Source organism: Saccostrea echinata, unplaced genomic scaffold, assembly GCF_033153115.1.
Source record: "Saccostrea echinata isolate AGI-Se365-2 ecotype Australia unplaced genomic scaffold, CSIRO_AGI_Sech_v1 ptg000054l, whole genome shotgun sequence".
Lineage (NCBI taxonomy): Eukaryota > Metazoa > Mollusca > Bivalvia > Ostreida > Ostreidae > Saccostrea > Saccostrea echinata.
The window spans coordinates 63,058,284-63,315,000 of NW_026889803.1; the positions used below are offsets into that span (position 1 = coordinate 63,058,284).

The 256,717-nt window shown below is 34.5% G+C and overlaps 14 protein-coding genes, 1 long non-coding RNA gene and 1 other non-coding gene across 18 annotated transcripts in view; 8 read left to right on the plus strand and 8 right to left on the minus strand.

Annotated features, from left to right (window-relative positions):
• The first annotated feature begins 8,038 nt into the window (after positions 1 to 8,038).
• Positions 8,039 to 12,606, plus strand: LOC133172175 (zinc finger protein 236-like). The gene has a single exon (XM_061307014.1). The coding sequence runs from the start codon at positions 8,079 to 8,081 to the stop codon at positions 11,982 to 11,984; it is 3,906 nt and encodes a 1,301-aa protein (XP_061162998.1). The 5' UTR covers positions 8,039 to 8,078; the 3' UTR covers positions 11,985 to 12,606.
• Positions 12,607 to 28,818: 16,212 nt separating this feature from the next.
• On the minus strand, positions 28,819 to 62,987 carry LOC133205204 (filamin A-interacting protein 1-like). The gene is made up of 15 exons (XM_061340963.1): positions 62,640 to 62,987; positions 60,075 to 60,250; positions 37,546 to 37,633; positions 35,016 to 35,199; positions 33,613 to 33,676; positions 33,448 to 33,523; positions 32,748 to 32,843; positions 32,382 to 32,525; positions 31,482 to 31,625; positions 30,824 to 30,939; positions 30,661 to 30,724; positions 29,925 to 30,507; positions 29,718 to 29,819; positions 29,458 to 29,564; positions 28,819 to 29,251 (listed from the first exon to the last, which is right to left on the minus strand). The coding sequence occupies exons 1-15, from the start codon at positions 62,649 to 62,651 to the stop codon at positions 29,162 to 29,164; spliced, it is 2,046 nt and encodes a 681-aa protein (XP_061196947.1). The 5' UTR covers positions 62,652 to 62,987; the 3' UTR covers positions 28,819 to 29,161.
• A 4,357-nt stretch (positions 62,988 to 67,344) lies between these two features.
• On the plus strand, positions 67,345 to 77,892 carry LOC133205520 (regulator of G-protein signaling protein-like). The gene is made up of 20 exons (XM_061341350.1): positions 67,345 to 67,418; positions 67,622 to 67,710; positions 67,814 to 67,891; positions 69,224 to 69,365; positions 69,730 to 69,984; positions 70,094 to 70,579; positions 70,764 to 71,329; positions 71,588 to 71,650; positions 71,747 to 72,023; positions 72,119 to 72,229; positions 72,326 to 72,506; positions 73,444 to 73,637; positions 73,759 to 73,876; positions 74,110 to 74,278; positions 75,177 to 75,303; positions 75,438 to 75,567; positions 75,942 to 76,071; positions 76,523 to 76,647; positions 76,748 to 76,917; positions 77,114 to 77,892. Exons 1-20 carry the CDS (start codon positions 67,394 to 67,396, stop codon positions 77,683 to 77,685), a joined length of 4,008 nt encoding a protein of 1,335 aa, XP_061197334.1. The 5' UTR covers positions 67,345 to 67,393; the 3' UTR covers positions 77,686 to 77,892.
• LOC133205521 (COX assembly mitochondrial protein 2 homolog) lies at positions 77,820 to 86,452 on the minus strand. Of its 2 annotated transcripts, none has more exons than XM_061341351.1 (4): positions 86,403 to 86,452; positions 83,147 to 83,227; positions 78,739 to 78,810; positions 77,820 to 78,371 (listed from the first exon to the last, which is right to left on the minus strand). In XM_061341351.1, exons 2-4 carry the CDS (start codon positions 83,225 to 83,227, stop codon positions 78,285 to 78,287), a joined length of 240 nt encoding a protein of 79 aa, XP_061197335.1. In that variant the 5' UTR covers positions 86,403 to 86,452; the 3' UTR covers positions 77,820 to 78,284. The 2 variants fall into 2 exon arrangements, with proteins under 2 accessions (XP_061197335.1, XP_061197336.1); XM_061341352.1 differs by having other exon boundaries at positions 83,147 to 83,242; positions 86,422 to 86,449.
• Positions 86,453 to 86,667: 215 nt separating this feature from the next.
• Positions 86,668 to 98,838, plus strand: LOC133205534 (centromere protein N-like). Its single transcript, XM_061341367.1, has 9 exons — positions 86,668 to 86,868; positions 90,863 to 90,917; positions 91,553 to 91,615; positions 91,873 to 91,955; positions 92,089 to 92,265; positions 93,260 to 93,361; positions 94,205 to 94,274; positions 94,455 to 94,582; positions 98,223 to 98,838. The coding sequence occupies exons 1-9, from the start codon at positions 86,701 to 86,703 to the stop codon at positions 98,439 to 98,441; spliced, it is 1,065 nt and encodes a 354-aa protein (XP_061197351.1). The 5' UTR covers positions 86,668 to 86,700; the 3' UTR covers positions 98,442 to 98,838.
• A 2,303-nt stretch (positions 98,839 to 101,141) lies between these two features.
• Positions 101,142 to 102,923, minus strand: LOC133205082 (uncharacterized). Its single transcript, XM_061340822.1, has one exon. It carries the CDS (start codon positions 102,921 to 102,923, stop codon positions 101,142 to 101,144), a length of 1,782 nt encoding a protein of 593 aa, XP_061196806.1.
• A 3,129-nt stretch (positions 102,924 to 106,052) lies between these two features.
• On the minus strand, positions 106,053 to 107,949 carry LOC133205083 (uncharacterized). Its single transcript, XM_061340824.1, has 3 exons — positions 107,859 to 107,949; positions 106,987 to 107,097; positions 106,053 to 106,673 (listed from the first exon to the last, which is right to left on the minus strand). The coding sequence occupies exons 1-3, from the start codon at positions 107,880 to 107,882 to the stop codon at positions 106,053 to 106,055; spliced, it is 756 nt and encodes a 251-aa protein (XP_061196808.1). The 5' UTR covers positions 107,883 to 107,949.
• A 976-nt stretch (positions 107,950 to 108,925) lies between these two features.
• On the plus strand, positions 108,926 to 112,892 carry LOC133205645 (V-type proton ATPase subunit d-like). The gene is made up of 8 exons (XM_061341491.1): positions 108,926 to 109,130; positions 109,968 to 110,139; positions 110,228 to 110,406; positions 110,620 to 110,699; positions 110,806 to 110,883; positions 111,308 to 111,484; positions 111,804 to 111,881; positions 112,062 to 112,892. Exons 1-8 carry the CDS (start codon positions 108,995 to 108,997, stop codon positions 112,221 to 112,223), a joined length of 1,062 nt encoding a protein of 353 aa, XP_061197475.1. The 5' UTR covers positions 108,926 to 108,994; the 3' UTR covers positions 112,224 to 112,892.
• Positions 112,893 to 113,027: 135 nt separating this feature from the next.
• On the minus strand, positions 113,028 to 116,001 carry LOC133205325 (uncharacterized). The gene is made up of 7 exons (XM_061341111.1): positions 115,851 to 116,001; positions 115,462 to 115,530; positions 115,164 to 115,232; positions 114,765 to 114,859; positions 114,495 to 114,594; positions 114,256 to 114,393; positions 113,028 to 114,089 (listed from the first exon to the last, which is right to left on the minus strand). Exons 1-7 carry the CDS (start codon positions 115,908 to 115,910, stop codon positions 113,853 to 113,855), a joined length of 768 nt encoding a protein of 255 aa, XP_061197095.1. The 5' UTR covers positions 115,911 to 116,001; the 3' UTR covers positions 113,028 to 113,852.
• A 63-nt stretch (positions 116,002 to 116,064) lies between these two features.
• LOC133206256 (uncharacterized) lies at positions 116,065 to 132,697 on the plus strand. 2 transcript variants are annotated; one of them, XM_061342205.1, is made up of 9 exons: positions 116,065 to 116,103; positions 117,412 to 117,483; positions 118,130 to 118,369; positions 120,581 to 120,736; positions 120,842 to 121,012; positions 123,288 to 123,396; positions 123,666 to 123,787; positions 124,004 to 124,051; positions 129,824 to 132,697. In XM_061342205.1, the coding sequence occupies exons 2-9, from the start codon at positions 117,426 to 117,428 to the stop codon at positions 130,150 to 130,152; spliced, it is 1,233 nt and encodes a 410-aa protein (XP_061198189.1). In that variant the 5' UTR covers positions 116,065 to 116,103; positions 117,412 to 117,425; the 3' UTR covers positions 130,153 to 132,697. The 2 variants fall into 2 exon arrangements, with proteins under 2 accessions (XP_061198189.1, XP_061198190.1); XM_061342206.1 differs by lacking the exon at positions 116,065 to 116,103 and having other exon boundaries at positions 117,400 to 117,483.
• A 1,357-nt stretch (positions 132,698 to 134,054) lies between these two features.
• On the minus strand, positions 134,055 to 165,216 carry LOC133204519 (sodium/hydrogen exchanger 3-like). Its single transcript, XM_061340267.1, has 12 exons — positions 164,812 to 165,216; positions 153,837 to 154,303; positions 153,373 to 153,629; positions 152,460 to 152,677; positions 151,105 to 151,307; positions 144,566 to 144,655; positions 144,066 to 144,136; positions 140,160 to 140,330; positions 137,774 to 137,873; positions 137,243 to 137,390; positions 137,053 to 137,112; positions 134,055 to 136,033 (listed from the first exon to the last, which is right to left on the minus strand). Exons 1-12 carry the CDS (start codon positions 165,008 to 165,010, stop codon positions 134,973 to 134,975), a joined length of 3,045 nt encoding a protein of 1,014 aa, XP_061196251.1. The 5' UTR covers positions 165,011 to 165,216; the 3' UTR covers positions 134,055 to 134,972.
• LOC133204524 (uncharacterized) lies at positions 155,603 to 169,837 on the plus strand. The gene is made up of 4 exons (XR_009723587.1): positions 155,603 to 155,656; positions 156,313 to 156,440; positions 164,375 to 164,491; positions 169,768 to 169,837. It is a non-coding gene; the product is annotated as an uncharacterized LOC133204524 (long non-coding RNA).
• On the minus strand, positions 169,056 to 194,086 carry LOC133204523 (GDNF-inducible zinc finger protein 1-like). The gene is made up of 15 exons (XM_061340270.1): positions 192,798 to 194,086; positions 192,446 to 192,658; positions 191,017 to 191,153; positions 190,253 to 190,326; positions 188,524 to 188,607; positions 185,814 to 185,911; positions 184,801 to 184,936; positions 181,930 to 181,956; positions 178,301 to 178,405; positions 176,517 to 176,710; positions 173,918 to 174,019; positions 173,486 to 173,590; positions 172,147 to 172,260; positions 171,086 to 171,265; positions 169,056 to 170,007 (listed from the first exon to the last, which is right to left on the minus strand). The coding sequence occupies exons 1-15, from the start codon at positions 194,073 to 194,075 to the stop codon at positions 169,924 to 169,926; spliced, it is 2,931 nt and encodes a 976-aa protein (XP_061196254.1). The 5' UTR covers positions 194,076 to 194,086; the 3' UTR covers positions 169,056 to 169,923.
• Positions 194,087 to 215,833: 21,747 nt separating this feature from the next.
• Trnal-cag (transfer RNA leucine (anticodon CAG)) lies at positions 215,834 to 215,917 on the plus strand. Its single transcript has one exon. It is a non-coding gene; the product is annotated as a tRNA-Leu (tRNA).
• Positions 215,918 to 224,842: 8,925 nt separating this feature from the next.
• Positions 224,843 to 239,914, plus strand: LOC133205084 (serine-rich adhesin for platelets-like). The gene is given in 4 exon segments (XM_061340825.1): positions 224,843 to 224,903; positions 229,201 to 239,123; positions 239,428 to 239,515; positions 239,715 to 239,914. Coding segments are annotated over 4 exon segments (10,251 nt in total). The 3' UTR covers positions 239,894 to 239,914.
• Positions 239,915 to 241,367: 1,453 nt separating this feature from the next.
• The window catches only part of LOC133204520 (uncharacterized), a 29,013-nt gene continuing 13,663 nt past the window's right edge, over positions 241,368 to 256,717 (minus strand). Inside the window, exons 14-19 of the mRNA XM_061340268.1 lie at positions 244,663 to 244,753; positions 243,314 to 243,406; positions 243,131 to 243,177; positions 242,781 to 242,947; positions 242,505 to 242,602; positions 241,368 to 241,857 (exon numbers count right to left, since the gene is read on the minus strand). Coding sequence (XP_061196252.1) covers positions 241,702 to 241,857; positions 242,505 to 242,602; positions 242,781 to 242,947; positions 243,131 to 243,177; positions 243,314 to 243,406; positions 244,663 to 244,753 — 652 coding nt within the window. The 3' untranslated portion in view covers positions 241,368 to 241,701. The remainder of the gene's footprint in view (positions 241,858 to 242,504; positions 242,603 to 242,780; positions 242,948 to 243,130; positions 243,178 to 243,313; positions 243,407 to 244,662; positions 244,754 to 256,717) is intronic.

Sequence of the window (256,717 nt, forward strand, 5' to 3'; positions counted from 1 at the left end):
AAAGAAATGAATTGAATGGAAATGTTCCAACGATGGCACAGTAAGCGAACTGCACAACACCTGTTAGGAGAATGTAAACGAGGTATGCATCCACGATTTTCAACTTCCTGGATGTTGATGTCATATACTCATCGTAAAATTTCTTGACCACTGTCACTAAAGTATCAGACGACGTTGACTTTGCAACACTTGTATCACCTCGTTTGCTCATCTTCTACCGGCTTTTCCGAACTCGAAGAGCCAAACGTGGCAAAATGATAGTAGTCTCAGGTCGAAAGTAAGAAAATAAGCAAGTCTGATATAAACGGAAAATTGTCCCATCAGATCTCGGCCCAGTCGGGTCCGTTCCAGATTTAAGACTGGTTGGCCCAATATTAAGACTGGTCTGTCCAAGAGAATTTTGTGTCTAACAAGAGGAGTTTATTTCTTATACTAGGTATACTGTATGCCTATATTAAAACTTGAATCGAAAATCAAAAAAAAAAAAGTTTGCCGGCGACATGAATCTGTGAATCGAGTCTCATTACATTACGGTTGTTATCCAGAGATTCACAAGCCTGCTCATAATTGTGTTGTTCTTTAATTGGGTTAAACTTTCGAATGTAAGTTGAAAATGCCGTAATTCCGTCAAAAAATCATTGACGTGGAACATAATGCAAATTTGATCTATAAATCATCAAGGTAGACTCACATACCCAAAATCAACTCAATATCTATATCTGTAAGCATTTAGGAAATAAGTGCGGAAAACCATGAAAAATTCAAAAAGCCGTAATTCCATTAAAAAAATCATTGAAGCAGAACGAAATCCAAACTTGATCTGTAACTAACCAAGAAACACTCACATTCCAAAAATCAGCTCAATATCTGCAAGCATTTAGAAAAAAGTGCGGAAAACCGCTAAAACTGAAACAGGCCGTATTTCCCTAAAAAATCAATGAAGCGGAACAAAACCCAAACTTGATCTTTAACTCGTCAAGATACACTCACATATCAAAAATCAGCTCAATATCTGCACGCGTTTTGAAAAAAAATGCGAAAAACTAAGTGGAACAGACTGACAGGCAGACGGAGGGTCAGACAGACAGACGACGAAGAATCTATAGTCCCCTCCGGTTTCACCGGTAGGGGACTAACAAGCATTCTGCCGGAGAGTATTGCATTAGCAATACTAGTCCCTTACCGCCAAGTGTAATCTGGTTCCCGTTAAAAATTAAAAATGCATATTTCCGTAAAAAATCATTGAAGCGGAATGAAATGCAAACTTGATCTATAACTAATCAAGGTACACTCACATCCAAAAATCAGCTTCATATCTGCAAGCGTTTAGGGAAAAAAGTGAGGAAAACCAAGTGGGACAGACTGACAGACAGACAGAGGGACAGACGGTCGGACAGACGCAGAGGAAGCTTATAACCCCCCCCCCCCCCCCCCGGTTCATCGGTAGGGGACTAATTATGCGGTTCTTTTTCAGTCACGTGATAATTCATGAATAAAATATACATGCATATATGGTAAACAAGATGGCCATTTATCTCTTGTGGCATCCAGCATCTCTGAAATCTAATTAACAAGTCTGAGTGCTAGTATAACACTTTAAATAAATTGGGTCCAAGCTAACATGAGCTAATGTCGAGCATTTGTTAACTGAAAATTGTACAATTTGACTTTTAAATCGGAATATTTGTAACAGGAAATGAGAAAATGAATGGCTAGATCGGGATTCGAACCCGGTATACTCCTGCATCACTAGTCAGGTACTCTATTAACTACAGATTGATATCCACGGCCCATAGATTTTCCATTTTCAGGAAACTTCGTTCTTTTTTGACTCGGGTAAATAAGTGCCCACAAATTACAGATAGAGGATGGCAGATATTTTAATCCAATTATACCAGGGACCTATATACTATATATAGTATATAGGTCCCTGATTATACCAAGAGATAAAAGATACTGTATGAATTGTCAAACTGTTGTTGAAGATGAACATCATTTTTTATTTGTATGTCCTCTTTACAAAGAACTACGAAGTGAATATTGTACACTTTTTAACAATACATGTATATTTTATGAAATTCTTAATACAGAATCCAGCAGATGTTAAATCAACAAGAATTAAGTATTTGTAAGGTTCACTTCTATATAAATAGGGAGCTGACCTATAGGGCCTGGCTTGGTTTTTTTCTCTACAAAAAGCTTGTCGATTTCCGTTCCGATTAATGACATTAGGCTGAATACATGTAACAATTTGTTTTTCATAAATCTTTATTTCAGTGAGTAAAGGTAGGAGGAACACTTTCATTGATATTCTGAGTTTGTTATCTCCAAATGTAATTATAATTGATATTTATCTTTACTTCTTATTGTACATAATGGTAATGTCTACTGTCTCTGGAATTAAATTTTTTTATGTCTAGCCTATTTATTTTACAACACATTTTCGTTGGATATAATAAAAACATGCCATTAATGTGTGCAAATCATATAGGCCTAAATGAAATCCAAGGGAGTACAGTTACTGGTATATGTAGCCTTACTGTTTCAAAACTTAAGATCTTAGAACACTGACTGCAAACAAAAGAACATGTATGTTATTCTAAATATATTAAGCTCAAATAATTCAAGCAATACGTAACATACTACATGTAACCCAGACAAGCACTAGCAGCACAAACAGAATAAAAGCAATGTGATTAAATTCTAAGAAATATATACAATTGAAATTCATCGCAGCTCAATGCTGCCGAAAATACCTGTATCGAGTAACACAGAGTGAGTTATTCTTGTCCTCGGAGAAAGTGTGCTTATACTGAGACTTGTTCCGCCTGACTGACAACTGTACATAGGATTGTTACGATTTGATCTCTCTCTAGTGTTTCTTATATCAAGAATGGGAATGCATAAAGGATAGATAATTGAAGGAAAATACACAAACCTAAAAAAAATGTAAAATAATCTTTCAAAAGGCGAAAATTTAAAACTATAAAAGTGTGGCACCAGGTGGATTCGAACCCCCGACTTTAAAAAGAAAGGACCCACGATATAAAAGTAAGCGCATATATCAAACAAGAAAACATTGATGTAACCATCAATTGTCGCCCGGGAAATAAATAAAGTAAACAATGGAAATGAGTCTTGATCATCAAACCGCTTCGATGGCATGCGTCTAAAGGATGGAAACGATAGTCGAGATACTTTGAAAACTTATAGTCGGATGAAAATCGAACAAAAACGATACCCTTTTAAACTTTATCAATTCCTCAAGTAAATGTTGGCTGCATAAAATATAATTTGAAACCAGACACATGCATCACCTATTTTCAAAAATGTCTTTCACTTAAAGAATATAAAACACGAACTGTGTAAAGTACTTTTTTACGTTTTTATGCGATAAGTAAAATTCGATGTTCTAAAAAAAGGGACCTGTCGTTTTTTCGATAGTAAATGATAAGCAACTTTATATATTAAATATGAAAAACATATATATTTTTACAGATTCACTTTATGGAATTAAATATCTTGTGTATCTCGTAATTTATAAAGGGAAAGAACATTCTGATTAACAATCTTTTTAATGTTTAGAAAACCTTGAATTCTGAATAACTTCTCCCACCTCAATCCCCATATGCCAACACCATTCGGCAAACCTCGGCTGATTCCGTCACCTTCATCAAACCTCGGTTGTACGAGGAAACTTGATATGCGTCTCCGCTTAACATTTGTGATAAGGCTGCCTGTTTACAGCTTAGGGAAAACGTAACGCTTTGAAAACGATAATAAACAAGCATCTGACATACGATAAAATTTTTCAAAAGCAGTAAGGTAACACTAAGAATAACACTTACAAAGAAAATAGCACTTAGTATCTTTACATAATCACATGTTTTTTAGCGGATCGAATTCAGCACACTGTGCACATGTAATTATAGGGCGCAGCCATATTGCGTATAAAGTAGCTCCGGTTCAATGGAGGTTTACATGATACAGCCGAGGTTAGATGAGGTACGAATCGGCCGAGGTGTGCCGAGTGATGCCAACACTTAAACTTATATCTATAGAGCAGCCCGGTCCTCCGGGCTGCAATGAGCTATTCTGACTACTAGATTAAATGGTATAAATTTGAAGCAGATTGTCAAAATCAGGTTTACTTATTTTTTGTAGGTTTTTTGTGAATTTCAACCCTAGGGCAGGGGTGCCCCTAAAAAAATCCTATCTTAAATTACTCCTTACATCCCAACCTATCAAAATATCACAATTTTATTTAGGGGCAGGCCTGCCCTGAAGGACTTCTAGGCCAAAATTTATGCAAAAATCAACGCTTTAACGGACAAAATGGTGTTTCGGCCAACTTTGGAGGTTTATTGTAAAGTTGTAAATAATAAATTTTAGTTGTAAAATACAAATTTGAAAAATTAAGACATATATACGGCAGAAAACAACAAATAAAGATTGATTTTTAAATGTCACTTTTTCCGGGAAATTGTTCTCTCCTATAGGTCAATTCTTTTGTAATAGTGAATACATCCTTTCATACGTGATGCATGCAATATAAGAAAATCTATGTGACTATATTTGTTTACTGTATGTATGACTTGCGCACATGTGGTTTTTGTCAAATAAATTAAATAAATAAAAATTTAATTATCTTGGGAAAAAAAAATATTCCTCAGTCTACCCACCTTGCATTTTTCCAGCAAGCGAGAGACTATAAATGAAGGGTTAAGGGGGCGACCATTTAATTCTGAGGGTGTACTCTAAGGAAAGTCTTTCTAATTGCTGGCTACAAAATAAACATATGTTAAACAAACTGTTAAAGCTAGGACTGATTATTGTAATACAATGTATATGTATGAACAATGAAACTTTTCCGTAAATATCCGAAGAAAATGACAATGTATTGCAAGAAAAAGAATGCAGAGTTATGCAGAGAAGAATATTGGATAAAGTAATATAAAATTAATAATATGCTGTTTGATCAATTATTATTATTAAAAACAAAAAATAAAACTTGGAAGATTAGAAATCCCGCGAGAATGAGAGTTCTAACCATGTGACTTGCTCTGGCGTACAACCAGATCACGTGACACATTTTATCGCCATGATGGACAGTTGAATTTTTTGCATCTAAAAAGCTTTATTTGTAAGTATTAATACATGTAGGAAAACTTTTCAACATTAGCACAGTATGATATTTCGTTTTATATTTTCATTCAATGACTTAACATTTTCGGACATAACACTGTCCTGTACATAAACATGCGCGCCAAGGTTTGTGTTGCGCGTCTCGTCAATAACAACACGCGGTATCGAAGATTGTTTAATCTGTATATAAGAACAGACTAGAAAAAACTACTGTTACCATAAGGATGTTATATTACAATTTTTATATGGTGTGTGAAAATACATCTTAAGCAATGATATGCATCAACATTACATATCATATTACAACTTCTGAATATGGAAATCCGGTGCCACGGTCACATGATGCATATTAAAAAGAACATGCACCGAAAATTTTCATCTGTTCAGTTCAGTGAAGATACTTAATGCGGTATTTTAGTATATCGACGAACTATTCACTTACACACATGATGATGTTTTCCTCAAAATATTTTAAAGATTACTGGCAGTTACATTTACATTTTTTTTAAATTTTATTAAAATGAGTTATGATATATATAATAACTAGGACTATTGCCCATTCATTTCATTCTTTAACTTAATCTTAATGGGCCTCTTGTTGGTTTTGATGAAGGCTGGCATTTTATAATATGCATTCTTCATTTTTTTTTTTTTTTTATTAAATACACATTTAATCAAAACCTTTTTTGTAATTATAAATACCTGGTACATGTACATAGTGGATATACTGCTATTTTTATTTTTTTCCAATTATATAGGAAATATCTTTACTCTTAACATTTCATAATACAGCACTTGTTTTTAACTTAGGCCATTTTTTTTAATTAGTTGTTTTACGGGGTTTTTTTTTATTGAAAATGTCCATTGGGTGGCTACAAAAAAAAAAACAAAAAAAAAACAGCAAGTGCTCAATGTTCAAAACTTTTAATATGCAGCATACGATGCAGGTGGGAAACATAAAACGGAAATGTTTATTTCTTTATTTTCTTGGCATTTCTCACTGAAGGAGGAGATTCCTCCAAGCAGGAAAGACATATAATATTGGGCATACAATGCTAAACTTTTCCGTGTATGACTGGATATGGGGGTTCTCCCCCCTGCCACGTCCAAGTCACCACAGGAAAAATGCACTTCAGCAAATTTGCACAAACTCCTGCAAAATAATAAAAGTTTAATCAAATTCAGGTAGTACCTATTCAAAAACAGTATATTAACAAGAAAAATACTTAAATCAGTACACCTTCATAGGACACAAATAAACTTACCAGAATAATAAGTCGTTTCCATAGGGTTTGCACATTCCTGTGACTCTAGTACAAAAACAGTGGCAAAGTATTTGGACCCAAATGGAAAAAGGGTTGATCCACACACATAATCCAAGGTGCCCTGGACTTTTTCAATTTCCCTAGTTTGGTAGATTCATACCTGTACAATGACAACAAATTTCTTTATTTCTACTCAATTGACCAAGCCATGCGTTAGCATAGCGAACGCATAGCTCATGGCTTGGTCAATCGAGTGATTTTTATTGACTTTATTGATAAAATTGCGAACTCCTGTGCTTTAATTATTGACAACGTAAGTTTTGCAGAGTTTTGAAATACAGTTGAACATGTGCTTTTAACTAACCTTTAGATCTAATGGTTACTGTTAAAAACTTTGTGCCAAAACCTCTAAGAATAGACACAGGGGTGTCGGATGGAGTGCAAGTGCCAGCATCAGGTTCGTTGGTTTTGGCTGTAATTTCCTCCACCAGCACATTCCATTCGCCGATAACACCGTATATAGTATTGCCAATGGTCTGACCATCTTTACTTCTCATAAAAACCGTCCTACATTTACTACTGTCCTTAAAACATATGAAATTCTGTTTTGAAATAAATGTTTCACTTTCACAGGCCATGCTTATTCATCTCAAACTATAAAACGCTTGAATGAGTTCCTTAAAAAGGTCGATAGTTTAAGCGTTTACATTATTTTGATCACGAGTATGTAAAATTCAAACCACGTACGATCATTTCCGGATTTTTTTGTTATGATTGAAGTAGAATTCGGTCGGCAGTAATAAAAAAAGGATTGAACTGAATTTTTATTTTTTTCCCCAAACTACAAAAAAATGGGGTCGGCGGATCCGTAAAACAACTAATAAAAAATTTTGGCCTTAAGAGAATCAGATGAATTTAATTTTTGAGAATTCATGAGGACATGAACTACGACGCTTCACGCTGGCATATTTTATGAAGTTGGTTAGTGCTTCATGATAAATATGCAGGCATGAAGCATTGTAGTTCATGTACCTCATGAATTCTCAAAAATTAAATTCATATCTTATATTTACATTATTTACTGATGACTTGCCACATATTTTTGTCATTCAACAATCTTTTTTTTTTTTTTTTAAAAAGTTTGCACTATTTTTTTACTTTAGTCACATCACAATAGAAATATTCTTACTCATCCCACGGTAGTTCATGAGAACATGTACTTAGTCTAATTTGCAAAGAATCTTAAGGAAGAATATTTGGAAATGTAAATATTTCTTTTTAAAGTTGTATATTCTCCCATTATCATCCACCATAGATGCACATCCTAAAGCGAGAGCCTTGCTGACTAATCAGTTTTCTAGTTTTGTGGAGTGTCCATCTATTTGTCTGCCTGTCAACACTTTTGTATTAATGTGATAACTCATGTAGAAGTTCTAGGCATATATAAATGATTTTTTCAGGCCACTTTTGTTACGTGGTACATGTATATTGTGTTCTAAACAGTTGTCACTTTCTTATGACAGCCCTAAGTGGGGTCCTCTCTGACTGTATCAGTTTTCTAGTTGTATATGAACCCATACATTGCATTTATTTGAGGAAAATTCCTAAAATTACTTTTAATGTTTCAGAAAAAATGGAATCTCACCAAGTTGAATCTCGTATGGCATCATGACAGAAGTGGTTAAGAAATCAGGAGTAGTCCAGAAGCCTTGCAGCAGCCCTAATAGTAAAAGAATCCCCCAGAATGTCACCATCAAGAGGTCTGATGAAATTATTGCCATGGCAGCCCTGTCTTCCATTGGAAATGTTGCCACAGCTTCCATCGACAGGAGCCACACACAGGAATCAGCAGACACTGCCTCGAATACCTCAAAAACCAATCAGTCAAATGATTTAAAAACTGAAGAACCTGTCCCCAATGTCATTTATGTGTATGATGGTTCAAAACTCCCACAGATACATGGAAGGATTGAGAAAGCAAGTATTTCAGGAGTGTATCCCACTCCTCATAATATAACAGTACTCAAAGATGGAGATGGGATTGGCATCAGTAGTGATCCTCAGGTTATCACACCCATAGCCAATCAGATGGTGGTTAGCAAAGAAGTCTTCAAATGTGGAGAGTGCAAGTATTCTACCCACAATCGTAGCTACCTGAAGCAGCATGTAGATCTGATCCACAATGCTGTTAGGCTGTACAAGTGTCCGTTCTGTGACTATGCTGGAAAGAGGAGTCATTCACTAAGAGAGCACCTGATTGTTCACTCCAACGAAAGGCCATTCACGTGTCCTCATTGTAATGCCACTTTCCGCAAGAAAGGCCATTTGACAAATCATGAAAAACTGCATAAGAAATCAGTGAAATGTCCCATTTGCACAGAATGGTTTCAGAGTTCTGAAATTGAGAAACACATGTTGGAAAAGCATAATGCAAGAAAATTTTTACTGTGTGACATCTGCAAATTCATGGCACTGGATGTACCCACCTTTAATAAGCACATGGAATCTCACCACACAACAGACGTCCAGAAGAAGCAGATAGTTTGCAGCAGCTGTAAGACTATGTGTCCTGACTATGATTCTTTTTTAGAACATGCCAAACTTCATGAAAATGAACTTGAAGAAGAACCAAAACAAGATATGTCTAATACACCAAAAAATGTCATGATCAAGTGCTCCGAGTGTGGGATAGTGACCTCAGATCAGGAATCTATGAGGGCACACATGTGGGTGCATATCAATCCATCTCTTAAAAAGGAAATAATGGTTCCTGAGGTACCTGAGAAAACTATCAAGCATACTGCCTATAAGTGCCTGGATTGTGACTTTACGTGTGAAGAAGCCAAAGTATTTGTTGCTCACATGGTGCAACACAAACCAGATCTACAGAACATTATGTCCGAGCCAAAGAAATCTCACACAGTTTTAACCAATGAATCTCAAATATCTGCAGAAAAATCACCCACAAAAGTAATTTCTGAGAGTAGTGAAGAGGATATTGTTATACTGTCTGGTTCAAGTCCAGCAACAAAACAACAGATTGAAAAATACCTTGCAGAAAAGTTTTCAAGACCTACTGTTGAAAAAGAGGCAGTTATTAATATACACCCAGTGATTCAGCAAGTGGTTTCAAAGCAAGTTCCCCAAGGCAGCCAAAGTAATGTAGAACATTTACCATTTGTGCATGACCAGTCAAATGCCAAATTTCGGTGCACAATTTGTGGATATACCTGTGACCACCAGAGAACAATTAAAGCACACATCTGGAAACATTCTGGAAATAAAGACATTGAGTATCCAATGTTCAGGAATGGTCCTCTAAGTGTTTATGAAGATATGAGTGTTTCAGCAGTCATGAAAGAGTATGTTTTGCCAGCAGAAAAGTTACCTGCAAGTGGATCTGAACCTGACCTGACAAACACAGTCAGGGAGAAACAAGTGAAAATGGCAGTTAGTCCGGTTGCCCCAGCATTGGCCAGTATGCTTGCTCAGAGAGCAAAACAGAAACCGGAAGAAATTAGCAAGAATTTACCTCAGCCAGAAAAGCAGAGAAACAAAGTGAAAAATGTGGACTTGAATGTCCGAAATATACCAGGAACAGACTACTATGAGATTAACATTTGTACAAAAAATCCAGAAAAAATGGAGGTAAGCATTGAACAGAAACAGGACATTGTTCAAAAAACATACAATTTTGAAGATGTTGAAATGCATGAAACTACCAAACAAGGTGTTGTTGATTCTAGGCCAGTAGTGGTGGAAAGTGTGGACACATTATCATCTTTATCAACATACACAGGAATGAGAAGTGGTGAGAACAGTCCAAAGTCCACAGTCCCTGAAGATGCCATGAGTGAAGACCAAGATTCAGGTGTTGTCTTGGACTCTTCTTCACAGGTGGAAGCAGATGCTATGAACTCCAACCTGACAGAAAATAGAAAGATCAGCAAGACAATGGAGATATTCCACCACTGTTCAGATGAGCTGCAGACGGTGGAGTGTGTGGTTTCAAGTGGAGATAACCTTAGAAGTGGAAATGGGGATGATGAAGGTGTAACAGAAGATGAAAGATTGGAGGATATAGAGGAAAATGCAGCAAGAGAATCATCCTCCAAGAGAACAAGAACCACTTCTGTAACAACAGAATCAGCTGTGACACTCCTCTCATTGCTTCAAAAAGGCCCCAATAACAACCCAGCTTGTCCAGTGAAAGAGGATAGCCAAAGTGATGGACAACCAAAGGTCAAAGTGAAAGCAGCTGAAAGTGAAGGCTCCAAAAAAGGTGGCATATCCTCATCATTATTGGCTGTTATTGAACAGCTCAGAGAAAGATCCAAAGAACGAGAATCACTGGAGGATGATTCAATGCTTCCACAAAAGCGAGGCACAAAACGGAAAATCAAAAGGGAATCTGAAGAAGATATTAGTGTATTGGAAAGTATGGATAATGTTGAAAAGACAGAAGACTCAAAATATAGATGCAAACTCTGCCACTATTCTCATTTGGACTCTTTCATGATAAGACAACACATGAGGCTTCACAAGGAAAAGAAACCATTTGAGTGTTCTCTGTGTGAGTTCATTGCAGTTTCAAGTGAAGATCTACAAGACCACATGATAAAACATTGCAAAGTTAGAACCTACCAATGCAAATTATGCAGCTCAGCATTTAACTACAAGAGTCAACTGCGTGCTCATATGCGTGCCCATAATGATAAAGACATATTTGTTTGTGACGATTGTGATTATGAAAGCAACAATCCAGTGGCCTATCGGAATCATGTGCGAGGGCATGCAGAAAAGAAATTGTACAAATGTGAAGTCTGTGAAAATCGTTTTGTTTCAAAGCATGATCTACGAACTCATAAAAAGCTATTATGTGGCAAGAACAGATCATTTAGTTGTGATGAGTGTGATTTTGTTGCAATAGGTCCACAAGAACAACGCACTCATGCTAAGGTACACAACAAAGAATTCAAGTGTGCAAAGTGCGAGTATGTTACAACTAGCATTACCCGGTTTCAGAGCCATACAAAAACTCATGACGAGGAACCAAAATCTCTGAAGTGTGAGCTTTGTGACTTCCCTGCAGTTTCCAGTAGAAGTTTGAAGTCTCACATGAAACGTCACATCAATGACCAACGCTTTGTTCAGCAACCTCTGGAGCAGTACAAATGTAACTTGTGTGGCTATGTTTGCCACCACCTGCCTTCCCTGAAGTCACATATGTGGCGTCACGCCAGTGATACAAACTATAGCTACGAGTTCACCAATGAAGTGATCAATGCAGCAATTGACTATGATTGTCAAATAGGCAACCGAGATTGCCAAGAAATTGACATAGCAGCATTCTTTAACACCATAAGACAGAAACTGAAAGAGAGGCTAAGAAAGGAGAAGACGGAGACCGATAATGAGCGTGCAAACCAAGCTGTTTGCTGGGTGACATTTCGATGTTGTCAGTGCGGCTTTGAAACAATCAATAAAGCAGAACTGAACTTGCACATGAAAAGTCATTCTGATGTCATTCAGTGGACTCTTCAAGTGCCGAAAGAAGATGTCAAGAAATTATGACTGTTCCAAACTGAAACAGACACATGTATTGATAGTTGAAATATCTTTTATCAAAACTTGATAGATACGGGTAATTGTGGTGTTTTCGTGAATCAGGGAACCATGGTATTGTAGTAAGAAAGAGTTTTGAAAATGTGTACAGTGTAAAATGTAGATTTAAAGTTTGTTGATTAGTAATAATATCTAGGGGGCTGGGATCTTGATTGGAGATTTTTGACAGCAGCAACATATGAGGAAGTTGACATAAATTTATATTTCTAATAAACATCCTTGTTCTAATAAGCATCCTTGTTAAGGTTTCTGTGTATTAGTATCTGTCATTGTTACATGGTTTCCGTTTTGGAATTATCTTCATGCATATCTTAAATAGGAAATATATACTAATCGTGGAAACTAGATGTGTTCCTACTTCTTAGTATCACAAATCTTCCGGTAATCATTATCAAATCCTTTATGATTAAATGTTAACTGTAGGGATGAATGGAATAGATCTCTTGCTCTGTTTGTTTTATCATATTTGTTTGTTTTTTTTGTTTGTTTTTTTTAAGATTACTATGTTCTGTTTGAGGTTGTGAATCTGTGATGTGGTGTATGTTTATAACACTTAATGAAAAGTGGGGGACTGGGAAGGGGGGGGGGGTGTAATTCAGTGTATTATGTAAATGATGAAACAATGCCTTTCACATGACATTGATCAGCTGTTATGCTTTCCCCACATCACTTACATTTTATCAGTTTCAAGAATTCCTGTTGCACATGAAATTTTTTTCAAGAAAAACTAGCACTGGGGCATGTGCAGTCACTACAAGTAGTTATGGAGATATTGATAAAAATCGGCCTTGATTGAATCTCATTTGTTTTTGCTATATATGTTAACTTTTACTATTTTTATATTTCAAGTATTTTTGATTGTGCAGCTATTGAAGGTAATTAAATACAATGTAGATTGGGGCCTACATTTTACATGTATATTAACTTGATTCTCTGTTTCCTGTTTTGTCCATTATGTGTAGTTTTCAAAAGTAATCCTTATTTTATGTAATTGAACTTGAATAGATTATTGGAAAGGTGTGAAATATTTTAGGACTTTGTTTAATACAGAATGCATTTGTTAGTGCTTATATTTATAGCATGTTCCTTAATCTGTAGAGGACTTTGCTTTTAGATTTGATGAAATAAATTGATTGTAAGATTTCTTTTATTTATGTAATTGATATTATAGGAAATTTAAAAAACAAACAATGAAAAAACAAAACAAAATTGATTATTGTTTAAAATCTTTTCAGAGTATTTTCAGGTCACCTGAGTCACTCAGGTGACTTTTTGCTGTCTGTTTTTGTTGTGTGTTAACATTTGAACTTTTTTAGTTTCTTCTCTGGAACCACTAAACCAATTTCAACCATTTTTGGTAAATAGCATCTATGGATAAAAGGAAACAAAAATTCTGAATTTAATGGCCCAGGGTTGAGGGGTTCCAGTGTTTGAATGGGGCTCTATAGTATCAATTATTTGGTGAAAGTTGCATTTATTATTTGAAAATCTTCTTCTCTGCTCCTGGGTATTTACCAGATAAACTTGGTGTATAGTCACGATGATCAAGGGCGCCTCATCCAAAATTGCAATTTCGTGCCCCCTGGGTCAGAGGTTCTAGTGTTAGGGGGGGTTTTATCGATTATATAGTGAAAATTGCATTAATTCTTTGACAATCTTCTCTGCTTCTGGGTATTAAATTTAGTGCATAGTTATGATGATCAAGGGTGTTTTTCAAAAATTGTTAATTGCATGGACCCAGGTTCTGGTGTTAGGGTGGAGCTCAATTGTTTATATAGAGAAAATTGCTTTAATTCTTTGAAAATCTCTGCTCAAGGGTATTTAGCAGATAAACTTGGTACATTATTATGATGAGCAAGAATGCTTCTTCCAAAATTGTGATATCTGTGGCCCCAGGGTCAAGGGTTCTGGTGTTAGGAAAAGGGGGAGTTTTATAGATCATATAGTGAAAATCATTAATTGTTTGAAATTTTTTTTCTGCTCCTAGACATTTAGCAAACAATTAAACTGAACAGCTATGATGAGCAAAAGTGCCTCTTCTAGATTGTGAATTCATGGCCTCTGGTTAGGGTGGGGCTCTATTGATTTTAAAGTGAAAATGCATTAATTTTTCCAAAATCTTTTTCTTTGCTCCTGGGTATTTATTAGATAAAATAAGTGCATAATTGTAATGGGCAAGGGTACTTCTTCCAAAATTGTGAATTTCATGACCTCTGGGTCAGGGGTTCTGGTGTTGCACTATTGATTATATAGTGAAAATGCATTATTTCTTTGAAAATCTTCTCTGCTCCTGGGCATCTAGGAGGCAAACAAGGTACAAAGTTGTAATAAGCAAGGGTAGTTTAACCAGATTTTTGAAATTCTTGACCACTTGTGTTCCGGACATGGGCAAGTTCTATTAATATGTACATGTAACAGATCAACCTATGAGAAGAAGAGAAAAGACATTTGTTGCATTACTTGTACTTGAGTGTGTGTGTAAATGAGGGAGTGAGGTGGGAGGGAGTGCTCTAGCTGTCTACAGGCACCTGTGATAATGCATCCAAAAATGGGACTGATGTTGTGCCTTAGCTAAGTACAACAGGAAACTGTATGACTGGACTAGGAATCGAACCCGGAAACCCTGTATCACTAGGCAGGTGCTCTAACCACTGAGCTACCCAGGATGATATCCACTGACTAAATCAGTACACTCCTCAAAACCCAAGTTCTTTTTACCCCTGGTAGGACTTTCACCTGCAAGTCTAGGGATGGTCAACGGCAACAAATTGTTTAAGGGAAAGGAGAAAATGCATAGCTGAACAGGGAATCAAACCCAGGACCCCTGTAGGTGCTCTAAACACTGAGCTACCTATTCTGATATCAACGGCCCAAACCATTACATAAGGAATGAAACCCAAGATTGAGGTTAAAATTTTCCACGTACGCTAATAAAAAAAAAAAAACAACAAATAAATAAAAACTAGGTTCCTCGTTAATATATGTTAATGAACAAATTGATTATCTCTCAGACTTTTTGGTTTCGGATTGCTGTTCCTGACTTAACTTTTTGAAATCAGGAAAAAGGAATGAATCGAAACTTTAATTGTTCTTATGTGCTGTGACATGTTTATAAATATACGCTTAAATTCTATTCATTTAAATAATTTCTCTTCTTTTTTGGGGTAGGGTGGGGGTGAATTTGGGTCAATGTTGTGAAAAACATAGGCGTATCATCCGTCAACCTCTCAGATATTTTCCCTCCTGTACCCGACAGAGTGGCAGTTAGTTCAGTAAAACTGTATTAATGACCTTATTGTTTCACTAAGACGAGATCATGTTAACTGACAGCCTTTTGACAAATGATCATTTTGACTCCTTTGTAATAACTTGGACCGTTATAAATATTATGGTTACTACGATTTCCCCCTGCACTAAATAAGTTTGCACTTACATAACACTATAAATTTATCTTTCACATATTAAATGCAGTATCAACAATATTAAATGCAGCTTAATGCATGTCCGGTGGTCGTTATTGTGGTAAAGGTGTCTCATAAAAGACAATGGAAGATAAGTGTTTTATGTAAAGGAGAAAGGCCTCAAACTGTCCATTCTGTGAGAGAAAGAACTAATCGAGGGCCGTAGGCCCGAGATTAGTTCTTTCTCTCACAGAATGGACAGTTTGAGGCCTTTCTCCTACTTAAAACATGATTTCCTTTGTTTTGAAAATTAAATATAAAATGTACAAAATGACAGGTAGCACACATATACACAATGGCAAGTTCATTGTTTACGGAATGGACAGTCACAGGTAAGCTAGGGATGCAGAGCAATTTGTTGAATAAGCCATTGTGTTTCCAGATGCAAAAACAAAAGGTTTTTGTCTTAAGAATGGACAGTTACAGGTGGATTTTGCGGTATACTAGTATTTATACAAGTATGCGATGCTTCAAAATCAGTTTACAGTTTGCGTTGTAAAGGTATACATGTTTTCCTGTGATGGAGAGAGTATATGACAGAATCAATATCTTATAAACCAAAATATGCACAAAATTAGAGATATTTGGATCTGGAAACAGAAAAGGAAGATTAAAAGAAATATTAGCCAAATTTTGACCCAAAATGAACTTCGACAACAGAAACAGATGATCAAATTCAAATCAATCCTGGAAATGTTTTATTTGAATTCTATTTCTGAGGATATATTAACTGCAGCAGTGTAATGGTGAGATGCAAATTGTGTTCTGAGTGTTGGATTAGCCATGAGCCAATCTTCGACCTGAAATGTTTTTCAAATCAAATCGGGAAATGTTTCATTTTTATTTATTTTCTATCGTAATTAATATTGACTGCAGCAGTGCAGTGTTCATAGTGCAAACTGTTTTCTGGGTGGAGGATTTAATATTAGACGCACTTCTATCTGAAAATAAATTCTACTCGAGGGAATGATTTTTCCGAAATTTAAATCAAATGTGAAATTGTGTCATTTAAATTCAAGTTTTGTGAAAATTAAGTTTTGGGTATTGAAATAGTGTGCATCATTCATGGATTTAAAAGAGTAAAATCGAATGGATGCTGTGTAGACATTGTGTTCTGGATTAACTTTGGTCTCCGCGTTCTTTTTGTTATTTACATGTAAATTAAAAAGTATTTAATATATTTGTTTTTGTTTCCCTCTTGAACACATTCCAAAGTTTACCTGTAACTCTCCATTCTGTTTGTTTTAACTGTCCATTCTTTTTGAAAAAACTGTCCATTCTTAAAAGAATGGACAGTTTTCCGAAAAGAATGGACACTTACAGGTAACTTAATGGATTGTTTGAGGAGTTAGCTCAACATTAAGCTATAGAATCGACAACACAAACAAAAGGTTTACGTCACAATCATGTTTTAATTAAAAAGAAATGGTAGGTATAATTTATTAATATCAAACTGGTATCAGACAAAATGTTCCCTCCAGCTTTGTTACTTCTCTTTGTAACTTTTGCTTATACTGGTAAGTACTTATACTGGTTATACTTATACTGGTAAGTACTTATACTGGTTATACTTATACTGGTAAGTACTTATACTGGTTATACTTATGCTGGTAAGTACTTATACTGGTTATACTTATGCTGGTAAGTACTTATACTGGTTATACTTATACTGGTAAGTACTTATACTGGTTATACTTATACTGGTTATACTTATACTGGTAAGTACTTATACTGGTTATACTTATACTGGTAAGTACTTATACTGGTTATACTTATACTGGTTATACTTATACTGGTTATACTTATACTGGTAAGTACTTATACTGGTTATACTTATACTGGTAAGTACTTATACTGGTTATACTTATACTGGTTATACTTATACTGGTAAGTACTTATACTGGTTATACTTATACTGGTTATACTTATACTGGTAAGTACTTATACTGGTTATACTTATACTGGTTATACTTATACTGGTTATACTTATACTGGTAAGTACTTATACTGGTAAGTACTTATACTGGTTATACTTATACTGGTAAGTACTTATACTGGTTATACTTATACTGGTAAGTACTTATACTGGTTATACTTATACTGGTAAGTACTTATACTGGTTATACTTATACTGTTAAGTACTTATACTGGTTATACTTATACTGGTTATACTTATACTGGTAAGTACTTATACTGGTAAGTACTTATACTGGTTATACTTATACTGGTAAGTACTTATACTGGTTATACTTATACTGGTAAGTACTTATACTGGTTATACTTATACTGGTAAGTACTTATACTGGTTATACTTATACTGGTTATACTTATACTGGTAAGTACTTATACTGGTAAGTACTAGTTTCGCTGCGAAACAAATATACATTTTTCTCGAGTTGATTTTTTTTTTATGAAAACTGAAATTAAGACTACTCTTTGGAATACAACAATGGATTTACTTCAAAATATTCTTGCTTCCGTATAGCTTCTTATTCATTTTTTCAAATCACTTTTAAGCTAACTGTAATATGTGAATAATTTATTCTCAGAATCAAAACTTGCAAATAAAATTATGAATAAAAGCAAACGACTTTTTAAATTGTAATTCCGAATTTTATTTTATTTATTTTTTCTCAAAAGAAATAATATAACAACAATTTTATCTATGGGTAGTCATCGAACTATAAACATGGCGTACTTAATACATTTTCAACAGTGAAATACTGTAGTTTACTTACTGAATAAAAAAGTGATATGTTGTCACATTGTGAAAGAATATCACAGCGCGGATCCAGGATTTTTTTTTCCAAGGGAGGTCTACCCCAGTCAAAAAATTTCCAACCCAGAAATTTCTTAACAAGCAAAAAAATAAATAAATAAATAAAAATAAAATAAAAATATGAAATAAAATTAAATAAACAAATAAAACGCAAAACCAATTTCTCAAACGTGAAAAAACCTATTTCGTGGTGATGGTGGTGGTGGGGTGCACGTTTTCCAAGGGGGGATTCCAATTAGGTGCCCCCCCCCCCCCACTTTTTGTTGCTGTAAGGTCGAGCACTGGCTACACGAGACCCGGACAGGTAACACTAAGGTTTTTTTTTTGTTTTTGTTTGTTTGTTTGTTTTTTTTTTTGCTTGTCAGATTATTTGTGAAGGTTGCCCCCCCCCCCCCTACACACACTTTTGAAACCGTTGCTACGGGCCTGAGAATAACAGAGCTGCGGCAAAACTTTTGATTTTCTTTCCCTTCACGAAGAATGTTGTAAGAAAAAACAATCCCTTGTCAATTATAATCCACCCTGAAAGAGACTAAAACTTCCAAAGTTTCTCCGAATACGTTGTTGAAATGTTTTCAACCTCACAATAGCTAAACTATGACGTCTCAACCTCTCAACTATAAAGTCACAAAATGAAGTAAAAATCAAAGAAAATATAATAAACGAAAATTCAATGTTTTGTAGTTGATTAAGATATTTATTTTGCTCACTAGACTGGATTTTTTGATGTTATCACGAGTGCGAAACACAGATGAAAATATCAAAAAATTTTGTCGCACTCGTGAAATAAATTCCAGATCCAACTGCAAAACATCGAATATCCTCTTTGTATTTATCAGTGCCCAGAAATGATATGACACCTATTTTATTTATGGTCATCAAACTTTATGTATTTTATTTTAACCTCACGTCCGTCTCTGATGAAAGACTTCTGTTGATAAAAAAATATAAGATGCTTCTTTGGTCAATCAAGAATTGTTTAACTTGTTCTGTGAATGTGCTGTTTGGAGGAAATAACCCCCTTGCAACGGAGAAAAACACAAGCAAGATTCGATGTTATCAATATTTTTTAACTTGTTAAGGAGAATCTTGTAAACAATGAATTTGTAAAATAGCAGGGACGTATTTTTTTTTTTTGGTCAATCAAGAATTGTTTAACTTGTTCTGTGAATGTGCTGTTTGGAGGAAATGACCCCCTTGCAACGGAGAAAAACACAAGCAAGATTCGATGTTATCAATATTTTTTAACTTGTTAAGGAGAATCTTGTAAACAATGAATTTGTAAAATAGCAGGACGTATATACTATACTTTGTATATAGGTCCCTGGAAAAAGTAATGTTATTCGCCCCGACTCTAAAATTAGAAACCTCTCCCGAACACGTCCTTTATGAATAAATGTTGTGCAGGTCCATAATAAATGTACACCGTGTATCCACCTCGCCAGAAGAAGGGAGGCACTGCTGAGTGAATTGAAGTCAAAGAAAATATAGTAGAGAAAACAAATGATATATGTTCTGGGAAAGGGAGAGGGGGACATAACCCGAAATCCATTTAAATATATAAAGCAGGGTATCCATTATATATATATATATATATATATATATATATATATATATATATATATATATATATATATATATATATATATATATATATATATATATATACATTTCTCGAATTGAATAACAAGAAGGCTAAGCTAATTTTAGGACAACTTAAACGCATTAGAGAAATCAAATTCAAAACATAAAAGTTAAATCTAATGGGTTTTTTTTTAATATCACAGATTCTATGGTAAGTGTATAAGTGTATAGAGAAATAACAAGAGGCCCAAGGGCCTTAACGGTCACCTGAGTATAATACAATACAGTAAAGAGTCCATAGAAGTAAAAAAAAAAATAAAATTAACTGATAGATGATGCTAAGTTGCCGAAGAATTTCAAAAATCTGGTAAAAATATCATTGCTTATAACCTTCGAGACCCTAGTGATCTCCTTGGGATCGTACTTGGTTTTCCCCAAGTCTTACAGGGATGATAATGAATGCAAAATATACAAATACAATGGACACTTGCCTAGTGTGTAAGGTATTTAATATATACAGATATGTTTTTGTCTCTTGCCTAGTGCTACAATTAAGGACACAAAGAGAAATCTCTAATGCCTGTATATTTACTAGAGGTGATGACTCCTGACTACACAAACAACTTAGCTGCTTGCCACTTGGTAGCACTTGGTACCAACATTTGCCTTTTGGCTATATAGATTGAAACAAAAAAAGTTGGTGATACTTGTTACCAGCACTCGCCACTTGGCTATACAACGTGACTATTTGCCACTTGTCAGTGTTCCCTAGTCACCCTAGGCCTGTCTCTCTGATCACTTCTTCACTTTGATAAAGTATAAAACAACTTTATGCAATCTCATGCCAATTAATCTCTGATCTTCATGAATTTACTTGACAATAACTCATCAGTAGTCACACAGGACACTACGTCTACTCATTCTACATACAATTGGCCCTTTTGCTACATAAAAAAATCTTTTTATGTCAATCTTTTATATCGCTTTCCAGGCAAGAATCCGACTTTGAGCATGCTTTGCTTGTTTAAACCAAACATTCATTTTTTAAATACAATTTAGCAAAGGAGAGTAACTCTCATTTGCTTCACTTATTACAATTTTGTACTCTGCTTGCCTCCTAGATACCCAGGAACAGAGAAAAGACACAGTTATTTATTTAAATTTACATGTAAACATTTACATTTACATTATTGCATTTAGTCTGTTTGCTTAATGCTCTGGGGCAGAGAGGAAGATTTTTAAAGAAATAATGCATTTTCACTATATATTCATTAGATTCCCACCCTAGCACCAGAATCACTGACCCTGGGGCCATGAATTTCAAAATTTTGGTAGAGGGCTCAATGCTTATTACAATTATGCCAACAGTTTGACTGCTTGATGTCCGGGAGTAAAGAGGAATATTTTAAAGATTGTACATTAATTTGATGGTTTTAGCCTCAGACCTCAGAGGGGCAGGGGCCATGAATTTCACAATTTTGTTCCCCTCCACCCATAGAAGCTATATGCCAAAATTGGTTGAAATTGCTTCAGTGACTCCACAGAAGAAGTTGAAAATGTTTAATTGTTAACGCACGATGCATGTCGCACGACGACGGTCGAAAACAGATAGCAATAGGTCACCTAAGTAAACTCAGATGAAAAATAAAGTCTTAGAAATACTTTTGGCTTCCAGACCTCATTATTAACTAAAATCTAAAAATTCAAAAACAGATGACGTGTACAGATTTCATCATATCTACGATGAGTTTGAATTCCACAGTACAAGGCTGTCTTGGATTGATGCTAATACTTACCGCCAAATAAGACTAGGCAATCTGGTCACAGTGGAGAACGCAAGCACTCAAGATTTGTTATGGACGGTCTTCTTGAATCGACCGGAAGTGATCTACGAGGATTACTGGATTGGGTTACACAAGACGGACTCTGAGACCTGGAGGTGGACAAACGGTAGAAAACTCAAACTTTCAATGTGCTATATTATGTGTTTGTATATTAGTGCTTACTTTTAAGATAAAAGTGCCAGATACACTTATTGATTTATAAATGTTCTGTCATCTTCTCAACCTCACGACTTATAATAAGTGAACATATCGAGAGAAATTTTTGGAAGAATTTTTTACTTTTAAAAATCTCAGCAAAAAGAATTTGGAGAGATTAATTTTAACCCGTATATTTTTATTTACTCATAAAATGATCAAATTCAAAGGCCAGGGTCATCATTCGAATCATAATTTAATCTAGTGAAAAAATTCTTTTCTTGATTTTTTCATAGATCACCTGTTTATCTATAGCAACTGGTATTACATGTATCAGCCAAGACAAGTTTCCGGCAGCCAACTTTGTGCAAAAATGATGGCTATAGAAGGACTGCGGTGGACGCACAGCGATTGTCTTGAAACGAACGGATTTATATGTCAATACCGTAAGTGTAAACTCTTAGCGTAACCATTATACGATGCCTTTTGAAGAAGATTTGGGAATATACTTATTTCCGTCGTCTGTCCGCCTGTCATTTACAATTATTTCGCACTTGAACCCCACAAGTTTTATCGAATACATGACTGCATATGCCCAAACAAGTTCGAAGGGCTTCCCACAGACCTAAATGGGTGTAATCCCTAGTGTACATGTAACTTGTCATTGCATCTCCTCTTACACTTCTACTCCCCATGTTGAAGTTTTTGAATAAATTCTGCTTCATAAGAAGACAGGTGCTCAATTAGTGTCCATAGAAATTCAAAGGAATGTTGGAAGACCTAGGCTCCAAACGCTGCATAGAAATTGTCAAAAAGGAACTCGAGCATCTTTTTATAACAACTTCAGAGTACATGGAATCAATATGATTTTCACCAAAGTTATTTTGTAGATGACCGATCACAAGATATGAAAATTTACGAGTTCCTTATTGATATGTATAATGTCAAAAAACCTGGTGTTTAATCTATTGTGAGGAATGCTTGTATAAATTAAGTATTAAAGCATCATAAGTTTTGATACTGCTAATTTTAGAGGGGAAATGGTATTCAAAATTTTCTATAGGTAAAAGGTCAAGATAACGAACAGTGAGCAATCTCCAGTGAAGAATGCGAATCGCGAACAGGGCATAAAACACGACCCCTGGAAACATCTAGTAGGATCAAGTGCCTAGAAGGAGTAAGCAATCCCTGTTGACTGATCATACAAGTCGTGGGCTTTCTGTGTAGCTGAGGTAAAAGGAGTAATTATCAAAATGGTATAAAAGCAGTGGCCTAAATTGATGGAAAACACGCTAGTCAAAACACGGCCCAGCGAGAGGTTGTATTTGCAAACAAGATCATTTACAACGACCATAGAATTTGCGAAATGCTGACTTTAAACGAGAGTTGAAAACCATTAGCATCAACTTATTTGTCAGTAGCCTACCTCTTTTTAAAAATTGATCGTACTCAGAACATGCTCTTGAATATCGAATTAGTTGGGAGACATCACACGATATGTTGGTGACTGTGGAATACTGCTACATAAATAGGGAAAGTTGAGGATGGAAAAGTTGAAGTCGTACCGTTAGTCATGTTGTTTAGTTGTTAGTTGGACATTGACGTCGATATCGATATGTGGCAGACTCTATTCTGTCTTTTAATTCAAATTCAAATGTGTTCTTGCTGGAATTAGTATGTGAAAGTCTGAGTTATCATTTATAATTCCTACAATCATTAATGTTGTATTTACAAGGACACATACTACTGCCCTGTTTAACTAAGGATACATACATTCAGTCCCTGTTTATTATCAATGATGTTTTAGATAGTGCATGTGATTGCTCGATCATTAACATAATACATGTAAATGTTTTATCTTTAAAAATTGTTTCCTATATAAAATATGAATCTATACCTTTAAAAAGTCTAATATTTCAAGTGTTTTTTTTTTTCTGAGCGGCCGAAAAAAAAATCTATGTTGGATCGCTGAGTAAGATACTGGACATGCCGATGAAATATTGGACCGCTATGACGTTTTTAACGTCACAATGTACCGATACGTGGGATCAGCTATACTCAACAAAGAAGGTTAAGTTTAATAGATTTTTTAAGGGGGGGGGGGGGTAAAGAGGAATAAATCTGAAACATATTAACAACATTTTAGTTATAAATGACAGCATTTCTATTCTTTTCATGAATGCATCGATTATACAAAACCAAGAGAATTAATTCCATTAGAATTTGAATGATTCCTAGTGTACAGTCTCATAAATCCAATATGGAAGTGCAAATTATAGAGATTTCAAATGTCATGAGATTTGATCAAATTCTACGTGAAAATGCTTCAATATTTTGTGGGACCACCACGCGCTAACGCAACAGCATGACAACGCCTCGGAAAACTCTGGATAAGAGTTTTGATCGTACGCGATGGGATCCTGCTCCATTCTTCAGTGGAGATCATTTTCCAGCTCCTGTACATTTGATAGAGGCGCATCATGGCGCTGCTGTACACGTCGCTGAAGGAAATCCCAAATGTGTTCTACTGGATTTATGTCGGGCGAACAAGAATGCCATTACATTCGTTCAATTGTTTCATCAGCAAGATATTATTCAACAACTCTAACCCTGTGTGGTATTGCCTTATTCATGAGAAAATCTTGACCAATAGCACCTGCAAAAGGACGAAACGAACAATGTTTTGAGGAATCCCATTTTTGCATCTTAGACCAGTTAAAGGACCATTCCGAATGAAATACAGATCCGTAAGGCCGTCGAAACACATTTCACCCCAAACCATGACAGAACCGCTACCAAAGCGGTTATGCTCAGCAACACAACGGTCCTGATACAGTTCTTTTTTTTTTGGTGCCACACACGCGGACGACCATCCTGAAAGTCCACACAAAACGTGAATTCATCTGTGAACAGAATCGGTCTCAAATGGCGTAACTGCCAATGTTCATGGTTTCTGCTAAAATCAAGACGAGTATTGCTATGTCTTGCAGTCAAACGTGGACGGATTATTGGCTTGTGAGCATGAAATTTGCCGCACGAAGCATATGTTTATCGACCCTTCGAACCAAACTGTTTGCCTTTGGCCTAACAGCTTCAGGCAAAGAGTTTAGTTCTTGGGTTCGACAAAACGCATGTTGCCCTCGAACGCAGTCAATAAATGTATAATATATTATAACTAGTACATGTATATTTAAAGCTTATTTAAAGCTAAAAATCTATTTCTAAGAAATTATCTTTGACAGAACCCAAAGCTACAGGACTGCAGGACAATGTTACAGTGTTGGATCCCATAGGATCAACAGCAAGATACAAGGAAGAGTCATTCCTAGTACAATGGATGGTCTACACTGGAATAGCTGCCCTGGCAATAATTATATCATTGTTACTAATAACATGTTGCTTTTGCTGCAAATGCAGTGAAAAGAAACACAAAAGAACTGTACCAATGGGAGGACCATTGCACAGATTAAATTTCTAATCAAATACACTGTAGCTGGAAAAACTATATAGCCTTTGATTTTCTTCATTTTCCCTTAAGAAATAAAATGGAGTTGTAAAACATGGTTTTAGTAGTGTATAAGCAAATCAAAGTAGAAGTAGGCGTGAAGTTGTCACATCTTGTTTGACAAGCCCTAAACAGGAGGATACATTTGACAACATAACAGCTGAAAGGGTGTATGTGAAGGGTGGTGGTGGTGGTGGGGGGTGCCTTTATATTTTTTTTTATTTATTTATATATTTTTTTGCCTTTATATACGAGGGTCATTCAAATAGACTTTTGTTACAATTTTTTTAAATCCTACGTCATATATTATGACCAAATTTTGCAGGAATATTTCAACAATGGATCCAAATAATTTGTCGGGATTTAGTAATGAAATTGCAATACACTGTAAAAATTTCTATAGTCATATCTCTTTCAGATGGCGATAAAACACAATGAAAATTAAACTGTCAAACTGAGAATAGTTACATCATTTTACATGCCAAATATTAACGTAATACATGTATATTACTTCTCTGAGCTGAAATCAATTACAGAAAATGAATATAGTCTTCATTGAAAAGTTAACGTCGCAGGATGTGACGGAGCAGAGAGTACCGATGCGACTTTGTATTGCATTTGAAAAATTTCTCAATAAATAAATAAATAAATTTAAAAAAAAAAAGCTGAAGAAAGCAGAAAATTAATCAAAAGTTAGTCGTGCATGTGTTTATAAATGTCACAGAAAGTACAAGATAGGCTAAGGACCCTTTTTGGTCCCTGATTTGTGGTCTCCAGGAGCGATGCGATAGTTCATAATTACAAACCTGTTGTCATCCCTCTTACAAAACGAGTATTGATTCAAGTTATGGGGTCCATAAAGGTCACAGGAAGGTCACAAAATATGTTAATTTCCGAATTTTCTCATTTTTATGCAAATTTTCATCAATTTTATTGCACATTTTGTTTCAGAAAACACAGAGCACAAGCTTGCCTATCTACCAAAATATATTTCATGCACTGGTATCAGATGCTTTTTGTGTATAAAAATCTCACATAGGCAAGCTTGTGGTCTATATTTTCCGAAGTGAAAAGTATCTCAAATTTGACGAAATTCTGTCAGAATTGGGAAAATTCGGTAAAATGTCCAACTTTGGCACTCTCTTGTGGCCTCCCTGTACTCTTTGAATCAAATTTATTGCTGGTTTTAAAATAAGCAACATTTCAAGCTCTTAACTGCAAACTATAACAATTTTAAGTGTGTTTGACTTTTACATCAAATAATGGCCAAATTTGGCCGTTACCATACCTTGTCCTTACGAAAGCCTATTAGGATCAAACTACGGTAAAAAAAATTTAAAAGGCGTTATAACGCCTTTTCAAAAGGCGTTATAACGCGAAAAAAGGCGTAATAACGCAAATAAAGGCGTAATTACGCCTTTCCAAAAGGCGTTATAACGCGAAAAAGGCGTTATTACGCCTTTCCAAAAGGCGTTATTACGCCTTTCTAAAAGGCGTTATTACGCCTTTTTAAAAGGCGTTAATACGCCTTTCAAAAAGGCGTTATTATGCCTTTTGAAGGGCCATTATTATATCTTTGACAGGCCCGTGCTTTTAAAGTGGGGGGGGGGGGGTTTCCCATAAAATTGACAAGCAAACAAAAAAACAAGACCCCCCCCCCCTCCCCCGAAAAAAAATAAACTGCCTAAACTTGAGGGGAAACTTTTTCTAATTTTTCGATAATTTTTTTTTTAAATGCAATGACTTGCCCGAGTTTAACCATACTGCAGCAAAATGTTAAGGGACCAAGCAATCAATTAATGATTTTTTATATTTAAACTATAGCAAGACCATTCTCCCAAAAAGTGGGTCCCCCCCCCCCCCTCACATTCGTACTACCGGCCTGTTTGAAAAGGAGTTGTATCCGAAAATGGAAAGGCGTTATTTTAAAATAGTAAATATATGAAAGATTGAACCAAAGCCATCTATATTTAGATTATAGTTTTAATATTATAAATTATATTATGAATTATAGTATTTTCTATATTCCTGCACATCTCGCAGACAGTTGTTTGCATTTTGCATGCATATTAAGAGAAGTCAACACTCTACTTTTGAAAATCCAGGATATAGGCAGAACCAGCTTTGGGCTTTGCTAGCCACGTATTAAAAATTCATGTCAAATTTGAAATATTTTTCTCTCCTCTTGGTAAAAAACAGGCATAGTATTTGCATAAGTATAATGAGCAATTAGCCTTCAACAAAATTTCTGAAATCCATACACCTTGGTAGAAGCGTCTGGCATCAGAGAGGGACTAATTTGGTTTAACACTGAAAATATTTTACACATTTAAAAATCTTTTTTCCTAGAAATCTAATTATAATCAGTTCCCAGGGTGGGCTAAGTAAGTCATGTATTGAAAAAAAGAGGCGTAATAACGCCTTTTTAAAAGGCGTAATAACGCCATTTTAAAAGGCGTAATAACGCCTTTTGGAAAGGCGTAATAAAACCTTTTGGAAAGGCGTAATAACACCTTTTGGAAAGGCGTAATAACGCCTTTTACAAAGGCGTAATAACGCCTTTTTTCGCGTTATAACGCCTTTTGGAAAGGCGTAATTACGCCTTTATTTGCGTTATTACGCCTTTTTCCGCGTTATAACGCCTTTTCAAAAGGCGTTATTACGCCTTTTTTCGCGTTGTAACGCCTTTTGAAAAGGCGTTATAACGCCTTTTAAATTTTTTTTTTACCGTAGTTTGATCCTAATAGGCTTTCGTACGAAGGAAGTGAATAATCAGTTTTAAAAAAAATGGGCAAAATCGCAAGTAACGTCATGGAAAGGGATGTGCGCTTCTAGTGAAAGCAGACTTAGAAAATGAAAACGAATTATCTTGATAATCGAATAATTGATAGCAAACAAAGTATAAAATGGTATATAGACTTTTAAATTACATAATGGGTAAGGCACCAAAGACTGTGTGTAAAATGAAGAGGTGGTATTATTTTTGAGAAATTGTTACGACATTATGTTTTTGACGTAACGTGATAAGCTTGCTCTGTGGTGACAAAACATGTTGATTTTTAAATAATGTTTTCATGAGTTCCATTTGTTAGAGTAGAAACTGCACACGTCAACAAAATAAATGGTTTTACACATGATAATGTATTGATCTTCAAATTCTTAATTTACTTTGAGTGACGAAGAGCGACATCTTCTACGTATTCTTTGATTGACCCTTGTACTATACAATAGAAAATAGTTATTTACGGTTGTGTTAAGGAACAAGAAATTTCTGTTTGGTCCCCCCCCCCCCCAAAAAAAAAAGAGAAGAAAGGTCTGCAATATATTTACACCGCACTAAACAAATGAAAAAAAAAATCCTCAGAAGATACAACCAAAACAAAAATTTAAAGCTTCATGATAGCATTTCTCAAAGATAGATCACCCAGGTCGAAACAAATTCTAACTTGAAAGGAAAAAAAAAAGCAAAGACAAGCACTGTATATCAATTTTTAATAAATATTGATGTCTAATAAATATTCATACAGCATTGTATAAAAAAAATACAATAAACTGTTATATCACAGGAAGCTTTCAGTTTTCTTTAATATTATGAACAATAATAAGTTATACAAGTCCTAAGTCAGGCACTCTGCTCTATACGAAGCAGAAGTAATTTAAGACCTCCGGTCCTGGCCTGTGCACTGATCATATCATCATAAGAAAATGCATTGTACAGTGTATATTGAGAAAATTCAATTTCTGTGAAGCATTCACTTTTGTCACAGTGTTTCTGAGTGAAGATAAAAGCTGGAATCTACTACAGCATGTGTATAAAGTTAACTCTCCACAGAAACATGTTTATCCACCTTCCCTTTTCTATCAAGGTGATGTGCTAATATTGAGGTAATTACTCTGTACTTCCCTTTCTGCCAACAAAAAAAATTAATTATCTTAAATGTTTATAAAATGCAACCATTTACAATTCTACAATTTAATAATACATGCATGTTTCTCAAACTTTTATTGTTCATCTGAGTAGGTATAAAATTAAAAACTAAAGAAAACTGAGAAAAACCACTGACAGAACCTCTACACTGCCCATTATAACGAATTCTGAAGAATTTCAAGTTACCTTTGGGTCTAGGACTGAAGTCAGATCAATGAGTTTAAAGAACTTTCCCAGGTCAGATGGGGTGTACATGTAGCGCTTTCCTTTATGTGTCCCATCTGTATCCCCATCTTCAGTGAAAAAAGATTTCATTGAATTCACTTTGATCAGTATGTTTTCAATACAGATAACTATTTTTCAAATGGCTGAAAGAAGATCTTTTATCTTAAAATTTTTTTCAATAAAGTAAATCCAATCTTCAAATTTATTTTTGAAAGCTATACCTGGTTCATCGAGTCGTACCCCTACATAGATCCTGGAATTATACTTTTGTTCTAAAGGACCCCTGTACTTTACTATTCCTGTGTATATTTTGGGTTTGGGCACTAGAAAAATAAAAACAAAAGGTTTTTATACATATATTAAAAAATTACACTTAAACTTTTCATCAATAAAATTTTACAAAACTTAAAAAAAAAGTGATAACTTACCAATTTTTTTGCCATATCTTGGAGGTTTCTGAGGCACTGCAATAACAATACGGTCCCCCACATCAATATACTGTACAAGGATTGCCTCCCTTTCCTTAGCTGGTAACTTAGACAAAACTTCCACAGTTTTTGAGTTCTCTTCCGAGTCTGAGCTGTCTGATGAATTTTCAGACTGTAGACTCATGGAGTTCTCTGACCTACTTTTGCTTGAATTCCATGATGGAGACCTTGGAGAAGCACTCGGTCGAGATCCTGACCTGAGTGTTGTTTTGTCTTGTACACCAATAATACAGTCCACTGATGGCTGGTATTTTGAATTTGTCTTTTTCTCACTTGAGTATCTGAGATCATTGGACCGTGACTCGGGTCGTCCATTAACAATGAGAGAGAGTCCTTTGATAGGTACGGCATCTTTCAATGATTGGCTACGCTTGACTGGCCTCACTATGGCTGTCTTTGGTCGTGAGGAGTCCTCCCTTAGCATGTTATCCAGAAACCCTCCCCCAGACAAAGGTCGTCGGCGATTTTTTACATTATTGTGATCAGATGAGTATGGATTTCTATTAACATCTATATCCTTTGCCTATAAAACAGAGAAACAAACAAAATATGTATATAATTAATTTCTACTTGGATCATTAATATTTGAAGAAAGAAATGTATATAGGGATTCTCTTAAAGTGACAGAACCATGCAGGTCCATAAATCACTACAGATCATGCAACACAATCTTGACCTTGTTCTTAGGGTGTATGAAATGGTGCTTGTTTCTATTGTCTGTTTCTCCACTGGAAGACTCACTAAAAATGAAAATTAATTGACTTTTAAAAAAACAGTCTGTTTTTATCCACTATGAATGCTACACCAAAAATAAGCTACCTAAAACAGATTTTATTTACCATATACTTCCGTTGATGGACTCCCTGTTTGAGGTGGTCCCTATCCTTTCCAGTAAAAGAACTATCTTGTCAATTTGTTCTGGCTCTGTCGACAAATTCATTGTCTCTATCACATCCTGAAAAGGGACAATGGTTGAGTAAATTTATTCAGTGCATTTTGAGTGACTTTTTTAGAAGATTGCAACATCAAGAGCTTTGGGCTTCTGACCTTGAGTAATATTTACACTTTGACCTCTATCCATGAGCCCTGTGATTATTTTTAGTACACACCTTGGCAACATTGATGGCTTTGGGCTTCTGATCATGTAATACCGGAGGCCTGTTCAACAGAGAGGGCACATGCAAGCATTCATGAACATTTCTGAAACTTCTACTTTTGGCAAGCACACATGAGCCCTCACATTGTTGAACATGCCACAGGTATCTTTACTTTAACCCCTATGACCCCTGAGGAGATTATTTTAAGTACACACCTTGGCATCAAGAGCTTTAGGCTTTTGATTACATGTATGTAAATACCAGGTATCTACACTTTGTCCTCTATGCATGACCCTGGTGGCCTTGGCAACATCAACAGCTTTGGGCTTCTGATCATGTTATACCAGGTATCTACACTTTGACCTCTATCTTTGACCCTGTGATTTTTTTTAGTACACACCTTGGCCACGTCGAGAGCCTTGGATTTCTGTATCACCAGATGGTCCTTCCCCTGTAACAATCTCTTCAGAGTTTGGACCTCACACTGGGCCATGTCCAGCTCTGACTCCAGTTTCTCTGTCTTGGCCACTTTATACTCCATTGCCTGCAAGAACACACACAGATATAATTTCTTACTCCTCCATGTAATTTGACCAAACTCACATTACAGTATACAGGTTTTTTTTTCGCCCTTTCAAACCTGCAATTAATTTTGCCCCATTTTAAATTAGCCCAGACACAGTTCTGTTTAAGAGATAATGCCGTTTTCTTTGAATTCACCCCATTTTAAAATCACCAATTGCGACGAGGGCGAAAATTTCCCTGTATACAACATTTTATAAAATACCAACAAGCAGTGAAAATCATGCTGATATGATGTTGTGCAGACATTTTAACTTTAGTACACTTCAATTTACATTTGTGTTGTGCAATACATCTTAAATACATTATAAGAAAAGATAACCATGAAAAGAGAGACAAGCTAGGTCATAAGGAGACAATGAACTGGCTCCTCTGTGAGGAGTTATAGGAGCCTTTCTTACTTCCTAAAATGGCAGATTTGTTCAGTATTATTTGATATTATCTATGAATCTGACCATGTGAAACTGTTTAGAAATATAGTCATAGTTGACTTCTGATTCAACTTTGGTGGAATCGTTTAAAACTGTGACTTGTTTCAGGATTAAAAATACTGAAGTTTATTTAAAATTCATGATAAATTTCAGTGGCGATTCACCATGACTTACTCCTGGTATTTGACACATCAGTGTCTGAGATACAATAAGTAAACTTTACTATGACTGATGGATCTTTTAAGATTGTCAAAGTAATAATTCCTCTATTTAGAACATGTACTGACCCTGATTTGGTCTTTGTATTCCCTTGCGGATTTACGAGCCACGGCCAGCAGGGCCGTTTTGTCCTGGACTTCTGTCCTCAAGGATTCCACTTCTTTTGTTCTCTCCTCTATTTGCTCTTTTAGTTTTGGAATCATTTCCAAATTCTGAAAGTGTTAAAATAATATTTTTTATCTTAATTTACTTTGACTTTGTTTTTAATAGCTTTTTTTTCTCCCCTCCTTTTTTTTTTTTTGCTTACACAGTGAAAATAAATATCAGGATAAATATAGAAAGCAACTAAACTTTACTGTTTTAACCAACTGCACTCCATTCCCCCTATGTTTTGTAACTTTATACCTCAAGTAATATGGACTAGATTTAGTTACCTTTTCTATTCCTTCATTTCTTGTTAATTCATGTCGGACTTGGTGATTGAGATCGATTATTTTGGCTTCTTGTTCACTGATTTTCTGATTGGCTAACTACACAGGATAAGAAAATACATATTTATAAAAATTATACCAAATTGATTTAATTTTTGATTTAAAATTTCATCTTCATTGATTCTCTTTAATTCTGATTTATCTGTCTTTATGCATAATGTTCTTTAAAAATATACCTTATGTTAGTTAAATTTATAAGCATACCAAATACACAAAGGAAATTAAATCTCATCAACAAAAGCAAATCATCAAAAGTAATGTCTAATGACCATGAGTTTTTGATGACATTTTAACAACATACTGCAAATTTTTTTTTTTTTACATTTAACAACATACCGTGAGCTGGTTTTTTTTTTTTACATTTAACAACATACCGCGAGTTTTTTGTTGACATTTTAACAACATACCATGAGTTTTTTGTTGACATTTTAACAACATACAATGATTTTTTTGTTGACATTTTATCAACATACCATGAAGTTTTTTTTATGTTTAACAACATACCGTGAGTTTTTTGTTTTTTTACATTTAATAACATACCGTGAGTTTTTTGTTGACATTTCATCAACATACCATGAAGTTTTTTTTATGTTTAACATACCGTGAGTTTTTTTTTTTTTTTTTTTTACATTTAACAACATACCGTGAGTTTTTTGTTGAGTTCTTCCTCTGCAGCCTCCATTTTTCGGATCTGATTTTCTCGGCTGCGAAGCTGAGTACTGAAACATTGATAAGCACTTATACATCACATTATTTGTACTTCATATGATTTTTCAGTATGCTTTATTAACTGAAATCCGTTACTTACGTAGTGGATTCTAAATTTGATCGAGTTGTTTCTAGAATTAATTCAGCCTTTTCAACTTCAGAAGCTACAATGGAATAAAGAAATAAATAAGATAAATTCTCAAATGATGAAAGGCATTATAAATCTCGTTCATATTTCATTTGAACATAAAGCAATTATGGAATAATCAATATCAACAGTGAATTTTGTCAGATTTGTATAGATCATTATTGGAGATTCAATTAAAACCTACTCATATTATCTATTTAAACAGGTATAAAGCAAGCACTTTCATTTCCCATTCATTTCTCTAATTATTTTTTTTCTTCTCTTCTTCAAAGAGCACAAAAGACTATATTTACTCTCCATTGTCTCTTACTACAGACCCTTCCAATGGATTGAGTCATGGATTTTAAAGTGCTTGACATTTTAAAAAAACATACGGGGTATGACTGTGAGATTAGATCAACTTCAACATCAGAAATTTATCAGTATATAGCAATAATGTAAAGATTTATCTATAATACAGCGGTAATCAACAAATCAAAAGATTTATAGAGTTCGTCATACACAGTTTCACTTGCTATTTATTCTTGTTTTTAATTTATGCCCAAGGCATTTCAATTTCCTTCAATTCAAAGAGGGAAAATGTGCATCTTTAATGGTCTTGAAACAATTTGCAAGCTTTTGGCAAACTTTGGATATCACCCAATAATTCTGCACTTTCAGTAGTAATTTCAGTTGTAATTTTGTGTAAAATTTTATACCATTAAAATAACTTCGTACTCTAGCTTCCTTAAGTGTCATTGCTCAACGCTGCTTTTATATACATGTATCTAAAAGTACACAGGTACAAAACATGACTTACTGATAAATAATATTCTGAGATTTTACGTGTGAAGGATTTATTTCACTGAAAATCCAACCTTAACTCAAAAGAAATATGCTGTAATTATCACTTCTATCCCCAGTGAAAAATATTCATTTTGAGAAAATAAAGGTGTGTCATTAATTAAACAACTTTCTTTTTTGACTTCCATAAGCAGTCCAATCCCCCTCCCCAATTTTTATTTAAACCATTAAATTTTCCCTCGTGACTAGGGCTGCTGTCTAAGGCTATGTTACAAAATAGAAGGAACACTAACCAGGCCTCAAGACCATAAACTGAGAACAGACTTAGCATGCAAATTTCAAAACATGTATGTAAAATAAAACTCAAGAGATTGAGAATCGAAATTTTGACTTAACTCTATTCTCAGTTTATGGTCTTGGGGCCTGGTTGGTTCATCTTAACACCTGGTACATGTATTGAGGCCTGGAAAACTTTACATGAAAGATTGACTTATGTATAGGTACATGTATTTGGATTAGAAACAGTAGAATCCAGTCTGCAACATTTGATCAAATGAAGTTTTTATCCTCACCTCTTATTTCCAGATTTCTGAGCCGATCCTCCAAGAATCGTCCATCTCTCTGGTGCTTTTCAATTTGCTCCGTTTTCTTTTTACCATCGAGCCGTAGTCGTTCATTGAGTTCACCAGCTTTACTCAGCTTTTGGTTGACATCGCTCAGGCTAATTGTTAAGCTGTCCACTTGTCGCTGCAGCTTCTGTTTCATAAGAATTTATCATCATTTTTATTTCTTTGTAACAAGTCCCAAAATATCCTTTTACTAACAATTCAAATTTTTTTAAGGAATATATCAACAAAATTATACGTGTCAATCTTATCTGCATATAATGAAATTAGATTTTAATTTAAAGGCTTTTTTTTAATCATACTACATGTACCTTTATATTTCATTATTGAGTTCCTTTTTAATTTTTTTAAAATTATCATCAGTAAGGAAATTTTCTCCCAAAAGCAAAAAAGAAATAAAAGCTTTATGAATCAGATGAATTTTTACAAAAAAAAATATTCTTGTGAAACATTGATGCCCTTGTTTGGCAGTGCAAGGTCAAGGTTAAAGTTTTTTAAATGTAGCTAAAACTCCAAGGTCAAGAGTTTAAAATTGTTCATATCCAAGCAAAGGTCTAGTCCCAAGGAATGCACATGCCAAATATAAAAGCCCTTTTACATGTACTAACTATTCAGGAAGTATGGCTAAGGTTGAGGTTTTTCAAAAGTAGGTCAAACTCCAAGGTCATGAGGTCAAAATATTGCTTCCATAGAAAAGGTCTTGTCACAAGAAATATCTAAAATGAAATTTGACTTCAAAAGTTTCAGGCAAGGTGAAAGTTTTTTCAAATGTAGGTTAAACTAAAAGGTCAAGATTGTGAGGTCAAAAGTATTGGTACCCAAAGAAAGGTATTGTCACAAAAAATACACAGTGATAAATGAAAGCCCTTGCACCCACTGTTCAAAAGATATGGCTAAGGTTAAAGTTTTCAAAAGTAGGTCAAACTCAAAAGTAAAGGACAAAATGTCAAAAATGTTGGTACTCAAAGAAATGTCTTGTCACAAGAAATAAACATGTGAAATATATAGCACCCACATAAGGCATGGCCAAGGTTTAAGTTTTTCAAAAGTAGGTCAAACTCAAAGGTCAAGGTCAATAGGTAAATAAATGTTGGTGTTCAAAGAAAGGTCTTGTCACAAAAATATACCTGCAATAAACGAAAGCTTTAGCACTCACTGTTCAAAAGTTATGACCAAGGTTAAAGTTTTTCAAAAGTGGTCAAACTCAAAAGTCAAGGTCAGAAATTTTGGTACCCAAAGAAAGTTAAAGTCACATGAAATAAACATTTTAAATGTAAAAGCCCCAGAACCAACTGTTCAAAAGTTATACACAAGTGAAATATGAAAGCCCTAGACCAACCACTTGAAAATTATGGGCAAGGTTAAAGACAAACAGACAGACAGATGAACAGACCAAAAACTATATGCCCAAAATCTTTCATTATGGGGGCATAAAAAAATCATACACTGACAGACTCTGGTGTCAGTAACATTTCATTCGTATATACATTCTATTTTATTTTTACTTCTTTAAATAAGGTCAATAATATTTGTTTTGGGTCCTACTTCAAATTGTTAAATTGCTAAAGCTTTAAATCACCAATTGAAAATGTTCCAGGTACATTAAAAAAAGTCCTTTTGACACAGTTTTAAGGATCAGGGCAGGTATTCATTAGGTAAAATTAAATAAAAGGTAACTGCAGCAATCAACAAATAAGATCATGTAATTTTATCAAATGGTTTTTTTTTGAGAACTTTCAGGATATACATTCTGGTATCTACATATAAAGTTTCTCTGGAAAAATAATCTGGTTATCAAACTATACCAATTTGTAAAGGAGTAAACTATAAATAAAAAAAAATTATATGTGTAAACCATGGAAACAAAATTTTGTCTGTGTGTGAAGAGTCATACAGATAGCAGGAAATTCTTTTTTATTTGAGAGCACCTGAACCAATGTCACCCCAATGTTCTGACATACATAGTGAAATTTATGGGCACATAAAGAATACAGAAGATTTACTTATTTATCTGAGATGTAACTATAAAGAAATTCTGGATAAGCAAAGTAAAATTTCCCTGGACACAGAAATATGAAGATTTTCAAATGACAAGCTTAAACTTCTTCTTCCATACAATGACACAAAGTACCTAAAATTTTACTATGAACAAGTGTAATTTATCTCTTACATTGTAATATGTAATGTTCATTCTGACCTCATTCCTACACCTTTCACCAAAAATTAATCAAAGTCTTAATAAAAAAAGAAATTAAGTGCCTAAATGTCTGCATACTGCTAATGTAATGAATTTTACAGTTTAAAACTACCAACCATATGTCAAGAATGAATGTGATTGAGAATGAACATGTCAGTAAGTTTTCACTTATTTTATTTGTACAGTATTTAGTACATTATCTTTTTGTCAGAAATTTGCATTGCTAGGGAATTTTCCACTTATTTATTGACACCAAATGAACAGACCAGATATACAAACCTCTTTGTGTTGTTTTTCCTCTTCATACTTTCTTTTAAAGGCTTCTAACTCTTCAATCTTGCTTTTGAGTTCATTCCTCTCTTTTTCCCTGTTCAGAGAAAAGCATAATATTAACAGTTTGTACATATGTAATGGATTACTCCAAGGGAAAATCATATAAGGGAAATAACTCCAATATTTAAAATTTAACCAGTGAAAATATCTGCACAGTTTAATATAAACACATCTTTTCTGACCCTGCCACATCCAAATATATATAATTTATTCTATAAAGACCATTATTTGACTTCTACCTCAACTTTGAATCTATTCCAAATGGGTTATTATAACTGAATTTACGTCTGGTTTGGTTAGATTGTAGGAAAGAACTCTCTGACATAGACCTGGACATGTTTGATTTTGCCGCATCCCTGACTCTTATCCTATTTGAAGTGTTTTTATCCTCTGAGATCCTATCATCTTCAACTGATTTAGACAGATAGTAAGACTCTGGTGGTGGAACTGAATCAATTGATTCAGAAATACTTTCCATCTTGGGAAAAATAAATCCTAGTAGTGATTGTGAATTTTATCCTTTTCCACCAATTTTTTATAAACCCAGAATAGTTTTCAGTTCACTACAATAACTTTTTTCTTTCCAAGAAAATTTCTATATGAAATATCCACACACTAATCAATAACTATGGAAATATCCTTCAAACACTTCCTTGTCAATTCCGTGACACATTTACATGTAATAGCGGAAATCTATCAAAACAAAGCTATCGCTGTATAATACTATAGGCTTCCGATTAATCACTGTTAAAATTCCTTTATAAATCAATTTTCCCTTGAACTTCATAGACCTTATCTTTTCTAATCATTTTCCATTAAAATTCCAGACAAACTCATTCACACCCAATCCTCACACCAATCTCCTAGATTATTGCTGCCGTTTTATGACAGTAAGATTTCAGGCTTCTCCTTGTACAGTATAGAGTCAAGAACATATCAATTTAGAACTTATCTATGCTCCTCGGGATGAGACAATTTACAGCCACGATATATGTGAATATATAAATGTGTAAAAATACATTTAACTTTTAAATTTGTTTTGCAATATGTGATGACAACGGCAAACAACATTAAATATAAGGAAGATACATACAGTGTAGTTACGTGTAAGAAATCAAACACATTTAAGAAATAAAAATGAGCAAATTTCATTACAGAGATCTGTACGTAAATCATGGAACTCTAAATTATGACAAAGTTCATTCTGACATAAGCTTTGACCTTGACATTTTGACCTTTACTTGAGTTAAAACTTTAAACTCAATCAAATATTGAGACTCAACTAAGTCTATTGAATTAATTCAAAGTCTAAATTAATCTATTATGTGTATTTAACTTTTCTGGTAGGTTTCATATTCCAAATCCTTCCCTCAAAACAAAACATATTTCAGGTTGAAATCAATTTATTTTACCTTTAGCAATTCAACTTTTAGCACTTAAATATGGGCAGTATATTAAAATTGTAAGTGACAGTATGCTATCAAGATGTAAGTAAATTAAATGGTTATGAAAACATTTTGATAAACTTTTTAATCCATTTCAAAAACATTCTATTCAGTTAGTTCTTTGCTGACAGCTATCATCTTGTACATCTGGACTCAAGATCTTTTTCAGTGAATTAATATTTTAATGTCTGAATTCAATTTTCTGTAGAAAGATTGAGATTGGCAGATATGCATTTAATAAATCATAACAACACTAAAATGGTATTTTCTAGATCCACTTGAACTTTGAAGAGTCACCTTAAAATTCAACATTGAATTAAATTTGTATTAGCGGGTCTTCTCAAGTTCAAAAATTAAATGCTGTAATTGGTGGTGCAGTATTTAATCAGATTAAGTTGGAAAGTAAAACTCGGTCATAAAATTTAACTCTTAAATCATTTTTTTCTCTACATGCCCTGCAGCAGTACTTAGTACTCGTGCAGAACAGAAATTGATCCCACTGTTGCTTTATCTCCCTATTAGGGGTTACTCTGTAATTATTGTTCTAGTCTAGCAGATGAAAGGATAATCAATATACCTGGTAACACATATATAAAAATCTGATGTTTTAATTCTTTAATGAAGTGGTACGGTTTTACTTTGATATTTTTTACTTCCTACATGTAATAGTTTTGCCGAGAAAAAAAAATAGAAATGTGACAAGTCAGAGGTGGTTACTCTTTCTATCTCTTTTCTTAATATTTCATGTTATGGTCAAATTGGATGTAGCATTGCTTGATGCCTCCATTGTCTCTAAGCAAATGACTGAATTTCATTGTTAGATTTTATTACTCAGAGTTCCTGATCTACCCACCTGAATTTGGAGGTCTGATGATACAAAGGTACCAGTGACCAACACTGAAGTGAGTTGACTTTAATATTGTGAAAAACAACAGAAAATATGTGACCACTGTGACAACAATGTGATAACAAAACAACAACCATTGTGATGTTGATTTACTGTGGTCAATACTGATCACATAACCAGAGAAGATGACCCTAGTGATGTTAGATGTGACTGACCAGAGAAGATGACCCTAGTGATGTTAGATTTCTCCTCAATGACAGACCTGTCTGATCAGTACGACTGTTATAGCTAGAACACAACACCTTACCATTCTTCTTCCTTTTTGCTCATGCACAACCTTAGTTCACTTTTCTCATTAGAAATTTTCCTTTTCCTACAATAAGCATTTAATAATAATCATACTACCCTGGTAGTTAATAATAAACACACTACATGGTAGCTAATGATAATCATACTACCCAGGTAGTGGATAATAATTTAATGGTGAATTTTTTATGAAAGGATTGAGAGATTGCTCTTCCTTTTAACTCTAGTAGCACACGTAGTATAACCATGTCGAGAACATGCATGAATACTAGATATGCACCAATATGATGAAAATTCACAATAAATTTCTTCAAGAGGGAAGGGGGGGGGGATAAGAAGAAACAGAAAAACTAATGATAGTTCACAAACAACATCCATCTTTATCCTTCTGAGGAAGTTAATCTTTCTATTAAAATATGAATACATTAATTTTGTGCATTTATAGATGAAAAATATATTTCAAACATCTGGATGCTTCAACACTCCAAAATAGCTCTCCAAGAGTTTCTTTGGATTGCAAATCATTAATACATCATAGGAAGAAAATTTTTTAAGCAACAACAAATTGCACCAGCAGGCTCACAATACACCCATGCTCCATACTTTATGATAATTCATGTTGACAAAAACTTAGTTTTATTCCACCTACACACTATACCTGGTCAACGGCCTAAATCTGCATGTGAATACAAAAAACAAAATGGCTGTCATTAAAGTATAAACTTAATCTTTGATTAATTTGACTGTACTAGATTTCAGTAAGAAGCCTATCTGTATTACCTTGTACTCCCCCTTCTCTGTTCCTGAACAACTTGTTGGGCTATGGAGGCAAAACTAAATTTTGCTCCCCCCTTTGGAGATTTTGGAGACTCCTGCGGGGCATAATCTTTGAGGCCTGTGGCCGAATTTTGTCTTTTTAAAGCAGACATTATAGATATCAGACTTTTTGTAGAAAATCAAATTATATCCTTGACACAATTTAAGCAAATTTCATCAAGTTTAGTCCAACTTCACCGACACAGAAACTGCATCCATTCACAGATTTCTTAATAAGAACAAATGGCACATGGACAAGTTGTAAATATGGTTGGTGTTCCTTTGAACTCTTTTATTAAATCTATCTCAGATTCAAAGCTTGCAACTCCTTCCCTGAATTATGAATTATGTCTTCATGGACTCTTGAAATGGCACTGATGAATGAATTATGGTTCTCAGAGAAAACACATCTTGTGACCTGTCATGGCCACTTCAGCCAAGAATAGACTTATCTTCTCCACTTTGAAATCCCTTTTGACTTGCATTCATTTTGCTGTTTGTAAATTCTGTGTAAGTCTCTATAAATGTCAAATCGATCCCAGCACCACCCCTACGATCAAAGTTCCTCCAAATCAATAGACACTTGAATGACCATCATTTTGTTTTAAATGCATGTAATATCCAATTTTCCAGTGTGAAAAATCCATCACAATTTTGTACACTGGATCCAACTGAACAGTTAATAAAATAAGAGATCACACTATTCCTCTAGCATACTGTCATTATTAACTTCTTTTTTAACTTTCCACTTTTAAATCCAAAAACATTTTCAGTTGTAACAAATGTTACTACCAACAGGAAGAATTCCTTCAAAGTCTATGAATTATAGGGCAATTACATGTAGATACAATCTCCCCATTAACTGGATTTTAAAAAATATAAAAATTTAACTTGACTTAAATGCTTCACTTTACATAAATAGTCCAAAGGATATGCTACATGAAAAAATAATTTACTTAAGTTGAAATATCCTCATTCAATCTTATGTACCCCACATTTTCTAGAGGAAAAATTAATGAAAATATTTTCAGTCTTATTTTCTTGGGTACTTAGAGCTAGATTTATGATAAAACACAAACGTATGAAATCTGCCACAAGATTTAATTTGATTTTAACAATCTGAAGATTGCAGTTTAAATTCTTCGGGCAAAATTGGTAAGAGGTACTCCATTTATGTCTTTTAAATACCAATAATTTATTTACATAGACGAGAAAATATTTCAATAAAATTTTACAATAGTATTAACAAATCCTTCATAATTATTTTGCTTTCACAATGATGTCTCAAATCTTTTCTTATTTATTATAAGAAGCCCGCACCAATACCTATTTAAAATTTATTATTATCCAGAGTTGTGCCACTTGACAAGAAAGTGCTAATTCAATTTTTTTAAACTCAAAAGTCACTTTTTGGACAAAAATGATTTATAATGTACTAAACATAATCCTCTCTCATAATCCAGGTGAAATGACTTTACCTGTCTTTCAAAATATCTGGAGCATAGCTACATCTGAAATATTATTTGATTAGTATGAACTTTTATAAAAATCGTCATGTCATACATCACAATAAGTAACCCCATCCTCAAGTTTAGCCAGAAATTCACAGTTGACACTAGGCTAGTTAAGATTGTAAGCCATTTTCTGTAAAATCCTCCTCAAGAAATAAATTGTGAATAATCCACCAATTTTCTTCCCTCAATTGAAGAGACATGCAATATAAACTGATTAGCAAAGAATTAAAATCCATGCAATCATTGTAATACCTAATTCAATTATGCATGTATTAACCATTCTGACCCTTCCTAATGCTGGACCAGAAGCACCACAATCTTATTATCACTAATAATGAAATCCAAATCACTCAGAAAGCAATCAAACTGCCAACTACCCAGATTTAACTGCCAGTTTGCCATACAATAAAGAAAGTCGATAGCAAGAAAATGTCCCTTGTAAAGCCAAATTCCATAAATTTCTCAATATTGTCATGAAAATTTGATTAATTATTGGTCACGGTTGTACAAAAGAAATGGCCTATAAATGGTGTATTGTTCGTTGATTGTAATAATAATCCTGAAGACTGCTCCGTTTGTGGGAGGGTGATAAAGCTGACCTTACTTATATTGTCTAGATATCAGTTGTAATCTCTCACAATATCCAGATTTTACTGATATTGTCTAGATATCAGTCGTAATCTCTCATTATATCCAGATTTTACTAGCATTAATCTGGATTTGATGAAACATAAAACTTATCAAAATAGGTAGACTTCATCAAACTACTGTCTTAAAGAAGTGGAAAATACTTGACAGGTGCTCTCTCTATATTTTTAGAACAAATAATGAAATGAATGGCACAAACTATACTTTTTTATCCATTAACTTTCTTGTGTAGTAAACTGGGCAAGCAGATAAAACATTTAATTTACATAAGATTGAATTAGTTCTTTTATTTATTCATGAAACATTCCATTTAAATTTGATTGACTACATTCTGTTAATTCACATTTCACTGATTTTACAGGATCTGACTTAAAGAGTTGCCTCCCTTAACGAAGCAATTTTTTATTTGCAAGTCTATGAAACTTTTAAGAAATACTGCAAGTGCACAAGAATGATAACTTAATTGAAGCATGAAAAGTTTAGTTTTAAATCATCTGATGCAATGGAAAAATAAATAACTCTTGAATAATAAAAAATTCAGTCCTACCTTGCCATTTTGGAAACAGGATGTAAAATATATCAGCAAATAAATCCACTCAATTTTATAAAAAATATGAGGAGCTTAAAGTAAATCAGGAGATCTCAACAGAGAGTGATAAGAAATTTATATGAAAAAATGGCACAAATATTAAAAATCCTGTTGTGCAGATTGGCTTGGACTTGGCTGTTATAGACATTGAATAATTGAACAGCTGTACATTGCTATTTTGCCAGTATTTTTATTCAGATTGTAATGTTGCATGAATTCTTAAGTACATGATCAATGATTAATTAATTACAGAGGGCTACTGGAGATTGGCATTGTAATGGTTTCAAGCATTTACACAGGATTACCCTACAAATGGAACCTTACAACCAAGCCTTACACAACAAAACAAACAAGTTAGTGACAAGAATTAAAAAAGGATCAATTCCTGATTAGAAGTCTGGGAGAATGGGAACCATTGGGACCAGATCATTCAGCATGGTCTGAGTATGTGGACAGTTTGTCTGATAGAGATTTTCTTTAACCATTGTCCAATTATTTGAACTTTACGAGGGTCATTCAATAAATAATGCAAAAGGTCATCTAAAAATAAGAAAAGCAGGTAAAGTACAATCTTAATATTTTCAATCCCTTAAAGTATTCCCTGCTAATCTTTACACATGTTTTAAGTCTTTGTAATGACCAGAAAACCTCAGCATACTCATCTTTAGGGATGTCCCAAAGACACTGATGAATAGTACTATCCCATATGATAAATCTAAAATTGTAAAGTCTTTCTTTGATAGTTTTCATGCGTTTTTGGAATAATAACTGAGATCAAGATGGGGGATGGCTAAATTCTGTAAACTTTCCTTTCCTTAAAAATTTCATTTATTTCTCTATGCTTATTTGCAGCAGCATTGTCGGTCACAGGAAAATTATCCTGGGGACCGGTATTTGGACTTCCTTTGCAGTAAATCTGCTTAACTTTCCTTGGTGCAGTTGTAACATAAATGTTACCATTGATGATCCTATTTCTGGGTGTATGTACATGCTTAACTGGACCTCTTGAATAAAAGAAAACTAATAAAACATGTTTGGAGCCCTTAATGCTTCTCTTTGCAATAATAGGACGACAGCTTTCTCTCTGATTCTACATTTTATCATTATCTTCCTTTTCAGCCATAAAAAGTGCTCCCATATTTCATCATCCATCATCCAACTTTATCAAATCTTCTTTTTTTGTAAAAATGTTTATTTTTAAATAGAACATTGACACATTTAACGGGTGTTTTCCCTCAGGTATTTGTATGGAAATAAGGCACCCATCTGATAGAATTATTTTTAGGTACATTCCTTTGGCAGAACTCTATAAACTGTTGTGATGTTTATATGTTTAGTACGTGTCTTAGTATTATGTAAATCTGGCATTTTCAGAAATCAGGTTGCTCACAGCATCAATTTTTTTTTCATGTCCCTACAGATTTTGATCAGTTTGACTGTGATCTTTTAACTCTCCTTTTTTTACTTTGAACGTCTGAATCCATCTGAAAACTATACAGCATTAAAGACTAGTCTCCTCCACATATCAAAATCATACCTTTAATATGGGTTCTTCAGTATTAATGTAATGAAACACAGTTTTCACATACGCCCTCATTTCATCTTCTTGGCAAAGATCATTTTAAACAGTAGTGACCATACTTACTTTAAAACTGAAGGACTATAAATGATAAGAGTCAATTTTGCCCCCCCCCCCCCCCAAATCAACATTTTAGAATGTGATTCAGATATGTATAATTGTTTTTTATTTTGTAAAAGAGATTATATTAGAGATAGTTCCAATACATTTTTCATCTTTATATGCACTCAGAGGCTTTAAACGATGTCAGAAATGACACTATTTTTGCAATCCAATCAAAATAAGACAAAAATGTGCCTTTTTCTTGATGTGTTTCTTATGGGAAGCATAGAGCACAGCTTTAAACATGCAAAATTTTTCTGTCAGTAATTAGTCTTGGATAGATACATCTTTGGTTTATATAAAGTTTGTTCAAGTCTTTGCTCAATATTTTCTGGAAGAAAAACTGCATAAAAATAAGCAGTTTTATACAAAATATGCTAAAATGGTGGGAAAAGGTGAACTTTATGATGTCATATTTCTAAATTAATGGCTTTTTGATCAAATTGAAAATTACGAATAAAGGTCACGTGTATAGCTGAGCAAAGTAAAGCTACATATATAAAGTAAAATTTAGATATTCATTTGAGACACTTATCATATACATGTATTGTTCTTTCTTTGCAAGCCAAAGGAAAAAGTGTGGGAGTTTTCTGTGATTTAAGGAATTCTTTAATAGAACTTTTCAACTGTTAAAAAATGAGATTAAATACTTCTACTATTATTATGATAAACTGTATGTTACCTCACTTATTGATGCATGGAAGCACTGTCCATGCAAACATGTAAATAAATGACTGATTCCAGAGGAAAGATACTGATCGATAATTCATCAATCTTAAAATGAATACATGCAAAACACCCAAATGTTTAAAAAAAATTTTTTTTTTGCTTTTTGAATTTTTTTTTTTGCCAACAGCATCATTACATTCACATATAGTACTATTAAACTGTAAAATTAATTAAATCTTTAAAGATAACCAGTGTATGAAATTCATAATTTTTGCACCTTTACCTTTACTTACAACATCTTGGTATATATTGAAGATATGATGCAACACTCACTTTGAGTTTCCACACAAGTTTAACCATTTGTCTTTGATGTGTGAGGGTTTGGGACTGTTGGGTTGGCTACTGACTGGAGAGTCTCCATGCCTTACCCACAATCCTCCTGGACTACTGGGTCTGCCATATTGGTATCCAGAGGAATAGCTGGATAGACTTGAATCGTGGTAAACAACTGGACTACTGGGCCTGCTTCTGCTTCGAATTGCAAGTCTTGGACTAATGCTTCTATTTTCCTCTAAATGAGACATTCTATTCCAGGGAAAATTTCTTTTCCATTTCAATTTGTCTGAGAAATTTTGAGTTTTTGAATCCTCTTTACATTGACGGTGAGTTTGGTAAACTGTACTTTGACTGTTTCTAGCAGTTTGTCCATTCTTAGCCAGTGGTCTGAGCTGAGTGCCGGGTTTTGCCTTTCTCTGGATATTAATTTTGACTTTTGTATGACACTGACCATTGGGTAGATCACACATAATGCCATTTCAATCACTGAAAGTCATTCAATTAAATATCCATTGTATAAGTTCTACTTTTGTGATTATTCCATCTCAATTCATCTCCTTGATCACAATCGGAAAAATAAAAGACAGCGGTGGTGGTAGCGGACAATGTATTTCAGGAAACACAGAACTTAACATTACGAGTTCAAGTAAATACTAGGAATGACTTTAAATAGTTGGTTTATATAAAGTATTCTGATGTTGTCTAATGTGAAATAATGTCTGATGAATTCGAATTTGAGAGACAATTCAAACTATGCAGCATTTCAGTTTACAATGTGTTTGACCACTTTCCATTGAGACAGGCAATAACAAACACTATAAGGACATCAACCCAATTGAATCAATTCTTCTGTCTATAATTTCTGGACACAACTTGAAGACATCAATTGTGCTCATACATAACAAAATAACAAAGGTTTTATCACAAAAGAAGAAGATGAAGCAATGAGATTGTCCACGGCTGATCCCTATCAATGGTTTAGCCAATACATCATGCTTAAGTCTAAATGTCCAGACTATGACAGGTAATGGAGAGATAATTGGAGAATATCTAAACTTTCTCACAATATAAGTGCCACAGAAAAAAAATGAGGAGATGCTTTTAATAAGACTCCTGCAGCAAAGTACATCAACATGTATAAGTATATTCAGGGAGAAGAAAAAACTTAATTATGCCCCTGATGATTTTCCAAACTCTCTCATTAAAAATTCTGTTCAATTTAAATTTTCTCCATATGTGTCTATAGATTTCTTTTTCTACCATTTATAAAGAATGTAATGCTTTAATTTTGTATCTACAAAACTCCCATGTTTTCTTTCAAAGTTTCCAAGAGCTCAAATTAAAGTGACCCAGCATGGATTTTCTCTCAAAAAAGAAGCCAAGAGGGATAACTCTATCATTCATATTTTTTCTTTATAATTACCAGAGAGAGAGAGAGAGAGAGAGAGAGAGAGAGAGAGAGATTATGCTATTATAAAAAAGGTTGCTTGGCATAATGGATATGAGATGTACAGTAAACAATGAAACACATTCCTATACAGAAAGAATCTACAGTGTATATTTAAATATCACATGGGTTGCCAATAATGATAGAGTGTTCAGTATTCAGAAAAGTTCTTTTTAATGATTAAAGTACAAAAGCTTAATTTCCTTAAAAGTTCAACTGTTATCCGGACTTTATTCCCTCACAGTTCCATTGTAATGTAATTCACAGTACATATGACAGTAGATAAGTTTATTTTATCACATGTTCCTAGGTTAAAGTCATTAACTATATAAAGGAAATAAAAGGCATTTTTGTTTAATATTTTTTTTCTATCATTTTCTAGCCTATATGACCCAGAAAATCTATAAAGGTACTATTTGTCATATTCTTGATTAATTCTTTTATGAATTACATTATTGACAGTAGTGAATCATTAAAGGGGAATAACTCTCTCAAAGTAGCATAAAAAAATTTTTACATCCTGCTTTAGCACCAGAACCCCTGACCCAGTGGTCTTGAATTTCAAAAATCTGGTAGAAACACCCTTGCTCATTACAACATCATACTTGACTGTCTAGCTGCTAGATGACTAGCAGTACAGAGGAAAATATTTTTAAGAATTCGGGTTAATGCATTTTTTAATACATGATCACTAGAGCCCTGTATTTACACCAGACACCCAGACCCAGGAGACATGAAATTTACAATTTAGGTAGAGACACCATGCATTGCTCAACATAACTTTATGCACTTAATTTGTATGCTAAATACCCAGGAGTAGAGAAGATGTTTAAAGACTGTAGTGCATTTTCACTATTTAATCAATAGAGCCCCACCTTAACACCAGAACCCCTGACCTTGGGGCAATGAATTTCACAATTTTGGTAGAGGGCTCCTTGCTTATCATAATCATTCCAACAGTTTGACTGCTTATTGCCAGGAGTATTAAAAGATGATTTTTGAAGATTGCAGAAGTTTTCACCTCACTCCTCAGGCCCCATGAGGAAAGAGACAAATTTTTGTTTCCCTTTGCCCATAGATGCTATATATACCAAAACTGGTTGAAGTTGGTTCAGCCCTTCCAGAGTACAATCTGAAAATGTTTAAATGTTTAAACGCAGGATGGACGATGCACAACGATGGATGAAAACAGATAGCAGTAAGTCACCTGAGTGACTCTAGTGACCTAGCTAATATAATTAATTAAATGAATTAATCTTAGTACAAAGAACATGACTTTTTAATACTGGTGGGTTTTTTTTTTGAGATGTCAATGAACATTTACAAAACAGGGAAGAGGGTTTCTGATGAGAAGGTAGCATTAATAAATACAGAGTGATAAAAGATTGATCATTTTGTTCTGATAAAACAACAATTTCTGAGAGACATGTTAAAATAAACTTCAAACAATCAATATTTGGTTCTAGACTGTATGTGCAGATCCAATCTAATTAAAATCAGCCACCTTGTTTCAACACAAGGATTACACCCCAAATAAAAACCCTGAACAATATTGACTCTTTTCTCTCTAACATTCATACAAAAATTGCCCCCTTAACTATTTTTCAAGATGTTGGGTGACCAAGGCGTCCAATCCAAACATCAGTTTGGTGGCACTTTGACAGGTTCATTCCATTTTCTAGTGTCCCTACCTGCTGTGATATGTTTGTCAAACAGCTTAGGATTTAATGTTCAATATTTCTCCTGTTACGGTCTACAATATTTCTCCTGTTACCGTCTAATATTGATCTTACACAACAACTAAGAATTTTACAGCAGGGAAAGACGTGGGGCGACAAAATGAAAAAATTTTCTTTTAATTTAATTAAACAAGGGTGTGGTCCAAAAAAAAAAAATTACTTTATTTTGCCCGAGTGCCGTGTATGACTTAAAACTTTTACAGTTTAAATGTAGGAAGAAATAATTTAAATGGAGATCACCTGAAGTTCAAAATACAAAGTAACTGAATAAAGAAATCCAAGGATCAGTCAATCATAGAAGAATATTATTTCATTGTTTCTTTATGGTAATAACTAGATGATTATAATTGAATGCAATGGTTGTTTAATATACATTTATGCCCCGGTTGTTCACATGGAGAGTTTAATCAAATTAAATGTAAGTTACTGCATTAGTTTAGTTAAATTTGAACCACATTAACATGGAGAATTTAATGCGTTTAATTCAAATTAATTTAGTACGCATCAAATTACTTCACATTAGCTCCATGTGAATGCTAAGTGAGGCTAATTCAATTAAATTCTGACGCATGCGTATCAGCAAAATTAAGCCACCTGCCACATGTCAGTGGTCAGATATCATTACTTGTGTTATTTCTGAGTGAAAAAAAAAGAAAAATTAAGTTTATTACTAAACATTTGTACAGACACTATAATATTATGTCAAATATAATCTGCTGTGCATAAGGTGACATGATTTGCAAATGATGTCATAATAACCTTACTATATAGAAATGAAATTTTAATTCGCATTAGTTTACTTCTCATTGACTGTCATGTGAAGGAAATTTAAATTCGCATTATTTTACTTTGAATTAATTTACTGCAAATTAAATATTTAATGCACATTCGTGTGAACAAAGCATTAGATCAAAAGAAAGCATTGTCTAGAATTACACCCACACATAAATAAATACTATTATTTGCTATATGATTACAGAGCATTTATATTATTTACGTTTCAGTAAATACTGCTCATTTATTTCACTTCAAGCCAACTTCTATCTTTTTCTTCAAGATTTACATGCACAACAATATTTAAGAATAAGTACTAAATGGCTTTCAACATACTTTAAAGGGTTGTTCAGGGGAAATCTTACATAATATATATTTGAAGTTTGCCAAAATCAAACATCTTATTAATACGCATTCTCGCACAAATCTCAATGTGTCAGAAATAGGAGTTTACAACTTGAGAGATAAATCAAATGAAAACCAATTTCTTCAAACATAATAGAAGTGCAGTCCTCCAATAAATCATTTTGTCTGATAGTTAATGCAACATAATGAAAAAGTGCACAGACACTTCACAATCTCCTATGAGTACAGCACGCACTACAGATGTAATTCTGTACTTATATCGATATATTTAACACATTCCTTGCTCACTGCACAATAAGAAGATAAAAATTATACTTTATATTGTAAAATCAAAGCTATGACATTGTTTTATGTCAATTGTACAATTGATGATGTATAATAGACCACCATATCACATAAGAATTATTCTTGTTAGTTCTGTGATAAAATAAATTAACACAAGCAGCTAATAATTCCTTAAGAATCTGTTGTGTGAAAATCAGGTCTATCATAATTTGTTAAATAGGATAATTGATATATGTTTGCTTTTCTAGCTGGGAGGAGATGATTTATAAAAATTGAAGAATCCTTTCAGATTTGGAGGAACACTGTATGTAAGTTTGCTCTCTAGCCACTATGAGTAGACATTATTAAAAAGTACATGTAGTAGAATCGAGTCAGATTTGGAAGACTTGACAAATTTTTCAGTAGTTTACGTGTCTAGAATCAAGATTTTGTTAAGTTCATAACTTTGGTCTGGATTGGCCATTAGCTATTTATACATTTTGATAACTTTTTTTTATGTTATAATATTTCATAATATATCCAACAACTCTTAAAACTGCAATCTATTGAAGTCTTTACATTATCATTCATATCAAGATCTTTCTTAGGATGTTAATATTGCACTACTGCTCAAAGTAATGCATTTACAAAATTTCCACGACTCAAAAAATGCTCCACTGCATTTTTTAATTCTGAAAAAAAAATGACAATTTGATGGAGCTTGCAACTTAATGAGCTTATACTGTACATATACATAAAATGACATACTCAAAATTTAGCTCAATCACTGGGTATTTGGTGGTTGACATAAAGATTTATCATGAATTACCCGGTAGTACTACACAAGTCTGCAAGTATTGTAATTGTTAACGATTTATTAAAGGTATTCATGACTTAGCTCATTTTTGTCTGCACCAAAGCCACTAAAATATGAAGTCCACTTTTTAAAGTACAAAAACAGTATACTGTAAATTAATTTATTTTTGTGAGGGTTTAATTTTCGTTGTTTACATGGTATGAAGACACCCATGAATTCATGTCCACCATGACATTCTAAAATTTCAAACTACAGTATCATTTTGTCTCCTCCCCCCCCCCCCCCCCCAAAAAAAAAAAAAAAAAAAACAACAACAAAAAACAATAACAATCCTCTCCAACCAATTTTGTTTTGCTTTGTTTGATTCCTTTTAAACAATTAGAGACAATATTTTTCTTCAGTCTCACAGAGAAACAAGACTTTTCTATACAGGCAAAACTTCAATATACCTGTATAAGTTTTCAAACATAGAAAGTAAGTTGCAAAATTTACACTGAGAGTCATGCAATTGCATCAGTTGCCTAAGGGTACATCCATGAATTCAATGTGGTAATAGATACCCCTACTTGATCATTCATTTTGTAACATCCCTGAACAACATGGTTAGAGATACCCCCACTTACCATTCATTTTCCTCACTTGAAAATGGTTCACTTTGTTCTTCTGAAAAGTCCTCCATTTTTCCTTTTCGCTGTCCCTTTCCTTATCTTTATATCACCAAGACACCTTTTCTATACTTATAATCTACTCCTGTACAAATATATGCTGTCAAAACAGTCGCTTGAAATCTATTTCTTATATCTTAACACAGACGTTCAATTCCTTTTATCAAATCAGTCAATCATATCCATTCCTTTTTACCCAATGGATTTACAATATGTCAATTTCATCATATTTGCTAACAGTTTGGTGATTAAGTTTTCTTTCAAATTATAGCATGCAAATGACACTCCATCTTTAATATCGCCTTGACAATTACACAATAATATCATTTGCCGTTCCAAGATTATTTCATCTCCAAGATCCCACACTGGAACAAGAAGCTCAGTGAACAAACACAGTTCTACCTAAAGCAAATTTACCCACATGGTTATTGCAAACACAAAGCCACACTTTTTTACACACTCTTCAGAGTTCCTCAATTGGTAAGCAAAATTACAATGAGAATTTAAACAAACTTATATATGAAGTCAGTCAATATTTCTTAACCTTAACAAATTAAATGAAGAATCGGCAACAAGTGATGACGTATACATTCCAGTACCTCAATTCGTAATTATTTTAACGGGATTAAGTCTTCAAATTTCTTGATAATCAAAGTGAAACATTAAAGGCTTAGATTTATCACTTTGGTAATAAGTGTGACTTTAAGCAAATTCAGTGTATTAAGTCAATACATTGAGTTCAATTAAAGCATTGCTGAAAATTACGTTTAAATTCCCACCATACGCATTTTATTATGAAGATTAAATGGCAGTAATTCCCTCAGGGCTACCATTCTAGCTAGTGTACATATTAAGTTCTATCATTGGGATTAGATCACTTTTCAATAAAATCATACAATATTTGATTCTCCATTTGTACTTCTATGAAAAAGTACATTTATCACCATAAATTATGATATATGTCTGTACTGTTAAAGACCCAAGGGCATTAATTTAAATCCTGATTCTCAGCAGGAGCCGATAGTTCCAGCATAGTTAAAAATCAATCATGGGAAAACTCTCATTAAAAGTCACAAATGGGTACAAATACAAGCTGCATTCACCTCGCTGGATGTTTACAATTATAATTCATAAAGCATTTACTTTAAATTCCATTTCAATGTAATCCACTACCACAAATGTCCCAAGAGCACATATGATGAGTTTACTAACATTTGATTTTTTTTTCCCCAAAGATCCAAGTGGTCTGTGCATCGGCTAGTAAAGGGGAAAGGAGGTCTAGGAGTTAAATCTCCTCATTCTGCAGACTGATTCTTTATGCCCTGCCATGAATATAGTTGGGACATATAGTGTTTGTCATGTCATGTCTTTTTCTGTCCTTTTATTTCCCCATTCTTCCATCTGTCTGTCCGTCACTCTGTGCATTAATTTAGCTCAGTTTTAAATAAACTATTCAAATTATATTTATCAAATTTCATAGACTTATACAAATCAGTGAGAAGTATTCAACTGTGTTTATAATATTATTTTCATATCTTGACCTTCCCTATGACCTTGACCTCACTATTCCTCATTTTGCATTTAGCTAAATTTCAAAGACATTATTCATTACAAAGATATTTTGATACATACTGTTTAGGGCAATCCAAATCTGACATAATTTTCTGACCTTGTTCTTCTTAATGACCTTGACCTTCCCATGACCTTGAATTTCACTTTTGAAGATTTTTCAATCAAACTTCCTACATTTATACATATCAGTGAGAGAAATGCCATTATGTCATGAGAGAAATGCAGCTGTGTCATTTTTTTCAATCTTGACCTTTTCCAGGATCTTAGACCTGCTATTTCTTCATTTTGCAGTTACCTTAAGTTTTAAAAAAAACTACACACAATATTTTAATCACACTGATAAAAATTGTTGGGAGCAGTTCAACTGCATATTGTCATAATTTCTTGACCTTTCCTATGGTCTTGACCTCCTCATGACCTTGATTTAAATGTATTCAAACTTGTTGTTAACCCACAGATGATGATCATGACTCACATACCCTCTAAGCAAACAGCCTAAGGCTTATCTCCCCAAACAAACCAATATCCTGTGTGGGAGACAAATCCACCTGCAAACCTGATGATGACTTTAAGAAGTGTCATGGCCTTGACTCTAGGACACATATCATAGTTACCCTCATGCTGATCATGGAAATCATCCACAGTCCTTAGAGATTAACATTTACCTCAGAGTAATAGGACCTTGACCTTATATAAATAATCATGGCTAAGAATCATGACAGACCTCTTGGTCACAAGCAACTTTTGTGACAAGTATGACTTTTTGATGCTTCTCTGATACAAATTTTCAAGATAAGAATTTATCCTTAAAAAGTTGTCACTTTTGAACTTTGTGACTTTAATCATGTCATAATGTCACCCTGATATAACATATGATCATAATCAACCCTGAGGCCAAGTATGATTATATTATTTAGTTATCCCATTGCAAAATTATGTCATGGAAAAGACATTTAAAACTTAAAACCAATAACCTTGACCTTGTCGATATGTCTAAAGCAAGAATTTACCAATCCTAAAACCTGTGACCTTGACCTATGTCTAAATTTCAATGTTAGGGTCAGAACACACCCCTACGTCCCAAGCAACCCTTGTTTTAAGTATAAGCCCCCAATGTTTATCAATTTCACAGTTGTGGCTGAAGAATAATTCAATACTTTTATACCATGTGACCTTGTCAAAAATGACCTTTTTACTGCAAAGACTGAAATAGTATATAAAGTTTTCATAAAAACTATTAAATCTTTTCCTTGACAACATCTGTACAAAATACATTTAAGAGCAGACCAGGACAGCTAGACAGACATTGTTATTCCAGAAATACTGACCTGCTAAAAAAATGGGGGGGGGGCAGTATAACAACATATACTTAGTATTGCTGTCAACTTCCCAAAAATTTAAAACTGCAGCTGGACTTAAGTTATAGAATCATGGTCCCTTATCATTACATAAAGAAAAACATAATGTAGAAATACATGTACATATTTATACCCATATAATAATTAATATTGATTTTGATCACACATTCAAAAGGGAAATTTAAACATCATCACCACCAGTTAGAATCACCAACCACATTGCTAATGAACTCGGTGAATCAAATGAGCAAAAAATTTAAAGTTACTTCTTTTCAAACAAGATTTACTGTTTCTAGTGCTTGGTACTTTTTTTTTCTTTTAGCACAAATTGAATTGCATTTATAGGCATCTTAATTTCTCTTTTATCTTATACTCTTTGTTAAATGAAGGCCAGATCTTATTAATACCCGGGATCATTCCTTTCAGAAATTTTAAGGCACCTTGTCATTTATCAAACTCAGTAATCAAAGACATGAGAAAGCTTTGGACATTAAGGACAACTATTACTTCAATTTACATAGAGATGGGTGGAGAGGATATATCAAGGCTATATCCTTTAATTACTATTTACTTTTTGTCAATTAAAATCACCATTTCTTGAATTCTTCAAACTTTACCAAGATTGCAACAAAGATTTACTTTAAGAGCTCTCAAAGTGCACTGCCAAGTTTAAAAGAGCATTTCCAAACAATCTTCCTGTTTAATCGGTTAAAATCAAACTTTGCATGAAATAGATTCCCACATTGATCAGCTCAATGAAGTGCCCTAGGATATACTCACTACTCCATTTAGAGCACTTGTTAATGCCAGGTTACCCGTGTCTCTGCATATAAACTGATTACAGCAGGTTTATCTTGAGTGCAATTTGTTGAAATCTTAATTCAAAGCATTTAATTGTTAGCTGAAGTCAAGCAATTATAGAATGAACTGAATAAGAGAAATCATGGTTGAAAACAAGTTATTTTGACCAAAAGAAATTGTCTGAACACATACCTTAAATTTAGAACTTCTACAATACTAATTTTTGGTATTTAAGTAAAGTGGACCATTCAAGGTTCTAATTTAGATTTGAAAATCCTTCCCTGAATTTTACAACTTAATTAAAATTGAACATTATAATTTCATTTCATCAACGTTATGAACAACTATAGAGAATTGTTTTGTTTTTCTTCACTTACCACTCGTTGATTTCATCTGGTATAACAATACCTATATCTGACACAGTCCGAGTTGTCATTTTCCTTGGGTTTCTGGGAGAGTCAGCCATTTTTGATATTGTCTTACAATAATTGTCAAAATACGTGGAATTGTCTAAAAGTTCCTTGATCCAGTTCAACAGTTCAGAAATACAGAAGACACCATCAGTGACAACTCCTCCAATATTCCCTTCTTATCACTGTTTTAACCACATAGAAGTCATTGATTTCTGTCCAAACTTTGATAAGGATTTAGAGATTTAAGGTACCCCCAAAAATCTCCATATACATTATTATATATGTCATGCAGTAAGTAATTCTTCAGATCAATAATTCCACGATTTCCTTACTTCTACCTTATTCTGATAGAGGAATTTCTCCAATCTATTATCTATTTCGTCTCTGAGAAAATACCCTTGTTAGAATTATAAATTGATCCTTTGCAGTGTCTGTTTAATTTTGATCTGTATAATTCCTAGACAAGTGTATATAGCTTTCAAACCAACATTAAATTAAATCTAGAGGACATTTAACGCACTAGTCATAGAGTAAAAGTACAAACTGACTTATCCATGATTTCTGATAAGGTACCAAATGATTAACTCTGTTAATCCATCAGTTAACGCGTGACAATTAGTCCATGATGATTTCAGGTAAACCAATGGCTGTCACTTAAATTTCAGTCCACGTTCTTTCAGCAAGATAATGTACACTTTTAAAAAAAGCTAGGATTTTAACTTCCACTCTTTGAGTTGGTGTGATTATTTGGCACTTTATTGATGAATCCTTTTACTGAGTTACAGACCCCAAAATAGAATGGTAATGTTAAGAAGTCCTTTTGACGTTTGAAGTCCCAGCATGTATACACTAACTCAACCAGAGAAAATCTTTACCAAAAATAATTTACACATGTGATTTTCTAACTGTTCAAGAATGTTTGGGAGGCTTATTTTCTAGTTTAGATGTCATATTTTTCATAAATAATGATTGAATGTTCAGTTTAATTGCCTTGTTTGAAAGATTTAAAGTTTAAATCACATGGGGATTTAAGAAATGGTTCCTAGTCCCCAGAAATGATTTAACTTAATAATGTTGACCTGCTAACCCACAAAGCACATATGTGCCACAAATATTTTCATTTGTTGGTTTATGACTTTCATTACAGATAATGACCTTATATTTTAAAAAAATATATTTTCTATTATCTACGTAATTTACTAAAATATAGCTAGGCATTGTGCTCCAAATGTAAACAGAATTAACAAATGATCTTCACAATAAAATAAAATGAGAAAACCGAGACAAAGCTTTATTAACTCCTGTTGAAAAAAAGTAATCAGTAATCAACATTATTCTCAGGCTTTGCAATCAGCGCAGATAAGTCTATACTCTTTTTTTCTGGTAATGGAATATTTTAGAGACTGCTGGGTTGATTAATATAAACTATATAAGGATGCCATTTATACAGCTTGAAGGTGGTATACGGCTACAGTGATATAAATCACTTCACTCATTCAGCTATTAATGTTTGTTACATAGAGTCAGAAGACTTTGGTCATATTTAATTTTCTTTGACTTTTGAAATCAAAAGAAACTGAGTGTTAGTGTTGTGTTTGACAATTAAATATTTTGTTTTCAGATTTACTAATTTTTGTCAGGCCTGGCATCATTTAGTTTATTTCTGATCTTTAAAAGTTAAACATGTTCATTTCTTTTAATGTTCATTTCTTTTCATAACCTAAATATTAATTTTGTTGAACAATTAGTTTGATACTTAATGTGGTATTCCAAGACACTTAAAAACAGCAAGCACTAGCTCTTTAATGTCTCTGGATTATTATTAAATTGCAAGGATGGATCCAGGTTTTTCCCACTCAGAGGGGGGGGGGGGGGGGGGATGGTCCATGCCCACTCAAAAAGAATCTGTCTAAGCAACCCCCCTCCCCCAACACATAAACACAAATGTGGAATATATATATATATATATATATATATATATATATATATATATATATATATATATATATATAATATTGCCGATAGTAATGATTTTCTGATGTTCCCAAGGATGACAAAATATCTCAACTATTGACGGTAAAATATACTGCATGCAACGGTTATTTCGTTTTTTTTACCAATGTCTAAGACCTGATGTGAAATATGTATAGCATGCCTCACTTTTTGACTTTATATGCTCCTGTATCGAAGATTTGGGGTATATAGTTTTTGCCTTGTCCGTCTGTCTGTCTGTCTGCAAGTCTGCAAAAGATTTATCATTGTCCATAACTTTTGATTGGTTGGAATTATGGCTTTCATATTTCACATGTGTATTATTTGTGACAAGACCTTCATTCGGGTACCAACATATTTGACCTCTTGACCTTGACTTTAGAGTTTGACCCCTTTTGCAAAAAATTATCCAACTTAAACCTTGGCCATAACTTTTGAACAGTTGGTTCTAGGGCTTTCATATTTCACAGGTACATGTATATTCCGTGTGACAAGACCTTCCTTTGGATATCAACAATCAGTGTCAGCATCAGTGTTTCACAAACACATCTTGTTTGTTTTTTTTAATTTGTTTTGTTGTTTTTGCTTTTTCTTTTAAAATGAAATTTTTTACCAATTTTACATAAGAAAAGACATCTGTAATAAGGTAAGAAAACGATTGTCTTGAAAAAACTAAATTCTAACTGAAACGGTGTTGGACATTTTAGTGGACTGACAGGACCTTTTAGCGAAAAAAAAAGTTTTAGCGGAAAATTTCTGGACATTTTAGTGGAAGATTTATAGCATATCAAGCAGAATTTAAAAATAAGATGTGCACATTTTAGCGGGAGAGTTTGGACAAATAATATATACCTTTTTTGCTAGCCAGACTGTGCACACAAAGTGCCCCCTGCTCTCAACGGATAGTTGGAAAAAGGATTTTAGTTCATGATTCATTATTTTATTTTTTTTTAACATGAGGACGGTCTGGGAAGAGCCATCAGTTGGAATACAAGCTTGGCAGTTTTTCACAGAGCATCTCAGATTCAGGTATTGAATTTAGTGATGCTTACCTTATTTAAAAATGATATGTGGAGAAAACGAACAGTGATTATTCTCAAAAACTGTGAGTTCAAATTGGGAGTAGAGCCAACACCACAATATCCATAAATTGAGAAATTGGACAAAAAACATACCTTGACCCCCTTTTTATCGCTTTGAAAGCATACACCCGTGCACAACATAGTATACACCCCACGTGCGCAGCTGGGATATACACGGTGCAACACGAACCTCTGAAAAACAGAGGTAAAATCAGGTGCCAAGGAGTGTCGATCGGTCACACCCACCGTGTACTCTTTGTGACGATCGGGTAAACGGAAAAATCAGTGTGAAAATAATAGCTTAACAACAACGTTCTTCTATAATCATACTTACCATTTCTCTTTTTCAGCTGTAATCAAGGAACTGTAATTTCCATCTTCTTTTCTGTGGAGACCAAAATCGGACACTGACCGCTTGACCCTGAACTTGTTGATGGTTTTGACCTTTGACACAGCTCTCACAAAAGCCTCGTTTGTGTGTGAATTTCTTCGGTCATAGTAATGTATTCCCTAAAAAATGAAATCACCTGTTGTTAAAAGGCTGGTAATTTTCTTGGAAACATTAAACGACTAACAACGGTAATAGTCAACATACAAAAGCAGTCAAACATACCACTCCCCCCCCCCCACCCCTCCTCCCTCTCCAACCCGACCCCCCCCCCCGAAAAACCAAACAAACAAACATAATATCTCTAATAAAATCAAACAAAAACAAAACAAAGAGCTTCGAAAATCACTCTTGGCGTACAACCTTAAAGTGCTGGGCCAGGCTCCAGTCTTAACTGTTAAAAGAAAGTAAAATAATGAGAGTATTGATCGATTACAGTTACTAATAAAGTGATAATTAAAAATCAGTCCATTTATTTGGATCTGAGACTTTGAGAAACCCTAAGGCTCTGATACATTCACCAGGGTCATTTTAAGAAAAATGTTTGTGAAGTATGAAGTTTAAAGAGGCATAACTCTAAAACGATTTGAATTTTTGGTCACTAATGAAAAATATCACGGATCTAAATACTATGTACTGTAATATTTATATATGTATTGCTCTCACCTGACCACAATCACATAAAGCATAATATAATAAAGAAAGAGACAACGAAATGTACAATCAAACTGTTCTAAGTAAATGTATGTAATCCCCCCTTCCTGAGAATTTTTATTCCCGCGGCCCACTCCCCTTTTTTTAGTATAGTATTTTACTATTTTTTAAATTTTCCTTTAGATGCTGGTTGCCCCCCCCCCCTCCCCCACTTTTATTGTAAGGTCGAGCAATGGCAAATTCCAGGATTTGGAACAGTAAATATTTAGGGCTTTTTTTTTTGCTTGTCAGATTTTTTTCAGGGGAGGGGGAGTTGCCCCCCTATTGAAACAGTTGCTACGGGCCTGACTAGTACTTGATTTCTTAGATTATACCTAGAATATTTTTGTTAAGATTTAGGGGTTAGTATTTTATATAGCGTTGTGGGACAATCTCTAAACTTGATTGATAATTATCGTATCTGATTAAAATTCTCAGAAGGGGTGGGGTAGGAGTACACCATCAATACGTCAGGTACCCGTGCATTATTAGGGCTACACAATTCTTTAAAATATTTTACCTTTCGAAAAATTTAAAGTTGGTACTATACGGCAAACGTCTGGAAAATACTTTTCTCTTGTAACTTTACACGGCATAACCATAGATAAAATACAATTCATTCTTCCTTTAACTAAAACAGTTTACACAAAAAAATGACAAAAACCGAGTCTCTTAAATGGTATGCAAGATTTCGAATACCTACCATTTTTTAAATGAAGTGCAGAATTTCTAAGCTCTCTTAAGTTTGAACGTACAACTTTATTAATATGTCATTTCATATATTCTTGTAATATATTCTTTCTTGATTTTACTTAAGCAAACAAACAAAATTTTTCTTGACTTTGTAAATCCAACACTTTTGACGTTGCATATTTTAATTTTAATTTCAATAAAATTTGAGTACACTGTTACTAAATGCAGAATTGGCAATTTATGTACATGTGTATGTTTAATGATGTTAGTTTTAGTTTATCTTTTAATATCTTTTTGTCTTTGACAGTTATTCTTAAAAGCAATGTGGTAAAGATAATCATACTCTTATTTAGCTGCTTTGAGAATTTCATTTGTAGCATTATTTCTAGTATTAGACCATAAATTAGCCTTATAATATTTAAACATAGCAAGGAGGGTTTCGAAACAGAAAGGAAACGTTCCTAGTTCACACCAAATTCGAAACTTGAAGCATTTCTCAGTACACCAATACATCTTTGAAAATAAGATAGGTATTTTTTTCTAAGAGTGGATGATCACAATTTAGAAGATTGATATCATAATCTGTGTATCATATTTCAGAATCAAAGTACTAGAGGATTATCTTTTATGGGTTCTATAAGTGGGGGAATATAATTTGAGGAGACTTTAACAGATAGTTTATTATGAAAGGGTATAAAAGACTGTTTCAGACTAGTTTTTCAAACACGACCAGTAAGTTGCTTAGTAGATAGATGGTCGGTTTATCTTCAAAGACCATGAGTTAAAACTGAAATATTTCAGTGTACAGAATATAAAATCATTGCACACCTCCTCCCTTCCTTTTTTATTTCCATGTACTTCTTTTGTATTGTACATTTGTTGGTTGTACATCATGTATATGTGTACATGTATTTGTATTATTATTATTTTGGTGCTGCAGAGGACAATCTAAGCTGGTAAAACTTGTTTCCAATTCTACTGATTATATTTGAATTTTCGATATAATATGTTTGAATACAAAGACATTTATTAAAATACGAATAACAATAAATAGAATGATGTACACTCAAGTTGGCGATACTTCCACAAAACAAGTTATATTCACGGTATGATTCATATACATACCTTTTGAGCCATGTTAAATTCCACACTTTAAATCCTCCTAAATGAACAAGAGGAAAGAGCTGAATCGCATCTTCACGAGCACACGTGCTTCAATGTATATCATTGTAAGCGGAAAATTCAATACATACTTTTAATTATCAAAATAACTTTTAATCGCCTTTTACACACGGAACAATTAAAACTGCCACAATTTAAATATTGAGCTACAGTTCTGTTTGTTACGAATGCGCCGACCAGTGTTCTTGCAAAAACAGAACACCATTTGTTTTATGTATCCAATAGCGAAAAAGTCACTGACTAGAAATCCAGACACAAACATCATTTTTCTGGACAGTTATTGTCCGTGATGCTTCATATTCCCCTGTTCTATAATGTATGAAATATATAAATAGTCTTTTAAATGTCACTTAGTCAAAGACGTTCCAGTGTCTCTAATATATTTTGCAGCTAATCCCAGAATATATATAAAGTTTCCGATAAACGAATACCTGTATATTTATATGGAGGCATTTGCTTGACAAGTCAAAATTGCCACAAACAAACAAATCTCCGTTTTCGGCGTTAAATACATAACTGTTATTACCTTTTCATGTTGAAGAACCTCCTTAAGAGGGTTCAGTCCAAGCCCACAGGCCGTCATTGAAGTTTTATTCAACTTTAATTTATAGAATTCAATTAGGCTGAAAAATTTTCAAAATTCCCTGACGATGACTTGTGACATTAATAAAAGACGGAAGCCAAGTCCTATAACGGGGATATTAAATGGATATTAATTTCAGTTTCAGTAATCTATCTAGCCATTTAATATTCAGATTTAAACTCTGGAGTTTCTGGTTCTGAAATTATTAGGGTTACACCTCCGCCACGTTGAAATATTTTAATTTCACTTTGCTTCCATTTTAAAGATCAATTGGTTTTATAACAATGCTAGCAAAGACTAACATTTCTTATCTTTAAAAAATGATCGTCTTCAAGACTCGTTTAATTTCCATTGATTTTGACATCGGATTTTAAATGTTAAGAATCCTACGGTGAATGTCCTCATTGACTTACACTTACGTTATTTGGCGGTTATTTGGCGGTTTAATCAAGATCAATGTATTTTGTACAGAATAAATCTGAATGTTTAATACCAAATCATAATTCATGAATGAATCATTTAATGCAATTCTGTGTGAATAAACTATCAATACTGCACTTCATACAAGTTTTCTTTGTCAGAATACATTTACATACATTAAGCTCTAGATAACAAGTTCAGTTCTTCAGAACACATTGTTCTTATAAGACAAATCATTAAAAGAAATGAAAATCAGTTTTACTGCAAAACATTAATTTTTACTTTATGGAACATGGTCTTGAAACTTGAACAGAGCGTAAAGACCTTTTGACAATTAACAAACTCTTCGCCTTTTTTTCAAGTTTTAAAACATATCAATTACACAAATCCTTGTAAGTGGTTCACTCTCTAATGTCGTTATAGCGGTTTACCAGATTTGCCGTGATAATCATGCCAATGTCCTCGAGTTCAGTCGATCGATGAACCTTAATCATACCGAACAACATCTTGTTTAAAAACAAAGTATCCGTGTTGTTTTCGTACATTGAGAATATATAATGAAGAAAATTATCGTTCTTGAATCAATAATCAGTATTCTATCGGTCTGTACGTAAGATACAAAATGTATTAAGTATCTTCAATAAATTAATGAAATGTATCGGTGTATTTCGAACTTCGTTTATCTTCCTGTCACTCCAGAACATATTTCAAAATATGACACCTCTTCGGCACAGACATCAGCTAGTATAATACATATGGAGTGAATAGAACTACTTTCCATAAATTACCAAACTTAAAGAAACAAGACAGTCAAAGATTTCTTCAAAAATGAAATGAAGTAAATATTTCTTTTTATTTATTTAATTTGGTCAATCAGCCACCACTGTAGCAAGTTACACACACATAGTTGTTTATAATCAGAAAAGTTAAAAACAGATTTTGATACTGGTTTATTAATTTTACAATCAACACTTACAGATTTATAATATAAAGGTCTTGGTCAATGCATACAGTTCACACCATACACTACTTTACAGTCAACATTCACAAACAGCTACAGATAACACGTCTAGAGTTTACTGGAATTTGCAGTCAATACTAACAATACACAATAACCTTTGCATTAAAGCTGACTGGTCTACAGGAATGTCGAATTTTCGTATCAGTTCAACTGTTGTGTAACGCATGCGCGTACTCCATGTTCATGGTCCAGATTTGCAAAGTCATCCCGTTTATGCCGTTATTCGTTTCCTTGTCATTTGTGGAAGAAACAGGCCTGGAATCTCCTGGGACAATAAGAACAATTTTTTATGGCTAAAATAATAGATTTTAAAATGAAATAACAAAATCGTCAGAATAATTAGATTTATCTTGTCAAAACAAGTACTCGATCCCTGGTGCAGCGATAATGCACGATCCGTATTTACATTTCATAGTAGTCGGCAATTTTATCGATAAAATTGCCGACTCCTACAGCTGCCATATGCTCATTCTAACCTTGAAAACAACCGTTTGGCAAAAGAAAACAAAATAAGTATAAATTATGATAGAACTGACCTGGTTGGGCGTTTTCAGCATGGTTGGAGCTGTTTTTGTTTGTTGTTCATCAGTTTCTGCAAGGTTTTTCGGGTGTGTCCATTCGGGTCGTGGACATTGGTCCTCTGCTGTGCCTCCCGTTTTGACCGCCCTTTCCCGCTATGGCCAGCATGGATGTACTTATGTTGTTCAATATTGTACACATCAGCTTTATCAAAATAATTTTCAATAAAGTATGTAGACATACCGCCTGAATTTAATACTTCACAAGAACAGATTTCTACTTCTCGTATGTAATGGTTCGTGTTTATGTCAGGCTGTTTATACCAGGTTTATATATATATGTGTAGCTGTCGGAACAGGTTAGTCATGTGACTCATATAGATAATAGGTAAATAGAAATGATGTCATCACTGTATAAATAAATCAACAGCTGTCCACGAACGCAAGGTATGAGTACTAGTAAGATGAAAAAGAGGTCGGTCGACAGCCTGGTAAACATTTAATACTTTTGATGACACACAGACGTACACTTACAATAAAATCAATATCATAATCTTAACGAGCAAGTTGTTTAAATTGACAGATTTAATACATTTTTTCATTTCCATCATACCATTACTATGAAAACCTAAGAAAAGTAAAGTCATGTTTCTGTACGAAAGCCTAGAAGGGTCAAATAAGAAAATAAAAAAAAAATTAAAAAGTCGTAATAACGAGATAAAAAGTCGTTATTACGAGATAAAAAGTCGTAATTACGACTTAAGAAAGTCGTAATAACGAGATAAAAAGTCGTAATAACGAGATAAAAAGTCGTTATTACGACTTAAGAAAGTCGTTATTACGAGATAAAAAGTCGTTATTACGACTTAAGAAAGTCGTAATAACGAGATAAAAAATCGTTATTACGACTTAAGAAAGTCGTAATAACGAGATAAAACGTCGTTATAACGAGATAAAAAGTCGTTATTACGACTTTCTTAAGTCGTAATTACGACTTCTTATCTCGTAATAATGACTTTTTATCTCGTAATAACGACTTTTATTTCGTTATTACGACTTTCTTAAGTCGTTATAACGACATTTTATTTCGTTATTACGACTTTCTTAAGTCGTAATAACGACTTTTTATCTCGTTATTACGACTTTTTAATTTTTTTTTTAAATTTTTTATTTGACCCTTCTAGGCTTTCGTATTTCTGCTTATCAAAGAGGTATAATTTACGCAAATATAGAACTCCCGACTCTTACTCATATACATGTATAATAATTATAGATAAGTAATTGTAGATGTTGTAGTAGCAAAAACAAAACAACAAAAAAAAAACTTCAATGCCGAAACTAATAAGATCAGTCACGGAATTCACATTTTCGGCGCATTACTTTTATACTCCAGGTATTTTCAATATTTTCCAAAACCATTTAGTATACGCAAAAACCTCGAAAGCATTTCTGCTCTACAAATTACATTTTCATTCGAACATTTACACTTACTGGCAGCCTAATTTATTATGCATATAAATTATACAGTATATTATCATTAGCAGGCAAAATATATTATATGTCATTGGCATTAATATTTTGATTTAATGAATGAAAAATGCTGGAGTCAGCACCACCAAATCTACGAGTTAAAAACGCAATGATTCTTCGTAGTTTAAATCCATTACGATTTAACTCAGGAAGAAGATCACGTTTGTAATGACAGATAGGCTGCATACAGTGATGGCTAGGGTTTCGATGGACTCTGTCGAAGATAACTAAAAGAAAATATTAATAATAAATACTAGTAACAATTAATTTTTAACCAAACAAAAATGCAAAAATATCTAGGTTTTCATCACATATGGTCCTATACTCCGATATCATTCACAAAAACCCTAATTTTGAATTGTGAATAGCAAATCCTGTGAAGAAAATGAAATAGGCCTATAGGCCATTGGACACTGAAAACATCAATCTCTATCCAGAGTTATCGTTCCCGCTACGCTCCACTTGCATGTTGTAGCGAAGCGTAATACGCCCTCTGGTGAGAGATTGTGAAAACATATAGGCCTAAAGACGTCACAAACACTTAAATTTATGACGTCACAATTGTAAACAACATGGCAATAATATCCGAGTAACAAAGATCAAGCAAACCTCTTCATTTGCTAGAATGTCGTTACCTTTCACTCAGCGAGGTTTGTATACCATAATCCACTTCTGTTTTGTTCTTGTGTCTTCAAATACTAGCTTTGTGACTTTATCTTAGTTTGGTGGAATATCAAATTTCACTACATTTTTTGAAGGTAGGGTCCTACAAGTTATACATATTTGGCCTACCATCAAAAAGTATTCAGAATACAATTTAGTGAATTAATGTAGATGTCGCATTTATTTCAAGGTTCGAAAAATCCAACCAACGAAGAATTTGCATTCTTGCTTGAAGATAGAGCTTTTGCAGATTATTTCAACATATTTCTCACTTTACCGGTAAGCCATATAAAGAATGCAAAATATTTTTAAAAGTGAATACATGATTTTATGTTATTCTTGGTAAGACAAGTAGACAGATGTTTACCTTTTACCATTACAGGTATTCGGTCAGCAGTTATTCTACAGTTATATTGAGAGAGGCTTTGTGTTTGAACCTCCCATAAAAAAGAAAAGGAACGTACGTAATTATACCATTTAAATTTACCAACTTATTCCAGAAGTGAGAACTATCTAGATATATGTTCATATTCTTAGCATTTATCTGTAAAATCACAGAAAAAAATTGTCTTCTTACATTCGGAAATCTCTTGGCTTTTAAACAAATAAACTTAAAAGTCTCAAACCAAGATATCCAACCCTCTATCTGTGACATTGGTATGGGATTTCCACCTCAAGACATGGAAACTATATAGATAGTGGTGCACGAGGCAATCGCGAATATTCAGTATACTTTCATTTATCCCATGTTTACCCCTTTATCCCGTGGATATGACTCATTGGATAATTTTTTTCATATTCCACAGTTAAGTGCAGTTGTGACGTCACAATGGTTTTAGCGTTAGCGTGATGAAGTAAAATAAAGTGGAGTCCTACATATAAAACAGTGCAAAACATTGGTTGTGAAGTATTAAACATGGGATAAAAAGAATCTCCCATGATTTGTAGTTGGATATGACTTTTATCCAAATCGTTGTGTGTTTTTATCCCCTCGCCAAGGCTCGAGGATAAAAAACACACAACTCGTTGGATAAAAATCATATCCAACTACAAATCATGGGAGATCCTATATGTAAATGACTTGTTAAAAAACGCTGTTACCCACTGAATGACGAAATCTTCCAGCCCTCCAGTGCGATAGAACTTAGCAACATCATCCGATACATTGCTTGACGACGGGTGATATTCTTAAAAATAAAAAAAAAGAAGCTGATCGCGCGGAATTTATTTGAATTTTGGATAAACATTCAGTACATGATAAATACTGCATTTAATTGAGGGTAACACTGAAAATTTTTATTCCTCGAAAACCATTGTCAACCGAGGTGCGGCAAAGATTCATATTTGTAGCAATGATCTATCGCTTTTATCAAAGCAATTTCTTCCACAAGATAACCCCTTTTATAACCTCTCTATGTCAAATAAAAAACAATCAAAAGATTTTTTTTAATTTCAAGGAAAACTAATGTGGAGTGTATTGTTTGTTGGTAATTTTACACTTCTCTGAGAAACAGCTAATGCTCGTTGTATTCTACGGCCAGTATCGATCAATATCCATCAATCTGAAACTTAATTTCTAGTTATAGTTTGATACACGATCTTAATTGTCAATACACACCTGTAGAAAATGTCAAATCGATTTTTATTCTCTCTTAATTTTGTTCACACAAGAATTAAACAGTTACCTATTTATATGTGCGATTCTTGTTCCCCTGAAGAATCAGCTATCCAGACACGTGTACTATACTTTAACATCATTTACTGTATATAATTAATTGATAATCTGTCGCAGCACGTGGACCGGCGATGTGTGTTCACGTTCCTGACACAGGAGAGATACCCTCTGTTTGAAAACACAAACCTTTTCCACGAGTATCTCCTCTGCTGCCGTCTTCGAGATGTTGAGGTGGATTTTCAATCAAGAACTTTTAAAGGTAGATTATTATTAAGTATTGTACATCAAGTATCATTTTCAACTTCACACACTACTGAAAAATAGTACCATCTTTAAAATGGCTACAATACACAGCATTTTGTTTGTTTGCTTTACGTTCCTTCGACAATTTTTCCTTCATATTGAGACACCATCATTTGGTGGAAGGCACTTACGGACATTGAGCAATGAGGAACCTTCTCGTGCCTGCAACTACTGCGACACGGGATCTCGGTTTATATGGGCTCATCCAAAGGACTAGTTTTCAAGTCCCGCAGTGGACTCGAGCCCGTAACGTAAGGATCAACTCCTAACTCCGCATAAAAATGCAGCAAAGATTTAACAAGTTGTAATTTTTTTATTAGAGGAATCAGAGAAAAGACCGATCTTTGCTCGTAATGTTCTTGGACACGTGCTCGGGATGCAGATGTTTCGGGAGTACATTAGAGGGACTGCTGGTGAAAATGTCTTCAGATGCTGGATAGACATCGAGAAATGGAAACGAGCAGAAGGAACCGAAATCCAAAAGACGGAGATGGCGCACAACATCAAAATCACCTACCTGTCTGAAGGATCTCAGTGTGATCTCCGGACAAGAGGAAAGAGACTCGTCTTCGAAGGTACATCATTTACTGTCTCTGATACTCCGACACAGACATCGTTTTAAAAATAAAGTTGTGGACGATTTGAGAAAGATATTTATCAATAATTAATTTTTCACATTTAAAGGCAAAATGGATTTTGAATTGATACCTGAAAAAGAGATACATGATGAAATCTTGGAGGCAGTTTGTCAGATGGATGTCCTGTACTCAGTTGAAGCTCGGGATGCATTCGAAAATCTTCAGAGAATTCTTCTGTCAGCATTAAGACGTTACTGGGTTCCACGATACTTCATTCATCTCTACCACACCGTCAATCCTCAGACTCTCGCCTTCCTAATGCGGGAAACACCCTTTGATATGGGTACATTAGCACAACAACGAAAACTTCGTTGTCGAATCATGTTTCCTCGCGTCTACAGTGCGTCACGGTCTAGTCCAGGATCGCCAACCACACCAGTGTTTTTGTCATGTGATGCAGACAAGCTTCCAGAGTCTGCATACAGTGTGACGTCATCAGATATGCGTACGCAAACCCCCGATGATGTGGAAATTGACTCTCTTTCCCCGGAGAGGAATATTGAACCCTTAGAACTCTTGTCACTTTGGAGCGGTAATGCTTTGTTCATGTTTTAATGAATCTTTGTTTACTTTACACTGTGCTTTTCTAGAAAAATCTTGTAACATACCAAAAGAAACCCAAGAATTCCTAATATATACCACTCAGAGTGGTCCAAAAATGCAAAAGTCTTAGCAATACCTGGTTGTATGAGAGTGTTGTTTTTGTATAATTCCAGGACAAGGGTATTCGAGACAAAGATACAGTGGGAAAAGTGGTAAAATGAGTGGAAGCAAAAAAATTGAGTCAGACGATGCCTATGGTTTGAAAGAACTAGAAGTTTGGGAGAAGGCAGAGTCCTCTCGTTTTCTACGGGGATCCCCAATGCTTTACGTCATCCCACTACCCGTAAATTCTTACGTCAAAGGACGCCGGCGGTTAAAATTTGATAGCAATACTCTGGATAAAAACAGTAAAACGATGGCTGCCCTTGCTTCTGATGCACTGGCTGGCTGTCCATTCAGCCAGTTCTTGAAGGATGGTCAGTTACTACTAGATTCTCGAATGTTCGAGTTCTGGAGTGACGTGCGTCATTATATGGATGCGGATGAAACGTATCTGGATCCATATGGAATTCCTGTTAGACGTAAAATAGCTAGAAGAATAACTGATAAATATCTGAGTTTTAACAATGATCTGGAGTATGATATTTTCTCTGATCAACTGAAAATGACCCTCTCTCAAAGTATGAGTTCTCGAGATGATATTTCCTTGATTTCAAACGCCCAGAGTATTATTTCACATGTAAGAATAACAGTATTTCAGTGTCTAAAAAGCCAATCTGTTTAAAATCAGATCCTTTGATCCGCTCACATAGATCGCTACACAAGGCCTTGTGTAGCGATCTATGTGAGCGGATCAAAGGATCTAATTTTAATCAGATTGTCTAAAAAGCCTAGCTTAAAGTTTCAGTCTGTTTGACTAAATAATTTGAAATTTTAGAAAAAAAAATGATAAACCGGAAATCTTTTAAACTGTTGACTGCAAGAATATCTTTTAAAGGCTTTGAGGGAATCCTGGCGACAATACTCAAGAGAAGAAAGAACATCATTTAGAATGAAAGTAGTGAGTAACGTTTGAACGCTTGGGTTTATATAATAGTTTAATATACTATGTCTTTAGATAAAAATTACTAAAGTGAAAGTTACAATTTTTCTGTAGTGTAGTTCAAAGATGTTTGACAGAAACGTTATAGAGATTCCACCCGGTTCCGCCTCCTCGCGCGGACAGTCAGACCCGCTGTTCTTCGTCAACACTAACATACAGAGTCCCACAGGGCTAGCGGTACAGGGTACGGACGAAACTCCCGTCCTAAGTACGTCACCGGTGGACACTAATACGCCGTATAGTCGTCTGACGTCAGAACTTCTGAATCTCACTATTACAGAAGAGCATTCCCTAAAGTCCATGGAATACGCCATACTGTGCGCTGAATATGGTTAGAAACTCACAGTGTAGAGTGCTTTAATACAGTTGTTTAATTCGTAATGGCGTAGGTTTTATATTATGTAATGTTATGAAACTTAATAATAGGTCGTTCTGGAATGTTCCAACAAACTCCCTCCAAGATAGATGATCTAACAGACGTGTTGTACAGTGACTATGGAAGTCTGCACATAAAGAGAGAACCAGCCAAACACCATGGTTAGTGAGAATCAGTATATGATCTTAAACTGAATCTTTGTAAAACTTCGATTGCCATTGTATATATAGTAGTTAGATTGTTATTTAACTTTTCAGAATTTCTTCATAATCTTCTTCACAAACCAAAGATCAACATTGAGACGATACAGGTGTCTCGTCGTGTCATACTGGACACACCGGAAGTGACCGCTCTTGAGAGGGTTCACTACCGGTCTCGTCTACAGCGACTCGTGCTCCGTCGGCGAGGAATTCTTATAGAGCGACCTACTAGACCAAGGTCAGCTTTCACCAAATGCAAACGGGTCAATTCTAATGAAAGTTACCTTGAATTGTTACTACCTTTTTGCCACAGATTCCTCCCACCTACCAAAATCATCAACGTTCATCGTAAGATGATGATTTAAAATTATTTCTAAATTCTAATCTTTACTTAACCCTGATTGAAAATCGGGGGCATTTTTTGTCGGTTTCTTTGTGTTTTAATTTTTTTATCCACAACATAAACCTTTTTTTGAACAGAACTTTTGAAGAAAACAAAATGGGGACTTCACACTTGGTAGTAGGTTAATTATGACTAGGGTGTATATTCTGGCCTGATTTACGTTCATTTTGACATACATGGAGCAAATGTCACAGTAAAATTCCTGTCTGATCCATAACTTTGCCAACAAAAAATAGAAGCTTGTTGGCTGTTTTGCTTCAAATCATTTCGAGAATATTTCACTTATGTTGGGACGCTACCAATTGCCAATGGAAGGCTTCAAATTTAAAATATGTACTCCGCACTTAAATGTCTTTCGAGCATTAAGTGATCTTTTTCGTGCTAGAATCTACTGCGACACGGGACCTCGGTTTACACGGTCTGGGCTTGTGAAACGTGGTTTTTAATCAGTCAGCGTCCTGGCTCTGATCAAAAGTCATTTTGGCAAGGTCACAGGAATTGAAAGTTTCAAATTGTTGTTTGTTTCATAGCTTTGCAAGGAGACATATGAGAAGACTACTCATGGCAAAAACGTCGGTAATAATCAGAAGATGTGTTATAACCCTGATCCAGGGAAATTTGATGAGGTCAAGATCAATTATTTTATCCAAATTGCAACAGGGTCATGTAGGAGGCATTCAAAATTTCGCAACCACATTATACTTTAAAAAAAAAATCATGGCCTGTTTGGAAAAATATCGTAACTTGAAAAAAATGGTTTGCATTTTCCTAGAAATCTAATGGAGATCTTGCAATCCCCGGTCCATTACGAGTTCTTTAAGAGGTTCATGATGGGCAACAAGACCGTCCACCCTCTGTTGTTCTGGAAGTACGTGGAGGATCTAAAGGAGGCCCAGTCTGCAAGACACAGGAATCACCTCATCTCCGTCATATACAGAAAATTCTTCAGCAAAAGCGCCAAGCAAGGTCCGTGTTTTCTTTGTTTTGATTGTTACAATACATAGCGTTTGTTTCCCTATCTAAAAAATGTGGTGAACCAAGATTTAAGATGTATGTGATATGCATTCCAAAGATCTCTTACGTTTAGGTTACTTGTTGGACTGTAGTGACGATATCATTCGTCAGATTCCCACCATGGAGAGAATTCCAACGAGTGTCCTCATCTGCGCTCAGGCTAGTGTCTTCCGCGCCATGGAGAGAAAGTGGTAAAAAATGGGTTTTAACTTCCAACCCTTTATTATTGTAGTATATTATAAAGAATCACATCTAGTTGTACATGCCAACAAGTTACGTGTAAAAGTTCTAGTATACTTATTTCTGTATACACGTACATAACGTATACATGTTCAGCTCCACAGTCCCATACAAATGTACATTTATTTAAATTCTGTTCAATGACCCCACGTTTAAAGCTTGCTGTGTAAGCTCTTTATGTTAGGTTCCCCAGATATATGGAGACCTACCCAGTTGATGCAGATTATCCGCCCCCAGAGCAAACGGAGACTAGTCTAGTACCGTCGCCGACATTTGCAGATCTCACTGAAGAGCTGATCATCAACAAAGAGGCGCTAGCCAATAAAAAGAAAACGCAGAAGAAACGGAAAACGGTAATAGAACGCAAACCAATCGCCGCGTTTCATCAAATACTAATACCTTAAGATTTGGGTTATTTCAGTACGCCTCAAATGTCAATCAAGGCAAGGAACCGGGGGGGGGGATATGTGACAGTTGCGCCTATTTCTTAATATGTCACTAGCCTGAAATCCAAAGTCGTTACATGAACAACGCATCATACCATACACGCAAGCTGCGTTGCGTTGCTCTAAATGCAGCTTTGTTGCATTGAAATATTATCAGACAGGCGCATAAAGCGTATTATCAAAGTTTGAAGTACTAGGAAATTTGTTTTGTTTAAAACCAAATGTCTGATGAGTCTGTAGCTTTACTGGCTTGTATACTTAAATAGGTTCGGGGGGGGGGGTGCACCTGGCTTTGTAACACTTTAAAAAAAAATATTTAAAAAATTGTGAGTATTAACTGTACCGGAACGTAATTTTTCAAAGTTTTAGTGAAAACAACCAAAAAATATGGAAAAGAGGCATTTTGAAACAAATTGCAGCTTTTTTAGCATGACAAAACAGTTCGTCAAAATCAAAAACCGATACTTAGAATTACATATACGTATACAATATGTATATTGTTGTAATCTCATTGTGCATGTTACATAAATTTTGGATGAAAACTGCAGGAGGAGTAGGGTTTTGAAACAATTTCAAGGAAATTTCTATTTTTAGAAGCCAAGAGAATACAGTTCATTGAAATCATAAACTTGATAAAGCAATAAATATAGAATTATTCAAAAGCAATAAATAGAATTACGCATCTTAAAGTAAATTTTAGTTTTATTGAAATTGGATCAAAACTGTTGGTGGAAAAGCGATCAAAAAGATTACAGACAAAAACTTAAGCTGAACTTATATATATGAAAAAGATTGTTTGTTGCAGTTACATTTATGGCATGGATTTGTACATCTGATTATGGACTTCATGGATGCTCTTAAGGACGAGTATGAATTCAAACTTCTGGAGCTCTACCTTCGCAATGAGCAGGAGAAGGACACAAAGCAAAAAAGTATTGAAGTATTTTTAATTTCATTTTATTTATTTTTGTATAAATGAATCAACTTCGACAGAAATGGAATTTATTTTGTAGATGTAATGTGATGGTGATTCTGTAGAGGATATATGTTGGTTTTATACTTTCAGAGATGGCTGAGAAGTCGATGTTGACATCTAGCACTATTGCAAGCTTTCAGACGCGGGTCGTTCTACGGAATCGGCTCGTTATTGTCAACAAACTAGTGGCGGATCTAAACTTCTGGAATGAAGTGCAAAAGTACTAGTCTAAACTCTTTATCACAAAATTGTTTTATCGAAGTCTATTTAAATAAAAGTGGAGGGAAATGTTAATGTATAGGTTACAGGCTGATTTTTCTTTAAATTAAGCCAAAGTTCGTTTACTGACAGTGTTTTGATGTTGTATGACCTTAGTAAGAAATGAAGTGCATTACTATAAAGAAGAATCTGTTTAACACCGTTACTCGTCATGAAATAAGTGTTCAAGCGCAATGTTATCTGTCTTACCAGTGTCCTTCAATACTTTAAACATCGGAAACATTGTCAACATATTTAACACATTTATCATGTCAACAGTCACTGATTTGTGTATTAAAGAAATTAATTAATAAGAATATTTTATTGTAATAAAAGGTTTAAGAAGCATATTGACGAGATAAGTACACGGGAAAACATCACCAAAGAAGACATGGAGTTTCTGCAGCTGAAGGCGAAGTCTATCATAGACTGTTATCTTATATCGGAGGTTCTACCGCGAGTGCAGGTTAGCGCCTTATACATTTGTAAAATAGCATTATTCAGCTCTGTAGAACGCGCGGGGAGGGGAGGGGGTTGCACTTGCACTTTCTTTTTTGAGTTTAGTCTTGCTGTAATTTGACCCTTCCCCTTTTCTTACTTAAGGTCGAGCACTGGAAAATTCCAGAATTTGAAAAAAGAAAAAGTACCAAGGTCTAACCCCACCAATAGGATTCTCGAGTTTGGACAGTTTATTTTTTTTTCCTAAGATTTTTTTTGGGGGGAGGCTAGCCTCCCCGCTTTTAAAACCGTTGCTACAGGCCTGTTATTTGTCAGTTGTACATGTACCTTCACATAATATTAAAAAGGGGGGATTCAGAAGAAACATTGTGTTATGTTAATGCTATTGAAAATAAACATCTACGTACTTCTTTCACAAAACACGTCTTGGCTGAAATGACTAAATATTTTTTTTCAAGGTAAACATTCCAAGTGACCTGGCGACAAGCATTGCAGTATCCCTCACGCAGTCGGGACCAACAAGAGGCCTGTTTCATGACGCCATGATTTTGATTTTTCCACTTCTCTATTACTTCTGGAGAAGGTTGTTGTTTTCTTTAATTTTTAATCAAGATCTACCGGGTTCTTTTTGGCCACCAATGACTGAGTATCCACTATAACGTCTAAAATGTCATTTTTTTCAGGTTTCGGGATGAATGGTTAAAGGGTCATGATCCAAAAGATTTTTACTTTCGCCTAAAGGAGAAACTGACAGTTCCATGGGTTTCATCCACTCCCCATAAAGATCAAAGCGGTCCAAATTACCTAAATGTCCGAGAATCACAGTGCCAAATGATGGCAGTTCATCTTCACGGTAAAGTTTTATTTCAACCCCCCCCCCCCGCCCCCACTTCATTCCCGGATAAAGCTGTGGTTTTTAATATCCTTACCATTAACAGGAAATATATGTCGTATCCCATTCATTTCTGTTAAGAGTTGTGTTCTCTAGCCTCCTTTTTCACAAAAGTCAGCAGTGTAACTAATTTGTGCATTGCTTTTGATAATGACAGAAGACGAACCTTTTCGAATAAATTTTTCCATCATGGGAGGAATTCGCTACATGTTCACAAACAGACCAGCTACAAAAGGCGTTGCGCCAACAGTTGAACATAACGCAAGGAGACACCAGCAGATGAGGCGGTCTCGCAGGGACAGTGTCAACCGTATAAATAAAACACATGCAGAGGAAACTACTCATGGCGAACGCAAGCTCTCAAAAACCGATATGAAGAAGAAAAGCAAAATTATCCTTGAAGACGAAGAAAGTGTTCGAAACTTGGACGAAGGAGACGCAGAGGTGAAATCTGAGAAAAGCCAGGAAATGCAAAAAGCTGAGGAATTAGAGTCGTCTGGGACCACACTCTCCCCGCGGCGAAGACGACAGTCCACAGTACCAACAGTACAGCGGGAAAAGGCGTTTAGACTAAGTCAGCTTGTAGAGGAACTGAACACAGAGAGTGATAGGCCTATAGCCCAACGATTACGCACACTTGATCAAGTTGTACGTGCTGCCATTACAACACAAACTCGGTCTCAGTTTACAGATGAAGTCCAAAGCTCCGTTACATCTTTACTGATTTAAATCTACATTGTAAAATAGATAAATGACACTCATTCATTTGAAATTGTGATTTTTGTCATCAGGTTTAAGAAAGGTTATACTACTTGGAACAATAATCAATTTCTGAAAATTTTGACAGTTTATAACATACAAAATTTTCTTTATAAATTTTTATTTTGATAAATTATATAATTTAACAGCTAAAGAGTGGATGTTTCAAAAATATTACCAATAAATATTTTTTAAAAAATTGTGAATTTCACAGTTCCTCCCTTTTACACATACACACAACTATAACTATAGAGCTTATTTCTTACTTCTAAGAATGTCCTCACACAACAAATAAAAGTACAGAGTAAATTTTACTCTTTCCTTCCCTTTACAAATACATCCATGAACACAATTATAATCTTATACTCTGAACTTGCTCAATACATTACAGTGTCACATGTTTTCATTCACTGCACAACCCATTCTGGAAATCTTTCCTCTGTCATTCTGAGCTTTTCAGACTTTGTAATACTGTCATGAATATAACACACTTTCATTTTACTCTCGTTACACAAGTATACCCACTCCATCGTCACATTTAATCACAGATTTTCCACACTGTCTGGTGACTACGCCTCTCCCTTAGCCAGCCTTGCTCTGTATTCTCTCATCTTCATTTTGTCATTTTCTATGTTTTCTATTCTACGATTTATTCTCTGAAACAAATAGTCTTAATAACCTATTGAAAAATGATTTTTTTTCCTTATGTCTAGCACATATTGTATGTAGCAATATTTAAAATAAAATTGTTATCAAAAAGCAAACGTAAAGATGACTGTCCATCACCGTCTAGTTAGCAAATATACTTTAATAAACTTATTTATAATAATCACATTATCCAAATTTGCTACTTTTTGATATCATGAGTTTTGCTATACTTCAAGTAAGTTAAATTCTATTTCATTCTCTCTAAGACAGTAAAAAAAAAAATATATGGAATTCAAGTACAAGTTGAATAATATACACTTGCTCTGAAGAAAAGCAAGGACATATCATTTAACTTATGATACAATAAAGTTATACCTCTTTCCTCAAACATTTCTGTACTTCTGAAAACAAGGGATCACAGTAACCAACATATTTCAGGATACCATGCTGTAGCAAAAGAAAATGCACTGGAATATAATTAAATGTACCAAAATACTAAGTATCACAAATACATGGCATTACCTAGTTATTTTGACATAGGGTTCAATTTAGCTAAATGGATTAGAATGGTAGAAAGGTAAGCATGTAAAATTTGTCAAATCTGAATATTACACAATTATTGACTGGAATGAGGGCAACATTGATTATGTTAGCCTTCAAGGGATGAAATATTGCCTGACGCGGAGCGAAGGGCTATATTTTCGTCCCGAGGAGGCTAACATAATCAATGTTGCCCAAAAACACAGTCAAAAATTGTTTTGTTATATGAAAAAACAAGGCAAATCAATCAAAGAGTATTTTGATTTCATTCATTGAAAATCAGCAATGAATTATATCCTATGCATTATCCTGCCCATTGATTGTAGTGCTAGCGAATCTTCAAGTTGCCATGATTGTGTTACTTGGATTTTTTAATTGTGACGTTGTTTTTTTTGAGTCGCGAAGGTGTCATTACATCACAATTAATCAATCTACTAATCAAAATCAATAGTATTGTGGGAAAACTCTCTTTGCCAGTCAATAGTTAAAATTAAATGACCGTCAATATTTTTCGGAGGAGCTAATATCAATTATGAAGACTTTTTCTCTATATAGAAAATATAGAGACTTTTATTTACTGAATATAACAACACTCAATAATATAGATGATTGCATGAGAACTATAGGTACTATGAGCGACCTCATAAAAAATCCCCCCTCCCACTGCTTTTTAGCTCACCTGAGCTGAAAGCTCAAGTGAGCTTTTCTGATCACATTTTGTCCGGCGTCCGTCTGTCTGTCCGTCTGTCTGTCCGTCCGTCTGTCTGTCTGTAAACTTTTCACATTTTCGACTTCTTCTAAAGAACCACTGGGCAAATTTCAACCAAACTTGCCACAAAGTATCCTTGGGTAAAGGGGATTCAAGTTTGTTCAAATAAACGGCCACGCCCTCTTTCAAGGGGAGATAATTAGGAATTACTGAAAAAATAATGGCATCATTTAAAAATCTTCTTCTCAAGAACCATAGGGCCAGGAAAGATGAAACTCATGTGGAAGCATCCTTAGGTAGTGTACATTCAAGTTTGTTCAAATCATGACCCCCGGGGGTAGGGCGGGGCTGCAATGGAGGATCAAAGTTTTACATAGAAATATATAGGAAAAATCTTTAAAAAACTTCTTCTCAAGAACAGCAAAGCCATGATGAGTCATATTTATATGGAAGCATCCTCAGGTAGTGTAGATTCAAGTTTGTTCAAATCAAGACCCCCGGGGGTAGGGTGGGGCCACAATGGAGGATCAAAGTTTTACATAGAAATATATAGGAAAAATCTTTAAAAATCTTCTTCTCAAGAACAGCAAAGCCATGATGAGTCATATTTATATGGAAGCATCCTCAGGTAGTGTAGATTCAAATTTGTTCAAATCATGACCCCCGGGGGTAGGGCGGGGCTGCAATGGAGGATCAAAGTTTTACATAGAAATATATAGGAAAAATCTTTAAAAATCTTCTTCTCAAGAACAGCAAAGCCATGATGAGTCATATTTATATGGAAGCATCCTGAGGTAGTGTAGATTCAAGTTTGTTCAAATCATGACCCCTGGGGGTAGGGCGGGGCCACAATGGAGGATCAAAGTTTTACATAGAAATATATAGGAAAAATCTTTAAAAATCTTCTTCTCAAGAACAGCAAAGCCATGATGAGTCTTATTTATATGGAAGCATCCTGAGGTAGTGTAGATTCAAGTTTGTTCAAATCATGACCCCCGGGGGTAGGGCGGGGCCACAATGGAGGATCAAAGTTTTACATAGAAATATATAGGAAAAATCTTTAAAAATCTTCTTCTTGAGAACAGCAAAACAATGATTGGTCATATTTATGTGAAAGTATCCTCAGGTGGTGTAGATTCAAGTTTGTTCAAATCATGACCCCTGGAATATATAGGAAAAATCTTTAAAAATTTTCTTAACAAGAACAGCAAAGCCATGGTTGGTCATATTTATATGGAAGCATCCTCAGATAGTGTAGATTCAAGTATGTTCAAACCATGACCCCCGGGGGTAGGGCGGGGCCACAATGGAGGATCAAAGTCTTACATAGAAATATAAAGGAAAATATCTTCTTCTGAAGAACTGCAAACCATGATTAGTCATTTTGATATGGAAGCATCCTCAGGTAGTGTAGATTCAATTTTGTTCAAATGATGACCCCCAGGGGTAGGGTGGGGCCCAATGGGGGAAGGAAAGTTTTACATAAGAACATATAGAAAAAATATTTCTTCTCAAGAACAGAAAAGCTATGTTTAGTCATATTGATATGGAAGCATCCTCAGGTAGTGTAGATTCAAGTTTGTTCAAACCATGACCCCCGGGGGTAGGGCGGAGCCACAATGGAGAATCAAAGTTTTACATAGAAATATAAAGGAAAATATCTTCTGAAGAAGAACAGAAAAGCTATGTTTAGTCATATTGATATGGAAGCATCCTCAGGTAGTGTAGATTCAATTTTGTTCAAATGATGACCCCCAGGGGTACATGTAGGATGGGACCCAATGGGGGATGGAAAGTTTTACATAAGAACATATAGAAAAAATATTTCTTCTCAAGAACAGAAAAGCTATGTTTAGTCATATTGATATGGAAGCATCCTCAGGTAGTGTAGATTCAAGTTTGTTCAAATGATGACCCCTGGGATAGGGAGGAGCCACAATGAGGGATCAAATTTTTACAAAGGAATATATGGGAATTTTTTTTAAAAAACCTTCTCAAGTACAACAAAGCCATTTGTTATATTGACATGGAAGCATCAGGTAGTTTAAAATTCAAGCCCCCCCCCCCCCCCCCCCCCCCGGTCTTTTCAATACTGAACTGATTGTGCTTTTGTCTAGCCAAAGTGCTCAGGTGAGCGATGTGGCCCATGGGCCTCTTGTTTAAAATAATTTGTAAATGTGACCTTGAACTTGCAAAAAAGACCTTCGTTAAAAAAATTACGTATCCTCTGGTCATAAGTAATCTTTCAGTGAGATATGGACATCCAATGTTTCTCCATTAGAAAACTATTGACCTGTCATTAATTTTATAACTTTTTATACCAGCGACCTTAAACTTGCTGCAGAGAGCTTGGGTTCAGGTTTATGACAAACCCTTAGGTCATGAGCTTCCAATGATTCATCATAACAGTTATAGTTTGGACAAGAATTTTAGACTTTTTCTGCCAGTGACCAGTGATTGAGATAAGAAAAAGGCTAAATGCGACAATGGCACGTTCCAACTTCCAAGTCAGTGTCAATGTGACACTTCTAAAATCAATGTGCCATATGGAATTTTTTAGGGGACATGTATTGAAAATGGCAGGTTAAAATTTGACTTGATATTAAGGAATTCATTGCAAAATTAAGAAGAAAAGTATGGCCTTTCTCCAGACAAGGATTTTTTTCAGTGGCATATCTTCAACTTCGTGCGCATTAACGTCAACTTACAGTATTAACCAATCAGAAAAAATGTAATTGTTTGATAAGATACTGAAGAAATCTAAGTCATTGTTATGCTTTGCTGGACAGCAGTTACTTTAATTTGCCAATTGTTAAAGCATTGTAGCGAAAGAGATGACAAGCCAGTGGGGAAAAGCTAAAAGTTTAAAAGTATGTGTAATGATGATATGCGCCATAAGGGCGCAGCGTTTTTAATAGCAATGTGCCATTATTTAATTTAATGTGACTATGGTGCAGGGCGCGTGCTTATCCCAATCACTGAGTGACCTTGCCAGAAAGATTGGGGCAAGGACACGACACACCCTCAAGTCATAGACAATTTTACATTTGTACATTATGTACCAAGTACAAGCTTCCAATGATTCTCCATAGCTAAGTTATAGCCTGGACAAGAATTTTATACCTTTTATGTCAGTGACCTTGAAATTGCCGGAATGACCTTTCGTCAAGATTATGACAAATTCCCAGGTCATAAAAAATTTTTGTACCAAGTTTGAGTAAATTTCCTTACAAAGTTACAGCCCGGACAAGAATTTTATACTTTTTGCCAGTGACCTTGAACTTGCCAGAATGACCTTGGGTTAAAGTCATGACACACCTTTGGGTCATAAACAATTAATCTCTGTACCAAGCATGAGCTTCCAATGATTCTCCATTACAAAATTACAGCCTGGACAAGACTGCACAGACAGCTGCACAGACAGACAAAGTGATTCCTATATATGTTCAAACTTCATTTGCAGGGGGGGGGGGGGGGGGGGATAAAAATACAAATGAATTTGTCATTTCTATAAATCTATAAATACATGCACACCTGGTCCTGACAACTTCTGAATGCCCTAATGATGAAGTTGCATTCTTCTGTGTGAAGATGAGGGGACAAATCTGGATGCATCTACAAGATAGATATCTGGTAGATTAGATACTGTAAATTGCCTTTTATTCATGAGAACTTTATTTTCACCTAATAGACAACTTTCACATTTACAAAAGTTATTTCCTTTTGCAGCGTCAATCTTGGGTCAACCGGCGTAAGACACTGTTTTCCTTATATAACATTACCAACTTTAAAGGGTAGTGTTTTATAAATGAAATCTGCTTGAATATGTTCATTATTAGCTCACCTGAGCCGAAGGCTCAAGTGAGCTTTTCTGATCACATTTTGTCTGTAGTCCGTCTGTCCGTCTGTCTGTCTGTCTGTCTGTCCATCCGTCCGTCTGTAAACTTTTCACATTTTCGACTTCTTCTCAAGAACCACTGGGCCAATTTCAACCAAACTTGCCACAAAGTATCCTTGGGTGAAGGGGATTCAAGTTTGTTCAAATGAAGGGCCATGCCCTCTTTCAAGGGGAGATAATGAAGAATTAGTGAAAAATTAGTAGCATCTTTTAAAAATCTTCTTCTCAAGAACCACAAAGCCAGGGAAGATGAAACTCATGTGGAAGCATCCTCAGGTAGTGTAGATTCAAGTTTGTTCAAATCATGACCCCCGGGGGTAGGGCGGGGCCACAGTGGAGGATCAACGTTTTACATAGAAATATATAGGAAAAACCTTTAAAAATCTTCTTCTCAAGAACAGCAAAGCCATGATGAGTCATATTTATATGGAAGCATCCTCAGGTAGTGTAGATTCAAGTTTGTTCAAATCATGACCCCCGGGGGTAGGGCGGGGCCACAATGGAGGATCAAAGTTTTACATAGAAATATATAGGAAAAATCTTTAAAAATCTTCTTCTCAATAACAGCAAAGCCATGATGAGTCATATTTATATGGAAGCATCCTCAGGTAGTGTAGATTCAAGTTTGTTCAAATCATGACCCCCGGGGTAGGGCGGGGCCACAATGGAGGATCAAAGTTTTACATAGAAATATATAGGAAAAACCTTTAAAAATCTTCTTCTCAATAACAGCAAAGCCCTAATTGGTCATATTTATACGAAAGCATCCTCAGGTAGTGTAGATTCAAGTTTGTTCAAATCATGACCCCCTGGGGGTAGGGCGGGGCCACAATGGAGGATCAAAGTTTTACATAGAAATATATAGGAAAAATCTTTAAATATCTTCTTCTCAGGAACAGCAAAGCCCTGATTGATCATATTTATATGAAAGCATCCTCAGGTAGTGTAGATTCAAGTTTGTTCAAATCATGACCCCCTGGGGGTAGGGCGGGGCCACAATGGAGGATAAAAGTCTGAAATAGAAATATATAGGAAGATATGTTCTGATGAAGAACTGGAAAGCCATGATTAGTCAATTGATATGGAAGCATCCTCAGGTAGTGTAGATTCAAGTTTGTTAAAATGATGACCCCAGGGGATAGGGATGGGCCATAATGGGGGATCGAAAATTTTACATAGGAACATATAGGAAAATATCTTCTTCTCAAGAACTGAAAAGCTATGATTAGTCATATTGATATGGAAGCATCCTCAGGTAGTGTAAATTCAATTTTGCCCAAATGATGACCCCCGAGGGTAGGGTGGGGCCCAATAAGGGGATCAAAAGTTTTACATAGGAACATATAGAAAAAAATTTCTTCTCAAGAACAGAAAAGCTATGATTAGTCATATTGATATGGAAGCATCCTCAGGTAGTGTAGATTCAAGTTTGTTCAAATGATGACCCCTGGGATAGGGAGGAGCCACAATGGGGGATCAAATTTTTACAGAGAAATATATGGGAATTTTTTTTTAAAATCTTCTCATGTACAACAAAGCCATTTGCTAAAACAAATTATATATTGACATGGAAGCATCATCAGGTAGTTTAAAATTCAAGCCCCCCCCCCCCCTCCCCCCGGAATCTTTTCAATACTGAACTGATTTGTGCTTTTGCCTTGCCAATGTGCTCAGGTGAGCGATGTGGCCCATGGGCCTCTTGTGTTTTTTATGTTGCCCCATACTATGGCAATACAGAACAAATCAAAATTGTCAGATAGTGTTTGGAGGTTGAAAATATTTACAGGAAAGTTACAAAGGACAAAGTGAGAAAAATGAGCATTACGCCGACAACGGGAGATAACTCTTAAGAATGTGAAATTTGTCTATTAAGTGAGCAGGTCCAGTACAGTCTCTTGATTTAGTTATATAGCTTGATTTAGCTATATAGCTTTAATAAGCTATTCAGAATAGCTTGATTTATCTATTTTCAGGCCCATGGGAAGCAATTTCAGTTTGGGGGCACAGTCATACATTTTCAGTTGAGGGGGCACTATCAACTACCAAAAATTTCTTGACAAGCAAAAAAAAAAAAAAAAAAAAAAAAAGTCATCAGACATTTTTATTGAGGGGGCACAGGCATATAGTATCTATGTTTTCTATAGTAATCTATATATCAGCAAAATTATTGGGGGGGGGCACAGCCCCCCGTGCCCCCCCCCCCCCCCCCCCGCTTCCTACGGCCATGATTTTATCACGCTTTTTTCTTAAATGTGTTATTTTTTCAGCAAGTACAAAAAGTCGCACCTTGATGCAGTGATCATATTCAACCTTGAACTCTTCTGAAAATAATGCATGTAAAAATCACTCATCAAATTGCATCTCCTTGAGAGATTTTGTACTCAAGTTCTAAAAGTTTGTGTTTGTGATCACACAGTTACTTCTTCAATGAAATTATATAGAAGGCCAATTACGATCAACGAGATAATTGATTGGTAACAGGTCCAGTACATTTAGCTATGTAGCTAAAATTACCTACCATAGCTTCATTTATTTACCTCAGGAAGCTTTATTTAGCTATTTCAAGGCAACTTTTCACAATTTTGCTTTTTATTTTAAAAAGACAAAAATCGCAAATAAATGACTACTATTATTTATACAAGTGATTAATAGCTAAATCAAGCTATTTTGAATAGCTCAATAAAGCTATATAGCTATTTCAAGCTATATAGCTAAATCAAAAGATTGTACTGGACCTGGCGAGATGGTCTGCTTGTGAAAATTTCATTCTCATGTTGTCACTAGCGAACTTCTTTAGTTTAGAAGAGACAAACTACACATGGGGACATTTCTTATCCGAAAAGTAATGAAAAGCAATAAATTCCTGCAAAAAAATTAATCAAACGTTCTCACCTTCGTTAGCTTTCTTCACAACCTTTTACGAAATTTGCAACTTCCGGTTCAATATTGAGTTAAATTGTACGTAATTTTTTTGAATATGAGTAGAAGAGTTTTCGATTTTGCTCCTCTCCATTTGTTTAGTTTTATATGATTTATACAAAATAATATATACGTGTTCCTTACCCAGATTGATGATGAAAATTTCTGTTGGATAAACAAAAATTATTATGAACGAGTTACTAATAATCCAAAAACGTCACACCCTTTTCATTGATACGCAAGTCGGCGCATTTTCTCTAGTATTTTAAAAATGAGATTTTTTGCAGATGTTTTGAAGTCAGCTGTGGCAAAATGTAAAGCAGCTGAATTAGAATCGTTAGTTCGACGATGGGGATACTTGAAGAATGTTGAATTAGATCAGATTGACTTTTCCAAATCGAAAAGATGTGTATATCGAGAGATGTTAAGATTGTGTGATGTAAGTTGTAAACATCATTGATGTCAGATACAGTCTTATATTGATTAAGCTATATAACTCAAGTTAACTGTAATTGTAAAAGTATTAATAATAATATTAATTGATAATTTTTTTTTACGTAAGCATGTATTTTCTTGAGTATGCAGTTTTAACAGTTTGCCTGTTTGCTGTTTTTAATGTTTTATTAGTCAGCTGTTATTAATTTATTCCTACCACTTCTTTTCTCCGGCAAACCCTGGCTGATTTCAAATGATATATATGCACAAAAAGCCAAAAAAGTACATGTCTCACAAATATGTGTATACATGATAATTTTTATTACTTGATTTACTTCATTGAGTTACATTAATGTTTTGTTAACAATTTTGAGTTTCTATTTTTTTTTTAAAAACCTTACACCAAACACCTGTGTTTGTACACATTGGGGTCTGTTATTGTTGATGTTTATTCATTATATTTTGCCTGGTTTGTTTGATTTACTGACATTGCTCACATCACTCGGTCCAGTCCATTAAGAAATATCGTAATATTACGAATTTTCCTAATATTATTGATTTTTATTTCTCAATAACGGTTATCTCCCTTTCTCCTTCATGCAGTGTTGAGAATCACCGGTAGTTGCATGGTATAAGCTGAAGTGTTGCAGGAATGACTTAATGTTTGTTTTTCTACATATACATGTTTATCAAGAATCAGTCCATAGATGAGAGATTCTGAGCAATTTTCTGAATGGTTATACAAACAATTTTTGTATTCAAACTAATGCACACCATAGCGAACATGTTATTGCAACACAGCCTGTTGAACATTGACCTACTGACCTATGTTGAAACTCTTTCTCTCTGTATGATAATGTATGGAGCAAGACTAGTCAGGTACAACTAATTTGTTAATTGTAAATTGAAAGCTTTCTGAACTAAATGTATCAACACTGTCGACAAAATACATATTTAAATAAAATTAAACTAATTCTATCATTCAATGAATAAGTTCCGTCTCTTTTCAAAATTGAATTCATGATCGTTGCTTATATGTTTGGCTATGTACATGTATTAAAAATAAATATTAAAAATAATTGACCATTATTTTATTACTCTCACCAATCAGTTTTTTATTCCACAAGTTTGTGACCGTTTATCATGCTCAAACAAAGCGAGAATGATCTTCAATCGATGAATTTTATTCTTATATAGACTTTCCAAATAAATATCATGAATATATAGGCATGTCTTATTCGCATATTATTGCTCCAATAACATAAATAATGTCGTTCGAGTTACGTCCCTCGATTTCTTATGTTGTCGGACAGGGGGTGTGCTTTTTAGAGCGACGGTCGGAAGAAAACAAGGAAGGACAGGGAGGATCTATTGGTTAGAATAGTTTAACAACATATCAAACCTCTATTAAAAGTTATACAGAATGCTAGGAAAATTTTTTTAAAAGAAGTATAATACAAAAAAACGACTTACCCTTCATCCATACTTCTTTCTTCCGGGAATGCCATGTTGCTTTGTAATATAATCTGACCAAACTGACCGAACGTTATCAGAGCGAATGGAACCAGATACATTGCTGACGTCATTGACAGCCAGCCATGGTGCATCTTTGTTTCTGAGGCATTTTTGTTTTATATTACGTAATGCAGTTTCCTTCTATCTGCTATATTACGAAAATTCCTAACTCAGTTATATTATCAAATCTCGTAATACAGTTCTTATATTATGGTTTTTCATAATATTAAGATATTTTGTATTGTACTGTCACTGACCACAAACTTACAACACTGGTGTGTTATTTTTACTTTCTTACATTTCTTCTTGATTATAGTTTTAAAATTTTTCAATCTAATTAAAATTAGATGTTCCGAATCCGCTACCGCTTCTCAAACGGTAGCGGATTCGGAACATCTAATTTTAATTAGATTGAAAATTTTTATAAATACACCTCAGATTTTCACTTTCCTTGAAAATTAGGGCCATACACAACATACATGTACTTTACAATGTGCCTTTCCCACTGATAATTTTCCAAGATATTATTAATTCAAAATCATAGTACCATATTGGATGTTCTAAGACAAAAAAATCAGTATATTTTACTAGGAGTTTTGAAGAGGTTACAAATGATGAAAATCCTTGTGTGTTTTAAAGAAAAATTGTCAAAAATAGAGTTTTAGCTGAACTTCCCTCAAAATGTGTTTCAGAGGAGGTGTACAGCATTACCAGGCATCATTAAATTGCACCAAGATCCTTCAATTATTGGAACTCTCAGATTATACAGGGAATAATAAAGTTTCAAACTATGTCCTTAAGAATAAATTTTAGTTCATGAAAGTGCAAGGATGTATGACAATCAAACATGCCCAAAATTCTTATTTTTATGCCCCGCCATGAATATGGCCGGGGCATATAGTGTTTGTCATGTCCGTCTTCAGTCCTTCTGTCCTTCCGTCACACTTTGCGTTTAGCTCTGTTCAAAGCTCAGTTTCAAAGAAACTATCCAAGATATTTTTATTAAACTTCATATGCTGATAGATTTTGATGAGAGCTATGCAACTGCATCAACATTTTTTGACCTTGACCTTTCCTTTGACCTTGACCTCACTTTTCTTAAATTAGTGTTTAGCTCAGTTTTAAAGATACCATTCAAGATAGTGTAATCAAACTTCATATGTTGATACATACTGATGTAAGGTATTCAACTGCATCAACATTTTTTTACCTTGACCTTTCTTTTGACCTTGACCTCACTTTCCTTAAATTAGTGTTTAGCTCAGTTTTAATGAAACAATTCAAGATATTTTTAACAAACATCATATGCTGATACATACTGATGAGAGCTATTCAACTGCATCAATATTTTTTACCTTGACCTTTCTTTTGACCTTGACCTCACTTTTCTTAAATATGTTTTTAGCTCAGTTTTAAAGATACCATTCAAGATAGTGTTATCAAATTTCATATGCTGATACATATATATTATTATAACAGTAACTTGATCCGAAGAGTCGTATCACGGTCGAGTTGACAGGCGCGGATCATCAGATCAAACGAGACGCGAAGCGTCGAGTTTGATCTGATGATCCGCGCCTGTCAACAAGACGTGATACGGCTCTTCGGATCAAGTTACTGTTATAATGATAAATTTATTATATACCCTCCCTTACAACTAGCAAAATATAGTTTTAAAACAACTTTTGAGATCAATTATATAAGATTTTCCCATTAAACAAAGCATTTTGTCAAGGAACTTTTTGATGCGCATGAAAAATAACGTCATGTTTCTGTGTACTACGTCATCAATTTCAGAGAGGGGTGATACGGATTCAGAAAACCACAGTGTGGTGATCCGGAAAGTCGGATCACGCCATCACGTAATTGTACGAAATCTACAGCAAAATTGAGTGATACACACTTGGGTATATAATAAATACTGATGAAAGCTATTCAACTGCATCAACATTTTTTTACCTTTCCTTTGACCTTGACCTCTATTTTCTTAAATTAGTGTCAAACTTCATATGCTGATACATACTGATGAGAGCTATTCAACTGCATCAATATTTTTTGACCTTGATGTTTCCTTTGACCTTGACCTCACTTTTCTCAATTTGTGTTAAAATGTTGCATTACTAATATACCCTTGGCGGGGCATTCATGTCCTATGGACATATTTCTAGTTTATAATATGTTAATGTAGATAAAAGGTTTTTATGATGTATCAGTCTGAAACACTCTTGCAATATGTAAGTCATGAAATTTTACTGAAAATTTGAAGATTAGTTATAAACTCCAAATCTGGGTTCATGTGCATAATTGGCATATCATGAAGCTGAAATTTATATAAATGTAATAAATTTTGGCTTGGGGATTGACACCATTTCAATATTTGTATCAAGTGTATTGTCAAAGTTCTGAAAATGCCAGATTTAATATTGTCTAAATATTTTATATTTATGTTTAATTATCCTCTTCTTGTTCTTATTCTATTCTAGGAAAAACACAAGCAGAAGGAAACTGCTGATAGAGTCAATGAATTTGACTTGATGTGTAAGTTTTTAGCAATTGATTTTTTAATTCTTACTTTATGTGTTTTGACTTTTGATGTTTTTGAAACAAGTTGAAAAACTTCAATCCATTTTATGGACAGCAGGGACATAGTCATATTAATGTGTAATCACCCCCTTGTTTTATGTAATGAAGGTTCAATTTTTTTAAATTGTGGTCTTGAGATTAGGAGAGTTTTACATGGGTATGTATAAAGAGAAAAAAATCATGAGAACAGCAGGGTCACAGTTAGTCATGTACAGACATTTTCATGTAGCAAATAAAGTTTGTAATATATTTTTTTTTCAAAGTGAAATAACATCTTGGATCCTATTCCACCCTGACCTTTTTATGTCCTATTATGTAATTCTATTTGGAAAAGACCAATACTTCTCATGATGGAATGTTATTTTTTATTGCAAATGTATTGTTTTGTACCTCTTGTCTATCAATTTGCATTATCTACTAATCAGGGGATAGGACTGGGTCACAGTAAGGGTCAGTTTTATATAGTAATATTATAATAATATTCTGTATCACTCAATTACTGAATTAGGTTAGGCATTTGTTAAGAATGTAGTGACAGTGATAGTTGTAAAATATTGCTTGTTCATTGCATTCATGTTTTTGTTTAAAAGGTGCTGTGAAATATCCATACAAGAAAAGATGGTCTATGTACAAACTTAGTGATAAAAAGTCTGGTAAGGATAAGTATTTGGACATTTGCTGAGAGAGAAAAAAATGGAAAGAAAGCCCATCACCTCGGAAATGACCAAATCTGTATACAAACCTATGAATTAAATAATTCACAGACAATAAAGTTGAACAGATTGTGGAACTTAAATTTTCACTTTATCATTATAGCTCTAAAATATATTTACTGATAATAAGTAAATCTGACATTTAGAACCTTGAGTAAATTGTTATCAGGTACTGAGAATGGGATTTCTCTCTTTAGGGACTTTGAAAGAAAATGAGCTATCAGATCCTAGAAAATTCAAGAAGAAGCTCCAGCAACAAATTGAACTGTATTTTGATTCAGTAAGTCTAAGTCACTGTACTTACATCAAGTGGTATACATTCTATAAATTATCAAAAGCAAAATTCAATTTTTAAACCAAAACAGATTTCATGTAAATTGTTCATACAGATGTTATGAAAATCTTTGTTGTAGGCAGCTTCAGTATCAGTGACTTTACATGATGGTGCTCTGTGGTGCAGGCTCTACATACAGTCGGGGGCACCTGCTCGCTTTATGAACTCGAACACTATTTACCTGGTATATTACCCTCACTGCCCATGCTTTGCCATTTCAGCCTTCAAAGTCTCTGTCCGGAATTTTCTGTTTCAGGTTTGAATTAATTTTTTGTTGTGCAGTTTTTTTATATTTCAAACACCTTGTAAATTTTTAAGAACCATGATTCTATATCTAATTTTTCAATTTTGAAAAGTTCATTGATGATGAGACGAACTTTAATATGATTATGATCTTTTAAAAAAAGGTTAAATTTCTCACTCATATATACATAAATTGGAAATTTTGGAAGGTTTGTTTTCTCAGTTAGGCCTTGGAAGTTTAGAAATATGTTCTAGCAAGTTTTAGTGATGTTTTTTGTGCCTCAGTAGAGGAGGATAAATGTGATTTTGAAGTGGATAATCATATCTTTGCTCATCATTAGTGGTACTTGAAAAGATATAAAACTTTTGAATTATTACAAAGGAATCAGTATTAATAAATAGAGGATATTCAATGTTTTGTAGATGAATATGGAATTTATTTCACGAGTGGGACAGGATTTTTTGATATTTTCACGAGTGAGAAGCACGAGTGAAAATATCAAAAAATCCTGCCTCACGAGTGAAATAAATTCCATATTCATCTACAAAACATTGAATTTTCTGTTTATTACATTTTCTTTGATTTTCCCTTTGCCTCTGTCTTTTCTTAACACAGTGTCATAGGCTTGACGTCATAGTTGAGCGGTTGAGACGTCATAGCTTAGAAGTTGTGTGTCAGACTGAAAACATTACATAGCATGGATTTTAGCAACATATTTAGGAAGAAATTTGCAGTTTTAGCTCTATCAAGATACTTAGTTACTATCTCTATCTTATGACAGGCCAGAAATTATTTTTTACTTACTTTGGTATCCTTTCACACTGTGAGAGAAAATCATTTTTGGTATTCTTTCACACTGTGAGAGAATATCACTTTTATTCAATAAATAAATCACAGTATTTCACTGTTGAAAATGTAATAATAAAAAATATTGAGACTTTATATTGCAGAAAAAATAAAAGGTTCAGTTATTTTCTAATGTCTTCACTCTTTTACCCTTTTACAGTGTCTGTCAAATGCCTTTAACCATCATTCTCTCACAAACATGATGCTTTCAGGACTACATTACAAGTCACTTTTTCAACTGGCTTTCAACAAGATAGGAGAGGTAAGTATGATATAAAGAGGTTTTATGTACATGATATACTTGTAATCATGTTACAAGGGTAAAACATCCTGTAGATTTATTTGTTAACGTTTTGAATACAAGCACCTCGTAGTGTTATGCCTCCACGCCAGATACCAGCCATAGAAATTAAATCTTTGAGGCCTATGTATCTCATTTTATCAACTTTTTACAAGATAAAAAAAATCGACTTTCATAAAGATATCATAGCTCAATTTGTGTGAGATTATCATTTACATGTATTCAAGAAATGAATCACATTTGTACATAGAGCATTGAAATTCCTTTTATTTCAGGATATCTTTAGCTCATTTTCATCATGTTCACTTAATTTATATTTGTTAGGCAAGGGTTCTAATTTACTCCTTTCAGAGAAAAGGTGCAGATCAAAACCCTCAGGCCAAGGGCTTATGAAAATTATTTTATTATGAAATGCATTTTTACATCAAGGCATGAATGCAAATAGTCTTATGATAAAATCTAAATGTCAGTATGCTTAAATGCTTTATGGCTTGGATTTAAGTCATTTAGGTGTTCTCGGTCAGGGCTCATATAGATAACGTTGTACCAGTTTCTATTCTAGTATGTGTCCTTGTGGTTGAGTTTTTGTTCCTTAAAATTTTACTTCAGAATTTGAATCAAAGAATATTATAGCACCTGACTGTGTGTTTCAAATGTACACAGAGGAAAATTGGGTGTAAACCTTGTAAACAGTCTGCAAATTTTTCAATTGTTTTAATTTCATTCTCCCAAACACTTTTTTTTTGTTACCTGCATTTTCTTATTGTAGTGGCTTCCATTTTGTTTGCTTATTTTTTTTTATAGACGTCATTTGGAAGACTAAGAGCCATTCAGAATCTTCCCTTTCTGTGCAAGAATGAGCGTAAGCGCAAAGGTAATTAATATCGTAACATGTATCACTTTATGTAACAAATACAGTTGTACATTAATGATAACAAAATAATATGTTACAAATACCATTGTGATTTTGTCATTGAAGTTGTACCACATTGGGTGTGTGTGTTGATATATTTGATTATGTTATCTCTATAAGTAAGCTACGTATTTGTTTTAGCAAAAGAAATGGAAAGAGAACCCAACATGCGATCTGAAGATGAAGTGATGAAACGACAAAGGTCCCAAAGTTTGGAGACCTCCTTTGGTGTCTATGAACAACCTGTTTTGGAATCACTGCAGTTTAAGGTGATTTTTACTGCTACTAAAACCCTCAATTAAAAACTGAAACAACAGAAAAGTTTCTGTCAGATGCACAGGAACATTAATAATCCTGTAATTCTTTTTATTTCAAAATATAAAAACACACTTCACATACTTTTAAGTCACCTAAGTCTCTCATGTGACCTATTGTATCTGTCAAGTCAGTCATTCTCCGATAAATGGACCAATTCGGAGTAAAAAACATGAAAAAAAATAATTGTTTCAAATAGCAAAATGAACACCATAATTCTCTAAAGGACCTATCAGTGAACTTGAAAACAAAGAATTGTCCACAAATCTGGTATCGTTAACTTTTTACAACAATTTCAAGATACCATTGATTCTAAGGTAGTGTTACGGAAGTTAAGCTTGATCAAGCCTTATTATTTTTTAAATAAAGCTGAATTTGACCAATTTTTCATTTCTGATGTTCAGTAAAGAACGCTAAAGTATGATTCATGAATCCAAATTTAAATTAAATTTTGGGGGAAAATATCGTTACGGAAGTTAATCGTTATGGAAGTTAATTCCCAGCAATAAAAGTTAAAATTCTCTTCAATAGTTAAAATCAAAGTTTGTTTTAGGATATTAAACAAAAGTGTGAAGCATTTCGCTCCCAAAATAATAAAAAAAATTTATACCTTTAATGCAAAAACTTTCCTGAGTTACTGTTACGGAAGTTAAATTTTTAAGAGAGACGACTGTTTTTGTCTAATTCATTTTGTTATGTCGAAAATGTAATCGTCTAAAATAGCTGACTCGCAACTAGAATCGATGATTTAAGGTTCTGTGGTCACTTTCAGATAAGTTACAGTTCTTTTTGAAATCTATTCTGTGCATGAAATTTAAAACAAAATCATTTCGGAAGTTAATCGATTTTAAGCGACATGCTTATGAATTCGCATGAAAGGAGATCTATGCATTTCTTTGCAAGACGTGGTTTGATTTCTTTTTATATAGGATAAAAGACATTTTTTAACATTCATTGCAATCTATTCAGAACGATTTTACGGCTGAAAATTTCATCTTGAAATTTGTAAATAAATGAAGCGACATTAAAATTTGCAGTGGAATATGTTTTTAGCTCACCTGAGCCGAAGGCTCAAGTGAGCTTTTCTGATCACATTTTGTCCGTCGTCCGTCCGTCGGTCTGTCCGTCTTTAAACTTTTCACATTTTCGACTTCTTCTCAAGAACCACTGGGTCAAATTCAACCAAACTTGCCACAAAGTATCCTTGGGTGAAGGGGATTCAAGTTTGTTCAAATGAAGGGCCACACCTTCTTTCAAGGGGAGATAATTAGGAATTAGTGAAAAAATAATGGCATCATTTAAAAATTTTCTTCTCAAGAACCACTGGGCCAGGAAAGATGAAACTTATATGGAAAGATCCTCAGGTAGTGTAGATTCAAGTTTGTTCAAATCATGACCCTCGGGGGTAGGGTGGGGCAACAATGGGGGATCAAAGTTTTACATAGAAATATATAGGAAAATGTCTTTAAAAATTTTTTTCTTAAGAACAGGAAAGCCTTGATTGGTCATATTTATATGGAAGCTTCCTCAGGCAGTGTAGATTCAAATTTGTTCAAATCATGACCCCTGGGGGTAGGGTGGGGCCACAATGTGGGATCAAAGTTTTACATAGAAATATATAGGAAAATGTCTTTAAAAATCTTCTGTTTAAGAACAGCAAAGCCATGATTGGTCATATTTATATGGAAGCATTTTCAGGTAGTGTAGATTCAAGTTTGTTCAAATCATGACCCCCGGGGGTAGGGTGGGGACACAATGGGGGATCAAAGTTTTACAACGAAATATATAGGAAAATATCTTTAAAAATCTTCTTCTTAAGAACAGCAAAGCCATAATTGGTCATATTTATATGGAGGCTTCCTCAGGTAGTGTAGATTCAAATTTGTTCAAATCATGACCCCTGGGGGTAGGGTGGGGACACAATGGGGGATCAAAATTTACATAGAAATATAAAGGAAAATATCTTTAAAAATCTTCTTTTTAAGCACAGCAAAGCCATGATTGGTCATATTTATATGGAAGCATCCTCAGGTAGTGTAGATTCAAATTTGTTCAAATCATGACCCTTGGGGGTAGGGTGGGGACACAATGGGGGATCAAAGTTTTACATAAAAATATAAAGGAAAATATCTTTAAAAATCTTCTTTTTAAGCACAGCAAAGCCATGATTGGTCATATTTATATGGAAGCATCCTCAGGTAGTGTAGATTCAAGTTTGTTCAAATCATGACCCCCGGGGGTAGGGTGGGGCCACAATAGGTGATCAAAGTTAACAGAGAGATATATAGGAAAAAATCTTTTTCTCAAGAACAGAAAAGCCATGATTAGTAAAATTGATATGGAGGCATCCTTGGGTAGTGTAGAATGAAATTTGTTCAAATGAGGGACCCCGGGGGTAGGGTGGGGACACAATGGGGGATCAATTTTTTACAAATGAATATATGGGAAAAAATCTTCTGCTCAAGAACAGCAATGCCATTTGTTATATTGATATGAAAGCATCATCAGGTAGTTTAAAATCCCCCCCCCCCCCATTAACTTTTCAATACTAAACTGAAATTGCTTTTTTTTCCTTGCCAATGTGCTCAGGTGAGCGATTTGGCCCATGGGCCTCTTGTTCAACATTACGTTACGTTCATATCAAAATTTTAACTGCATATATATCGGTGAATATTTACAAAACCATGTGTGTATTTTAGGTCTTAGAGTTGAAATCGACCTTTAAATTTTTCGTTAAGATATTACAACGGTAAATAATAGGACCACATTTGCAATTCAGATGTAGCTGTAGATCTGAAAGAATTGGGATGGACAACTAGAGAGCTACAGTGGCACCCATTGAAAAAAGTGTATAGTGTGCACAAAAAAGTGCACTGTTTTTCTTGATTTACTTTCCTGTATATTTAAGCTGCCATCTCAAAATATTACTAAGCATGTGTTCCTAGCATTTTGTTTTACTACTTCCACAACAAAACTTTCCCCCAGAACATTGTTAATAGCCCTCCTGTGCATGAAACTGAGAACACCCAAAATTTCACCTATTTATACTGCCAAGTACGGCACAAGGCTCTTCGTGCATGACTGTACATGCAGTTTTGTTGTGGAAGTATTAAGAGAGCATGTTAGGAACACATGGTTAGTTATATTTTGAAATATATGGAGAAATAAATCGAGAAAAAGTGCACTTTTTTGTGTGCGATAAATACACTGTATACACTTTTTTCAATGGATGGCATTGTAGCACTCTGGTCATCCTTACCAATTTTTTCAGACTAGCAAGCTACAGATCTGCAGCTAGTTCAGATGGGGCTAAAGTGGTCATAGCCTGAGAAGCTCATGATACCCGGTTGACTTTAAAGGATGTAGACATCTTGTTAAATCTTACTTGAATAAGTTTGTTTTATATCTTTTAAATATTTTTTTTTATTTTAATATTGACAAAGAGAAAGCTATCTAAAAGTTTGCAATAAATTTTATTATGTTATTTTACACCAATTTTTTAAAAATAATATTTGCACAGGGTGTTGGTTTTTCATTACAGGATTTCAAACAATGGATTTCATTTTCAGTGCTATTTATCTTTTTTCTTCACAGGTGGAGGTAAAATTCCGAGGAAGTCAGAACCTAGTAAACTTTCCAGTAGAGGATGAACCATTTAGATGTCGTGTAAAATTTGAAGGACCTTCTGTTTTAGAGGGAGTTCGTAATTTAGCAACCTGTGGGCTAGCCAATGAGCCACTACCTAAACATTTACTTCGAGTAAATTCACTGGGGACGAATTACTTTGTTCTTCGAAGCAAAGACAAAACTTGATGCAGAAAATCTTTAAAACAAATTTATAAATGTTTTTGAGGTTGTATTCTGTTTTACAGTTCAACAGTTGTCAATTTTATACATGTACTTACTGCCACAGTAATTATACAGTTCCTATAGACAGGTAGTTCATGTATACATGTAATGACTACTAGCAGTAATTATCAAGTTCCTCCAGACAGTTAGTTCATGTATACATGTACTGATTACCTAGTGCAGTAATTATACAGTTCATGACAGGTAGTTCATGTATACAGATGTGTTCATCAGTGTGATGGCTTTCTTTTATCTTTTACATTCTTATCTATCAATGTTTAACAGTTTTATTTGTTATTTCACTGTTACTAGAAAAATAGATTGTTCTGAACAAAAATATATATTAAATTATGAAACAGAATTTTTATTTAATTCAGAATGTTAAATTCATGTATGAATAGATTGCACTCACAGAATGCAAACCTCTGACACTGACTTTTTAGCTCACCTGAGCTAAAAGCTCATGATAGCTTTTCTGATCAAAATTTGTCTGATGCCTGTCGTTGTTGTCATCATTGTTAACTTTTCGTAATTTCGTTTTCGTTTTCAGAACAATTTGGCCAATTTCAACCAAACTTTAACCAAAGTATAAAAGATAAAATAAACTTTTCAGAGATAGATAAACTAGAGACTACATTTATAAATAAACAGTTAAATTGTTTAACAATAGCTTTGACACGATGTCTCCAGTTCTGCTGACCTCGCTAGAACAGTCAAGGTGTGTGCAGTCAAGGCTCACTAATCACCTAACGGGTCTGTAGGTTAACACTCTGTCAGAGCACAGGTGTTTCACTGTTTATTTAGCGTCTCCTTAAGTGTCTACCGTCGATCAGCACTGAATAAACACGGAGTGAAAATTTTTTTTGGACAGAATTTTTACATCGTAATACCGAGTCCCGGAATTTAAGGACATCGTAATAAACAGTCCTATTTTGTATAGATTTGTGAAGAAATGGTTTTGTGCTTTGAATTTACAACATAATAAGCCTTCTATCTTATAAAACCGTCACCGTAATAACGAGACCGCACTGTAGTATAAGGAAAATCTTAAAAATGGACAGCAAAGTGTTGATTAGTCATATTTATATAGAAGCATTGTCAGGTAGTGTAGATTAATGTTTTTTCAAATCATGACCCCTGAACATAGGGCCACATTAGGCAATCAATGTTTTACATAAGAATATCTTGAGAAATCTTAAGTACAGCAAAGCCATGATAATTTATTATGCCCCTCTTCAAAAAAAGGGAGGGCATATTGCTTTGCTGCTGTCTGTCGGTCCACCAACAGTTTCTGTTCATTATCATTGCACATACTGAAACGAAATTTGGTATACAGCTTTATCATAAGAATATCTAGATCAAGTTCTGTTTTGGGTACGATCGAGCAATTTTTGACAGAGTTATGCCCCCTGGACTTAGAAAAATTTCAATTATTTGCAGTTTCCATTTATTTTCTTTGCAGAGGTTGCATGTACTGAAATGAAATTTTGTATACAGATTTATCATAAGAATATCTAGGTCAAGTTATGTTTTGGGTACAATCTAGCAATTTTTGACAGAATTATGCCCCTTTAACTTAGAAAAATTCCAATTATTTGCAGTTTGTGTTCATTTTCAGAGGTTGCACATACTTAAATGAAATTTTGTATACTGATTTATCATAAAATATCTAGGTCATGTTCTGTTTTGGGTATGATGGAGCAATTTTTGACGGAGTTATGCCCCTTGGACATAGAAAAATTCCAGTTATTTTGGAAGGGGGGGGGGGGGGGGGAGGCGTAAGTGTTTCACAAACATCTCGTGCTTATTCAAATCATGACCCCAGGGGTAGGGTGGGGCCACAGTAGGAGATCAAACTTTTGCATAAGGATATACGGGGAAAAAAATATCAAGAACAGCAAAGCCTCAGTTATATGAATAGGGAAGCATCTTTAAGTCTGTCCAAATTTGACCTCTGGGAGTAGGGTGAGGTCATAACAGGGGATCAAAGTTTTACATAGGAATACATTTATATAGGATAAAATCTTTAAAAATCTGATGATTAAGAACAGCAAAGTGCCATGATTAGTCATGTTTATATTGCACCATCCTGATGTAGTCTAGATTCAGGTCTGTTCAAAGCATGGCCACTGGGAATAGGGTGGGCCCACAATAGGAAATCAAAGTTTTAAATAGGAATATATATGAAAAAAAAAATCTTTAAAACTCTACCTCTTATGAACAGAAAAGTCATATTGATATGCAAGCATCCTCAGCAAGTTTAGATTCTTGATCAGATCAACCTTATTTAATCAGCTCTCTTAGGGCTAGATTTTTGTCCAAAATATGGAGTCAAAATTAGAAGGAAATAAATCTACTGATGAAGAACAGTAGGGCAATAGTGACTCAAGTGATCGTTTTGGCGCATGGACCTCTTGTTTAACAGTGATTTGTATAATGTTTTGTGACATTCTTATATAATGTTTATAAAATTATATCATAAAAACCTTTTAACTGGATTCTCATCATACATAATTTATTTCATGTATCAGGGCACACATTTTCCTAAGATATCTTTGAAAAATCTTTCCAGCTGCCTTGAAAAAAAAAATATGAAAAGACATTGCCCCTCAAGCTTTACTGGCAGAGGCTAATGAAATGATCGTCATCTCAGATTTAGGGTATCTAATAGTTCTCAATGTAGATGAGATGGTTTTGAGAACAGAGCATAAGGTTTCCTTTATTGTCAATAGCGATTCCTTCTGGATTTATGATGCCATCTTCTCTTGTCCCAACAAATCTCAGAAACCTCCCATCTTTGTCCAGCATGTGTACACAGTCGTTATGGTAATCCGATATAAATATGTTACATTTTTTATCACAAGAAATGTCACTGAAAGTTGGCTTACTAGAAGCCTGTGTAGTTGTATTGCCGTAATATTTGAATTTAATTTTGCCATCTGATAGACAGACTAGCTCTTTTCCTTTTGCGGTAAGGTATTTTCCCGATACCCCATTTATCACATAGATGTCACCATTCGTATTCTCTTTAACAGAGAGGGGTGATTCCACTAGTTTGTGGCCTTTGTTGTCATTTTCTATGGTCTCCAGAATTTTGCCGTTCGGGGTCATTCGTATTATCTTACCTTCGTTCACGTAGGAGACGAGCACATCGTCATCTTTTGTTGTCGTCACTCCTTTGGTGTACGTAGCCTTGTCATTGAAGATAGTTATTTTACCAGAATTGTTAAAATCAACCAGCCGACATCTAAATCCACTACAGAAGAGGAGGTTTCCTGACTTTGTTACGGTGAGACTGAGAGGGTTGTAACCAGTTTTTAGAGTCATAGTAGTATTTCCGTCAACATCCACCAGGAAAAGAGAGCCGTTCCTGACAGACTTGTCACTGTGGCCAGCTCCAATCCACGCCGTCCCTTTCCCAACAGGACACACACTGAATATATTCCAAGGTGTCTGCAGGGTGTATACTATAGTCACCAGTCTATTTTTCACCACCCTCCTCTTTACTTCAGGCGATGGAACTTTCGTTTTTTCTGGTTTTGGTTTTATCACTTTTATGTGAGGTTCCAGTAAACCAAATTGCCTTGTCATCAAACTTGTGCTGAACGCCATCGTCACAAACTTTGGGGGTTTTGGTGGGTCCAGCTTCTTTGGCACAACCAGACGATCAATTTTCTTTTCTGCGTTGTCACAGAAGTTGACACATTTCCTGTCCGATTTGACGTCGATTTCTTTCTCCAAGTTTTCCAGCAACAGTTCCATCTCACTACACGATTTTTCAAGAGAATTTCTAACTCGCCTCATTGTTTCCATGTCATCTTTCTCTGTTTTCTTTATGTCTCGTAAAACTTTGTCTCTGATTTCTTCTGCTTTTCTTTTCCATATTTCATGTCGTTTATAAATCTCATGGATCAAGTTTTGAACCGACTTCGAATACTCTTCTTGATTTTTCTGCAGCATGGAAGTGCGGATTCTTATTTCTGGGAGGTCCTGTTTCCGCAGCCGATCTAATCTTTTGTGAAGGTTGGCCTTTTTTTCTCGAACTACTTCGTCCAGATCTACATAATTGTGTCTGTTGTGCTCAAGAGCTATGCACTTAGAGCAGACTGTTCTGTTGCACGATCGACAGAATTGTTGGCTTATTTCCCTCGGGTGAAAAAGACAACTGTTTTCATCAAATGCATACTTCTTTTTCATGAATATTGACACAACATTGCAGTTGACAGATGCTCTGCTTTTTAGGTGTGCGTTTTTGCACTTTTCACAAAGATTTTGATCACAGTCCATGCAGATCCAAATAGCTGGAACCTTTTCTTCGCATATTTCACAACTGCTTTGTGGGGTTGGCGAATGGTTTCCTTCGCTTACATTGAAAGTCTCTGCATGATCCACAGTAAAAAAATCATCAGCATTTGCGAAACTGACTCTCCTGTCTTCTTGAGCCATTTCCTGCTTTTTATTTCGGTAATACAAAGCACTGATTTTTCAGTCTTGCATTCTATCTTGCTTTGAGGTTAAATTAAACTTCAAAGTTATCTAACATTGTCCAGTGATCTGAATGACTGCATAAAAACGTTTGTTTGAAATTAAATACAGTCGTCTATTTTAAAGGTTTTAGTTCAAGATTATTTTTAAACAAATTAAGCTTAACTTGCTCTTGAATATTTAGCTTTTATTGGATTCACCCGTGGTGTGTAGCATGAAATCTGATACGATACGTTTTAAACTATTGCGTTAGTATGTATACAGTCTATATGTTAGTAAAGGACAAGATACGGTAACAGCCGAATTTGGACCCTTGTTTGATATAAAAATCAAAAAGTAGTAAAATGATGATTTCCTTGTTTGATATAAAAAATCAAAAGTAGTAAAATTGTGATGATTTGCATTTAAGAACTTCAAATAATGCTTGTTTGAAATCCAACATTTATTTTACTTCATGGTGTACACGGAGGCAACAAAAGAGTGACTTTGACCATTTTATCAAATTTCCATACTTCTGATATGGAATTTGGTCACATGTAATATACTTTTAACTTTGGATCCACTCAGAGCACAAAGCTTGTCTATCTGAGAATTTCATACAAACTATGTATTTGATACAAGTGCATAAAATATGTAAATTTGGTAGATAGGCAAGCTTGCGCTCTTTGTTTTCTGAAACAGTATATGCCTTTTAATTGATGATAATTGGAACAAAAATGAGAAAATTCGGAAGTTGGCAAATTTTGTGACCTCTGCGTATGCTTACACTTAAAATCAATACTCTTTATTGAATCAATGATGCCAACAGGTTTTTAGCTCACCCGAGCCGAAGGCTCAAGTGAGCGTTTCTGATCGAAATTTGTCCGTTGTCTGTCGTTGTTGTTGTCGTTGTAAACTTTTCACATTTTTCATCTTCTCAAGAACCACTGGGCCAATTTCAACCAAACTTGCCACAAAGTATCCTTGGGTAAAGGAGATTCAAGTTTGTTCAAATGAAGAATCACGCCTTCTTCCAAGAAGAGATATTTTGGAATGAACCCCAGGGGTAGGGTGGGGCCACAATGGGCGATTAAAGTTTTGTATAGGAAAACATGGGTAAAATCTTTAAAAAATCTTCTTCTCAAGAACAGCAAAGCCAGGATTGGTCATATTTATATGGAAGCATTCTCAGGTAGTGTGGAATAAAGTTTGTTCAAATCATGACCACCGGGGGTAGGGTGGGGCCATAATGGGCAATCAAATTTTTACATAGGAATGCATAGGGAAAAAATTTTAAATTTTTTCTCTAGAACAGCAAAGCCATGTTTGGTCATAATAATATAAAAGTATCTTCAGTTAATGTAGATTCAAATTTGTTCAAATCATGCATGACCCCCCCCCCCCCCTTGGAGTATAGAGGCGCCATAACAGGGGATCATAGATAAAGAAAGGAATATAAAGGATATATCAATTAAAATTTTCTTCTGAAGAACAGCAAAGCCATTATGTGTCAGTAGATTCAAGTTTGTTCAAATCACACCCCCACCCCGAACCACTTTTATATCTAAACTTTTCAATACTGAACTGATTTCTGCTTTTTCCTAGCCAAAGTGCTCAGGTGAGCGATGTGCCCCTGGGCCTCTTGTTAAGTACTATTGCATTGTTCTAAGAGACAACCCAAATAAGGGGTCATGAAGTGGTCTTAACAAATCTTATCCTTTGCGGGTCTTGACGAATGCTACCTAAAATTAAATTATTGGGATGGTTAATGATCAATGTCCTTGATAATTTTTGTTTTTTCTCTCTCTCTCTTTCAGCAACAACTGGATATGTTTATGGAGTTTTATTAATAATACTATTAGTCTAGCTGTTGACTTGATTTCACACAGATGATAAGAAATACATTAACAAAGAGTTCTAACGGTAGTTAATAAACGTCTTCGCTGTAGCGAATTAAGAAACACTCTTGTCGGATGAGGGTCTAAATCCTCCCCAGGTACCGTCTGAAAGGGGCTCATTGAGGTCCAACTCATCCTCCCAGGTACCGTCTGAAAGGGGCTTATTGAGGTCCAACTCATCCTCCCAATCACACGGCAACTGAAACATTTTTTAAAGTTTTGAACAAGCAATTAAAATCAAGATAAATATACACATATCGACTTTTGCATTACAAGTCAGTTACTGAATTTAAAATTTTGTTGTAGATGAATTTTCGTTTTCTAACCAATTCACAGTCAGTTTGTGCACAATCTTCCAGTAACTTGATCCTCTTCGCTGGAGGTTTGATCGCGCCATCCTCCCCTGTTTCCACTCGTTTTCGCTTTTTGGACAGAGCTTGATGTGGTTCCTACAGAAAAAAACAATAATCATAATGGATGCTACTAAAATGTTCTAAAAGAGACATGGTTGGTGAATACTTATCGAGGCCATTGGCGAATCTTCTCTAATACAAAAGAATTATTATAATATCATTCCTTATTATTGAGGAAATAAATTAAAACATTATACGAACCAGTTCATTTGCAGAATGTTTGATCAACAGTCTGGACTCTGTAAAACCGGTCAGCTTCTGTCTCAGGTCCTGTAACAAAAGACACAATACGTTTCATTCAGAATTCATAATGACGAATGTCCGAGAATTGTTAAAAATGCGTTTGGATAGATCATAGTTTGAAGATAGTTCTATAATTTGAAGAAAGAGCCTATTTGTATACACTCTTTATTCTGAAAAGGTGCCATTGATAAATTTTAGTATTTCAGAGACATGTACATGAAGCTTTTATTTCCAGTTCAAACCTTCTAACTTATATACTAACTTGTCTCACCACATCTGGGTTGTCACTGGACAAAGACTGGGCCTCTTGTATCCGAGAGGTGTGACTAGGTCCAGGGTTGACTACCTCTGAGCTGTGGTCGTTACCGTTGCTCCAATCTGACTGGGTCAAGGACCTGCTATGGCAGTGAAGAGAGGATCCTAAATTCTCCCAAGTCCTCACTCTGTCAGTGTTAATTTTGCGGCTATGTGAACTCGCATTTTCCCGAGGCCTCATTGCATCAATACTGTTGTAGCGGTTAAGAGGGGTACTGCTACTTTTCCAAGGCCTCATTGTTTCAGTTCTCCTTAGGCCTTGCTGCATCTGTACTATTGTAGCTATTAAGAGGGGATCTTCCATTCTGAGGTCTCGCTTCGTCAGCACTATTGTAGCGATTAAGAGGGGATCTTCCATTCTTAGGTATCTCTTCGTCAGCACTAATGTAGCTATTAAGAGGATATCTTCCATTCTTCTGAAACCTCTCTTCGTCAGCACTATTGTAGCGATTAAGAGGGGATCTTCCATTTTTCTGAACACTCGCTCCGTCAGCATTGTTGTAGCAGTTAATAGGGGATCTCCCATCTACCTCCAGAGACCTAGATGATTCAGTGCTATTGTAGCGGTGACTGGATCTGTCATTCTCCTGTGGCCTCTCTGCGTCATTGCTATAGTAGCGGTTAAGAGGGGATCTCCCATCTACATGTGCTTCTCGAGGCCTAGATGTTTCAGTGCTATTGTAGCGGTGAGGGGATCTGTCATTCTCCTGTGGCCTCGCGGCGTCATTGCTATAGTAGCGGTTAAGAGGGGATCTCCCATCTATCGCCCGAGGTCTTGCTGCGTCATTACTACTATAATAGGATCTGTCATTCTCCCAAAACTCTGTTGCGTCTCCGCTTCTCAGGTTCTCTCGATGCTGGGACTGCAAAATTATTAGCTGCGAATAATTTTTTAATTTTTCGCTAATGTGATAAATTAAGAAGGATAGATTTTCTTGATTAAAAAGAAACTCTAAAAAAGTTATTGGCCTGGAGAAAGTTTTTTTTTCTCGGCAGTTAATATCATTTTTTTTTTATCCGTATAAATGTTATTGTCGGGAAAAGTTTATTTACCTTCAATTTCTCTCTCTACGAACCCTTTAAATATCAGCATTATTATCAATATCTAAATTAAATTTGTCTTGTTTAAATTAAAATTATTTGGATAGAATGCATATAATTAAGCTCGATATTTACTTTTTTTCTCCACACTCTATTCCCTTTCCGAGCAGGTTCCCCGATCGAATCGGTACATTTCCCATCCTTCTGGAATCGAACTGGTCTCCCTGTGTGTAGATCGGTGATTATCTAAAAATAATGTTAATAGTTTCTTTTATTCTATAACACCAGTGATATATAATCCCAGGTTAGTATTTTCCAATGACACTAATTCTTTCTGCATACAAAAAGTTCCAACACCTGAAATTGTATAATGCCTACTAATGAAGAAATCTTATTTCCATGTATGATCGTATTATCGCTAATAAAAGCAATTTTCAACTGAACACTTATAAGACTGACAATGTAAATATTAAAGGTTTTATTTCGTACATCAGGCTAAAGACATGATTATTGTCAAAGAACGAAAGCAAAGAATCAAATGGGAATCCAATTTGCAAACTATATGTACATGTATGTCTTGGTCTACGCTGACAGTACCTGTGCATAGCATTAGAACTATTCCATAAATCGAGAGGGAGTCATAAATAAGTGTATTATTAAAAAAAAAGAAAGAAAGAAAAGGCCGAGCAATATGTAGCACGGTTTTCAAACGTGTTTCTGAAGTTATAACTGTGGCAATATACAGAACAAGAAATCATTAAAAAAAAATGTATGGCTGTGCCCCCCCCCCCCCAAAAAAAACAAAAAAACTGAAATTGCTTCCTACGGGCCTGATAAATAAATAATGAATAATAAAACAAATGATTATAAATAATAGTGATACGATGGTACCTTGAAAGTAATTTAAAGATTTTTTTTAATGAAAAAGAGAACTCTATATTTTTTATGATGATAATATCTGTTACTTTCCTACCACTAAAATGTTTATTCAGTATTAGATACATTACCCTCTTACGAGTGAAGACATCCATCTTTGTTGTCTTTGTGATGCTTGAAGAGATGTAACCTTAAAAAATGCAGAACAGTCTCTAACTGCGTGGGCTTATAACAGTTCCACTGTAGAACAAACGGTGGTGAAGTCACAATAACGATTATGACGTCATGCCAACCAAGCAACAAGATGCATGTCTTTGCAACCCCCCCCCCCCCCCCCCAAGCTCCAGACAGTTTAGTATTACGTTACGCTAGAATTCCATATGATATTATTCGTAGGGAAAGTCCCGGAGAATTAACTCTGCATGGAGTATAATGGAGTATGCCCCCCCCCCCCCCCCCCATAAAAAAACCCCTCTGTGCACCTATATTTTATTAAAGAAATTTTGTATCATTTTGAACAGCTATTATGTCACCCCTCTTCCAGTGTCACTAATATGAATTCAAAAAAACATTCACCGGATGTTTTTCGTTAGTCCCCCTTTTTTTCCTTACATCTTACATAGTTTAATTTATATTCAATCACTGTATGATCGATATATGATCTATAATTATATCATGTGCATATCCAGGAATTTTTTTCCAGGGAAGTGGGGTCGGGGCACACCACTTTAAAAAAAAACAGACTCAGAATTTTATTTAACAAGCTCAAAGAATTTAATAACTTGTCCAAACCCAAACTCATTTTTTTAGGGGTGGGTGGGGAATTGGTGGGGGAGGGCTTAAGACAATTTTGCCATTTTAAAAAGGGGTCTGTGTTTCCTATGGGGGTCCAAGTCATTATTTGGTTACCCTACTATATAAATTTAGAACTCTAAAAATCCCAATCTAGATCCGCGCATACAAATCCGAGAAGTCTTGTATGGCACATATTGGTTTTCGGTCAGCATCGCTGTTTGTGGAGAGCGATGCGGACTGAAAACCCTTGGATTGCAAAGATGTGTTTTGTTTTGTTTTGTTTTGTTTTGTTTTTTTTTTTTTTTTGTAAATACATGTAGCGCAAAGTAACAAGTCTTGTTAAAAACATAGTAATAGCTATTGACATCGGGCTCGGGAATCATCCTTCACTGCCAACAGAGGGCGACCTAAAAATTATCATTTCCGTAATTGATCACACGACAACAGTGGTATTCAATACAATTTTGCAAAAATGATGATGGGTTATATGCAAGAGATGACGTTTAATATAGACCACGGGTATCTGGAAGGTCTGTTAAGAGGATTTAAGAGCGGGATCCTCAAGCAGAGCGATTATTTAAACTTGGTTCAGTGTGAAACCCTGGAAGGTACAGTGATGTCGTAACTGTCACAAGACCTCTTTCGAGTTCTCTGCTTTTCGTTCTGTAATATTTATCTTCTATTTAGTCGGAATAAATATCTTCTATCTTATGGATAAAGAATGAGAACCTGTTATAGTAAATATGTAGCAGTAAGCTGATCATATTGATAATTTGTATGTGAAAAGGGGGGGGATTCTTACATCCATGTAACTGTTAACAGGGACGTGTATACTAAATAGACCCTTATTGTTAATTAGTACTGTATGGTTTTCTGATAGACCCACGCCATTCCTTATGATTTTATGGTGGTGGTGGGAGAATACAAGGGTGATAGTTCAAAGTCGGGGAAGTGGAACCTGATTCTAAACTTCCTCCCTTGCCCTTGTATTTTTTCCAAAGCCTTCTTCTCCTGCACTTTATCCCCCTCTAGCTCTTCTCCTTGTTTCCATTGCCCCAAGAACAGGTGGAGTTGCTCAGTTGTTAACAATTTGTTGGTTGTCAATGTCAGTTTTTTTACAGAAAAAAAAGTTGTTTAAATTGAGTATTTTGAATACACGAAGCTGTTTATAGTGTAAATTTTCTGTGGCATGCAAGAGTATTGCAGTTTGAATTCACAGCCAGCTTGTAGAAAGTGCCTTTTTTGATTTGAAATAGATAAGCAACAACAGGTTGTTTTAGTTAAAGACAGTTTATGTTTGGACAGGTACATTTTAAAGCCACACAGTGGGATTGAGATTACCGGCATTCTGAATGTATTTGCAATTTATTTTCCTTTCACTCTGATGACATATCAACATGCTCAATACATATTTTCAATGTTATTTCTCGTTTGATATTTTTCAGACTTGAAGTTACATCTACAGAGCACAGACTATGGAAATTTTCTTGCAAATGAACCAAGTCCACTCACTGTGTCTGTGATTGACGACAAATTAAAAGAGAAGTTAGTTGTGGAATTTCAGCACTTACGCAATCAATGTGTGGAACCAATGTCCACATTCCTAGACTATATCACGTAAGTAACTGAACTGTAAAAGCTATTCATAATTAGTCAGTTATATGAAAATACTGATTTTACTTGATATTTTCTGGATGTAAATCAGGTACAGCTACATGATTGACAACATCATCCTCTTGATCACGGGAATTCTACATCAGCGTCCTATCAATGAACTCATTCCAAAATGTCACCCACTGGGAAGCTTTGAACAAATGGAGGCCATTCATATTGCTTCGACTCCTGCAGAGTTATACAATGCCGTGCTTGTGGACACGCCTATTGGTAATGTCACTCTGAACATTTATATTTATATTCCTGTCACAATGATATTAACATTTCATAGGATATTAGGTAATAGAAATTTGCTACAAACAGTATCAATATTTCATAACTGAACTGCCTTAGAATAATGTGTATCATATTTCAGATGTCATAAACATGATGAGAAATTAGTATCCTGTATAATTTAAATACCCTGTATTTTGTATTTACCAGCTCCCTATTTCCTTGACTGTATATCTGAACAAGATCTTGATGAGATGAACATTGAAATCATCAGAAACACTTTGTACAAGGTATTTCATATTGTTGTACATTTTATATGAAACGACAGTCTTAGAATGGGACATAAATCAAATGTGCTTTATTGTAATCTGTATGTCGTATTGTTGATTATTGCAGGCTTACTTGGAAGACTTTTACAGTTTCTGTCGGGAGTTGGGTGGATCAACTGCTGATGCCATGTGTGAAGCATTGGCTGTAAGTACATTGACTAAGTTAATATGTACTGTAGTGATGACATTGGGTATAAGTACATTGACTAAGTTAATATGTACTGTAGTGATGACATTGGGTATAAGTACATTGACTAAGTTAATATGTACTGTAGTGATGACATAACTTATGCTATTTCTTAGACGGAATACATGTATTAAGAACATTTTTTTCCAGTAATCAGTGAAGGAATATATAGAAATAAACAAGAAAGAAAGGAGAAAGTAATTTAAAGTGTAGTCTATTTGAATTTAGAGCTTACTATTGGAAGTCCAATATCATGTGACAATATGGTGATAAATTTATAAATAACAGAGTATGGTGACATTATGGTGATATAAACAACAGAGTATGGGTGAAATTATGACTATATGAACAACAGAGTATCAGTCATAATTGTACATTTCAGTTTGAGGCAGACAGAAGAGCTTTCATCATCACAATCAACTCATTTGGGACTGAGCTGACAAAAGAGGACCGAGCCAAGCTGTATCCCCGCTGTGGAGACCTGTACCCTTACGGTCTCCAGCTCCTGGCTAAGGCTGATGATTATGACTCAGTGAGACAGGTGGCTGACATTTACGGGGTAAGCTTTATATTTATATAGATAGTTGTTTATAAAGTCATGTTCATGCTTTGTAAGATATTTAAATCCATTTTCATAAATTTAGTAGTTTTTTATGTGTAAAAGCATGTGTAGTGGAAAGTATAAAATGCATAGTATTAAAATTAATATTGCAACAAAATACGCAATATGACAATAGAAATTGATATTTTAGAAATGATGTTTGACACATTATTTTAAATTCGCTCTTATCTGAATCAACAGAATGTTAATTGCAAGAAAAAATGGCCAAATTTTAGTCTGGATTATTAATATATTATAATATGATTATTTTTTGAAGAACTACAAGGACTTGTTTGAGGGAAGTGGTACTGGACCAGGGGAGAAAACTCTGGAGGACAAATTCTTTGAACAAGAGGTAATAAGTTTTCAGTGTAGAGTATTACTTACTTTAATATTTTTAATGAAAAAAAAATGAATGTAGAAATTGATTCATTTATGTTGAACTTTTGTAGTGCTTGAGTTACCATGTACAATTTTGTATTTTCATGTGCATATGATGGTTTTATGACCTACTTATTAAATATGTGTATTTCAGGTGAAATTCATGAAGAACTCCTTCATGCAGCAGTTTCAGTTTGGAGTGTTTTATGCCTACGTAAAACTAAAGGAGCAAGAGAATAGAAACATTATATGGATAGCGGAGTGTGTGGCTCAGAGACACAGGGCCAAGATTGACAGCTACATTCCAATATTCTGATCAACCACAGTGTCAAACTTACTAACACTGATAACATGGCAGGATGCCAAAATGAGGGTTTAATTGTTTATTTATATAAGGCTGTGATTTTCAAATGACAAAAAATGAGTTACATATTCTCACTGCAATATATATTGGGTGAGAACTTCTCATTGAATTCTTTCTGTAACATCTTTTATTTTTCAATCTAAGACATGTCTCATCTCAGATTTCAGAGTGTGCAGTCTACACCATATAGAATTATTAATTATATATAAGAGGGTACAAGTTGTTGAAATCCACTCCAATACATTGTATTTTTTGGTTGTAACTCTAAAAGTGTTGATTTACATTTATGCGTGTAAAACTTGTAGAATATCAACTATGATCCCATTGAATTACATCCAATGGCATGTAGTTTTAGAGTATATAGCAAGTAGCTATAATATCAAGACCATTTCACTTCATGTATATTCTAGTCAGAAGTTTGATTTTAATGATATTTAGAACTGTTAGAACCGTGAACAATATGCCCACAAATGTTAATGTGTAATTGTTTTCAAGTCTTTGCAATACCTAGACAGCATCAAAAACATAACATTCCTTGTAGAAGCCATGTCTGGAACATTTGGCTTTTTGTTTTACTGGCAAATGTAACCAAGAAATGTGTATTAAAATTATTACCATATTTGTTTGGCTTTAATGTGAATTGTGTACATGTAGAAGTGGTATGTCTTGAATCTGAGAAGGTTGGATTAGGTTCACTTTCATGAGTTACAGGTACCAGTATCTGTTTTACCTAAAATCACAAACTATATAAGAGTATTGGGTTTTCTAGAAGAAACATTTATTCTTGCAAATGTGTTAGGATTTCCAGATTACATTGCAAAACAGGTGTGTTCCACACACACAAACAAAAAAAAGACATAAATGTATAAAACAAAATCAGCTTTATCTAATAAGCATAAATGATTTCTATACTAACATGAAGGTATAATACTGATAGGTGTTACATAACAAGAAGTACACATGCACCAAATCACCTGTGCTCAACTTGTGAATATAAGTCATTTAGCAACATTAAATTACAATTGTGCTTGTATAATGATTCATGTGGAAAAAAAGAAAGGGTCAACCCAAACATAACAACTTTTTCAAATTTTAACATACATTTATCTATTTCTAATCAATTTCACAAAAACAAAATCAACAAAAGTATAACAAGCAGTTTAACATTACAAAAATGTTAATCTAACCAATAAAAACAATTTGTTTAAAAAATAAATAGGTTCAATGTAAAACAAAGGGGGGAAAGCTGTCTGTCCTCTTTATAAAAAATTACTGATTACATGCCAGATTGATCTTGAGTTATACATAAAAATGCATGTGCAGTGCAAACTTGTACATATCATTGAAAATTAAAATACATAATCCTTGCAAATTTTGGAATTCAGTAACACTGACAATGTTTAATGCTATCTTAATCCTTTATCACATCATCAATGAATGAAGGCAAAAGAAAACAATGGAGTGTTATATTTTAAAATTTGTGGTTTTGTACAATGCAATAATTTTAATAATGATTGATACATAAATTCAAAAAAGAAACATAGTTCTCCTGATAGGTAATTTGAAAAATAGTTAATTATTTTATGACTCCAGTTTTAAAAAGCCAGTGGGATTTGGGGCACCACTGTGATATCCCAGAGGAGGTGCTCCTTTGGGGTAATCCCCAGGTAGAGTCTGACCCAGGTCTGAGTTCCCGGGGTAGCCCCTGTCCTCATCATAACTCCTGTCAGGGGGATAGGCATAGGATGGATGGCCAGTGTAGATTGAAGGAACAACACCAGGTTGTGCTTCTGGAGGAATTTCTATTTTACCATGCCCCTAAATACCAAAAATCACATAAGTTTTGTAATGGTACATTATTTTTGAGGTTTACAAACTTTATGCAGATGACAAAATTGTTATAATTTAATAATTTAAAACTGTAGGAAGAAAACTCAAATCTCACATTAGATTTCATAAAAAGATCACTTTTCTGAAAACTTACAGGTATTAATTTTGCTTGCTCAGGCACAGGTCCATAAAGATGAGGCACCATAGGGCGGGCTTGTGTATACAGACCTCCTAATGCTGCATAACCCTGGTGTCCTCCTGCGGCCACATGGTCTCCAACAAATGAGTTGACCTACCAAGGAATGAAGTACCGGTAATGTACATAGGAAAACAAAAAAATAAATGCTTCCCTATTTTATGAATGTAGGAAAAAGAGTTTTAGTCTGTACTCACTGTTTGCAATATTTGCATTGCCCTAAGTTTGTCATTTTCAAATGGGAAGGCACTCAAAATGTACTCCTCACCCAGTTTACTTTGGTAGTCAGAAAGTACTCTGAAGAAAACAGGATAAAACAATCATTATTGGTGTACACTCTAGCTTACTTTACTGTAGAAGTCAAAGAGCAGCTAAATAAATTTGATAAAACAATCACATTAATATCTTCACCTCTTTCTCACTTATTTTTTTAATTACAATAATTTAACAGGTTTGTTGGTTCTTACCTCTTAATGCAGTCTAAGGCAATCAGTTTATCATTGTGAATGCTGACAGCATTTATTATCTCCCTTCCATCTCGACATGTCATTTGACACAGTCGCTGGAAAAAGGTTTTTAAAAGTAAAGTAATTTGCCAAGTTAACAAATTTATTAAGTTTTACAGAAAAAAAAAAAACAGTTGAACTTGAGTATCTCAAACATTAATATCTCAAATACAATGGATGTCCCAACCACTTTTTCTTAAGGTATTTTAACTTGAATACAATGTATCTCAAATCCTTGAATATTTCAAAGTTGTTTTGGGGTTCAATTAAGTTCATAATAACAAGGTTTGACAAAATTATTTTTTTTTTATTACATTGAAAATCAGTGATAGATAAAATCTCCCTAAACATTTTACTTACTGGCTCCAGAATTCGAAGTACTCTGATTTTGTCAGCAGGATTGGCAAAGGAACTAAGGAGTCTAGAAGCCTAAAAAATATGAATAGTTTTATCGTTTGATCTTCACAATCATTATTTGCTTTTAAACATAATACGTAACATAGCCTCATATGTAAAGTGGGAAAATGACCACGCACCCCACCACCTCTCCAATCAACCACCCCTCTTTTCACCCTCATTGAAAAAAAAGCTTGAATATCCATATACATGTGCAGTACTCTATGATGACAAGACAAAATATACAAATTATTTATATTACCTGATCTGCGTTATAAAATCCTCGACAGCTGTAAAGAATCTCCACCTTTTTCTCAGAAGATGTTGTTTCCTGTCAAGTTTTAAAAAAAGTTTATACATGTATGTATAGAATGTATGTGTAGAATCTAATTCCTGTGTGAGGAACAGAAAGACTATTTCAGGATGAAACTGTGTAAGTTACTGGAGAGAAATGCAATCATTTCAGGCTAATGTACATCGATCATTCCTTTAATTTCTATTCAGTAAAAGATTTTAAAAGGATATAATTTAACAAAGATATTCTATTTGAATGTCATTGGTGTAATAAATATTTCACTTATTTTCTCAACGTTTGCATATTTTAACAGCTGATTGTTTACCATAGAAACGCATAAATTCTCGCGACCTTACCTGGTGGATTTTATCAACAAGAGCCTGGAAGGTAGATGGGTCCATTGCTCCTTTTGACATTGTTCTTAAAAAATATTAGAGACACGCTGAAGGGTATATTTTGAAGTCTGCTAGTCTACAACCCTGCTTCCTGGCAACCCAGACCGGATGTCAACATTCTCTGGTTCTGCCCTCTCCTGTGTGTGGAGGTGAGAAAACTCATCGAGGATAAACATTGCGAAATAAAAAGTAGAGGAGTTTCTTCATTATCAAGGTAGAAATACTGACTTGTATTTTAAAGGACTTTTTAGTTTAGATTTTCCGTTTTTCGGGAAAGAAAATCTGTGTTGAATATGTATATTAATGAATTAGAACTTTACCTGTTAAAATGTATGTGGTTCATACGAGGGTCATTCAAAAATGAAAAAAGAGTAGGCCTATAGATTTTTTGTCAGTTGTTTTTAATAGTGTTGTCATACCGGACGATTTTTAGTAACCGGTTATTACTAAGCACTTAGTTTTCCGATCGAGTAACCGATTACTTGTATGTAATGTCCTTACAATTTCTATATTTATCTTTGTATATCGGTATATACAAAACACAAATGCACTACATATGAATTTTATTTATAATTACAAACACAATATCTTCTAAATAAATTTGTTCTCGAACACCCCGTAATAGTTGGCTGTTTTACGTTTTATATATTACTGGTTTCACAGTTATATGTAAACTTCAGTCTGAGGTGGTTAAGAATATTAGTTGTCCCACCCGTGTATGTTAATCTTACACTGCGGACTAGCACAGGTTTATGTAAGGTAATTATAATTAAACCAAACCTTCAAAACTTGTATACCCTTGGCAATCAAAGCCATCAATTAGATAAACTTTAAATACTAATCAAAACAAATCGATTGCATTTGTAAAACTTGTTAGGTCGAGACTAACTTTAAATAACGGTAAATAAAATGGGGACATTATTAACAAAATACATTATTCCTACTGATTTACTTTATAAAATTCAATTCATCCAAGTAACTGAGTAGCAGTTTTACTAACCGATACTCGCATCATTCGATGATTAACCAGTTAACCGGGTACTTGTTGACAACACAAGTTTTTAATGAACGTCATATGAAGACTAAATTTGGAAGGCATATTTTAGCATTGAATCGGAATAATTTCATCTAAAATGTTAAAATATATCATGGTATATTTCAAAACATTGGTACTAGGTTTTAAGGTGATATGTTTGTAACCAGGGTTACTAACACTAATTCTACTTTTATCCTATATTATTTGATTTTTGAATTTAACCAGGGCACTGAAGTTACTATGGCTACAATATCATAATCATTTACATTTTTATTTTAAAAATTTTCATTTTATCATGATTGAGCATGACCCTTGTCAAAGAGTGTTGGTAAAATGGGTAGGCAAACCTGGGCCGGGAAAAATTGAAAACTCTGTTTTTTTAATTGTTTTTAAAGGACAATAGCTGACCATTTCTATTTTAAGGGGTTTGATATGGGTATCTTTATTGATCCATAATGCACCATGTTTATATTATTTTTTTTACAGATGCTGAGCTAACTATGAAGCTATCTTGCCCTTTACATTTTACAGTTTACATATCATTTTTTATGTGCAGAGGTAAGTCATAGGCAACAATCTGAAAACTCTATTTTCAAGAAGGAAAATATATAATTAAACCGCCATATTTACATAAATAAATATATATTTGCAATTTGAAAGAAATCATACATGTATAATTATACAGTTGAATTTCGGTATCTCAAACACCGATATCTCAAATACCATGGATATGTCGAAGTGATTTAGAAGTCCCAACCACTTGGGACTTCTAAATCACTACATATTTATACTTCTAAAATTCAGTATTTTACACTACATATCTCGAATCCTCGGATATCTCAAAGTTTTTCTTGACCCCATCAAGTTGAGATAACGAGGTTTGACTGTATTGTGATCAGTTTTGAATATTATCTGCACTTACCAAAGGATCTAGTAGATAAAGGCATGCCCTGTAAATCATTAACAGATACAACTGAGAGCTCAGAAAAAAGGCTCCATTACTGTACAGTTTTTTTAGATGGAAATTTGTTTTATCCAGTTTGCTAGTAACTATCAAGAAAAAGAGAGAAAATAGAATCTTGGAGATATTTAGCTATCAGCAACATTTCTTTGTATTTGATTTCATTGTAAAGAGACAACACTGTAGGCATCTGTAATTTTTTTTTTAAGTTTGGTAATCTTTGTCTACATTTTTCACCAACAGCATTAGCAGCAACCTATTACTGTAAAGATAAAGAGACAGTGAACATTGATGGAGTGACTTCAGGGACGATTCGCACACTGGCATCAGGTGCCAGTAGCTATAGCAACAATGTGGATTGCTCCTGGAAAATTAATGCAGGGGCAGGAAACAAACTACATTTTAAAATTTTATCCTCAGTTTTAGAGTATACACCTCCGTACACTTCTTGTTATACCAGGGATAGTCTCTTTATACTAGATGGTAAGTGTTCATTTAGAAATATTATCTTCATCCTCTGCAGGGAGTGTTTATTGAGATATAAACTCTTTATCCTAGACAGGGAGTGTTAATTGAGGTATAAACTCTTTATCCTAGACAGGGAGTGTTAATTGAGGTATAAACTCTTTATCCTAGACAGGGAGTGTTTATTGAAGTATAAACTCTTTATCCTCTACATGGAGTGTTTATTGAGGTATAAACTGTTTATCCTCTACAGGGAGTGTTTATTGAGGTATAAACTCCTTATCCTCTACAGGGAGTGTTTATTGAAGTATAAACTCTATATCCTCTATAGGGAGTGTTTATTGAGGTATAAACTCTATATCCTAGACAGGGAGTGTTTACTGAGGTATAAACTCTATATCCTCTACAAGGAGTGTTTATTGAGGTATAAACTTTTTATCCTAGACAGGGAGTGTTTATTGAGGTATAAATTCTTTATCCTAGACAGGGAGTGTTTATTGAAGTGTAAACTCTTTATTCTCTACATGGAGTGTTTATTGAGGTATAAACTCTTTGTCCTCTACAGGGAGTGTTTATTGAGGTATAAACTCTTTATCCTCTACAGGGAGTGTTTATTGAGGTATAAACTCTATATCCTAGACAGGGAATATTTACTGAGGTATAAACTGTATATCCTAGACAGGGACTGTTCAGGTAGAGGTAACACCTTTATCCTAGACACTGTGAGTGTGGACTGTAGTCTTAGACAGTGAGTGTTCATTGAGATTTAAACTCTTTATCTTAGATAGTGAGTGTATAGATAGTGAATTTAGAGATACATGTAATTGTCTTCTTTATCCTCAACAGCAAGTGTTCATTGAGGAATATCCTCTTTATTAGACAGGGAGGGCCATTAAGGGATACTATTTTATCCTACACAGTGAGTATTCATTGAGGAATATCCTCTTTATTAGACAGGGAGTGTCCATTAAGGGATACTATTTTATCCTACACAGTGAGTATTCATTGAGGAATATCCTCTTTATTAGACGGGGAGTTCCATTAATGGATGCTATTTATCCTACACAGTGAGTATTCATTGAGGAATATCCTCTTTATTAGACAGGGAGTGTCCATTAAGGGATACTATTTTATCCTACACAGTGAGTATTCATTGAGGAATATCCTCTTTATTAGACGGGGAGTTCCATTAATGGATGCTATTTATCCTACACAGTGAGTATTCATTGAGGAATATCCTCTTTATTAGACGGGGAGTTCCATTAATGGATGCTATTTATCCTACACAGTGAGTATTCATTGAGGAATATCCTCTTTATTAGACAGGGAGTGTCCATCAATGGATACTATTTTATCCTACACCTACAGTGAGCATTCATTGAAGGATAACAGCTTTATCCTATACAATGAGTGTTTATTAAGGGATATCCTCTATATTAGGAGGGAGTGTTCATATAGGGATTATGTTTTTTTTATTCATACACTTTGAGAGTTTAAAGGATTTCATCTCTATCCCAGGTAGTAGGTGTTCATTGGGGGATGATCTTTATTTAAAATAGGGGTGTTTCTTGGAGGGTAGTCTTAGTGTTTTAGATACTGTAGATCACCAAATTTTTGTGAGAACTTATTTTAATAATATAGGTATTGGGTATTTATAAGCGAGACAACACTTCCACAAATTCTGGTTATTGGTGTATATAATCTATATTAACAAAAATATACGCGAGAATGAAATTTTGGCAAGCAGACTGTCTCAAATAATAACGCAAAAATAAAGTTCCTGTGAATAAAAAGTGATTTACAGTGGTGAGTGTTCATTTTCCTAGAAGGTGAGTGCTCATTTAGGGATAATGTCTCTGTATTAGAACCGAGAGTTCATTCAGGGATAGACACTTTTTGTCTTAGAGAGTGGGTCAGTTTTTGAAGATCATGGTGGGTGTTCGTGGATAGATAGCCTCTTAAAGTTAGCTGATGAGTAGTTATTAGTTTTATTATTTCTATACTTGTGATGGCTTCAAATACTGTAAAATGTTGTAAATATAAATGTTTTTACATTCAGTATTTTGAAGAGAGCTTAGTTTTTGGGAATTGTAAGAAACTATTGGACAATAGTTAAACTGTCTAGTTTTTCACTCAATTATCATGATTTTTTAAAAAAAATTTCCAATGAATATTAAGAATAAAACTGTTTTGAACTCATTAAAAAATCTAAGACAATTTTGATTGTAGGAGAGACACCTAGCTCTGATATCCTGGTGTCCATATGTGGGTACTTTAATCCATTTGAGGTCACCAGCAAGGGCCAGCATGTGTATCTGAGATTTTCCACAAATGACAAAAACTTCTATAAATATTCAGGCATAATACTTCAATTTGAAGCATTTGGTAAGAAATAGTAAATTTAATTGCTTTATAATAAAGAACTTATAAAATACACTTTAGCAATGCTGAATAAATTGAAGAGTTAGAGAGTTATTATTGTTTTCCCAGGAAATACCTCATGTCCACCAGATTGGAAGGAATTAACTCCCTTAGAATGCTACAAAGTCATGACCCAGCCTGCCGATGGCCTGACATGGGCTAATGCACAGGAGTACTGTGGGTACAGTCTATCTAATCTGATTATATTGCCAACTGAAGACATTTTCACAGCATTTCAAGGTATGAACAAATTTTTCTTGGCTACCTGTACCGAATGCACAAATGAGCTTTTCTGATTATAATTTGTCCATCAGCTGTCTCTTGTAAGCTTTTTAGCTCACCTGAGCTGAAAGCTCAAGTGAGCTTTTCTGATCACATTTTGTCCGGCGTCCGTCTGTCTGTCCGTCTGTCTGTAAACTTTTCACATTTTCGACTTCTTCTCAAGAACCACTGGGCCAATTTCAACCAAACTTGCCACAAAGTATCCTTGGGTAAAGGGGATTCAAGTTTGTTCAAATCAAGGGCCACGCCCTCTTTCAAGGGGAGATAATTAGGAATTACTGAAAAAATAATGGCATCATTTAAAAATCTTCTTCTCAAGAACCATAGGGCCAGGAAAGATGAAACTCATGTGGAAGCATCCTTAGGTAGTGTACATTCAAGTTTGTTCAAATCATGTCCCCCGGGGGTAGGGCGGGGCCGCAATGGAGGATCAAAGTTTTACATAGAAATATATAGGAAAAATCTTTAAAAATCTTCTTCTCAAGAACAGCAAAGCCATGATGAGTCATATTTATATGGAAGCATCCTCAGGTAGTTAAGATTCAAATTTGTTCAAACCATGGCCCGCGGGGGTAGGGCGGGGCCGCAATGGAGGATCAAAGTTTAACATAGAAATATATAGGAAAAATCTTTAAAAATCTTCTTCTCAAGAGCAGCAAAGCCATGATGAGTCATATTTATATGGAAGCATCCTCAGGTAGTGTAGATTCAAATTTGTTCAAACCATGACCCCCGGGGGTAGGGCGGGGCCGCAATGGAGGATCAAAGTTTTACATAGAAATATATAGGAAAAATCTTTAAAAATCTTCTCCTCAAGAACAGCAAAGCCATGATGAGTCATATTTATATGGAAGCATCCTCAGGTAGTGTAGATTCAAGTTTGTTCAAATCATGACCCCCGGGGGTAGGGTGGGGCCGCAATGGAGGATCAAAGTTTTACATAGAAATATATAGGAAAAATCTTTAAAAATCTTCTTCTCAAGAACAGCAAAGCCATGATGAGTCATATTTATATGGAAGCATCCTCAGGTAGTGTAGATTCAAGTTTGTTCAAATCATGACCCCCGGGGGTAGGGCGGGGCCACAATGGATGATCAAAGTTTTACATAGAAATATAAAGGAAAATAACTTCTTCTGAAGAACTGCAAACCATGATTAGTCATTTTGATATGGAAGCATCCTCAGGTAGTGTAGATTAAATTTTGTTCAAATGATGACCCCCAGGGGTAGGGTGGGGCCCAATGGGGGATGGAAGGTTTTACATAAGAACATATAGAAAAAATATTTCTTCTCAAGAACAGCAAAGCCATAATTGGTCATATTTATATGGAAGCATCCTCAGGTAATGTAGATTCAAGTTTGTTCAAACCATGACCCCCGGGGGTAGGGCGGAGCCACAATGGAGGATCAAAGTTTTACATAGAAATATAAAGGAAAATATCTTCTTCTGACGAACAGAAAAGCTATGTTTAGTCATATTGATATGGAAGCATCCTCAGGTAGTGTAGATTCAAGTTTGTTCAAATGATGACCCCCAGGGGTAGGGTGGGGCCCAATGGGGGATGGAAAGTTTTACATAAGAACATATAGAAAAAATATTTCTTCTCAAGAACAGAAAAGCTATGTTTAGTCATATTGATATGGAAGCATCCTCAGGTAGTGTAGATTCAAGTTTGTTCAAATGATGACCCCTGGAATAGGGAGGAGCCACAATGGGGGATCAAATTTTTACAAAGGAATATATGGGAATTTTTTTTTTAAAATATTCTCAAGTACAAAGCCATTTGTTATATTGACATGGAAGCATCATCAGATAGTTTAAAATTCAAGTGCCCCCCCCCCCCCCCCCCCCCCCTCCGGTCTTTTCAATACTGAACTGATTGTGCTTTTGCCTAGCCAATGTGCTCAGGTGAGCGATGTGGCCCATGGGCCTCTTGTTACACTTGCCTTAGAACCTTTCGCCATTTTTATAAAACTTACCACATAATTTTCCCTTGTAAAGAGAATGCAAATATCTTTAAAAAATTTACATCACTTTGAAGGTGAAATTAATGAAGGCCCTTAAAATATTTTTTTCACAGGAATGTATGATAAAAATCTTTTTAAAATGTCAAAACTTTACTCATCAGACTCAATTCAAGTTTTCAAATTTTGAATTGACATAGAAGTCAGTGTAAAAACTTGTGCAAATATTTATTATGTTAATATATCTTATATTTGTAACTTCCTGTAGCCTATGCTGTCAACATGTCTGTGAGTAAAGTATGGATTGGTTTGAATGATATCGAGGTGGAAAACTCAATCAAATGGATCAGTGGTGCAACAGGGTACCCCCAAAACAGGTAAGACATGAGAATGACTTACTTTATAGCAATTGTTAAACTGTGTTTCCTTTAATTCTTAAATTAACACCCCTATTACCATTTGGCACCTTGTAGTTACAAGCCATCACTTAATTAAAAAGTTTCTTTGAAATGAGTACCAGTATTATTTAAGTACTTATAAATGTTACATATTTAGAGCTTTAAACCCTTTTATAAAATGTTTCTTCAGAGCTTGTGAAGGTGCTTTTAAAGGACAATTGGAACAAAGTTATCATTCATATTTGTAGACTAGACACATCGTCTGAGGCAGACACCAAGGATTGCGTCATCCATGATGCACAGAATCAGAGGTGGACCTTTAAATACTGCAGCAGGGACAAATTTCCTTTCGCTTGCCAAAGACACAAAGGTCAGCAGATATATGTTTTCTCTTGTCAGTCTAAATTAATACTGGAACTGCTTTGGAAAACAAAATGCTATAATGATAGAAGTCTTTTATTTGACATTTTTTTTTCTTTAATTTACACTGATAAAATCATATTAATTACTAGTAGTGTACATTAAAGAAAAAAATTTACCAAACAGTAGAGAATAATGATATACATATTATGTTTTTTTTTTAAAGTGAAAGAAACAGATTTATTTAAGGTACCAGAAGCAGTGGATAAGGCTGGTAAGCACTGAAAAATCTAGATATGTAGCTTTCATTTAAAGATCTGCTGCTGCACATAAAGCACTATCTATTCCCTGCAAATACTCCGTGTTAAGGACAGATGATACAAAAAAAAAAAAAAAAAAAAAAATAGATGTCTGGATTGGCATATATTTTTGGATCTAATTTGGTTGTAAATGATGCAAATAATAGATTTTAAAGTATTAAGAAATTTTACACTTTCTATGATGTTTAAAAATCTAACTTTCTGCAGCCATCCGTATTAATCTGTACAACTTTTTGTCTCTTCATATCCCATTATTGTGAAACTTTGAATGAAAAATTAAAAACTATGGGGTTTAACTCATATTTACTCATATAAACATGACTAATATTGTTATTTTCAAGATTTATGATAAAAATTGTTTGTATCATCTGTCCTTAATTAAGGGTGCAATTTACCTCCATTTTTACAGCATCTAAGATTTAAGATTTTGGAATAGGTCCATTATCATTTTCTCCTACTGGGTATATATGCCCTTAATTGACAGCAGCTAGCATTGATGATATATCTAGGGATACAAACTTCAGTATTCTTTGAGATGGTGTAAATGACTTTTAAGTGACTGGGTTAAAGTTTAAAGTTAAAGTTTAGATTAAGCATTGAATGATTACTAGATGTATCATTAGATAAACATGTACCTGGTATTAACCCTTTCTTTTTCCTTATTTTTTTTTTCTCAGTACAATCATTTTTATTTGTTCATACAAATTTTAGTAAATGATAATTTTTGGTAGAAATCATTATTTCTATAGCAGGCTTCTATGTTTAAAAAACTGTTTTATGGTAATTTCTGAGATGTAAAATTATGGAATATTTTTGTTTATGGGAGTCAATAGAATCCTTGAATTTGAAAATTTAATAATCTAGATGCATCCATTGAAGGATCCCAAAAATTTCTTACCCAAAATACTGTGGAATCATTTTAATTCACTGGGTTTGGGTGGGGGTGGAGGGTGTCAGTATTTTTGGGCAGCCAAAATTTTACTGGTTTGTTGGGACTTACCGGTAATTTCATGGGTAACTCATATATACAGAAGATTCAATGAACTGATACATTGACAAAGTTATTGATTATTGGGGAAGTAACTATGTCAGTGTATCAAATGAATGTAATGTATGGTGACCATGAAATCCACGTACATTGGTCCTCCCATGAACAACGATTATTACACAGTATTGCTTGTTATAGTGTAAATTTAATTTGTACACCTCCGTAATCAAAGATTCAGAATATATATTTTTTTTTAATAAATTATTTTCACACATCCAACTTAAGAAGGTCCCTTGAGTTGCTGTAATTTGTAATGAATATTAATTGCTGGTATACATACTTAGATGTTTTCATTTTGAAGTAATGTATTGTAGTAAGTTCTATGGGATAAGAATGCAATACAATGTATCCTCTTCATGTTATTGTTTATTAATTAATTTATGCAGAAAACACAGATCTAATTAAAAGTATTTATTACATATGTAATAATTAACAAAATAACAGGTACCATTATTAGGAAGACAATATCCAAGCAAATAATACAGTTGAACTTTGGTATCTCTAACTTCGATATCTCTAATATCGAAAAGTGTATTTTAACCTCAATATCTTGAACCCTCTGAAGTCTGAAGATTTTTTTCTCTGTCCCATGAAGTTGGAGATAATGAGGTTTGACTGTATATCTGTATACATGTATGTAGATTAGGATTTATTTATATAAAGTCTTTTAATTGCTGTACTTGTATCACTTCTGACTGCAATGACAACAGATGTACATAGCTTATGTACATACACTGTATATTTAGCAATATAGGAACTCTTTTGCACTGCATGTTATTGTACATATGTATACAGTAAAACATGCTTATAGCAAACACGCTTATAATGAATTGATGCTTATAGCGAAGTGATTTTCATTCCCCATGGGTTTTAAACATATTGTGAAGCTAACGGATATAACGAAATAAGTTTATAACGAAGCAAAATCGCCCATCCATGGCACTTCGTTATAAGCGTGTTTTACTGTAAATGTCTTAGTACCTGCATGTTATTCAGGCGCGGATCTAAGATTTTTTTCAGGGGGGGGGGGGGGAGGTCCACCGCTGTCAAAAGATTTCCAACCCAAAATTTCTTGACAAGCAAAAAAAAAAAAAAGAGATAAGTCCATGCATTCCCAAACGTGGAAAAAAAAACCTAACCCTATTTCATGGTGGTGGTGGTGTTCACATATTCAAAGGGAGAGGGTGATCAAAATCACATTTGATTTGCTTCAGTATATACAATTAATAACTCTGTAAATTTCAGAAGGGTCCAGACCCACCCCACCCCTCCTCTAGATCCGTGTATGTTATTTTACACTGTACATATGTAAACATGTCCGAGTACCTGCATGCAAGCACACACTGGTTGTGGAGGTCAACAGGATATTGTATTTCTTTATCTTTCAAATACATGTATCATCATGTTTTTTTTTTTATATTGGTAAAGGGTTATAAATAGTTTCATTGTATTATACATGTATGTATATATATTCTTGAGACTGCACCATTTAAATTCAAAGAGTCAGTTAATGCTACTTGTATTATAAAGTTACTGGAAATTTATCTCGTAGACTTTTTTTACTCTGGTCCAGTCCACAAGAATTTCTTTTTTTTCTTTTATTTTGATGACTATATTTAAAAGTATCCTTTATTTCCTTTCCTTTCCCCCTCCCCTCTATTAAATTCTGACCATGTCAAAACATTTTCTCTAAGAATTGTGACCATCAAAGGAATTTCCCTGGCACTTTTGCATGACCACAATGTGCATGTATAAAGATTTACTTATTCCATAAAAGAATGAGATAAATCATTATATATCTATTGTTTTATACTTTTAGATTTCAAATGACTTTTTTTTATTATGCATTATGTTCAGTGCTTTTTTAGCTCACATGAGCCGAAGGCTCAAGTGAGCTTTTCTGATCAAAATTTGTCTGTTGTCTGTCATCATTGTCATTGGCATTGTTGTTGTCATTAGCGTTGTTGTAAATTTTTCACATTTTCATCTTCTTCTCCAGAACTAATTTCAACCAAACTTGGCACAGAGTATCCTTGGGTAAAGGGGATTCAAGTTTGTTCAATTGAAGGGCCACACCCTCCTCCAAGGGGAGATAAGTACGAAATAGCGAAAAATTAATGGCATCATTGAAAAATCTTCTTCTCAAGAACCAATGGGCCAAGAAAGATGAAACTCATATGGAATCATTGTCAGGTAGTGTAGATTCAAATTTGTTCAAATCATGACCCCCAGGGGTAGGGTGGGACCACAATGGACGATCAAAGTTTTTCATACGGTAGGAATACATAGAAAAAAACTTCAACAATCTTCTTCTCAAGAACAGCAAAACCATGATTGGTCATATTTTTATGGAAGCATTTTCAGGTGGTGTAGATTCAAGTTTGTTTGAACCATGACCCCGGGGGGTAGGGTGGGGCCACAATGGACAATCAAAGTTTAACATAGGAGGATATTGGAAAAATCTTCAAAAATCTTTTTCTCAAGAACAGCAAAACCATGATTGGTCATACTTATATAGAAGCATCTGCAGGTGGTGTAGATTCAAGTATGTTCAAATCATGACCCCCTGGGGTAGGGTGGAGCCACAGTGGACGATCAATGTTTTACATAGGAATATATAGGAAAAATCTTTAAAAATCTTCTTCTTGAGAACAGCAAAACAATGATTGGTCATATTTATGTGAAAGTATCCTCAGGTGGTGTAGATTCAAGTTTGTTCAAATCATGACCCCTGGAATAAATAGGAAAAATCTTTAAAAATTTTCTTAACAAGAACAGCAAAGCCATGGTTGGTCATATTTATATGGAAGCATCCTCAGATAGTGTAGATTCAAGTATGTTCAAATCAGTAACCTCCAGGGGTAGGGTGGGGCCACAATCAAAGTTCAAACTTGTAGGGGAAAAAGTCACAGTCAAAAAAATATGTAAGCATCCTTAGTTAGTGTAGATTCAATTTTGTTCAATTCATACCCCCCCCCCCTCCCTTTTAGAGGTAGGTCGGGACCACTTATGCATTTAAGATTTTCAATACTAAACTGATTTTTGATTTTTTTCTAGCCACAGTGCTCAGGTGAGCGATGTGGCCCCTGGGCCTCTTGTTTAGTTCACCAGAGCTGAGAGCTCAAGTGAACTTTAAGATCACATTTTGTCCAATGTCTGTTTATCTAGCTTGCTGTCCTCAAGAACTACTGGGCCAATTTCAACCAAATATTCCACAAAGCATCCTTGGGTAAAGTGTTGTTTTTAAATGAAGGGTCATGCCCTCTCTCAAGGGGAGATAATTCAGACTTGGTGAAAATTTAATGGCATCTACAAAAAATCTTCTCAAGAACCGCTGGGCCAGAAAAGATGATTCCTTTTAGAAGCTTTATTTTATAGTGTAGATTCAAGTTTGTTAAAATCATGACCCCTGGGAGAAGGGTGGGGACACAATATGTGATCAAAGTTTTTACATATTAGGAATATGCAGAAAAAAATCTTTTAAAAATCTACTTTTCAAGAGCAGCAGAGCCATGATTAGTCATATTGATATGGAATCATGCTCAGGTATTATAGATTCATGTTTGATCAAATCATGACCCCAGGAGGGGAGGATAAGGGGGCACAATAGAAGGTATAGGAATAAAAAGAAAAAAAAATCTTTTAAAATCTTCCTCTTGTGAGGCCATCAATAAAGGAATTTTGTTTGGTGTACTCTGATCCACATTTATCAAGGTGTAGGTAGTGTGTGTTTTTAGATTATCGTACACATTTATAATTGTCAAAAAAATCAGATAAAATTAATTGTATTATGCACAGAACAAGTTGACAGAGCAAGTATTTATTACTATAAAAATATTTCAATCGAAATGTGTCTTAGAGGAATAATAAACCTTCAAAATGATAGTGACATTCTTAATTTTCTGCAAACAAAAAAACTTATAATTTAAAGTGCTTAAAAATGATTGGGTAGGGGCAGTTTTGATGGGTTGGTAGGAATACATCAAACAAATCATTTTTTATTGTTGGCTGATATGCAAAGCCATAATTAATCATATTGATATGCAGGCATTCTCAGGTAGTTTAGATTGAGATCACGGCACCCAGGAATAAATTGAGGCTACAATAAGGGATCAGAGTTTTACAAGGGAGCTAAAAATCTTTTCAAGAGTGGCAAGGCCATACTAAATCATATGAATAAGGCATTATAAGCAAAACCTTCAAAAGTTTTGTGGATTCAGATTTTTTTTTTTTTATTATGAACCCAGATTAGGGTTGGACAAAAATCGGAAATCTACATAATGCACATGTACAGGAAAAATTTCTTCAGAACAGGGGTCCTTGTTATAGTTTATTGATATTAAAGCATCTTAATGTTGTGTGGATTCAAATTTAATTAAATCATAGCCCTCCTAAGGCTAAGCTTTAGTCTACAACATGGAGTCAAAATTTAAAACAAAAAAATCTGCTGATGAAGAACAGCAGGGCCATTAGTGACTTGGGTGAGCATTGTGGCCCATGTGCCTCTAGTTTAGCTCATGCCCTCTGAAAATTATATAATAGTACATATGTCCCATAGCAGCCAAAAAAAAAAAATTCTGGAAATTAGTTCAGGTAAACTGTTTAGATTTAGAAAAGATCTATAGCCTAATCAATCAGATGATCTTGCAGGATTAGAAGATGATTTTTTGTCTTTCAGATTTTGAGCCTGTCTCATTACGGTGGGTGATAATTTTATCCATCGGCGGTGGTATTGTGTTCATCATCATAATAACTGTGATATATTGCCGAGTTAAACATATGAAAGCACAGAGAATTCGTGAAGGCCTAGAGAGGCGTCAGACGTACCAGCCTAGCAGCAATGACAGGAGACTCAGCAGGCCGGAGGAGCCAAGTGCCCCTCCTGAGGAACAAATGCCTTTGCCCTCTTATCAACCTCCCTCCATAGACCCTGACAGAGGGTCACTTCCCCCCTCATATGAGGAGTCACAGCGAAATAATTACATCACCAAGCCAACGTACATGTAACAAAAATAGGATTTATGTCAAGTCTGTTACTGAATGCATGTGTAGTGGACAGACCTCCACTGTAAAGATCACTATTGTAAAATGGTTTCCATTGTTTTTTCTTTTTGTACTTAGTTGTTGTTGATTTTGTTGTTGTTTTTGTTGAGCAAGAAAATCAATTACAAGAGAAATAACCAGTTTTGTTGTCTGTTGACATGAATTACATATGGACATTTTTTGGGGGTGGGTGGGGGTTGATTGGTTGGTTAGTTGGTGTGAATAACATTTTTAGTTTGATGCTATTAACAAATGAGCAAAACTTAAATCCCCTCTTGTAGACCAACTGTCTTCTGTTTTTTATGCTTGCTTTGTATTAAATATGTTATTATACATATGTGGTTATGCTTCTGTTAAGGTATTGTTTTAAAGTTGTTATATGACTGAAAAACCAGGCCTTAATACTATTGTGTTAATGAATTACGTTTTGTAATTTATATTTTTGTTATTATCATTAATTTATTCTCTTACACAGGAAATGTCACGTATAGCTTTTGTATTATTAGGTAATTATTTCCCATCGTAATTTTTTTTGCTTCTTTGCTTTATTTCTTTAGAGAGTATGCAAGATATTACCATACTCATCAACATATGATGCTCAAAGACTTTTTGTAAAAAGTTATACATATCAATAGGTGCCATAGTTTTTTCTGCTATCTGTGAAGTTCTCTGAAATAAGTTGCATTGCTTACTTTATTGAATATTATTTTGCAAAAATTGATAGTGTAATTTAACTGAGTAAGAATGTGACCCCCTGTGATTTCAGAGGTGATGGTTTCTCATTCCTTTCCATGGGCGGTCTCCCTTGGCTCTGCGGGAGCATCTCTATTTATCGTCTTGATTCTCGTCTTTTGTGTGCGTAGGCATGTTCAGAGGAAAGGAAATAATAATTATCTCACCAATCAGGAGGAGAATGACCGACTTACCATGGAAAATACAGAAAGAAACAGTTGGACTAATCAAAATACAGAAAGAAACAGAATGGCAAATTAAAATACAGAAAGAAACAGACTGGCCAATCAAAATACAGAAAGAAACAGAATGGCCAATCAAAATACTGAAAGAAACAGACTGACCAATTAAATAATTGCTATCTCCAGTGTTGTAGAAACTGGATTATCCCTCCACCTCCGTATTCATGAAGAGTCTAGCAGTAAACTCAAAACCTTCATAATACTGGGTTAAAACTTTTAAATAATTATAATAAAAAAAATCTGCATCATAAAGTAGATGATATGTTGGACATTAACAAAGAAGTGGGGAATGTCTTGTAGCATGTTGGCCTTTTGTATTTTTCTCTCAAATCTTTATAATACTCTATACAAATTTGCTCTTGGTAATTTTTGTATTCTCTGACCAAAATTAGGTATTTTCTGTGTAATTTGTTGTTGACTTTTTTCGAAAAACAGAAATATATAGTCAGCAAAGATACAGATGTGTAGCAAACTTTGTTAGGAATACTTAAATGTAGTGAAGTTCTGTTTTCTCAATGATCTGTTTTCAGCTCACCGAAGGCTCAAGTGAGCTTTTCTGATTAAAAAATATGTCTGTTGTCTGTCATCTTCATCATAAACTTTTCACATTTTCATCTTCTTCTCCAGAGAACCAAAATTGGCACAAAGTATCCTTGGGTAAATGGGATTCAAATTTGTTGAAGTGAAGGGCCACACCCTCCTCCAAGGAGAGGCAATTAAGAAATAATAAAAACTTGATTTGGTAATTAAAAAAAATCTTTTCAAGAACAGATGAAACTTAGATGCAAGTTTCATGACAGTGTTAAGGATCAAGTTAATTCAAATCAAGACCTCGGGGAGGGGGGAGGGAGGTAGGATAGGGCCATAATGGGTACTCAAAGTTTTACATAAGAATATACATGTATAGTAGAAGTCTTTAAAAATTGTATTCTCAAGGATAGCAAAGCCATGTTTACTCATATTTATGTGGCAGCATCCTCAGGTAGTGAAGATTCAAGCTTGTTCAAATCATGACTTCCTAGGGTAGGGTGGGGCCAAATATATGATATAAGATTTACATAGGAATATATGGAGAAAAAATCTGGTGAAGAACAGAAGGGCCCGACTTCAGATGAGCACTGTGGCCCATGGGCCTATTGTTTGTTTATCCACTGTTTGCAACAATTAGTGAGTTCTCACAAAGAAAACCACATTTTCTGTATTCAAAGCCAGATGTCAGATAGAACTTCTCAAGATGGTTACAAGAATGTTAAGATTGTGATGGAATGGTAGTGTGTGAAGTCAATTGTAATTTATTTGCATTTTTTTGTATCTGGAGGACTTGAATGAATCTGTACTGGGCAGTAAATCATTGTTCAGGGCATAATTTGTTTGATAGGAAATCTGTGATGTGTAATGATAGTGCCTCTTTAATGTTTTATACAACTGTCATAAACTTAATGATACATTTGTAACTTTATACCAAAGTGTGATGTATTTGCTCATTTTGTAACTTTTGTAACCTTGGTTTTGTACAATAAACACTAGTCAATTGTTGTATTCTCATTTTGTTATACTGTATTATACAGCATTATAGAAGCATGCAAAGTAAAATTTGAAGGCACCAGAGCTTGGTTTTCAAAGTACTTCAACAATACTGGATTTTTATGTAGCTTTTACCTTCGGGGCACCTGCATGATGATTTGCAAGAAAAGCATACCATTTCCTAAAGGATCCTGTGACCTTCTCTTATCTACTCTTTTAACAATTCAAATGTCAACTGATGCAGATTTTATTATGTATAATGCATTTGTAAATCCACAATACAAGAAGGTCATCATTAAGGTCAAGGCCAGTCTCTATATAAATGTATCAAAATGTAAAAGTGTATATTTTCTGTCAGCCATGATGTTCAAATTGCTCTGTTGGTTATTTTTTACCAAATTCACTTCGTTAGAAACAGTTTTTAGACATTTCATAATGAAAAAAATCACCCAACGTACAAAATACTCCTTACAATATTCTAAAGAAGGAAATTAATTACTATATGAATTCTCTCCTTAAACAAAACACTATCTGGTCTATTACTAATAGATCATGGTTAGAGGGATTAATTCGATAGAAGAACCAAAGTTCAAAAGCATATTAAGTATTAAAACACATTCTATATCATAGAGATTTTCCTAACAACTAACAGGATTTTTTTTAGCTGTTATTAAATGGAGCTTTAGCAAAGTGATGCAACCCCCCCCCCCCCCCAAATATCCTGTAGTTCTATCCAGTTAAAAAAATTTCCAGGAAATTGAATTACACAAGCCCTAGGTAGATAACCTTGCATGGATGAGGCATTTAGGGATGCACATTACTAAACTATACATTGACAGACTTGCTTCAAATGGTGGATCTGACCTACATTTATTGAAACAGGTTCATTCCAAAGTAATTATAACTATACGGCCTACTTGGATAAACCTTGTATAGATGATGCACATTACAGACCTTGGTTTAGTTGATCTAACCTACATTTTCCTGGTGAACGTTTCAGAGCTGGCCCACTGTAAAACTTTGATTGCCTGTTGTGGGCCACCCTACCCCTTGGGGTCATGATGTTAACAAACCTGAATCTGCACTAACTGTGAATACTTCCATATAAAAAATATGACTAATCATGGTTTTGCTGTTCTTGAAAAGAATTTAAATTTTCCCCCCTATATATTCCTATGTAAAACTTTGATCGCCCATTGTGGCCCCACCCTACCCCTGGACATACTCCATACAATGTCAATACTCCAGGACACTTTTCCCTTCAAATAATGGAGTGCTTCTTGAAAAGAAAAGTTTAAGTTTTCTGTGTAAAACTTTGATCACCTACGATAAATGAGTCAAAGGCCACTTCATAATGACTTCTCAGAATAATAATGCGAGACTTTTTTTATTTTTTATTTCAGATATTAAATCTCATTGTAATGTTAGGAAGAAATTGCCAGACTTCCAATCCTTTCACCTTACATGCATGCATAGTAAAAAAAAAAGTAATTCTTATAAATTTTTTGTCATGATATGTTTTAAATCCAAATGGAAATTCATTTTGTAAGCATCTTTCATGATGCTTTTTTTTTTCTCTATCATAAGAAAATTTTATTGCACATGCACTTTTCACGTTAAAAAATAAAAGTCATAAAATGTTGAAGCACACTTCATGTCTGAAGTTCAATGTGACAAATGTTATCTTTCATAGAAAGGAAATGCAGATAAAGATGTGACAAAGTAGGATCTCTTCACATCCAGGACAGGTGAAAGTTATCAATTATACATTCTTCAGTGTTAAATAATTTACACATTCAATGATTTGTACTAACGTTACATAATAACAACCTGAGATCCAACATGTATAAATTACCTATCACTCGTTTACTAATGCCAGAAGAATTGGAACTGCGGGTAAAATTTGTTCTTCAATTAAAAAATGATATGCCGTATAATTTTTTCTCTTTTTTATGTAAAACATCTCCTGAAGTGAAATCCCTGAATGTTTAGATTGGCATTGAATTTTCTGGTTACATCATGTAGTACTGTATAAATGAGGAAGATTGGATGATGAATGTCATAAACCTGATTTCATGGAATCTATGGAATGATAATATGATTGAAGCTCAAATATTCAGCACAAAAATGACTTATTGCCATAAAGAAATACAAATTTTGACACTCAAAAAAACCCCAAAACAAAACATTTCAATCACTAGGCATTCAATGACTAGCAATGCACAAATTCATATAAGCATATTTTGGAAAGACAATTGAGTATTCTGGACTAGAGTGAGGTTGTCATCATAAATCATCACGGTCAAAGTCCCAGTCGTCATCGCCTTCTCCTTCACTGCTGCAGTCTGCATCATTGTCACTGGAAAGGTCTGGAGTGGGTACGTGAATTGGTATAACTATCCCTCCCTCCTCGCTGATTGTCGCAGACAACCACTCGTTTACTCGTGATACAGCTTGGTCGTGAAAGTCTAAATCCTCCAACATAGACTCCGAATGGAGTCGTGACTTGGTCATTGGTTCAATAACCTGAAAGTGTTTTGGCAGATCAGGAGCTGAAGCAGATCCTGGTAGAGATTTCAATGGTTTGGGGGCCTCCCCTTCATCACTGTGACTCTGTGTTACAGAGTCCTCAGAGAAATGAACTGTGGGTAAGATAACATGATGTGAGGGGGGAGGAAGTGTATGATTGGATAATAGGAGATTATTTTTAACTCCACATGTTTCCATCACAGATGGCACTGGTAGATCATCTGCATCGTCACCATGGTGACTCCATGGTGGAGGAATAGTGTCCCCAGAAGCATGACTTTTGCTGTCAGTATCATCCATAGCAGCATTTAATTTAGCCACACATGCATCCAAACACTTTTCTACTGGATCATCCTTTTTGAAAAGATCAAAAATAGAGGTATGATTTTGCCTGGGTTCAGGAATTAAGGTCACTTCAGGGGAAGCATAGGGGGATCCTGATTCTTTCAGGTGGCTGTAGGAGAGATTGTTAACCCAAGTAGGAGCCTCAGCAACAACTGGAGCACTGTCATCTGAATACGCCAAGGAAGAGGAAAAAGGGATCGGATCCCTTGGGAATTTTTTCCATGGGAAAACTGATTCAGCTGCAGTTACTATTGGTTCCATTGTATTTGGCACTTCACAATTAATGCCCACCTTAATGCTTTCCTGAGCAGGTGCCTTTTTCCAGGGTAATGGTAGTTGTAATGGTGCTGCTTCAATGGGGGGTTCCCCCTCATTTGCATAGGTGACTGTGGAAGGTTCAGAAATATTTTCCCCAATGGAATAGCTTTCAGATGAGAAGTCAGAATTTTCTTTGATCTGGTCAACTCCATGAGCTAATGATAAAAAACGAAACACTCTAAATCTAAAGCTTCATCTAAATGCACTTTAATGAAACTAAATATTCTTTGTCATAGGATTATCTTAACATAAAGAATACATAATATACAATTATTTAATATTATATAATAATTTAATTGTATAAGCATTAAATCTCAATTATATAAATCAAAATATAAAATAAATCAATTTTCTTGAATAGCATATAAAATACCACATCACAACAAAAGAAAAATCACAACATATATACAGAAGTATTAGTTAAACAGGAATTAGTATACTGTTAGCATAAAGACAGGGGTTACCTTAATATATTATATACTTAGGAATTAGAATAGCACACAGTTATTTTGTGTTATAATACAAGGCACACTTTAAGTCCAGGTAGTGACTTTAAAAGACTCTTGCATGGAAGTTATCAGTGGTTCATATTTCTTTCAGAAAACACGATCTTTAATCCTCCCTCAAATGACTTATCCTTTTACTCTTTGTCATTTTTTTTAAAAAGAAGACAATATGTGAGTAGATAAATATTCAGAGACATTGTAAATGTATCATTCATGCCAATAAATGCTCAAAATAAAACATAAACAAAATATAAATGCTACCAGTTTGTAAAATTGTCAGCTAGCAAATAAATACTAGTAATGGGAAAAGTTATTAGTAAACACTATAAATAAATTTAATGTATACCAAAACATGAAGATGCTGCATATTTTAAAAGTACCCTGTTGCCTTACTAATAATAACAGTCACCAGTAAGTACAGTGTACTATCCAGATATATATCTACTAACTACTAACAAAAATAGACTTTCTGAAGTAAGACTTAGACACCAACTTATTTAATCAACAATGAAACCATTTTCACAAATGATTCTCATAAACAGCAAATTCATGCATGATATAATTACACAAATGCAACCAGAAAAAAAAACCCAACCACTCAGCTAAATAAAAGCCAAACACAGATGGCACATGCTAGATAGTCCACATCAATCACAAGAATTATTTACCATGGTCCAGTGGCTGTTTAAATCTGATAGTCACATTCTCAAATTCATCACTGGTTTCACCTAAAAATTAAATCAAGTTATCTACTTTTCAGCAAGGTAAAAACCTCAAAATAGCTAGAAATCTCACCATAATTCTCTTAGCGTTTTTTAAAAAATTTTGTTTTAAATTTTTTCAAATTATACATCTTACTTTTTTCACTTCCTTTACGGGCAGTATCGCTACCTCCCCCCACTGGAGGTGATGACCTTGGCCTCTCTATGACAACAGTTTCCTTGACAACAGGATCCTCAACACACTTGTAGACTGGAGGGTCCTCCATGTTTCCTGTCAGTGACTCCTACAAAGAAAGGGAATTATTCCACTGTACTTAACAAGTAATCATCTTGGTGTCACCTAGCTAGTTCATTCTTACAGTACGCTGGAGTCATTGTGGTATAGTCATATGGGAGTGTTATTGCCTTTCTAAATTTGCAAATTATATACAGATTCTCCGCATTCTACAGTTTGTTTCATTGTAGTTTCAAATAATATTTCACACTAAAAATTTCCTCTCATAATTATTCCATGAATTATATAATTTACATTAAATGAATACTGGATTATACTATGAAAATTTTATGTGACAAGAAGATTAATTTTCAAGATTAACTTTATACATTATAAATAAATCACACAATGTTTTTTTTTTCCTCCATTAAAAAAAAAGAAGATATTTCTTACATTTTGATTTGTAGGCTCCACTTGCTCGTTGGCCATGTTTTCTGCTCGGAAACCTGTGTTTACAAAGCCTGACGGTGTCCTTTTGTACACATTGGATGCCCTACATCAGAAGACAGAGGACAAGGTCAGACAACTGTGTCATAAATATGGCATCCCTTCTTATGTAGGCAAAAGTAACTAATTTAAATGTCATTCAGATAATTTCTCTCATCAACCGAATTTTCAAAATTTTAATTCATTGCACCTCCCTCTATAAATCACACCTGATGGCACTATTACGTGTCAGTTATTTAACATATATAGGACTGTTATATTTCCATTTCAAGTCTCCTTAAGCCAAGTCTTACTAAAAGTAAATACGTAATAAAACCTTCACATTTTTTTATCAGCCTTAATCAGAATATATAACTCTGCCCAAGGTTTTCTTCCTTAGCTTTCCTTTGGAGATTAGGTGATAACATTGATTTGCCTTTTTTTCAATCCATGAGATACATCTTATTGGCCGTATGTCTACCCCTGATTGATAAACTGAGACAGCTTCTGTACCCTCCAAGAAGAACTAATGTTACGTAGCTTATGTAATATTTTATTTATTCCTTGGGATCTGTAGTTATTGATTGCTTGTGATATAACTGATCCAATATCAGCCAGGCTTCAAAAAAATTCCTTTGAATATTGTGCACTTATTTTCCCTAGAAATTTGTTATTAATAAAACCTTCACGCATTCTTTGTTCTTATTTTTTTTTAATTATTCATGGACTTGTTTCAACATTTAAAAAAAAGGATATATGAGAATAGAAAAATGGTACTTTTAACTTTCTGATGAAAATTTCTCATGGCTAAGATTTGTTATTTTAAAAGTACATCAATTAAAGCTACTGGTTATATATGTAAGAAAGGACACATAACCCCTTGTAAAAGTTCCCTCATCAAACTATCACTCTACCAAAGTCCCACTTACAAGCAAACTTGTTATTTCCTGCATTTGATCAAGCATTAAAGTCTTAAATAAAAGAATAATCATTTCCTCAATTAGTCAATTACCTGGCTAATCAAAAGATGTCTATTTGAACTAATCAGCAGAGAACTATGGTTATACATGTAAAAAAAAACAAACACAAAATCAGGCCTAAATAGACCCCCAATCCCAGAGAGTGCACAAGTCATTCAGGTATCTAGTACAGATTAAACACATATACCTGTTTCACATGTTTGTCTTTAGTTAAATAATGAATTCCTACCCTATGATGTGTGACATTTGTCATGGTCCACTTAATGTTGGGTTTAACACTTTTGACCTGTCAAGTAAACAGTCTTACTGACACAAATAAACACATCTCTGTCCCCAACATTCATTACTTCATATTCTATGTGCACAAATATACCATATGACCTTAATATACACTCCAATCCAAAAGGGCACTTTGCACAGAAATTTGCACACAAATATGATTTTAATGTGCTGTAGTTTAGAACTAGTAAACTTCTGTAGGGGTGAATGCCCGACAGATTAAAACATATATACGTATATACAGCAGGAGGCAATGATGCAATTTCTTACCTTTATGTTATTTTAATCACTGGTAATTTTTGTTTAAAAAATGTCTTAATCCTAATGAGAATAGTAAGAAAAAAAACTTATTTATCCTCTGTTTGGTCACCAGCATATATTTATTTGTACATAAATCAATCTGTTCCTTTATGCTATAAGCTGATAATGGGATATATTGGTGTTTACTTTTTTTGTTTGGATAATCATTTATCTTGACCCCTAGTTCCCTTGCTACTCAAAAACTTTACACTTAGTGACCATTTCGAATTTTTTTTTCAAGTCAGGTAGTACCTTAATTAATGTTTATAGTATTTCATAAAATAATAATTAAAACATACATTTTTAGAATGGAGAAAAGACAGGACAAAAACCTTGAAATATCAAAAAGAATGAAATAGAGATAAAAGTGCATGGATTGCTTGAAACCAACTTTTGCCATGACTGGTGAAAAGGTCTCCCAACAACTGATTTTCAGACACTAATCTTGATAAAGTTAATGCTATTATCAGTCTGAAATTTATCTTCCTTGTTTTTCCTCCATTGGTTTAGCTAATCTAAATTTATGGCTGCCTAAAAAATGGGAGATTTTTAGGTGCAGACAAAAACACAAAGGTGAAAGCTAGAGAGGTACCTGGTTCTCTTTCAACATTTGATAAAAGACACAAGGAATGCCATCATAAACAAACAGTGTATTTATTGCTCTCCTTTCAACTAACCTTGCTAAAACAGCAGCATGGCCAAAATCAACTACACAAAGATCAAAACCCAGCTGTTTCAATTTATATGTACTAAACATTTCCTTTGTTCTAAAAATATATGATGAGAAAGCTTACCCAGAGAAAACCAGTGGCTTTTTTTGGTTGACGTCCACCTCATTTCCGACCTGGTCAAGTGCCTCAGCAACACTAATGGTGTGGTAGACCTCCAGAACTTTCTTGGCCTTTGTTTGGGGGGCCTCTTTGTTAAACAGGGGTTTCAGGTAGTTATGATTGAAATGCCGAAACCTGTAAATAAAACTCTAGATAAAGGACTCTATCAGGTGACCCTATAAAGGGGCATTAGGTCATATCGGGTAAAGAAATCTATAGGTGGATCCAAAGCTCTTTCCTTCTTCACATAAACACATATACACTAATCACAGATCCTCATGAATTACTAAACACAACATGAAAGTTGATTTAAATAAAAATTAATCAGTGTGCTTTGAGAGACTTTCACCTTTTGTTCAATGACTGCACTATGACCTTTTCTAGTACCTGCTCCTTTAAGAGTCCTAGCTGACAAAGCTATTAACATATGTGCTGGGAAACAATCTTATAGAGTTGCACAAATAATAAATAATATGTATTTAATGTATTCCCCTGTCAAAAGTTCCATATCAATCACTGGAATTTGACGTCTATTTTTTTTATTATCTAGCCCTAATGAATTACGTACAGAAATGCACATCAATATGAATAATAAACCAAATATTACATATATACTTTCTCAGTAAGTGGCCAATATATGCTGAATACAGGAGGTCCTGTCTTTAAGTTGATTTCCACCCATAATTTCACAATCACATCAAAATCCATTTCATATATAATTGAGCCAATAAAATGCACTCAAAGCCTTTTTTTTTTTTTTTTTTTTTTTACAATTCTAAGTCCAACCACCCTATTATTCCAACAGAGTCTCCTGAACAAAGATATTTACATCAATATTATTGGCAAGCAAAACTGCTGTGGGAAAGAACTAAAAAGGCAATAGACAGCACACAGAAAAAAGAAATTGATTCTAATTATCAAATACTGAAAATCTCATGATGCAATGAAACCCAGGACATTAAATACACTCTGGAGACATCAGGAACACTAACTGTGGGGAAACTCCTGTACATATTAATGATCCCCATTGTTCTCTCTTTTGCTGACACCATACTGTGTGTTTCTGAATTGTAAATATAACCTTGACATATTCATTATGTTTTCAAATAATGTTAACAGCAGTTTCTTTTGTGAATATGGGTTAGAAGAAGAAAACACTTAACACATTATTTAACCTGTTCCCACAACCTTGGTGAACTAAAACTTTGGGCCTCTTCACAACAATAGGGGGGATAATAACTAAACAGTGACTCTCAAACAATAAAGCATGACTTTGAAAAACAAATTGCATATCCTTTTTTTCTGACATCAGTTTAAGCTTGCACATCTTAAAAATTTAGATCAATAATGCTGATGGGGGGGAACTGACAAGTGAAAGGGAAGATTGATGTATCGGCAATCTTCTGCGTTTTCTTGAGCAGGAAATTGAGTAGAAGGACACTGAATCTAGCATGTCATCAGTATTTTGAGCGTCACTATTTCAAATAAAAAATGAGGTTTTCCTGAAGCTATTTGATTATTGTTTATGAGAAAATATAAATAACATAATAAATTATTACTTCTACCAAGGTTGTTTCAAATTGAGTGTACGTTAGCAGAACTGCGCACAAAATTATATAACCTAAGTAAACCTCACAACTGATAATTTGGGAGACATCTATGGAGTGGATCTGGGATTATTTGGGGTATAGGTCTTTTGGTGAATTGATTGGCTTGTTAGAAATTCATAGAAACAGATATTTCTTTTTCTAAAAATACTCTCACTTAAGGCACACTAACAATCTTTAGGGATTAAATATTTATGGTAGTGTGCTGACAGAGCCTAATCAGTTATCTATTCGCCTGAAATGTAATACTCTGAGACAGCAAGTTTAGCTAAGCTTAGGTATATATTTTGAAGGTACAAACTTAATGTCTGATCTCTGCTCCACATTGTAATTTTAATTAGGCTACATATGTAAATATGAAGTCTTAATGAACTATGGGCCTATATATTAAAAGTTTAATTTTAAGGTTGAAATTTTGGAAAACTTTCACAGAAGTATATAATAGGTCAAGGACAAAGTTCAAATTAGGCTAACACTACATGTTCATATGATAAACCTGTGATCATTATATACGGAAATCTACCCAGGATCAAAGGGATAATCCTTTTATTGTGAGTTAAGTGGATTAAATAATGAACTTTGTCCACTGCTAAATCTCCATACAGATTTCTATAGATCAATATAACCCCTGATTAAGGTCAGAATCTACACAGACTTTTGGACAGAAACCTGGTCCAATACTCAATGTGACGTCACAAACATCTACTGTAACTGTAATTTCCACATTATTACACAGAATAGTATAACAGATCGTGCATTTAATACCAAAGCAAATCGCAGTTTTGCATTACCAAAACAGATCGCAATTTTACATTAATTACTGAAAAAATTGATACATGTGTATTGCAATACCAAAAAATTTTCTTTATATCATTACTAAAATTTAATTAATTAGTTATATACCAAATTAATCTACCCATTAGCTGTACTGATGACCACATCTCATTATGATATGAAATAGGAGTTTTAATGATTTTAACTGATAATCAGCACTATTTCACTAGAATATATTTTTACTGTTGATTAAATTAATGTTTATAATCTTCAACATAAAAATTCACACATCAGCTGCTGTGAAGTACTTGTAGCCCAAAGTGGAATATAATGCTGGTGTGACCTGTCATGACAAGACACAAGATACATGACCAGTGTTTGTAAACTTTTTCTCCCTCACTTGTAGACCTCAACCGGTATCTCGTTTCAAATTTTTGGTAATGATATCTGATATTCTTTCGTACATGAAGGAAAATTTTTAGTAATGATAACTATTAACCAGTTTTTAAAAATGTTCAGTAATGCATTACAGTTTAATTAATAGATTATTACATCTTGATACTGTGAATATAAACTTTCACCGAATTTTAACAAGCAACTGAGCTAGTAGTGGTTAAATCTGAAATACAGAAGACATCCCGAATCCCCTCCCCAATAATTTCGCCGATATAATACAGAACAGTATAGAAAACATAATGAACGGGGGTTCGGGGTTTCCACCAATAATTTTGCCGATATACAGAAAAGTATAGAAAACATAGCTACTATATACTTGTGCCCCCTCAATGACAACATCTGATGACCTTTTTTTCTGTTGCTTGTCAAGGAATTTCTGATAGTTGATAGTGCTCACCCACAACTGAAAAATGTATGGTTGTGCCCCCTAAACTGAAATTGCTTCCTACAGGCCTGAATAAGGATCAGTATTGAGGGGATTCCTGGCCATTCATGTGAAGGGTGGGGGAATCTTTTCTTACATTTTGAAATTATAATTATTGAATCTCATTTATGACCACTATTTTGTAAATGGTTCAGAGAATTAAAGGAATTACAGGAAGATCCTGTATTATCTTGTGGGATTAATAAGATTAAAAATCCCCTGTTACTACATGTATAACTACATGCAGTGACAACAACAATACAGAAAAACAGATGTGGTGATAATTAAAATCCTACACAAAACAATATCATCGCTGGTTAAGGATGTCCATAACAGAAAATTAATGAAGACAGAAAACACTAGGGGGTAAATAGACTTAATGACCAAAAATCCTGTTTATATTGCAAATACTATGTGCTGTATTGACAACAACATGTGACAAATTCATGCTAGACATCACAGACACAATTACCAGTCATCAACATATAACGATCAATACCCTCAGTCTATAATTCTACAAAAACACGACATTTCACAACATTACATAGTTTAATAACACCTGGTTTCCCCACACCCCATTACAAAATGTTAAGTAGATAATCTACTCACTTGATCCGCATGAGGTTGTGACTGGAATGTTTTGTAATCCCCTCCATTCCTGCCATAAGATGGTCCATGAACTAAAAAAGGGAGAAGTTATTAATACTTCTATCCCTAGAAATCTATTTGTTCCAGAGTTACACACACTGGTGATTTAATAAAAAAAGCAGGAAAGAGATAGCTACATGTCCTTCATACTTTTATAAACACAATAACTCAGTACAGGAAGGAAAGTGTGCTGAACTAAAAAGTCGTGCAAGTGCATAATATCAATAAATTTAACTTCAGTAACAACAGGCATTAAATCTTTCACGAACCTTCTGTAATTCACAATAATATATATGTATAATCACATCCCTATTCCATCTATAACATCATTATTCAATTTGATGTCTTACACAGTGTACATTGTTCATTTGCAATAAATTAACATGATGGCAAATTAAACTCACAAAATATTATCTCTTATTCTCAATCTTTTGAGGGAAAAAAATGCATTAAGTACTCACTGATTCTTGAATTTTCTCTGTCATTCTTGGATCATTGTTTCCCTCTTTTTTCACTTTGAGAGCATTCACAACAGGTTTAATGGTGATTCCCTGTAAAAGAACACAGTAAACATTAGTCTTAGCTGTCCCCTGAGTGTCCTCATCAGTCCTCATTAGTCCTAGATGTCCTCATCCATCCTCCCACTCACAGAAATGACAAACTCGAGCCTTATACATAGGACAACATTGATTTTGACGGTACATGAAACTACAGCATGCTCACAAGGTCACTTCCTTTCGTGCTACATCAGCTGAGTTTACACTTTATACAATAACAGCCAGATATTGTGTAGTATCAGAGGAAAACAAAAATTATAGAGAATCTAACCTCAGTACTTAAGCTACCCTCGCCATTTCTTCCCCATTCTCTGGTGTCGTTACAACAAAGATATACACTCATGCAGGAAATGACGACGTAAAGGGCTTTTGAATTACTACCACAGCAAGATTTAAATACTATAATACATATATATCACCCACGTCTGACCTGCCTTACTCAGAAATTACTGGAGTGAAACGTATTTAAGAGCCTACCCCAGTGTAAGCTTTATGTTAGAGTTTTTACTTTGTACTTTATAGAATCATGACTATTGTGCTTTAATAAACTCTGTTATATCATTAAGAGATTATACCCACAATGAATACGTGGATAATGTAAGCCCCCATGTGGCTCTGATACTTGTAGCTGACTAGCTTGTAGATTATAACCTATGCATTTACCAAAGCAGGCTCCTGAATTGCCTGAACTTTTGAAGTTTTAGCAAGAAATTCAATTCTAAATACATGTATATTATAATAAGTATTGATTTACTGGTTACATGTTTCCTAACTTCATATTTTGATAAAAAAAGATACTTTAAAGCTCTATTGACAATAAATAGTAAAAATTAATTTTAAAAAATCAAAAGAATTTAAAGAAATAATTGTACAGAATTGTTAATACATGAAAATCAAACTGAAGAAAATGAGGCAAATGTATATATATTTTCTAATTTCTAGGTCATCAAAACTTGATGGCAATGACACCATTTGGTAATTGCTCTATATAATTAGCTAGGTTAATATAAGTTTACAGATAACTGGCACACATAAATCTAAATCATATAACAGCATACATCTCCTGCAAAGGTATATTTAATGCAATCTCATTGTTCTGCTTCTAACTTTATATCGCCTTTGTTGATTAAATTAATAAAAAAAAATTATTGGCAATCCTTTGTATCCTGATCAAACTCAGACTTCTGGTTACCCAAGCTTTATTAAAACAATTCAGTTAACACAAAATAATCAATGACTTGACAACAAATCCTTGGATCTCCCATTAAACTCACTGGACACTAAAAGCGAACATCTTTCCTTACCTTTAAGTTTCCAACCCCAAGCAAGTGTTTTTGTTGTTCACTAGTTTACTATAAGACAAAGCAGTAAATGCACTAGTATTAACACCTACTAACCCTCTACCAGATCTTGTACACTATCATGTATTCTGGTGCCCAGCACATATTCTAAATGTCAACAACACTAGTACTTTTAACAAAAGCCTTGTTTTCTACCCCTATACAAAAGCCATGCAATCAATAAATGAACTAGGGGTCTAGGTTGCTGACAGCATAAACTGTCTGTTCATTGACCTTTGCTTTAGAAGCAAGAGATCATCTATCTCAATAAGTCTTGAATTTTAAACTATTGAACTTTGGGATATAAGTATTCACACTCTCTAGGAATTATATACAGTCAAACCTCATTATCTCAAACTTGATTGCACCAAGAAAAAAATTTGAGATATCTGAGGTCTCGAGATATCCAGGGTAAAATACTAAGGAATAAGCGCTTGGGACTTCAAAATTACTTCAACATATCCGTGGTATTTGATATATCAGTGTTCGAGATACCGAAGTTCAACTGTAAATATTTCTTAATCACTAGTTAAAATCAAATAAAGATGTGTTACATAATGTTAATTTCAAATGAATGAATTTCTTTGTGGTTGAAAAATCTTATTAATATGGAACCTTTCCATTTCATTATTATTTCTGAATTTTAAAATGCTCTTACTTGTTTATTTTCAAACATTTAAATGTAACCCTAACAAACAAAGTTTCAAATTTCAAGCGAGTTTACAATGACTAAGCTTAGTGCACCTTGAAATTAGATGAGTACGTATTAAATAATATTTTTGAAAAGAACAACCAAAACAAACAAACAATCAACATCAACCAAAAAAATCTACATTAAATTTATTTAAAAAAAAAAAACACTGCATTTTTGAAGCCTGCTTTTGTTATTATGATTTTTCTCGGTGTTGAATCAATCATACTTCAGACAAACACTGAGAAGACCATACTGATTTCAGAAAGCACGCGAACAACCTCTAATCTACCCTCGCAAAACAAGCTCATGTAATGCAGAAGTGAAGTTAAATGAATGTAACAAGAGGCCCATGGGCCACATCGCTCACCTGAGTAACTTTGGCCATGCTGTTCTTTACCAGATTTCCCCCTTCTAATACTTATTGTGGCCCCGCCCTACCCCTGGGGGTCATGATTTTAACAATTAAAAATCTACACTATCCCAGGATGCTTCCACGTAAGTTTCAGTTTTTCTGGCCCAGTTGTTCTTGAGAAGATTTTTCTTACATATTTCAATGTAAAATTGGATTCCCTATTGTGGCCCCGCCCTACCCCCAGGGGTCATGATTTTTATAATTTAGTATCTACACTACCCCAGGATGCTTCCACATAAGTTTCAGTTTTTCTGGCCCAGTTGTGCTTGAGAAGAAGATTTTTCTTACATATTTCAATGTAAAACTTGGATTTCCTATTGTGGCCCCGCCCTACCCCCGGGGGTCATGATTTTTACAATTTAGCATCTACACTATCCAAGGTGCTTCCACATAAGTTTCAGCTTTTCTGGCCCAGTTGTTCTTGAGAAGAAGATTTTAAAAGATTTTTCCTATATATTTCAATGTAAAACTTGGATTCCCTATTGTGGCCCCGCCCTATCCCCGGGGGTCATGATTTTAACAATTTAGAATCTCCACTACCCCAGGATGCTTCCACATAAGTTTCAGCTTTTCTTGCCTAATGGTTCTTGAGAAGAAGATTTTTAAAGATTTTTCCTATATATTTCAATGTAAAATTTGGATTCCCTATTGTGGCCCCGCCCTACCCCCGGGGGTCATGATTTTAACAATTTAGAATCTCCACTACCCCAGGATGCTTCCACATAAGTTTCAGCTTTTCTTGCCAAGTAGTTCTTGAGAAGAAGATTTTTAAAGATTTTTCCTATTTATTTCAATGTAAAACTTGGATTCCCTATTGCGGCCCCGCCCTTCCCCCAGGGGTCATGATTTTAACAATTAAAAATCTACACTACACCATGATGCTTCCACATGAGTTTCAGCTTTTCTGGCCTACTGGTTCTTGAGAAGAAGATTTTTAAAGATTTTTCCTATATATTTCAATGTAAAACTTGGATTCCCTATTGTGGCCCCGCCCTACCCCCGGGGGTCATGATTTTAACAATTAAAAATCTACACTACACCATGTTGCTTCCACATAAGTTTCAGCTTTTCTGGCCTAGTGGTTCTTGAGAAGAAGATTTTTAAAGATTTTTCCTATATATTTCAATGTAAAACTTGGATTCCCTATTGTGGTCCCGCCCTACCCCCAGGGGTCATGATTTTAACAATTTAAAATCTACACTATCCCAGGATGCTTCCACATAAGTTTCAGCTTTTTTGGCCCAGTGGTTCTTGAGAAGAAGATTTTTAAAGATTTTTCCTATATATTTCAATGTAAAACTTGGATTCCCTATTGTGGCCCCGCCCTACCCCCGGGGGTCACGATTTTAACAATTTTAAATCTACACTATCCCAGGATGCTTCCACATAAGTTTCAGCTTTTTTGGCCCAGTAGTTCTTGAGAAGAAGATTTTTTAATGACCCCACCCTATTTTTGTCTTTTTTTGATTATCTCCCCTTGTAAGGGGACTTGGCCCTTTATTTTAACAATTTAAACTCCCCTTCACCCAAGGATACTTTGTATCAAATTTGGTTAAAATTGGCCCAGTGGTTCTTGAGAAGAAGTTGAAAATGTAAAAAGTTTACAGACGGACGGACGGACGGACGGACAGACAGACGGACGGACGACGGACAATGGGTGATCAGAAAAGCTCACTTGAGCCTTCAGCTCAGGTGAGCTAAAAACCTAAAAAAAACACCTTAAGTATGTCAGAAAAATATGTTATTCTCTTCTGAAATATAGGTCAAATTATGACTTCATGGATTGGAACTTACAAGAATATGTTTAATGTACACATTTTACTTTTCAGCACTCTTTCACAGCAAAAAAACTCAGTTAAAGGAATTGGTTACATATTATATATTTATATATATTATACACACAGAGAAACAAAACTCAACACCTGTTGTATCCACTAGCATACAATTCATGTATGAATTCCAGTATCAAAGAAAAACAAAAATAATACATATAACAGTTTTTTTTTTAAATCTCTTACTTTTACAACATACAAATATCCTTTTGTTATATAATAAAATAATCAGACAACAAAAAATAAAATTAATGAAATATTGATTTTAAGAAAAAGGTTATAGACATACGTAGTAAAGAGCTTGTCAGCATCCAAAGCTCACGAAACCAGTTAACGACCATACCTAGTCACATCAACAGCCTTTATATAAACTGCATCTAACAGTTTCGTCAATATAATTACGATGATTGACAGCTAACCATTCAAGGGTTAATTTCTATACAAGCCTGATAGATTTTTCTAGAATTAATGCAACATCATGCTCTATTCATGTATTGCAGTTTCCAAACACCACCATTTATTTCTTCATTTGTCCCCTTTGTTGAAACCAGAGAGCACTTAGGTTTCTTCTGTGTCCATCTAACTATCCTTGTGTCTATCAGTCAGTCTGTACCACTTGAATTTGCAGAATTTTTAGATACGGTTGAATACATTGTAATTATCACAAATATGTATCAGTATTTATGTTTAGATAAAAATATTCTTGAATCATGTCTTTGAAAATGAGCTAAATGCAAATCTAAGAAAAATGAGGTCAAGGTCAAAGACAAAGATTTTTGTTGCAGCTGAATCACACTCACCAAAATGTACCTGCATAAGAAGTTTAACAAACATATCTTGATCTGCTTCTTTGAAAATGAGTTAAATGCAAATTTAAGAAAAGTGATATCAAGATTAAAGTGGTCAAAGTCAAAAAATTTTGATGCAGTTGAATAGCACTCACTAATACAGTAGGTATCAGCATATGCTGTTTTATAAAAATATCTTGCATATTTTCTTTGAAACTGCACTGTACACAAATTTAAGACCAGAAGTCTCTGATGAGACTGTAGCTCTACAGGTTTTACTTATAACAAAGGATAAAAAAGTAGCACTTGGACTTATAACTTTGTAACAGCAATAACTAGAATAATGATCCTTGGTTTATCTCTTTTTGTGGCAAGATTTGGAAAAGCCTTTAGAAAGAATTTCACAGATATTTCTATTTTAAGTAATCATAGCAACACCATTAATTAAAATCAAATGATGTAAAAAATTATGTATCTTAAAGTAGTCCACTTGTGTGCCAAGTTATACTGAAATCAGACTAAAACTGTAGGAGGAGTAGGGTTTTGAATGTATATCTCAGAAATTTCAATATTTAGTAACCATGGCATCAAGGTTCATAGAAATCAAAAACCGATAAAAGAATTATGTATTTTAGTGTAGTCTACTTGTGTGCCAAGTTATATTGAAATCAGACCAAAAGTATAAGAGGAATAGCATTTTGTAAGTTATAATATTTATCAGAAATTTCTATTTTTAATAACCATGGCAACACCGTTCTTCAAATTCAAAAACCATTTTACAAGAATTATGTATCTAAGAGAAGTCTACTTGTGTGCCAAGTTATACTGAAATCAGACCAAAACTGTATGAGGAGTAGCATTTTGAAATATTGTTTACAGATGGACAGCTAGACGGACAGATGGACAACAGCCACCTTACTACTGCATAAGCTCTTCTGGTCTCTGACCATATAGCCAATTTTTAAATTGGAAATGAATCCAGTAACCAGACATAAATATAAGGAAAACCCCTACACCACGTTTCTAGGATTACAGTTACAATACAATGTACCAGTTTTATGATCAAAGGTATCCTTTTGAAATAATTAAACACACTTAAAACAAATTTTTGGCAAAAAGATAAAACATAAATAATCTGAGATTTCACAAGAGTTTTGAAGATCTCATTCAAACAATCCGAGGCTCTCACAAAGTTAATTAAGTCACCCAACATCTAAACCTGAGTCAATGTTTCATAAAATATTTAAAATACAGACAATTTTTTATAAATATGATAGCATACACTGATTTTTTTTTTATGTTGCAAATTAATAAAGCCAGGTACCCAGGAACACCCCAACGAATAACTTATTTCCTCAAACAAGGTCTCCCACTCACCTGAACAAACACAGTGAAGAACACGATGACAATGGTCGCCGTGACAAACAGACTCTTCTCAGGGACCAGCCTTTCCTCTAAGGATAAAGCCAAACAGAATGCAATGCCACCTCTCAGACCCCCATACGCCATAATGAATTGGTCAATACCACTTAGCTTAACCAGTCTACGGCGGTTCAGAATCCATGACAAAAACATCACACCTGAAAAAATCAAATTATCACATTACCACCATGTATTATGTTTTGTTGAGAGTTTCCCCAGATTGGGGTAAAAGGCTGAGTGGAGTGGAGTTATTTGGAGTCATGGAGTGGAGTCTGTATTGTAACAGTACAGAAAGTTTGAAAACAAATCAATTTCTCTTACATACAATCTCTCCCCTGCAAGTTTCCCCTATTGTTTACAATAGTGATGATTCAAATTTATGAACAAAGAATATTTCCTCCTTAAAACAAATACATTTTTATGTATTGATGGTGTAACTATTTGAGGGTGGGCCTATAGTTTTTGGTGTCTCTATTTATTTGATCTTATTGTCTGTGTGTATGCCTTTTGTTTGGTTCTCCATAATTTAAATCTTGACATTGTACTCTATGAAAGATTTTATCTGAAGGACACGCATCTATGTCGAGAAGAAAACAAGATTGTCACTTGGGGGCAACATATTTCACATGAATGTACGTCATCCTGTTAAATTATAAAGCAACTACAAAGGACAAATGACAGTATTAAAAAGGCAAGATGTTTTGACATCAATGATGGACATAAACATTTTAACTGTTTTCAGATTCTAAAATTTTGTAGAACATGGTACAAGACAAGTATTGCAAAGTAGACAGAATCTATGTGTGAGTAGTTTTTTGGTTGAATAGTATAAGTGAATATTATCTTGTTGTGTTGTACCGTATTTCTATTATGTGTTCCAACTCACATCTCATCTTTGGAATAAAAATAAATTTCACTCAAACTTATAATGCTATGGTATTTATCATAAATATCATATATTCTATAAAAGGGTTTCTATTTTAAGCAATACACTTGTAACATGAATCAGCCTTTTACTGGATACTTAGTTAAAAGGGATCATCAAATGATCAAGCTTCATTCAAATTATACACATATTGACTCGTCCTGAAGTTGGCTCTGAAACTTGATAGTGAATGTTTCAATTTAAAGGTGATCCATCAGTAAAAAGAAATGATTGGTTGGTTGGGGGTGGTGTGTTAATCATTTTTATACTCATTAAAACTCTACAGGTTAATCATATGTTAAACTCATAAAACCTTACTTAGAGAAACAAACATAACTTTTCCAGGGTTTTAAAATAAATATATATACAATGTATATTTTTTTACCTAAACCTCTGAATATGAGGCAGAAGAGGAGTGCAAAGAAAATAAACGACAAGTTCCAGTCCAGTGTGTCAACAATGGCAGACAGACCCAGAAACATAAATATAATAGTCTCGCTGATGTTTGCCAACATCTTCATGAAGTAGCGAATGCTGGTGCGCGTTGAGCGTGAGACATTAGCTTCCAGATAGTGACGTAGCACTATGCCACCAAAGGATAGGCTGTAAAATAAACGCACAAAAAATTATTAATTTTATACAGCATAGAAAGGTGAATGTCCATTATTATTCAATTTCTAAATCCAATACAGAAAAAAACATTTCATCATCTATCATCTTTCATTTTCCTGTACATATCTATGTTGGAGTGTACTTATATTCTTCACAGCCATACATTTTTAACATTAAGTATTTTTTAATTATCAAGGGAAAGGAAATCGTAAGAATTATGGCAATAAGTGAGTACAATGATACACTTATTCTGTCATCAATATGTTCGGTATCTAGACAACAGATGAACACATAATGGATGAGAAAAAAATTACCCCTTCAGTACAAGCTGGACAGCCATTGTAATTTTCAATCTGTTTCATTACAAACTCTCCTTTGCTCAAATTTTAGTTAATACTGTAAAACATGCTTGAAGCAAACTGCCAGTGACAAATAATTTTGATTCTATTGAATGTAATTTTTTATATTCAATAAGTTCATAATACATTTGAAAAGTAAAGAGAATGAAAATCATTTCACTGTAAGTATGAATTTATAATAAGTGTGTATGCCGTAACCATGTTTTACAGTATACACGTCTCCTTTCTACATCCTCCACCAAAAATCTACCAATATCATGTGTGTTCTCTTTGTTACCATTAAGTTTTGTTTTAAAAGTAAAATGGAAAATATCTTCAGGTACATACGCTAAAATACTGGACAGGTGACACATTTCCGCAGATAAATACATCAGGTAACCGATGACAAAGACAAAGAGTGGTTCGATGACTTTAACGTGCTCTGTGTACTTGGTGATAAATCCTCCAAAGAAACCAAAGACGATTCCGATTAGAGTTCCACCAAGAGCCACAATAAAGAACGAGCCCAGACCGGTGACAATATCAACAGGAATAAGCTTCTCCTCTCCGATTTCTATAAATCCCTCGAACATATGATATAACACCTGGAACAAAATTTTCAATATTTGTTATTGAATGCAATGCTTTATTACGTCAAAAGATGATCAAGTGGCAATTGCATAAAAGGAAAAACATGTTTACATATGAAATGTCAGTATCAAATTAAATCCATTTAAAATTATGTCATCCATGACACTTGAAGTAAAATATAAGAAATTTTACACCGATATCATCACATCTGACCAACTTACTACAGTGACTCCATCGTTCAAAAGTGATTCACCAAACACGATGATGTATAGCATCTGGTTCACATGGACTTCCTCAAACACAGAAAGAACCGCGACTGGGTCCACAGCAGAAATGAGGCTACTAAAAATAAAGCAGTCTAGGATACTGATGGTGCGGCCAAACCAGCCAAGGAGAGAGACCCCGTACAGGGATACAGCGATCAGTCCAGCACTGATACAGGTGTTTACAAAAGCCAACAGCAGGATGGTCCCAAGGTTGTCAAAGAAAGAGCGCACAGGCATGAAGTACCCCGCATCAAAGATAATGGGTGGAAGAAGATAAATGAAGAAAACATCAGCATTGAGGACATATTCATCAGTTCTGGCAATGTGTGAAAAGTGAAGAAGAGCTCCAACAATAAGGCCCATCACAATGAGGAGACAGCTCTCTGGTATCACAGTGGGAAGTTTGGAATTCAAATGGAATGCTGCAGAGAAAAGTCACAAAAATATGTCAGATCCAAAATAATTAATCTATTTTTTTTAAAGTGATAAAAATGAATAATGCATGTAGCAATGTTCAAAATTATTTTTTTTTCTGTGCTTCATATGCCAGAAGCTTGACACTCAACACTTCTTATACCAACCATATGTTGATATGAGAAGTAGATATATATTTTGCCTGCATTTTTATATACTTTATTTCTTGGCACCTATTACATATACTAAAACTCTGAAGTCTGGTAGATTGTCACTTTTTTATTTTAACATATAGTTTTTGTGTTTGCAATAAAGAGGTACACAAAATTGATGTGAAATAAAAACATGGTAACATCAAAAATATGTGTTAGACTTCAGAGTTAAAATTGTGTCTACACAAATGAAATTACTCGTAATACTAAGCTGCATAATGGGTCTTTAAGGGATCAATATTTTTTTTTTATTTGTAATTCAATATTTTTGTATCTTTTTCCCTAAATATAAATAAATGACTGGCAACATCTGTTAAGCTCTCTTTCAGAGAAAAAAAAACAAGATCTGTTTGTGAAACACTGATGGGTCTGTTTGGCAGCTCAAGGTTAAAGTTTTTCAAATGTAGGTCAAACTCCAAGGTCAAGAGTTCAAAAATGTTGATATCCAAAAAAGGTCTTGTCAAAAGGAATATACTTGTGAAATATGAAAGCCCTAGCATAATCATTCAAAAGTGATATACGAGTCCTAGCACCCACTGTTCAAAAGTGATGGCTGCAATCATTCAAAAGTTATGACCAAGGTTAATGTTTGGTAAATTTTTGCAAAAATAGGTCAAACTCCAATTTCAAGAAGTCAAATACATTGGTATCCAAAGAAAGGTCTTGTCACAAGGAATATACATGTGAAATATGAAAGCCTAGCAAAATTCAGAAGTTATGGACAAGCTTAAAGTTTCTGTGGACAAACAAACAGATTAACAGACAAACAGACTGATTGACAGATCAAAAAATACATGCCCCCTGAATCTGCAATTATGGGGGCATAAAATAAAAATTCCATGGGTTCTGCAGTATTTGTTTTAAATCAATTGTTAATTTTTCTTTTTATTTAAAGTAAGTGTGTGTGTATGTTTGGTGAAAGGTGGGTGTCATGATTATATACAGTAATACATGTACTTTCCTTGGCTGTAGCCTTGACTTGTCATGCAACAAAACATTTCTCTGTTACAGAATCAACAGCCCCCACTCAGCAAACCTCTAGCTGCGAGGTTACTCAATGTAACAGCATTTAGATTAATAGTACAATTACACCAGACAAGGGGAGTGTGAGGGCAGTATCACTGCAATATATTGGTTCTAGGGGTCAAGGTAAAGACAGCACTTCTGGGATAACTGATGCATGATAATTCTTCAATTATGTATGAAAGTGGATATATAGTCAGTCTCCATTAGAGTACTGAGTGAAATATTTTATGTATGCTATTCATCAGTTTCCGATCACATCAACACATCAAGAGAATGGAACAGAATACTGCAGAAATAGAAGAATTTGTAACTGGCTAAATTTCAGATTATATATCAGTACCATTTTGAGTTTTTGAAGTAAATGTTAATAAATGACAAGTGTTAAAAAGGGGCTAGCTTTTTCAAATTATTTCTAAGATTTGTACAAGTGACTGATTTATGCTTACAACTAATAAATTTTACTCTGAAATCCCCATATTCTCAATTGATGCCATGCAAAGGAATGTACAATATTTACAAAAAATAATCTTAAAAAATATATTTAATAATTCCCCTTGGTGAAAAATGTAGAGTTTCCTCCATATAAGATAATGTCAGACTCTAATATTAATTAAAGACACACTGCATACCTAGATGAATGTTAGAAATGTTTCAATCACATTATAAAGATGAAGCTTTATAAAATGAAAAAAATGTCCTGATGCATGTATGTATTTATATGCAGACTTTGGAGCCTTTACGTTATTTTATACAGGCTACAATTTATTATTTCTTTCCAGTACAGACTCTATTTTCAGCTGTCGATGACGTCAGTTGAAGATCCCCGATTACACCTCATCAGAGGAGGTTTGTTTAACACCTAGTGAGCAGTTCATTGGCTGTTTTATATCTAGTTTTTGGCATGCTGGTACATATTTCATTCATTTTGCCATCAGATCTATAATCTCGGACATAACTCTCAACACCTGATTTATATATTGATCTGTAGCTATAAATTGGTATTCATGATAATAACAGAGTTCACTAACTAGATCATTAGAATGAGAAACATTGAAACAAAACAAGATATTTCAAGGAATTCATTAAAAATATTATAATATATACCAATCTAATTAAGATTAGACAGCTCCAACTGGCCATGCTTTTGCGTCAGAATCTGTAAAAGCTATTTTAAATTCTTTTGATATTCATTATTGGAAGTTTTACCTGTAAACAGGTAGTTTTCTACCTGTGCATATAATCTATTATCTTAATTCTGTATTTAGGTAAAGTTGTCAACAATGTCACCACACTGCATTTCAATTTATTTTATTTTATTTACTTGTTTCTTATTTAAAGTGATCCAAGATTCTAGATTTCTTAATCAATATCAGAATTTTATGACTGGCTAAGAAGAAAAAAATGCATTTGATCCACTTCATCTTTTGGGGACAAAGCAAGAAAATTTAAAGACCCCCCCCCCCCTTCCTACTTTTACTATTTCTTGATTGGTGTTTTCCAATGAGAAAATGCATTTTTCCTACTACATGTATCTTTAATAGATCAATACAACCTAAACTAATCTCCAGAGTATATATTTCATTTTGAATTCATCTTTCTTTTTGTTCACATTAAACATCAAATGCTGTATAAAGGGTAATAACTCTTAAAGCATTCTATTAAACAATTTAGTTATATATATTTGAAGTTCTTGACAAAACAGAATTTTTTTCTTGCAGTAAACTCATGCTTCATTAAATGCTTAGAGGCAGAGTAACAGTACATTTTTTTCTACACAAAATTAAATAGAATTTAAACAATTGCTTTTTCTGATGTAGGATCAATTGGTTCGTATCTTCTTTGTGGCTCTGCAGCATGTTCACAGGGAAACTGCGTGTCTTTACCTAACACTGATTAACTGGCAATTTCCTTAATAGAACACCATAAAGTGTTGCTAGATCTGAAATTTACAGGAAAATATAAACCATGATTACAAACAGAGGCATGTGAGGATTTAGCGAAAGGTATTTCAGCTGACTTCTCTCAGTCAGCATAAATTCCTCTAATGACTGTTCTCAACAACCCATGTCATTTTTCTTTCACTCTGAGGCTAATTAGAATCATCCTATTCCAAGAGTATGATTACTATTGCAATAATAATAATACTGCAAAAATAATTATTAATAACTTGTCCAAAAATGCTCAAAGTTCATTTTTCATATAAAGTAACTCAAAATTCATCTCAAAATGTAGTTCCTGTTTTTAAATTAAAAAAAATCATTCAGGAATGAAGACATTTGCTCTCTGTATGTTTATATAATAGAGAGATACCACAAATGTATATATTTATTAATATCACTAAGCAAGGCCTTTGCTTTTCTTGAAAAAAGCTTTTTAAAAATTTCCCCCCATATTTTTCCATGTAAAACTGATCCCCTTTGGTTGCCCCATCCCCCACCCCCACCCCACGCCATGAATTTAAGTATTTGAGTCTGCATTACCTGAGGAAGGTTGCATACATTTTAACATAAACTGTAACTAATTACTGCCCTGCTCTTCTGTAGAAGAATTTAGAAATTTTTCCTACATACTGTATGTGTGACACATTTTATTTGTGAATCTCCCATTGCAAACTGGTCTGTGACAAATAATTTTTTATGATGGAGGTTTCCTGTTTCTTTTAACTACCACAAATATGAACTGGAGCTGCTTACAAATCTCAAAGACATTTCTCACACTCATCAAAAAAGCTGATGAACTGTACTTTGATCCCAATTTGAGGCACCAACCCTACCCCTGGTAGCCATGATTTGAACAAATTTGATTTACGCTTTTGTACTAAGAAATTAAGCTTCTTATACATTTTGAAGAAAACCAACATCATGCATGATTTAGAAAGATGAGATAAGTCTTCTAAGTTTTGCCTTTTATGGTACAATGGTTTTGGTGAAGATTTAAAAAATGCAGTTTTTCACTATATATATAATTACTTCTCCTTGAAAAAGGGTGTGGCCCTTAAAACTTGATCGGAATCTGCTTCACCTAATAAGAATGCTTTGAGGCATAAGTAATTGGTTGAAATTGGTCTCGTGGATCCGGAGTTTTTTTAATGCATATTTGTAAGACAAGGGTGCATGATAATCCGCTCCTTTTTTTTCTTTTCAAAAAGAGAAGAAGAGCGGATCTTCACCCATGGGTAGGGGAGATGATTTTTATAATGTAACTTCTGAGTCAAGACAGAGGTATGTGCATTCTTGTTTTTCAAATTAAAAATGACAGAAGGGCACATATTTGGGTAAACCTCATGCTTTAAATATAAGAATTTGAAGCAACTTTCCACTTTCCCTAGGGATTAAATTCACACTTTTTGTTACCAATAGTGCTGACTTGTATTAAGGCCTATATACATTTTGATCTTACATTAACACCTCTGTAAACATCAATATTGACTTCTGGCAATGTGTGGGCTTCCAATATACCATTTAGAACAGCTGTTTTTGTTTTTATAGGCATCATGTGGCTGTTCCTATCCAATGCCACTAGTTTTATTTTTTAAAATTAAACAATACCAAGCTGTTGAAAGGGGAAAAAACCTGCTCAACATTTTGAACTTGACATCTTTCTTTGGTACACATATGCCTAAGCAACAAGTGCTTATAAGTGAACAACAGAGTGCACTCTCAATTGTTCAGTGTGAATCCACTGGGAAGACAAAGACTTAGGCAGAGTGTCAAAAAATGCTTATAATTTCCAACATAAGCTTAATTAGTGATTACTAATCAAAACCTGCTGTGTGAATCAAATCTGTATAATGTTAACTATCAACACCTTGCCAGAAAACCTGCATGTATGCTCTGCTCTGTGTATCAGACCCTGGCAACATTGACACAAGTCAGACATTTACCTAAAAATGTTTGCTTTCAGTTTATTAATTGGAATTTCATCAAAGAATGGCTTTAGCAATGTAGTGCTACAAATAATACTTCTAACTGCAAGCAGGTTGACCCATGCAGGCTTGTGCTGAAAATACTAGTACTTTTTCCACTGCTTGTCATTTTTAGGAAGGGCAATCCTCAAGTCATTCAAACCCCCCAATTAGTATGGTTTACCAACAGTAAGACTTTCTTTTCTTGTTTATCACTATTAATAATCAAGTTGGCAACATGTATTCTATGCATTAATTCTCTTTGGATAAGTGGCCGGCTTTGGATGTAGGTGAAAGCCTGTGCTAAAGAGAATAGTATTCCACATGGACACAGAAAAAAACAGTAGCTGCTTTCCTGATTGTAGTCAAATTAATTTAATTTCCTATTTGTAGAGCCATACCCTATTCAGGGATTTATCAGTACCTTCTCAGGGGCCGAAATTCGGCCCCATTCCCAATTGAAAATGAGCTCAGTTTTTCCCAATTTGGTTGTATTTTTTCCCAATTGGTGAACAATGCTTTTATATTTAATTTTCTTGGAAAAACACGGAGTGAAATTGTCAGATTGTCTGTAATTTTCATCTATTTAACTCATTTAGCAAAGCTACAGTCATAATACATGTTTAACAACACTGAAAAAACATCGCCAACTTTTAATCCGAATTTCCTCCGTTTTTCTGAAAATGGTGATATTGTGTAATTGTATAGATTTACTATGTTATTTCCACCTACTCAAATGATCTACGAATGAATGGTAAGGACTGTAGGCATTATTTCAGATAGAAAAATATATTTTCAGTGTTTTAATACATATTAAAAGAGGATTTTGAGAAAATATGTACTTTAGTATAATTTTTTGCAGGAGGTTTATATTTTCCAGAAACAGATTCTATAATGACCTAAATTAAAATCTCATACACACAAGTACTACCCTAAGTTGTATCAATACTTAATACTCATTTAGTAAATTTTACTTTATTAGTCTAGTATTCATAATTGATCTTGTATGATGAAGTTGATCATATTTAATTGTCTGTTTGGTTGCCCAAATTAGAGTTCATGCTGAAATATTAAATGAATTACACTTGAATACATGATTTAAGCAACATTTTTAATTTTTCCCAATTTCATCAAATAGCCGATAATTTTTTCCCAATTCCCCAAAAATGGCGTTTCCCAAAATATGCTGATAAATCCCTGCTATTATACTTTTAAGATGACTGATTTGGATTAATGTCCCTTCCACACAATTTTGTTTATAAAAATACATGTATCATACTTTTGGCTTCATGTGACAGCAAGTCCTTATGTAGAAAAGAAACCTAGCACCACTTTACCAATCAATAGACTCATGGGTCGAAGACTGAACAGCAACACTAGGGCAGCAAATTTTAAGACCTTTAACAGTCTTCAAAATAACCTGGGAGTCCAATGCCCGGGACCTGGTAAAATTGCAGGCGGGCATGTAAAAAATAAAGATTCACATGCCCGCTGGTCATTGCAGACTGACTTTTGTGTAAAAATATTTTACACAGTGGATTGCAGTCTATACTTTGGTTTCTGATATTAAAGTGTGTACGGTATTTTACTCTATGACAACTCCTTTCCCTTTTTGTTGCAGATTATTAGCATGTCTTGATTTTTTTGTGTGTGAAAAGTTGAATAGTCACTTAGAAAATAAATAAAATCAAAAGAAATTACATTTACGTCAGAAGTTATCGTTAACCCCCCCTTTTTTTCAACATGTTTAATTGTTCAACACTCATTTACTGAATTCAGATTTCTTTAAAAAATAGCAATGATTACCAATATTTTGATAGATTTATTATTTATGGTAGATTTATTGACCTTTCTTAACAGCCCTGTTTATACATGTATTTAATATATACCAAATAAATATGCATCAGTAGTCAAGTAAATAAGTGAAATTCATTTTTTATTACCTAATGTAACAGTATCATTAAAACAGACAAGCACATGTATATATACTAAATAAGTTGACCAAAGAAGTGCATGCACAGTTTGAAATCAATTTCACAGGTGTCATATGCAATGAAGCGTTACTACATGTATAACTAATCCCATTGTCTTTCTACAGTTGTTGAAATGCATGAGATAATCATGCCACATAGTGTACACAAACTGTAATTACACTGTAGGATTTTTACATAGTATTTTAAAAACTGCATGCAGGTTTTTCCGTAATGATAACCTACTACATTTCAAAATTTTCGGTAATGCATTACAGCAATAAAAAGTATATGTTCATGACTACCCTAAAGAATATTTTTCACTCTTGGAAATTTTTATTTGTTGGTCGATTCTTGTATAAACAATGGTTCATGTTTCCTTCTAACATTGATGACATACACTGTAAAGACAGCTTTTTTTTTTTATTTCACAAAGTTAAATTTTGAGTAGGGCATGTAAAAATTGGTGCGGGCTTGGTAAAAGTAGTAGATGAGATGCCCAATGGGCATGTGTTGAAAAAAAAATTGTTGTGAAGACTGCTTTAATACAAATTATTAGGCCATTACACTCACACCGAATTGTCTATGGATTTTTCCTTTTACCCAATCAGCACATGGCAGGTTTGACCAGTTGACAGGGGATGCTTACTCCTTCATGGCACCTGATCCCACCTCTGTTTTTAGAAGTCTGCGTTACCTCTGTTCATAATTTGTATCATTTAAATGGACTTTTGAGAATGATCACTATTCTTTATCTCCATATTTCTGTAATACTGGTGTCATAGAGTAAGGAATTCCCAGGGGTTGAAATTTTCCAGGAAAACCCACTAGTCCAGGGGCTACTAATCAGTTAAAAATTACTGACCCAAACCTCAAACTAACTAACCCAACAATTTTTTAAGGAAAATGAAAGCATAACAAGTTAAATTAGTCTCAAATGCTTTGGTGACAGAAACAAATTAAACTTACTAGTTCTCAATCAAAACTTGTGAAAAGAAACCAGTCTACATAGAAAAGCGAATTCAAAGTAAACTGACAAGAATTTATTTTCATTCTGCTAGTCCAACGGACTATAGTTACATTTAAATTAGCTAGCCAGAGTCTTAAAACGACTAGCCCTGGGCATCAGGCTACCTATATTTCAACCCATTTCCCCTGGGGAGAAATGCTGCTCTTGTGCAGCCTCAGATTCCAAGGGGGAAATCAAATCCCCCCCCCCCCCTTTTATATTATCAACCAGAGAGGGATTTCACTATAATATACAACTGCAGAAGTCGCAAAGAGTTCTAAGACAAAACAAATTTTGCATGTTCATGGTTTGTTCAATATATGCAGACTTGGATGATAAATGGAAAGAGTATACATATTTATAAAATAAAGAATGAATAAAACTGTATATCACAGTAAAATATGTCTTGGTGTACGTATTACTGTATTAAATTAATGATGCAAGCTAATTTGTTTTATTGGTTGTAATGGTAATATTAACACATTTACTACAACATATAGATTCTTATGTAAACTTGACAAGCCAGTGGCTGCCACCTCAGATAACATTACTGTTTGCACAAATCTTGACACAAAGGGTGTGATATTTATCTATGTGTGTCTTAATTCAGAAAAATTATATGCAAGCAGTCGGGGACTATCACTAGACAGTTTATGTACATATTACATCAAGCACACTATTCATACATATTACATGGAGAACACTGATTGGCAGTTGTCATACACTTTACATCAATTCTACTATGAATTTTGAATTTTTAATCTTAACACTTATAGATCTACAAAAACACCTCCTTGGGAGATTTAAAATGCACCCTAGGTCAGACAAAAACATTTACATACGGCTACAAACAAATGTACAATCCCTTGTGGGTAGATTTTTTACTACAGACCCCAGGGGTAGAATTAACATTTGTTACATAGTCTGTCTAAGCTGGTAAATAATCAAATCCGATCACCCAGGAAGTGATCTGATTCATATCGTGGCCAATCCCAGCACCAAAAAGCATGTCTTATTCTCTGTTTTGTAGTCTATACATCAGAAATTTAAGCCAAGGAGTTGTTTTACATTGATAGGTGAAAATCTAAACTAAAAGTCTTCATTATCATATAATTCAAAATGATGTGTATACCATGTCTATTTAATGGTGGAAGCCTTGTTCATCATTAACAATACAATCTAGCAATACCATTTAAGTTTTGCAAATATTTAATCAATCAGTATTTACATATTAAAATAATTGGATCTAAGCTAAAATACAGGATATTTTTTGAAAGACACCTTGGATTTCTAATCCTTTTTGCACTGAAAAGAGTTCAAAACCAGTTTGAAAAATGAGTGTTATATATATATACTTTATAGGCAATCTAAAGAGAAAATGCATGAAAAATTAATGCATGAAATACTTTTATCAGAAGGGTGGGTAAGGGTTTGATACTTCCTGATAAATCAACTAGCTTAGTTAATAATATTTTTTTCATTCAATTGGCACACAGTTGTTGTATCATTATATTGTCTAAATTTCATTGAAAACTGGAATAGATGATAAAGAATGTTGAGGTTTATGGGTTTTTTTTTCCCAAACACAAATAGCAGTAAGACTTGGTGAATAATATTAATTTTTTATATATTAATATAAACTGAATACGAATCAGTGCCTGTTATAAAAATAAACATATCCATCCTGAACCATCAATCTCAACCATTTTAAAATGAATCTGAATCAATTGCAGTAGACTTTCATTACTTTTGAAACATATAATTCATGTGAAATTTTTGTCAGATCTTGTTATACAGTAACCAATACTATGGGAAATTTACAGCTTTATACATTGTCAAATATATATGACTTTTGTGATCCCTTTGTCTATATAGATTAAATGTCAAGCTCTTACTGCTATCTTTAATGTTATCATTTTGTTCGCAACCATGTTTACTCTTCAAAATTTATCAAACAGAAACTCCAGGATTACACAGAAACCAGTCCAACTTCGAGGAATTACTCACGAAAACTCAAATATTGGAGTGAAGAACGTAAACAGATGTTTGATAATAGGAGGAGGAATTTATTTTAGGTATTAACTTTAGAGTATGTATACAATATCTATTACAGAATTTTACAATCTATGCATATAGAATCAGGACACATTAATTTTCAGCCATCAGCTGAACCATTCTTTAAGGAGGAAGAGGGTCATATGTCTAGCTATTTTCTGAAAATGATGCAGATATAATGTTTCAACACCAAAATTATTTTTGCAAAATATTTCCTACTTCAGGACCCAAATCTCTTCTGTGAACGAGCACATTCTTTTTATCACAGAATGATTTTGTCAGATTGACTAACATTAGGCTTTTGTTCCCACCCATTTTGTACAAACTAAACTCTACTTACCAATTTTGGCTAACGCCACTATGAGGATCCACAGGCATATCACCAGGGGAAGCTCCACTCTATCAAAGTCAAACACCACCAGCTTATATCTCTCTGTTTCATTCTTGTGTTCCCCCGCCTCTGAAGAGGCTGAGATCCCCGCCGGCGCCAGAAGCAGCACACAGCTGATCACAAAGCAGAACAAAGCTCGTCTGTCCATGTTTCAAAGATATCCACTTCAAATGTGTGGAAATTCGTCAAATAATTGTTCAATATCACAACTCTGACAAGTTTCTAAAGACCCTGACATTTTTTAAACTCCATTTGTTACAAGCTAGCTTACACTTCACCGTTAAATTCCACATTCATGATGCCGACCCTGCTTCAGCATCGTCTACTTTCCTTTCATTGATCAATGACACGACCTGACACTGAGGATCCGGTGACGCATGCGTATTATGAACTTGCATAATTAGCCACGTGGGAGGAATATTACATGTTAGGCCTACTTGATCGACTCGAGATAATAATAATTTCCTGTGGCAATTTCTTTCATATTTATCATCATTTAAGTAGTACATAAATGTAAATTTAACAGACAACTTTACGTATGCATGAACAATGTACGTCCTATAATCATGATAATATACATATACTTATATATTATGTGCATAATATGTTTTTATGTTATACTATAGTATATAGGTCTCTTCTCTGCCTCAACAGTATGTAGGTATGTCCCTGTTCATGTGTGATTTTGATCTTGGTATGTTTGTCAGTTAAATTTTCTAATATGCCACCATATTTCATAGGGGTATATCACATAAGCATGTCTAGTTCCAGTGTTACACAGGAATTTAATTAATTTTCATGTACTAAGAATGAATAATAGACATATGTACTTTAACCATATGGCATTCCTATCTCTGTTTGATTGTTTTGTTGAGAATCTGAAGTTTGGGCAGGGTTCACTTAAAGCACCTCAGCCTAACTTTTCATTTAGATTTTTGTAAACTTTATTTATAGGGGTTAAAAAAGACAACATACAATATATCTGAATTGGATGATATCCTGTGTTATACATGGCCGTAGGAACCGGGGGGCACGGGGGGGGGCGTGCCCCCCAATAATTTTGCCGATATATAGAGGACTATAGAAAACATATATACTATATGCTTGTGCCCCCTCAATAAAAACGTCTGATGACCTTTTTTTTTTTTTTTTTTTGCTTCTCAAGAAATTTTTGGTATTTGATAGTGCCCCTTCGATTGAAAGTGTATGGCTGTGCCCCCCCCCCCCCCCAAAACTGAAATTGCTTCCTACGGGCCTGTTATACCAAAGTATGTATAATATGATCAAGTCTGGGAAAAAAACATAAATGTATTATTCAACATTGTAAAATAACATTTTTAATAAATGAGAGAACAAGATTTAACATAAAAAAATGGTCAATATTATACACATGTAACACAGATAGATATCAGAGACACTGTTGTTCAAATTATGTTGAAGATGAGTATCATTTTACCCTAGTTTGTCCTGCTTATGAAATAAAAAAAATATCAAATCTTATTCTATCTGGATTTCCTCAGCTAACAAACCATACAGAGCAATTCTTTTGAAAGACATTTAAAATAAAACAAAAACAAACGAGACCCAAAGGCATTAATGGTCACCTGAGTATAATACTACACTGCAAGAAAATCCACAGAAGCATAAAATAACTTAACAAGAGGCCATTGGGCCACATCGGTCACCTGAGCACATTGGCTAGGAAAAAAAGCAAAAATCAGTTCAGTATCAAAAAGTTTACGAGGAGGAGGGGGGGGGGGGAGACTTGAATTTTAAACTACCTTATGATGCATCCATATCAATATAACAAATGGCTTTGCTGTTCTTAAGAACTACCCTCTGGGGGCCTCATTTGAACAAATTTGATTATACACTACCTGAGGATGCCTCCTTATCAACATGACTAATCACGGCTTTTCTGTTCTTGAGAAAAAGATTTTTTCCTATATATTCCTATGCTAAACTTTGATCACCCGTTCTGGCCCCACCCTACCCCATGGGGTCATTATTTGAACAAACTTGAATCTACACTATCTGAGGATGCTTCCATTAAAATATGACCAATCATGACTTTGCTGTTCTTGAGAAGAAGAGTTTTTAAAGAATTTTCCTATGTATTCCTATGCTAAATTTTGATCACCCGTTCTTGCCCCACCCTACCCCTGGGGGTCATCATTTGAACAAACATAAATGTACACTACCTGAGGATATTTCCATATGGGTTTCATCTTTCCTGGCCCAATGGTTCTAGAGAAGAAGATTTTTAAATGATGCCATTATTTTTTTCACTAATTCCTAATTATCTCCCCTTGAAAGAGGGTGTGGCCCTTCATTTGAACAAACTTGAATTCCCTTCACCCAAGGATACTTTGTGGCAAGTTTGGTTGAAATTGGCCCAGTGGTTCTTGAGAAGAAGTCGAAAATGTGAAAAGTTTACAGACAGACGGACACCGGACAAAATGTGATCAGAAAAGCTCACTTGAGCCTTCGGCTCTGGTGAGCTAAAAACAGATAGATGAAGATATATTGCTCCAAAACAAAAGAAATACGATGGTCAGGAATCAAAAAAAAGTTAATCTAGTACTCGGTAACAAATCATTATATATGCAGATCTATTTATGTTTGTACTTACCAGTACTAATACACTAATGCATTTTCACTATATAATCAATAGAGCCCTCCCACCACAAGAACTTCTAATCCAGAGGTCATGAATTTCATACTTTTGGGAGAGGAATCCTTGCACAAAATATGCAATCAGTTTGTCTGCTGGAAACCTAGAGACAAGAGAAGACCATTTTTAAAGAATTTATGAATTTTCACTATTTGATCAATACGCCTTAACACCAGAACCTCTGACCTAGGGGCCATGAATTTTACAATTTTGGAAGAGGCACCCTTGCTTATCATAACCATGCATTTAGTTTATCTGCTAAATACCCATGAGCAGAGAAGACTTTCAAAGAATTAATGCAATTTCACTATACATGTATAATCAATAGAGCCCTGCCTTAACACCAGAACCCCTTACCCAGGGGCAATGGAATTTTCAAATAAATACAGTTTTACTATATTACCAATAGAACCCTCCCTAACACCCAAACACCTAACCCAGAGGCCATGAATTTCACAATTTTGGAAGAGGCACCCTTGTTCATCATAATCATGCACTTAGTTTGAATGCTTAATACCCAGGAGCAGAGATTCTCAAAGAAATAATGCATTTTCCTTACATAATAAATAGAACCCCCCACCCTAACAACAGAACCCCTGACCCTGTGGCCATGAAATATAAATTTTGGAAGAGACAGACTTGTTCATTATTACCATGCATTAAGTTTTTTACTTCAATACCCTGGAGCAGAGAAAAAGATTTTCAAAGAAATAATACATTTTCACTATATAATGCATAGAGCCCCCCCACCCTTGGGGCCGTGAAATTCACAATTTTGGAAGAGGCATCTTTGCTTATCATAACCATGCACTTGGTTTTTTCCCTTAACACCCAGGGGCAAAGAAGAAGATTTGAAAAGAATTAATACAATTTATCACTATATAATCATAAGAGCCCCACCCTAACACCTGAACCCTCAATCCTGGGGCCATGATTTTCACAGTTTTGGAAGAAGCACCCTTGCTTATCATTACCATGCACCTAGTTTATCTGCTAAATATACAGGAGGAAAGGAGATTTTTAAGAATTTATGCATTTTCATTATATGATCATTATCCCCCACCCTAACTTCAGAACCACTGACCCTAAAGCCATGAATTTTGTAATTTTGGTAGAGGGCTCAATGCTTATTACAACTATGGCAACATTTCAACTGCTTGATGTCAAGGAATAAAGAAGAAGATTTTTAAGGATTGCATTGATTTTGATAGTTATAGCCCCACCTCTCAGGCCCCAGGAGGGCAGAGACCAAGAAATTCATAATTTTTGTTTCCCTTCATTCATACATGTTCAATGCCAAAATTGAAATTGGTTCAGATGTTCCAGAGAAGCTGAAAATATTCAAATCTTAACTCACGACGGACGAAGCACACTGATGGACGAAAACAGATACAATAAGTGACTCAGGTGACCTAAAAAAAAAAAAACTAGAGGAACCATTGTTTTTCTATTTATTTATATATAGATATATGAAGTATAATCTAAATTAAATTGTTATTCCATCATTTGTTCTAGCAAATAAAAATAAAAACAGTAGCAATAAAATAAACAATTCAACCATTTAGTAAATAGAATTAAACATAAAAATAAAAAGTAAATTTCAGTCATGACATAAATTTGGTCATCCGAGACAGATGTGACAAAATATCACAGATTTATATAAACAGTTTTACAATATTACGTCATGGCAATTTTTAACCAATAAAAATGTCAATGTAATATAACAGTCACAACATTGGAGCATTATGAAGTGTACTTGTAACTTGTTCTATTTATCATGTTTATTCCATGATAAACATTCTACTTTCAACAGATATCATTTATTTGTTAATTTTTTCATATCCATTACTTTGTATTCAGGTGCCTCATGATGTCACGTAAGATGTTTTCATTTACAAACATGGAAGACCAAGGTAGAATTCATAAAAATTAATAAAATCATTAAGACGACAAATGCTACTTGGTCTCTATTTCATTATACACCATTTCTAGTGGCATAATATTCTTGATGTTGTTACAAAACATGGGAGATCCCATATATAAAAACAAATCATCAGAGAAAAACCTAGAGGTTTGTTATGAGTGTATTATTATAACTACTTCATAACATAGTGAAACTACTTCACAAAGAACTTAAATAGATTTGATTGAAGTTCTCTATCACTATATTTATATACACTTTAAACAATTGAAGCACCTCTGTGATACAAATGTTCTACTTCTTTTAAAAGGGACTTTTAGTGGTGACTCTACAGTTTTGATGAAATGAAAAATTCCTCCGTACACTGGCTGACTGATGAAACAATGAAGATGATACAGATGACTACCAACTACTGTCCAGAAATTCTGAAGATATTATCTAGTCTTGCGCAGTTTTACTCTCACTTTCATCTTGCTGTTGATAAATCATACTCATCATCATCATAATAATCGTCGTCTTCATCATCATCGTCATCACCATACATCGTAGACTGAAAAATTAAAATAAGAATATACTGACAGTAAAACTGTGAATGATGAATGCAGATAACCAGTAATACCAGTAAAAGTGTTTTCACTTTTTATGACATATTTTTAGGAAAATATTCCCTGAATTTACAAGTAAATGGAATAAGAATTCCTAAGCTTAAAAATGCCAGGTGATGTTTTTGTAATACTGTGGATGTACAGAAAATTAACTGTAACAAATAAACACAGAACCGTGAAACAATGTGGATATTATAGATATATAAAAGAAAACAAATTTAAATGGATTTCCCAGAAGGAAATATGTTATATGAAGGCAGTTCACGAGTAGCTTTGAACTGAACATCTATAATGTATGTGTTTGTAATATTTTTTCATACAGCATATACAATCATGTCATCTTAGTTACATCAAAATCTATTGTGTATAGGTACTTGTGAATTGTGCATAAATGTATGGTTATTCTGGCATCAAAATCTAGCAAACATCAAATATGTTTGATCTATAAATAAAGTGACAGATCTACCTAATGTATTTACCTGAAATTTGGTTACTACAAACAAAAGAGGACAGAAGATTTCTCATTGACTTATTATACCATTATTAACGAAAAGTTGATGTTTTTAACCAAACAGACAATTTAGTGGTTTGTCAATAAACATTTTAATGAAAATGAACTCAACATACAAGTCCTTCTTAATTGATAGCTGCAGGTCTGTAGCATACTGATTTATAACACTAAGATGGTCATCCATCCTTTTTTTCTGACTGTGAGCTACATAATTGATTACTGTTAAAATTGTCACAAGAAAAAACTAAAGATGACTCAGTATGACATGAAGTTGGAAAGTCCAAGGATGTGAAAATAATAATGTTGGAAGTAAAACAAAAACATGGTATCATTTTCTTGAATCAGAGTCCCTAAAACAAGGCAGTGTTACAATTTAGAGGTGTTCTTCCCTGCCTAATATGCTTAGCAAATACAGCCAAATAAAATGGGAGGGTTCCTATATATATATATATCACAACCAGTCAGAGTTGTAATAAAATAATGTCAAAATAATAACACACAAGAAGTCTTACAGTTTGACTAATGCGTACTCGTCGCTGATCAGAAGCTGTTGACTCGTACGTTGAGGTATAGGGATCTGTGCTGCCAAGTGTATCGGAGTAACCGTTCGTTGATGTCATTGAGGTCAGAGCATGACTAATGTCCTCAGAGTCCGGGGCTCCTCTGGCCATCGACAACTTCCTCTGAAATTCCTACAACAGAGACATAACATGTACCAGAATAGATGGCTATAAAAAGGGAATCCATCGTTTAGTTCAAATGATGAATAGTCATTTTTTCACTCGCAATATTCATTTGCATTCTTTAACTTTCCACATCAAAATGACTCTTATGTCTGTTACCAAACCAATTCTGAAAGGTGCTAAATTTATAATAAAGATGAATTAAATTATCATTTATGAAGAAAGAAAATTAGAGAATGTAAACATAAACATCGAATTCTTATTTTTGGATGTCATCTGTCGTATAACAGCACCTGGCCATGCTGACAAACTGAATACCATGCATTAGACATCTAAAAATAAGAATTCAATGCTTAAAAATTCCAATAAGTAAATAAACTATATGTGTGGGATAATATTTCCACGATAATAACAAAATGTCATACTGAATATAATGTGTACACAGATATTGGTATGGGGGGGACATTTATAAAAAACATTTCTGTTTTTTCAAATTTATTTTTTAAATTTCCACCTTAAGAGTATCTTTTTTTGCACATTCTGACCAATGCAGGGGCTGCCTCTCCCCCCCCCCCCCCTTTTTCAAAAAAAAAAAACTTGTAGTATAGAAAATGTTCATTGAAAGGCTGGTTGCCCCCCCCCCCCCCCCACTTTAACGACCCAATGACAGGTTATATTTTCTCACAAGGTCATTATTTATGAAATAATGACTTTAAACGAGGTTGTTGAAATCCCTGTAAAATCAACTTATCTGTCAGTAGCCTGTCTCGATCCTCATGAGCATGCTCTGAGAAGATTAAAATGATACTATATGTCTGCAATGATATTCACATGGAATTCCTTTTAACATATAAATTACAGAAGTGAAATGATTTTTTCTCCCTCATTACCTGTAAATCCCTCTCCTCGTCTACCAGGGACATACTCTCAAAGCACTTGGAATAAAACTCTATAGCTTTGGCATGGAAAACTAACTGAACTTTAAAATAATCTAACATGGCAGTCTGTAAAGAGAAAAAAAAAATGCTCAATTTACCTGCTTTCTACATGTATTACATTTGCAAAGAAATTTTCAATCTTCAATAAATTTAAAATCAGAAATAGTTACAGAGCTCATAAAATACTCCTTCTACACTGTTTCATAACATATTCAGAGTTTATATAATATGAAACAACTTGGCTAAGAATTTATTAACCACGTAAGACTTTAAAACACTGTTTTGCCAGCGAGATTGAATATTCCTAAATGAGCATGAGTCAGTATTAAAACAAAATTTTAGATTACAAACACAAACTAGCAGAAATGGATTTCACATTTTTCTGCCAATGCCTTGAACTTGCCCAAATTCCTTATGCCATAAGCATCCTTGTTCAAATTCCAAAATTTCCTTTGTTTATGTTACTAAGTTACAACTCGTACCGAAACCTTTTTGTGTGCCAGAGTCCATGAACGCATGCAAATGACTTTGGGTCAAGGTCATGACATATCTCTTGTCGGTGGCAACCATCTGACAGGTACCAAGAAGATTTTCTTTGAAACAAAATTATGGTCTGGACATGATTTGTACAGATCACAGAAATAAACAGTGGTCAAGGATACATCGATTCCTATATACACCCAAAGACAAGAATTCCAGTGGACCCTAAGAGGAGGTATCTAGGTCTAAGGAGGGTTGTAAACAGATTTAGAATCATCTGTACAACTGAAAGGCATAGAGAGATAGACATAATGGTCAGATCTTTTCACACTCCTGGCTTGAATTTCATTATGAATTCATTACCTATGTAGCTCAATCTATTATCAAGTGAATTCTACAAAATATTCAATTCTTAGCATTTCTTGACTATAATTTTTCAGATGTGGCAAATTTTGTCCTAGTATTGGCCTACAAGACACCAAAGACAAAACTCTGCAATTTAAATCAAGCAAATATGTATAGCTACTATCAGATTTTCAGAGTGGATCAAAACTAGATTTTATGCACACTGGGATTTTGATGACGTTGAAATTTATACACCAAAAAATTTTTTTTAACACAGTTGTAAAATGAAACCATAGTCCTCTTTATTTTTCCACCGAGTTGAGCCAGTGAGAAATAACATCTCACATGGTTATGAAATTTTCCTTCAGCTCAGTTGCCAATCAGAATAATATGGCATTTTGGCTACAAAGCAAATGAAAATGTAATCATCATAATAACCTCATTGAATTCTTCCCTGAACACCTACTTTAATATCATGAAGCCTCCTTTTCTCAAACGTGACCATTTGTTCCTCTAAATGTTTACTTCCTATAGAGGCATTCTCCCTGGCTCGCTCAACATCAGACTGTGCCTGCAATCCAACATATCGTAATTAATGGAAAAATGGATGTAGTATAACTTTGCCAAATGAAGATAATTTCAAAGTCAATTTCTATATATTTCAGAACTTATTACAACGTTCTGATTATGAAAGTATTAATTGACATAATTATTTTTGGGAAGTTTATCTTGTTCAGTGGTTGATTTTTCTCATCTTCTTCTCTCCATTACTTACTCTGCTCTGGCTCAGAGTTAAGGAAAATGAACTCCTTCAACAAATCAAAACAACAAATGTTATGTAAATAACTAAGTTCTCATGATAATTGATAATACATGTACATTGTGTATACAAGGATACAATCTGGTGAGTATTTGCGGGATTTTTGGAGCGTAATTTCTGAAGCTCTGTTTTCTTCTTGTCCTCTCTTTTGACAGCATCTAGCTCCCTCTTCACACCAGCCTGTAAACAGATACATAAATTAGCACAGCCTGTAAACAGATACACAAATTAGCACAGCCTGTGAACAGATACACAAATTAGCACAGCCTGTAAACAGCCTAACATTATTAACACCAGCCTGTAAAGTTAACAGCCTAACATATTAACACCAGCCTGTAAAGTTAACAGCCTAACATATTAACACCAGCCTATAAACAGCCTAACATATTAATACCAGCCTGTAAACAGCCTAACATATTAACACCAGCCTGTAAACAGCCTAACATATTAACACCAGCCTATAAAGTTAACAGCCTAACATACTAACACCAGCATATGCATACAAGATATTAACACCAGTCTGTATCATTAAACAAACACACATATGAACTAAACAGTTGATACCTCATCTTTTTTAACATGTTTAATGAGGTGTAAATTGATAAAGCATTACTAACATACTACATTATCATCTATAGTTTGGAATTTCATTCTGTGTTCACATTCTAATATACTCATGTGACTAAATAGTCAAACAGTTATCAATGCTGTATATTTCTCAGCAGATCAAAGAGTTAGTACTGGTAAGGCCATCAATTTCACTGAGTTTAGAGCTTGCAGCATTTTCTGCGATAAATAGGTCAGGCTTACATCATTTCACATTTGTCAGCAAGTTCAGACTCTATGTGAGAATGTGCATTGTTTAGTGACATTCTTATATATTGTTTTACTTTTAAAAATTAGTTCCTATATAAATCTATACTAAAACAAGAGGCCCATGGGCCGCATCGCTCACCTGAGCACATTGGCTTGGCAAAAGCACAAATCAGTTCAGTATTGAAAAGATTACCTATCCCAGGGGTCATCATTTGAACAAACTTGAAACTACACTACCTGAGGATGCTTCCATATCAATATGACTAAACATAGCTTTTCTGTTCTTGAGAAGAAATATTTTTTCTATATGTTCTTATATAAAATTTTTGACCACCCATTGTGGCCCGACCCTATCCCCGGGGGTCATCATTTTAACAAACTTCAATCTACACTACCTGAGAATGCTTCCATATTAAAATGACTAATCATTGCTTTGCAGTTCTTCAGAAGAAGATATTTTCCTATATATTTCTATTTAATCCTCATTTCTGGCCCCACCCTACCCCCGGGGGGTTCATGATTTGAACAAAACTGAATCTACCCAACATGTGGATGCTTCCATATAAATATTTATATATAATAAATCATGGCTTTGCTGTTCTTGAGAAGAAGATTTTTAAAGATTTTTCCTAAAATTTCTATGTAAAACTTTGATCCTCCAATGTGGCCCCGCCCACCCCCCGGCGGTCATGATTTGAACAAACTTGAATCTACACTACCTGAGGATGCTTCCATATAAATATGACTCTTCATGGCTTTGCTGTTCTTGAGAAGAAGATTTTTAAAGATTTTTCCTATATATTTCTATGTAAAACTTTGATCCTCCATTGTGGCCCCGCCCTACCCCCGGGGGTCATGATTTGAACAAACTTGAATCTACACTACCTGAGGATGCTTCCACATGAATTTGACTCATCATGGCTTTGCTGTTCTTGAGAAGAAGATTTTTAAAGATTTTTCCTATATATTTCTATAAAACTTTGATCCTCCATTGTGGCCCCGCCCTACCCCCGGGGGTCATGATTTGAACAAACTTGAATCTACACTACCTGAGGATGCTTCCAAGTGAGTTTCATCTTTCCTGGCCCTATGGTTCTTGAGAAGAAGATTTTTAAATGATTCCATTATTTTTTCAGTAATTCCTAATTATCTCCCCTTGAAAGAGGGCGTGGGCCTTCATTTGAACAAACTTGAATCCCCTTTACCCAAGGATACTTTGTGGCAAGTTTGGTTGAAATTGGCCCAGTGGTTCTTGAGAAGAAGTCGAAAATGTGAAAAGTTTACAGACAGACGGACAGACAGACAGACAGACGGACAGACAGACGGACGCCGGACAAAATGTGATCAGAAAAGCTCACTTGAGCTTTCAGCTCAGGTGAGCTAAAAAGTCTTATAATTCATTTAATGCATAAATTTTATAAAAAAAAATTAATTGTTTTATGACCATTTTGAAGTTCTTGTCTCACTGTCATAACAAATTACACTTCAAATTCAAACTTTTAATGACTGTGAAAACAACGTTATATAAAGTTGTCTATGTTTTTTGTAATATTTATCTAAGATGTGCTATCTCCTTAATGATTCTATCATTATTGATCAATTTTAATTCAAAACAGTGAAAAATATAACCTTTGGTGATTGAAATTCCCAACTTTTTCACAGAATTATAAGAAAATCTGCCTGTCCGATACGTATTGGAAGTTATTTTTTCGATACGATACATATTTCTTAAATATCAATACATATCGATTAATCGATATATTGATACAGCCCTATCAGGCAAACAGTTTGGTTCTTGGGTCCGACAAAATACATTTTGCCCTTGAACCCAGTCAATAAATGTGTATTATTTGTTACTTACTTTGATTTGTTTACAGATGTTGCCATAGTCACTGATGGGTCTAACAACCTTTGACTCCAGTCTCTGTACTTGAGCATGCCTGTAGTCCTGTATCACAGATAAGTTCTCAGCACAAAATCGTAGACCTGCCTTCAGGGAGTGACTAACATTCTCTTCATCTGAATAGTCTTTACATATTTTGGCTAAAATGTCGCCTAAAGATACAAAAGCAAATTAGGAATATCTTACTCAGAAAAATTTTTATGGAAAAATAGCAATTCTTATATCATACACAAATTTTCATTGTGGGATAAAGCATGAAATTGTTAAAGCTCACAACCAAAAGGTTATACTTGAAGCTAAGCTAAAAAGGGGGGACATAGCAGTTAATACAAATATATGTACACTTACATGTATAGTAGCGTTACTTTTTTACATAAAAAAGAAAGGGTTGATATACTTTGACTTCTTTATCGCACTAGTAGACCCCCCTCTGAATCTCTGCATGTGTCCAAGGCCAGAAAAAATTAAATGTTAAATTCTCATCCCCACTCATCCCCCTGAAGGTGCCCCGCTTCATTGTTTTCATTTTGGATTCTATATAATTTGATCACGATCAAAGTTTTACAGTTATTCCCTGTTTGAATTTTAAAGTTGCATGATCATTTTTTAGCACAGGAACATGTGTATCGGCCAGAAAAGTAGTGCATATGTAGAAAAAAACGGCAATACATATGTATGTCTGTAAGGGAAAGCAGAAAAAAGCAAAATAAGTTATACTTGTATTCAGTTTTTGATACATCTAGGCACCATCAGTAAGTTTTTAAACAGATTTGAGTAAAGAACAAGGTACGGTTTCAATACAAATCTGGCCCTGTATTTCTCTAAAATTTAGAAGTGATGCAAGAAATTAAACTTCATCCTTTCTGAATTATTGAAATTCCATGCAGTAAAATTATACAAATTGTTTTTCCGATATGACCTCTTAAATGCTAATTGTGATGTCATGAACTTGTGCATTTTCCCGTATATTCTTTAAAGTTGCAGAAGACATCAATTTTCGGTGAAATTTTCTTTCAGAAAACATAGAGCGCATGCATCGCCCACACGATTTTGAGATATGTGATTTTTCAAAGCATTTTACATAATATATCTAAAAATTGAAGTGGGCGAGGGCTGCGAACACTATTTTCTAAAGGAAAGTAAGCACAGAAATGAGTCATGTTGAGGCTTTTCTGCATAAATTAAGAAATGTACCAAATTAATGACGTCATATTTCCAGAATGGTCCTCCTTCATGCCATATTCTTTAATGATTTATCAAATTCATCTACTAAACTCATGTTATAGCCAATTTAATAACTTTTTAAGAACATTAAATTTTTAGGGCACAATAAAGCCCAAACTGTACCTTCTTCTTAAAAGCATGCAAAAAACTTACAGTGAAATCAAAGGCAAAAAACATTACATCTTGTAGCGATCAAGCAGTTATTATAAAAGATTGTCAGCAAATTTATAGTGCCATAGCGAAAATATCATTATTTCAATTTCATTTTTAGTTTCAATGTTAAAATGTGAATTCTGACTAATACAAGTGTACAAACAATTAAGACCAATAACTCTGGACAGTCTTTGGAGCTACAGGAATGCCTATGTGAAATTATTGTGTCAGTAATTAGAATACTGAAATTGGTATTCTGTGGACAATTATCCCACAACATCCAAGGTCTGTAAAAACACACCATGACAATTATCCATATTTAAATGTTGCAATTACTCTGTCCAGTGATAGCTGTCTGACTATACCTTTGTCTCGAATCCTGGCCGTCTTTCTTGTGATTGACCCCATTACTTCACAAAGCGACCCCAGGTACTTCTCAGCATTGGCTACTCGAGCTTGACAAAACTTGGCTTGATTTTCACTGGAATCAGAAGCAGTTAAAATGTGGAAATTGAAATCAAATAATGATATCCTCTCTTCATTTATCTATCAACATGTCTTTTAAAAAAGTGGTGTAGAGGTAAATGAAACACAAAAGTTAATGTTTGTTATACTAAGCCTTCATTTGTGATAGAAAAAAAAGACTTATATAAGGCATCACAAATACAGTTATACTTTTGCCCATCAATGTAAACACATGCACAAATACGTAATTATAAATATTATACACAAGTGCAACAGAATTGAGTAACCTTCACCAATGGAAAGGTTGCATCTTTATGTTGGAGATTGTACATATAAAGCAGTGTTTAACAGACAAAGTGCAAATCCCTTCTCATCCAAAAAGACATTGATGTGAAAAAGAGGTGTAACATATATGGGTTTTAGAACTATCAATGTCTATATTATATTTACAATCACTTTTGACAAACACAACTCTTGGGTGCACAATAGACTAAAGAATTTTAGTTTAAGATATATGCAAGGCAAGTGCAGGCAAATCTTTAGTTTAAACTTGTTACAAAATTTTCATCAAGTTTAAAAGAAAGATTTTGCGGGAACAACATAAAGCAACTTACGCCTGCTGCCCTATGGTCATGTTCATCCTACTAAAAAAAGGAGGTGGAGAATAAGTAATGGTACATCACTGAGAAAACAGTCTCAGTTCCGATTCACAATATTTTAATGGTCTTACTTGTCTTCACGTTACTTTTGATTTTCAATTCAAATTATTTTTATAAAGTGACAGATGCATATCTAAAGATATATACATAATTATCTACATTGTATATAGGTCAAAAACATTTTTATTATCATGAATACAGAGACATAAATTTATATACTCAAATAATAATGGCTGAGATAATCATTTCACAAAGGATTAGTGGTGCTTGTTTGAACTATAAATTCATGGTGTGCAAATATTTGATATTTCTACCTTATTTTCTAAATAATTGCATCTCTCTCCCATCTCAAGCAATCATATGTCAAGATACATCTTTATGACATGCTCAAACAAGATTATTTTTGTAAAATCATATTCAGTGTAATTATGGTATATATCAACAATTAACCAAATTAAACAACCAGACCAATTTTCTTTCTTTCTCTCTCTCTCTCTCTCTCTCTCTCTCTCTCTCTCTCTCTCTCTCTCTCTCTCTCTCTCTCTCTCTCTCTCTCACTAATACCCATCACCAAAGTTAGAATTACATATATTAATATACAATTATATTTATTCACCTATAATGGTTATGAAACAACTAAAGCTACTTTCATTAGTATTGTTTTTTTGATCCAGTGAATATCAATCTATGACACACAATCTTTACTGCTAGATACTTTTAACAGAAACTTATTCTTTAAGTTAATTTACATGGTAGACATTCCACACATGTATTTCGAAAAGTTTTGAGATTCACCAGACTTCAAATGATACTAGATTCTCTGATTATATGTTACAGAATGTTACATTTAGAAATGACACTACAACATTGAGATTAAACTGAACTTGACTAAGTTACCTCTCTCCCAGTGATCTAGTGGTACTAGTGAAATCATCATCCTCACTTTGGAAAACAAACAGTAACAAGTTAAAGCAATATAGTGATTATATGGCACCAACAAAATACCAAGGGTAACACACACTCAAAAGCTGCAGGGACTTTAAAGATTCCATTAGTCACAGTCTGATACACTAAAACATAACCTTGTGTTGTTAAATTTCTTTTCCCCCCAAAAAGGGGCACACTCTTAATTTTCAAAGACTGTGTTTATTTAATGGAAAGCTTAAAAATCCCTTGAGTCTTAGTGCAAAAATGCAGAGTAAAATTGTGGGTACACATTCTTGTTTTGGTGGCAATTGAATTTGATATATGATTCATATTATAACAGAAAAAATCTTACGTAGAAAGAAATATGAAAGTGACAATGCCACTCCAATATTGTGTGTAAATATATACACAAAGTTCATGAAATATTCTTACTGGCTCATCTTTCACCTAGCCTACATTAGTAAAGAAATATAATAGATATAATAGATATATAAGTATGATGCTTGCTTTAATTTTGATTTGATTTATCAAACATGGTCATGTATAATGGACAAACAAATCTCGCAATGATGGAAAACAAATTTCTTGATGAAAAAATGCAGATCAATTCCACCTTAACAATTTCTTTATGACTTTATAAATGGAGGAAGGTTTGTCAACAAGTCCATGATTATTGTACTAGAGAGAGATTGATTTACTGTGTACACAAAAAAGTACTGATTTGTGTGTGTGTGTGGGGGGGGGGGGGTAGGGAGGGGGAGGAGACAGGTCACATTTATTCAAATATTTTTATTAAATGCATAAAACATATTGTTCTAGATTTCTGAAACACATACTATACTGTCCAAAAAAAAAAAAAATAAATAAAAATAAAAATAAAAAGTTCATCGTATACGTATAATGCATTCCAAACATAACCATAGCATTGTTTTAAAATCAGTTTAATTAAAAAAAAAAGATTGTGTGTTTACTACGCTAACAAATGTCATTATTATATATTGTAAAATAAAAGGTTTTACAAAAAAAGTACAAAACAGGACATAAAACATAGGTTTCACAAACTATTACATTGACCAATCAAGCGGAAACTGAAAACACAAGTCTGTGCAGACTCGTCGTCAACTGACCCGAATTTACCGCCAAGTGTTTACGATATAATTTCTTCGAACCATGTCTCTGTACCGCATACTTACTTTCCTGAAGTTTCATTCTGACGGCTGCTCATACTTCTGTCTGGTCTGAAAATTTCACGATGGAATGCATAAATGTTGCTACAGAAGCTTCTTCTTCACTCTCGTCGGTATGTGCTCATAGACGAAACGTACCTCACATAAAGAAGAGTTCCACCAACTAGTTATAGGAGTTACCTCCCGTACGCTGTTGATAAACATCACATATGAACCTTGAACAGTGCCTTTCAAACTTTAAAAATATATTTAGCTATTTATTCAATAGTTATTTACCTCATGATTTTGTTTGGGTGGAGTGATGTTTTTCTCCTTCCTGTGTTTTTTTTAAACAGTTGTTAAAATCATTGTAAAATTCTCCTACTCAGCAGTGGCGGATTCAGGGGGGTTTGGGGGGGTTCGGGACCCCCCCCCCCCGCCCGATCAAAAAAAATTTTTTTTACAAGTGTCATTTTAACAATATATTGCATACAGCCACCATGCGAAATCCCTTTCCGCTTGAGCGCACACAATATCCATACAGGTAATCAACAGTACTGTACAGAGATCATGATAGTTCCGTGCAGCTAGTGATGACACAACGTCATACACTAACAACCAAAACTGCATAGTTATTACGGTTTTGTTCTGGTATCGCTAAAGTAATATTGTTTTCGTCTTTCTTCGATAAATTGATTGTTACTTTATTGAACTACGTGAATAAACTGTGATTATTATTTAAGGGAGCCGACTGGGGTTTTATTGTGTGAAAACTACTATAGAGAAACTCTTTAATTTTATACCCTATATACCTTACATTGACTTCCGTATACATGCCAAGTTTAGTGAAAATCTACCGTCTGGTTATTTTTCAGGGACCGTCTCAAAATACGGGTACATTTACTATAGGATTATATAGGAAAATACCATTTTTTGGCACTTCGGAGCAAATTATACAAATACTACTGTAGACTATTTGCTCAAATTTTATTATTTGATGGATAATACTATATTGTACATTTTGTGCAAGAAACACAATATTCTACCGTCTGGTTTCCAGAGGGGGCATCTCAAAATGTCAAAATTCATGATATTTTCCTGTTTTTATGGAGTAAAACAAAACATGACAGATACCATAGATTTACATAAAAGTAATAGTAACAATGATTGCTATATTCTCAATTTCCTATGTTTAAAATTCCAAGAGCATACATTTTATACTTTTTATTTTATGGCATAATTAATGACCCCGCTTAAAGAACTTCGGTTATTCATAACGTCAAAAACACACTATAACGACGTCTTTCTACCCATCATTTGAAAAATCGTTAAAAAAATCAGTTAATTAAAAACGTAATAAGATTTTTTGACCTCATATTTCCTAAATTTGTTATTTTTCATAAATTATGTAAAACTAGTTGCTTTAAAAGAGTAAATACGCTTTATTTTACTATGCTGCGCGAAGTATTGCGCAATGAAAACCCCAGTCGGCACCCTTAATAGAAAAAAAAAATTAATACGAGACATTAGGGACGCATATTAGTTGTTTACGTTGTGACCTGTAACAAAAAGCACATTGAAAGTATTCCTTTTGTAGATGGAAGTTACAATGCAATTTTGAAAAGCAAAAGATCTGCATCTTTTTTAAAATTACAGTTGAATGATGTTGAATAAAACCCAACAAACGGTTACAACTTTGTACAGGCCCGTAGGAAGCAATTTCAGTTTGGGGGGGGGGGGGCACAGCCAAACATTTTTCAGTTGACAGTTGAGCACTACCAAAAATTTTCTGACAAGCAAAAAAAAAAAAAAAAAAAAAAGGTCGTCAACTACCAAATATTCCTTGACAAGCAAAAAAAAAAAAAAAAAAAAAAAAAAAAGGTCATCAGGCGGTTTTATTGAGGGGGCACATGATGTTTATAGTATCTATGTTTACTATAGTAATCTATATATCGGCAAAATTATTGGGGGGGACACGGCCCCCCCGTGCCCCCCCCCCCGGTTCCTACGGCCATGTTGTATAATGAATTGTGGTAAAACTGATATGTATAAAGTAGAGGTCCTGTCAAAACAAAAATTGGCCACTTTTTTATTGATTGTTTTTCAAGACTTTTTTTTCAAACATTGGGTAAAAAAAAAAGTAGAATTAAAGAGTGCATTTATGTTAGAAATTATAATTAACCCCCCCCCCCCCAATGAATAAGCAATAATTCCAATTATTCTTCAATATGAAATATCATTATTTGTTTATATTGCAAATTATATGAACAGTATAGTCAAGTAGTTGAAAAGAGTAATTAGGGTTTCTACACAGAATTCGAATTTTCTTAGTGTTGGAAAATTGCACATCATGCGGTTGTGTTTTGGTAGACAAAGCTTCTCATGCGACAGTGTGTTGGACGTGCATTTTAAAATGAAGAATTGGATTGTATGGCTATTAAGATTTTATGTATGGGAGAGGACTATCTAAGTACACTTGACTTAATATTTTCAATATTCCCAATTTAAATGTTTCTAGTTTTGATCCAGAAAGTCTCCACCCTCCAAAACAGGTGATTTTTTGATTAAGCAATCATTTATTCATAGTAAGCACCAGAATGGATGATACAGTACATCTGTGTCACACTTACTGTATTCGCCTGACAAAAACTTTTTGAGAATACAACATACTGTAGATTCCCAAATATAAGCAAGGAATTAATTATTGTGTAATTTCATGAGAAGCACCACTCACGAAATAAAATTACTCGCTTTTATTTTCATGGTGCTGAAATGCATGTAAAATCTCTAGATCAGATCTGAAGGCTTATTCACATAGAAACAAACAGGTTTCCCATTACACAGACTATAGATGCAAGCCTTGGCCATTTCAACTGTGAAGATTAATGACGATAAGGAAAAGACTTCTTCATTTATTTTCATTCATATATCCATTCATATTCAAAAAATATCTCACTTAATCAGTTACATTTTCAATAAAACAGAGCAAAAACTAGTTCACACTTGTGATAAATCAGAATGATATACACATAGGTATCTGCATTTTGTCTCTAAACAAATAATCCCTGTAAGGAATAAGATATCAAAATCAATTTAAATATGTTTTTAAAATAATAATTCTTAACATGATTGGTTAAATGAAAAACCTGAACACAGGAACTCCTTTATAGTCTAATGTTATAAAAATCTTTGAAAACTAATTTTTCCTTCTGTTTTCAGTTTACACAGGTGATGTTTCATTTCTACAATCATCAAATACTGTTTCTGGAATGTAGCATAAAATAAGCTTCAAATGAATACTACATGCAACCAGTGCACTACAACTAGAAATCAATGTAATATGAATATAAAAGAGGTAGAAGGCATTCTCCTCACAATAATACAAACAGGACCATAACTCATCATAACAGTTCAGGACCTAATGTTCTTTGAGAGTTGTGTTTTCTAGATACACTGTTCTACCACTTGCTGATAGGAAAAAAATGAATATTTTACAGTCATTTTCTGTTCCAGTTTATATAAATCTACAACATGACTGCTCAGTTCAGAATGGGAATCAGGAATCCTGCTGCTCTGGAAACATTGCTGGGATTGTGCATGCGATCCTAGATTTGGCACGGTCTACAAGTATTTCATTGTAACCTTGACCTGTTTCCAAGGCAATCTTGCGCTGTTTAACCTCAGTCATGACCTCTAACCCATGTTTGTTCACTAGATGTTTGTTTAAGTTCCCTTTTAACTTACAGCTGTGATCACAAAGGTGGCACTTGTATGGTTTGAAATTCTGAAAGAAGAAAAAGTACTGTAAATATTTTCCATATTAATCAAGGTTTGATGGATAGAAAGTTTAATTTGCATTAATTCATGAATTTAACAATTAAGTGTGCAAGCAAATCTTATGTCCTTAGTTTTTACTGGAAAATGTAAAAAAAAAAAAATACATGCACTGAATACAGTTTAATTCAACTTAATGTCATTAATAATTCCCATCAGTTAAGATCAATATAAGGCCACTTGTCTGGAAAATATATCACAGAGTGTCAGTATGCAACATACACTCATGTTAAAAAGCCCTCTATACACTGCACACTAGAGAGTTCTGATACTATGGTATTTTTATGCAGATAGAGTGATCTGCCCTTTGATCAAGAATAAAATAAATTAAATTGTACAGTTTATTACTTAATTTGTGATCAAATCAAGCATTCATAACACTTTAATAGGCCAAGATGAATAGATAGAAGACTTCATTTGCAGATATTTTGCCCACTTATGTAAACAACAGTGATTTATGTTCATCAGTACTTCATAGACTTTGAACATTTTTCCTGGGGGTAAATGCAAGGCAACCTATGTTGAAAATGTGATAGATAAGCTCAATGCTTACACCTTTACACACTATAATTTTCTCAATGTCCAAAAAAATATTTTCCTCTAATTTTTAGAGGGTCTTTAAAACAAACTTCTCTTCAAAATATAGCTTTTTTGAGTATCTAATCCAATAATTGTATTATGCATCATAAAATAGATTATGAGTTTGTTCAGTTTTAGGCTTTATATAGTTATTTATGCATATTTTTTGGTGTTTATGAAGGGATGACCAACCTGTGTATTTAATGTGTTGGTGTGTTTTCCTATGAACTGAAATGCTCTATACTTACTGTGTTGGTGTGTTTTCCTGTAATATGGTTTTTCAGGATATGTTTGAACTTCGTGAAAAAATTACAGCCTTCATAAGGACAGTTCACTGTCTCTGCCTCTGCAAACAAAACAAAGTCAATTCAATATAACTAGGTATAACAAGAAAACTGACATCAAACAGGGTCTCACACCATGCTTATACTGTATAAGCAGGAATTTTAGCTAGGATTTAATTTTGGCATTATAAGCGAGGGTTCTGAGGTCGATAAAATTGAATATCACTAACATTTTATGCTGTGTCATTTGTTATAGTTATCTCTCTTGACATTATAAAATCGCTAAAATTACTTCAAAAATATATACCGACTTTTTTGGGATAAATTGCTAAATTTGCGTCCCACCAAAAATTTCCATTTATACGGTATATATAATTATGTTCCAGTCCTTTGAGCAAGTTGCCTTAAATTTACAGATGCCTGTCTTTCTTTAATTGTATAGTAAATATGAAACACAATTTAGTTTTTGTGTCATATGAATTTGTTTTCATGAAAAAAATAATTTTGACCTTTGACAGAATGACCTCAATATCGACATGTATTTTCTCCAACCATCTGTTCATTTAAGTAGTGAATAGGTATCAATAGCTTTGACTCTTTTATAGTCATGACCTTTGTTGAAGAGACAAAACCAGTGCGTTTCTATTCATGAAGAAAAAAAATCCTAACATTGTAGTTTTCTAAAGTATCTTTTAATTGACACATGATTAGGAAAAACACATATAATGAAATAGGGAAATTATACATAATTTTTTCATTGAGACTGGTCTACAACAGCAAAACTCCCCATCAAGCTATAACATGACCTGAGTGTTGAGCAAACAGATAGACAAAATAATTGCTATAGAACACCAACATATGGGACCCTGAAGAAACTAAATTCAATCATCATTCTGAGTATATATACTCATTTTTGGGTTTAATACCTATGATCAAAGAAATACACTTTTGTAACAAAAACAATTCACTGTTTTTATCTTGTCCTTGTAGGTTTACATGTTTACTTACTGTGTAGGTTTACATGTTTACTTACTGTGTAGGTGTACATGTTTACTTACTGTGTAGGTGTACATGTTTACTTACTGTGTAGGGGTACATGTTTACTTACTGTATAGGTGTACATGTTTACTTACTGTGTAGGGGTACATGTTTACTGTGTAGATGTACATGTTTACTTACTGTGTAGGGGTACATGTTTACTTACTGTGTAGGTGTACATGTTTACTTACTGTGTAGGTGTACATGTTTACTGTGTAGGTGTACACGTTTACTTACTGTGTAGGTGTACATGTTTACCGTATATAATCACCTATAAGTCGGTCCGCCTATAAGTTGGTTGTATTTTTGAAGCTTATATTTCTTTTTATAACTCGCCCATAAGTCGGACATAGAGTTTTGGACCAAAATTTAACTCCCAAAAATCCGACATATAGGCGAGTATATACGGTACTTACTTTGTAGGGGTACATGTTTACTTACTGTGTAGGTGTATGTGTTTACTTACTGTGTAGGTGTATGAATTTACTTACTGTGTAGGTGTACATGTTTACTGTGTAGGTGTACATGTTTACTTACTGTGTAGGTGTACATGTTTACTTACTGTGTAGGTGTACATGTTTACTTACTGTGTAGGTGTACATGTTTACTTACTGTGTAGGTGTACATGTTTACTTACTGTGTAGGTGTACATGTTTACTTACTGTGTAGGTGTACATGTTTACTTACTGTGTAGGTTTACATGTTTACTTACTGTGTAGGTGTATGTTTACTTACTGTGTAGGTGTACATGTTTACTTACTGTGTAGATGTGCATGTTCACTTACGGTGTAGGGGTACATGTTTACTTACGGTGTAGGTGTACTGTGTAGGTGTACATGTTTACTTACTGTGTAGGTGTACATGTTTACTTATGGTGTAGGGGTACGTTTACTTACTGTGTAGGTTTACATGTTTACTTACTGTGTAGGTTTACATGTTTACTTACTGTGTAGGTGTACATGTTTACTTACTGTGCAGGTGTACATGTTTACTGACTGTGTAGGTGTACTGTGTAGGTGTACATGTTTACTTACCGTGTAGGTGTACATGTTTTCTTACTGTGTAGGTGTACATGTTTACTTACTGTGTAGGTGTACTGTGTAGGTGTACATGTTTACTTACTGTGTAGGTTTACACGTTTACTTACTGTGTAGGTGTACATGTTTACTTACTGTGTGGGTGTACGTTGACTTACTGTGTGGGTGTACGTTTACTTACTGTGTAGGTGTACATGTTAACTTACTGTGTAGGTGTACATGTTTACTTACTGTGTAGGAATACATGTTTACTTACTGTGTAGATGTACTGTGTAGGTGTACGTTTACTTACTGTGTAGGTGTACCGGTACATGTTTTCTTACTGTGTAGGTGTACATGTTTACTTACTGTGTAGGTGTACATGTTTACTTACTGTGTAGGTGTACATGTTTACTTACTGTGTAGGTGTACGTTTACTTACTGTGTAGGTGTACATGTTTACTTACTGTGTGGTGTACGTTTACTTACTGTGTAGGTGTACATGTATATGTTTACTTACTGTGTAGGTGTACATGTTTACTTACTGTGTAGGTGGACATGTTTACTTACTGTGTAGGTGGACATGTTTACTTACTGTGAAGGAATACATGTTTACTTACTGTGTCTTTTTTCATGACTTTTCAAGTTATACATAGAAGGGAACGTTTTATCACACTCTGAACACTTGAATGCATTCTCTCCTCCTGTAAAATATTTAGGGATGTCAAAATATTTATTTTCCTTAGTCAAACATTCGATTCCATTATTTGAACGATAGTCGACTATTCGGAACATCAAAATGTTTATATTACAAACAGATATTCAGACTCACAAGATTTTGAAATGAAATAGATATACATCGGCAATTCTCCAAAATGTATGATCATGATGATTTCCCGTAAATCACATTCATAAAATGATCTGTACAGTCAGATTTTATTCTCGTAAGCTTAGAGAATTGTCAATATGGTATTTTTAAACCTTATTAAATTAACTGGGGAAGGGGGAGGAGTAAACACACACTTTCAGGTGATATTGTTAAATTAATGATTGTCCCGCCTATCAAAATGTCTTTACAGTGTAAAATTAATGTTTTAATAATTATTGAAGTTTCAAAACTTCACGGCTATGGTGTGTTCCTAGTGTTTAAACATTCTTAGAAGTAATAACATATAATTTACTTATATAATTTACTCATAATTGGTACAATGGTTTGAGATTAAGTCCAATTAATAGTTTTACAAACAAAGTTGCATAATTCATTACAAAAACTAAAAGGTCAGTCATTGAGAAATAATTATCACTGTGAACATTTGTAATTACTGTACTATCAATATGTACAGCTGTACATTGAAAGTCAACAGATTTTGTTGTGGAAAATTATTTATCAACTGCATACATGTGATAAGTCAAAGACCACAAAACTGTACAGGAGCCATAAAAAAACTGGAATTTGGGTGAAAAAACTGTACACTGCCTATCAAAAAATGGTACAAAAAATGGTATAAAATATCGCTCAAATTCTTCTGAAATTCCATCGTAATCATTGTAATAAACATCGTATATTTTATACCTACGAAGATCTGGGTCAGATTCACGTATATTAAGTCATGTATATCAACTTTAGAAGTTGGCTTAATTTTTTTCAATCAAGTTACGTATACGAAACATTAACAGTAATTAAGTACCCCTTAAAAAATAAAGCTACCTAAAGGGTATTTGATACGAATTTATAGCAAGATAATTATCCCAATTGGCAGTTCACACCTTCGCACGCGATGGTTTGTGTACACTACACAATTATCAGAAGGTCAAGTGTCAACACAGGTGACGTTTTCCAGTGTCTCGCGAGAGAGAATGAGAGGAAAATGGCGTCATTTAGCGAGAAATTCAAAATACTGTACAAATTTTCATATTCCGTGAATTTTGGTGTCCCGCCGGTACACGATGAATGGGCTCGAAAATCTGTACATTTTGCGTACAGCCGGTACATATCACATGTATGCAACTGTGATTGCGTTTGAGCTCTTAATCGTCTGAGGATGTATATCATACGGTTTGAGGAGGGACGCTTTTTCAATTTTAAGACGAGAATTCCTTCTCTTTATCGCCCCCTTTTCTTGCATTTCTTTGATATTCGAATGTCGTTTCATTATTTGATCGTCAGTCCATCTGACTGATAGTCGAATAGTCGACTATTCGTTGACATCCCTAAAAATATTCAAAATAGCACAATAAATTTTAAATTTCACACTTTTGCAAAACATTTTTTTACATTTATAATTTTCTTTTCAAATAAGTTAATAGCTTTATTGTAGATTAAGGTTTCATACAGTATAATAATATTACCATCATGCATAGCTACATGTCTGTTGAATTGGGTCCGGTTCAGGGAGTAGTAATCACACTTTTCACATTGATACCTGGAAATCAATACAAATATATTACTTATATACCGGTCTGACCAGTTAACATCTCTTTTTTCTGTTTATATAAATCAAGAGGCTCATGGGCATTTACTTTCACTTAGGTACCCTGAATAACTTTACATATAAGTCACATTTACATCATCATGTTGCTATGTTATGAACTTAGTGCTCAATCAAAAATACCATTCTCTTCTAACAGTGTCTTTAACTTGAAAAAACTGAGCTTGAGTAATGCTACCCTACCCCTCCCTGTCAAGATAAAGTAAGTTTATGTATAAACTATAGTTTCCTTTGACAGTGAGAGATTCTGATTGTGGAGTTTAGATTTTCACATTCTGAGGACATTAGGTTTATACATACACTTTAGTTTTCCTTAGTGCCAGAACATTAGGTTTCCCTTGGTACCAGAACATTATGGAGTTTCAGTAGGTTTATATGTACACTTTGGTTTCTTTAGTACTGGAACATGAGGGAACTTTGTAGGTTTATACATACACTTTGGTTTTCCTTGGTACTAGAACATTACGAGGTTTCAGTAAGTTTATACTTACATCTTGGTTTTCCTTGGTACCAGAACATTACAGAATTTCAGTAGGTTTAATTTATACATAAACTTTGGTTTACCTCGCTACCGGTTTTCCTTGGTACTGGGACATTATGGAGTTGTATTATGTTTATACGTACACTTTGGTTTTCCTTGGTACTGGGACATTATGGAGCTTCAACAAGTGGTTGTTTAACTCCTGCTTTCCTACGCTGCTGTATGGACACAGATGACAAAGAAGTCTTTTCTGGGTCCCTGTGTGGTACTCCATGTGTTTCTAAATTATTAATGAATCATTAGTGAATTACAGAAAAAAAATCACTTTTTAGAATTGTTTAATCATAAGTTATTATTATTGAATGTTATAATTCCCATTTTTTAATTAAATGTACGACATAAAAAGAGTGTATGAATCATGAGGTACATTTGCAGCATGTATTACCCTTAAGTACATAGGCTGGTCTGGATTCTTTCTTATTTACCTTCAGTGTGAATTAGGATTTGTCTAAAATGCGACATATACAGTAAAACACGGTTACAATAAAAGTGCATATAATGAACTCACACTTAAATCAAAGTGATTTTATTCCCTGAACTTAATGGATATAATGAATTATTTTTATAACAATCAAAATTACCCATCCCTGGCACTTCATTATAAGCTGGTTTAACTGTATAAGTGGACCTGTTCAATGTGTTGTCATTCCCGGCACTTCATCATAAGCATGTTTTACTGTAAAAGTGCCCAGGGGCCCATGTCACCTAACTTCAATGTTTGTACCATGAAGAAGTTTTGCCACACGTAACATATAAAAGATGGGCCCGGATTCAATGCTATATATACCATTAATAACTGAACTTTGAAGTGTGTTTTTTTTACATAAATAGGTGGGACTGGATACTTTGATACATTTTTACCTTCATTGTCTGAGCTGTAATTTGTTAAATATACAAGAGGCCAATGGGCCACAACGCTCACCTGAGTAACTTTGGCCCTGCTGTTCTTCACAAGAGTTCCCCCTTGTAATACCTACTGTGGCTCCACCCTACCCCAGGGGGGTTTAGGCTTTTCTGGCCCAGTGGTTCTTGAGAAGAAAATTTTTTAAAATTTTCCCTATATATTTCAATGTCAAACTTGAATTCCCCCTTGTGGCCCCGCCCTACCCCCGGGGGTCATCATTTGAACAATTTGAAATCTATACTTCTTTAGGATGCTTCCACATAAGTTTCAGCTTTTCTGGCCCAGAGGTTCTTGAGAGGAAGACTTTTTAATGACCCCACGCTATATTTGTCTGTTCTTGATTATCTCCCCTTTTAGTGGGGTTTGGTCCTTCATGTTAAAAATTTAAAGTCCCCTTCACCAAAGTATGCTTAGTACCAGCTTTGGTTAAAACTGGCCCAGTGGTTCTTGAAAAGAAGTTGAAAATGTGAAAAGTTTACAGAGGAATGGACAGACAGACAGCTAGATGGACGGACGACGGATAACGAATGATCAGAAAAGCTCACTTGAGCTTTCAGCTCAGGTGAGCTAATAAGTACACCAGCTGACCTTAATTCTGTGTTATTTACCTTCAATGCCTGAGCTGTGAAGTAGGTTTTCCCACAGGTGTTACATATAAATTTAGGCCTGACCCCTGAGTGGTTGGACTGGATGTGGTACCTCAGGACACTCTTACTTTTGAAGGCTCGGCCACACGTCTCACAGATACAGGCCAAGCCTGAGTGCACAGTGGTCTTATGCTCCGACAGTTTGTAGGGAACGATAGTTTGAAACTCACAATCCTATAAATGTTAGTTTACATTTTTGATATAACACTATAATTTAATTTTGCACATTAATCACACTAACACAATGACTTTATTCTTTAATATGCATTCAAATTTTGAATGTGCTATTTTTATTATGAAGTACACTTTATACCTGTTCCTCACACTTGTAAATAGGATACTTGGTTTTGTCATATGCAACTCCATGCTTCTTAAATTTGTGTTCCACAAGAGTGACATGATTGTTGGGTTTAGCATTACATATATCACATACAAATCTCTCTTTTTTATAGTTGGATGGATGGATTTCCCGTCGGTGCTCTGCAAGTGACTCCACGTCTTTGAACACCATCTTGCATTTCCTACAGTTGACCCTCTTCTCCACTTGGCCCACACTGAGGAACTCTTGGTCCCTTTCTATGGCCTCAGTAATGGAGCCATCAGGGTCAAACTGTTTGGTGATTTTTTCACCATAAATAGGTTTTGAATGATATACTTTCAGTTCATTTAAATCCATAAACATACAAAGTTGAGATGATGTTGCTGCATCATCAACATCAGTGGAAGTCTTTTCTTCTCTTTTGAGCTCAGTACTAGACTCGGGCAATGAATTTTCAGCAATCTCATCTTGTTCTGGACTCGAGTTGAATCTAACTTCCACTGATTCCTGTGAGCTGATATTTTCTTCAGAAGCCTCTACAGAGTGGGGCTCTATTGTGATTATTGATTCTGTGGGGTGACTCTCTTTATCGCACACATTCCGAGTGGGAGCTACCATCTTGTTTGTCTTTGCTTTCTTTACAGCAGGAGATTTTGGCTTCTTCTGAGTCCTCTCCTGGTCATTGCTTTCACTTTCAGTGGCAGAATATTTCCGTTTCAAACTTGTTTCATCAGAAAATCTACCTCTGTCAATCTCACAGCTAAGTACTTTAACACCTTGCCCTTCATGATTTGTGATGTCGGTATCAATAATATTGCTGTCAACTTTGTTTTCAGCTTCTTTATCTTTTGCTGGAACATCAATTAACCCTAACATCACATGATTAGCAACACCAACCTCAGTCATAAACACAAGGCATTTTTCTAGAGCTTCGTTCAGCTTCAATTCAGCACAGATTGCTGCTACTCTATCAACATTAAACTTGCTGACAGTCATTTTACCCGTGTATAGCAAGCTCACAACCTTCCTCACATCCTCGATGTCATAATTAAGATGGAAGTTTGGGTCCATAGAGTCAAAAGAATGTCTTGTAGTTTCAGCATCATAAAAATATTTACTTGCGGCCACAAGTACAACTCTGTGAGCTGGGATAAAGCCATTGGCAGTAATTATCATTACATCACACAGGTATCTTTTCTGTTGAAACAGAAACAAAGTTTCTGATAGCTTTGATGTCAGATAAGGAAGTATTATATGTTCACTTTCAACCATTTTCACATCTGCAAAAAATAACAAGATGATTTTTTTAATATGTTGAAATGATGAATCCTGATGATAAGAAGGGTGCTGGAGATGTCAGGCCAAACAAAAAAATATGTGTGGTTCCGGTTACACTTCCAAAAAAATTAGGGTAGGTAGGTAGGGAATTTTTTTTTTTTTTTTTAACAAAATGATTTTCTTAATTTTTTCTAATTAATACCTATCACTGCTTTGCAAATGGCATTTAGATGAGGTGTCATAATATACTAGTCAATATTGGTAGGGGACACCTACATGCTAGCTTGCTTTGGATTTAACACTATTAAACACTTGCAGTATGTTTTGCAAGGAGGCCGTCATTGCTGAAACTAAAACTTAAATTGGAGCCATTGATGGAAATCGGGGAAAATTCCGGAAAAAATATGAAAATTGCCAAAAAAAAAAGTTTAGGGTCGGGGGTGTTAAATAGGGAAGGTCGGGTAACCGGAACCACACATATTTTTTTATTTGGCCTGAACAACATGTCAGACATCTTGTTCATGGAAGGAAAAAATAGGAGTCAATCCTACAGAATATTTATCTAAGTAGTTTTGCCCTGATTCCCTGTTTGCCCTGAGTGGATTCGCCCCCGTTCCCTATTCACCCTGAGAGGGTTTGCCCCCAAGTGGTTAATGTATGGTCAAGCTAGAAAGCGATTGTCAGACTGTCATTTGATCAGTGCAGTTGTTAGATGTATGAATGATGAGCAGAAAATATAAACTTGATAATGAGATGTTGGTCATTCACGATTTATTGCCCATCATTCTATCAAAAAACCATTGTGGTAGCTGCATCAAATGTGGAAACTCAAACAATTCTATTTTAATCAAAACTTCTTAATACATTTATGTCATTATATTTAATGATTGATATTTCCATTAGCTGTGCTTTTTACTAAGCTGACTATGAAATTGATTTGAACGCCCATTTTTTGTGTTTAGTCATGTGTAGAAATATACATTCAAGGAGAAATATGTTATGACCTCACAATGTTTCGATGGAAATGTAAAAAAAAATGTTAAAAATATATAACGATATAGGACAGCAAAAAATTCATATATTAAGTGTATTTTTGTTTGTTTTAAAGCTTTCAAATGTAAATATAAAGGATATTTTTCAGTTTTTGAGTGTTATTAGTTTATAAATCACACATACTTGTACATAAGCATTTTTCATGAAATGCCATATTATACTGTAAGCGTTTTTGAGGTGAAAAAATCACTCTAATCCTAATCTGGTCTTCAACTGTATATATTACTTGCAGTAAAAATGGGGTGTAGTAATTTAGGCTAGACTGAGGATATTGGCCTGGCCAGCTCAGTGGTTAGAGCACCTGACTAGTACTGAAGGGGTTGTGGGTTCGATTCCGTCCAGCCATACATATTTCTTAGAGCAATGGAAGTGAAGCTGGCATTTTCATTCATGTTGAGAAGATGCACTCTAACCAATTCAAAAAATATAACAGCAAAAAAGTTGGAGATGCTTGTGCAATATAGCTTATCTAATCAGACAAATTCATTCCATAATTAGTCTCATTCTCACCTCTCACTCAATTCCCTTTTATGCATCTTTCTGCCTCAAATTCATACCTGCTCCAAACTTGAATAACGAAAAAAAGTTAGAACTGTGTTATTTATTTTGTTACGTAACTTTAATTTGCAGAGCTGTGGAAAGTTTTTTCTTTGAAAGACTGCCATTCAGACAGACATGTCAACAAACTTTCCCTGTCCAAATGAAATTAAGCCTGTCCGAATGTTAACAATTAAAATATTTATTTAAAAAACTTAAATAAAACACAAAATGTAACTTTTAGAAGTGTATAAAAGTGACATGAATGCATGGGCTTGAGGTAGTAATACATGTTATAACAGGTTTTTGGAGGATAGCTAAATTCAATATGGCGGCCAAAATTTTTACCATATATGGAAACCGCGTTGCATTGTGGGATAGTTTATCCTCCGATTTAAGAGGATAACACAGGTAATTTTCAAACACCTCGTGCCTACCTTTAATCAAAAAGTGCAAGCACCAGAGTACATGCAAATAAAAGTTCAAACATTAAACTATCGATTGTATGTGGCGATTTGAAATTCTATGTCTAGATATTTTGCAATTTATTTTCAAAGTTAGCACTTTTTACGCTCCATTATTACTGAAGTTTTCTTGTTATTTTGTTTTATTTTTTATGATCTTTCCCTATTTCGACAAATAAAAAAGGACTTTAATATTTCTTTTATATTTTCTTTTAATTAAAAAAAAAGGAAACGCATTTTAAGCGTATTTAAAACGCCAAATATACTCTGCCTTATAATTTAAGCAAATAAAAGTACAAATGGATTGAATGAATAATTATAAAAAATAAATAAATAATTTGAATAGCAAAAGTAAATAAAATAAATAATTTGACATGTTTACTAAGAAATTAACATATATTCATACAGCCATGTGTATACATAAACAAATAAAATATTACAAAGTGATGTGCTTAAGAATTATTAAATGAAAGAAATAATAAATTATTGAACTTAATTTTTCAAAAAAAAATTGTTTATCAAAATTTCTTAACTGCTTATCATATAATTACGGTACTGGAAAATCAGTGTGGTTATAATTAACCTCAGTCACTGGCAGGTAAGTGCAATATTTGTTTTCCAAGCTGTATACCGAATAACTGATTGACGGAAATTAAAAAATAAAAGTTATATTGATTTAATATCTTGAATTATCCATCAACAAATGAAACTGTACCTTTTGTTTATTCTGATTTCGAAATCAGCGTACGGTTCATAAATGCAAGAGTTGCTGTTATTTGTTTGGCTAAGAGTTAACTGCCCTTAGTTTTGAAAATTCCGGTAGGTGGCAAGACCGCTACCCTCTGTTTTCAGAGGATAAAATCTATCCTCCAAAAACAGAGGCCGCCTAGACCTGTTATAAAGTATTATCACTACCTTAAACTATCTTTCTTCTTGATATGTGTTTGTTCACAAGTTGTCTTCATATTCTTTGGGAGGAACAATATTTAAAAAAAAAGAATGAAAACAGAAAAAAATATTAGTTCTGTAGGAACTTAATAATCAGCTCTATACACATTTCTTCCTGGCAGTGGCACTAGGTCCTTGTTCGTAAAGTTTTCAATAACTCTGATGCTACTAACCTTACACATCCATCTCAACGTGCATAAGCACTCAATCATGTTGAAAAAAGAAAATGAGTAAGATTTGCTTTCAAACTAATTAGATAACTGACAATTTATCTTTTTTTTTCTTCTATTTTTTTACCTGGTAAAAGGTAGTAAAGCGTCTTTGTGACTTTGGTGTGAAATGTAAATGCATATTTATTAGTGGAAAATATTTTCCCGAAATAATTTTTGTTTCTCTTTCGCGACAAAATGTTATTAGGTGAAGTACATTACATATAGACAATGTATCAAAACTATAGAAGAAACTAGAATAAAATATTGGCATACATTTAAAATCAATTTTACACAGTTTACATTGTACAAAATGCCGTGTCGTAATTTCAGATTAGGGGTTACGGGGGGGGGGGGGGTATTATTTACAGGGTATAAGCACAGCACAAAAACAAATAAATCAGCCAACCATAATTCTGCTCTCTTTCTCAAAAGTAAAAATACTGTTTCTAGACCCCCTATTTCATAGCAGGAGTGGGGAGTACTTTCCATGGACACTCACAAGCCTCTTTCCTTCATTTAATGACACTTCTTTCTTACTACGAAATCCTCGTTACCCAGGGGAAATTATTTTATTTGGAAGTTTTGCTCTATAAATTAATTTCCATAACTCTTTATATCGTTGGGACCCGTCCTACTCCTTGGTAACAACATATTACACCTCAAAACACATTCACTTGCTGGTTTACATGTCATCTTTCACTACAAAGGAATCAAGAGTCACTAGAAAGGAAAACAAATATTGGATTATAAGTCATAGAGACATTACTTTTTTTACTCCCGTAATCGAAGATTCGGGGGCAAATATTTTTTGCCATGTCCTTCCGTCCGTCTGTCTGTCTAGTTGTCTGTTTGTCCGCAAAAACTTTAACCTTGCCCATAACTTTTGACTGGTTGGAGCTATGGTTTTCATATTCACATGTGTATTTCTTGTGACAAGACCTTTCTTTAGATACCAACAACTTTGACCTTTTGACCTTGACCTTAGAGTTTGAACCACTTTTGCAAAATTTTATGAGACTTTAACCTTGGCCATAACTTTTGAACAGTTGGAGCTTGGGCTTCCAAACTTCACATTTGTATTCCTTGTGACAAGACCTTCCTTTGGATTCCAACAACTTTGACCCTTGGCCTTGACCTTGGATTTTGACCTACTTTTGAAAAAAAACCTTTAACCTTGGCCATACCTTTTGAACAGTTGGTGCTAGGGCTTTCATACTTCACATGTGTATATCTTGTGACAAGACCTATCTTCAGATACCAACAACTTTGACCTTTTGATCTTGACCTTGGAGTTTGACCTACTTTTGAAAAACTTTAACCATGACCATAACTTTTAAAGAGTTGGTACTAGGGCTTTCATACTTCACATATGCATTCCTTGAGACAATACTTTCATTCAGATATCAACAACTTTGACCTTTTGACTTGACCTTGGAGTTTGGACTACTTTTGAAAACTTTAACCTTGGCCATAATTTTTGAACAGTTGGTGCTAGGGCTTTCATACTTCACATGTATATTTCTTGTGAAAAGACCTATCTTTGGATATGAACAATTCTGGCATTGACCTTGGAGTTTGACCTACTTTTTAAAAAAAAAATTAACATTGGCCATAACATTTAAACGTTTGGTTCTAGGGTTCTCGCATTTCACGAACATGTGTATCACTTGTGACAAGACCTTCCCTTGGGCACCATTTGACCTTGACCTTGACGTTTTACTTACTCTTAAAAAAACTTTAACTTTCGCCCATAACTTTTCAACGGTTAGTACTAGGGCTTTAATTCATATTTCACATATATTCCTCAAGACAAGAACTATCTTTGGGTACCAATATTTTTTATCTCTTGAATTGGACTTTGACTTGCATTTGAGAAACTTTAACCATCGCCATAAGCTGCCATACGGGGGCATCAGTGTTTCACAAACACATTTTGTTTTAACGTATCATATGCACTTCTCTAGCTATAAAATGGACTAACTGTGCAGTGGCGGATCCAGGAATTTCATAACGGGGGGGGGGGCAGTAGAAGGCAGGGGGGTCTTGGGGGCTGTATTGAAGCCCTCCAGTGGGTTCAGGGCAAAACCCTGATGGGGGTCCGGGAAGCTGATGAATTCTTACAAATAAGAGGTGTTTTTTCCATGATTTTAGGATAATGAACATATAAGTTCTACATACAAAAACTTCAAACGGGGGGGGGGGGGGCGCACGCCCGGCGCGCCGGATCCACCTTTGCTGTGTCTCGGGACAAGCCCTCACCACCGGGTCCGTAGGTCAATATCATTTTAACGAATGAACGTTTCATCTATCAGTTCTCCAGCTTCATATGTTTGACTCTTCCAACCATTTAAATACGGGTCTGCGTTTCCTAAGGGGGGGGGGGGGTTCAAGGTCATTTTTAGTTACTTCACTAAGTACATTAAATAACTCCACAAATTCCAGAGAGGGACAGACCCTTCCCCACCCCTACCCCCCTCTAGATCCGTGCATGGTGTTTTTATGAAAAAAATAAGAACAATTGAAAAAAAAAACCGGTTCAGTAAAAGCAATCACAATATGATACTGCGGCTATGATTTTTTTTATGACACATTTATTCTACCTAGTGGCCGTTATCTTAATGTACACACGTAATAAATTTTACATTTCACCAGTTGACAAATCGAATTATAATGTTGTGTGCATTGACATAGTTTTTTTCCTACATTTTACACAGGATATTTTTACAAGTTGTGATAGTAAAATTTGCAAAAAAAATTACAAATTTAAAATCTAAGTACACAAATTAAACTTTATATGTACTTTAAAAAAAATAACAGAATTGAACCCTTTGGCTTTCCATAATTTACAGACCCATCTAGCGTTAATTCAGGTAATGGCTGGTTTTTGCGCGCCATCTAGCGTCAATTCAGTGATGGATTGTTTTGCATCGGCGATCGCTCGTTTTGCAACGGAGAAATGTAAAATGTGACATTCTGACAGTCATGTTCCTGTCAAAATCATCTTCAAATGTTGCTTTACAACAATTAACACGGGCGCAAACTTTATGCAAAATTACGTACGTGACTTGTTGAACCTCGGTGCTAAGAGATTTCTTGGGGTGGCAATTTTATTAGTTATCTGCACTATTACATGATATACCATACAGTTTCTTCGCAATTTCAACATGGTGAGCTAAAACCGAAACACGTTAGTACTGCATGCATAAATACATGTACGTATACAATATCTTGAACATGATCTCATTCTCATACATGAATTTGTGGGGGGTTTTTTTTGTCTTGATAAAACTGATTTAAGGTCATCGATATTTCCGTGTGACTTTTAAGAAAACCCGCCTCTCATCAGACCTAGATTTCTATCGTATCCTGTCTCGTATACAACCTCTATGACGAGTGACGGTCTTCAGAGTTTCCATGTTCATAATACTGCTTTTATTAAGACTGAAAACAAGATGTGTCTGTGAAACACTGATGTCCCCGTATGGCAACTTATAGCGAAGGTAAAAGTTTCTCAATAGAAAAAAAATATGTTGGTACCCAAAGTAAGGTCTTGTCTCGAGGAATATACCTGTGAAAAATGAAAGTGCTGGCAGCAACCATTGAAAAGATATGGAAAAGGTTAAGGTTTTTCCAAAGTAAGTCAAACATTAAGGTCAAGGTCAAGTTGTCAAATAATGGTGCCCAAGAAAAAGGCCTTCTCACAAGAAATACACATGTGACATTTGAAAGTCCTAGCACCAACCGTTCAAAAGTTATGGCCAAGGTTAAAATTTTTTCAAAAGTAGGTCAAACTCCAAGGTCAAAGAGTCAAAGTTGTTGGTATCCAAAGTAAGAATTTGTTACAAAGATTACATATGTGAAGTTTGAAAGCACTAGCACCAACTATTCAAAAGTAATAGCTAAGGATAAAGGTTTCCAAAAGTAGGTCAAACTCCAAGGTCAAGGTCAATGAACTATAATTGTTGGTAAAGAAGGTCTTGACACAAGGAATACACATGTGAAGTATGAAAGTCCTGGCACCATATGTTCAAAGGTTATGGGCAATGTTAAAGTTTTCTAAAAGTAGGCCAAACTCCAAGGTCAAGTCAATGTGTCAAAGTTGTTGGCATCCAAAGAAAGATCTTGTCACAAGGATTACATATGTGAAGTATGAAAGCCCCAGCACCAACAAAAGTTATGGCCAAGGTTAAAGTTTTTCAAAAAAATTTCAAAAGTAGGTCAAGCTTCTAGGTCAAGGTCAGAGGGTCAAAATTGTTGGTATCCAAAGGAAGGCCTTATCACAAGGAATATACAAGTGACGTATGAAAGCCCTAGCTTTAATTGTTCAAAAGTTTTTGCCAAGGTTAAAGTTGGGAAAAATTTTGCAAAACTTGGTCAAACTCCAAGGTCAAAAGCTCAAATATGATTGTACCCAAAGAAAAAACGTCTTGTCACAAGGAATACAATTTGAAATATGAAAGCCATAGCTCCGACCGAATCAAAAGTTATAGGAAATGTTAAAGTTTTTGCGGACAAACAGAAAAGCTGACATTCATATCACTGTTGCCATTGAAAGATAACAGTTAAAGTATTATTCATCTTTTAAATTTATTTAATAACTACAGCTTCTCCCATACAGAGCCAGGTTGAGAGGGTAATTCTGAGCAGGTACATAGTTTTTCCATCAAGACATGTACTCTGGGATAAAATTCATTCTAAAAATAAAATGAAATATTATTAAGTGCAGATGATTAAAACAGTAAAACTTAAAACAATGTAATGAGTAAAATCTAATGAAATCACCTAAAACATATCAAATATCTGTAACTCTGCTATTTTTATTTATTAAAATGTAAAAACTATATACCCCCAAATCTTCGATTACGGGGGCGTAAAAACAACTTGTACCTTCAATACGTACATGATTGGTTAGTTTACAGCAGACAAACTGTACAAAGACACTGAATCATTATTCATATTTCAATAATTTTCCCCTAAATATTTAGAAGTCATAGAAATATTCAATATTGAAAATGTATCATTTTTACCAGGTATGTCCATTGACACAGGTCCCTTCTTTGGGTAACAACATTGTTGATCTCTTGACCTTGACCTAGGAGTTTGAATTGTATTTGAGGAACTTTAACCTTCGCCATAAGCTCTCATACGGGAGCATCAGTATTTCCCCGACACATCTTGTTTTCTAATTTATATCTCCTTGAAAAAAATGGAGTGGTCCTTCATTTGAACAAACTGGAATCGTCTATCATCTCATAAAATTTATAAGCATACACATGTGCATGTATTGAAAACGCATTCTTAGTTTTTTTCCCTTTGCTTAGCGTCCACCCACCATTAAAAAAATCTACTTCAACGAACGGGACGCCATAGAACACAAAGTGAATAGTCATTAACTACATTTGATTCAATGAATGGTTGTATTAAATGGTATTAAATATATTTAAAATCAAGAACCTATATATGCTAAGTATATCCTCCATGAACAATTTTGTATGTAACTCGGCAAAGGCAGGATGAAAACAAGACGTGTTTGTGAAACACTGATGCCCCCGTATGGCAACTTATAGCGAAGGTTAAAGTTTCTCAAATGCAAATCAGATATGTTGGTACCCAAAGTAAGGTCTTGTCTCGAGGAATATACATGTGAAATATGAAACCCCAGCAGCAACCATTGAATAGATATGGAGAAGATTAAAGTTTTTCAAAAGTAAGTCAAACATCAAGGTCAAGGTGAAATGGTCAAAATTAATGGTACCCAAGGAAAGGCCTCCTCACAAGAAATAAACATGTGAAATATGAAAGCCCTAGCACCAACCTTCAAAAGTTATGTCCAAGGTTAAAGTTTTTCAAAAGTAGGTCAAACATCCTCGGTCAGGTCAAAAGGTCAAAGTTGTTGGTATCCAAAGGAAGGTTTTGTCACAAGAATTACATATGTGAAGTATGAAAGCCCTTGCACCAACAGTTCAAAAGTTATGGCCAAGGTTAAAGATTTTCAAAAGTAGATCAAACATCCTCGGTCAGGGTCATAGATGTTAGTATCCAAAGGAAGGTCTTGTCACAAGGATTACACATGTGACGTATGAAAGCCCTGGCGCCAATTGTTCAGAAGTCATGGCCAAAGTTAAAGTTGGGTAAAATTTTGCAAAACTGGGTCAAACTCCAAGGTCAAGGTCAAAAGGTCAAATATGATGGTACCCAAGGAAAGGTTTATCACAAAAATACACATGTGATATATGAAAGCCATATCTCCAACCAATCAAAAGTTATGGGCAATGTTAAAGGTTTTGCGGACAAACAGACAAAAGACAGACGGACGGGCAGGGCAAAAACTATATACCCCCGAATCTTCGTTTATGGGGGCATAGAAATAAAAGAAAATTGTTTCAGTGTGTTCTAAAGAAAAACAAGACGTGTTTGTGAAACACTGATGCTCCCGTATGGCAATTTATAGCTATGGTTAAACTTTCTCAATAGAAAAAAAATATGTTGGTACCCAAAGTAAGGTCTTGTCTCGGGGAATATACCTGTGAAATATGAAAGCCCTAGCAGCAACCATTGAATAGATATGGAAAAGGTTAAAGTTTTTCAAAAATTAGCCAAGCATCAAGGTCAAGGACAAAATAAATGGTGCCAAAGGAAAGAACACCTCACAAAAAATAAAAATGTGAAATATGAAAGCCCTAGAACCAATCGTTCAAAAGTTATGGCAAAGGTTAAAGTTTTTCAAAAGTAGGTTAAACTCCAAGGTCAAGGTCAATGGTCTAATATTGTCGGTATCTAAAAGAAGGTCTTGTCACAAGAAATACTTATTTTAAAAATGAAAGCCGTAGCACCAATTGTTCAAAAGTTATGGCCAAGGTTAAAGTTTTTCAAAAGTAGGTCAAACTCCAAGGTCAAAGGGTCAAAGTTGTTGGTGTCCAATGGAAGGTCTTATCAAAAGGAATACACTTGTGAAGTATGAAGCCCTAGCACCAATTGTTCAAAAGTTACGGCCAAAGTTAATGTTGGTTAAAATTTTGCAAAACTGGATCAAACTCCAAGGTTAAGGTCAAAAGGTCAAATATGATGGTACCTTAAGAAAGGTCTTATCATAAGGAATACACTTGTGAAATTTGAAAGCCATAGGCAACCAAAAGTTATGGGCAATGTTAAAATTGTTTTCGGACAAACAGACAGACAGACAGACGGACAGGACAAAATCTACATACCCCCGAAATCTTCGATTACGGGAGCATAAAAAGTCCCAAAGCTGATATGTGACGGTGTATTTTGAAAGGGGGTCCAAGCAAATTTGCACATGGTCACTGAATGTAGAATAGCTTTTTCTAGAATTATGTATGTGACTTTAATTAGCACTGATTGATTCTCTCTACCTACCACACAAGACACCTGTTTCTTTAGGTTGGAGTTAGAATCAAGAATGGAGCTTATTTAAAATACAATGAAAGTTGTGTAGACATTTTCATCTTTGTACCTGATAAACGTTGTGTCCTCTAAAAATCGTTACACATTTATGTTCTTTATTATTCCTTTGTGGCCCCAAAAAATCAATTTGCAGAATCTCCCAGATAGTATGACTTTTATCATCTTTTCTGGGAAGCATTTATAAAATATGTTTCAAAAGTTCATAGTCGCACAAGAATACTACCCACTATCGCAGTGGGAAAAAGTTCAATTGAAGCGGATTATTTTATCTTCCATGTCAACTGAGAACTCGAGCAAGCTTTTCTGGTGGATTGATGACTGCTGTTATCTTTTACTGTCCACTTTTAAGCTTCTTTTCCAGAAATGACTGGCCAGATTCAACCAAACTTGGCATAAATTACGATGTTAAGGTGAAAGAAACCAAATCTTCCTAAAATGAATACCTACAACCTCCAAAGTTAAGAAATGTCACAGAAATAATCAGATTAAGATTGGGACACATGGCCGTAGGAATTGGAGGGGGGGGGGTCCTCCTCCCTCAATAATTTTGCCGATATATAGAATACTATAGAAAACATAGCTACCATATGCTTGTGTCCCCTCAATAATAAAGTCTGATGATTGCTTCCTACGGGTCTGGGACACATACATATATATTGTATATACCCTTCAGAACTCTACCGGATGGAGCCACTACAGCGGTTCAAAGTCAAACGTAAGAGAAAACTGAAAGAATTTTCAAACATCCTGATATAATCAAGACCACATGAAATCTTTGTAACATTTTGTCAAAAGGAATCAGAGTTATTAGCAGAATCAGAAAAGCGGTTAACAAGATCACTTTCAAAATTTTCACATTTGAAAATGTGAAGAAAATTCCTTTTGCTATTCTTTTCTTTCCTTTTAAACTCTTAACTTCTGAATTTTTTTTTTTTTTTTTTTTTTTTTTTTTTTTTTTATACATTTTTGTACGAAAACCCATTAAGCTCATTTTCGTAGGTTAAAAAAAGTTGCTTTATAACGCGAAACTTTCGTGTTATAACGCGAAATTATACATATGTAGTCATGTCACCCAAGAACTTGTGATCTTGACTGACAGATAAGAAACATGAACGCAGAGTGACTTTTATGAATCTATAAAGACTTTCTTCAGAAGAAGTTAATTAGAATTGATGCGAGAAATGGATAGATTAGTCTTGAGAAATTTGCATTTAATCTCAAAACCCTACTAATTAACAAAATAAATATTACTTTAAAGATTTTCTTGTTTTTCACTTGCTAAATTTAAGAACTTCATTAGACTGATTTTTTTCCAGGAAGATCTCCACTCGTCGCTTTCTTTTTCAAGGTTGTTTTTTATCATTCACTCAGGTGACCTAGCTATTGCTATCTGTTTTCGTCCGTCGTCGTGCGTCGTTTGTTAACATTTGACTATTTTCAGCTTCTTCTCTGAAATTGCTGAACCAATTTCAGCCAATTTTAGCATATGGCATCTGGGGGTAAAGGGGAACAAAATTTGTGAATTTTATGGTCCCTGCCCCCCTGGGGCCTGAGGGGTGGGGCTAAAACCATCAAAATTAATGCAATCTTTAAAAATCTTCTTTTTTACTCCTGGGCATCAAGCAGTCAAACTGTTGGCATGATTGTAATAAGCATTGAGCTCTCTACCAAAATTGTGAAATTCATGGCCCCAGGGTCAGGGGTTCTGGTTCTAGGGCGGGGCTCTAATGATTATATAGGAAAAATGCATTAATTCTTTGAAAATCTTCTCCTCTGCTCCTGGGTATTAAGCATATGAACTACTAAGTAAGTAATTAGTTATGATGAGGAAGAGTTCCACTTCCAAAATTGTGAATTCCATGGCCCCAGGGTCAGGGTTTCTGGTGATAGGGCGGGGTTATAATGTTTATATTAATAGTGAAAATGCATTAATTCTTTGAAAAATCTTCTCCTCTGCTCCTGGGTATTAAGCAAATGAACTAAGTAAATAGTAACGATGAGGAAGAGGGCCTCTTCCAAAATTTTGAATTTCATGGCCCTTGGGTCAGGGGTTCTTGTGTTAGGGCAGGGATCTAATGATTATATAGTGAAAATGCAATAATTCTTTGAAAATCTTCTCCTCTGCTCCTGGGTATTAAGCCTATGAATTAAGTACATAGTTATTATGAGGAAGAGTGCCTCTTCCAAAATTGTGAATTGCATGGCCCCTAGGTCAGGGGTTCGGGAGGGGGGCTTATTTATTATATACTGAAAATAAAGTAATGCTTTGAAAATCTTCTCCTCTGCCCCTTGGTATTTAGCAAACAAACTTAATATAGAGTTCTGATGAGAAAGGGTGCATCTTCCAAATTTGTGAATTTCATATTGATTCATAATCAGGCCTGACACTATGTGCGTGATCGTTACGTGTTGTTAATTCAAAAGTATATATAAGTTTAGCAAACAAAATAGTTTTCTATGTCACATTCACAAAGTATTACAACTGAAAAATCCAGAATTTAACATAAAACCAACCTTTTATAAAAATTCACACTCTCTGATACTCTTGTAGTATCAGAGAGTGTGAATTGTTATAACGCAAAAGTTTTGCGTTTATTCGCGAAAGCTACGCGTTTGACACGAAAGTTTCGAGTTATTACCAAAAGTTACGCGTTATAACGTGAAAGTAAAGTTTCGAGTTTATTCGCGAAAGTTAAGCGTTATAACGCAAAAATTATTTTTTTTACCAATGAAAATGAGCTCAATGGGCTCTCGTATTTCTGTTCATTTTCTGATACATGTAAGAAATCGCAGATCCAGGAATTTTTTGCAAGGGGGGGGGGGGGTCCAGCTCGCACAAAAAATTTCCAACAACCCAGAAGATTTCTTTAAAAGCAAAAAAAAAAAAAAAAAAAAAAAAAAAAAAAAAAAAAAAAAAAAAAAAAAAAATTAAAGTTTTAAGATTGAATAAATACCTCAGTTATTAAATTAGTGTTGTATATGAACAAGTACAGGAGTGCAAAACAGCTCAGGTGAGCTTTGTGGTCTAATGAGCCTTTTGGTATTCACCTGAAAGATCGTGTTATCAACTACAGAACTGGTTTTCCAGCATCTATTCATGCACTATATGCTAGTATAGTTCCTGTTCATTCGTCGACATTTATAATAAATACCCAGTAAACTTTTCTGTAGAACTCGGTCTTCCTGGTGAACTATCATGCTTCTATGTGCTTGTCTGTTTGACTCATAATGAAGTGTTAATGTTGACCTTAATTTTAAGGTCTTTAGTCTTGATTATTTTGCTTGGGTTATTTTCTGTATGATTGAGAAGAAGTAATGCTGACAAAATTATCAGATAATTTCTTATTAAGAAACTTTAAAATGCTATCAAGTTAAAAGACTAAGTACATCTTTAGTCTGAGTCATTGCAGTAATAACACTTTATTTTTAATCAAATAACAGGTAAAAAATTAATAATGAAATAAAAAAACTTTCTTGGAGTATCTGGACATTGAAAAAAAGAAGCATAGTCTTTTAACATGTTATTTATCTTGTATTTTGTGTGTGTGTGTGTGTGTGTGTGTGAGGGTGTGTGTGTGTGTGTGAGGGTGTGTGTGTGTGTGTTTTGTATTTTTGGTGAAAAACATTTTTTTCTATCTTCATTGTTTTGTGAAGTAGCATAATTATAGAGTCACTTAATAATTAAACAAATTAATACATATTACATGAAAATGTTATTGTGGTCGCAAATTAAAAAAAAAAGATTATAGCACAACTCGATTATAAGGATTTTTTTTATGAATCCACTGTGTTCCTTATATGGCTATAAAGCATCTCGCTTAGAAGGATGTAAAATTCGAGGTCTCAGTTAACTTCCTTAAAACCGAGTTTTACTGTAAAGAAAAGCTTGGCTGACACATTTTGTTGTGTTTAGGGGTATTAGTCTCACCCGACCTAATTTGACATTATGACATACGATTATGCCGTTTTAATAGCTAAACGTTTTGTCGCCCGAATTCTATATATAAACGAATATATTCAAAATAGCTGTCGGCGCAACACCGACGACGTCAAAACGTAGCTCACGGAGTTTTTGAAGTGGTAGGTTCACTAACTCCATAAAATGGCCCTGTCCATATGCCAATTAACTGACCAAGTCCCAATGTCCCATTTAGAACATCAATATAAAGTAGAGACTTAGTGCTTTCATTTCCAATAAAATAAATTCCCTGAGAGTCCAAGTATTGAAAAACAGACTTTGTGAAACTGCAATGTTCTTGAATTTTGAAGAACATGAGTGAATTTGAGCATCTTCAACTAATAATTCAAATATGAGCCCATCCTGCCATCCAAAAATTTTTTCATGGATTAGAATCTTCTGAAACAGTTTTTTCAATATATAATTAAACATTTTAGATCAGAATTTGGGGGCTGTGTAAAATATTCAAAAACAGCTTTTATGTTTAGCCATTTTTAAAGAAATTTCCAAGATTTGCGGAAAATGATGCGATTCATGATGTCATAATACATGGACTAGAGAGAAAATTACGTCACTTTTAATTGATATGCAGTCACCAAGGGTTCAAGTGAAATTTAACAAATTTTCAACTAAAACTGAGCAGGTCTGATTTTTCAGAAATTTACATGGCCAAAAAAGACCCTTAGTGAACCTTGTTTTTTGTTGAGGAATCCTGCGTCTTTAAAAATTAACCCAAAGCATAAATTTGATACTGTATCTAATTTTCTTTTATTGGCCGAGTTATCCATTTTACATGTACTAAAGTTAGGAATAAATCAATTAAGGAATTAATTCTTTTAATAGACAAATTCCTAACCCTGATCATAAACCTAACTGCTGGTATAGTGATAATGGCGGTCTCCACGTATGACGTCTAGTTCCAGACTTTGCAGTTTGTTTTCATTTTTGTAGGTCTACCAAACGCTTCTTCCATCGGATAACCTGTTCCTCCACCTTTGAACCTCTTTTACTGTGTATAAACCAGTGTTCGATACAAATGTTTGTGTCGTTCCCTCGTTTCCAGCTCTTTTTCCGCATGAAAGTAGACATACCCTTCTCCACACAGTACTAATACCTAGGTCACATTTAAGCCGATTGTCGGGCGACCAAATTTTTCTCTTATCGTCGGCTGAAAAAACATAATCGACCGACACTAGTATCGGGCGACGCCGACTAATCACATTAATTCCTAGAAACACCGATACCTTTGAAAGTTAAAATATAATTAATCGGTCAACCGTCGCCCGATCATCGTTCGCTGGGCCGCAGTTTGATTTTCACCGTCGACCGACGGACCACCGACTTAACAAACTATCGGCCGATGGTCGGAAGATGATCGAAGGTTGGTCGACGGACTATTCAACGACTGCTTCAATTGAAGGAATCGGCCGTCGACGCAGAAAAAATCATAACGGCCCGTAGGACACAAAATTGGTCGGCCGACGAAAAATAAGGTCAAAAATCGTCCAAGACAACGGCTGGTGAACTGCTGACTGTCGCCCGAAGAATCCTATTTTTGCCTCCAAAACCGTCGGCCGTTGGTCGTTTTTGGAAATGTGACTGGGGTTTAAGTGATGATTTGGTATCGCCCGACGTCGCCGTTTTTGACAATATCTAACAAACAGTGTACGTGTGCGTATAACGTCATATTTTTGTTATTTATGAGGTCAGAGTATTTTTTTAACACACGAGTACTCTACATCATACATTTTCTATGGATGTGATTTTTGTCACATTATATTTCCGTATAGCCGGGTAATAAAGAAAACATCCCTGTCGATGCTAGATTTGAAAGTCAAGATATTGGCTTGCGCCGATCACCGATATATATTTTAAAACACCATTTAATATTGTTTCTAAATGCATATGATATAACAACATAATATTATTTAGCCAAAATGACGAAAATATCATTTCCCAACATTGTGCTAATATTTTAATCAAGTAGTTTATGATATATATATATATATATATATATATATATATATATATATATATATATATATATATATGATTATAGATCTAAAAGTTCCCCCGGAAAATAAGCTCTAGAGTAGGATTTCTCCTACGAAAGTCCCACATCAAATTCAATTTTCCAGGGAGAATTCCTACTTTATGTAAGAGTTGTAGAGTTCACTCTACAGTTAAGACCGGTATATCGGTTAGGGCTGCACAATAATATTCCAATATATTGCGATTCGTTGACAAAAAATATCGTACTGAGACACTTTTTTTTTAGTACCGATATACCAGCAAAATGCATGGACTTGTGATTTCTAAAGTTAAGTATGAAATTTGAGATATCAGAGATTTTTTAATCGTGCCAAACAGCTAGTAAGGTTGCTGTTGTATGGTTGCATTTCGTTGCAAAACTGTAGTGAAATCAACAAGAACTTTTTTGTTGCAACGTATTTATAATAGTTATATACATTCAGCTTATAACTGGAGGTTAATAAAATAAGAGTCGCCCGCGTGGCGCAGTGTTTAGAGCGTTCGCTCTAGAGTCGCGGAGTAAGGAGTTGATCCTTACGTCTCGGGTTCGAATCCCACTGTGGGACGTGGAGACCGGTCCTTCGGATGAGACCGTATAAACCGAGGTCACTTGTCGCAGTAGGTGCTGGCACGAAAAAGATCCCTCACTGCTCAATGGCCCTCAGTGCCGAGTATAGGTCAAAATTTGTAGCTCTCCACCGGCAAGTGGTGGCGTCTCTGTATGAGTGAAAAATTCTCGAGAGGGACGTTAAACAATAAACAAACAAACAAACAAAATAAGAAAATAAGAAAAGATCATTTTAACTGTTAATGAAAATATTGCAATACAGTTTAAAATATCGCAGTATATCGCAATACGAAATTCCCAACCGATATCCAGCCCTAATATCGGTACATTGCGGTATGACCCATAGCGATAATATATGAAAGATCATATGATCAAGGACAATATAGACACAAAATAGTAGCCTGATTATAATCATATACGGTATATATGCATCATCATTGTTTTGTGTTATATTAATGTTTAAATTGTACTTGTATGTGTTACAATACTCTCCAGGGTCTTTGACTGGCCAATAAAATAAACTGAAAGATACATATATAGAGATGCTTTGTACTAAGTTTATCTAATTACAATCTTGTCTAGTTTTACTCCAAACAGTGTATTTCCACGTGGCAATTAAAATGCTGATTGTGTTGTTGTCTTTTTGGTTGTTGTTATTTTGTAGTACTAAACGTCCTTGGATAAGGACATCGACTCTGTGATACTGATTTACAATAAACAAAACTGTAGAACACGTGTTCTGAGTATTTATCGTGTCTAGGCTATTGAAAACGCTCCTTTTGTTCTCTCCCCTTATCCTTCGCGAACTTGGTGAAATTATAATGAAATACGCCATAAAACACTGAAAATAACGAAACATTGCACTTTTAATGTAAATCCATGGACGAGAAATTGAAATATTTTCCGGGATTGAATATTCAAACAGTCAATTACAAGCACATTGGAAACAAGATGGTGTGTTTGTTATACTCCTTAATTTGCCGAACTGTGATCCAGTCCTTTTTTCGGGGTTATGATTTCTTTTTATTTGAATAGTTGTGACACTATTGTTCATAAAAAAAGAGATTTCTCATGCCTCCACAATATTTTTACGACAACCATCTTCATCCCTAATAATATCGAACACCCCTCTCCCAAGGGTGCTTTGTGGTTGAATTTAGCCGTTGGTTCTTATATTCGAAAATTTTACGCTTGTGATATACAGACTTGCAGACATGCATGTACATACTGCTTACAATAATCAACAGTGTGACTGCTTGATGTCCAGGATTAAAGAAGATTTTTAAAGATTGCATTAATTTTTTATTAATTTAGCCCCACCCTTCAGGTCCTAAGGATAATTTTTGTTCCCCTCCACTCATGGATGCTATGTGCTAAAACTGGTTGAGCGTTTCCAGAGAAGAAGCTGAAAATGTTCAAAAGTTTACGACCGACGGAGGACACATGACGCACGTCAACGGGCAAAAACATAGCAATAGATCATCAGAGTGACCTAAAAAAGTTAACCCCCCCCCCCCTACAATTTGCTTCAGACTGTTTTGCTTTAAAACAATATTATTATAATATCAGCATTAATTTAATAATTTGCTCGCACATCGTTTCCTTTTCCCGTCTTTTTTCTCTTTTCTTTCGATTTCATTTTGTTTCCGTTTCTTTACAGGTATTTTGTAAAATCAAGCATCTATGCTCCTCATTCTCTATCCAGAGTTGTCCCGCTACGCTCCCAACACCTCGGTGTGTGTGGCAGCCTGGCGGGAACGACAACTCTGAACAGAGAATGCGATGCTCGTGTGATTCATAGATGTTCTGGGGAGGAGGGGGTGTCAGACTTCAAACGAAGACAGGCTTTGGGAGGGAGTCGAAGCTTGTGGTTTTCTTAGGGTTTGAAAATCGACAGAAAATGCATTATGTATTATATTAATTACTTTTTCCAGTTTCGCTTCATTTGTTCTGGGGCGAATCCACCGGAATTTCCACTATTTTCTGTGCTTTCAAATAGAAAAAAAATCAACGTACGATAAACATTTTGTGTGTTTGAAAAAAAAAGCAGTGGGTTAAACACTCACACTTTCTGTGTCCGCCATAAATCGCAACATTACTTACATTAATATTTTTCAGTTTGAATTACCCATTGTTTAAAAGCTCTTCAACGTCAGTAAGTTTACAAAGATGACACCTAGTGCACATCAATATAGTTAAAGCCCCAGGGCAACAACTATACACTGTTGTTTTCGATGACGCAGATGGACCGTATCACCGCAAACTACGACAAAAAGAAATGATGACTACTTTTGACTTCTTTATCAACTTTAATTCGATCCATTGCTTTCAGATGTGGTGTAAATAATAATAACAAAGATCATGTAAATATTTCACAAAATGTACAAAATAATATATAAAGCACTTATTTCAAAATGCCTAGTTCAGTAGTTGTAACCAACGCTTACGCCCATGTGTAAAAACAGAACTTTACTTATTACTTTCATTCATGAATATTCATACTTATGAGGTAAACGAGAACATGTTTTGAGAGATCATTGACACCGGAATATTTTTGTTTACGCGACCTGACCTGATCCGACCTATTTTTTTTTTTCATAGTAACGAGCCAGACAGTATTCCTACGCCGCTATGACCAGACACCTATTATGTTTGTTGTTTTTTAAATTCTAATTATATAAATGACTTATATGGCACTTAAAAACTAAACGTTTCATTAAACAAACATTAAAATTCAATCAAACATAAGTTATTTATAATCTTCAGTTAGTCTTTTATAAAAATAGAAAAGCACACAAATAGAAACTAAATTGAAAAAATCATTGTAAAGTAAATACAAATGTACAGTAGCATGTAAACACAATGCAAAACCTCAATTCTCACAAAAAGCACACAAACAAAACAAAAGATTCATATATAACAGCTGTAAGTCAAGCCATTCACAATCAAAGTCTCCACTGTACGTCCAAATGATACACATTTTTTAAATTTGCCCAAACAGGTTGATTAGACATCTATTATCTGTCTTTGAGACAACCATGTAACTCCACTCCCTACTTAAGACATAAGATATGAAGATTTTTACTTTAGAAAATGGTCAGTTCTGCTTTACAAATAATCTCTATAAAGCACTGAGGAAATAAATTTATACAGTTTCACTATATTTCAACATCAGATTCACTTTCACTTTCATCACTGTTGTAGGCAGCGCAGGGTCGTGATGGGGACTCGTGGTCAAAATTAAATTCTTCTCTCGACGAGGTCCGAGTTTGCAGGCGATGGACGGCTTCCTGAATGAGTGTTTGTTCCCTGAGAAGTTGTTTAAGTAGAGTCACTGAGTCATTTATTGCACTCTTTGAAGTTTCCAACGAACAACAACAGTTCCTTGCGAGACATTTTGAACACTTGGGTAAGATATGTTGAGGCGATGAGATGAAAGATGAGCTACTGTTCATTGCGTGGGTCTTCAACTGTTTAACAACACAGTATGGAGACGTTCTGACCCGATGTCGACATCGTGCGATGCAATTGTTCTGTAATTTTCCTATTAAATAGTCCATTTCTTTTGAAAGATCGTCTTTGTTTATGTTATGTTGAAATCCTTGCACCGAAATTTTCATTTTTAGATGTGTTTTATCCAGCGTTTAACGCTTCTTTTTGAAAAAACACGCCGGCTAATACCGGTATAAAGCACGCAAGGTTTGCCGGTACTGTGAATGGCAAATTCTTTGTTGATAAATGCGACTGTTTACCCTTTTCTACTATCGCGTAAAAATATAGTTCCAGTTATAGGCTAAAATATTTTCTAATAATAAAGTCTGTATTAACACAAATATTGTCAGATTGTGAAGCTGAGTACAATCTGTAGTTATAGTTGTTGTTTGTTTTGGAGAAATCAAATATTTTTGTTTATTGAGCGTAAATAACAAGCACATGTTTTTATTTCGTGATCCATGTTTATTCGAGTTGTGATTGGCTGGCGGTGTGTATTATTATTGTTCACACGCATCGATTAATAAAAGGAGTGCCCAGGTTATGGAAATACAAATAGTTGTCAAAACAGTTGTTTACTTTTCATACATTGCTGTGTGCACGTGTACATGTTACTCGGAATGCCCATAGCATTGTATCATGGATTGTTGTCATTTGTAGGGGTTCTAAAGGCTGATAATGGGTATTGGTGACAATACGATATATGAGTTGTAAATTACAATGTCTAATTTTCTAATATCCAACATATTGGATCTATTTTCATTTTGTGGAAATACTATAAAAGAACAAAAACAAGTGGTTCTATCACAAATAACAAGGAATGATCTAATAGAAAAACAGAAAAATAAAGATCAGAGAAATGACTCAGTAACAATGAGTATCAAACAACATTTCGCTGCAGAAACAATACCCCATGTGCTACTAAACAATTTTCCTGAGATAAGTGATCTCATTTGGACATCATCATGACCATGGTACACAGAAATATATTTCAAACACGTGTAAGAGCAGAAATTTCCCGCTCTTTTGAAATTACACCCGTTTAAAACCCGTTATTAATACAGGTCAGGATGGCCGAGCGGTCTAAGGCGCTGCGTTCAGGTCGCAGTCGGGTTCTCCCGGCGTGGGTTCGAATCCCACTTCTGACAAACTTTTTTTTCTTCCTCATTAACCACAAAGCTTAATTCTTGTTTTCGATTGCATGAATTTGCATCGAATGGTTGTGAATAACTATAAACAACCGGGGGCGAACGTGTCCTAAATAAGGGCGGTCAAAGGTTCCAGACATGATTTTATAATGTAAATTGGCGGTAATAATGAACAGCGATCAATTTTATAAAGCTAAAAAAAATACGAATGAGCAAAAAAAAAAAAAAAAAAAAAAAAAAAAAAAAAAAAAAAAAAAAAATCACACAAAAATAAAATTTGCAAAATGCTGACTTGAAACAATATAGTTGAAAACCCCTTAACATCAACTTATTTGTTAGACGCTTGCTACGGTTTAAAAATTGATCATACTCAGAGCATGCTTTTTTGGTATCGAATAAGTTGGGGGACACAAACACTATATGCAGGTGATAGTGGGATATTACTGCATAAATAATGGGAAAAGCTGACATCGTCTCGTTTGTCATACGGTTTAGTTGTTAGTTGGTCATTATCGTCTATAATGAGTAAAACATCCAAATATGAAACAGATGTGGCAGACACTATGGTGTATTTTATTTCAAATTCACTGGGTTACATCGAATTTATATCTGAATGAAAATAACTATTATTAAATGATAAAACGTCGCCGAAATATCTATATGTCGAATCGAAAGCCAAAGCAAGAGTTTTCTTCTCATGTTGTTTTTATATTCTGCATCAGACGAATATAAAGGAGCATAATTATTTATGCCCAACGGATGGAAGAATTGGTCTCCAAAGACTACATAAATGTTGTCAATTAGGAAAATCCAGCATCCTTTTAGTATAAACTTCAGAGTACTTATTTATGAATCAGAGTGATTTTCAACAAAGTAATTTTGTTGATGACCAATCACAAGATATGACAATTTCCGAGATCCATTTTTATTGAAGAAGCAGTTGTCTTTGACATCAAAAAGCCTAGTTTTTGATTTATCGTGAGGAATGATATTATAAAGTTAGAAAATAAGTACGTTTTGATGTAACTGAATTTTGAAAAAATTGATGCATTTAAATTTTCTAGAAGTCCTGGAGTTTTTGAATATCCACATCTAATTTATATTCAAGAAGTGGAGTAAATCAGATGTTGATACTTTAAAATTCCAAGGAATATTCAAAAAGTGGTGTAAATCAGATGTGGACACTTAAAAAATCCAATGAACTTTAAAAAAAATTGAAATTACAAAAGTTTATCAAATTTAATTATATCAAAACATACAACTCTTCATCATTTTATACAACCAATCTCTTTAATGAATTAAAGTCCAGGCTTTTTTGAAATCATTGACAGCTGTCTTTTCAATAAAAATTGAACTCGTTCATTTACTTACCTTTTCATTGGTCATTTGCCACATAATTTTGTTAAACACATTCTGATTGTACACACAAGTACTCTGAAGTTGTCATTAAAAAGATACTTGAGTTTCTGATTGACAATATCTATGTAGTTTTTGGAGACCAGGTCTTCCAACAATCTTTCGGAATTTCCATGGGTACCAATTGCGCCCCATTATTAGCAGACCTATTTTTGTATTCATATGAAGTAGAATTTATTCAAAATCTTATATTCGAGAAGAAGAAAACACTTGCTTTGACCTTTAACTCGATATTTAGATATATCGACGACGTATTGTCAATTAACAATGGTTATTTCCATTCCTATGTCGACTCGATATATCCCAGTGAGCTTGAAATAAAAGATACCACAGGGTCTGACACATCTGTTTCATATTTAGATATTTTATTGGAAAAAAGACGTTATTGGTAACCTAACAACAACACTTTATGATAAAGGAAATGACTTCAAGTTTTCAATCCTCAACCTCCCTTACTTATGTAGCAATGTACCCTATCACCTGCATGTGGGCCTTATCCCACCTCTGATGTTTTAGACGTCCGTGTTTGCTCTGCTCCTGATTTGAATTGTTTGAATGGACCTTTGAGCTTGAAAACTATTCGTTATCTCCATCATTTATAATGATAATATCATATCTTCCAGAATATGCTGTAGCACAGCACATCTGAAGTTTCTCCTTTACAGTTGTTTGTATTTTTTTGAGGAGTACAGATAGTGGGTTGGCAGAGCAAATGCTGGATCCGGCAATGTATCTATATTGGTAAGAACTCTTATGAAGTTTTGGAACGCAGTATAGGTAGGGTATATCGAGCTCAACTTAGTTGACTAGAATAATAAAAGTCTTAAAGACGTAAATGTGATTTTGAAGAATTTCATATTTAGAAAGTGAACTATGAGTATATATAAGCTGGATTTCTAGACGTAGAATTATAACCAGGTTCTTCTTAAATACACTTATGATACTGAGCCTTACAAACATAGACGACATTGTTACAAGCCTTTTCTGCTGGAACTATAACAAACAATAAACAATAAAGAGAGGTATTTGAAGAGACAAATGATAGACCACTTATAACACATTACCTTATGGTAAACTGTAATATTGTCTGTACATATTGAATAAAACATGTATACCTATATCAATGCGTTTGTGTTTTTAATAAAAAATCTCTGGAAAACCCCAGTATATAAATGAAAGAAAATGCATTTCTCGAATAAAATATATCTTATTGAAAAGATAATGACTTTATAGTTTATTTTAAAATAAAAAAATATCCAAACAAAACTTCTTATTTATCAAGGCTGTCATTGGCTGATGATTATAAGGAGCCACGTGAATCTCCGCGTCATCATTTGCCCTGTTATGAAAAAAGGGAAGCTACTTTTGAGCATGAGCCTTTAAAGGGATTAATAGCAGGCTTAACACGGGCCGAATTTTACTAAAGGGGACACAGTAGGATTTCACTGTGGTATGACTTAAGACAGTTGGGATCCCGAGGATGATCCTTGGGTAGAATATGCCTATTGGAACCCTAAATGATTTTTGAACATCAGTATAAAGAACGAGGCTGGGTGATGAATGTATTCTTAAACGCTTAAGATCAACAGACAATGCGAGGCTTTTCATGACGTTAAATATCGGCTGAACAAAAAGGAAGAATCCGTAATGGATATATGCCTAATACAGTTCTGTATGAAAAAAATCAGACAGTTCGAAAACTGTCTATTTTTTCATGTACAAGTCATGAGGCATATATGGTACTTAAAATTGCCCTTTAAATTGATATACTTGAGACAGTTGGAAATTGTAACAAGACACAAAAGAGTTAATGACCATCGAGGCAATTCTTTCAAGAAGCAGGCTTGAATGAAAACTACTCAACATTCTTTTTAATCAGCTACATATTTTTAGTTATCTGAAGTAATTTAATTGTTTGGAATGGAGATTGGGGAAGAAATTTTACTCACTTAAAAAAATGCATAGATCTGAAAGTAATGCATCGGATTGTGACACAGACATAATGAGTGAATGATATTTGTGGAATGGAAAGGAAAATGCAAATGTGAACTTTGATTTGAACTGAATAAACAAAGAAAAAAAACCAGATGCTGAAGGCTCATTAATTTTTAAATACAGACATTGAGATTAAGTTTATAAAAAAAAAAACAGGCCGTAAATCACCTAAGTCGATAAAAAAATAGGTAGCAACTGTTCCTTCGCCAAGTGTTTGGCACTTTGAAGTGAAAGTTGCGGGTCTTTCGGATGAGACCTTAAAAACTGAGGCCCGTGTCACGGAAGGCGTTGGGACGGTAAAGATCCCCCACTGCTCAATAGCCCCGAGTGCCGAGTAAATGTCTAAATTTGAACCGGTATATGGTGACGTCTCTATATGAGTGAAAAATTCTTGAACGGGACGTTAACAAACATACAATCAATCAATCGAAGGACATCAATACATAGACAGTCTGATATTATGTCTCCCCTTCCAGGTGAGACATATTGTTTTTGTCGATATTACACTTTGTATCAGACTGCTCACTAAATCGGACTGCCATAGGTAAATTTTCGCACTGCAGGAAAAAGGAAGGACATTGCAATGTTGTTTTAACTATCCACGCTCGAGGGAAATGTTACATTTGTTTAGAGGAAGTATTACAGACTTGACGACACATATGTTGCTGTATTGTGTGCTACTGAATTCCAGCATTGTCCCATCTGCCGAAGAAAGTACACGACGCCTATTTCTCTGTTTACTATATTTATAGTCAACAGAGAAATAGGCGTTGTGTACTTTTTTCGGCAGATGGGACAATGACTGGAAGAAGAGACCCCTTCATTTGTCATCATGCAATGATACAAGACGCTGTCCTCTTTCAAATGTGACACGAATTTACCAGGGTGATAACAGGAGCCTCTTAATCTGGAAAAACCGAATTTGTCAAGAAACTACACTGAACCACACCTGTTGCGGAATTGGTGTTATCGAGAATGGCAATTCGCCTAAATCTCTTTAACAGATCAGGTTTCTTTCATCTGCAACATTCCCGGAGACGGCTAGAAATGAGTGGCCAATATGGTATTCCTCACTTACTCATTTTCAACATGATGGGAGGAAAAAACCATCGAATCTATCGTGGAGCGGTTTACCCAAAAGCTTATCATCGGAATACCAGTGTAAATTACATCACTCAGAAATTTACAATCGAGCTTCTCAGCATCGGACCAATTTATTATTTAGTCATGTTAAAAATCCCAGAGACAAATCTCAGATTAATATGTTAAGTCGACAATTAGACAGGCCTCCATTTGATGTCGGCTTATAAAAATTTCATCAGTATTCCTCACGGGTATTTTTTCTAGACCTGAATCCACTGATTCTCGACGAATTGAGATCGAGAAATTAATTAAATGTATCAATATTGTTTTGTATACATGCCACAAAAAGTGTAAATAAAAAATGAACAACCACCACATGTCATTTTTGTCTTGGTACGACCTTTCAGTGTCAAGAGTAAATTAGTATAATGAAATATATGGAGATAACGAACAGTATTCAAGCTCAAATGTCCATTAAACATTACAAAATAGGTGCAGAGCAAACACGGACCTCCAAAACATCAGAGGTGGGATCAGGTACCATGGAGAAGTGAGCATCCCCTGCCGACCGGTCACACCCGCTGTGTGCTCCTTGTCATGACCGGGAAATAACAGAAAAATCCGTCGACAATTCAGAGTGTAAATAATGGCCTAACAATTAGTATGAAAAATGTCAGTCAGCATTTGACTCAATGATAAATTGTATTTGCTGACAAGGTCATTGTATCGACCATAGAACTTACGAAATGATGACTTTAAACGAGACTGCTGATATTTTTGTTTCATAAATGTTTTATAAATGTCAAATGAACCAGATCCCGACAAGCGGGGTCATTTCATTGAATTAGGCCACAAGGCCTTATTGAATTGGTTTGCTAGTGATCAAGACCGAGGAGCAGAATTTCAAGATGTCTTCTCTCGTCATTTATTCAAGTGGAATACGCCTTATAAACAACATCCTCGTAGTTTGAAAAGTATGCTAGTTAGAGGCAATAAGTCTACAAAGAGAATTCTTTCCGACTGGATGTTGAGAGCTGCAAGCGTGGCTCGACAGAAGACATTGGGGACTCCTTAAAAAATACGTCACTGAAAAACAAAGAAAACTCCCCAGATGACTCTTAGCTCAAATTCATGCCCGAAAGTTTGAGAAGGGAAATCAAGGAGTATCACAGAGAACAAAGGGAAAAAAAATTCAGATGAATTATTGAAGAAACAAGCCGAATTGAAAATGAATCGTGCCATGGGCCCTGAAGGCAGACGATAACAGATTTGAATTGATACCTCGAGTCAATGTCTGAGGCCAGTCCTATCAAACTACACCAGCAGGACCTTCGATATTTGGAGGATTAGCTTTCTTTCAGTCCTGACATTTTCTATTCATAAAGTAATCATTAAAAAAGAGATATAAATGTCGATGGTGCTCAGAAGTCTACATCACCCTGAAAAATAGAGAATCGACAAGAGAATCCCAACATGGAATGTATGCTCCTCCCTGAGAAAGGGTATAAAAAATTGTGACCTTTTGGTACGAAACTCATTTGATAGAGATGGTTCCTCAGAAAAGAGCGAAGACATCGAGTTTTTCCACACAGTTAAAACCTCATTTACCTCTTTTAAGAGTCTAACCTACCCCTTATTGTTCCGTTCAATTAAACACGGCAATTTTGAAACAATGTTCTGGAGATTGTGTTCTCAAGATCTCCGAGATCGTATACAACCTATTGAAAGGGGGTGTTATCCCCTCACTTCGGCCCAGAAAGGAAAACTGACTCCTTAGAAACACATCTTCAGGAGACTGGTAAAACCCCAATCCGTCCAAAAAGAAGAGCTTTATTGGCTGCATCCTTACTCTTTGGAGCCACTTTTTCTGCCTATAAAGAAATGAGAGAAAGAAGGAAAAGAAAAAATGAATCGTAAAATAGTATTAGTTTTCGAAGCCATGTTAAAAGAAAGGGAAATTTACCTAAATCCCCCGAATTTCCATCGAACCATAAGTTTAGGTCAGGAATAAAACGAAAATGGATTTAACTCCAGAACTTAAATTCGCTTTTCATGGCCAAGGACGTCATTGATTTCAGAACTATTTACAACAAGCCAGACAGTAGCCTATTTCTTCTAAATTCAGCAGCAGCTGCACCAGCACTACCAGCAGCACCAGCACGAGAAGCAGCTGCAGCAACTGCAGCACTAGCACAACCAGCAGCTGACTCGGGAGCCAAAGCTACTGCTGCCCCTGCTCTAGAGATTGATGAACAAATCATCAAAATTTTGAATAAACCCATGCAAAAGAAAGCTGAATTATTATAAGAACATTTAAAGAAATCCAAAATGTGGAATAAAGTAGGGTAGACCACTTTTAGAGGATAATATGTTTGCGATTCCAGTCTTGGATTAAATGATAATATGAGATCCCAATTCTTGAGAAATCATCCGGTTTCCTAATTGATTAAAATATGCTCAAACTTTGAAAGAAACTAAAACACTCACGCACTACGAAAGCAATCGAAACCTTGAGCTTGAATACTGTTTGTTATCTCCATATTTCATTAGAAAAGTCTACTGATGGATGTACTGATGAAATATGAAGATAACGAACAGTATTCAATCTCGAAAGTCCAATGAAACGATCCTGTTACGTGCTGCTGGGATCGGTTACTTGTCCGGTGCACTGCATGCTTTGGTATAAAAAGCAGGAACGAACCCAAGTGCACTAGAGTCAGTTATACAAAACTCTCGAGACATGAAGTATCATCCAGGCTTGTTTAGACAGAGCGGACACGGAAATTTCGCGTATCATAATGGCAAAGGACACGGAAACGACTTTTCATTTTTTCCCCTTATTCTTAAATTTCTCCTATTCCTATTGGAAATCTTATATTAGGCCTGTGGAAGAAAACAAGGCTGGTTAGTTTGTCAAGGGCATACCAAAGGGATTTGTAGCAACTTTTCGTAAGATTCGTCAAAGAGTCGCTAATCGCTCCGGATATGCGTATGATCAACGGAAAGAGGATTTTTCCATAGATTTACTCAAAAGGAGGCAAAGAAGTCTTGACAGCCTGTGACAAAACACAAATTGATTTGCTAAGAAAAAAAGTAAACCTTAAAAGAGTAACTATAGACCCACGGAAAGGAGGCGGTGAAAATTACAGGAATCAATGCTGTCAATAAAGTACGGCTTAAAAGAAGATGAAAATAAAAAAAGACTTTCCAGTTGGGTTGAGGAAGGGCTCCTCAAAAAAGCAGTAAAATATTTTCCCGAGATATGTAGAGTAGTAAAGAGAAGAAAAACTCCCCTGTTGGCCAGAGGGGTCTCCCAAATTAATAGGTCAAGAAAAGTCATTCTTTCAGTATCTTCCATTCACTTGTTATATGTCACTGTTAGAAGCCACTTCCCAAAGACCTGCTGTACGGAGATTCTTGTGAGTGTGGATGAACAAATAACAATTCTTCCAAGTCCTTCCGACTAATGTTGCCTTAGGAGACTCGGAATTGGAGGAATGTTATCCTATTTCCAGTACTTTTAACTCGGATATGTTTCCAATCGGATTAAAAATCAAAGGACAAGGAGACCAATATCCGGATTTTTCTCAAACGTATGTTCAAATTGTTTGTAAATTTACCAAAAAGATGGTACCAATCTCACTGCTTCTATTATCCGCCTTCTTCCCCTGAATAACATCTTATATTTGCTGTTCATCTTATATTCGTTGTTCACGGAAATTGATCTGTCTCATAGCAAAAATGGCGATTCCCGGAACTGATACGTCTCGCGGCTATGTTAAGGCTGTCCGTAGGTTTATATGCATTAGAAATACACTATTATATTTTGAGCTTGATTTTGATATCAATTTGTAATCTATGTATACATTTGCAGTAAATTTGTGGAGAGAGTTTAATAACGTTTTGAGAAAAAGCATATTTGTGATGTCACATGACTCTGTTGATCACGTGACGGACACTTTTAAATTTTCTTAATTATTGCACAAAAATCCCACTGGCACAAGTGAAAAACAATTTATTTCAAGCTCACTGGGATATATCGAGTCGACATATGAATGAAAGTAACTATTGTTAATTGGTAATAACTCGTCGATATATGGAAATGTCGAGTTGAAGGCCACAGCAAGTGTTTTCTTCTTTTCATGTAGAAGTTTTCGAATAAATTCTACTTCATATGAATACAAAAATAGGTCTGCTAATAATGGGGCACAATTGGTACCCATGGTAATTCCAACAGATTGTTGGAAGACCTGATCTCCAAAAACTACATAGATATTGTCAATCAGAAACTCAAGCATCTTTTCAATATCAACTTCAGAGTACTTGTGTGTACAATCAGAGTGCTTTTTAAGAAAATAATTTTGTAAATGACCAATGACAAGGTAAGTATATTTACGAGTTCCATTTTTATTGAAAAAGCAGCTGTCTATGATGTCAAAAATCCTGGATTTCAATTTATCCTGGGGAATGGTTGTATAAAGTATTGAAAAGTGTACGTTTCTCAAATTTTACAATATAATTTCTTTATTATTTTTGACTGTTGTTTTTCTCCCCAGTTACACCCGTTGCCTTATCTATTAACCTTCAAGCCATTACCGTGAACCTCGAGATCTATTACCTTGAGGCAGAATCATGATGTCTTTAGGTCATCAGCAACAACATACTCAAGTTTAAATACACTCTTATCTTAGGCTCGAACGCCATTCCCAATGACCTTAACTTTTGAAATATGACCTCTAGTCAAGATCCACAATATGATCAACATTAAGTCGTAAGCAACAATTCACTGAAGGTTTTACTTCCGCATATCAAGGGTTTGAGAATGTTTTGTCAAACAGACAACTTTACCAAAGCACTACATCAACAAAGTTTTAGCATATGTTAGTGATTTTTACATAGACCAGGGTGTTTGTGCAATATGAATATGACTTAAAGCAATGAAAAAGTGTTGATAAAGCAAATTATAAATGTTTTACCCATGCAGATAGGCTTAAAAAATACAATGTACCTGCTATTACAACAAATACCCTCCTCTAAACTCAGTTTTTGCAGTGCTTATCCTTGACCTAATTTCAAGATCAAACTCCTACACATATTAAAAATGAAAAGAAATAAATTTAGTTTCAATAATTTTCGTTTGTGTATGTATCGATGAAAAATTGCCCGTTTTGAGTTCATGATTTTACGGCCCGGTTCAAATAAAGGGGAAGGAGTCAATTCCATGATTTCGGTCTATATCTTAATAGGGATTAAATATATACAGTAAAACTTGTCTAATCCGGTGACCAGTGGTTCCAAAATTTTTCGCCGGATTAGACAACATCCGGATTGGAGAAAATTGAACCGTTATAGCAAATTAAAAATTACATAGATATAAACAAAGAGTGGTAAATAAATACTTTCTCAAATGTGTCATTTTTTAGGTTTCACTTGAAAAATCGTCTATTTTGTTTGTTTTGAACTTTGTTTGTTCTACAGAATTTTCATTTCTGTTTAAGTTTTATATCTCTTGGTCATTTATTAAATTTGAAAATCGTTCAATGTTTTGAACACGCTCCAAAACCTCGTCGTAGCTGTAAATATTATTTTGTTAGGGACAGATTCCTTATTAATTTCTTTCTTTTAAAATTGAATATTTAGACACGGTATTTGTTTATTCAAATGTTATAATGAATATTGGACCAAAATCTTCTGTCGTTATGGTCGTTGTAAACTAGCGACACAAAGGGAAGTAATTCGAATTGCACTTCGAGCACGCAAAACGAAAGTAGAAAGGAGGTAATGAATAAGTCTCCAAGTTTTTCTACAGACATGCTACACGCAACCATCACTATCACTCGTTCTTTTGCGAGTTTCCTCGCCGTACTTGAGCCATCGATATTTTTTTCTTAATCACGTTTGTTAAAATCTAAACTGTCGATACAGGATAGATCATTAACGGGACAATAATTACCCCACGCGAGACTTCTCTAATGACCAGCGGGCACAGGTAAAAATAAGTGGCCGGATTAGAGGAGATAATTTGTACTAATTATGAGCAGTTAGTTCTTAAAATAGCGGCCGGTTTACAGAATAGGCAAGATCCGGATTGAACAACATTTATTAAACATAAATTATAAAGAAAATTCAAGGGACTAAAATATTACGCCGGACTGAACAACATGCCGGAATGCACAACATCCGGATTCAACAAGTTTTACTGTACATGTATACTACACCGGATAGCTTTGAGAGTCTTGACATTCTCGGGCTTCAGTGATGAATTAATTTAACACTCTATTGGTTACCTGGATTCAATTAAGAGCAACAGAATTGCAGAATAAAAGCAATAAAGCTGTCGGAATTTGAAAAAAAGACACCAATTTGCAGCATCAGATGCTTAATTTCAATGGATTTTAAGAGAAATTCGGAAATTCCAGCAAACCAAATCCAGGAACTTATCACAGTACGTGAAAAATGAAAAATAATTAAACCAAGCATTTCCTCTACCCTTGTAATAGGCTCAGCTACTTACAGTAAGCTGACGGTGGTTTCGTATTTTAATGTTAATGGCTAATATTGATTTTAATTCCGTTAATTATTATTATAGGGATGTCACGGGACAATAACTGTAACAGTAACTATTGTGTATATCTAATAATCACTTACAGCAACAATCTAATTGTTGAAGTTATATCCATGTCTCTCGATAAAGCATGCTTTGGAGGCTAAAATTTTCCTTTGTAAATTTACAATTTAATTTTTGTTTATTGTACATTATACAGAACCTAACAATATCTATTCTTTGACTGTTCTACACGGTAAAAAATTTCAAAAAAGAAAAGTTTCATGGATTTAAAAGAAATTTTGTGGAATGACTCTTATCTTTTATTTATTTGGATGTTTGTAATTGTCCACCACACCGTAGGATTCAATAATACTGTTGAAAGAACGGAGCTGGAAAATGTGTTTAATTGTAAGTATCTCTTTTTAGATATCTTTTAAAACTGCTTAGATTACCGAGAACACTAGTAGAAAGTCAGTTCACCCCTGTTTTGATGGTTTATATATACACCTTTTTTACCGATGTTCTACGCTTGTCACCTCTGTACACTAGACAAAATTGCTAACGCACCACAAAAGAAAATGAATATTTTCTATTCAAAACTTGTTTATGATGTATTTGATAAATGGATATATTACCAAAGTAAAAAATGAAACATTTAAATGCCTTAACTGATAAATTACAATGTTAAATAAAGCGTAACCTTTCCATTGAAAACAATGAAAATCGTGCTCACACGATTTTTTTCCTTTGTTTTTGTGTTCTTAATCTTTGTACTAATTTAAAAAAAACTCAGAAAACATTTACACTGTATGTGGCGTTTGACCCTAGAGGAGCGTGCTGAGGCTGTCAGTATGGGGTCTGCAGAGCGTTCCTTTGGAGAAATTTGTAAGAAAAAAAATTACTAGTAAGACAATACAAAGATTATTTTTTCTTCTGGTGAAAAATTAGTGCAAATAGCATAACAAAGCTAAGAATGTTTTCTACAGAAAACCACAGCATTAAGTAGTCAACACAATACAATTTCATAATTGAGACAACCGATGTTAGATGGAGTATGGGTATGGAGACAAAGGCACTGATTGACTTTTAAGCGATATGATAATCAATCGTTATATATTATTTGTTTTTCACTGGGAACTACCTCTGCTGCAACCTCAATCACCAACTTCATATAATTAGCAAAAAACGGTGCTCAGTGCACGTGGGAGAATTGGTTCCGGGGAGGAGGTCATTTAAGAATCTTGTCATGACTCCAAGACATTTGTCAATCCAACTTTATTGAGAAAGACGACATATTAGATATACTAGTGTCGATTAGGTAAATATTCAATTAACAAACGAGAACAATAAGTGGTGTGTTAGCAATACTGTCCAGTGTGTGTATTACCACAACACTTTGATGAATGATTGTACCTCGATTTAATTATTCAGTAAACAGACTTTGATAAAATAGAAAAAATCTAGTAGGGTGTATTTCTTGTAATTTTTATTGAATGAAACTATTAGCAGTTAAATCATATGTAATATAGTTTTGTAATAATTACTGAATTTATTCAACCTTATTGTAAAGAAGTTTTGTTAAAGGTAAAATCCTACCTTCATCATATGAATACAGATGTACTTACACATGTATGAAAAAAGGTGAAGATAACGAATAGTTTAAAATATATTTATTCATTACAAATGAAATGGATTGAACAGCAGGCATAATGCCTATAATCGTTCTCTCCATAGGTCAAGGTACATATAACAATTATTGGTACATTTAATATTGAAAACAGTATGTAAAATAGATAACGAATAGTGATCGACGTCAAAAAATCTATAAACAATATAATTCAGTGCAGAGAGCATGGAACACGGATCCTTGGATATTCCAGAGGTGGGATCAGGTGCCTAGAAGAAGTAAGTCCCCTGTTGACCGGTCAAACCCACCATAAGCCATATGTATTGATCAGGTAGATCAGCAGTTACATAATACTTTAAAATTACCCGTTATTGTCGATTTACGCATTTATAAAATGCAACAGTCTGGGGCAAAATTTGAATGTAATGTGTTAAGATAATTTTCCTGGGTGCTTCGCTGGGCGAATATATGCTGGAATAGGCCGGAATTTCGTATTTAATCTAGAACTCAAATTTCAATTTGAATTTGGTCACTAACCTTCATGGCTATATTCTCTTAAGGTGCTATCTCCATTATTTACCATTATTAACATACAAAAATCTACTTTAACAACAGATACTACCACACCTATGTCAAAGAGGATGGAAACGGAAACAACATTACTAACAACTGAATCAGTTGCTACAAAAATGCCAATTAAAGAAACAAAGACAGAAACCAGCTTACAGACAACAGAATCAGTTACAATACAATCTTCAACAGAAACAAAGGCAGAAATAACTTTACTGACAACAGAATCAGATACAAGAATACCAATAAAAGAAACAAAGACGGAAACCACATTACTGACAACAGAATCAGATACAAATCCACCAACAAAAGAAACAAAGACAGAAACAACATCACTGACAACAGAAGCAGATACAAAACCAATAACGAAAGGAATAAAAACAGAAACAACATCATTGACAACAGAAAAAGATACAAAAATACCAATAAAAGAAATAGAAACGGAAACATCATTATTGACAACAGAATCAAATACAAAAATACAAACAACAGAATCAAAGACAGAAACATCATTATTGACAACAGAATCAGATACAAAAATACCAACAAAAGAAACGAAGAGGGAAACGACATTACTGACAACAGAATCAGATATAAAACCATCAACAAAAGAAACGAAGAGGGAAACGACATTACTGACAACAGAATCAGATATAAAAATACCAATAAAAGAAATAGAGACAAAAACAACGTTACTAACAACAGAATCAAATACAAAACCACCAACAACAGAATCAAGGACAAAAGCAACATTACTGACAACAGAATCAGATACAAATCCACCAACAAAAGAAACAAAAACAGAAACAACATTACTGACAACAGAATCGGAAACAATACAAACCACAAAAGAATCAAAGACAGAAACATCATTACATACAAAAGAATCAGGTACAAATGCACGAATAAAAGAAACAAAAACGGAAACAACATTACAAAGAGCAGAATCGGAAACAATACAACCTTCAAAAGAAATAAAGACAGAAACAACGTTTCTGACAACAGAATCAGATGCAAAAATGCCAATAAAAGAAACAAAGACGGAAACCACATTACTGACAACAGAATCGGAAACAATACATCCTTCAGAAGAAACAAAGACAGAAACAACATTAATATCAACAGAAACAGATTTAAATAAACCAACAAAAGGAATGACAGCAAAAGCATTGCTTACAATAAAATCAAAAACAGAGTTAACCACAATCATCGACAAAACAAAACTAGTATTACAACCAACCGACACTACAGAACAACAATCAAAAACAATGGGAATACAAAAAAAAGGCACAACCATAACGCAATCAGGAACAACTGAAGAAGCGGAAACAAACACAAGTACTAAGACATGGGTTGAAGTAACAACAATGGAGCAAAAACTGTCAGGATCAACTGATCTAGAAAAAACAACAATACCAGTATTGGAGGACACAACATCAAACACATTGTTATTAACACAGGATTCATGGTCACCGATCAAAACAGAATCAGTAGAAGACGTAGACATAAATTCATCAATGAAAGAATCAGAAATGACACTGTCGTCATTTGAAAGAGTGTCATCAGCAAAACCAGCATTGTTTCTAGAGACAACATCAACATCGATTACAAAATCTTCAACATTGTCACAATCATCATTGATGACCGACAATAAATTAACACAAATGCCAACAGAGTCAGAAACAACAACAGAAATAAAATTTTCACCAATAACCCAAACAACGATAGAGGCAATAGTATTAGAAAAAGAAACAACACCAATGCTAACAGAGACATCATCATCAGAGACAGAACCAATTAAAGAGATCCCATCCTCACCAACAAAAGAATCATCAATAGAGACAGCCTCATCATTAATGACAGAGTCAACAAAAGTGAAAGTGTCATCTCCTATGACTGGATCAACAATAGAGTCAACAACAATTTTAGAAAAAGAAGCAACACCTTTGCTAACAGAGGCAGCATCGTCATTAATGACAGAGTCAACAACAGAGACAGCAACATCATCATCAAGGACAGAATCAGCAATAGAAACAGCATTTTCAAAGACAGAAACATCATTAATATCAAAATCAACAATACAAGATGTATCAACAACAAAGACAGACTCGACAGAAAGGCAAAAATCATCATCAATGAGAGAATCTACAACAGAAACAATAATCTCACGAGTCACAGAATCCACAACAGGCACAGTATCATCACCAGTGACAGAATATAAACCAGACACAGTAACATCGCCGATAAAAGAATCCACAAGAGATACAATAACCTCATCAGTGATAGAATCGACAACAGATAAAATATCATTACCAATGACAGAATCTACAAAAGAAACAGTATCATTACCAGTGACAGAATATAAACCAGACACAGTATCATCGCCGATAAAAGAATCCACAAGAGATACAATAACCTCATCAGGGATAGAATCCACAACAGATACAATATCATTACCAATGACAGAATCTACAAATACAATATCATTACCAATGACAGAATCTACAAAAGAGACAGTATCATTACCAGTGACGGAATCCACACCAGACACAGCATCGTCATCAATGAAAGAATCCACACGAGATAAAATAACCTCTGTACTGAGAGAATCCACAACAGATACATTACCATTATCAATGACAGAATCTACAAAAGAGACAGTATCATTACCAACGAAAAAATCCACACCAGACACAGCATCGTCATCAAAGAAAGAATCCACAAGAGATACAATAACTTCACCAGTAAGAGAATCAACAACAGACACAGTAACCTTACCATTGACAGAATCCACAGAAGATGCAGTATCCATGAAAAGATCCACGGCAGAAACATTAACCCCACCAGTGACAGAATTCACAAAAGAGCTCGTCTCATCATCAATAAGAGGCTCAACAAAAAAGACATCAATGCCGGCATCAACAACAAGGACACCGACAATATCAGAAAATGAAACAACACCAATGCTAAAACACACAACATCACTGTCAAAGACAGAGACAAAAGAAACTGCATCGTCACCATTGACAGAAGAATCCATAGAAACAGCTTCATTATTAATGAAAAAATCAACAACAGAAACAGCATCATCATCACCAACGAAAAATTCAACAAATGGGACAGAATCATCATCAAAGTCACAATTCATAACAGAAACAGACATCTTACCAGTAAAAGAAAAACAAGAAACATCATCATTGACAGAATCAACATCATTAGTGCCAAACACAGACTTGCCAATTGAGAAATTGTCCTCATCAGTGACAGAAAAAATAGAAGAAAGAGCATCACAATTAATGACACATTCAACAAATGAGACAGAATTTTTATCAGTGAGAATATCAACAATTTTAGCTTTATCATCAACTACAAAAATAGGGTCATCACCATTGATAGTATCAACAGCCGTAGCATCATCATCAATGACAGAATCCACAAAAGATACAGAATTGTCATCAATGACAGAATCAACAACAGTTTTAGAATCATCTTTGGCTACAAAAAGTGGATCAACACAGCTAAAAGAATCAAAGACAGATACGCCATTTTCACCAAACACAGAATCAAGAATTGAGAAAGCGTCAGTATCGTCATTAATAGTAGACCCAACTACAAAAAGAGTATCATCACCAATGACAGAAACAAAATCGGAGACAATATCATCAACAACAGACCCAACTTCATTAAGAACAGAAGCAAATACTGCATCATCATCGTCAACATTACTTTCAAGAGAAGAATATACAACGGGCAGTGACACAGCCCCAACAACGATGACGTCACAAGACAAACCAACGAAACATACAACAAAATCAGGAGCAATAACGTTATTGACAGAAGATGCGACAATATCAGCAACAATTGAAGCAGAAATAACAACAACAATAAGAGTAATTACCACAGATATAGAAGATAATTCCATCTCTTCCTGGCCACCATCGAAAACAACAGAAACATCATTAAAAGGAGAGCCAACAAAAATATCATCAAAAGGAAAGTCCTCAAAAGTAACTGCAACAGAAACACCGTCAATAGCGGTGTCAACAGAAACATCATCAAAAGAAGTGTCAAATGACACATCATCAAAAGAAGTACTCACAAAGAATTTTGTATCGACAGAGACTTCATCAATAGGGATGTCGACTGATGCATTATCAATAGGAATGTCCAAAGAGATGTCATCCAAAGGTATGTTAACAGAGACATCATCAAAAGAAGTATTAACAGAGAAATCTATGACAGAAGTGTCAACAGAGCCATCATCAAATGGGTTATCAAAAGGGTCATTATCAACAGGGATGTTAATAGAGACATCATATAAAGGGTTTTCAACAGAGACTTCATCAAGAGAAGTGTCGAAAGAACCATCATCAAGACAAGTGAAAGAGACACAATCAATAGGGCAGGCAACAAAGACATCATCCACAGGAGTGTTTACAGAATCATCATCAATAGAGCTGTCAAAAGAGACATCATCAATAGAATTGCAAACAGAGACATCACCAGTAGGATTGTCAATAGAGAAATCATCAATGGGAGTGTCTCATGAAACTTCATCAATAGGCTGGGCGGCAGTGTCATCATCAATAGGGGTGTCAACAGAGACGTCAGTCAGAGTATCATCGGACAAAACAATGTCCAAGATATCACCAACAGAGGTGTCAACAGAGACATCATCAATAGGCGAATCAATAGAGGCATCAATAAAACTGTCAACAGAAACACCATCAATAGAACTGTCAACAGACGCATCATCAATAGAGCTTACAAAGAAGACATCAACAATAGGTGTGCCAACAGGGACATCATCAAAAGGAGTGTCAGTGGACACATCATCAAAAGGAGTTTCACCAGAACCATCATCAACAGGAATTTCAACAGGGACATCATCAAAAGGAATGCTGACAGAGACACTATCAATAGGGAACGCAATAGAGACATCATCAATAGGAGTTTCAGCACAAACATCACCAGAAGACGTGTTTACAGAGAAATTATTAATAGAGTTGTCACCAGAGACATCCTCTATGGGGCTATCAATTGAGACTTCATCAATAGACGTGTCGACAGAGACATCTTTACAAGGAGTGTCAACAAAAACTTCATCAAAAGGAGTGTCAACAGAAACTTTATCAAAAGAAATGTCAACAGAGACATTATCAAAGGGGGTGTCAACAGAGACTTCATCAAATGGAATATCATCAGACATATCACAAAATGGGGTGTTAATAGACATTTCATTAACAGGAATATCATTAGAGACATCATCAATAGGGCTGTCAACAGATACATCAATGCGGCAATCAAAAGATCCAGTATCAGTAGGGGTTTCAACACAAACATTAACAAAAGAACTGTTAACAGAGACATCATCAAAGGGGTTATCACCAGAGACATCCTCAATACGAGTGTCATCAGAGACATCATCAAAAGGAGTGTCAACAGAGACATCATCAAAAGGAATATCGACAGAAACATCAACAAAAGAAGTGACCCAATGGACATCAGCAATAGGGCTGTCAACAGAGACATCATCAGTAGAAGTTTCATTAGAAACATCATCAAAAGAAATTTCGACAGAGATTTCATCAAAAGGGCTGTCAGCAGAGATATTTCCAATAAAGCTAACAACAAATACATCTACAAAAGGAGCATCAATGGAGACATTATCAACAGAAGTTTCACCAGAGCCATCATCAACAGGATTTTCAGGAACGTCATCAAAAGGAATGGTGACACAGACATCAAAAATAGGGAAGGCAACAGTGACATCATCAATGGGGGTTTCAACACAAACATCATCAAAAGAAGTAACAGAGTCATTATCAATGGGGTTGTCACCAGGGCCGTCAACAGAAAGATCATCAATAGACGTGTCCACAGAGACGCTATCAAAAGTAGTGTCAACAGAGACTTCGTCAAATGGAATGTCAAAAAAGACGTCATCAAGTGGAGTGTCAACAAAGACATCCTTAAAAGGCATGTCTTCAGAGATATCATTAAAAGGGTTGTTAACAGAGACATCATCAACAGGAATGTCAACAGAAACATCATCAATTGCGCTGTCAAAAGATACATCAATCGGGCCGTCTAAAGAGGCTTCATCAATAAGGGTTTCAACACAAACATTATCAAAAACACTGTTTACAGAGACATCATCAAAAGGGTTGTCACTAGAGACATCATCAGTAGGAGTGTTTAAAGAGACATCATCGACAGGATTATCAACAGAGACATCATCAAATAGAATTCCCACAGAAACATCAACAAAAGAAGTGTCCCAAGGAACGACATCATTAAGGTTGTCAACAGAGACATCATCATTAAGAGTTTCGTTAGAAAAATCATCAAAGAAAATGTGGACAGAGACATCATCAATGGGGATAACAATGAATGCATTAACAATAGGATTGTCAACAGGAACGTCGTCAAAAGGACTGTCAAGGGAGACTTCATTAAAATCAGTTTCATCAGAGACATCTTCAACAGGTATGTCACCTATAGGGCTGTCAACAGAAACATCTTCAAAAGAAGTGTATACAGGGACATCATCAAAAAGAGTGTCAACAGAGAATTCGTTAAAGGGAATGTCATCAGGGATATCATCAATGGTGCTCTTAACAGACACATCATCAACAGGGATGTCAACAGTAACGTCATCAATACCACTGAGAACAGAAACATCAATTGGGTCGTCTAAAGAAGCATCATCAGAAGAGATTTCAACACAAACATTATCAAACATACCATCAATAGATACATCATCGATAGATGTGTCATCAGAGACATCATCGATAGGAGTGCCATCAGAGATATCATCAAAAGAAGTGTCATCAGAGACATCATCAATAGCGCTGACAACGAAGACATCAACAATAGGATTGTCTATAGGGACATCATCAAAAGGAGTGTCAACAGGGATGTCAACTGTAACGTCATTAGTATCGCTGTCAATAGGTCCGTCAAAAGAGGCACCATCAAAAAAGGTTTCAACACAAACATTATCAAACGTACCATCAACAGAGACATCATCGAGGGGAGTGTCATCAGAGACACCATCGATAGGTGTGTCATCAGAGACATTATCTATAGGAGTGTGGTCAGAGACATCGTCTATAGGAGTGTCATCAGAGACATCATCTATACGAGTGTCATCAGAGACATCGTCTAAAGCAGTGCCATCAGAGACATCATCGATAGGTTTTTCACCAGAGACATCGTCTATAGGAGTGTCATCAGAGGCATCTTCCATAGGAGTGTCATCAGAGACATCATCGATAGGATTGTCATCAGAGACATCATCGATAACAGTGTCACCAGAGAAATCATCTATAGGAGGTTCATCAGAGACATCATCGATAGCAGTGTCATCAGAGACATCATCATTTGGAGAATCAACAGAGACTTCAAGAAAAGAAGTTTCCCAACAGACATCATCAACAGGGATCTCAACGGAGATATCACCAATGGGAGTGTCAACAGAGATATCATCATTAGGGCTGTCAAGGGAGACATCATCAATAGGGCTGACAACAAAGACATCAACAATAGGATTATCTATAGGGACACCACCAAAAGGAGTGTCAATGGGCACATCATCAGAAACAGCTTCACCAGAGCCATCATCAACAGGAATGTCAAAAGGAATATTATCAAAAGGAATGGTGACAGATACACAATTAATAGGGAGCGCAACAAAAACATCGTCCATAGGGTTATCAATAGAGAGATCATCAATAGACGTGTCGTCAGAAAAATCAACAAAGGGATTGTCAACAGAGACCTCATCAAATGCAGTGTCAACAGAGACATCAAAAGGAATGTCAACACCAACAGGACTGTTAACAGACACATCATCAACAGAGATGTTAAGAGAGACATCATCCATAGGGCCGTCAACAGATACATCAATCGGGCCGTCAAAAGACTCATCATCCATAGGATTTTCAAAACAAACATTATCAAAAGTATTATTAACAGAGACATCATCAATAGGGCTGTCACTAGAGACGTCATCAGTAGGAGTGTCAAAAGAATCATCATTGACAGGAGTGTCAACAGAGACATCATCAAAAAGAATCTCGACAGAAACACCACAAACAGAGGTTTCCCAAGAGATATCAAAAGAGCTGTCAGCAGAGACAACATCAATAGGGATGGCAACAGAGACGCCATCAATGGAAGTGTCGACAGAGACATCATCAACATGGGTGTTGACAGAGACATCTTCAAGAGGACTATCACCAGAGACGTCATCCGATGAGAGATCTTCAATACTGTCACTAGAGATGCCATTGATAAAGCCGTCAACAGAAACATCATCAATAGAGCTGTCTACAAATACGTCATCAATAAGGATGTCAACAAAGGCATCATCAATACGGCTGTCAACAGTGACCCCATCAACAGAACTGTCAAAAGAAGTATCATCAGAAGGAGTTTCAACACAAAATTCATTAAAAGAAGTGGTAACAAAAACATCATCAATAGGAATATCGACAGAGATATCATCGATAGGAGTGTCAATAGACACATCATCAGAAGGAATGTCAGAGACATCATCAATAGGGTCGTTAACAGATACAGTATCAATAGGGTTGTCAACAGAGGCGTCATCAACAGGGATGTCAACAGTTAGATCATCAAAAGAGCTGTTAACAGAGACATCATTGTCAAACCAGGTGTCATCAATAGAGGTTTCAGCACAACCATTATCTAAAGAAGTGGTAAAAGAGATATCTACTTTAGGGTTGTCACTTAAAACATCATTAACACAAGTTTCAACAGAGACATCATCAATAGACGTGTCGACAGAGACTTCATCAAATGAAGTGCTAACAGTGACATCATTAAAAGGAGTATCAACAGAGACATCATCAAGAAGAGAGCCGACAGAGCCATCATCAAAAGAAGTGTCGCCAGAGACATACCGAACAGGGCTATCACCAGAGACATCAACAATAGGGCTTTCAACAATAACATCATCAATAGAACTATCAACATTATCAGAACAATATAGAACATTATCAAAAGGAGTTTCGAAAGATACATTATCAATAGGGCTGTCAAAAGAGACATCATCAATAGGGCTGTCAACAGAGGCATCATCAACAGGTCTGTCAATAGACACATTATCAAAAGGGTTGTCAACAGAGACATCATCAATAGGGATGGCAATAGAGACATCGTCAACGGGTCTGTCAGCAGACTCATTATCAACAGGGCTGTCAACAGATACACCATCAAAAAGATTTCTAACAGAGACATCAACAGTAGGAGTGGCAACAGAGACATCATTATTAGGACTGGCAACAGAACAAGGATCATCGTTGTCAACATCATTATCAACAAAAGAATCAGAAACCTCGTCATCCTTATCATTGTCTTCAACATTATTAACAGAATCAGCAACAAATATAATTGTATCAACCGAATCTATATCAATGACAACAAATTCAAAAACTTCTTCAGGAGGTACAACATCAGAAGTATCTACCAATACAATGGAGACAATCTCCACAGAAACTCTTACAACAGAACAAGGATCGCCATTTATAATAACAGATGGAATAACGACTAATGCAATAACTACTACAAAAGAAACAGGAGTAGAATCAACAACAATGACGTCAACTGAACTAAGTAGTGGTTTATCGACTACAGGGCACTCGACAACACCAACATCAAATAAACCTTTCATCAAACTTGAGCCCATCCGAATATCAGTAAAGAACGACATGGTGGAAGTGTATGACGGTGTTGTTTTATCAGGTCATGTTATAATGGAGCAGTACAGTTCAGGTCTCCAGTTGTGTGCTATGGAATGTTTAAAAACAGTGGACTGCCATTCTATCAATTTTATAAGAGAAAAAAGAGTATGTCAATTAAATTCAGCCTCATCAACTGATTCGATGAGTTTACATGAAATGAAAGGGTATTTCTTCACTCGCAAGGATCAGTGGCCAAAGGTATGTACCCATTTTTTATCATGATATATATATATACTCTCCTTATTAGTTGATGATGTTATAATGTATTTTTCTCAAATGTACTGTCTAAATTAAAAATATGTATTTTAATATGATTCTCAGAGAAAATTCAGGTACTAGTAATTCTTCCATGGAAGGTGTTACTCATTTTGTACAGGTAGATAGAAGTAAACATAAAGAACATGTGGATAGTCTGTAATTAAAAATCACTCTAGGTCGTAATTGATAACATATACTTACATAGTATTGCTAACTCAGACACTTCATATTTGAAATTTATCAGACGATGTTAGGTTACTGTCGGAACAAAACATGTGGACCACAGGAGAGGTGTGTAGAGTTGCGCAGTAGAGCAGCATGTATCATTGTTAGTAAGTATTCACTCAATCATCAATGTTTTGTAGTAATGAACGGCATAATTATAAATTATTCTGTAAAAATGATTTAATTTCCAGAGCTCGTACTGTAAATTTACAATTTTGAAAATTGTCAATGATATAAATACTTATCAATTTATAGCTGAGTTATTATGAAAGCATTTTCCATAGGTGTTTCATTTCTTATCGACAGACTGCACAAAGCCTCCAACACTTGCAAATGCTTATACGTCTGACTATTTGATACATGTTGGTTCAAAAATTAAATATAAATGTGTCCAAGGAAAAAGTTCAAATGCTCCAGAGGTGGACATGACGGTCATATGTCGAGGAAACGGTCAGTGGACAGTTGTGCAATTTCAATGTATCTGATATAAAACTTTTTAAAGTATTGCCAATGTGTTATTGTTATCTGTCTTTTTAATTTTATAATCATTTGGTAAAACTTGTTAAAAGGATGATTAATTTTACAGAAATAAGGAATTAAATTGATCCTGATAATCTAAATCTTGTCTTAAGATGAATTTTGCTATAATGAAGTTTATTAAAAACATGGTTTTACTGTTTATATTAATTTTGTACTGTTTTTATGTAACTTAAAACGTCTTCGCAACATCAGATTCTGTTTAAATTTATGATATTGTCCATAACTCAGTAAAATGATAAAGTTGCCCTTTGTTAAATTACTGATAATTAAGAGAACATATAAATCATGCATATATACTTTAAACTATATGAAGTGTGTTTTATGTCAAGTAAATATGCCATTTAATTAATACAGTGATATAAAGTAAACCATTTTAATTAGAATAATCCATAAATAATTATTTCCTAATTTGTCAAACTCATCTGCAAGATTTTGTTTTTATCAGGAAAAAGCCACATGCAGTACACCTATAGCAGCATCAGTGAAGGCATCTTTCCTACAGTATTGATTATTAATATCACTGTATCTAATGAAAAATTATTTCACCGTTAATAATTGCAAACACTGACACTGATAATCTAGTATTTATTATTCATGACTAGTTTCTAGGATAACACAATGGTTCATTCTGAAATTGTTGAGTAATCTATCATTGTCTTATAATCTGTTGTTAAAGGTGAATTCCAGTGCTTATACATGTATAAATTATTCTCTCTCTATAAATTCAATAGTCACTGGCTACAAAAATCTACAGGGGAATTTCCTTCTCTTATTGTACTCAGTAACAATGTCGTGTACCACTATATGAGTACTCAGGGAAATAAATTTCCGGTCGAATGAAACAATATCTTAGTGTATAGTCTATTACATGTATTCCTGTACAAAGCAATTAAGTTCCTGTTTAATTCAACATACAGGTATTCTTGTTAAATAAGGGGAAAAAATTGACTGAACTTGACATGTTTTAATCAAATATATCTATTTCTAGACAACTGATGTTATTTTTCTGGATAGTGTGACTAAAACTTAGGCACTTAACAAAAACAAAACATTCAAACAGCACCAGATATTTCATAAGTGCAAGATTTGGGCAATGTAAAAGCAAAAACTTGAAATTAAATAGCGAATTAGCTAGAGTGAAAATGTCAATTTTTTAGCATCATTAGTTTTTATGTCTTCTTAATATTTTTGACATCCAGACTGATACATCTTTATAAAAAATACTTGAATATTTCAAAGACATTGCTCCCATAGGGACTTGAGAAAATCTTAGCAAAATCGGGTATATAGTATATTATTCTATATACTCGATTTTTCTAAGATTGTCTCAAGTCCCTGTGATTGCTCCCTTAAACAAGCAGCAAAAATACTATTTTCTGAAATATTTTTCAAAGAAAATTGTAAAACAATAGCACAATAAATACTGTGTACATAATTTTTTTAGACTATCTTAAATTCTTATAAACAATAAGACAAATATGAAGGATGTTTTCTTGAGAGATTTTTTTTTTATTGTAAACCTTGAGCTATATTAAATTCAAAATTTGAAATAAGCCTTGAAGACCTATTTTACTTTTTAGAACCAAGTGACTACAAAATCTCTGACCAGCAGAGAAAGAGTGAACACTTAAAAAATGATTACCTTATGTAAAATAAATTATTCGCATGTAAGTTAATTGTAAGTGGGCTAAATTCTTAAAAATGTTTCTGTCCTTAGCATGTGTTTACAAAGTCCCCTGACTCTGGACATGATTTAGAATGCATCTTTATCCTGGGCTAGTTCCCTCTCCCGCCTTTCCTCTCGCCAGGTTTGCATCAGTTTAATCATGGCTTCACTCTTCTCCTGTTGTTCTTTGGGAGATAGCTTCTCAAACTCTCCTGGCTTAAGGTGTTGACCAAACAATTGTTTCTATAAAGCAGAATTAAAATTTCTCAGATAAAATTATGCAAAAAACCATGGAAAAACAAACACTTTGGGTAAGAACTGAATTGCTAGAAGTGACACAGGGGCTAGTATTCAACTTTGAATTAAGTCTGGAAGTTTTAAAATGCTTTTTAGACAGACAAATGGACACCTCACCATTGAACCAGGTCCTCTGGTCTTTGACATTTAGAGCTTTAAAGGTTGGGTTTCATTTCAAAAGAAATCACTATCTTTCAAAGAGGCAAGAAATATTATACATGTAGCTTATAGTATTTACCTGCTAATTTCAAAGCTCATGAAGAATAAATTGCCTTGATCAACCATTGTATGTATTAACATGTTTTCTGCAATACTCTTGATAGATTTCTCGCTTATATAGAATGTAAGCTTGATTTGAATTATTCTGAACATATCAATCCACCTTCTTCATGTGGTATAACTGTACAAAAAGGTGTTTCCTTGTTATCTCATTCACAACACAGAGTCTTACTTGAGCTCGTTTAATGTCTTTGACATTTTGCATGAGGTAGCCCTGTGTGGCCATGTCTAGTCAAGCCTTACCTGAGCTCATTTGATGTCCTTGACATTTTGTATGAGATAGCCCTGTGTGGCCATGTCTAGTCAAGCCTTACCTGAGCTCGTTTGATGTCCTTGACATTTTGTATGAGGTAGCCCTGTGTGGCCCTGTCTAGTTCCTCTTTCTCTACATACTGATCTTCTGCATGGGCAACTAAATCAAAAAACCTTTCCAATTTTATATCTAAGTAATATGGTGCACAACAAAGCCTGGGTTCAGTATAAGTTGATTATAAGACTTTCAACAAATATTTTTAAAAATTTGCATTTTTTTTTCTAATTTTAGAATTTCATGCGCAAAATGGTTTTAAAATATCTAGCCCTAAACAAACCTTTATTCAAGCCTAATAGGACCCGAGTAAGAAAGTCTGCCACAATTTTGTTTTTCTGTTCGACTGGAGTCTGTACAGGGGTCGGGGTCCGAACCTCCTTTACCACCATAACCGGGGGCGGAGCTTGAGTGGAGACTCGAGAAGGTGGAGGAGCAAGAAGTTGACGGCTGAAAACAATTCATTTTCAAAAAACTTTCTTAAGTAAAGAAAACCCATCTTACGAATTACACAAAAATGTCAGTATTTTTATGAACAGAGTTGAGTATTTATTAAAAGAAATATTAGAAATTAAGAGAAGTATATTTAAGTGTATTTAACTAAATTAATTGACATTCTCCAACACACTATACCTAACATATGAAGACACACTTGGGGTAGGACTGTATGCAGGTGTTGGCTGTATAAAAAAGACCAACAAATCAAATTACAAGGGTATCCTTCATATCAGATTTATCTGTTGTCAGATTCTTTAAAACATTTTCAACAATAACTTGAATCAATATGTAAACATTTTGATGTTCATTAGAGCTTACAGGTTTCTGGTTCTTTAAAGCAGCAATCTCAAGTCGTAAATTTTCTATTTCCTGTGCTGCTCGTCTCTCAGCCTCCACTCTCCGTCTTCTCTCCTTTATAGATCAGTATAGGATTAGCATATATTCATTCATATTATGTCATCTATTTTTCTTTATTTGATAAGTCGTTCACATATCGAGCTGGCTAAATACAGGTTTATATATTTTTTTTTTGGGGGGGGGGGGGGGTATGAATACTCAAGGCATGTATCTAACAATTTTCTTTGCATTAAAGCATTATATCTTTTTGAATTTCATGTTATCCAAAAACAAATTTACTGTGTACAGTTAAAGTAAAACTTCTGCAGCCTCTGTCAGATTAACATTGATCTACTGACCTCCTGTATCTGTCAGATTAACATTGATCTACTGACCTCCTGTATCTGTCAGATTAACATTGATCTACTGACCTCCTGTATCTGTCAGATTAACATTGATCTACTGACCTCCTGTATCTGTCAGATTAACATTGATCTACTGACCTCCTGTATCTGTCAGATTAACATTGATCTACTGACCTCCTGTATCTGTCAGATTAACACTGATCTACTGACCTCCTGTATCTGTCAGATTAACACTGATCTACTGACCTCCTGTATCTGTCAGATTAACATTGATCTACTGACCTCCTGTATCTGTCAGATTAACACTGATCTACTGACCTCCTGTATCTGTCAGATTAACACTGATCTACTGACCTCCTGTATCTGTCAGATTAACATTGATCTACTGACCTCCTGTATCTGTCAGATTAACACTGATCTACTGACCTCCTGTATCTGTCAGATTAACATTGATCTACTGACCTCCTGTATCTGTCAGATTAACATTGATCTACTGACCTCCTGTATCTGTCAGATTAACATTGATCTACTGACCTCCTGTATCTGTCAGATTAACATTGATCTACTGACCTCCTGTATCTGTCAGATTAACATTGATCTACTGACCTCCTGTATCTGTCAGATTAACATTGATCTACTGACCTCCTGTATCTGTCAGATTAACATTGATCTACTGACCTCCTGTATCTGTCAGATTAACATTGATCTACTGACCTCCTGTATCTGTCAGATTAACATTGATCTACTGACCTCCTGTATCTGTCAGATTAACACTGATCTACTGACCTCCTGTATCTGTCAGATTAACACTGATCTACTGACCTCCTGTATCTGTCAGATTAACACTGATCTACTGACCTCCTGTATCTGTCAGATTAACATTGATCTACTGACCTCCTGTATCTGTCAGATTAACATTGATCTACTGACCTCCTGTATCTGTCAGATTAACATTGATCTACTGACCTCCTGTATCTGTTCCTCTAGTTTTATCCGCTCCTGCTCTACTCTCTGTCTGTCAAGGGCAGACAACTTCAAGTATTCCTCCTCTTCCTCCCTGACAATGAAATACCATGACATGTTTGTATGGAGTTATGAACAACAAGCTAACTTGTAAATACTTCAGAATCTGGTAATCATGAACAAAAACTAGCTTTGTCAATCTCATTAGAATTATGTTTATCAAATGACTTTAGTAAAATGAAACCACTAACAATGCTCTACATTTTCTAGATACATATCGGCTTGGCCAAGATCAGGTGCCCATTTCCAACTAAATGATGTTATATAGATGTAACTCTTTATAGTTACATATAATATAAATGTCTTTTGTTGCATTGCAAAGATCAGAATGAGAGCTTTCCATTGGTATATAATATCATATATATATATATGCTGTTGCACTTGATTTCTTACATTTTAAATAATGGTTAATATAAATTATTTTGAATGAAGCATCCCAAAATAAATGTACTTTATTATAGAGAAATCATTCTGGTTAAGTTTATTTTTTACAGAAAAGAAAAAGGATAAAAATTGTGGAAATTATGAATAAAAGTGTGCAGGTACGCCTTTGTTATATAATTTAAGATTTATCAGTGTTTGAATAGATGTATAATTTCTATCAAAAAAGAGCAAATATAATTTGTTTAAAAAGTTTTATTTAACTTAAGAATAAAAAGTAGTATAAGAAAAATATAGTGGTTATATTGTAAAATGTGTGCGCATTTTGTATTTTATTTTCCATACTGGTCTAATATTTTGTATAGTCCGTAGCCCCATATTTCATTGTAGTTTGTTTTCAACAAAAGAATGTAGAATTAATCATGCTCTTGTTTAATATTTTCGCAGTTTCCAATAAAGTAAAAAACAGTAATGAATAGCTTTTGTGCTAACACCGAAAGAAGTTATAGAAGAATGATTGGTTTCCGTAGCCCTGTATAGTCCGTAGTCCCAATATAATAACTTCCAGAAAAAGTCATATACATTATTGATACAATAACTACAATACAAAAATATGTTTATTCGAACAAATGCTATGTTTTTAAATACAAATACCACTGTAATTAAAAATAAAATATCTGAAAATTAACATTTTTCAACTAAAGGCTTGCTTCTGTAGTCTGTCCTGTTATGTTTGTGGTTACAACATATTTCTAAATATACATGATCCTTCTTGTGATACATACTATCAATCCATTTACAATGATTAGCATTGGAATATTTTTAAAAGAATATTTAGCCACACAAATCCTACTTACAAAAGGGCTACGGACTCTACAAATAGATTTAGCAAATTTACAGACCATAGATTTAGCAAAGGATGATGTGACATAACTGCTATCTGGGGCCCCTTTTTCTACGACGAATTATATTTAATCTACAATGATTTTGATAGTTTTCAAACATGAGTGAATAAATACAACGCCTTTTGAATAGTTTAGATAGTTCCGACACATTTTTAATTATAAAGATTACTGCATTATCTATGATTTTTTAGACCCTATGACAGCAAAATTCGGCCTGGTTTGTGACAATATGTTCTTTTATGAAAAGAGAATAGGCGGGTCTTAGTACAATAGAGGGATATGCATGTCCGAGGAATCTACCTTATATGGCTATTGTTATTATTTCGCACATAGTCGCTTACCGAGAACAATTGTCCAATCCGATGACAGAACGACAAAACATGCTGGTTTACTACATGTTTATTTTTCATCACAGGCACGTGGTTTAGGCCAACTCACACAATATCTCTACTACATTTCAAACTTTTAATGGTCAGCCAAGACTAGTTATACAAAAACAAAATAATACGCATGGAACCTCAGTGTTTACCGTTTTTGGTCAAGAAATGCACATGAAACTCCTATTCACTGATTCTCGGGAATACGTGTAGACCTAGCGAATTGCCCATCAAACGCTTTACAAACTTTGAACTATGTATATTTATAAATCAATTGTTTGTTAATGTGAGCTGGGAAAGTGTAGATCCGTGTCTAATTTGTGACTCAAATGCATAAAAAATTGTTTATCGGAAAGCAGGTAAAAAAATACAACCTTTTTTCCAAGCATAAAATGTCCTTAGTATTTTTGTGGTACTCACTAGTAATGCAACTCATTTAGCTGATTGGTCAGTTAGAAAGTATCACCAGAGCCTCGATTAGCATATGAATTTATTCTTACGTCAGAAAAAATGGTTTCGACGATCTGGTCATAATGGGAAAGGCCGGCTAGATTTTACAATTTTTTAAAAACAACATGTGAGCGCAGTTAGGTACATTTTTCTTCTTTCACATATAGGTAGATTTCAATAAAATACAGTGACCAGCCAAAGGAGAAAAATGTACCTACTTGCGCTCGTATATTTTAAGGGCTTCAAAGAGTGGGGCGGGGCCAAAATTCAATGGGAATTGGATGTAAACATGGTACCCCTACTCAAAATAAAGACATATATCTTCCAAATTATGTTTCTATTTTTGGTAGAAGTAGTATTTTATGAGGGTAAAAATGTCAGTGATTAAGTGCATGCAAAAATTAGAGTAAAATTTATATATTTAATTTTTTGTCAATTTACCGGGGGCTGTATGTCACATCATCCTTTACAGACCATATAACCGTACTTCTGTATTAACAAGAGATTTTTTTCCTACTTGTATCTACAGCAAAATGGGGATTCAATGGTTTATTAGTTCTCATCGACCAGTCTTAACATCCCATTGTAGGATTTGTGGGATTTGATCCCAAAACATAAGGATCAACTCCTTACTTTGCAATTTAGTACAAAGTGAGGCCTTCACTCTTATAATGGCGCCACCCAATCTACTTGTCACTGAATTGTTAATTTTAAAAACAAGAGGCCCAGGGGCCACATCGCTCACCTGAGCACTATGACTAGGAAAAAGCAGAAATCACTTCAATCTTGAAAGGTTGAAAAGTTTAAATATAAAAGTGTGTGGGGGGGGGGGGGGGGGTGTCATGAATTGAACAAATTTGAATCTACATTATCTGAGGATGCTTCCATTTAAATATGACCAATCATGGCTTTGGTGTTCTTGAGTAGAAGATTTTTAAAGATTTAACCTATGTATTCCTATGTAAAACTTTGATCACCCATTGTGGCCCCACCCGACCCCCAGGGGTCATGATTCGAACAAACTTGAATGTACACTATCTAAGAATGCTTCCATATAAATATGACCAATCATGGCTTTGCTATTCTTAACAAATTGTTTTTTTTAAAGATTTTTACTATGTGTTCCAATGTAAAACTTTGATTGCCCATTGTGGCCCCACCCGACCCCCGGGGGTCATGATTCGAACAAATTTGTATGTACACTATCTGAGGATGCTACCATATAAATATGACCAATCATGGCTTTGCTATTCTTAACAAATTGTTTTTTTTAGAATTTTTACTATGTGTTCCTATATAAAACTTTGATGGCCCATTGTGGCCCCACCTGACCCCCGCGGGTCACGATTTGAACAAATTTGAATGTACACTATCTGAGGATGCTACCATATAAATAGGACCAATCATGGCTTTGCTGTTCTTGAGAAGAAGATTTTTACTATGTGTTCCAATGTAAAACTTTGATCGCCCATTGTGGCCCCACCCGACCCCCGCGGGTCATGAGTTGAATAAATTTGAATCTACACTATCTGAGGATACTTCCATGTAAATATGACCAATCATGGCTTTGCTGTTCTTGAGAAGAAGATTTTTAAAGATTTTTCCTATATATTCCTATTTAAAACTTTGATCGCCCATTGTGGCCCCACCCGACCCCCGGGGGTCATGAGTTGAACAAACTTGAATCTACACTACCTGAGGATGCTACCATATAAATATGACCAATCATGGCTTTGCTGTTCTTGAGAAGAAGATTTTTACTATGTGTTCCAATGTAAAACTTTGATTGCCCATTGTGGCCCCACCCGACCCCCGGGGGTCATGATTCGAACAAATTTGTATGTACACTATCTGAGGATGCTACCATATAAATATGACCAATGATGGCTTTGCTATTCTTAACAAATTGTTTTTTTTTTAGAATTTTTACTATGTGTTCCTATATAAAACTTTGATCGCCCATTGTGGCCCCACCCGACCCCTGCGGGTCATGATTTGAACAAATTTGAATGTACACTATCTGAGGATGCTACCATATAAATAGGACCAATCATGGCTTTGCTGTTCTTGAGAAGAAGATTTTTACTATGTGTTCCTATGTAAAACTTTGATCGCCCATTGTGGCCCCACCCGACCCCCGGGGGTTATGAGTTGAATAAATTTGAATCTACACTATCTGAGGATACTTCCATGTAAATATGACCAATCATGGCTTTGCTGTTCTTGAGAAGAAGATTTTTAAAGATTTTTCCTATATATTCCTATTTAAAACTTTGATCGCCCATTGTGGTCCCACCCGACCCCCGGGGGTCATGAGTTGAACAAACTTGAATCTACACTACCTGAGGATGCTACCATATAAATAGGACCAATCATGGCTTTGCTGTTCTTGAGAAGAAGATTTTTACTATGTGTTCCTATGTAAAACTTTGATCGCCCATTGTGGCCCCACCCGACCCCCGGGGGTCATGAGTTAAACAAACTTGAATCTACACTACCTGAGGATGCTACCATGTAAATATGACCAATGATGGCTTTGTTGTTCTTGAGAAGAGGATTTTTAAAGATTTTTCCTATATATTCCTATGCAAAACTTTGATCGCCCATTGTGGCCCCACCCGACCCCGGGGGTCATGATTTGAACAAACTTGAATCTACACTACCTGAGGATGCTTCCAAGTCAATATGACCAATTATGGCTTTGCTGTTCTTGAGAAGAAGATTTTTAAAGATTTTTCCTATATATTCCTATGTAAAACTTTGATCGCCCATTGTGGCCCCACCCTACCCCCGGGGGTCTTGATTTGAACAAACTTGAATCTACACTACCTGAGGATGCTTCCAAGTAAATATGACCAATCATGGCTTTGCTGTTCTTGAGAAGAAGATTTTTGAAGATTTTTCCTATATATTCCTATATAAAACTTTGATCGCCCATTGTGGCCCCACCCGACCCCCGGGGGTCATGATTTGAACAAACTTGAATCTACACTATCTGAGGATGCTACCATATAAATATGACCAATTATGGTTTTGCTGTTCTTGAGAAGAAGATTTTTAAAGATTTTTCCTGTATATTTCCTATGTAAAACTTTGATCGCCCATTGCAACCCCACCCTACCCCCGGGGGTCATGATTTGAACAAACTTGAATCTACACTACCTGAGGATGCTTCCACATAAGTTTCATGTTTTCAAGCACAGTGGTTCTTGAGAAGAAGATTTTTTAATGATGCCATTAATTTTTCACGAATTCTTAATTATCTCCCCTTGGAAGAAGGCGTGGCCCTTCATTTGAACAAACTTGAATCCCCTTTACCCAAGGATACTTTGTGGCAAGTTTGGTTGAAATTGGCCCAGTGGTTCTTGAGAAGAAGTCGAAAATGTGAAAAGTTTACAGACGGACAGACAGACGGACAGACGGACTACAGACAAAATGTGATCAGAAAAGCTCACTTGAGCCTTCGGCTCAGGTGAGCTAAAAAAAAACACTGATTCTTTATGGGTAATATTGTACTATTATGTTTTTTACTTCAAATGGTCAATCATGTTTTGCAATTTATTTTTTTTTATTTACACCATATGATTATGATAAATTATATACTGATACACCTTTTGAATGACCATCTTGAGTTATATGCATTACATTAAATCAAAAAAAAAAAAAAAATGAAGCAATAATGAATATAGTCCGTAACCCCTCACCCCACACACAAATCATGCCTTAAATTGATTTAATTTCAGCTCCTGTTGCTTTTATTCATTATAGTTTGAACAGCAATTATGCTTTAATTAGTTGAACTGGAATTTCATTTGGCATTGAAAGTACATAGTACATTAGACAATTGATTTTTAAGTATGATATTATAAATACTCAAACTAAGTTGTGTGAACTGTTATAGAAAACCAATTAATAAAAAAAATGCCCAAAATTTAATCAAACAATTATATTTTCTTTAAGTTAATTGTCCACAACATAAATGTTTAACAGTATAGTCCGTAGCCCCCATGCTTACATGAAATTTATCCTTCTTAGATGCTAAATTAAAGCTCATTCTTGGTCTTTAGATGGTTTTAAACAATATTTTATTATCAAACACCAATTACATGTAATTCTGACATGTATTATTTTCTTCTGACTATTTATATTTTACTCTTATTGTGAATTTATATAAAGTTTTTGTTTTATTTTGTTAAATTTCACAGGATTTTGTATAAATTGATTTAATATCCAAATGAAAGGATTTATTAAACACATTTGAACTCCAAGATGATAATTTTAACAAATATTTACTGAAAAAAGCAACTATTTTTTATGGTCTCTCATTAAATGAAAATATTATATGTATAGTCCGTAGCCCAAGGTCTCAAAATAGTCAATCAAAAAATATCTGACACAGTTTTTCTCTGAGTATTACCAAATAAGTTTGAAATTCTCATCCCCATATACAGTATATTTAGAAAAATTGAAAGTACTTTAATGTATTTTTATTTCAAATGTCCAAATATTAGGAGTAGAAAAACTCTCAAAGATTAACAAATTTACCCATGTCCTTTATATACGGTAACATTTAAATGAAAATGAATTATGTGATTTGTTTTGCTCAGACAATATTTTGTAAAGAGTTTGTATTTGAATTATACTTTTTTTGTTAATTTGAATATGATAAAGATGAATGTTATGCCTGAATATGTATAGTCCATAGCCCACTTGGGTCTCTGCTATAGTAAGAGTGAAATCTTTTTAATCGCTTGACAGAAATGGACAGAAATTTCAGACAATCTGCCAAAAGGATGTAGTGTTACATAGAACATACTTGTAATACATTTCATTTGACTTCATTTTTTTGTTAATCTGCCACCAACATGGGCACCTGATCTTGGCCAAGCCGATATACATAATGACAAAATGTCAACCAGAAGTCTCTGATGAGACTGTAGCTCTACTGGTTTGCACTTATAACAAATGAGAAGAAAAGTAGCACTTGGACTTTAAACATTGCATGAGCAATAACAGAATAATGATCCTTGGTTTAGTCTCTTTTTGTAGCAAGATTTATTGCAATCAGACCAAAACTGTAGGAGAAGTAGCATTTTAAAAGAATTTTACAGAAATTTCGATTTTAGTAATCATGGGAACATTATTCATCAAAATCAAAAACCAATATACAGAATTATGTACCTCAGTGCAATATACTTGACAATGTGTGCCACATTATATTGAAATCAGACCAAAACTGTAGGATGAGTAGCATTTTGAATGGATTTCACAGAAATTTTTATTTTAAATAACCATGGCAACACTGTTCATCAAAATCAAAAAATGATAAACAGAATAATGTATCTTAGTGTAGTCTACATATGTGCCAAGTTATACTGAAATCAGACCAGAACTGTAGGAGGAGTAGTGTTTTGAAAGTATTTCAGAGAAATTTCTATTTCTAGTAACCATGGCAACACCATTCATCCAAATCAAAACCAATACACAGAATTATGTATCTTAGTGTAGTCTACTTGTGTGTCAAGTTATATATTGAAATTAGATCAAAACTGTAGGAGGAGTAGCATTTTGAAAAATTGTTTACAGACAGAGGGACAGCTAGACAGATGGACGGACGACGGACACCTTACAATCGCACAAGCTCTTCTGGTCTCTGACCAGTAGAGCTAAAAATGATGAACATCCAGAAATTAAAAAAAAAAGAAACAAACAACAACAACAAAGAAAAGAAACAACAGAAAATTAAATCATGCTGATACCTACATCTGTGAATCGGTAAATACACACATACATATATATATTTATCCAGATTTTTTTGGAAAAAGGCGGGCAAACAAATTATTTTTGATTATAGAATAACAATTATAACTAGATGCTGTCATGAGACAGTAATACCCGCACTAAGGTGTTTGCCTCTAAATGCACACTCCTTCATATTGGGCTTACCAAGGAAAAAGTCCAAATAATTCTATAATTTACACAGTACATGTATTCGTCAAATCGAGCATAAAATGCTCAGGTGACCATGTGACCCATGAACCTCTTATACGCATTTCATATACTTAATTCATTACCAGTCTGAAATATCAGAATTTAATTAATGTTGTAAATTAGGTTTTAATAAAAAGGGGGGGGGGTATAAATTTTTGGCCCATAATTGGAACTTTTTAAATTAAATTTATCTTCTCAACAACAAATAATATTATTTTAGTACAAAGCGTTTTTGATGAATTTATCAAAATGTGCAAACTTTTTTTAGTATTTGATTAGGCAAAAACCTCCTTGAAAAGCCATACCCAATCAATTTATATGTGTCCCCCCCCCCCCCCCCCAAATACACACACACACAATTTGCCTGTTTTTGGAAATATGCCTAGATGGCAAAGTTATGTTAAAACATCGTTTGTTATGATAATTTAAAATTTGTTCTTGTACTGTACATGTATGTGAACACCTTTTTGAAAATTTCTACATCACATTGGGCTTGCGTCACCCTACCAGTACTAGTACTAGTTTTACCATTATCATTTTTAGATTGCACATGCCATGTGACATGGTGCAGTGTTACATGTATATCAGTGGAAATTAATTCATTTTGTGTTTTAATTGGATTATATTTCATGAAGTTGACAGGACCTATGACAGTCGGTAAGTACAAGTTTAAGTATAGATTGGGGTAAAATAAACCAAAATGCAAATGGTTAGGTTAAAGTTTAAAAAGGATCAAAGATCATCGGCAATCTCCTATGCAGAGTTGTCGTTCGTTTCTCTCTCAGACACTGAATGTATGAGCCGATCGTAGAGAGTGGATCATCGATGCCACAATAGACGAATTTCACATTCTGAAGAGTTATCTCCCGTTGTCGACATTACATTCAGTTACAGGCATAGATCCGGGAATTTTTTTCCGGGGGGGAGGGGGGTCCACACCTCGGTCCAAAAAAATTCCAGCCCAGAATTTTCTGAGGAGCAAAATAAAAAACAAACAAACAAACAAACAAAATAAAAACAATGATGGTGGGGTCCATGTTTTTAAAGGGGGAGGGCATCCAAAGTCATTTTTTATTTGCTTCTGTAAATCAGTATATAGTCCTATTTAAATAACTCTGCAAATTTCAGGGGGGGGGGGGGGGGGTTCCAATCTCCCTAGCCGCTCCCTGTCCCTGAAATGACAAATGATCATGCGACTCCTAAATAGTAGAAAATTTTTCCATTTGACTAGACATAATTTTGTTTCTTGTGTTATTATGTTATGTACATCTAATGGTTTAAGGTTATGAACCCTTGAGGTCATCCCCACTCTCTTGTTCATAATATGACTACATCAAATTAAATAGAAGTGCATCAATGATAAGATTACTTGACATTTCATTCATGAATTTGGGTCAACCTAGAATTAGGAATGAAAATCATTCAAAGAGATGGACCATTAAACTATTTGTATGTATTCACATTTTTTTTTATGTCAAACCAAAGTATTAGACTAGTTTGCATACATGAACAAACTGGGGTCTGGGAAGGGGAAGGGGCAAGGGGAAGGAGTTATCTCTTTACGTCTTAATTAATTGTTGAAAATTCCTAAAATGAATGTTAACCTTAAATCCGACTTGTACGTCTTCATTATTTTTAAGTGGTGGTGTCTCCGTATGAGTGAAAAATTCCCAAGAGGGACATTTAACAACAAACAAACATTAATGACTTAAAAAACACAATATACATGTACATGTTTATTAGTCAATGGATATACTTCTGATCATATCTCTAGTTCTCCCTTGAATCAGAAATGATGATATAAATATTTTAAGAATGATTAAGAGTTGAAAAGGTTGTGCATTTTAAAATTCACTAAGCTCTGTGGTTGAATTAGCTATACCAGTTTAGCTTATTTTGCTACTCAAAGCACCTTGATTAACTATTTTTAATCATACTGTTTTCTGAAATGTGAAGTTTTTTCAACATGGATACAAGTCATACCTTTTCAGCTTCTGAAAACAATTAATGCATGAAAAAAAACTGCTTTTCAAATACTGTAACTCTTTCCAAGTACTTGTGATCATCAGTTTTTAGCTCACTTGAGTTTTTCTGGTTTTCTGATCACATTTTGTTTGTCATTCATCTGTCCGCCTGTAAACTTTTCACATTTTTGTCTTCTTCACTAGAACCGCCGGGCCAATTTCAACCAACCCAGCCACAAAGCATCTTTGGGTAAAGGGGATTCAAGTTTGTTCAAGTGAAGGGTCACACCCTCTTTCAAGGGGGGATAATCAAGAATTAGTGAAAATTTGGTGGTATCATTTTAAAAAAGTCTTATCAAGAACCACTGACTGGGCCCAAAAAGTTGAAACTTTCTTTACATAGACAGTGTAGCTTCAAATTTGTTAAAATTATGACCCACTGGGGTAGGATGGGGCCACATATGGGGATCCAATGATTTACATAGAAAAATGCAGGGGATTTTTTCCATCATAAATCTTCTTCTCATGAATAGCAAGGGCATTATTGTCGTCCGTTTTCACAAAAGGGACCTATGGGACATTAAATCTCATTTGTCTGTCAGTCTGTCCGTTTGTCAGTCTGTCCGTCTGTCACAATAAATTTAACCTTGGTCATAACTTCTGAATAATAAGAGATAGGGATTTCATATTTCACATGTACATTACCTACAAGAACTTTCTAAACATACCATGATTTTTGAACCCATGACCTTGACCTTGAAGTTTGACCTACTTTTCAAAAAATTTAACATTATTTCAAATGATCATTTTGAAAGAGAAAAGATAGGGCGTTCATATTATACATGTATATTACCTGTGACAAGACCTTTCTAAATATATCATGACTTTTGACTCTGTGACATTGACCTTGAAGTTTAACCTGCTTTTCAAAAATGTTATATTTCCTTATAACTTTTGATTGAGAAGAGATAGGACTTTTATATTTGACAGGTACATTACCTGTAACAATATGTTTCCAAGCATGCTATGATTTTTTACCCCTTGACCTTGATGTTTTACCTAATTTTCAAAAATTTTAACTTTGGTGATTACTTTTGAATGACATATGATAGGGCGTGCATATTTGAAACAATATGTCATAAATAATGGCATCCCATCCACTAGGACACGGAAAGCAGGGGACCACAATTCTTTGAATTTGCTTGTTAGTCATTTTGATATGGAAACATCCTCATATAGTGTAGATTCAAGTTTTTTATGCCCTGCCATGAATATGGCCGAGGCATATAGTGTTTGTCATGTCCGACTTCAATAAAACGTCATATGCTGATACATACTGATGTAAGCTTTTCAACTGCATCAAAATTTTTGACCTTGAATTTTCCTTTGACCTTGACCTTACTTTTCTTAAATTAGTGTCTAGATCAGTTTTGAATAAACAATTCAAGATATATTTATCAAACTTCATATGCTGATATAATTATACTGCTGAGAGATATCAATTGCATCAACTTTTTTGACCTTGACTTTTCCTTTGACCTTGACCTCACTTTTTTAAATTAGTGTTTAGGCCAAACAAAAAAATATGTGTGGTTCCAGTTACACTTCCAAAAAAATTAGGGTAGGTAGGTAGGGATTTTTATTTTTTTATTTTTTTTTTTTTTATTTTTTTTTTTTTAACAAAATGATTTTCTTAATTTTTTTTTCTAAATAGTACCTATCACTGCTTTGCAAATGGCATTTAGATGTGGTGTGATAATATACTAGTCAATATTGGTAGGGGACACCTACATGCTAGCTTGCTTTGGATTTAACACTATTAAACACTTGCACTATGTTTTGCAAGGAGGCCGTCATTGCTGAAACTAAAACTTAAACTGGAGCCATTGATGGAAATTGGGGGAAATTCCGGAAAAATATGAAAATTGCC

Bases quoted from the DNA above. Each gene is read 5' to 3' on its own strand.
- LOC133172175 (XM_061307014.1), top strand. From the start codon at position 8,079: ATGACAGAAGTGGTTAAGAAATCAGGAGTAGTCCAGAAGCCTTGCAGC.
- LOC133205204 (XM_061340963.1), bottom strand. The intron at 37,634-60,074 runs GTAAGTATGATT...TTCTCTGAACAG, and splicing joins ACAGCTGAAAAAGAGAAATG to GGAAAAAGAGAGGAATGAAC. The intron at 31,626-32,381 runs GTCAGTACATGT...GTGTTCTTGCAG, and splicing joins AATACAAAGACCAAATCAGG to GCAATGGAGTATAAAGTGGC.
- LOC133205520 (XM_061341350.1), top strand. From the start codon at position 67,394: ATGTCGTTACCTTTCACTCAGCGAG. The intron at 70,580-70,763 runs GTAATGCTTTGT...GTATAATTCCAG, and splicing joins ACTCTTGTCACTTTGGAGCG to GACAAGGGTATTCGAGACAA. The intron at 71,651-71,746 runs GTGAGTAACGTT...ATTTTTCTGTAG, and splicing joins CATCATTTAGAATGAAAGTA to TGTAGTTCAAAGATGTTTGA.
- LOC133205521 (XM_061341351.1), bottom strand. From the start codon at position 83,227: ATGCATCCAGATTTGTCCCCTCATCTTCACACAGAAGAATGCAACTTC. The intron at 78,811-83,146 runs GTGTGCATGTAT...CTTTTGCTACAG, and splicing joins TCAGAAGTTGTCAGGACCAG to CATGGTATCCTGAAATATGT. The intron at 78,372-78,738 runs GTATAACTTTAT...TATTTGTTTCAG, and splicing joins AGAAATGTTTGAGGAAAGAG to AGAATAAATCGTAGAATAGA.
- LOC133205534 (XM_061341367.1), top strand. From the start codon at position 86,701: ATGAGATTTTTTGCAGATGTTTTGAAGTCAGCTGTGGCAAAATGTAAA. The intron at 94,275-94,454 runs GTAATTAATATC...TATTTGTTTTAG, and splicing joins GAATGAGCGTAAGCGCAAAG to CAAAAGAAATGGAAAGAGAA. The intron at 94,583-98,222 runs GTGATTTTTACT...TTTTCTTCACAG, and splicing joins TGGAATCACTGCAGTTTAAG to GTGGAGGTAAAATTCCGAGG.
- LOC133205082 (XM_061340822.1), bottom strand. From the start codon at position 102,923: ATGGCTCAAGAAGACAGGAGAGTCAGTTTCGCAAATGCTGATGATTTT.
- LOC133205083 (XM_061340824.1), bottom strand. From the start codon at position 107,882: ATGGATGTCTTCACTCGTAAGAGG. The intron at 107,098-107,858 runs GTAATGTATCTA...CATTATTTTTAG, and splicing joins ATGTCTTCACTCGTAAGAGG to ATAATCACCGATCTACACAC. The intron at 106,674-106,986 runs GTAAATATCGAG...ATAATTTTGCAG, and splicing joins ATAGAGTGTGGAGAAAAAAA to TCCCAGCATCGAGAGAACCT.
- LOC133205645 (XM_061341491.1), top strand. From the start codon at position 108,995: ATGATGATGGGTTATATGCAAGAGATGACGTTTAATATAGACCACGGG. The intron at 109,131-109,967 runs GTACAGTGATGT...GATATTTTTCAG, and splicing joins TCAGTGTGAAACCCTGGAAG to ACTTGAAGTTACATCTACAG. The intron at 111,882-112,061 runs GTAATAAGTTTT...TGTGTATTTCAG, and splicing joins ACAAATTCTTTGAACAAGAG to GTGAAATTCATGAAGAACTC.
- LOC133205325 (XM_061341111.1), bottom strand. From the start codon at position 115,910: ATGTCAAAAGGAGCAATGGACCCATCTACCTTCCAGGCTCTTGTTGAT. The intron at 115,531-115,850 runs GTAAGGTCGCGA...AAAACTTGACAG, and splicing joins TTGTTGATAAAATCCACCAG to GAAACAACATCTTCTGAGAA. The intron at 114,860-115,163 runs GTAAGTAAAATG...ACCTTTTTCCAG, and splicing joins TACTTCGAATTCTGGAGCCA to CGACTGTGTCAAATGACATG.
- LOC133206256 (XM_061342205.1), top strand. From the start codon at position 117,426: ATGAAGCTATCTTGCCCTTTACATTTTACAGTTTACATATCATTTTTT. The intron at 118,370-120,580 runs GTAAGTGTTCAT...TTTTGATTGTAG, and splicing joins TAGTCTCTTTATACTAGATG to GAGAGACACCTAGCTCTGAT. The intron at 120,737-120,841 runs GTAAGAAATAGT...TTGTTTTCCCAG, and splicing joins ACTTCAATTTGAAGCATTTG to GAAATACCTCATGTCCACCA.
- LOC133204519 (XM_061340267.1), bottom strand. From the start codon at position 165,010: ATGGACAGACGAGCTTTGTTCTGCTTTGTGATCAGCTGTGTGCTGCTT. The intron at 154,304-164,811 runs GTAAGTAGAGTT...TTTTCTCTGCAG, and splicing joins AGTGGCGTTAGCCAAAATTG to CATTCCATTTGAATTCCAAA. The intron at 136,034-137,052 runs GTAAATAATTCT...TTTTATCATTAG, and splicing joins TAAACAGCCACTGGACCATG to CTCATGGAGTTGACCAGATC.
- LOC133204523 (XM_061340270.1), bottom strand. From the start codon at position 194,075: ATGGTTGAAAGTGAACATATAATACTTCCTTATCTGACATCAAAGCTA. The intron at 178,406-181,929 runs GTAGTTTTCACA...GTGAAAATCAAG, and splicing joins AATTAAAGAGTTTCTCTATA to CCAAGTTTTGTCAAGCTCGA. The intron at 176,711-178,300 runs GTATAGTCAGAC...TTGTATCTTTAG, and splicing joins GGCCAGGATTCGAGACAAAG to GCGACATTTTAGCCAAAATA.